The sequence below is a fragment of the Lepidochelys kempii genome, chromosome 15 (assembly GCF_965140285.1).
Source record: "Lepidochelys kempii isolate rLepKem1 chromosome 15, rLepKem1.hap1, whole genome shotgun sequence".
Lineage (NCBI taxonomy): Eukaryota > Metazoa > Chordata > Testudines > Cheloniidae > Lepidochelys > Lepidochelys kempii.
In genome coordinates this window covers 26,931,369-27,142,396 of record NC_136394.1, presented here as the reverse complement: position 1 = coordinate 27,142,396, position 211,028 = coordinate 26,931,369, and the positions used below count along the sequence as shown (strand labels likewise).

The 211,028-nt window shown below is 40.6% G+C and overlaps 5 protein-coding genes across 38 annotated transcripts; all 5 read left to right on the top strand.

Annotated features, from left to right (window-relative positions):
• The first annotated feature begins 3,010 nt into the window (after positions 1–3,010).
• Positions 3,011–26,513, top strand: RSRC2 (arginine and serine rich coiled-coil 2). 7 transcript variants are annotated; one of them, XM_073313357.2, is made up of 11 exons: positions 3,011–3,162; positions 4,817–4,944; positions 9,621–9,777; positions 10,748–10,791; positions 14,774–14,964; positions 15,632–15,775; positions 20,339–20,461; positions 20,949–21,028; positions 21,945–22,174; positions 23,637–23,726; positions 25,759–26,513. In XM_073313357.2, the coding sequence occupies exons 2-11, from the start codon at positions 4,915–4,917 to the stop codon at positions 25,936–25,938; spliced, it is 1,269 nt and encodes a 422-aa protein (XP_073169458.1). In that variant the 5' UTR covers positions 3,011–3,162; positions 4,817–4,914; the 3' UTR covers positions 25,939–26,513. The 7 variants fall into 7 exon arrangements, with proteins under 7 accessions (XP_073169458.1, XP_073169457.1, XP_073169464.1 ...); XM_073313356.2 differs by having other exon boundaries at positions 21,942–22,174; XM_073313363.2 differs by having other exon boundaries at positions 14,752–14,964.
• A 3,694-nt stretch (positions 26,514–30,207) lies between these two features.
• ZCCHC8 (zinc finger CCHC-type containing 8) lies at positions 30,208–61,550 on the top strand. 5 transcript variants are annotated; one of them, XM_073313349.2, is made up of 14 exons: positions 30,208–30,434; positions 32,466–32,508; positions 33,888–33,962; positions 35,878–35,983; positions 37,376–37,453; positions 37,787–37,890; positions 41,087–41,152; positions 43,456–43,516; positions 44,918–45,060; positions 46,009–46,151; positions 49,644–49,768; positions 50,873–50,956; positions 52,031–52,145; positions 54,105–56,569. In XM_073313349.2, exons 1-14 carry the CDS (start codon positions 30,245–30,247, stop codon positions 54,929–54,931), a joined length of 2,160 nt encoding a protein of 719 aa, XP_073169450.1. In that variant the 5' UTR covers positions 30,208–30,244; the 3' UTR covers positions 54,932–56,569. The 5 variants fall into 5 exon arrangements, 4 of the variants coding, with proteins under 4 accessions (XP_073169450.1, XP_073169446.1, XP_073169449.1 ...); XR_012155122.2 differs by lacking the exon at positions 30,208–30,434 and adding an exon at positions 61,473–61,550 and having other exon boundaries at positions 30,519–32,508; positions 54,105–56,604; XM_073313346.2 differs by lacking the exons at positions 30,208–30,434; positions 32,466–32,508; positions 33,888–33,962; positions 37,787–37,890 and having other exon boundaries at positions 35,899–35,983; positions 37,329–37,453; positions 41,062–41,152.
• On the top strand, positions 61,473–182,362 carry CLIP1 (CAP-Gly domain containing linker protein 1). 21 transcript variants are annotated; one of them, XM_073313324.2, is made up of 29 exons: positions 67,319–69,551; positions 70,238–78,779; positions 104,914–105,110; positions 106,822–107,393; positions 122,539–122,663; positions 123,192–123,408; positions 125,385–125,582; positions 127,421–127,524; positions 129,309–129,369; positions 130,600–130,632; positions 135,338–135,442; positions 140,757–141,701; positions 143,494–143,610; positions 144,927–144,984; positions 145,254–145,337; positions 147,548–147,704; positions 148,384–148,549; positions 148,648–148,863; positions 152,755–155,040; positions 156,368–156,505; positions 158,771–158,877; positions 162,485–162,605; positions 168,702–168,754; positions 171,777–171,797; positions 175,048–175,165; positions 175,649–175,808; positions 176,643–176,692; positions 179,661–179,782; positions 180,573–182,362. In XM_073313324.2, the coding sequence occupies exons 3-29, from the start codon at positions 105,017–105,019 to the stop codon at positions 180,793–180,795; spliced, it is 6,651 nt and encodes a 2,216-aa protein (XP_073169425.1). In that variant the 5' UTR covers positions 67,319–69,551; positions 70,238–78,779; positions 104,914–105,016; the 3' UTR covers positions 180,796–182,362. The 21 variants fall into 21 exon arrangements, with proteins under 21 accessions (XP_073169428.1, XP_073169431.1, XP_073169430.1 ...); XM_073313323.2 differs by lacking the exons at positions 67,319–69,551; positions 70,238–78,779 and adding an exon at positions 66,768–67,097; XM_073313325.2 differs by lacking the exon at positions 67,319–69,551 and having other exon boundaries at positions 69,561–78,779.
• A 4,135-nt stretch (positions 182,363–186,497) lies between these two features.
• Positions 186,498–203,140, top strand: VPS33A (VPS33A core subunit of CORVET and HOPS complexes). Of its 4 annotated transcripts, XM_073313350.1 has the most exons (13): positions 186,501–186,641; positions 188,525–188,590; positions 189,109–189,236; positions 189,998–190,187; positions 192,036–192,152; positions 193,799–193,973; positions 194,723–194,916; positions 199,275–199,401; positions 199,619–199,686; positions 201,095–201,232; positions 201,809–201,946; positions 202,098–202,266; positions 202,748–203,140. In XM_073313350.1, exons 1-13 carry the CDS (start codon positions 186,540–186,542, stop codon positions 202,939–202,941), a joined length of 1,806 nt encoding a protein of 601 aa, XP_073169451.1. In that variant the 5' UTR covers positions 186,501–186,539; the 3' UTR covers positions 202,942–203,140. The 4 variants fall into 4 exon arrangements, 3 of the variants coding, with proteins under 3 accessions (XP_073169453.1, XP_073169452.1, XP_073169451.1); XR_012155123.1 differs by lacking the exons at positions 199,275–199,401; positions 199,619–199,686; positions 201,809–201,946; positions 202,098–202,266; positions 202,748–203,140 and adding an exon at positions 199,457–199,582 and having other exon boundaries at positions 186,498–186,641; positions 201,095–201,178; XM_073313352.1 differs by lacking the exons at positions 199,275–199,401; positions 201,809–201,946; positions 202,098–202,266; positions 202,748–203,140 and having other exon boundaries at positions 186,498–186,641; positions 201,095–201,184.
• A 3,347-nt stretch (positions 203,141–206,487) lies between these two features.
• LOC140898695 (uncharacterized) lies at positions 206,488–210,144 on the top strand. Its single transcript, XM_073312879.1, has one exon. It carries the CDS (start codon positions 209,804–209,806, stop codon positions 209,936–209,938), a length of 135 nt encoding a protein of 44 aa, XP_073168980.1. The 5' UTR covers positions 206,488–209,803; the 3' UTR covers positions 209,939–210,144.
• The last annotated feature ends 884 nt before the right edge of the window (positions 210,145–211,028 follow it).

The window sequence follows — 211,028 nt, the reverse complement described above, 5'->3', positions numbered from 1 at the left end:
TGAATTAAGTATTTTAGGAATTTTTTGTATTAAAAAGGCAAGTGTTTATGTACTGTTTAGGTGTTGGAATTATTAATGTTTGAAATGATATGGGAAATTATCAAACACCAATTTAATCAAATTATTTTATTAAATCAAAAGGCCAAATGATACATTATACAGTTGCTCTGAACATGCCCCCAAAGCCCAAACAATAAGTAATTTACTACCTCTGAACACTAACAAAACATAAGCATTTAATCAAGATACTTATAAACAGGCTAAATCCAGGGGTGCTTAGACCCACCTTGCTTCCAACATAGTCAGATGGGTATTGGCAATGAACCCTTTAAGAGCTGACTTCTTAAATACCCTTTAACAAACACGTAATGTCATTGCCAATTCACCCTTATTTCCAGTCTTAATTCAGATAAGATTTACAACATTCTTTCTTCCCAAGGCCTTTCCTCCTTATCTCTTCCCCTCCTTCCTGCTGTCCAACAGCTTTTGTTTTTGTTCAACCTGCCACATAGGAGAACACTGGTATGTGGGGTGGGAAGGTCCATGTTGGCTCATTTTAAGATAGATTTTTTTTTTAAATTTAAAACCCATCTGCAGTCACCCCTATGGGTCAGAGGCCTTCTTTTTAGAAACTATCCCTTATTTCATTAGTTTAGTCTTTGAACCAGACATCCTCCCTACTTTATTCCTTCTGGCCTTATCACTTATTATTTTCAAGGCTTTCCTTCTGCTTGCTAGTCAGGGCCTTTCCTCAAAACATATATTTTCCTAACTAGACTTAAGCTAACTTTTTAATTCTTTAATTTTACACTTGTATACCATTCCTCATGTAGGATATTTCTATGGGGAAGAGAGACCACAGATCTCCAGGAACTAAGAGCAATGGATCATGATTGGGCAAACTCATTCAGGTTGTAACACCACCACCACTACGTGGAGAGATGCTTGCATATACTAGTCAAACTAGATGCTCTAGGGACCAACAGACAAAAAGAATTTTTGGTTATATAGCCTGAGTTAAAACTGATTCAGGATCTTCTTTTTGATCCGGCAAACAGACAGGACCTCTGGTCCAAGTAGGGCCCAATCCTTAGGGAAGGTTTGGAAGGTCTTTGCCCCACAGAGGCTCTACTAGACTTGTTCTGAGTAGAAGTTGTGATTAAACTTGTGACCACAAGAAAAAACCTGTTGTGGGTTTTAAGGACTAATTACCAACCAGAGCCCCTGCTGGAGTGAGGGGTGATCTCTGGTAAGCTTGTTGTGTGTGTCAGTTTTTATTGGCTTTTAATGTTTTCTGTAATGCTTTTATGTTAAGAATAAGAGTGCTTGCTAAGAAAACTATATAGCAAATTATAACTTGACAATTACATTGTCTGCCGTCTCTGAGGAGAGAAGCAAAGAAGGCCTGCTTAGGCAGTCTGTCTTTTGGGGAATAATACAGTGCAGACAAGGAACTGTTTAGCGTAGAAATACCTGCCTCTCTCCCCCTTCTGAGCAAGGTATCTACCCAAGACAGGTGATGGTTGAGAAGGCTGGAGTCAAGAGTATATGCCCTTGCTGGACTATAGAAGAGGATTACAGGTGAAGTTGCCCTGAAACCTACTCTGATTAGCTGCTCTTCCCCAGGTGGCAAGGTGGGGGGAAAGCAGACAAACAACAACTTCTCCAGGAGGCAGACTTTGTGTTATCCTGTTGACTTAATGATCAGTTTAGCTGCCAAAACCCTAAAGCGTACAACCCTGGTGCTTCAGAGCATAAACCACATCCACAGTCAGTATGCTCCGAGCTTGTGTCAGCATCATAGATCACATTCTCCAACACCTTCAGCACTCTAAGGCTCTCTTCAGAGATCAAATCTGAAATACACTTCACCCCCTATCCCCACATTGAGCCAACTGATGAATAGTTGGCTTGGTAATACCTTGGATGTTAGCCTGAAGCACTTTTTGATGGTGCTTCGTGCTACCACCCTTTCTCTAACCCTTTACCACCCTTACCGTGCCCAGACAGGGTGACTGAAATCACACACAAGCAGAGCTCCAGGAGCCAGGCAGAGCTCTTTCCATACGGGGGACTGAGCCCACATCATTCTGAGAAAAGCAAAGAAGAAACGAAACAGCCCAGCCCACCCCACCCTACATGCAACATCCAGCATTTGAGAGGGGAGAGGAGCTGAAGAGCCCTGGAGTTGCCCCTTAGTCCTGGAAGAAGACTAGCTACAGCTGCCCTGCCAAGCCTGGGAGTGGTGGATGAAGAGCCCCAGAGGAGGCTTTGTGCAAAACTGATTGGGGGGGGGGGTGGAAATAAGTGTTAGGCAGGGGCGGGGCAGATGTGGACGGGAGAGCTCCCGCAACGGGGGCCTGAATAACCGTACTAAGGGAGGGGAGCACTGACAACGTGCACGACCATACAAACACGGGAGTGTTGTTCAAAAATTAAGACAAATCAAAACCTCAAAAAATCCTCATGACGGTGGGACCCATCTCATAATTTCAGGGGGTCTGACTCATGATTCGTGAACCTTGGGGGTTGACAACGCTGCACTTTGCATCATGAGCCTTAGCTCAACCCAAGGATCCTCTTCCCCCCCCACCATCAGAGAATTTTGTCCTTATGACCCCCCGAGTATCAACCTCCTCCCCCGCTCAGGGGTACTTTATCAGTACCACACTCTCCCCAACAGTACCTCAGCTTGGCATCCAGTAGCAACGCCTAAGCCCAGAGGCACTGTATAAAGGTCTCTCTCACCTCAGTCACAGGAGGGAGGTGGCGAGCCGGGCATAGGACATAACTGCCTCAGAGGCTGAGATTCAAATTGGCGGGAATTTCCCCGTTCCTTCTCAGTCAGCTACAGGCTGCCGTAAGGGTCAAACGCAAAGTCGCGCCCGAGGAACTAACTATCGCTCCCCCCGCCCACTAGGCTTGGCCCTTTACTGCCGTTGCTAAGGTAACAGGTTCCGCCTTCATCCCCAGAATGCACTGCGGTTATCCTCCCTCGGCCATTGTTACATCCGGGTACCCGATAGGAGGCGCTGGAGCGAGCGGGCGGGGTCTGTCTCCTTCAGTCAGTGAGCTGTAGAGCCGCCCGCAGCCGCCGAGGGAGGCTGGGTCCCTCTGAGGAGCCTGTGAGGGGAGCGAAACCCCAAGCGCTGGAGCATGGCGGTAGGTGCTGCTCATCATGGGATATTTTAAGGAGCGGGGAAGCGAGAGGAATGGGGGCATCTGAGTCAGGGGAACTGGATGCGCGCGTAGACAAAATGGCGCCCGCCTCCTCCCCTTGCCGGCGCCATAATAGGCTTCGGTGTGGGGGAGGGGAGGCCACTTGCCACTTTCGCCTCTTCTTCCAGAAGTTTCTATTTCTGCCCCCTCCCGCCCCGGTTTGGCGAGAAAAGCAGAGAGTCTTGGGGATGTCTGTTTTGGGCTTAGCTACCTGCTGGCCCTCAGGGGCGGGTGCTCCTGCGAAGGGGGACGGGGTGCCTTGAAGTCCAGACTCTCCATATTTCGCGTCCTGGCGGATCCCTCTGTTCCTCCCCGCCCCTTTATACCTTTCTCCATGTTTGGGACTAGACCTAATATCTGAACATATTTTCTAACACGCAGTATTTAAACGCACTCAAAACCTGTCCCGATGGGTAGCTTTAGTGGGAGATTCCCTTAGACTTCTTTTTCGCCTTTTCTTTTTTATATGTGCGGCTCTTAAGAGGGGGATTTGCTTTTTTGGTTAAAGTATTGGTTAAGCTTGAGGTTTTAATCTTGTACTCTATTCCTGATTAAAAATTCGTGTTTGTAACTTTTAAGATGCAAGTCAAACATAACTGACGAAGAAGGAAAATGTAGTAGGCAAGTTAACATAGGCAGGATTTTCAAAAATAGGGATTTTTGGTGCACCAAACGTGAGCTGCCTTAAAGGGACTTGATTTCTTGAAGTTGGGTGGGCATGGTACTTTCTGAAAGCCATGTTTCTTCAAGTTTTTTCTAATTGGGAGAAATCACTAATGTCTTGCAAATTTTGGCTGCAAAAGTAAAGAAAAACTTATCTTTCTCTATTTTTGATAGAATCATTTTGCATTTATAAAATTAGTATTTTGTATTTGACAAGTCAGATTATGTGAATCATTTAGTCTGTCACATATAGGAAGGAAATTAATGTCAAAAAAGTGAGCTGTAGGTCACGAAAGCTTATGCTCAAATAAATTTGTTAGTCTCTAAGGTGCCTCAAGTACTCCTTTTATTTTTATGGGAGTAGAGAGAATCTTAGATTTGCTATGCACCCCAGAGCTGTATTGTGATGGTTCTCAGGGTACCCAGAATTAGGAGTCACCTTGTTACCTGCTTGCTCCAGCGTGAGGAAGTCTTGGTTGTACTTAACTAGGTGTCATCTTAACATGCACCAGTCTGTTACTCACTTGTCTTGACCATGCCAGCCATTACTGTGCCTTGCAGTTTAACAATCCCTGTACTCCAGTGCCTTTGAAGTGTTCCCCTGTGATAGCCAGCCCCTGACATAGGTTACACACAATTACCAGATCTGTTATTCTTAAGGGAACAGAACACCCCAGCTTGTAAGATTCAACTCAGGATCAGGACTTTGCTTAACATTAAGCACTTTGAAATGTTTACATTGAAAACAAAAATATATTATCGAAGATTCAGGGTGAGTAAGAATATTGGAAGCAAATACTTTATATATATATATAAAACAATATAACACACTTTCTAGAGACTAAATTTAACTACCAGGTTAATCTCCTATCTAAAGAACTTGATCTCATCTAAAGTTCTCTATAGTAAATACATTGTCCGTTTTGTTTTCTAGGTGCAGGATGAGGGAATGTCATCATTGCCTCATTGTCTTTGCTCATAGACAGAAAACCCACCCTTGGCTTGTTTTTACTGTGTGCTCCTTCCCTGTTGATGTCACATCACTTCATTAACATTAACTTTGTATGTAAATGGGTATCTTTGTGCTAGTGTATACTGCTTAATCTACATCCAGAGAGACACACACTTTTTACCTCCTGTCTGGAGGAAAACCTGTTTTTCACCTTTGCTGGTGATTAATACCTCGATACTGACTTTAAAAACATAGCTCCTTGCATAGTGTCTGTGTATATGTTTCACAGACCGGTGTGACAGCAGCTTTGATTTGAGATCTCACATATTCTTTAATGAACGTAAGGTACAAACCAGACTCATGACCTTTCTGTAACCCTTTGCCTGTTGGAATTAAGAGGTCCTTGGGTCACATACATGAATTAGCTTTATGATGCAGCTCATTGAGTCCATTGAGCAATAGCTTGTTTTCACAGTTAGGCCCTGATACCTGCAGGGACTTAGACATGTGGCTAAGTTTGCCCATTGTGAATAGTACAACTCAAATCAATAAGACTACTCGCAGTGTGTGAAGTAATAGGCTTACAGTAGAACCTCAGAGTTAGGAACATCTCTGGAATGGAGGTTCTTTATAACTCTGAAATGTTCATAACTCTGAACAAAATGTTATGGTTATTCTTTCAAAAGTTTACAACTGGACATTGACTTAATACAGTTTCGAAACTTTACAAAAAATGCTGCTTTCCCTTTTTTAAGTAGTTTAACACAGTACTGTACTGTATTTGCCCCTTTCTTTTTGGGGGTGGGGAGGGTGTCTGCTGCTGCCTGATTGTGTCCTTCTGGTTCCAAATGAGATATGTGGTTGGCAGGTCAGTTCGTAACTCTGGTGTTTGAAACTCTGAGGTTTTACTATATTTTCTGCTGGGCATGGTATGTGGACATCAAAAAAGACAGTAAATTAAAAAAAAAAATTGTTTGACTGGTACTTCAGCCCCTCATCTCTCTATTCTCCAAAGAAAATGGGTTTAAAATTTAATGTCAGCTTTTTAAAATACATCTTAAAAATATACTCCAACTGAAGAAATAACAGACACTGGTTGAGTTGTTGAAAATAAAACACGTCAGAAATTTTTTTGACACCGTAATATAAATCATCCTGTGAAACTCATTAGTTGTGGGCATCTGCAAATATCCCACATGATCACTGTACCAACAGTACTCTGAAGCACTCCCTCTCTCTAAAAAGTATGAGAAACTAGTTAGAGAGCTTTGGAATGCCAAGGACTGATGGAATGGCAAATGTGGGGTTGTTATGCTCCATTATCTAAAGGTCTACCATGGTTTCCTGTGGGCTGGGAACTTTAGAGTTAAATATGACTAGACAAGCAAAAGTCAAGATATTCAATCTGGGGACTAATGCTCTGTTAATATAAGTATATTAGCAATATAAAACCAGAATTTCCAAATATCAAATTTTGAAAAGACTAGTACACAAACATTTATTTTGGGTACATAGGTGGAGGATGCTGTATCTTGAAAATCATGTGCATAATTTCTTTTGATTTTTCAAGATATGTAAGTGGAGGACACCTTGTATCCAAAATACATTTTTGTGCGCTACACGTTTACAATAAATGCTATATGAGAGAGATGTGGTGTGATCCTGATAATAGAAAAATAATAATTGCTTGCTTGCTTTCTCACCCCAGGCGAGTGTTAGAGTAGAATTTTGCAAAGATGCTGGGGTGGAAGGAAGGAAGCAGTGAAAAAAGAGTAGCTGCCTGGACAACATGGAGTGGGTGGGCTAAAGCATGTGAATATTGAGGAGATGTGAAAGGACTGTGTAATGTCACAGATGAAAAAAGCTCACCATTAGTACACTATATATAGTAAAAGCTTTTTTAAGGGGCATGCTGAGGGAGTGGGGGGTGCCAGTAAATTAAAAATGCCGGTTAACTCAGAGGGAGAGGTTTGGAGTGCTGGGGGAGAGGGGTTGCCGGGCACAGGCTCTGGGAGGGGGCGTGGGGGATGGGGGGAGCTTGAGGTGCTGGATGGGGTGGGGCACTCACCTCTGGCATCTCCCCGCCCCCTACTGCTCCTGGCAGAGGTGCGGCCAGGCGACTCTGCAAGCAGGCACACTGCCTCTGTCTGCAGGCACTGCCCGGCCCAATGGGCTGGGAGCCACGGAGGCAGCAGAGCCATCTGGCCACACCTCTGCCAGCAACGGCAGGGGCGGGGAGCTGCTGGAGGTGAGTGCCCCCCAGCCGGTACCCCAACCCACTGCCCCAAACCCCCTCCTGGACCCAAACTTCCTCCCAGAGCATGCCCTGCAGCCCCTCCCACACCTCTGCTGGCTCCGCACCAACTGGACTTTCAGTGCAGATCAGAAATGCTGGTTTATAGAGCTTGCCAGTTGGTGAACTGCTGGATAAAAGAGCTTTTACTGTGGCATTGTTTTTACATGAATAATCAGAAGAATAACTAAAGTAGCAGGGTGCATTGATTTAAATTAAGGCAATTTAAATAATGATTTAAATCACCAAGTGGAAAACCTAGATTTTAATAAACTTTTCCATTGTACTTCCTTTATTTTCTAAAGAAAGGTGCATTCTCATTGGTTGATATAACCATTAAAACATGTTGATTTACAACAAAATAGAGCTTTTAGACTAGATTTGGTACATCTTTTTGCAACCTGGGCGGGTATAACTGTATAAATCTATTTAAGCAATTATATAGCTAATATTTTCAGATTCTTATTAATTGTACATTTCGGTATGTTAGAAAATGGTGAATGATACATTGATTATTTACTAAATTAACTTTTTAGTTATGATTTGTGTCAAGCTGCAGTAGGATGGTGACTGGAATTTAATTTAATTACACACAACAGCATATAAAAAGAAATTTTAATCAACAAAACCTTTAATGTTTTGGATACATAAACTTCTTATCAAAGCCTGTTTCACATTTAGAACTCAATGATTTATTAAACAGAGGGATTAACTAATTAATTAATTAAACAGACTATTTCAGGTCCTCCCAGGAAAATTTTCAGATATGCCTAGTGATTGGATCTTATTTTCCTAGTCTTGTTTGATTCTCTTGAAAATGAGACAGTCTCCTAAATTATTTAGGCTGACCTATTGTGCCATATTTAAAAAGCTTGACTTCAAAAGTAAGATTTTTTTTTCCCGATTCTTTCTTTATGTAGATAAGGAGCCTTTAATTCAAAGTTGTTGATAGTCTCATGTATTCAGCAGATTAATTTTTTAATTTAATGTTGTAAGAGAAAATAATGAGTTTAGGCCTTAACATATTTTGTACTGAATTCAGATTTCATTTCAAATGGGTTTATTTTAAAAAAGAAAATCTTACAATAATTTACAGTGAAAGAAACGGATATAACCCGCTTTTCTTGATTTCCTCCCTCCCGCTGTTAAATAATTAGGTTTTTAAATCCTCCCTGTTAAAATCTAGTTCTATCCCTGAAATTGATGCTGTTTAAAACAAAACAAAAAAAAATCATCAAGGTAGTGTTCCATATTTGCTGTCTAACTGATTTCTACATCTGTTTTGTTCAGTTTGCCAGTAAAAGCATGGCTTTTCTCTCAGCCATACAAACTCACCCTGGGCTTAGTCAAACTGGATTCTGTCCCTCTTGTCACCAGTAACGCATTCTTCAGGGCAAATTATGCCCTCAGTGAAATCTCTGCCACTTAGTTGTCTTCACAGGTTTGATTATGCCTTCATTTCACCTGTCAGAACCACAAATCAGTGAGAGCGCATAGGTGCAAATGAAGGCATAATCTGGCTTTGCAAAATGTCTTGGTGGTGATGCATGAAATGGAAAGAATTCATCTTAAATGTCAGATACCAAGGTGAGTTCATGGAGCTGACGACAAAACTGGGGAAGAGTGGAAAAAGCATGTTCTTGCAAACTGAGCAGATCTGATACAGAAATCATTGAGACACTATGTGTATGGATCCCTCCTATTCTTACAAACACGCATTTCACATGGAATGATATTTTAATAGTAGCACTGCTATATGGCTGACCATTGTTTAACATTTAGTAGCTTGGAGCTCTGTAAGGATACTGTTTTGTTTTTTATTTCATGTCTCTTTGAGGCCAATTCTGCATTGCAGATTTTGGTGCTTAGAGCACCATGTTTTAGCTCTGTTGTGCCCTGATTCATAACATGATTTAATCTGGCCTGGTTGTACAGCATCATGCACCAGAAGTAACCTTAGTGATATGAATTTATAAAAGCAGCATTAGGATGCACAGATAAATAACACAATTTGGAGAAATTCAAAAAAACTTCAAATGGTACACAAATTAAATGTGTACCAAACAATTCAGAAGGTGACAATTTTTCACTGAAAAGTTAAAAAGAAAACAAACCCAGCTCATTTATGAAAGTCCAATCTTCTTCTTTAAGAGTGTTGTTCTTTTATGGTTATGCTGGTTTTGGGTGATGTTCTTAGTAATTCTGTTCTCCACACTAGACTGGATGCAGCGTATCTTGATAACGGTGCAAAGAGCAACTGTCATTTTAGTACACAAACATGGAGACAAAATGATTATGTATCCATAACATTCACTAGATAGAAAATCAAGTCATCCTGGAATGTTTTAATTTTAAAAGATGTCTGATTTAGTTGAACACTTTAAGATCCAAGGTAAAAAGAGCAGCTTATGTGCTAGTGTATCTCATGATCTTCTCATGCAAAGAAAAAAATCTTTGATCTTAAATTTAAAATATTTTAATCTGTCCATGTAGGGTAGCGATACAGAACGAGATGGAATAGCCCCAGAAAAATCATCCCCAGAGAGAGAGAAGAAAAAGGAACAGTCAGATGCATCTAATTCTCCTAGAACCTCAAAACATCATTACTCAAGATCGCGTTCACGCTCAAGGGAAAGAAAACGGAAGTCAGGTATGGTCAATCTCAAAGTGATGTCGCTTTACCTGTGTAGGTATTTATTATAACAGATTGTAAAATGCTGTCATAGTGTATAAAGTTGATCCTGGCTCAGGAAGTTCTGGAGATGTGCAAATAAGTTAATGAAGCAAGTTATAAATTATCTCTGATAGAGAACAAAATTTTTGATTCCTGTGGATTCACTACCAGCAAAACATGTAAATTTCATCCTGGCTGTGTGACTGTCCACATCCTTTTGAAGAAAACTGACATATTAGTCATATCTGCCTGAATTTAATTAATTTCTTATAGTAGAATACAATGTTTAAAAATACTCTAAAATAGAAATGTGCACACTTGCAGAACTTGAATCTCTGTTTTTAAAATATAGCTTTGGAAAAGGTTGCTCTCGAAAGTCTGGTGCTGGTGGCTTAAGACTGAGAGGCTGAAAGTCTGGAACTCTACTAATTCTGAGCCTGACACTGTTTTTGAAATACTTTGTACTGAGACTTGATAACTTTTTTAAATGATTCATGTGCTGAAAATAAAAATTGAATATTTTTCCAAAGCCCAATGGATATTTTTCTTGGCGACTCATAAGTATTAGAAATAGTTAGAAAACCTGATGTGTAAATGTCTTCTGTTAGATGTGTTTGGATTAAGACACTTTACTCCATGGTTTATATCCTAAATACAACAATTATGTTCTAGCTGATCAGGAAGTAAGTATGAAACAAACTAATCAGGCAAAAGTAAATAGCATAAACGGTGAAAAGAAACAAATTTTAAAAATTCTCTATTCTGATAATATGGTTCCTAACATAGATAAGGGGTCTTTAAGTATAGTTTTTAACTTTTTGTTAAACTTTTACTATTGACTTTGTGGGGTAGAAAAGCTAAATGTAACTTAAATGAGTATAAACTAATAAAACTAGACAAGAAAGTTCATGTTTACTTGATAACTAACAAATATTTTCTTCTTCAGATAACGAAGGAAAAAAACACAGAAGCCGGAGCAGAAGCAAAGAGGTAATTAACACTTTGTAGTGCTTAGGTAATTGTACAATACATCTTTAAAAGTATCTTGTAGTCATGTGCGTGTGTGTAAAACAATATATAAATGACTTTATGGTAAGTACAAAAAAACCATTGGAAACTCAAACTTAAATGGGTATGGAGTACCTATCATAGTGAAGCATGATTGAAGCCATCATTTTGACAAGAAGGTAATAGTTTATAGCAAAATTGCATTCAGAAACTGGTAACTTAAACTTCTTGTGGAAACAGCCAAATTAAAATTTCATATGGAGAAGTAGAATTGGTGTTCTTGGTGACTATCTCACAGAGCTTCCATTAACCAGAAGCCTTACGTCTTCTGATGCCTGACCCCTGCTCAGGGGTCTCAATGTTGAATACCCATCTACCTCAGGATATTTCTTCAAAAGAAATCCCCACTGACTAAACTCTGATGATTGCAACTTCGAGTTTTAAGGAATGCTGCAGCATTACATAAGTAGCAATTTCAGCAAGAGTCAGCTGGAAGTGTGGCTGTGACAGCAAAGAGCTCACAGAGGGCTTCTTTAAAAATCGAAGGCAAGGGGAATGAGAAGAGGCAGTAGCAATGGTACATTGGAGATAACTGACTTACCTACCAGAGAAGAGGTGAAAGGAGCAAACAAGGAGCAGCAGAAGTAGCCAGGAGGGAGGCTGTCACGTGGGGCAGTAATAGGCTGGGTAGATGGGGAACTCCTAAAATTTTAATGTGGGACAGGAACTTTCCCTTCCCCCATCCCAATGGAAGCTCTGTAACAATTAATTTAGGAGTTTTTGTGAAATTGACTATATTGTTTAGATCACATGATAACATTTCTATAATAAATCATACTCAGCGTGCTAATGCGCGAAGAGACTGAACTGAAGACGCTCCAGACTCAGATAGCAAAATTATAAGCCTACTTCATGATAAGGTAACTATTAGTCATTCAAACTCATATTTCCCTTAAAAATATCTTAAATCAGTTATGGGATGTAATGGTGTTTTATTACTGAGTGTATGTCTAGAAGACTGAAATTAAAAAAAAATTCTCATTACACTAAATGTTCAGAAAGTTTTTTTTTCTTCACTTATAAGTAATTCCAGCGTTTTACTATACTGTTAGGTCTCAGTGAACCTTTTACATCTTGCAGGTTGATTTAATTGATGAGCAGGTTTTTCATGAATAGGTCACCTGGATAGTGTCTCATGGTACATCTTAGCTTTCAGATTGTTTTTGCTGGGAATTGCAGGTTCTTAACGTTGTTTAATGACCCCAAACTAAAGACTAAAACATCAGTAGCTGTTTCTGAATATATAGGTCAAAATGTCTTGCATTGTATTCATGGATGTGAATAGTATTAAGTAACTGACCTTAAAAATAGACTTCTGTTTAACTCAACTATATTTCCATATATTATAGCTATTTTATGAGATAAAACTATAATAATAGACTGTAAAAATAGCAAAGATATTTCCAGTTTGTTAGAAATGTGTGTAATGAAGAATCTAGTACATTTCTAAAATATGAAATTTACCAGCAAAAGTTTAGTTTAAAGAATCTGGGTGAAAGCATCTTAAAAGCTTATTGTTGGTATTATCTAATTATGACAAGTCTGTTCCAGGCTTGACTATTTTAAGTGATAAATAGGTAGTTGGGGGAAAAGGATATTTAAATGTTCAATATTAGGTTAGAGCAGATGTAGCTGAACCTGTAAATTGACTGTATTTCAAAAACGTAGGATTTGCGCTGATACTGCTATACGATTATATTTCGATTTTTTTTAAATGACTTAAATGGTCTAAAGAACGAGGAGTACTTGTGGCACCTTAGATGAACAAATTTATTTGAGCATAAGCTTTCGTGGGCTAAAGCCCACTTCATCAGATGCACGCAGTGGAAAATACAGTAGGAAGATATATACAGAGAACATGAAAAAATGGGGGTTGCCATACCAACAAAGAAAGTAACAGAACACCACTAGCCGTCACCTTCCGCCCCCAACTAAAACCTCTCCAGCGCATCATCAAAGATCTACAACCTATCCTGAAGGATGATCCCTCATTCTCACAGATCTTGGGAGACAGGCCAGTCCTCGCTTACAGAAAGCCACCCCAACAGGAAGCAAATACTCCCCAGCAACCAGACACCACACAACAAAAACACTAACCCAGGAACCTACCCTTCCAACAAAGCCCGTTGTCAACTCTGTCCACATATCTATTCAAGGGACACCATCATAGGACCTAATCACATCAGCTACACTATCAGAGGCTCGTTCACCTGCACATCTACCAATGTGATATGTGCCAGCAATACCCCTCTGCCATGTACATTGGCCAAACCGAACAATCTCGATGCAAAAGAATAAATGGACACAAATCAGATGTCAAGAATTATAACATTCAAAAACCAGTCGGTGAACACTTCAGTCTCCCTGGACACTCAATTACAGACTTAAAAGTCATAATTCTCCAACACAAAAACTTCAAAAATAGACTCCAACGAGAAACAGCAGAACTGGAATTAATCTGCAAACTGGACACCTTTAAATTAGGCTTAAATAAAGACTGAAAGTGGATGAGTCATTACACAAAGTAAAAACTATTTCCCCATGCTAATTTTCCCCCATTGTTACTCACACCTTCTTGTCATCTGTTTGAAATGGGCTATCCTGATTATCACTACAAAAATTTTTTTTCTCCTGCTGATAATAGCCCACCTTAATTGATTGGTTTCATTAAGAGTTGGTATGGCAACCTCCATTATTTCATGTTCTCTGTGTGTGTGTGTGTATGGATGGATAGATAGATATCCTGCTGTATTTTCCACTGTATGCATCTGATGAAGTGGGCTTTAGCCCATGAAAGCTTATGCTCAAATAAATGTTAGTCTCTAAGGTGCCACAAGTACTCCTCGTTCTTTCTGCTGATATAGACTAACATGGCTACCACTCTTAAATGGTCTACAGTATTTTGTATTAGAAACAGCTAGTAAATAAGCTGGATATATTAAGAAGAAAAATTGTTTGTCATGGTTTAGTCTCCAGTGAAAAAACTGATAAAAATCAGAACTGACCTTGCCAAAGTACTTTTGGCACTGCAGCTATAGAAGGAGGAGGAGCCTGCTTTAAAAAGAGGCAATGCAGAAAAAAATTGCAGTGCAGCATTGCAGGATATCTCCATTTTAAACTAAAGTGTGAGGCCTCAAATTTAACTTTATTAAACACCTTAGTTAAAGTCATCAGTACGTACTTAATCATGGGTAGAAGAATTGTTAAACTTCAAATAAAAAGTTGTTATATGTATGTCTGAAGCTATGTCTGGGTTTACAAATGTGCTTGTGTACATGGTATGTCTCTAGACATATTAAATGTACTTTATTTACAAATATCTACATGCGTGTATATACATGCTCAGACACTGGTAGAAACAGAAATGTGCTAGGTTTTTAGCATTGCTCCATTATAGATGGTGTAACCAGTAACTGAGGATGAACACTGTTTTCCTTGTAATGCTTTGAACTGTCATGTCAGGAAACAGTGTAATAATATAGTAGAACCCCTTTTATCTGACCCTCCATTATCTGGCTCTCCATATTAACCGAACAACCAGCGTGCATAGGTCCGGAAGTGGGCGGTCTCTCTTGTGGCCGCAAGATGGTGCTGCCCTGCACTTTTCCATTCTTCGGATTATCTGATTTGGCCCTGGTCCCAGTTAGATTGGATAAGTGGGGTTCTGCTGTACTCTGATGGGTGCTTTAGAAATACCTAAGATAGGTGGTGGGGGAAATGATAGTGTGTACTTGCAACATTGGGTAGATGATGGTATTAAGTAAAATAGCCATCACCCTTGACTGAGCCACACTCCTAAGGTTACTAATGTTGCATCACAACATATCATTTTTATCTTCTGATACCATACTAACTCTTTTTGTTGCACTATCTTCCTGAAAGAACCAACTTCTTCTTAAAACAGGCAAGAAGACACGAGTCCAAAGAAAAGTCCTCCAAGAAACACAAATCTGAGGACCACAATGAAAAAGAACACTCTTCTGACAAGGGAAGAGAGAGCCTAAATTCATCTGAAAATGGTGAGGACAGACACAAACGCAAAGAAAGGAAATCATCAAGAGGCAAAAGTCATTCAAGATCCAGGTCTCGTGAAAGGTAAGTTGTCTGTATATGTGATTATTGAATAATAATCTCTTTTATCCTTCAAGTGCTTGACAAAAATTGAGTGCTTTGGAGTTTTATTAGATTTCCTGTGTACAGCTGAATTGTGTCTAACTCTGGGTTTTTGAAAAAAACAGATTTGTTGCAGAATGTTAACTCTAAAGTAGCAAAGATTCCCGTTTTATCATGCAATGCATTTAATGCTAGTCCAGATTTTTTTTTTCCTGAGTTGATAGTAAAGTTATTGAGCCTCTTTAAGGCTTGATATAGATAGTGTCTAAAATTAATCCAACATATGCATATTAATTTATGCAATGAATGTATATTGTATAAATATTTAATCCCTAAGCATCGATGACCGTACATTTTCTCCTACTGTCAGAGCATTGCTTTTCCTTTTTTTGTGTTTAAGGTATTAGAGTTCTGCTGTCTTAGATAAGCAACTCAAGTAAGCTCTGAAAATTGGGACTCCTGCATTGGAATGCTCTTTTCATGTTGTCTGGTTACTGCACTAACATATTGTGTATCGGTATTAATGAGTAACATTGCTTAATGAACTAGTGGCTTTCTTATAGTGGTAGTCTTTGGGTTTTTTTTCTTTCATATCCCTCACTTAAATTGTTCAGGATACTAACTTTATTACTGGAATGTATGTTTTCAGGCGTCATCGTAGTAGAAGCCGTGATAGAAAAAAGTCACGGTCTCGAAGCAGAGAGAGAAAACGCCGAATAAGATCTCGTTCTAGATCAAAATCTAGACACAGACATAGAAGTAGAAGCAGAAGTAGGACTAGGAGCAGAAGCCGGTAAGTATTATGTTCTTAATTTGTCATTTGTGTAAATGCTGTTACTGGACCACAGAGACTTTGTCACCACTCAAATGTAGCACATTTTAAAATCTGTTCAGATTAACTGAAATGGCATAATTTAATGGAAATAGCTTTCTATTGCATTAATAGCTAGAGAGTCCAGTGTGGTAGTCACTGTACAAATTCATAAGATGATACATTTACCCCAAAGAGCTTACCATCTAAGAGTTGGGTTCTCACCTTTTTTTAGGAGAATGACTCCATGGTATAACTTAAAAAAAGTGTCTTGGGACCCCACAAGTTAAAGATTGTTGGGGGGACCCTATAATCTGAGACAGTATAGATTATAGGATTTTGAAAAACGATATGAACCCACAGAGTGAGAGGTCAGATGGCTTTGTTAAAATTGCAGAACTAAGTCCAAAGTTATGGCTTTGATTCCCATCTCTGCCACAACTTTGCTATATGTCCTTGGAAAAATCACATGATGTTTTTAGACTTCAACTCCCATGGCTATAAAATGGAATTACTTAAGTGCAGAGCTATAGAGAATAACTTGTAAACCACTTTTAAGATCCTCTGTTGGATGATGGTATAGAATACGAAGTATAATTTGTTACTGATAGATGCGTAATTCCATTTGAACTACTTTTGACTGAATTATTTCTGGTCAAGCTCGCTTTATATTTCAATCTAACCTGTTCATGCCACGCTTTCAGTTTAGTCAGCTTGGAGTATAAAGTACTTAAAAAGAAAAAGAACAGTGCAGAATGAAAGAGGCAACAAAATTTGTTGTTTGATGTTACTAGAGTGGTGAGATTGCCAAAGTGCTTGTTAAAAATAACTTTACTGTATCTGCATCTTGTTGTTTCCAGATGGTGCTTCTCTGTAAAACACACTTCAGGAAAGGGGAGCTACCCACCTTGAAAATACTAGCTATCAAAGATATTGACCCTCTGTATATCTGGTGCACTTGACTCCACAGCTTTGTTTGTTTGACAGATCTGGAGCCTTTTGCGGTTCTTGGTGGTTGTTGTTGTTTGTTTGGTTTTTTTAGCTTGTATTGAGATAGTGCACTTGTATTCTTAGTAGTGTGTTTAATATGCTAATTTGCCTATGGAACTTCAAGATAAACTCACTGATGAGACTTGTTTTATTGCAATTCAAAATTAAGTACATGAAAAATTTAGTAATACCATCTTTACTACTGTCTGCTGCCCAGTGAGACTCTTGCCTCATTGGAGCCAGCTACCAGCAGAATAAGGCATGAATGTTCAGAATATCAGAATCTAGTTGTATTTGCCATCTTTTGCATAATATGCTGCAGTTTTTGTTCTGAAAAAACAAATGATTTGCTGCAAGCTCTGATCCAAAATAGGTGGTAGATGCTTATTCTGTTCAACAAACTTGGGTAAAAAACATGTGAATTATAGATGTGAAAGTGATACACCCTCAGAGCTCTCTGAGATCCTCTGAAATATTCAAATTCCCATCCTTATAACGTAACCCAAATATTTCAGGTAATGACTTTAGTTTGGAAATCTGTAGTGACTATTTAGCATTAGATTAGTTTATAGTGTCCCAGTGTGTTCCACTATGAAAATCAGGGTTCTGGTGTAATATTACAGTGACACTTGTGAAATATTCAGCAAGCTTCATCTGATCAGCCACAGAATTCAATAGTATGGTTTTTCTCACAAAGATATATTATTTCAACATGCACTTCTCAGAAGACAGCTGAGGGGACATACGTGACATAATGAACATGCTCCTGCTGATATTTAATGTAGGATTTTAAACTGGTTTTTTTTTTTTTGGTTTTTTTTGTTTGTTTGTTTGTTTTTTTGGGGGGGGGAATATGGAGAATGGAATGTGTCAGTTCCCTTAGAGTTCTAAAACTACAGACTGCATGTATTTTACAAAAACAATTCAGTATCATTTAAAAGCTGTCTTTCGTATATTTTAATGACCTTGTGTACACTCCCATGCATGTATTCTTGCTTCCTCTTCAAGAACTGAGTTAAAAAATAACTGAAACCAAGCAGCAAGTGTGCAGGAAAAATAAAGGGCTTTCAATTTAGTCATGACCTTGCCAATCAAAAATATGCAGTGTATTGGGTTGCAATAGATCATGACAGTAATCCACTTTTTTGGTGATTGCTGTATTCAGACGTAATCAAAATCCTGGAAAAATGAGTCATTAATATTTGAAATAAAGTGTGAGTGGGTCACACAACTCTTGTGCTTTTTCTCACAGCAGTTGCGGCCTTCGTATCACATCTGAGCTCAGTTAGTCTTTTGAGGTAAAACCACTGGACTGAGCTCCAACAAAAATTTAATTAGCAAGACATGGTTATACTTCCACCACAAAATGAAGCCTCCTATTTATTAAATACTGCATTCGCCGTGATACAGCGCAGCATTTATAGTTGTCAAAGCCTGAGTTACTGGTGACCATTTCCAAGAAACTCCCCAGTCTCAGTTTTCCAAGTGAGCTTTCTTTTTGGCACTTAGATGAGTCTGAACTCTTTGTCTTTTGGTATTTATAACTTGGTAGCAGTTCTGCCATTGTCTTGCTCAGATTCAGATCTGAATGGGGTGCATAAAGCACACAGTAACCATTTTCCAACTCTAAAATGCTCAGATACAGAAGTTAAAATTCTTTAATTTTCTTGATGCCTTGGTTGGGCACATCATTGATCAGTCTCTGATAACTGGTGTTATGACAGGTATGCAGGTGTCTCTGAAACATATGCTGTGGATTGACTCAATTCTGATGAATAATACAATTCTGTGCCAAGTTTCACAGTGCTTGAGTCAGTATTTTGACTGTGATCTCTTCTAATGAGATAGTAAACTGACCTCTTTTGTTCTCCATTAATTTTTAGTGAAAACTGATCTATTTTGTAACTTTACTCAGATAGAGTTAGTTCACTGCAAATTGTTTGCAATCCGTGCAGCTTTGAAAAAAAGGAGCAGAATATTTAAAATAGCTGCTCTGTCCCCAACCAGCCATATTCCTTATCACAGCTTATATTTATGCTTCATTAAATGTCAAATGGCAAAAACTTCGGTCACTGTACATCTTAAAATACTTTCAGTCTGTCTGTGACATTATTTAAGAGCCATGTGGGGTGCTGTCTCTGCAATTTGCTGCTTGTCAAGCACTTTCAGAAATTTAGGATATGGTGGTTGTAACGTTCCTCTTGTCAAACGCCTTGCAATTGAATAAATCTTCCATGTCTTGTAATCGAGTGATCAGTGATGTTGGATGAGAGAATCGGTGGTAGTTGTGCTTCACATTGTGTCTGAGCAGCTATTGGTTAGCAGCAATATTTTTTACAGTCAACAGAAAGCGATCATGCTTTATATCAGGAATTATATTGCTGGGGAGGAAGGGGCTTACCAGACGAACTGGTGTCCAGTTTCTAACATTTTTCTTTAGTGCCCAAATATTCTATAATTGAAATTAGCTTCCTATCAGTTTACTAGCCTTCAGAAAATCCATGCTTCAGAGTTCTCTGCACTGGATAAAAATTCCAAATGAGCAGTGTTCCCTTTCAGGGGTATTTGTATGAGCTTCTGAATCCCTGGGTTCAAGGTGCTCTTCTAACTTAATCTTAATTTTACAGCTCTTAGTTTTAGCAGAACTATTGCCAAAAAATATCTATGGAGTTATTTTCCTCATTTATGTCTAAAGATTCAGAAGGAAAGTCTATTAGGGTTTAAAATCATCCAGTCAGAACACAGCATCTGCAAAGCAACAGGTGATAGGTGACTACCCAAGATTGGGCCTCTGTTAGCAATTTTGAAATCTTGCAGATTTATTATTATCCTGCTTTCTTGTACCGAGACCAGTGTTTTTCCTATGTATGTAAAACCATTCCTCCTCTAGAGGGCCATGCATTTTTTCAGAGCTAAGCTCGCTTTTTGACCTTTTATTAAGATTTTTTTTCCTACTTCACTTTAAGATGTAGTAATATCTAGTATTTGACATGATAGTGACCTATTCATAAAATTATTAGATTACTGTAAATTACTCCTTCAAACTTTTCCCCATCAAAAATAATATTTTTAGGACAGACATCGACCTGTTAGTGTTGGGTGGGGTATGGAACTCTTCCCCAGTCATTTTATTGAATTTCACACCATTACTTCGTGTGTTTCTGGCAATCTTAAGATATTGGTTCAAAAAGGGAGGCGCCCATGGGCATCTGTTATGTCATATTTAAAATTTTGAATGTCATAGCGCATAAGAACTCTAGATTGTAGATTTCAGTCAGAGATGAATAAGGAGGAACTTCAGTTCTTAGAATTGAGTGTTCTAACTTCCCCTATTACAGAATTATGGCCTCAGTATTTTAATTTATTCACTCCCCCCCACGCCCCACTGATGTATTGTTTTATATTTGTAATTGTGCTTCCCACATTTTAACTCTCCACTGTGTCCTTGGAAAGCAGTTGAAGGATTTTAATGTTAAATTATTTGTGGAATATTAAAATACACATGGATTTATTTCAGTGACTAATGGATCTTTTTATTAATATGGTCACTTACAGAGAAAGAAAGAAGAGAATTGAAAAACCCCGAAAGTTCAGCAGGAGTCACAGCCGAAGTCCAAGTCCACCACCTTTTAGGGGGCGAAACACAGCAATGGATGCACAGGAAGCATTAGCCAGAAGGTACTCAATTTCATTTAAAAAAACCCTAACAAATACTACAGACCGAAGTACTTTCCCTACCTATTAAGGACAGTGCAAATAGTGACAGTACAAGATTTTTTACAGTACTGGAATCAGCCAGTTAATGCCAGTTGTGGCTTTGGGGATTTAAACAGCAAATCCACTTAAGACTGGATTAAGACCACCAATTCACTACTGGTGCCTGTGTGTGGTGTTAAATTATACTTAGAATTTTCCTTACTGCTGCTAAGCATCTGTTTGCTACCATCTGTAATCTTTTTTTTTTTTTTTTTTAAATCTTTAAATGTTTACAATTTAGTTTCCCCTTAGAGCTTCCAGGTTTCTGTGTAAATAATGGTAAAATTCATGTTCATTCTGACTTGTCTTACATAAATAATAGACATTTATATGGAAGCTGACCAGTATTGCTAATCTTTTGCATGTTAATGTGTTTCAATTACTTTTTTATTATGTAAATCACTTGTAGGTTGGAAAGAGCAAAGAAATTGCAAGAACAGAGAGAAAAAGAAATGGTTGAAAAACAGAAACAACAGGAAATCGTTGCTGGTAAAAAATAAATAAATAAATTTTTTTTACCTAAAGTATTCGTACGGAACAGTAAGGGGAGGAAAAATAGGATGTAGCTTTGTTAGATCTTGGACTTAAACAGTTCTGCAGAACCAACTGAAATACCTTTAACCCTTTTTCCCTTATTCAGTAGTTAATTATGGTAACTTGGATCATATGGTGTTCAATTGCATGAGAAAATGTTTGAAAACTTCCTGTTGGGGATTTTATTGTTTCCATCAGTGCCCAGCACCACAATCACCATCCTGAGGATGACTTGATAACAAGAACTCTGCATGTTAATTATTTGGAGGGGGGACACTTCCCACACCCCATGCCTGAACAAGCACCCAAGAGCATTCCTGAGCCCCTGTTGGCCGAGGAAATGAGAGAATTGTATTGAAGAATAGTGCTCTAATTTCCCATATGGTATTCCAGTCAAGTGCTATATTACATATTATACTTATTCCAAAAAGTATACATCACTATCTTCTGGCTTTTAATTGTTCATTGCTTAAAAGTGATGAGGGATGTGCAGTTCTTCTTTTTTAGCTATTGGTTCAGAAACAAATTTTGTGAACTTGGTATACCTAGTTTTTTTAATTGTCTAAAAGAATACAAGGGGAGTTTTAATGTAATGTTAAATTAACTCCATTTCACTAAAATTCATTGCAGACTTCCATTTTTAACATAAACCTTGCTATTTTCTAAAGTGTATCCCATGTCTCATCCTTACATTTTCCATCTATTTTCTAATAATGCAAGGTAGAAACAATTGCTAAAATTATACTGGAGTGTTGCTCTAACTGATTATTCCTCGTGTTGAAAATTTATTCAAAACTTTAACATTTACTTTCATTTCCCTCCTTTCCCCCCCCCCCTTTTTTTTTTTTTTTTTTCTCTTTCTCTTCAGCAGCTGCTGCCACTGGGGGTTCTGTCATCAATGTTGCTGCTCTTCTGGCATCAGGAACACAAGTAACTCCTCAAATAGCTATGGCAGCTCAAATGGCAGCACTACAAGCAAAAGCACTGGCAGAGACTGGAATAGCAGTACCTAGCTATTATAACCCAGCAGCAGTGAACCCGATGAAGTTTGCTGAGCAGGAGAAAAAGCGGAAAATGCTCTGGCAAGGGAAAAAAGAAGGGGTAATTCTCTCTTTTCTACTTTTAGTGTGGAAGCATCTTAATATAAATCTGTTTAAAATGTTTGCTTTCTGTGGGACAAGATTAAACTGAGAAGAATGAAATTGCTTGTTAACACTGACTATTTCTGTTAGCAACAGCACAACATTAAATTTGGAGTGTAGGAAATAAGAAATGACCTACTCCTTGAATGTCAGATGTTAGTGATGAGGGCCATGTAAGAACCCAGATACCCAGACTGCTCCTAAGGCATAATTAAATTTTAAAATAAATTTCTTGGGTTGCATAAAGGTTGCAAGTAAATATCAATTGCAAGATGGTCTTTGCTATGCAGCCTGTTTTAAGCCTAAAGACACGAAGTAAAAGCTCTTGGTTTCCATGAAGTAACGTTCTGACAAAATTAAAATATAATGCTTATGCAGCCTGTTATCCTGCTTTGACACCCCCCCCCCACCCCCCGAACATTATTTCTGTCATACCATCACTGTGGAAGTTGGATTATTTACTTTGGATAAGCTGTTTTTCTGGCACACTGCAGGCTTACAGTAAATGAATTCTGCAGCCTAGAAAACAATGTCTTGGGTATAAAGCAGCACATTAATATGATAACAATTTTGTGCTTATAAAATTGCAAATTTGTAGTCTTTAAATCCTTATTCGTTTTAGGCTGTCACATTTATAATAGTATTTACAAAAATACAGATCTTTGAATTAAAAAATAAAAGGTTTTGAGGGTAGTTGAATTTGAGTAGAGTTTCAACTTTCTACCTCCCAGTGCCAAGGATTTGGTATTAGTGTTTAGTGGTTGTAAACACCATATGTTGCTATAAAGAGTTTGTGGTACATCAGATTCATTGCCACCAAATTACCTTAATAAAAAGTTCAGGTTACTTTTTATATTTGGATTTTTCAAATTTCACTTTCTACTTAGTGTCTATTATAGAGTGAAAGATTGAAAAGTAGCGAAAGCTTCAAACTATGCTGTTGGACAAAATAAGAGACATTGCCAGCCAGAAAAACTCCAGTGTCCCATAAAGTATAATAGTAAAGATAAACTACACATGCTCATGTCCCATCAGCTCTACTGCAATAAAGAAGTTCAGGGGGACTCAGTCTGTCACCACCGATATGTTCAAAGCAGTAAGTGTTATCTGGGAAGGATAATCATGAACCAGCTTCCCTTCTGGAGCTCATCAGAACTCCTGCTTATAATGAGGGTTTAGTGTTTCAACAGCACTACCTCCCTTTCTTGACCTACAACACCAGACCTGGACTAAAAATTTGAACTGGGAACTTCTATATGGCAATAGAGAATAATACCACCAAAGCAGGCCATTGTCTAGACCCCTTAGTGTCAATCTTTTTAAGGCATCTTTCTGTCTGTTTGTTACTACTTGAGTTGTAACTTTATTGGAAATGTTCTGAAAAACTTTTAAATTTGTGTAATTGTTTCCTATTCTTGTAGGATAAATCACAGTCTGCAGAAATATGGGAGAAATTGAATTTTGGAAACAAGGACCAAAATGTCAAATTCAGAAAACTAATGGGCATTAAGGTATGGAGTTCTGAATTTCTTTGTATTTGGGTCTATAATCTTAATATTCCTTAAGAGTGTGTTTTATGACTGACTGATATCCATTTAAATTGCTTAAAAATAGCTGAAACCACATTTTGGGGTTTTCCAAAATTTAAAACTTGAATTCATGTTAAGATGCTGTTTGTGAATTTAAATCAGAAATACTTCCCAGTTCAAGTAGAAGTTCTTGAACTTGCTTTGAGGAGATTCTGACTAAATTGTCTGTCATGGCTTGGAACAGAAACCATTGTAGTTTAACTCAACTCAATATTCACCATCCGTAGTTAGCTACACAGGGTTATTAAACGTATTATTTAGTAATTGCAGATATGTATATAAATTTAATTCAAATTATTCTTTTTTGTACGAGGGCTGTCAAGTGATTTTAAAAAAATTAATCACAATAATATTTTTGGATGTTTTCTACATTTTCAAATTGATTTCAGTTACAACACAGACTACAAAGTGTACAGTGCTCACTTTGTATTTATTTTTGATTACAAGTATTTGCACTGTAAAAAAACAAAAGAAATAATTTTCAATTTGCCTAATACAAGTACTGTAGTGCAATCTCTTTATCATGAAAGTAGAACTTGCATATGTAGAATTATGTACAAAAAAACTGCATTCAAAAATAAAGCAATGTAAAATTTTAGAGCCTGCAACTCCGCTCAGTCCTACTTCTTGTTTAGCTGATCACTCAGACAAACAAGTTTCTTTAACATTTTCAGGAGATAATGCTGCCCGCTTCTTGTTTACAATGTCACCTGAAAGTGAGAACAGGCGTTCTCATGGCACTGTTGCAGCCGGTGTCACAAGATATTTATGTGCCAGATGCGCTAAAGATTCATATGTCCCTTCATGCTTTAACCACCATACCAGGGGACATGCTTCAGTGCTGCTTGATAACAATCCAAAGCAGTGTGGACCAATGCATGTTCATTTTCATTATCTGAGTCAGATGCCACCAGCAGAAGGTTGCTCTTTTAAGACTTCTGAAAGTGTTCTTCATACCTCGTCCCTCTTAGATTTTGGAAGGCACTTCAGATTTTTAAACCTTGGGGTCAAGTGCTGTAGTTATCTTTAGAAATCTCACATTGGTACCTGCTTTGCGTTTTGTCAGATCTGCAGTGGAAGTGTTCTTAAAATGAAAAACATGTGCTGGGTCATCATCTGCGGCTGCTATAATATGAAATATATGCTATAATATGAAATATATGGCAGAAGGCAGGTAAAGCGGAGCAGGGGACATACAATTCTACCTCAAGGAGTTCAGTCACAAATGTAATTAACACTTTTTAATGAGCATCATCAGCATGGAAGCATGTCCTCTGTTTGTTTTTTTACAGTGCAAATATTTGTAATAAAAAATAATATACACTTTGAAATCAATTACAATACGATGCAATATATAAATGAAAATGTCATCGAAAATATTGAATAAATTTCAGTTGGTATTCTATTGTTTAACAGTGCGATTAATCGCGATTAATTTTTTTTTTTTTGAGTTAATCGCATGAGTTAACTGCTTTTGATCGACAGCCCTACTTTGTACTAATAAAAAAAAAATCCATTGAGAATAAGGAAGAAACATGTTTTATTATTTGGGAGTGAAGTGATGATCAGACTAGTAAATTAGAAAAAACAATTCCAGTTGTTACTGGATTTCACCTCCAACTTTAAATTGTTCTACCTTACTGTTAAATATCCAAATGTTGATTTCAGTCTAGCTTTTTTTAAAGCTGAGCAGATGTTTAGTATAATTCAATATTAATGTTTTTCATAGGTGAGGGGAACTTACTTAAAATTAATCAATTTTGCTAAATGTCATTATACTTGAATGCCCCTTCTGGCACGTAGTTCATATTATTGCTAATCATTATTGCCAGCTGCTACAAACAGCCAAGTAAAAGGTCTTGTATGAAGCTTAAAAAACAGCTATAATACATTAATGTTTTGACTGTTAATAATATTTTAATCTTTTTCTATAAATCACTTGTCTAATTTCTAGAGTGAAGATGAAGCTGGTTGTAGTTCAGTTGATGAAGAAAGTTATAAAACTCTGAAGCAACAGGAAGAAGTATTCAGAAATCTGGATGCACAATATGAGATGGCACGATCACAGACTCATACACAAAGAGGAATGGGATTGGGGTTTACATCTTCAATGCGAGGAATGGATGCAATTTGAAAAAGAACATGATTTTAAAGTCTGGGACTTTGTGAATGATTCCCGTTCTGAGGTTGGGTCCTTGTTCACCAAAAAGCTAGCATTCTAGCTTGCATGGGTGTTGCATTGACTTTAATTTATTGAAAAAGTACAATTTTTCTGTAAATATGAGATCAGTGATACTGGTGTTAGTGTTGTAATCAGGTTATACCCACTTCCATTAAACTTGACAGAACTATAGAAGGACAGTATTTTTTAGTTAAAGTTCTACTTTTTCAAACAAAGCAGCAGCTGGGGTAAACTCATACATGGATATTTCGTGTCCACTGTCTTGTGTACTTTTGTACTTTAACCTTGTACAGTTATTTTCAACTCTTGAAACATGAAAGAAACATTGTGTAGATGTTATCTAGCAGATTGGCCAATTGGCACATTAATCCAGTGCAAAAACCTGGTTAATAAACATGTTTTTCTCTAAACTGCTATTTTTAAGTTTACTTAAAAGCTTGTTTTAATGGGTTACTTTTAAGTTATCCCACCCATAAGTAATTTTTAAAAGTTATGTTGAATTTCCAGCTATTACTTTAGCACAGGGAGCTCTGTAGTAGAATAAGAAAAAAGGTGAATGTCAGAGGGGTGGTATTAAAATAATAGTAATGGGTACAGAAAATTTGTTTTTTAACTTGTCAGTTTCTGCTTGACTGTTACTATGGTGTACCTAATGTGTCCCAATGTATTAGCAGGTTTTGGAAAACCCAGCACCTACTAAGCAAGGGATTAGTCCTCTCATGAGAGTGAAATACACCACTTCCCTGAGCTACTCCTTCATCCCTAGCCAAACCCCCTTCCTCCCTAGTCTCCTGTTGGCTAGATGCTCTCCATTGCTTGGATTCAAAGACGCTACCACTTGCTAAATTTTGTACTCTAATTAATTACACTCTTACACCAGAAAAAATCAGTGTTTTTCCGTGACCACAACATAAATCAATGCTGGGACAACACCCCATACAGTGAATTTAATTTATGCTGGACCTACAAGCAGAGCCCTGCACTTGGTGGCAGAGAGGCACAAGTTTCCCTCTCCCTCTTGGGCCAAAATAGGGAGCCACAAGCTGAGGAGCAGGAAGGCCTTGATCAGCTGGAGAATGAGGAACTACAGGCAGGGTGAGGCAAGAGTCTGTTCTACCACCTCAAAGAGGGCTTGGAATGGAGAAATGCAGAACCCTGCTGCTGCTCCCACAACCCCACCCAAACCTTCTGCTGAAATGATAAGGTAGCTCACACATTGCCATATCAGTTTGTTACTCTGAGTTTTAGATGACTACTTATGCTTCTATAAGATGTGTGATTCTCATGGTTGGTCTAACCCTTGGCCTATCTGAAGACTGGACTGGCTGAGGTTTTCTCTTTTTTTTTTTTTGTTACTGTAAAGTGATATAAAACTTTGTGAATAAAACTGACAATACAAAATTGGTTTCCTTTCTCAAACAGATACAGTGGAAACATTTCAATGTATAGGGAAAGAAATAAAATGTATTGAGGAGATTAAATATGGGGAACAGGAGAAGTAGTGGGTAAATTTAAACTTTCCTCCTGTGTTTTCTCTTAAGTGAGCATTCCAATTTAGTCCGTTTCCTAAAATAACTTAAAGTGCTACAGGCACAAATCTGTATGCCTCCTCAGAATATCGTGTGTAGAATTGCATGGTTGCAAGTGGAAGAAGTTTTCCATCTCCAACAAATAAGCAAAAGTTGAATTAACATCCTATTATGTCACATCCTTGAAAGTACCAAAAGACCAAAATTCTGGAGTGCTGGGCAATGAAAGGCAATTGTGCTTTTTTTTCATTGTGATTAAAAAAAAAAATTGAGTAATAGAGAATTCGTCACAGAAGACTTACTACTATTGTTGTGATTGTGTGTTTAATTTAAACTCTAATAGTGATTTTTTTCAATCTTTTTTCATTTGTGGAATATAAAAAAACATGCCAAATGGATATGTGGTCCCTTTGGGAAATCTTAGATATAGTCTGCAGATCCTAAGGGGTCTACAGACCACAGGTTGAAAAACACTGCTCTAATAGATTTGTTGAAAGAGAAGAAATGTATTTATCACAGACATATGGAATCGTGAAACTTAAGTATTGAAATGGAGAAATTCCTCTTTCCACAACTTTCCAAAGTTCCTAAACAGGATTTGCTCATAAAGAAATTGCTCCGAATACTGGCCATTTTGACTTCAAACAGACTAAGAAATGGTATGTTCCATTTCTGTGTCAAAGTTCTGAGAGTAATTTCACTGTTGAAAAAGTTAGAAGTTTATCAAATTAAACTTGTATTTTTCCAACCAATTAGCAGGAACAAAGTGAGTATTAGATTAAATGTGTGTAAAAGAGCGTTACTTCTCACTTAATTTCTATTTCTTTGAAGTAAGTGTTCAAGCTATTTGGGAGTAGGAGGAAAGGAGCATTTGAATATAAAGATTTATGCTTCTCAATCCATAGAAGTTGTAAAAATTTCCCATACTGAAGAATGTGCTATTTTCAGTCAGTGACTGACAGGAGAACCTTCTCTACAAGACAATTTGGTTCTTCTATCTAGGACCCCTACCAAATTCATGGCCGTGAAAAACGCATCATGGACCGTGAAATCTCGTCTCCCCCAAGAAATCTGGTCTTTTGTGTGCTTTTAGCCTATACTATACAGATTTCATGTGGGAGACCAACATATCTCAAATGAGGGGTCCTGACTGAAAAGGGTGCTATAGGGGAGTCATGGTATTGCCACCCTTCTGTGCTGCTTTCAGAGGTGGGCGGCTGGAGAGCGGCAGATGACCTGGCACCCAGATCTGAAGCAGCGCTCTGCCAGCAGCAGCATGGAAGTAAGGGTGGCAATACCATTACCATACCATACCACCCTTACTTCTGCGCTGCTGCCTTCAGAGCTGGGTAGCCAGAGAGTGGTGGTTGTTGACTGAGGGCTCAGCCCTACAGGCAGCAGCCCAGCAGTAAGGGTGATAATACCATACTATGTCATCCTTCCTTCTGGGCTGCTGCTGGCAGTGGCTCTGCCTTCGGAGCTAGGCTCCTAGTCAGAGCCACCACTCACCAGCTGCCCAGCTCTGAAGGCAGCGCTGCTGCCAGCAGCAGTGCAGAAGTAAGGGTAGCAATACTACAACTCCCCTGACAACCTTGTGACTCCCCAGAACTCCTTTTTGGGTCAGGACTCCTACAATTACAACACCATGAAATTTCACATTTAAATAGCTAAAATTGTGAAATTTGCAATTTAAAAAATGCTATGACCATGAAATTGACCACAATGGACTGTGAATTTGGTCTGGTCCTATTTATATCCTTTAAGGGCAATCTACCATGCTTGATAAAAGCAAAAATGATGAGCTTTGCGGAGTACCTTTCCCCACCCCTGTTAAAACTAGTGAGGTCTATCTTTTGAAGAAGTAAGCCGTAAGCTGAAAACAGTAACATTTTTTCAAGAAATCACTGGCCAAAGGGGAGAGCGCTCTGCTGTGCCTGCTATCTATGCATTTAGTAAAAGTATAGCAATAGCTTTTTGGTAGTCTGTTCTCAGCTCCTACCTTTCTATACAGGTGGTTCTAGCTAGTTTCTGAGCACAGGCTATGGGTAGAGATTTGCAGTATTATGTGTAATAACATCAACAAACAATGCTACATCCAGGCTCTGTCATCTGAAATATGGGTTTTATTTCTCATATTAGTTGGAAAGTCCTATATTTGCTTCTTTAAGAACCACTGTTAATATTTTGTATTTCTAGAGTGTCCTCAGAAGATCTTGAACAGCTTTTTGGGATCCTTTTCACCATAGGAGAGTAAAATTAGCATTGGATCCTATCTATGTTCCCTTTTTACATGTACAAGAGATGCTAGATCCTTCTGTGCATATATGTACATTATTGTGGCACCAGCCAAATCTTCAAATTCAGCCCAAACCATCCCCTCTGGACTACAAATCCCAGCATACAATGCGCCACCTAGAATTTAGCGGGGGGGGGTGTAGAAATCCCAACATGCCACGCTCCTTCTTGCTGTAAACCCGCCCCGTGGACTTCTAATGCTACACTGTAAAGCGTCGTTGGCCTATAAACCGCTATGATTAAATTGCGCTGTTGCATGCCGGGATTTGCAGTCTTTGGAGGCCACCGCCACTCTGCGATGACGAGGCCGTTGCCGTTGGAGATCCCGCTCCGCCTCTCCTCCCCCACCCTCCGCGCTTTGAGCGGCTGCGGCGGCCGTTACCTCTGCCCTTTGCCCCTTGACCGCTCCCCCCCGCTTCCTGCCGCAGCCTAAGATGGCGGCGGAGGTGGACTTCGGGGATCGCGAGCTCTTCGAGCAGCTGGACGGGGACGAGGCAGCGGCCCCGGCGGCGCAGCCGCTTCATACCCGCTTCGAGGAGGACGAGGAGCTGGAGGAGGCCAAGGAGACGCTGCGGGAGCGGCTGAGGGACTCCGAGGAGACGGTGCGGCAGCTGCGGTCCGAGAATATCCTGACAGGAGGGATCTGGGCCTGGTTTCGGTTCATCCCCGGGCAGGGAACAGCCCGAGCCGCGGTCTAGTTTCGACCCTTATGCTGGTTCCTTTCCGGCGCAGCCTCAGTTCCTGCTTCTCCGGGGCCTGGGCTGAGGAGTCTCCTTGGCCCGCGAGGCACAAAACCTTTCAGCCCCTCTACTCTCCCCCAAAGGAGGGGCGCCGCCTCTTCCCTACTGCCGGGGTGGCGGCGTGGGGGTGTCTTTCTCTCTCTCTCCTCCTCCTCCCCCCACCCCCTAATGAACGTGGTCTCTGCTTCACCGGGGTGAGGCCTTGCTACTCCGTGGTCACTGAGTCTAGTTTGGGTTTTGCTGTGAGTTCCGCCACCTCACTCAGGTCGTAGTGATTTTCTCTGGGGCTGTGTCATCTGGGCAATAACACAAAGTATGGCTTGATGAGCTGTTTTAAAAATCTCCTTTAAAGAAAAAAGTGATTTTAACTCAAATCATCATAGTTTGAAACAAGTCTGGATTCCTAGGGGTATTGGATGTTACAGTAAAGAAAAAAGATCCCTGGCTGGTCTGAGGGTCACGTTTTTGCGGCTGTCTCAAGCTTTGACCGTTTGAAAGATCATTTTTAGTTTGAAGGGATGGATGCAATGCTCGTCTTGTTCTGAATTACTTTTGCATTTTGTAACTTTATGTAATCCAACAAAATGGTAAGTAAGTAACTTGAAGAGCAATTCTTTTTAGAGTAATTTAAATGAAATAGTTTTTGTACAGTCCTTTTCATCATATGAGGGTGAGAGATGCGGGTTTTGGGGGTTGGTTGGCTTGTGTTTTTGTTAGTTAAACAATTTTTTACCAATTAATCTAAAATGAGAAGGCTCTCATTCCTCAAATGAAAGAGAGTTGGCAGGTCTGAATTCCTCTTCATCCTCTTTGGCCTTGAGTTTTCAGTTTTTGTTTTTGTGGTGGAAAGATTTGGATTCTTGATCATCTTGTGTTACAACTAAAAATGTGTAAATGAGATGGAAAGTGTATTTAAAAAACAATTTTTCTCTTGGTACTTCAACCTATTTGTTTTCCAGACTAAAGGAAAGCACCAATAAGCGTCTTATAGTTTAGAATTTAAAAATCAATTTGTACATTTTTATGTTGAATTTTAAACCAGAATAAAAGCTGTAGTCTTACAGTGCGTCCCGAGTTACCAGTGTCTTAGATGTTAACTTGTTTTTAAGCAAGGTGACAACAAGGTGGACTCGGAAATGCTCTTTGTAGCTAAAATTTTATTCTCCTGTTTTGTTTAGTCTAACTGCGAAGTATTTCTTGGCACTTTCAAACTGTGAAACTGCTGGACTGAGTAAAGTATTTGGAGTTTCCTTTTAAATTTAATGTTTTTTCCTTTTGTGGGGATGAAGGTATTTGTGGAGGAAATATGTATACCAGGGCCAAATGTGACTGTTAGTCCTGCCTGTTTGTATTTCTTAATTTATTCAGCATATTTGTCTTTGTATAGTGGGGTTTTTTAAATGATGATCACTGTCTGGTTCTTTAAATTTCCTTTCACAACTTATAGTTTTAGGCTTGAACTTGTCCATATCTTAGTTCTCCATTTACTTCTGACTTTCCTTGCATTGCTTTCTCTCCCTGTAATGCTTGCTTTGGTCAGTTTTATTTGAGTAATTTTAACTATAGCTTCTGCCATGGGAGTGATGTATCATCCAGAGTAGATGCCTATCAAGTAGAGACAAAATACCATCATTGTGGTATGTGTGCATATTGTGAGTCTGTGTTTAGAAAGAGACAATTTTCTCTCTTTAAATCTGCTTTTCACACTCACTTTGTTCTAGCCCTCTAAGTTCAGTTTTTTGGTTGGTGAGTTTATGAATGGCTTTATGTAGTGCAGTAAAGTAAGTGAAAGAGCCCAAAATCCTGTTCGCTGTTCAGTACAACTATTGTAAGAGTTGATTCTTTCTTAAAGTGGTATACTTTGATTCTAATGATTAATATAGAGGAAACCTGTGTTCCTTGACAAGTAATTAACATCAAGAACTTAGAAGAAAACTGAAGATTCTGACACGACCAAGGTATGTTAATATTGACTTTTCAAGTTGGAACACTCAAGCAATTGTGTATTGTAGACATAAAATGGACCTATGTTAGGCCAACTTACGGCCACCACAGCAATTGCTGCAGTTTTTCATGTTCACACTGCTCTCCTTCTGTTGGCGGTACGTGTCCTCACCAGGAGCGCTTACAGTGACTTAAGGCGGGGGAATGGGGGTTTGAGAGCCCAGGCTCTCAGCTCCCTGCAGAGCTCCCAGCTGGAGCCTGGCTGCTGCCTAGGGCTCTCCCAGTGACAGCGAGGCTCCAGCTGGGAGCTCGAGCTGAGGGCTCTGGGTGGCAGCTGGACTCCAGCTGGGAACTCTGTGGGGAGCCCACGGCTTGGGCTCTTAGTACTGGGCAGCAAGGTTCCAGCTGTCAGTACTGCTGGGGCTCACAGCTGGAACACCCCCTCCCTCTCACAGAGCTGTCAGTTAACCTGACAGCCAACAGGCAATGCAAGTAACCCGAACTACGTTGACTAAGCCTTATGCCTCTAGTCCATGTGGATTTACTGTGTTGACATAGCGGGTGAGTTACAGCAGCAGGAGAAATGCTGTAGTGTGCATGCTTACATAGTTACACTGACTTAACTTTGTAGTGCAGACATGCCCTTAGTAATACAAGATCTAATCAATGAGTATATTTAACATAGACCCTTTTAGAGCATAGGTAGCTTGCCTAATCACCATCTTCTACACGAGCACCATGAACGTATAAAATGATCTTTTCTAGAAAAGGTTTCATTTATTGTTTGTGTTTAAAGTTATTGGGTTTCTAAAATGTCTGAGCACTCTGGACACGATCTCTGTGCATTCAGACTTGAATATGTAGAATTTAAAGATGTTTTATCTTTTTATATAAATAACTGTTGACATAATCTTTAGGAAAATGGATTTCTCTGAAATTGAGTAACAATAATGATCAGATCTGATAATCACTTTGACCTGTTGGAAATTTCTCACTGAATAAATACTAATTGAATACATATATTTGTGGTGATCTGTCAATTTTGAGTTAAACTGCAGCCTGTTGTATTTCTTACATGTGCCAATTACTAGTAAGAGGAAAGCAGTAATAGTCTTTCAAGCAACTTATTGACATTTCCTGCTGCGTTGCTTGAGGTGTAAAAACTGGATTTAAACCGTGGGAGAACTGTAGCCTAGAATAACAGAATCGGTGAAAAGCAAATAGCATTTGTGTTGGCCAAGCCTACTACGTGTCTGCCTTGGGGAAAGTGAGAGTCCCCTTGACTAGTGGCATTGCTGTGATAAAATGGGTGGGCTGCTGCACACACTGTTCTTGCAGAAAGGAGGGGAAAGTAATTACACAGTAACTTTACAGTATCTTTTTTTCCTTCCAGTGGACTTTCAGTGGACAGTTCTAAGTTAGATGGACCTTTGTTACAGATTTTATTTATGAACAACGTTATTTCAAAGTAAGTAACTTCCCCTGCTAATAAAGTGTCAGTCTAATTCCCTTTTAAGATTGCCTTTGTTTGGGATTTGTTAGTGTGCAACTGTGACATGTATTAACCCATCTTTGGCTGTGTTACAACAGTCTAATATAAACCTATTGTACCCTGGTTACTTATTCAGTTATAGCAAAATGTCTTTAATATCCTGTTTCCAACTGGTTTCAGAGTAACAGCCGTGTTAGTCTGTATTCGCAAAAAGAAAAAGGAGTACCTGTGGCACCTTAGAGACTAACCAATTTATTTGAGCATAAGCTTTCGTGAGCTTATGCTCAAATAAATTGGTTAGTCTCTAAGGTGCCACAGGTACTCCTTTTTCTTTTTGTGAATACAGACTAACACGGCTGTTACTCTGAAACCTTTTTTTAAAGGTGTTTGACAGAACATCCTTTAAGTTCTGAAATGGGTGTTTAGTGCTTATATTTAGAAGCCTCTCTTTAGATGGACACAAGATTGGCAATACAAAATATTCTCAGACATACCTCTCCTTCCCTTCCTTTTTATGCACATACCTGTCAGCTGCCCTTCTTATTTTCAGTTTCAGCTCTGCTGCTGCTTTAGTAATCACCGTTTTTAGGGCTTGAGGAAAATGAGTCTGAGTTCCCCAGACCTCTGTGTTTCTGATAAGGAGGTCATCTGGCTACAGTGTAGTGAAACGGACTATATATATTGCTTTCAAATGCACAAAATGAACAAACTGAAAACTTTTTCTCTAATTTTAAGTATAGTAAGGGTTACTTTTAACAGTTGTATGTACCTTTTCAGATAGAAATGTCACTTAACAGTTGTTTGTTTCCCTTTTAAATATAGCTGCTACTGTTTTGCAGTATTATAAGTAACAGAACTGTTAGATAAAAGTATAAAGCCATCAGGAGTTTGGTTGTAAATAGGTACTAAAGGCTGAAATTTAGCATGCAGTCTAATATTACTAACTTCTTTGTTACTAGTATTGCAAAATTTTGAATATTCTTTTTAAAGGAATATTTGGAGTTGTTGCTAACTTATTTCTCATTTAAAACAGTCATTAGACTTTTTCTGCTGTTCATATACATCATTTTTTAAAAAGAAAATATCTTTGAAAGAATCCACAAACTGATGCTTATGGTTTGTCTCAGTCAATTTTAGAGCAGCCAAATGAGTGGAAAAAGAAGTGTGAAGTATTGTAAAATCTGAAAAAGTTGGAGGAGGGATATAACTATTGGGTCTGTAGTATATTTCTGTTTCTATTTTTCCCTTGTCCTATATCCTACTTGGAGCCAGTTTGTAGTACTTTATCCAGTTTAATTTAAGCATTCCAAGCAATGGGACTTGTACCATTTTCCTTGAGAAAGTGGACTGTGGAATAGTTTCTCAAGTACAAAGTCTTTCTTGATATTTAACCAATATTTTACACTACTTATGCAAGTGTCCTTGTCCTTGGTAGTTACTTATAATTTTTTTAATGTAAAACCAGATTTTTTGTTTTTGGTTTTTTTTGTTCTAATCTTGATCTAACTATGTGGCTGGATATGTGGCATCCAGTTCCATTTGTCTATGTTTAATTTCTTTTCATTATTTAATCCAGTTCTGAAATCCACAAAATATATTAAATAGCATGGTTGCAGTTTTGAATTTTCTTTTTAATACATTTGTACGTCTTTCTTTTCCAATTTATAGATGTGATGTGTTGGTTACATTGGGGCAGCATGAAAGTTAGATTTACCAGCTGTACCTTAAGATGTACACATCTAGCAATAAAAGGTTCCAAAATAAAATTCTTATCCTGAACATTGAACAAAGTAACTTAATACAGTGTTCAAAATTTATAATTTCAGTTTCAGGAATCCTTAAATACACACATGCAGTCTGTTGTATTCTCTTATATTTCTACCTTTTGCAGGCAGTATCATCAAGAAATTGAGGATTTTATTTCTAGTTTAGTTCAAAAATATGAGGAGCAACAGAGAGCTGAACCAGAAAGGACCCACTTCAATGTTAAGCCTCAGGTATATAAGTTCAAAGAATATAGACCTCATCTGGACTACTGTGTGCAATTCTGGTCTCCTATGTTTAAGAAAGATGAATTCAAACTGGAACAGGTTCAGGCTACTAGGATGATCGGAGGACTGAAAACCCTATTTTATGAGACAAGACTCAAAGAGTTTGGCTTGTTGAGCCTAACCAAAAGAAGGCTGAGAGAAAATATGATTGCTCTCTATAAATACATCAGAGGGATAAATACCAGGGAGGGGGAGGAGTTATTTAAGTTAAGCGCCAATGTGGACATAAGAACAAATGGATATAAACTGGCCATCGGCAAGTTTAGGCTTGAAATTAGACATGGATTTCTAACCATCAGAGGAGTGAAGTTCTGGAACAGCCTTCCAAGGGGAGTAGTGGGGTAAAACTTATCAAGTTCAGTCTTGAAACCAGTTAAGTTTGTGGAGAGTATGAGACTGCCTACAATGGCACGTAGCTGATCTGCAACTGTTAGCAGCAAATATCTCCAATGGCTGGTGATGGCAAAGTAGATGGGGAAGGCTATAAGTTACTATAGAGAATTCTTTCCCAGATGTCTGGCTGGTGGATCTTGCCCACATCCTCAGAGTCTAACTGATTGCCATATATGTCATTGGGAAGGAATTTCCTCCGGGTCAGATTGGCAGAGATCCTGAGTTGTTGTTTTTTTTGCCTTCCTCTGCAGCACTGGGTGTGGGTCACTTGCAGGTTTAAACTAGTATAAATGGTGGATTCTCTGTAACTTGAAGTCTTTAAATCGTATTTTGAGGACTTTAGTAACTCAGCCAGAGGTTATGGGCCTATGATAGGAGTTGGGTGGATGAAGTTCTGTGGCCTGCAATGTGCAGGAGTTTAGACTAGATGATCATGATGGACTATTCTGGTCTTAAAGTCTGAGTTTATAGAAAGATAATGGTTTGGGTTTTTTCCCTCCACTTTTTTGGTTGCAATATCACACTGCTAGTGTATCCAAATTACAGAAAGATTTTTTCCTGCTACTTACAAATGGTATATTTTTCTTAAACGTTTGGAAGGAGATACTTCTTTGTCTTAGAAGTAGATAGTTCATTAAGTGAAACATGGCATTTCTCTTCACCCTCTCCTCCCAACCCTCCCTTTTCTTCTTGCCGTCCCAGAGGCCGAGCATGTTTCCTCCATAGCATTCTCAGCCCATGACACCAAGGTTCTAGCCATGTTGCATCTTGGGTTGTACACAGTATTACCACTAGCCTACAAGTCTCATACTTCATATACTAGCATGTGGTTAATTTGTGTGTACATGGCAATGAAAAGCTGGAATTGGCAATTATATCATCTGTGTTTTATTTGCAGCAATTAAGGAGTTTTTTATGTGGTTTTTTTTCGACTTTTCATATTAGCCATCCAGTATTCTGTTGGAAGAGGACCATAAAGTGACAAGCTCTAATACAATAAAAAAAATTAAGGAAGCTTTCAGTGTAAGTTAAACTTTATATTCTTCACTGGTAATACAAATAGTTCCAAAGTTCTATTCTTACATTTAGTCCACAATGTCATTATGAAGATATGCAAGGTTTTAGCAACGTAACTCTGATTGACTTTATTAGAATTCATGGTGCTTTAGCTGCATAATACTTGGAAAATTTACCTATATGTACATTCAGAAGGCATGGAGGGATGTTTTTGTTATGTTTAAATCCTTAAATAGGAAATAAACTAATTCCATTATTTTTGAAATATTAAAATACTGTGCCTTTCTAATATCAGGTAATCTGATTGAAATACTGACAATTTTTTGACTCTTTCAACAGGTTGTAGGAAGTGTTCTGTATTTTACCAATTTTTGTCTTGATAAACTGGGACAACCTATATTAAATGAAAATCCACAGCTGACAGAAGGATGGGAAATACCCAAGTATCCTGTTTAGTAAAATGGAGCTCCTTTTTCTGTTTATATAACCAAATAACACAATCAGACACAAAGTTGAGATTAAAACTTTTTCTGCAATTTTTTTTTAAAACTTCTAACTATGACAGTCTGCTGGGTCATATCAGTGTTGTATCTGAAATCAACTGAAGTATTATTATTACTACTAGTATTTCAAAAGTTTTAAAGTAGTTGGATGATAGATGTCTAATATGGTTGACTTGTTCATTGAAGGAATCATGTTCTGCACGAATGAATGTTGCATTCCCATAAACATGCTCTGCTGTCAATCCAAGAATTGCTGTTGGGACCACGTGTGACAGGCTCTGGAATGACTGCTTATTTCAGAAATGCTGGCTGTTTACTTCTATAAAGCAATTTATTTAAAGTGGTGAGGAGGGAGAGCTAACAAATCCTAAATGTACTCTGGTGTTTTGACTAAATTTTAACTACATCTTGAAATTTTTGGGGGAAAATGAGTCATATTTAAGCAGAGAATATTTTAATCCATTTTTCCAGTTGCTCTCTTCAGTATTTGAGAGCTGGAACTCAGGTAGAACATTCTTATTTATGTGATAGTTCTTAATTTCAGAAGAAATTATATATATTAAAAAATACAAACAGAAATTGGATGTTCTATCCTCTTCTCTTCTCCTTCCCATTCACTTCCTGCCTGCAAAAAGGCCAAAGTCTGTTTAAAGCACCACAAAGTATTTCTAGGATCTCTACATTTTGTTAGGACTGTAGTAAAGGGGGACATTCACAGTCCAGAAGCCCAAAATGTCTGCCCTATTGCTTTATAATTCTGTAAAAGATTTAAAGTGTGCCTGCAGTGAGTGAGAAATCCCATTTGTTTAGCAGGCCAACCTGGGTTTGTTATGTCTGCCTTTTGACCGCATACACATCACATTATAATTTGCTCTTCCTGTCGTCTGCTTTTTCGTAAACTATCAGGAAATCGAAATTAGCACAGCTTCTCTACTATTTAGTACTTTAGAGAGTAGGGTTCTGGTCAATGTAAATATTTTAGTGGCTTCCAAGAAAGTAGCTACATGAAAGAAGAGGATGGTTTGATGTGTCTGATAGTAAAGGAGAAGGGAAACACTTTGCAGGGGGTGGGGGGGAAATAAACCTTTTGGTCTCAACCTTGATATTTTCTTTAAATGTATCTGTTGCTTTTTATTTCTGAGGTCTGTTTACATATATAAAGGGTGACATACACCTTAATTTAGCTTCTAGTGGCAAGGCCAAAGGAAGACTCCCTTTAGGCTTAGCCAAGGAAGCTTCTGTCTGTTTTGGCAGGTGGCAATATATACTGAGTAAGTCAAGCGTTCAGGTGGGGACTCCTTTGTACAGATATTTCAGTGAATAAGTTTATAGTGGACTGCAATTGGAATTTCTGTAACTTGAAACTAGGGCTGTCAAGTGATCAAAAAAAATTGCGATTAATCACATGGTTAATAATAGAATACCAATTATTTAAATATTTTTGGATGTTTTACATTTTCAAATATATTGATTTCAATTATGACACAGAATACAAAGTGTACAGAGCTCACTTTTATTTTTGATTACAAATATTTGCACTGTAAAAAACCAAAAGAAATAGTATATTTCAATTCACCTCCTACAAGTACTGTAGTGCAATCTCTTTATAATGAAATTGAAATTACAAATGCAGAATTATGTACAAAAAAATAACTGTATTCAAAACCAAAACTATGTAAAACTTTAGAACCTACAAGTCCACTCAGTCCTACTTCAGCCAATTGCTCAGACAAACAAGTTTGGTTACAATTTGAAGGAGATAATGCTGTCCACGTCTTGTTTACAAGGTCACCTGAAAGTGAGAACAAGCATTTGCATGGCACTGTTGTAGCCAGCGTTGCAGATATTTATGCGCCAGATGCGCTAAAGATTCATATGTCTCCTCATGCTTCAACCACCATTCCAGAAGACATGCGTCCATGGTGATGATGGGTTCTGCTTGATAATGATCCAAGGCAGAGCGGACCAACGTATGTTCATTTTCATCGTCTGAGTCAGCTGCCACCAGCAGAAGGTTGGCTTTCTTTTTTGGTGGTTCGAGTTCAGTAGTTTCCGCATTGGAATGTTGTTCTTTTAAGATTTCTGAAAGCATGCTCCACACCTCGTCCCTCTCAGATTTTGGAAGGCACTTCATATTCTTAGACCTTGGGTCAAGTGCTGTATCTATCCTTAGAAATCTCACATTGGTACCTTCTTTGCGTTTTTGCCAAATCTGCTGTACAAGTGTTCTTAAAACAAACGTGCTGGTTCATCATCCGAGACTGCTATAACATGAAATATATGTGGTAGAATGCAGATAAAACAGAACAGGAGAGACACAATTCTCCCCCCAGTCTCAGTCCCCATGGGTCTGAGTCCTAAATTCTCAGTCATAAATTTAATTAACGCACACTTTTTTTAATGAGCATCATCAGCATTGAAGCATGTTCTCTGGAATGGTGGCCGAAGCATGAAGGGGCATATTAATGTTTAGCATATCTGGCACGCAAATACCTTGCAACGCCATCTACAAAAGTGCCATATGAACGCCTGTTCTCACTTTCAGGTGACCTTGTAAACAAGACGTGGGCAGGATTATCTCCTGCAAATTGTAACCAAACTTGTTTGTCTGAGCAATTGGGTGAACAAGAAGTAGGACTGAGTGGACTTGTAGGCTCTAAAGTTTTACATTGTGTAACCAAAAAAACCCTACATTTGTAAATTATGCTTTCACAGTAAAGAGATTGTGCAACAGTACTTGTATTAGGTGAATTGAAAAATACTATTTCTTTATAATTTTTACAGTGCAAATATTTTTAATTAAAAATAATAGTGATCACTGTACACTTTGGATTCTGTGTTGTAATAGAAATCAATATATTGAAAATGTAAAACATCCAAAAATATTTAATAAATTTCAATTGATACTCTATTTAACAGTGTGATTAATTGTGATTATTTTTTTTTAATCACAGTTAATTTTGACTTAATCGTGTGAGTTAACAGTGATCGACAGCCCTACTTGAAACTTATTCTTGAGGATGCGCTTGTAGCTTAACCCATGGGGACATTTTTCTGTATAAAGTACTATCGCTGTCAATTAAAACAAGATTGAAATTCTGCTTTGTACAGTAGCAGTTCCTTATTGAAATCTAAGATACCAGCAAGTTTTCAGCCATATTCTCTCTCTGGACGGGCAAGAAATACAAGTAAAAGCAAAAAGGTTTGTATTTATCTTAACTATAAAGTTTTTCAGATTTAAAAACTTTTTAATAGTCACAATGCACATTTTAGGGTCCAGTATGTGGGGGAATAAATTGCTTTTTATTGTCCTAAATTAAGTTAACAATATCGAATTTTGCACTAGAAAAGTTTTGGGTTGTTTGGAATATAGGATGCTCAAAAGAGAGGCAGTCAAATTAATGTGTAAGAAAAATCTGTTTCTGAACTAACTGGTTTTGTGTTTTGCTCGCTTTTTCTAGCTAGCATTTTTAAATAAATGTCCTTGTCATCTTTGCATTGAGGTGCTGTCACATAGCTTTTGTTCTATGCAGCGTTTTTTGTTTTGTCTGTTTTCTCTGCATTTAATAGAAAATGATCTTGGAGTAGTTTGTGTAGCCATTGTGAGGAAAAGTAGAATTACGGCAGAGTGATCACTTTGGAAATTCCGGATGACCCTCTGCCTAGTTTTTCCAGCATCTGAAATACCTTATTTCAAATGTAAATAGTAGTCATGGAGGCAAGTTCAGTTTAGCTTTTCTATAATCTTCTGCATACTCAAGTGAAATATTACATTTTGAAAGAAAAGTAGATTTGCAACCATGTTGCGCTGTAGATACTTCTAGATGGTGGATAAAGTATTCTGAGAGAACAATTTGCACCAAATCTGTTTGAATCATACCTTCTGAGAAAACAAATATGCCTCCCCCTTCTCCTTCAATTCTGTCATTAAAAACAAACCCCTTTTAAGAGACCTTAAAACCTAGGTTGCCCTTAAGGTTGCCAGTTTTGGCTGGATATGTTTCTGGAGGTTTCACCACATGATGTAGTCTTTAATTTGAAGATTAATCTTTAATTCCTGGAGACTCCAGGGCAATCCTAGAGGGTTGGCAACCCTGGTTGTCCTCTTTATCCGCTCTCCCTTATCCTATTGGTAAAAGTGACCATGCACACAGGGAACTAACTAAGCAAGTGCTCAAAGAGGCACTAAATTTAAACTTGGCCCAAATATTAAATCTTTTGAAAATCAACCTTTTTAAAATCAAATATCAATAGAAACACTTCTATGATTTAAAAAAAATTCCAAGAGCTATTGTTTTTAGACAAGATAGTATTCTCTTGCAGCATTTCAGACCCAATCACTGAAGCACTAAGAACCTGAAAAGGAATCTGTGACAACAAACAAAATTAAAACTGGCTTCAAATTTCATTTTCCTAGATGAGAGAAATTCACAGTGAATTGAGCATATTAGCAAGTAAATGAGATTTCTAAAATGTTCTTATAATAATCCAGAGTGGTGGTATAGCATCTGAAAATAATGGTTTACAGCATATCTGTGAAGTAGATAGTGTCCTTTTAACTGAATCCTTCAACTACATCGCTTTTATAATTCTCTCCTTTCCATCTTTTCCCCCAGCCTTTGTGTTGTCTGCAGGGAGCGTGGAAGCTCCTTGCAAATGGGGGAGCAGAGTGGGAGGTACTGGGAGCTGGCTCCAGGCTGGGAAGGAGGATCCCAGGGTTGCTACTAGACCCATTCCAGCCCCTTCAGGTCCTGCTCCCCCACTTGATCCCAGGTGGGACCACAGCCTCTTCATCCACTCCAGGTCCTGCGCCCATCCCTTCAGCGGCTTCTCTAGTCCCAGGGAGTCCTGTTGCCACCTCCATGCCTCTTCCCCTCCCCCTGGCTTACATGAGTTCACATGGCAGCAGAACCCCCACAATATTTCCATTACAGGGTTGATAGCCCCCTACGCCCTGGTTGTCTAGATTGTAAGGTGTGGGGGGCAGAAACCTGATCTTACCTTGCTAGCTATTTGCAAAGCAACTAGCATACTATTGACATTTATATAACTTTCATTAAAACATATTTCAGTCAAAGGAAAGAGAGTTCTTTAATGGTCACTATCTTCCTAAAGGGACATAATCTAATTTCTGTCTGGAAATATTACTTCAATTCTTATCTTTTCAGTTTTTGTTTTCTGCATTTGATAGTGCTTTATGTGGCTTTCTCTGTGATTAGTTTCTCATGTTTCACCTAACAGCAACAGAAACACTTTTTTTAAATAGGAAGATGTGTTTTGTTTTTTTTTTTTTGTTTAAACTACAAAAATTGGGAGGAAGATGTATGTTTAGGTATAGTACACAAGTTACTTTACATATTTCTTAAAACTGAATATATTTCAAGTTAATGTAAATCTCTGCATGTAATAGAATAATGAAGAATAAGTATGCACTTCACTTCAGAAGTACACTTTTAAAGGGATAAACTTACAATATAAATTTATTTTATTGCTTTCCTTAAACAGGCCAAAACCTCATTGTTTCAATTGTGGTTCTGAAGAGCATCAGATGAAAGATTGTCCAAAGGTAAACTTTTCTTCAATATCTAAGATTATCTCTGAATTACACAAAACATATTTCGGTGCAACAGGACATTTGTAGAATGGGAAGAATCATATTGGTCATGATCTTTAATTAAAGATGAATAACTGTATTGTATATCTCCGTAACACTTGTAACTTCAGAGATTTAAATCAGTATTTTAAATGAGCCTATCGTAGCATAATACACCTCTACCCTGATACAATGTGGTCCTCGGGAGACAAAAAATCTCACCGTGTTGTACGTGAAACTGCATTATATCAAACTTTCTTTTGGCCCCTCTGTTCCTTGTTCCCTGGCTGCCCTCTCCAGAGACCTCTCGCCCCCTGCCCCCTAACAGGCACTCACTGGCAGTGGCGGGAAGCAGAGCAATGCGGCCCCAGCCCACTCCACTCCGCCACCTCCCAGCTGCGGTGCTCTGCTTCCCACTGCCGGTGAGCGTGGGGAGGTTGGGGAAAGGACACCCCCTGTACTCACTGGTGGTGGGAAGCAGAGTGCCGCAGCTGGGAGCTGGCGGAGTGGAGCGGGCTGGGGCTGGGCTGCTTCACTTCCTACCACCGGTGAGTGTGGGGAGGTTGGGGAAAGGATGCCCTCTGCACTCACCGGCAGCGGGAAGCGGAGCGATGCAGCCCCAGCCCGCTCTGCTTTCCTTTCCCCAGCCCCAGACATGTTGGTTGGGGAAAGGTCCCGCGCTCACCTCTGGTGGGAAGCGGAGCACTGCAGCTGGGAGCTGGCGGAGTGGAGTGGGCTGGGGCCGGGCTGCTCCACTTCCGTTGCTGCCGGTGAGTGCAGGGGGGATCCCTTCCCCCAAATCCCCTCCCCTGAGTAACACAGCTGGGGCCAGGGCGAGGGAAGCTGAGCGGGCTGCTCCTGGCCCCCCACGAATCCCCCGGGCCACTCTGGGACTGCGGGCCCCACCCCCCGCTCCTGCCTCCCAGACCTGGGGCAGGGGGAGCCCCTGACCCCTCCTGAGACCTTCTGCCTCTTATCCAACCCCTCGGCCCCAGCCCGGCACCCTTAACACGCTGCTCAGAGCAGCGTGTCGGAGGTTTACCGCATTGTATGCAAACCTGCGTTATATCAGGTCGCATTATATCTGGGTAGAGGTGTAGTTTGATCCTTCCTTTTTAAAGAAAAGTCTCTTTACATGTTTCTAGCTTTCCTACTGAAGCTGGCAGATTTCTAAGTTACACTGGAAGTTATAATAAAAATGAAACCATTCAGTGAAACAATGAGCTGGCCTTGGTTTTTTGATGTAAGATGTGTTCCATGCCCTTGACGGGTAACTTTCAAGCAGCTTTTAATAACTTGGTTTGGGTTGAGTGAATTGTGTGCTTAAATTGCAAGTTGCATTATGGTGAGTCTCCCAACTCTATTGTCTTTAAGCCACGGAACGCTACCCGTATAAGTGAGAAAAGAAGAGAGTTCATGGAAGCCTGTGGTGAAGCAAGTAACCAGAACTTTCAGCAACGTTATCATGCAGATGAAGTAGAAGAGAGGTTTGGGAAGTTTAAACCAGGAATAATAAGGTATTTTCCCCCCATGTGTCTCCCCCCCACACACACACGCACACATTGATTGGATCACTGTACTTCTCACATACGCATCAAATAACTTTTCTGCTATTTGTAATGTACAAAAGTTGTCACTTACTGTATAATAATTCTCTTGGTAACTATATCTTCAGTTGTGTTAAGACCCCTTTTGTAAATGTCTTCATGTGTTGATAAATTCCTCAAGTTTTTCTTTTCATGCTGAAACTTTCCCCATTAATCCTACCCTGTCCAAAGTTTTCCCTGATTTGACATGTACTGAGTCCTCAGGTTAGTCTTTTAATGAGGGAGACTACAAATATTTCTGTGGTTCCTGTGACCCTTTTTTAGGGCCATTAACAGTTCATGCTGGATTCAGGAAATTTTAAGCTTTTCATTTAAAATGTTTTTTCTATATAAAATATGGCTATCCTGTTTAACAAGAAGACAGCACTTCAGTTTAATCTAGCTTTACAGGAAGGATGTCTTTTCCTATACAGATTACCTTAAAGGTTATAAGTTTCATCTCACAAATCCAGAATGAATTGTGGCTCTCATAGTAGAGGCAACTTTCTAAGATCTAGATTTAGACATACATCCATTTATTTGCATTGTATAGGCAAGTTAATGTCAGAATGAGAACTGTTAGAATGTGAATTTTAGCTTTCTAATTTCCTGATTTCTCATTTAACTTTGTAATTTTTAACATTAATGTAGTTCTGCATCTAATAGAATGATTCAAATAGATATGCCAAGGGATTAACAAGGTATACAAATGAAACAACTTCAATTTTTTTTCCTCTAGAAGGTGACTGTCTTGCTTTTATAACTAGAGACTTCTGTAACTGAGTAACTTAATCTTAAATCAACTAAAAGTCTTAAAATATATAACAATGGTTATAGGAAGATTATTTTTGAGTTTTGGTATTCCTATGTTCTATCTAGTGAAGAACTTCAAGATGCGCTTGGTGTCACAGATAAGAGTCTTCCTCCATTTATATATCGCATGCGCCAGTTGGGTTACCCACCAGGTTGGCTCAAAGAGGCTGAACTGGAGGATTCAGGACTTGCACTTTATGATGGAAAAGGTAAGTAGTATGCAGCTAGGAAAGCCTAGCTGACTGTAGAGGTAACGCATTCCCTTCCTACTTTAAAGGAAGAATGAAACTACTGAACTCTTGAGTATACAAGTTTGCCAGTTGCTTGACATTGACTGTGGGTTATAATTAAGGCTAAGATTTTTGTCATGGTTATTTTTAGTAAGTCACAGACAGGTCACAGGCAGTAAACAAAAATTCACGGAAGAGAGACCTGTCTGACATTTGCTGCTGCGGCTCGACAGTTTCCCCTGCCACCGTGGTGGCTGGGAGCTGCAGGGTTCTCGCACCCTCCTCCGCCTCCGCAAGGCTGTCTGTGCTGGAACCCTGAAGAGGCTGTCACCTGTCACTGAAACCCTGCAGGGAGACCTTGAAAAGCCTTGCCTGTTGCTGGACTCCTGCTGGGGCCCCACTGGCTGCTAGCTCCAGTCCCGCAGACCTAGGGGCTGACGCATAAAATGTCACGGCTTCCATGACCTCCATGACATAAACGTAGCCTTAGTTATAATTGCCACTAGTTGAGAGAGATGGTATGAAAACAATCAAGGTTGCAGTAGAGTTACTTTTAGTTTACTCTTTTTCCTGTTTTCACATTCTCCTGTGTGGGAGATGTCCCTGTCTGGTCATCCTGGCATTCTACTGAAGATAGACTGCAAAATAATTCATAGAATCATAGACTTTAAGGTCAGAAGGGACCATTATGATCATCTAGTCTGACCTCCTGCACAATGCAGGCTACAGAATCTCACCCACCCACTCCTGCAATAAATCTCTCACCTATGCCTGAGCTATTGAAGTCCTCAAATCATGGTTTAAAGACTTCAAGGGGCAGAGAATCCTCCAGCAAGTGCCCCATGCTGCAGAGGAATGCGAAAAACCCCTGGGGCCTCTTCCAATCTGCCCTGGAGGAAAATTCCTTCCCAACCCAAATATGGCAATCAGCTGAACCCTGAGCATGTGGGCAAGATTCACCAGCCAGATACCCAGGAAAGAATTCTCTGTAGTAACTCAGATCCCACCCCATCTAATATTCCATCATAGGCCATTGGGCATATTTACCGTGAATAGTTAAAGATCAATTAATTGCCAAAATCATGTTATCCCATCATACCTTCTCCTCCATAAACCTACCGAGTTTAATCTTGAAGCCAGATAGGTCTTTTGCCCCCACTGCTTCCCTTGGAAGGCTGTTCCAGAACTTCTCTCCTCTGAAGGTTAGAAACCTTCATCTAATTTCAAGTCTAAACTTCCTGATGGCCAGTTTATATCCATATGTATATGTTCTTGTGTCCACGTTGGTACTGAGCTTAAATAATTCCTCTCCCTCTCTGGTATTTATCCCTATGATATATTTATAGAGAGCAATCAATCCTATCTCCCCTCAGCCTCCTTTTGGTTAGGCTAAACAAGCCAAGCTCCTTGTGTTCATACAATTGTCCGCAGAGGCACATGACTTCACCACCACCACCACCACCACCCTGCCCTGATTTAAAAAGGAGTGGTTTGGTTACAAGGCAATATTTCTGAATGGTCCTGGGCTCTGACACTGACTTTGATCTTGGCGTGCTAAAGCTTGGATTTATAACCATTTCTGGGAGTGCCAGAGCTTCAATTTTAGGGCATGCTGCAAAGCTAATGGATTTTTCTTTGGCTTTTGGGGAATGCATGGATAGAAATAGGGATAATAGCAATAGCCCTCACATAACACATTCTTTTTCTCTGGTAGCTGTTTTCTTCCTGCATCAGATGTGCTCCTTACAAGAAAGGTTGAGACTGCTGTGAGCCAGTTTTTCTCTTAGTTTCTCCAGTCATATTTAAAAATACCAATACTGCTTGACACCTAGCTTTGCTATGACAGTGAAGCAGCTCTGCTCTTGCTGAAATGACTTAATCACATGGTTGGAAGGATTTTGTCCCTTTGATCTCACTATCTTTTAAACCTCTGATACTAGACCATGGAGTTTGTGGAAAAGCTATTTAAGTTTCATATATGACCTGCTGTCAGACCTGCTCTTGCTTGATCACACTTTTTCAAAGTTCCGTAATTATTTCTGTATTAGTGTTTTGTACTCCCTCATTCAGACTAGTCTAGAGCATATATCAAAGCCCAAGTTCTCTTCTCTGTTTTTTTAAACAAAAAAATAAAAAACCCAAAGACTTAATTTATTACTGAGTAGTTTGCCAGTTTCGTTACATTTTAATGCTGATTATTCTCAATCCCCACAGTTAAGTAGCAACGATACAAGACAATCTCCTGATTTCCTATCATGTGTATTACCTGACTGAGGTATTTAAGATGATGGAAAAAATAATTAATCTTCTTTTCTCTTCAGAGTGACATTATTCTTTATCAGTTGCTCTTCCAGTTCATTCTCTCAAGAAAATTCAATTGATCCAGACTGCGTCAATAAAGCCTATGACTAGCACAAATTGTTAGCACACATTTCTCCTATCCACTCTCCTTACACAGGCTTTGCACACACTTCAACGTTTATTGTAAAACTTTAATTAACCTTATAAGTCTTGCTTACTTAGATTAAGTTGTATCTCCTTTCACACTCATGTCCTTAGTTAATGGTTCATTAACCACATCCACATAGAAATTGTTGCCAGAGTCTTAGATATTTGTTTCTCAGGGCTGTGTTGCTCTGTGCCTAGCTTGGTTAAATTGTCCAATTCTGAATGTGTTAAAAGAAGATGGAGGACATTCCTAGTTCATCAAGTGTTTTAGTTGGTTTTAAAACTTCAGACAGTGGTGCTTCTTGATGAAACCTCATGAGAAAATGTTCATTTTATTATTTTAGTTCAGTGTCTGGCAGCAGGAAAACTATAATTTATGTATGGCCATTGTAAAAATATTAATATTTCCCTTGCACTCTTTCCTTGTTCAACTTTCTTGTTGTGGAGAAACTTTTTTCCACATAACCACCCCACTATAGTCTTGGGTTTCCTTAAGTATCACACTATTAAGGAGAGACCCCAAAGAGACCAGTATTGGAACATTACTCGAGTCAGTGGAACAAGAATAAGCAAAGCTGGTTCTTTACCCTCTTGTGTAGTGTGCCACTCTTCTTTCCTTATCTGCCCTAGCTATGCCAATTCCTTGACGTAATGAAGACTGACTCCCACAGCCAAAAAAAAGAGAGCAATGATTTCCAGACCTGTCTTAAGTCCCTGAGTGGAAAGAACACAAGCTAGTGACACAGAACATAGGATCAAACAGATGTAATGTTCTAGAGCCAAATTCTGCAAGGATACCAATAGTAGTGTCAGAATATTGCTCTGGCTTTAGTTGGGACTTCAGTGGAAGCTGTGCACGCATCTAATGAGAGAATTTGCCACTGTATTCCTGCTACATTGGTTGCAAACCTTTTCTCTAAACTGTATTTCAACTTTGCAACGTGTTTGTGTTTTTCTGCTGCAACTCTTTCTCTAACGTTTTTCCTCAGTAGCAATATTAACATTTATGATACTTTGTTATAGATGCTACTGGTTGTGAAACAGAAGATGAAAGATCCTATCAACAAAACAAGTGTGTCACTTACGATGTTTCTAAGTTAATAAACTATCCGGGCTTTAATATGTCTACTCCAAGTGGGATCTCTGATGTAAGTATATATGCTACACACAATTGGTGTGGTATTCTAAAACAAAACATTATTACCTACTTGTGGATTATTCAAACTTTGATAGTCAACTTCAAATAAGTTTGTTTTGAATTAGCCATTATTTGTGTGTGTGTGTGGGGGGGGGGATTAAGTATTTAAAAGTTAATAACAGTTAATAACTGAAGAAACCTATGCAATAAACAGTCTATCTGGACTTTTGCTGATGCTAGTAAACCTCCAGGAGGCTATTAATGTATAATGCTGCTTATTTCCACTATGAGACAGGAGCATATAATACTGTACCTGATGCTGATATTCAGATTGTCACTTAAATGCCAGTATTTTTAAAACAAAGCTGAATGCACGTTATTCATATGGATCTAAATTTTCTAAATATAAAAAATGTTCTTGAAATGAGTGTTACTATAGCAATGCTGTACCATATAATCTTTATCTTTGCTAAACAAAAACTACATCATAATGTGTCTCAGGAATTGATGCATAAGTTGAGTAATGCATCTTTTAGCACTTGGACAAAATGGGGCAGGTTAAGAAACCAGTTAAATAGGCACCTGTTGAGCCTTGATGTTGGACGGTGCCGTAAAGAATTTATTCCTTACACTGTTTTCTATCTGGTGGTTAAGAGTGGCCTCCTAATGTAGCTTTGCCTCAGTCTTCTTTGTTTTGAATGTATTGTCATAGGTTTTAGCTTAACTATTACTAATAATTAGGAAGACTTTATTCAAGTTGTAGCTCTTTATGTTCACTTTTCCTCCTGAACTAAATTTTAATAGCTACACTACAAACTTTGAATAAGAGGTTTGCAACAAAATTGGCTAATATTTCATTAAAGTGGTGCTGTGTTTTCTCACCCAATATAGCTCTATGCAGCAGACCATTTATATTTGCAAGTTGGAATGGAGCTCATCTTTTTTGCTAAAAATTCATATTTAGGGATCTTCCTCCTTCCCAGTTAGACAAATTTCTGATCGGAACATTTACTAATCTCAGTCCATATCATGTGTGTTATAGTTGCATGTGCATTATTAGCCACAGCTTACTGAATGTCGAGCTTTATTGCTGGTTTTTGTTTTTTTCCTGTAGGAATGGAGGATATTTGGTTCCATACCCATGCAGCCATCTCAACAGAAGGACGTTTTTGCTAGCTACCTTTCTAATTTTCAGGCGGTGAATATATTTGTGTTATGTTTGCATACAAAAAATTGGAAAAATCTTGTATTGATGTTACCAGTTGTCACTGGTCTCTTGCCTCCAACTTTGGCCAAAGATGGCTAATAGAGGGTATTGGGTTTTGGTGTGAAGTCCTGAGGTTTTCATCAGTACAATAGCCAAAAACAGTTCACGAGACTAGAAGGTAGCCCCTGAATAAACCATTACTCTTGTCCATATCCTTTTTAATCTTTTGGGCCGCCTGTTTGATGTCAAAAACTACTATCTTATAATAAACAACTTAGACTCTTTAGCTGATCATCTCCTAAACCCAGTGCTGAAAGACTCTCTAGTTCATAGTTTGTAGGAACAGTTAACTTTCCATTTGGATATATGCCTAAGTTTTAAATTTTGTGCGGACTATATCTGAATTCCATACTTGTCTAAAGGTCCACTTTATAGTTGATTATCATAGGCATGCTTTCAGATGTTTCATGGTTTAACAGCTTAATACTATGTTTACAGGACATATGTGGCAACTTTGTTACATAACTTTCTCCGAGACCTTACTGTAAATGTTTAACTCCAACCTAGTGTTTCTTGCTTGACGCGAGGAACAGTAGGTTTAATTTCAGTCTCCTGTTTCTTAAGCTGGAAGTACATTACAATTGACCAGACTTTTTTATGGGGGTTGAGAGTAAAGCATTAAGTTGTTCTATAGGTAATTAAAGAACAATTTCTATGAGATTGCTACAAAGGAAATGTCCTGTTCATGTGACATGGTGGCTTCATGAGATCTAGTTGGGTAAGCATGGAGAAAAGGAGTGTTCTTGAGGCTCTAATAGGGATGCAGACAAAATTCCTTTCTCATTCACCACTGAAAAACTAAACAAGATTGCTGGGGTTTTTTATTCAACTACATTAAATGTCTCAAGTTTCTCTGACAGCTCAATATTTTGCTTACAAAATGGACCCTATCAAATTGAGATCATTGAGGATTATAATTAGTATTTTTGTAGCAGAAAATCTTGCCGCCTTATATCTCATAAGAGTACCTGTATATAATACTAATTTGTATTCTGTTTTCCTCAGCCAAGTCCAAAATCTAGCAATAAAAGGTCTGCATATCCATCAAGTTCTCACAATTCAAAGAAGGTAAAAGGAGACAATTCAGCAGTATCAGTAGCTGACATGGACATGGATTCCGGTATAGTTTTCTTTTTTGCAATTATGATTTTATACTTTCAGAATAACTCTCTCCTTACTCTGTAGTGAAATGTGGACTTCAATGCTAACATGGTTATCAATATTTCAATTCATACTGAATTACTGATACATTATCTAAATGTATTGTATGATATTTTAACTGTACTGCTAAAATAGAGAACTAACCATATTTGTCAAATGCTTGTATTTTGGATTACAGTTGTGTCTTCTGTAATTTACCAGTATTCTTTGTCAGAGTATTTTACTCTGTGTTGTAAGAGAGTGAGGGCTATAGCTCAGCCCAAGAGAAGTGGAATCTTTAGGTTGCCACTCCCAATCTAGACTGGTTCAGTAGTGACAATTATTATTTGGGTCACTGAATAACCCACAGAAACATGAGTTGGTCCCATCCAAATTTTGGTGGACAGGTATTCTTGCTACAGCTGATGCCGTCGTTGGTATTTTCAGAAGAGACCAACTGTCAAGTGGGCATAGAATTTGAATTGCTTTTCACCCTTAAGTGAGAGAAGGCATAAGAATGGTCCAGTGATTAGGGCATTTAGCTTTGGGTTTGGGAGATCTGGGGTCAAGTTTTTCCTCTGCCATAGATTTCCAGTGTAATCTTGGGCAAGTCACTTATCTTCTCTGAACCTCAGTTACTCATCTCTAAAATTAGGATTATAATATTTCTACCTCAGAGGGATGTTGTGATAATGTATACATTAGTGAGAGGTTGTTAGACTACAGTAATAGGGGTCATATAATTACCTAAGGTAGACAGAAGTGGCACAAATTGGGAATGAGGGCCAAGGAACCTTGTATTGCAGATACCTTCTCTGTGGATAAACTGTTTAGTTTTAGGGCTGTCACTCTTGCACTTTTCTAAATCCACTTTTTAGAATTAGGGGGTGGGAAATTACACATTTTGAAATCATGAATTTTACCTGATTATAAGTTAGTTTGAACTAAGAAAATTCCTGTAATAGAAACAGGATTAAAAATATACTCTCCAAGCTAACATGTGTTAGTGTTGAATATTAGTATACCATATAAGAAAGCTGGGAGGCAAAATCTAAATCAGTGAAACAATTTTTCCTAGTTCTCCCTAGATTTTTATGGTAGACTTAATCAACTGGGTTTGCCACCCACAGAATTCTCTAATTTACTGGTTACAGGTATCATTTTATATTTACTAAAGTAATAAATTTGAAGGGCTAATGTGTAAAAACAAGAATACTGTTTATATAGCACCAGACAGCGCGTTTGACCCTGAATAAGCCCCAAAGAGTTCCCTGCTCTGACGACTTAATAGTTTAAATGAAGCAAAGATAAAATGTCGTAGAAAATTCAGAAGGAGATAATTTCAATTTTTTTTATTCTAAACTGTTCCATTCTTACAACTTGTGGATTGCAACAGAAGTGAGATTTTTAGGAGGAATTAGAATGAGGAAAGCTTAATGGCTGTTTAAAGGACCAGAAAGGTTTCTTCTTTAAATGTTCTAAGAAGTCAAATTTGAGAATAATCTTCTATAGCAGTTCTCCCAGCTGCCCTTCTGGATTCCCTCAAACTGAGGAGGGAATTTCCACACATCTTGGATCTAAAATCTTTAAGGTTTGGCTTCAAACTTTGTTCAGTATTATCCATATTTAAGAGCATTTAAAAGTGCAGCTTTTAAACCAGCCATCAGGGTTCCCTCTGGAATCCAAAATGGCAGATTCAGAATGGCAAGTTTCAAGGATACTGGGATGTGCAAAAATGTAAGCATCAGGATAGGCTTTTCAGCTGATATGGAATAATACTGCCATAAGCTGCTGCTACGGTTCCAAAGGCTGAGAACATAAGTTTACGGTATTAACCAAAGAGTATATTTTAGATTTGAAATCTGATTAAAAGTAGGGTAAAGTAGGAATTAAAGCCTCAGTACTACTAATGGAGATTTATTTAATCTTCTAATTTTAGATTTGGAAATGCCACACAGTTCTCTGTCTTATGACAGTTTTCAGTTCCAACCTCCACTGCCACCTGGGTCTCCATCGATTGCAACTCCGCCCCCACTGCCACGAGGAACTCCTCCACGTACTCCACCCAACTTCACATCCCCTTTACCTCCAGCACCTACTGCCTCTCTTCGCAGGAATACTCCAGCATCAACTCCTTCCAATGATTCTGCTCAGCCAAGAGTGGGGGATTCAGCCATGGATGAGGATACTTTGACCCTAGAAGAACTTGAGGAGCAGCAGCGATTGATTTGGGCTGCACTTGAGCAGGCAGACAGTACAAATAGTGACTCTGATATACCTGCTGATACACCTTTAACTGGAAACTCTGTTGCATCATCACCATCTAGGAATGAACTGGACATTATTCCAGAAGGAAGAACATCTGAGAAGCTGGTTGCAGTGGAAATTGGGATATCAGATACTAGCATGCAGATATCCAGAACTGAACATTCTAAAAGTGACCCTAATTCAGGGGATGGATTATTTGATCTAAAGGAAGATGACACTGATCATGTGGATTCTGAAGGCATGCTGGAGAACAGCACTACAGGCTCAAAATGTGAGATCAACAATAGAGGAAATGAAAGTGTTACTCATGTGGTCACGAGTGCTGAATCATCTACAAAAAATTCAAATCCTGTTCCTGACATGAGCAAGTTTGCGGCAGGGATAACACCATTTGAGTTTGAAAATATGGCAGAATCAACTGGTGTTTATCTTCGAATACGAAGTGTATTAAAGAATTCCCCAAGAAACCAGCAAAAAAACAAAAAGGCTTCAGACTAACTTGTCTTCCTTTAAGGTTTTATGGTGCCCCCAAAAGAAACTTAAAGTATCTACCAAATTGGATAATCTCTCATGTGCCCTTTTGTGAAGAACATCTGAGTAGTTAAGAGTGGACTAATATAGTTCTTCTGCATTCTTCCCTAGTGTTTTTTTTGTTTTTTGTTTTTTTTAAGTTCGTGCAGGGCTTCCATTTGACCAGGACCAGTGTTGACCATTCAATACATGAGAACTTGACTAAATCAAAACCTTCCACTAAGGGGTGAAAGGACTATTGATTTATTTGTTCAGCATATTTTACACTCTGTGATACATGAACCTCTTAAAACAGTGAGTCTTTGGTTGCTGTTTAATATTTTGGTTAAGATTTATATTATCGTTAATGGTGAGTTTCAGGTGGAATGGTGGTTTTTATCTGTGCTTTGTACAGTAGTCTGCTCTTTCTACATTTTGCTAATTATCCTGTAGATAAGTTTAATATATTATTACAGTTTTTAAAAATTCCAATATTTTAAAATGCTCCACATGAAGTCCTGGCAATCAGATGGAAATAATCAGGGATTACCAGCATTATCCTCACCATTTCGGATATTTTTTATAAATTAATTGTGGGTCAGTTTTTAAGCACCACTTCTACCTTTTGTAACATCATTCTTTATGTAAACTTGCTGTACATACCTGTTCATTCTTGTGTACAGAGGTTTAATAAATGAGTTTTCATATAAATATTTTCAAAAATGGTTGATTCTCAAGCATCAAAGCTCCAGTAAGAAACTTGTTACTACAGCTACATGAAAACGGAGGTTGTTTGGCTGTTGTCTGATTTAATTTGTCAGATATGTGAATTCTTATACATACTTAAAAAAATTAGTTGAAATATGAGAATGAATGTAGTTTAGAAACCTCTGAACTTGTGCTTTGCCATAAAATACATTTAACTATTAGTTATTTTAAGTAATTACTTAAAATCATAGCGTTAAAAGGGACTGCAAAGGTAATCTAGTCTAACCCCTTGCCAAGATACAGGGTTTGTTGGGTCTAAACCATCCAATCCAGATGGCTATCCAGACTCCTTTTGAAAACCTCCAGTGAAGAAGCTTCCACAATCTCCCGAGGCAGTCTGTTCCAGTGTCCTGCTGTTCTTACAGTTTGGAAGTTTTTCTTGAGAAATCTGCTTTGCTGTAGTTTTGAACCCACTGCCTCTTGTCCTGTCTTCTGAGGCTAAAACTACTTCAAAATTGACAATTTTATACCTAAACTATTTAAGAATGTCTTCTGGATTATAAGTAATTCTAAATTCTCTTTAATCTACTGTTTTTATCAAAGATTTTTTTTTAAAAAAATCTTTTTATGAAGGACCTATGGATGGATTGCCTGGGCTTTACTGCAGCACTACTGGTAGAAGGAGCCCTTCTATAGCTAGCCAAAGCTTTTGTTAACCATGTTCGTCAGTGCTGGCAGTGGGTTTGTTCTTCTTCGTAAATGCTGGGAGGAAAAATCAGTTGCCAAGTAAGAAAGATGAATAGAGGAAGCAACTTATTTTCAAGACTCTTCGAAGCCATTTCAAAAGGAGGAAGAAGAATGTAACTGATACTAATATTAATGATTTGTTTTAACAAATAGTGAAAGATGCTAACCGGAGCTTTGAAGCCCACAGTCCTCCTCCCACAGAACAGGTACAGAATAAGCAGTGTCAGTGCAAGATTTCCAGACCACCCTTTAAAGTGTGAAATAGTTTTTCAGTTGGAAACACTTCAAAATATTTTTACAGTCAAAGATTTTTAAAATCAGAAAAAATTGGGCTGAGTTAGTATGTTTCTGTGTGTAAATAAAATGCCCTTCTGGAAGATTTTTCTTTACTAGGGGAGGATACAATAGCAAGAAGAGTGATAGTTTGTTTGAACTTGTCAGGGCTATGATTGGACTGTTTAACTGTGGAAAGCAATAATAATAAGTTAGCATTTGCGGGACATTAAAATGTTCCAAACTGAGTCGTTTGTTTGTTTTCTCAACTTTTGCCTTGGGGGGGAAGTTAGAATTATAGAACAAAAGAGATTTTACGCTCATTTCCTTTCCCAAATAGGTAGAGATATATGTACTGTAGTTGTGAAACTGCGGGTTACAGAGATTTGTTTTCATAGGTTTTCTTTTGCAGTAGTTCCTTACTGAGGGCTGGATTCTCCCTGACTCACATGCAAATAATGCAGCACAGGGTATGAGGTAATCAAGACCTGAAATGTACACACCTTGGGTGTGTTGAGGCACTTATGCCTTGAACATTCACTTGCAGTTTTTGAATCTCTCCCCGCACCTGGAAGGCATTTTATAGCACTTGTGAAATTATTTTACTTTTAACATGACGTGTGGCCTGTATTTTATTTACTGAAACATGAAGTTTAAAATTGTTTGAACTATACTTAAACAGCCCTTTAACACTATTTAGCCTTTTAACAATATATATACAGTATGTTTACAATAAACTCATTGTGCAATTTTTTAACAGCTCAGAATAGAAAATTATTCCATAAAAGATAAATTGGATTGGGAAGAAAAGTGGAATGCAACTGTTAATTCTGCCTCTTGTTTTTAAGGGTGTTGGGAAAACTATTTTGAGCCTAAAGTTAAAACACATAACTACTTAAGATATAAGCAAAGGCGGCTTGTGGAGCTTAACACTTTTCTATCGGTTGTAAAGAAGCGTGTTTGCTATTTGCTATTTGGAAGATGATAGACTGAAGTTGCTCTTCTGAAGAAATTCAGAGTTTTTTGTTTTTGTTTTTCAAAAGCTTTTCTTAGACTCATTTAAAACCTCTAGTTATTCAGGTTGAGTTTACTACTGTACATTCACTGTAACTAGCAGATTTTTTTCCCATCTTCCCTGATAGTTGATGATTATGGCAAGTGATGTCAAAATTAAATACACACTTAGATTAAAACCCACACCATCTAATTAACTCAGTTTTTAATATTGCTCACTTTATAAATGTTCAAAATCTTCCACATAGCCACAGACATAGAAATGTACATATTGTTTGCAGCACCTTTACCGCTTTTCCCACAGGGAGTTAAGTCTGGAAATTGAACTCAGGTGTGTTATAGGGCAAAGAAGACCCAAACCATAAACGTGAGAAAATTACTGCTCTCTCAGATCAGTCAGATTTGCAGTATATAGTGGATATCATTAACTCTACTAAGACTTAGAATTCCAAGCATAAAGTAGTAATGATTATACTAATAAATCCATATGGAGAACTTTTTTTCACTCCATTTTCTTATTCTAGCCATATATAATTGAATACCTACAAACATGATTTTTCTTTACAATGTAGGCTGCTAGCTTCTAATCTTTATCTCCAGTGATCTTTAATAAATCAAACTGTTTAACTTTTCATTAGCCTAGAAGTCTTAATGCCGGATCTGTCAAAAAAACAAAATTAGAAATCTGTGATTTTTGTTTTTGTGGTCCAGGCCTTGCTTCAATGAATGTGCTTTAAAAATAGAGTGGGAAAAATAAAAGTAATAGTAAGTTAACAGATTTTTTTTTTAATCAAACTCAAAATGACAGGGAGACAGTGGGCATGTGTGCAAGTCTCAGAACTGCTAATAAATCTTCAACCATAGCTTAAATTTTTTTTCATTCCAATGGCCACTTCATGCCTTAAGTTGCAATAATTTTATAGGTAATATGTTCAGCATTTTACTGCTTTGAGAAGGCTCCTTTTCATTACTGTGTCAGCAAAAGCAGTGGGCTAAATTAATGTTTGGTCCACTTCCACCTGAAGTCAGCAGAGCTATACTAAGGTTGGATTTGGCCAATTAAGTTTTGACAGTAACAGATGTTCTCACTGCTGCTGGCACAGATATGACTGAGAATCTTAATTTCCAAATAACTTTTGGATTGACTTTAGTAAAACTTTATGCAAAGTTCAGTATGTCGTTAGACTAGACCCTTTTAAAGACACATGTATTGAATATTTCTAGCTTTGTCTTCCATACCTGCTCAACATTTGAGTAGTTATTTCTACTTTATCCCAGAATTCACCTTTCATTTCAGTTGCTCGGTTTTGCTGAGACAATGTATTTTCTTGCTCTTTTAAAATATTTCTATTCATATTATGGTGATGGGTGTGGTATAGGAACCTAGATTACTCATTCATTTTAATGAGCTTTAATAACACTTGGTATGAGATAGGTATGGTGTGAACAGACACTGATCAAGTTTTCCCACATCCCTCTGTCAATGGGATTCAGTTCTGACTTGCATCGCTCCTGCTATTCTAGTCTTGATGCTCTTTTCAAAAGAAATTCTATAAACATTGGGCATGATTGCCAGTAGGAAGCAGGAGAATCCATGCTCATTTGTACCCCAAATTACTACATAGGAACCCAAGTCTTAAAAACTAAATACCATGTACTACCCCTTCTCCCTCTCTTCCATCACAGAACAGTTGAAAAGTTGCATTAGAAAAGTAGTATCAGTCAAAAGGGAATAATTTAAAAATGCAAACAGAATACTTTTGAATGAGAACAAATTTGAATTGACAGGTTAACACTATACTTAAAAACGGGTAATCTCTGCTCAGTGTCATTTGTTTTTTGTTTGGTCTGGTTTTTGTATTGTATGTTTTGTTTTATTTTTTTATTGAGGAGAGGCCATTGCATTTATTACAATATCAATAGATCAATTAGAGCAGTAGCTTGGTTTCAGGAGTGATTAGTACTTGCTGTTTTAGAAGAGAAAGATATGATGACTGTAACCAATATGAGTTTGCTGTGCAGGTTATCTGGCATCAGGAAGCTTGCTTTTCTATCTTAAATGACAAATGTACTGTTCATAAACATGGTATTGGATTTGTCAGGTCTGTGAGCAGCTGTTGTCCCTGTCTCAGAACTCTAAAACTATGGACCTTAAGTATGTTTAATATCCTCTGTTAAGGGAAAAGGATACCTCAGATGCCTGCCAATGGGATACAGAACTTTAAATCTTTTAGTCACTAGTTCAAATCCAGGTCAAGTCAGAAGCAATGACAATAGATCGTCCGCTGTTTAGTGGTCTGCATACCATATGTTTCTGTGTGTTGTGATCATCTTTTTACTAAAACTGCAGTGAAACAGTCATTACAACTAGTCCCCTTCTCAGCAGGAGCCAGATATTGTTTTGCTGGATTATCCTCTTGCCCCTAGAAGTGATCACTCTAGAACAGGGTTGATGGATGCTGGTGGGGGGAGTATAGAGAAGTTTGGACTGCTGCGGCCTGTGCCCTATTTGTTCTGCTGATGAACAGGATACTTCAGTCTCCAGGGCTGTGAATTTGGCAATGTTTGCAAGCACTGAATTCACCTCAGGAAGGAGAACATCTGCCATGTGTCCTGTAATTTGGGGATGCAAATCTTATCTCAGTTTGCTCCCATTTTTGGAACCATATACTTAGAGCATTTAGAATAGTGAAATGCAATCAATGAGACTATAGTCTTAACTATGCTTACATTAATTTTTAAATGAAATATCTGCAGTACTTTCAGTGTAACTGCTATTCTGTAGTTATTCATGTAACATTTGGTAATCTAAGTTGGTTGTAATATGTATGTATTAATAGACTATTGAGTGCTTTAAATATGAAGATGAAACACAGATGAAATGTTATCAATATATTTGCAAGACACACAGTAACTTTACTGAAAGGAAATATATATTACAACATAAACTCTGGAGAGATAAGTCCAAAAGGAACAAAAACCATTTAAATGTATTAAAATTGAGTTAGTGTGTCAGGCTAAATAGGGGTCCTATGCTACTGTTTACCACCTGAGTCATGTACCCAGATTGTGTTGTCTTTAGATAGAAAGATTTGTAATTGAAAATGAATGACTTTGCAGATTGATTCACCTCCCTGAGAGCATATTGTGTGTTACAAGGAGAGAAATTAATCAGAGGAAAAGGACTAGCAATTTAGTCCTCAAAAAGCAGTTTATTAGTAGGGTGGATTTAATAGCATTAAAATTAACATGTTGTGTAAATGACTATTGTGTGCTCACTAACCCCAAAATGCTTCAAATAATACAACATTGCAAAGTAATCTATAGTGAACCCTGTCTTATGTGTTTCCCCCTAAAGACTCAATAAAAAGGATTGCCTATCCAGTGGTTCTCAAACTTTTTGTATTGGTGACCCCTTTCACATAGCAAGCCTCTGAATGCGACCCTCCCCTTTATAAATTAAAAGTGGGGGAGGGAGTTGATTTAATTTAACAGGCTCAGGCTGTCAACCCTGTGCCTGGTGGAGCTGGGGCTGACGGCTCACAACCCCTAGGTAATAACCTTGCGATCCTCTGAAGGGTTGCAATCCCCAATTTGAGAGCCCCTAAAAACCCAAACAAAAATATTTAAAGTGGTCACTAAAGACTGACCATTGTCTTTTGTAGGTGGGACTTTAGTGCAGCTTTCACTGTAATACATTGTAGTTGGAAAAACTTTATAAAACATCCTTGTTTTTGAGCAAGTACATTTAATTATTTTTAATTACTATTATTTTTCCCCACTGCAGGACACTGCCGCAGAAGAAAATACGCTTTTCGGTCGCATCAAGAATTTTATTGAAGTTAAAATTAGTCTGAAAATGAGGTAAGCAAACAAATGGGGATCATTTAATAGCATCTGTTTTTCATCCAAAATTATGCTGTCTTAAATACTGTGCAAAACTTGGTAGATTTTGCTTGCTGTAGACCTGCAATAAGGGAGGCATGGATTTGGATTGGTTTTTACTGGTCTGCTGAGCCAGGAGAGGATTCATTTTAGGCAAGTGAAGAATGGGGAATTGTGGTGGTGGTGTTTGTGTTTTTTTATTTTTATTTTTTTCCCCCAAAGGATGACTCTCCCTATGTAACTTTTGATCTAGCTGTGCTGTGAGAGTAGCTCCTGATTCTGGATTGGCTTACCAAGGTCACTAGTTCTGAGAGCGCTCTTTGTTACTGTTTACCCAATGCAGTGAATGGCATTTTACAAAACATGTTAGAGGAAATCTGAGACTCACCTGGCCTAACTTCAGTGTGGTGTCTGCCCCAGATAGTTTTATTGCAGACAAATTATATATGCAACAACAGTTACAATACAAGAAGGACTGGAGAGATCACTGATGCCTAATATAGGAAAAGCTTATTGAAAACAATTCTGTAATCTTCCACTCACCTTTGCTGAGATTAGATTCCCCCAAGTCTGTTAGCTTATTACAGGAGCCTCTTTCACAAATAAAATGTTTATCTAAATCTGCTTTACACGCCAGCATGTTTTTACACAAGTCCCACTTCTTCCCTCCCTCCTGTTTTGTCATCTGTTCATTGGACTTTATACCACATAACTACACACACACTAACTGTGGTCCTGTTACTTGTGTTTGCAAGATTACATAACACAGTATTCAGCTGGATCAGTCAAAAGATGTCCCATGCACAAGTCGTGGAGACTACAAGGAGGCAATAAATACAAATGAGAGCCAGAACAGAAGTAAAATGGAAATAAATGCAGCTGTCTTTCTTAATTTAGTATCTGTAGTAACTCAATAAAACCATATTTAATGGATAATAAATTTGCACAAGAGCCTTCCTTCACTGAACAGAGTCCTGCTATGTACAGAAGGAGGAAACAATAGGAATCCCAGTAAGTGCACAGGTGAAACTGAAATTTATGAGGAGCTAGAAACTGAGTGCAAACTGGGAACAAGCAACTGAAGAAGTGAACAGGAGCATAAAGGCCAAATAAATTTCCTGTGCTACATATTGCAAGCATAGCTTATTTCTCTGCTTGACAGAATATTTTCTCTTGTGTGCCTCTATGCTGCTGCTGCTTGATGAAAGTCCATGGGGACTGAAATCTTCATCTTGCTAGAAAGCCATTCTCTGTGCTCGTTCCTTAGTGCAATAAAAGTCAAATTTTGCCATGTGTTCTATACACTGCAACTTCTAGAAGAGAAAATGGGCATTTGCCATAAAGTAACACTCTCTCCTTTATACACTAGAGGAATATTGCACTTTGTTTTTGCATAAGGTCACTTGTAAACTGACTTTGTATTTTATTTATAATAAACATGTGAACAGTTTTATTTTTATCATGAGATCCTATAGGATGTTTATTGTAAGAGAGCCTCAGTACAAGTAAACTCCACTTGTATGTATATTTGGTACCAACAGGGAGGAAAAATATTAAGCATGCAAAAATAGAAGGATGAACACACACCAATCATGTTTGGATTGATTGTAGAGATAACTGAAAACTTAGGAACTAAGCTTTACTATGAAATATAGCTTGGGTTAGAAGCACTGTTTGTTTATTACATCCCTAGCCATAACCAGGGACGTAAGATCTTAATATCTGTACAATATCTAGCACATTGCAGTCTGTAGGTACTACTCTAATATAAATACTAGATATAAGTAGCAACAATAGGGCTTATTTCCTACCTTTTTGTACACTAAGTCTCTCTCCCCCTAGAGGTTTATCTTTCACTACACGCTAGAAGGGCAGTGAGGAAATGCACACATTGTAGGAGGGCAGCCAGTTGCAAAATTGAGAATGATAGATATATCACACACACACACACACACACTCTCACACTACTTTTTATAATTGAAAAATGAATCTAATTAAATTGAGGACTGGATTTCTAAGGAGAGTATGCCCAAAAATGTGTTTTAAAAAATGTTTTCTACTGCTGTTTTGAAAGCTCTAATTGGTTTAGAGACTGTACAAAGATGAGAAAATGGAAGGAAGAGCAGTGTCACTTTCCCACATTCACTGAAGGAAAAGATCCTCTAGGACTGAAATAGGCTTAATTTATTGACATTTTACTATATGGTTACGATGCCAGAAGTTCTGTTCTAGCTGCATGTCACTGGGATATCCAATGATTCAATATTAAGGGTGTAGGAAAAAGTGCAGAGTGCCTCAGACCATACAGCTAAACTATAGTAGAGCTGCTATTAGAATCTAAGAGTTCCTGGTTTCCAGTCCTGTGTCTAGTCTATATGGCCACTCTTGCCAATGCTTTACAAGTCAAAACAAAGTACATAGCTAAAGACTGGATATGTCTATCTGCAATGAATGCATATGTAATTCAATCTATTTAAGGCTTGAAAGTGATGCATAGAAATGGACTCTAGTATCAATGTGGATTAATCAATCACTTTTAGAAGTTGCCAAATAGTAGCTTTTAATATGTATATTCTATATATAATATAGAATGCTGTGATATGGTTCAAATGGTGGCAGGGTGGTCCCTCCTAACTCTCCATTCTGTTCTCCAGCTGTTCCCTTTCTAGGGGTAAATACAATAAAGCTCTTGTTTCCTGTAGGATGGTTGTGCTCTTAATGGAATGAGAGTTCAACAAGAACTACATCTAAAATGATTGCACATTTTGTTATAGTTGGAGGCTTTTTAAACTATGCTTTACCCAATTCTTGTTTCATGAGCTAGGGCTTACCATTTTAGCGTGCTTTCTTTTCCTACAAGTATTAAGCTATTCTCTATAGTTTACTTATATATATTTCATCATTTCATGTTATACTACTTGCATTTTACTCATTTTGGCTAGTAAAACCTTCAAATAAGGTAACATATCTTCCAATCACTACTTCTCGCTTTATAATTCCTATGCATTAGTACAGTTCTGTTTTTTTACTTTGTAGAGCTGCAGCATATGCATTTGAATTGTGATTTAAAACATAGAACTACAGCAGTTGTATATAGAATAAGAACTGTTAAATGACTGAACTAGTCTCCCTCCAGCTGCAGGGAAAAGCTACTTACCTAAATCAACAGATTTTTTTCATTGACTTCAATGAGAGCAGAAGTAAGCTGCACCACTTACTCTTAATTTTAGATATTAAACTGATTTCTGTTCTTTACATTTTTATAGAGATAGTTTGTGTGTGTCTAAAAGGCCCCTTGAAACATATTCTTAGAACTGTTTTTCATATAGAATGTTAAAATGACTACATAATATTAGTGTACTCTACAACAGCAACTCCCATACATTTATCAGGAAAAACAAATGCATGGTACTTACACAGGCCAAGAGAAATACTTTGGTTCAGTGCTGATATAAACTTCAATGTGAAAAGCACTAGAGAGAGACATGCCATCTTTGATCTGATCTAGATGCTGTACACAGTGGGTTCCAGGTCCATTACTAGGGCTCCTAGGCACTACAATAATACAAAGACATTTACTCTGCTCTTTACAAAACAGTCTAACACAGGGTGGGAGTTTGATTCTGCAGACCTTAATCTCAGTTATGAGTAGAGCCCTGCAAATCTGCAGCTATCCACAGACACAAATTTTGTAGCCACACAATAGAAATACTTTTATAAAGAAAGATTACTCACATCAGTAAGCTTTGCAGAATCAAATCCTTATGTCATAAGCACAGGATGGATCAATGTATGTGTTTAAATTAAAAAGAATGCATTAGTTAAAGCATTATTTTTATGATAGAAAAATCGTAATATTAGACCTCAACCAAAACTCATGGGGGGAGGGTAGGGGAGATCAAAGTTGTCTGAGGATGGGCATCAGTATTTGATTCAATAACATTTAACAATTAGAATAAAAGCTAGTACTTAACATTTATGAATTAAAATTCTACCAGACATTGCTAAACACTGATCAGTTTATTTTAAACCAGTTATTTAGAGTCCCTGTTGCCCTCTTTCTCTTTGTGCTTTCACATGCTATACAAAAGACTGGGCTAATGCCAAGGAATGAGGCAAAAATTAAATACAAATCCCAATTAGGTTTCAGTCAGCAGCCAGTGCAACTGCTTTTTTGTCTCCCTTTTGTTTAGACAGTATCTCTCATAAACCAAATGATCTATGAGACTGCAAACTCAGGTCTGCTTCAGGACTAATACAGCAGAGGTCTAGGACAACGGTTGTCTGGAAATTGCACACTATACAAGAGGTGGCATCTTGGAAGTGAAACAGAGTCTTTGTGTCAGGCTTAAGAATTTATCTAAAACAGCTGGTGCTGTTTATCTAAAACAGCTGCTGGCATTAACAAGCAAATTTATTTTTAAGGTTAGAAATAGGATAATGACATGTCCTTATATGGATTACTTCATAAATGTCTTAGAAATTAAAATATTTTGTGTTTCAGGGGATGGGAATGGAAGATAAATTTGTGGGTATTAAGACAAAAGGAAAGGAAGATAAAAGCAGCAACCAGTGAAGCCTCTTGAGACCTATGCTTATTTGTATTGCCCTGTCTCATATCCTTTTCTCCCCTTCTATTCCTACTTATTTGCCCCCACTGAAGCGGTCATCAGTTTGGTTAGCCACCTTCCCATCCTATTGTCTCCCCCCCCCCTTTTTTTTTTTTTGTGGGAACAAAGCCTTTTATGAAAAGAAAATCCCGGGCGTAGCACTTCGAGTTCTCTAAACTTGCTTTTTCCTATATCTGAAAATTCTTTAGGGGAGCAACAGCCTTGCTGCTGTTGCCATGGTCGTTGGGAGCCCCAGAGCTGTCCGCTCTGCAGTGGGCTGTGACTCAGCCGGGCTGCATGTCTTGTCAATTTCAAAGCCGAAGCTGTGGGAGGAACGTGTGATACTGACAAGTCGGGTCCGTGTGCCTGGGAATGACAACAAGCTTCCACTTCACCAGTGAAGGGGGACGATCCATGGGTCTTAAGGGATGGGGCGTTCCCAGCAAGGTCTGACTCTAAAACTGTCCTTTCCGTGCTGGAAAACCTCCCTTCTACTCTCCCATGCTGTCACTCCTTCCATTGACAGGGACAGGTCTTCGCCTCCTCTAGCAGCAGGAAAGTGGGGGTGGGGGGGAAGGGAAGAGAAATCCCCCACCTGGGCAAGGGCCTTCTGCCATTTCCTGCCCCCGGAGGAGAACGCGAAGGACCCCCGAACCGCCCCCCCTCCTCCCCGCCCCGGTGTGTGAGCGAACAAAGGCGGAGAGGGAAGGAATGGGGGGCGGGGAGACAAAGGGAAGGGGGAAGGGGGAAGGAAGAACAGGGGAGGGCCCCCTCTGCGGCAGTCTCCGCCTCGAAGTGCCTGAGGCCGGGCCGGGCGCAGACGGCTGTCTACCCCGCCCCCTCCGAGCCGGAGAGGCGCCACGCCGCCGCCGCCGCCGCAGAGGGGCCGGAGCAGCAGCGAGGAGGAGACAGCCACGGTGAGCGGGCCCGCTGGGGCCGGGCCCGCGGCGGAGCCGGGGCCGGCAGGAGCTGGTGTGGCTCGGGGGAGCCGGCGCCGTGTCCGGCGCGCGGGCCTCGGCTGCCCTCCCTGCGGCGGCTTCCCGCCTCCCGGCGGCCCCTCTGGGCTCAGCGCGCGCCCCGCCTGAGGGGGCGGCGGGGACCAGCCTCGGGCCGGGGGTTTGGCCCTGCCCTGCCTAGGCGGGTGGCTGGGTGAGGGGCGGGAGCGGCGCCCCGGGCCGGGGGGGCGGCGGCGGCGGCAAGAGCCCCTCGGCGGCCTGGTGATTTGCCCCCTCGGCTATGGCGTTGCCGGGGTGACAGCAGCCGGTTCCGCTGGATCTAGCGACTGGCGTGTGCCGTGGCTCCGCCTGACCCGCGTCCCGCGCGGGGGGCCGGGGCCGGGGCGGCGGGGCGTTTCCACAGCCCCGCTCGGGCCCAGAGCGCTGCCCGCGCTCCGTGAACTGGGGGCGGCGGCGGCGAGCAGGAATCAACTGGTGTGTGCGGGCTGGGAGCGCTCCGGCCCGGGAGACCAGAGCCGGTCTGGTCTCCCACAGGAAGCGTTACGGCGTCTTTAAAGCCCATGCCGCGCCGAGGGGGGTTTCCACGGTGCCATCTGAAAGGCCCGCGCCTGGGCACCTGTCAGAACTTTGTCTCGGGCTTGGAAGGAGCAGCACTGAGCCTTCTGTGATTTGAATAGATTTATTTTTCTGGGGTGCCTAGGTGCTCTCACATGCCCCTCGTTCGTATTTGCTAGGTGTTGATATATGGCTTATCATATTTTCTTTTAATGCGCCCGGAGTTTCGTGTTTTAAGCTTGGTTCCCCATGTCTCCATTATTTTTGGGAATTGCTGATCGGCAGATGAGACGCCCACCTGTGCCACCTCGCCAGCTAGGGGAACTAGAACCAGAATCAACGATTGTGTTAGAATCAAAAGTGGGTCTAGCAGTTTCTTAGTGGTTGTGGTGTTTTGGGGTTGGTTTGTTTTTTGGGGGGGTTTTTTTTGGTCTGTTCCTAAAGCAGACAAGGAGAGGAAGCATTGTCTAGTGGTTAAAGCATAGCACCGCACCAGGAGAATTGAGTTCTTTTCCTTTCCTAACTCTGGGCAAGCCACACAAATTGTGCTGTGCCTTAGTTACCGCAGCTGTAAAATGGGGGTGGGAAGATAAGGACATTCACAAATTGCTCTGAGATCATTGGGTGGGAAGAGTTAAAAAAGTGTGATGTATGTGTTGTATAGGAAGTCATGTTATAAATACCTTTTAGGGCAAGTAAACCCAGAAAGAGAGGGGCCGCAGGAGAAGAAATGCAGGGAGAGGACCTTAATGGCTGGTGTTCTGTTGTGTATTTTAGTTAAAGAACTCATGAGTGGTATACAACCTTAGTTTCAACAGAAAAGTTATCAGGGAGTAATTTCTTTTTTGTTCCTGATACAACATGAAATGGAATTGCAAATGAAGTAAAATGGAGAGAAACTGAGCAACATGTTTGGTTTTTTTCTTTAACAACAAGGTATCTTGGGCCGTGTCTACAGTACACAGTTTTGTCGACAAAAGTCAGCTTTCGTCGACAAAACGGAGGCATACGCACATCAGTACTCCTCCCGATGATTTAACTCCCCTGCTATGCTGACAAAAGAAAATCACTTTGCCAAGTGGCATAGAGCTCTTTGTGACATAGTTAGAGCGCCGCAGTGTCAGTGTAGAGAATGCACTTGCTTATGTCACCCTAACTGGCTTCCAGGAGGTGTCCCACAATGCCCATCATGACCACTCTGGTCAGCGGTTTGAACTCCACTGCCCTGCAGGTACGCAGGCATGTGCCCTTCCCCAGTGTAAAGGCCCAGGAATTTTTGAAAGTCCTCTTCCTGTTTGCTCAGTGTGAACTGTTCACACAGCATCTTCCCAGCTGATCATGCTGGCTTTCCATGACAGACACATTTCCGCATGGAGTACACTGGAGCTGTTGGATCTGCTGGGTCTGTGGGGAGAGGATGCTGTGCAGTCGCAGCTTTGCTCAAGCTTTAGGAACTTTTGATATCTACAAGCAGATTGCTCATGGCATGAAGGAGAAGGGACATGCAGCAGTGCTGTGCTAAGATCAAGGAGCTGAGGCAGGCCGACCAGAAGGCAAGGGACGGCAACCATCACTCTGGTGCAGCGCCAAAGACATGCTGCTTCTACGAGGAGCTGTATGGCATTCTTGGCAGTGACCCCACCAACAAGAGCCCTGTGGATATTTCAGGGGGACTGGAGGCTGCGGCCAACGGAGTCATCCATGAGGATGAAGTGGTGAATGAGGAAGTGGAGTTGGAGGAGGATGTGGAACATGCAACAGGGGTATCTGCTGGCATGGCAAACCAGACTTACTTTTGACTCAGGACTGGCTATACCCCTCTAATCCGCCCAGCTCATGAAGCAGGAGAGGCAAGCTCTGGTAAGTGTGCATTTTGCTTTGATACAAAACAGTGATAGCTACTGAGATCTCACTTACTTTGTTATACGGAGGAGGAGGGATAAGGGATAGAAATTAACAACAGAGCCTATGCAGCTACCTAGTGGGGGCTTAGCAGAAAAGTTTGTTAATGTACCCAGGATGTTCTGGGAATCTTCCATAGAGATCGCAAGGAAACTTTTGTGTAGGTACTCTACAATCCTTTGCTGAAGGTTCCTTGGCAGAGCTACCTTGTTTCTTCCCCCGCTGTAGGAAACTTTGCTGTGCTAACCAGCAATTATTTCTGCAGGGACCAAAGTGGCAAACAGGAGAGCAGCATACAAACCTGATCTGAAGCTGCATGCATACAGGAGATGCAAGTTACCCTCAGGAGTGAGATATTGAGTTAGATTACCCCAGCCTGTGGAAAAGAGTGCCAGTATTCAGAATACTCCCCCTACACACATGCAACGACCCTCTTCGCAAACCACCTGGACCCTTTGTCCGATCTTGCCCATTTCCCCCTTCCCGACCCCTCCCTCCCCACAGAACTTACCATATTTGGGACTCTCGCTGAGCTGTGTGCTAGCAAAGGGACAGTGAGAAAGAGGTGTATATGACTTTATGATTCATGGCGTTGAGTGCACTTTCAGTACTGTCTCTGTTCATTGTTTCTTTGGTTTATGCAGATGTGCCCTTGAGGAGTAACTCCTACACACTGGCGGAGTACCTCCATCAGATAAACAGGTGAACCAGAAAGAGTAAGGAGGTTACATTTAGAGAGGTGCTGCTGTCAACAGATGCAGCACATAGCGAAACAAGAGCATGGAGGGAGACACTTAATGAAAACTCAGGCTGGATATCCTAGAAAGGAGACATGGGCAGGAGCGGATGATAGATGGACAGGAGTGGATGATAAAGCTACTGGAGGAACAGACAGCGCCCCTTGTAATCCACACCTAGAGCCTGGTTTCATAATGAAAGCTGAAGTTACACACAGCTGTGAGAACGTGAACTGAGAGACTGCTCCTCATTGCCATGTCACCCGTTTGAAAAACAATACATTTTATCCTTTATTTAAAGTCTAGTCTTTGAAACAAAATGAGTCTTTATTTGAGTCATGCACATGGTAGTTGCTGCTAAAATTCAAGCACAGTGGCTATAGGCAGGAACACTTGCTCACTACAATGAAACCTCAGGAAGCAAGCATTACTGGGGTTATTTAAGGTGGTAAGTGAACATTGCCTGACCAAATGCATCCCATAAAGACACACTACTGGTGCTTGTTATCAAAATGCTCCTTCAGAGCCTCACCGATTCTGATAGCCCCCCCGCTGAGCTGCTCTAATTGCCCTGGTATCTGGCTGCTCGAAATCATCAGCTAGATGATCCACCTCAGTGCTCCACCCATGGGGAAACATTTCCCCTTTTGCTTCACAAACGTTATGCAGAGCACAGCAGACTTCTGTGACCATCGGAATATTTTCCTCATTGAGGTCTAACGTGCCAAAAAGGCAGCGCCAGCAACCTTTTAATCTGCCAAAGGCACATTCAGTGGTCATTTGGCACCTGCTGAACCTGTTGTTGAAGTGCTCCTTGCTGCTGTCTAGGTTCCCAGTGTAAGGATTCATGAGCAACAGGAGCAAGGTATTGGCAGGATCTCCCATGGATCACTATGGGCATTTATACATGCCGCATTGGAATGGTCTGGTCTGGAAAGAAAATCCCAGCATTCAGCTTTCTGTACAGTCCAGTGTTCCATAAGATGCATTCATCATGAACTTTCTCTGACCAAGTGGCATTGATGTCAGTAAAACGGCCCCAATGATCCACCAGCATCCTGCAAGACCATTGAGACGTAGCCCTTTTGGTTGATATACTCTGTCGCAAGATGGTCTGGGGCCAAAATTGGGATATGGATATGCGTGCCATCTATCATCCTGCTGCAGCAAGGGAATACCATTGCCGCAAAGTCATCAATTATTTCCCACACATTACCCAGAGTCATAGTCCTTCATAGCAGGATGTGATTAATGCCTTGCACACTTGCATCACTGCAACCCCCACGGTGGACTTTCCAATTTCAAACTGATTCGCGACCGACCGGTAGCAGTCTGGATTTGCTAGCTCCCACACAGCAATCGCCACTTACTCTGAAGGCAGCTCTCATTCTGGTGTCCTTGCATCACAAGGCAGGAGTGAGCTCTGCGCACAGTTCCAGGAAGGTGACTTTGTGCATCTGAAAGTTCTGCACCCACTGCTTGTCATCCCATATGCCTATCGTGATGGGATCCCACCACTCAGTGCTTGTTTCCCGACCCCAGTACCGAGGATCCATTGTGGCAAGCTGTTCCATGAATGCCAGCACCAAACTTGAATTATTTGTTTCCATGGCAGACAGCAGTGCAGGCATCACTGATTCATTCTCTGTTTTGTAGCCCATGAAATACTGCAGGACCATCTGCGTTGTGCTCATAATGCTCATCAGCAGAATGGTCAGCAGCTCAGGATCCATGTTGCCAGGCAGAGATGGCAGGCGCAGAGTTTACAGAGGTAGTTAAAAAAATGGCACAAAACAAAATCGGAAGCCCATGGAATGATGGGACAGAATTGCATCATGGGATGGTGAGCATGCTCCCATGATGCACTGTGATCCATTCCCAGATCTCCCAGCAGCAGAGGGTGGTGAGTGGCACAGTGGAACACCCACAATGCAACACTCTCTGTCAATGCAAGAGCTCAGACTGGATGCGCTCTGCAGACACAAAGAATGTTGTATGGATGTGCACAACAAATGTAATTAAAACAGCATGTGGTGGTTGTTATAACTTAAGTTGACTAAACTCTGTTGTGTAGACAGGGCTTTAGTTTTCACCATGTGTAAGTAGTTACTGGCAAGTCTGTGGTTCTTTGCATACTTAAAATACATGATAGTCATAAAGTGCTAGTGGAAACAACAGTGTGAGTGGGTTATTAGTCCTTCTGTTGTTTAAAATATCAGCATTACAGTCTATTTTTGTTCCACTTAATACGTAATAAAGGATTTCTTGTATTGCTGGGGCTGCATTAAACTTTAGTATGTGCAATATATTTTCCCCTCTAATATAGAGTTGTGGGAATAAATTCTTTTTGAATTTTAGATCATCGCTAAGGTCAACCTTGCTGATTGTTGTATGCTTTTATTTGTATGGTTGTAGAGTGAGTGTGTGTGTGTGTCCCTTATAATTGGAAATTTTTCTTTTCCTGGAGGTGTACTATGTTTGTCTTAGACTGGGTCAATGAGGTGAGATAGGGCGCAGTCAGGGAAAAGTGCAAAGTTCTCTAGTTTTTTAGATGATCCGGTCTTTGGAACTGGAGGCTAAATGCATTTAAACTGAAGCAATATAAAATACTGCATTTCATATTAACAAAGACTAGTTTAAAGTAGTGTTACTGATAATCTCCGTTTCTGTAGCACTCGTAGGGTATTCCGTTTAATTGAATGTGGCTAATGCCAATTAACACTTTTTAAAAGTGTTGTAGCTGCAACCTTTTTTGTTAAATTTTGCGTGGCATTCCTGAATAATAATAGAAATTAGAGGTAGAGAAGCTCTCTTAGGTCCGATCTAGTCTATCCCCTTCTCACCCAAGTGCAGGATTCTTCTCTACACTATGTTCTCCAGATTAATTTTGGGTCTTGGTCCTGCAAATGTGCACTACCTTAAGCTAATACATGTAAGTAGTGCCACTGATGTCAATAGGATTACGCATGTCTGTAAAGTTAAGTATGCCTTTGGATTGGGTCCTTAAAAACTACTTAAAATGGGGCTTTCAACTCTTCTTTCAGGAGATCATTCCATTGCCCTCAATCTCTTTCTTAAATTTTTCCTGATATTTAGCCTAAATTTTCCCTTGCTTAAAGAGATGCCCACTTAAAAATCGTATATTAAAAACAACTTTATTTATTCATGTTACCAACTGTATATTAAAGATGAAATAATTTATTGATTAAATTTACTTGTCACTAATTATACTGTTTCTTTACTTTTTGCATTTCAGCTTGAAAAGTCAAGTAACTTTCAAATTTAGGCTTTTGCTTCTTAGTGTTGCCAGCTCTTGTGATTTTTTTATTTTTATTTTTTTTAATCATGAGTCTTGTGATATTTGGTGCTTTTCTTAAAGCCCCATCTCCTGGAGTGAGGTGATTACTTGTGAATCTGTTTTCTTTTTTTAAAGAAAAGTACACTACTTCTAGCCCTTATGGTTGTGGAGAAAAGCTTGAAAACATGAACCCTAAAGGCTCAATGACAAGAAAGCAAATAATATTAATTTTTTATTTTTAAAAATCATAGGATTTTTAAGTTCATCACATTTTGGGGAATAGAATCATGATTTTTAAACACATAGGGTCAGCAATATTGTGTTCTTAGTGCTGTGAGGTTTTGGGTTTCAAATACTACAAAGGAATGTGCTTGTTTAAATACAAAATATAAAAGAAAACAGTTTTTAATGTATGGAAACGCTTGTACTTGCTTTTTTTTTTTTTTTTTTTTTTTTAAGGGGGAGACCTTGAATACTTATGTATGTGAAAAAAACTACAGACTGCCTTCTTTACATTAGCATGTTATATCACATGGTAAAATAGACACCTTTTTTCCTAGTGCAGATACAACTTTAGGGGGAAGAGTGACTAGCACCACTTCCTGGGAGGCTTGAGTGTTCCTTGGGGATCTCCTATCCATGTTCTGACCTAGCCCAAGTCTACTAGCATATGATTAATGTTGATGTATGTCAACACCCAGGGTGGCTTGACTTTTCTTCCTTGTAGTTTAATGTCCTTTTCTTTGTTCCCTTAGTTATGTCAAGATTTTTCTTGGGATTGATTGAGAATACTTCACCTTAGATCTTTGTCAAGGAAAAACTCACGTCCTCTGTCTCCCCAGTATAATCTTTTCAAATCCCACTTTCTTCATCTGTCTAAAAGATTCAGGTCAAATGTTAACTCAGGCCATGTCTACGCTACCCGCCGGATTGGCGGGTAGTGATCAATCTATCGGGGATCGATTTATGGCATCTGGTGTAGACGTGATAAATTGATCTCCAATCGCTCTGCCATCGACTCCGGAACTCCACCACAGCGAGAGGCGGAAGCGGAGTCGACGGGGGAGTGGTGGCTGTCGAGGACGCGCTGTGAGGACGAGAAGTAAGTGATTCTAAGTCGATCTAAGATATGTCGACTTCAGCTATGCTATTCTCATAGCTGAAGTTGCATATCTTAGATTGATTCTCCCCTCCCACCCCCAGTGTAGACCAGGCCTCAGTACCCTAAATGCAAGCTTTTGGATGTATGAATTAATGCAGTGGTTTTCAAACTGGGGTACATGAGCTTTCGTCAGGGGTGGATGTGAGAAAAATCCTGTAATGGCGAACACCGCTCTCTATTTAATAAGACTTGGCAATCAATCATAGGTATATTATGACCCTATCTCAGATGGAGGAATGCAGTAGACTACATTATTTGGAAAGGTGCATGCAGCCTAATAGTTTGAAAACCATTGAATTAATGCAACCTTTGTTTAGGGTTTTGACATTTCTTGAGGGTCTCTGTATTGCTGACATGTAGAAAAGAGTTGGGCTCCTCACTGGTTATTTCACTGGGTATGTTAGCATGTCTAGAAATGCCTCCATTGGTTGCAGTTTTGTTGTTTTATATTTTACAACTTTTATAGTGCATTGGTGGCAAAGTTTGCAGACGATACTAAACTGCTCAAGATAGTTAAGATCAAAGCAGACTGTGAAGAACTTCAAAAAGATCTCACAAAACTCAGTAATTGGGCAACAAAATGGCAAATGAAATTTAATGTGGATAAAAGTAAAGTAATGCACATTGGAAAAAATAACCCCAACTACACATACAATATGATGGGGGCTAATTTAGCTACAACTAATCAGGAGAAAGATCTTGGAGTGATCATGGATAGTTCTCTGAAGATCATCCACGCAGTGTGCAGCAGCAGTCAAAAAAGCAAACGGGATGTTAGGAATCATTAAAAAAGGGATAGAGAATAAGATGGAGAATATCTTATTGCCCTTATATAAATCCATGGTACTCCCACATCTTGAATACTGCGTACAGATGTGGTCTCCTCATCTCAAAAAAGATATACTGGCATTAGAAAAGGTTCAGAAAAGGATAACTAAAAATGATTAGGGGTTTGGAACGGGTCCCATATGAGGAGAGATTAGAGGCTAGGACTTTTCAGCTTGGAAAAGAGGAGACTAAGGGGGGGATATGATCGAGGTATATAAAATCATGAGTGGTGTGGAGAAAGCGAATAAGGAAAAGTTATTTACTTGTTCCCATAATATAAGAACTAGGGGCCACCAAATGAAATTAATTGGTAGCAGGTTTAAAAGAAATAAAAGCAAGTTCTTTTTCAGTCAGCGCATAGTCAACCCATGGAACTCCTTGCCTGAGGAGGTTGTGAAAGCTAGGACTATAACAGGGTTTAAAAGAGAACTGGATAAATTCATGGAGGTTAAGACCATTAATGGCTATTAGCCAGGATGGGTAAGGAATGGTGTCCCTAGCCTCTGTTTGTCAGAAGGTGGAGATGGATGGCGGGAGAGAGATCACTAGATCATTACCTGTTAGGTTCACTCCCTCTGGGGAACCTGGCATTGGCCACTGTCGGTAGACAGGATACTGGGCTGGATGGACCTCTGATCTGCCCCAGTATGGCCATTCTTATGTTCTTATGTTGGTGATGATCTCAGCTGCCCTGAGCTAGGTGGAGTAACTGAGGCACCACTCCCCTCTTTTTGATCAACAGTACCAGAACCAGCCCTGCAGGTCACATAGAGCCTGCATTCTGAAGTAGATCTTGACTTGGGCATCTTGGTGTAAGAGGGAGAGGTAAGGGAGGAAAATAGTGGAATGTGAGAATATCACATTTCTTCTCTCATCCTTCCCCCTGCTGCCAACCTGTCGCACCCTGATTAGTAGCTTAAAATTATAATTAACTTTATTCCTTGCTCTGTACTCTGAGCAATTCCTCACGTGTTCTGGGCTCTTCCAAAATGACTGCTGGGGAATATAAAATTGGAAACAGAAATTACAGATTTTTAAGGACTCTTAAGTGTTAGACGATGGAAGGAAAAATTCTCTAGATAACCAGTTTTACTCTATAGTGATTGGAGGATAGGTGCCGTTTGTGGAAGCATGAAGAGTTATTTGGGGGACTTTATTTGAGAAATATTAACTTTCACCTTTGTTTCTAACACACAGAACTTCTCAGCCGCCAGAAAGTATTCTAATAAAATCTAATATAGACTATGGAGAGGACTAGCAATTCTTAAATAGATTGATCTGCAGTCTCCTTGGGTTACTACTGTATTGCCAACAGCCTTTCAAGGCATGTGGTTCTTCCCATAGCACTTGTCATAGTTACTGGGCTAAATGCACCTCTGACTCCTCCTAGTCTTAGACCATCACCTCTCTTGGTGATCACATGATCCTCACACTGGACCTTTGGTGGTTGTCTCCTCTGTATCAGTCATGACCACCTGTACAGGTCTAATCTGTGTTCAGCAGCTGCAAGTCTGTTCCCTCCTGGGACAATGACCGTGGTAACTTAGTGACCAAACAACCTCCTTAAAGTGAAGTATTTCTTTATTTTAAATAAAGGAATTTGGGCATGTACACACTACCACTTACGTTGGTATGAATAAGCCACCCCCCTGAGTGAAGCCACCCTCCTGAGTGACGTTGTGGACAGCACTTCTCCCATCTTGTGGAGGGGGTTTTATTTTGCTGATGGGAGAGCTTTTTCCTGTTGGCATAGAACATCTTCACCAGACATGGTACAGCTGCACAACAGTGCAGCTCTGCCACTGTAGCACTCCTAGTGTAGACTAGCTCTTTAAGCGAAAACAGGCCTGCCTCTGGGGTCTGGCTGGCATAATCCATTCCCTTACCTCTCAAAACACTTACCCCTTTGTTCCAGAGAGAGCTTCCCATTCCTCAAGCCGGTCAGTCCTTTTGATCTCCAAGTTCCTAGCCTAGCAAAACAAACAGTAGATCTTAACTGGGGACAGGATCGGTAAGATCCTCCAAGCTAGTAATGTCCTCCGATGTCCTGTAGTTCCCTCCCTCCCTCAAAAAAAGTGTTTGGAGGTTGCTTATCTTGGATCCCTTCTGCTGCTTCCTGAATGTTTTTCCAATAGCCTCCATTGAGTTCAAGCATTATAGGTATGTGATAAACATTCCATTATACCATTGTAAGTTCTATCTATATCAATAACTAGGTTACATATCGGTATTCCTAGATTGTCAAGCAGCTGTGATGTAATAATCACAGAAAGGTGAGAGCTAGAAAGGGATTGCTGATTTTTAATGGACAATTCTGAATGGCATGAATTGTTCTAACTGCTCCCTCCACCCCCAGAACCATCTAAGTCTATCAAAATGAATGTTTACTCTGGAAAGTGGCCTCCTTGCTTCAGCTACTTCACTTACAATTACATCAGTTAAAAGCCTGGGGTGCTGGATGTCCTTGTTTATATGCATTCCATTTTTGAGAAAAACGGGAGATGGTGGTATTATTACCACATCCTATCTTCTGTGCCTTGACTACTTTCACTCCCAAACTTTCATCAGAACAGCACATTTTTAACAGTTTAGATGCTGTGCTCACACTGATGTACATTAAAATTTCAGTCTCCATCACAAGCTGCATTTATTTAGCAAGGGGTGTGTATATATATATATTTCAGTGTCAGGTGAAAACCAACCACTGTAGGTAAACAGATGACCTGTTTGAATCTACACACACTTTTAAAGGTAGGGCTACAGCAAATCCTTGTCTTTTAGGGGATCTGTAGAATCAAAACTTCCACACTGTTCACCTTTCCCACGAGGGTTAAGAGATTTCAGGATGCAACTAACTAAGGGTGGAAGTCAATTGTTTTGTAAGGTAATGGGACCAAAGATCTCCCAGTGGCCAGTCGTATCGCTTCCTTTTGTTCTCTTGTCAGCATTCTGCTCATTAAATTAATATTTTTCCCAGCAGGACTTAATCTCCTTATGTTGAAAGGAAATTGGTTTTGTAACTCCACCTAGTTACAGGTAGGAGGAGGGAGCCTTTTCATCACGCAGTACCTAGATGCAAGGCTGTTGAGATTCCTCCTTTGGTTCCCATTGAAAAATTCAGAAGGAAAAAGTAGATGTTAAGGAACGGCTGATTAAAAGGGGTAAGACGGTAAAAGGTTCTTCTCCTTCCCAATCCTAGAGCCTCAGACAGGACAGACTGATGTATGCTTAAGACAATGGACTCTCTAATCTTTCAATAAATTACAGCAGCTGTAGATTTTATAATGTATGTATGACTTTAAATAACGGAATATACACTAACAACTTGAACCAGGGTATTACACCTTAACATTGTTCATTCTGCAAATTTTGGCTTTTTATCAGCTATTTCCCTCTGTTAATTAAAGGTGGCGAAATCTAGCAACTGTTTTGAAATGACAGCATAGCTTTACAAAGAATTACTCATAATGCCCTGAGCCAAAAGTCTATAACAATTCAGAATGGCCTCTTATTTATCTTTCTAATACTTGACTATAGAAAGTGAAGTGCATAATTCTTCATGGTTCTCTGGTGCATTCCATCCAGGGATCTCAGAGCACTTCAGGAATCTGAATTAATTAAGCAGGTAGATAAGTAACCATCCCTCTTTTACAGATGGGTAAACTGAGGTACAGAGGTGAGGTGACAGTCCTGTAGGAAGTCTGTGGCAGAGCCAGGATCTTTGCATAGAATGTAAGCCTTTCTGGGATGCTGGGATAGATAATGTCTGTAAAGTGGTTTGAGATCTCAGGCCTTCGACTACATCATCCATGCAAAGCGTCTCCTGGTGCCTTTACTGTGCCTTAGCCTCTACTTCCTCCCACAAAAAAACCCCCAAACAAATCCTTGTTGTTTACCCAGTTTAAATGATATGCTGTACTACGCAGGGTGAAGAGGAAAGAATACAAAAAATGGGTACAGGACGATCAAGAGGTCTCATTAATATGTTTCAAGTTTACAAACTCGATGAGCAGTAAAGAAAAGAGTTAAAGATTAAATATAGAGAGACAATATGCATAATTTGTAATATTTTGTTAATATTATATGTGACTGAGAGGTGTAGAATCTATTAAACTATCTCAGATACGAAAATCTATGTAGATTGTTAGTTAATAAGTAACGTACTGTTTGTTCACGACCTTGGAGCTGGTCAGACCAAAATTGTGGTGCTTTTATATTAGTTCCAAGGAAGATGGGCTTGGTTTTATTCCCTGTAAATCCCTGACAACTGTGTAATATTGGCAAAGGACACAGTAGAACCGGTGAACAAATTGCAGCAATTGCAAACACTTCCACGTGATATCGAGTTGGAAGTGAACATGTCGAAGACGAAGCGGATGCAGAATGAGCATTGTGCAGCAGGAATCATCACTCTAAATGGGAAAGTAATCGAGGAGGTTGACAAATACATTTACCTGGGTCAGCAGCTGAACAGAGACTGCTCATTCGAAGGGGAATGCAGTAGGAGGAGAAAGGCGGGGTGGGCAAGTTTCAGCAAAAGAAAGACATCTCTAACAGATGATCAACTGCCCATGAAGAAAAGGAAAAAACTGTTTAACTCTATTATTCTACCAGCAATAATATATGGACTGGAAAGCTAAAGTGGAGGAAGAAAAATTTGCTGTCGCCCAGAGAGCAATGGAAAGGCAAATGTGTAAGATACCACTTCATGATCACATACTGAATGAGGGGATCAGAAGGCATACAGAGGTGGCCGATGTAGTGCAGGCGATGTACGACACAAAGCGGAGGTGGGCGGGTCCTGTAGTCCGCAGGCAAGACAATAGGTGGACAACCTGCATCAGGGACTCGATCCCCAGAGACCACAAGCGACCGCTGGGCCGACCAAAAACGCTCTGGGCTGATCCCATGACAAAATTCTTTGGCCAGAAATGGAAAGAACGTGCTTGCAATAAAACGGAATGCTGTGGCGTCAACTTGTGTTCTTGGAGGGATGGACAAGGACAAGCCAGGCAAAGATAAATTTCACAAAGGTGAAATTTTATATCTGTTTAAACAAGAGATTCTCAGCTCTTGGCTCTGGAGCCTCAAAAAGCATGTGGCGGGCTTGCCGACAGCACTCAGGGTGTCTATGAGTCTGATCAGCACTATCTTTGTTCTCTGTCTCTGGTGAGACTGTAGGGGGAGCATTTAGAAAATGGGACTGTTGCTTTGAGCTGTCCTTCATGATACCAAGGAGGAGAGGTGGGTGCGGGGGTAAGCAACATTACTTCCCCTTCCCCTTTCAGAATCCAGGAAGACCATAACAGGTGACAGAGAGAGAGCCCCTTCCCTCTTAGTTCCTGAGAAGACTCCCTCAGTTACAGAGAACCCACAAATATTCATGGTGCAGTATCCTAATGTGCTTTGTGATAATGTGGGATGAGTCGTGACAAAGCAACATGTTGTGACTGTTGTGTGTGTCTACAACTCTATTTGGTGAAGTGGCTCTTTAAGGTTGATTAACAGATCAAAACCAGTGCCCAGTGGACATAACTTGAAGATATTCTGTGTCTCGTCTAGTAATCACATAAATGTATAATAATACAACGTATAGCTTTAAACCTTGGTGAGCATAATCCTTGAGTAGCATTATCATGGTCACTCTAACTGGTTATATTATCTGTCAAGGTGTGCTGTGTAGGTGGAGAAATATCTTTTAAGGAGAAACTTCTTAATAGTGAGAATCTTTTGGTTTATATTTTTTAGACAATTTGAAATACAATTTACCACAATGTAGTCTGTGCATTTACTAAAAATCTTATGCAGTAAATGAGTGTCTTGCAATGGTCCAAATAGGTTTCCAGTCTTCTGAAGGCAGGTCAGAAGTGCAAAAGATGGAAACAAATTTCATTCAGTTTACTTTAAATAGAGATAACTATTAAAATATCAGATGTGCACACATCCAGGAATATGTCCCTAAAGAAAGAATATAAAGAATATATCTTATAAAATATAAAATGAGTCATAATGCTAACCTGGCCTGAATCTTACAAAATATCAAGAGAAAATTATGCTTTGTGGTTCAAACAGGATGGGTATCTAGCTAAATAAGCTCTTCATGAATACAGAATTCTTCTTTTCATGCTAAGGATAGTGTAGTTCTCACTGGAATATGTTGAAGTGCAATTATAATCGGAAAAGTAGCTGTGATAACTCAGAAAAGTGAAAATGGCAACAGCAGATGTTTCGTCTGAAAAAAGTATTTCTGCTTAGTTTACTGATGAAATTAGGTTTTTATTCCTTGTAGCCCTGCAAAGTCAATACAGTTATGGAAGAGTGAGCTGAACCCTATTCTGCCTTGTCCATCATCAATTGAATTGTTAAGCAAGTTTCAAATGCAAAATATTTACTGTTGATGCATGATCTGCAAAGAGCACAATCACGTAGCACGCTGAGTTTTGGTGCTGGCAGTTACCAAAACATCTTGTAAACTGAGCAAATGTGATCTGGTGTCAATAAAGAAATAATAAACATAGAACTGTACAATGCAGATTTTTTAGTTTAACTTTTTTATAACAGAACTGCTTTTTAAGAACGTGTCTCAAATCAACGGGGGAAAAAAATTGGGATGATTCATAGTGCCACCATTAAATGACATATACAGTATGTAGGGAGATAAAACAAGATAGATGTAACCTTCTAAACTTTGGGCTACTCATTACTGTACTATCTTTAGTAATTCTTGGTGGAATACAAGTAGCCAAACATGGACTCCAAAATGCAAGCCTATATAATATGGTCTGAAATTTATTTATTTTGATTTTAAATAATAACTAAGGAAATCTGTCTAAAGTACTGTATCCTAATACATCATTAAGAATATAATTAACATCTCCGCAGGATTAAAGTGGTAACAATTGATTAATTTAGTTTAAAAATGACCCCTCCTACAAAGGCTGTTTCATCAGTGCAGGCTGTTGCTTTATTATTTGAGATGCTTACAGCTTTTTTCCTGGCTAGCATCCACCTTACACTTGTTACTGTTTCAGTAAAGGTTTGCAGCTAAAAATACGGATTGATTCTTGCACTCAGTCACATGCCCTTCAAGTTCAGCAAAGCATCTAATTGCCAAGTAGCTAATGATCTTTAGTGGGTATGTACATGGAGAGCCTGTTGTGATTTCATAGTTCCAAAATGGTTGTATTTCAGTAGTAAGTGGGTAAGAACATAAAGTGTATTGTGGATTACACAGGAACAATTCTGTAAAACTAATGTATGCAGACTTCCAAATTCATCATTTGGTTTAATTATCATAATACTAGCACTGACTTTGAAGCTTAGTGGGATATTATATACTGAAACATTCTTTTATTGTAAATGTGTAGGCCAACATTTTCAAAAGTGTTTAGTGATTTTGTGTGTCAATTTTTGGGTTCTCAACTTGACACCTTCATTTGAGGGGGAAAGGAGTCCAGGAGAGCTGGCTGTATTTTAAAGAAGCCTTATTGAGGGCACAGGAACAAACCATCCCAATGACCAATGGTTTCAAGTTGCAGTGTGGGAGGTCTAGGTTGGATATTAGGAAAAACTATTTCACTCGGAGGGTGGTGAAGCACTGGAATGGATTACCTAGGGAGGTGGTGGAATCTCCATCCTTAGAGGTTTTTAAGGCTTTGCTTGACAGAGCCCTGGCTGGGATGATTTAGTTGGGGTTGGTCTTGCTTTGAGCAGGGGGTTGGGCTAGTTGACCTCCTGAGGTCTCTTCCAACCGTAATTTTCTATGATTCTAAAGGGCACTGATATAAAATGATGGGGTCTAAATTAGCTGTTACCACTCAAGAAGGAGATCTCACAGTCGTGGATAGTTCTCTGAAAACATCCACTCAATGTGCAGCAGCAGTCAAAAAAGCAAACAGAATGTTGGGAATCATTAAGAAAGGGATAGATAATAAGACAGAAAATATCATATTGCCTCTATATAAATCTATGGTACGCCAACATCTTGAATACTGAGTGCAGATGTGGTCGCCCCATCTCAAAAAAGATATATTGGAATTGGAAAAGGTTCAGAAAAGGGCAACAAAAATGATTAGGGGTATGGAACGGCTTCCATTTGAGGAGTGATTAATAAGACTGGGACTTTTCAGCTTGGAAAGGAGACGACTAAGGGTGAATATGGTAGAGGTCTGGCTGGTGTGGAGAAAGTAAATAAGGAAGTGTTATTTACCCCTCATAACACAAGAACTAGGGGTCACCAAATGAAATTAATAGGCAGCAGGTTTAAAACAAACAAAAGGAAGTATTTTTTCACACAACACGCAGTCAACCTGTGGGCCAAGACAGGGTCAAAAAAGAACTAGATAAATTCATGGTGCATAGGTCCATCATGGCTATTAGCCAGAATGGGAATATATGGGAATGGGAGACAAGGAATGGATCACTTGATGATTACCTGTTCTGTTCATTCCCTCTGGGGCACCTGGCATTGGCCACTGACGGAAGACAGGATATTGGGCTAGATGGATCTTTGGTCTGACCCTGTATGACTGTTCTTATGTTTTATAGGGAGGGTGCTTTCTTAAAATCAGGCCCCTTTAACATGTCTCAAGTGGGGTGCCTTAAAGAGCTATTACAGAAATAAGTCAAATTATGACTTTATGCAACTCAAAATTGCCACCACCTTGCATTTAAAAATGAGTCAGACCCAAAAAATTAATGAGATTTTAAAAATAATAAATATGGCCACCTTTTTATTTACCTTTTGGTTTTTGAGTGTAGGTTTCACATTTTCAAGCTTTTCTCTCAACCATGTGGGTTAGAAACTTTTTTTTCTTTGAGAAGCTGGGGCTCTAAAGAGAACACCAAACATTGTGAGAGCTGGCAATACAGGTACCTGTAAGTGACCGAGGCTGCGCTCAGGAAATAGCAGCAATATACAATTGCAAAGTAAAGCACGTAGATGCAAAGAGGGGAAACATTTTCACTGAATTTAGTTCCTTTCAAAGTAGATATTGGAAGAAGCAAATACTAAAGTAATGCAAAAAAATGTATTTTGTTTAGAAATTGAAGTTTGATGGCAATTTTAAATTATGGGAAACATTTTCAAAAGGTCCAAATCCTATGGACTTTTAATGAAACTTTTAGGTTTTAAAGTCACTTGGGGTCAAGGTCCTCAATGGTGGGTCCTAACTAATGCTGATTTCAATACTTAGATATTTTTGGAAATTTAACCCTCGATCTTACGGAAGTTTGTTTGTGGTCACTTAAACTAGCTACTCTAGGTGGTATAAACAGTAAATCTGAATACTGCTGAAGGCACTTACTTTACCATGAATAAATATCTGCCTTTGGAATTTTATTTTGTGCTGTTGTAAATGTATATAATCGTACAAAGTACTGCTTTGCTGCAAGGGTTTGAGCTCTGTGTAACGCTTTTGAACTAGAAGACAGCTCCTCGCTCCTCACCCTAACTTTCAGTCTTTAAGCCAGGGGTGGGCAAACTACAGCCCGCAGGCTGGATCCGGCCCCTCAAGGCTTTGGATCCAGCCCGTGGGATTGCCCCCTGTGGTGCCGCAGGCCCCGTACCACTCCCAGAAATGGCCAGCACCATGCCCCGGGGGAAGGGAGGGCAGAGGGCTCCGTGCGTTGCTCTTGCCTCCAGGCACTGGCCCCCGCAGCTCCCATTGGCTGGGAACGGGGAACAACGGCCAATGGGAGCTTTGGGGGAGGTACCTGGAGGCATGGCAAGGGCAGCGCGCGGAGCCCTGTGCCCTCCCCCGCCATCCCCCCCCTCCCCCCCAGAGGCCCCACAAGGACATGGTGCCGGCTGCTCCTGGAGCAGCGCCATGTGAGGCCAGGGCGGGCATGCAGGGAGCCTGCCCTGGGCCTGGTGCGTGCTGCAGCCACCTTGGAGCCACTTTAGGTAAGTGGCACTGGGCTGGAGCCCGAACCCCTTCTGCACCCCAACTTCCTGCCCTGAGCCCCCTGTTGCACCTCTCCTCCACCCCAGCCCCCTTCCCTGAGCCCCTCATATGCCCCATACTTCTCTTCTGCCCCAATCCCTTGCTCTGAGCCCATTCCTGCACACCGCACTCCCTCCTGCACCCCAACCCCCAGCCCCACCCTGCATACAATTTCCCCACCCAGATGTGGCCCTTGGCCCAAAAAGTTTGCCCACCCTGCTTTAAGCCAATCTCATGACCTTTTTTATTATTATTATTTATTAATGCTTGGGGTTATAGAAAGCACCACAGATGTGAAACGAAGTTAAGAAATTACTTTCAGGCTGATGTTTTAAACAAAGCTTCCTATGCTGAACCATTTTAATTCAAGAAAAATCAATTTCCTAGTTTTTGGTGAGCTGTGTTGAAATGCATTTTCCATAATTTTTTTTACCAGCTTACACCAAATGAAATTCTTACTTATAATATATGGCTTCTTCATATATTATTATGCTTCATATATACGTATGCTCACGTTTTCATTTGAGATTTGCCATTCAGCCAGCACACTAGTTGAGTCTTACATTGTAGCATTACATATTTATGTGTCCAGTCTGTTAAATACTTTAAAAAGCTTGTGTAAAGTAGGTAGCTTTGTAGGCAGCGGTCCTTAGCATTCATATAACTTCTGCAAAGCATCAGTATGCTTAACAAAATTAACACACTGGAATTTTTCTTCTTTAGAATTTTGAAATTTGTTCACATTAAAAGGCATATGCCAAGGGCATTTAATCTCTTAAATGAGTTTATTATGAGTTTAATTTTGATCTTCTTAATGAATCTTTTGAATAACTCATGCATGACTTGCTGTGGATGAATGTACACAAAATAATTGTTTCACACCAGTTATTCTACATGTACACCTAGTATGAGAAATAATGTTCTAGCAGGAAAGCATGACACAGACAATCAAGGTGTGTATGTTTAGATATATAATTATTGTGAATAGGAGATGGGGGCTAGGCAGTGTTGAGATGATTTAAGCAATAGACGACTTCATTCTAGATTGTGAAATTGATAATATGTGGCTAGGGCATTCTCCATGTAAACTCTGCATTTATCCTGTGGCTTAGTTGGTGAGCTGAAACATTGGCCAAAGAAGTTACTACTTTGAACTGTAACAAAGCCATAGGTGCAAACACAATAATTACCAGTTAAAACAGTATATGACTGTGATGATACTATCTGTAAGGAGGGAGAGTCTAGAGGTGGTAGAGCATTGTGCTGTCTTTCAGGTGATATCAACTAAGTTTTATTTAAAAAATTATCTATATTTATCTCTCTACTTGACATTGTATGGACTACACTGAGGGTGTAGCTTTTTTAACACTTGATTATGGGGACAGTCGTGGCTGTTGATTTAGAAGTATGGTATATTTAAGAGGATCATGATGAGCAGCCAGTTCCAACCACAGGACATTTCTTCCTTTGGTTGTTTCAAACAGTTTGCTTTGAGCCGATGTGAACAGAAGCAGAAATGTTTCTAAATGTCATACTGTGGCATACATACTGTCTGAGACAATTGAGATAGCCTGACCACAATAGCTGTAAAGTGTCAGGGTCAAATTCATACTTTGAATTTAATTAATTAGCATCTTGTATGATTGGCTGGAGCTAAATGTGCTTCCTCTTCCTGGTATACTCTTAGAGTTGCCAACTTTCTACTCACGCAAAACTGAACACCCTTGCCCTGCCCTCCTCTGAGGCCCCGCCCCCCGCTCACTCCATCCTTCCCTCCCTCTGTTGCTCACTCTCACCACCCTCACTCGCTTGCTCATTTTCACTGGGCTGGCTCAGAGGATTGGGGTGTGGGAGGGGGTGAGGGCTCCAGCTGGGGCCTGTGGGCTCTGGGGTGAGGCCAGAAATGAGGGGTTCAGGTTGCTGGAGGGGGCTCCAGGCTGGGGCAGGGGGTTGGGGGGGGTGTGGCCAGTGAGGGGTCTGGCTGGGGGTGCAGGCTCTGGTGTGGGGCCGGTGATGAGGGATTTGGGGTGCGGGCAGGGGTTCCAGGCTGGGCATGGGGGTTGGGGGAGCAGGGGTGTGTGAGGGCTCTGTCGGGGGGGGGGAAGGCTCTGGGGTGGGGCTGGGGATGAGAGGTTTGGGGTGCAGGAGGGTTGCTCTGGGCTGGGATTGAGGGGTTTGGAGGGCAGGAGGAAGAGCAGGGGGTTGTTGGGGGAGCTCAGGGGTGCAGACTCTGGATGGTGCTTACCTCAAGCAGCTCTCGGAAGCAGCAGCATGTCCCCCCTCTGGCTCCTATACGGAGGTGCAGCCAGGCGGCTCTGCGCGCTGCCCTGTCCTCAGGCACTGCCCCTGCAGCTCCCATTGGCCATGGTTCCCAGCCAATGGTAGCTGCGAAGCCGGCACTTGGTGCGGGGGCAGCAGCGGAGCCCCTTGGCTGCCCCTACATGTAGGAGCTAGATGGGGAGACATGCCACTGCTTCCAGGAGCTGTGCGGAGGCATGGCAGACAGGGAAGCCTGCCTTATCCCCGCTGCACCGCCAACCATACTTTTAACGGCCAGTGTCCCTTTTTGACTGGTTGAAAACCGGACACCTGGCAACCCTGTATACTCTGGCTGAAATTTTCAAAAATTACTAGGGAGTTTAGAGGCCTTAGTTTTTGAATGCCCAACTTGAGATACCCTAAAAAAAGCTGGATTTTCAGAAAGTACAATAGAACCTCAGAGTTCCTGAATTCTTAGGTATTCAGAGGTTGTTTGTAACTCTAACTGTGAACAAAAAGTTATGGTTCTTTCAGAAGTTTACAGCTGAACATTGACTTAATACAGCTTTGAAACTTTACTAAGCAGAAGAAAAATGCTGCTTTTGACCTTCTTAATTTTAATGAAACAAGCACAGAAACAATTTCCTTACCTTGTCACATCTTTTTTTTTTTAAACTTTCCCTTTATCTTTTTTTTAGTAGGTTACATTTAACACAGTACTATACTGTACAGTATTTGCTGGTTTTTTTGGTCTATGTTGCCTGATTGCATACTTCCGGTTCCAAGTGAGATGTGTGATTGACAGGTCAGTTCATAACTCTGGTGTTCTTAACTCTGAGGTTCTACTGTAATGTGCATGTGCCCTCTGAAATTTAGGTTACTTTTAAGGTGAGCCAAGCGGAGCACTCAAAATTTGAGGTTCTTAATCACTGGTCATTGATGAAAATGTAGGCCTCTAAAAAATACTGTTAATCTCAAAGTAATCCTGCTAAATTCAACAGCGTAAGAATGCTTGATGTTAATGAAAGTTGAAATTTTAGAAACCATCAAGTTGTCTGTTACCTAATTTAGCACTGTGTGTCTAAAGAGAAATCACAAACTCTTAAAGTGTTAATATAGTAGTATTTATTCTCTTAAACATTATTTTCTGCTGTCCTATACTAGACATTACAAATCAAGTTGGTATTGATGAAGCAATGACAAACTCTGGATCCGATGAAGTGAGCTGTAGCTCACAAAAGCTTATGCTCAGACAAATTTGTTAGTCTCTAAGGTGCCACAAGTACTCCTTTTCTTTTTGCGAACACAAACTAACACGGCTGCTACTCTGAAACCTGTTTCCTTTGGTGACTGGTATTGCAAACTCTTGGGTTTCCTGGGACAGACAAAAAGTTAAATTGCACAAGAGAAACTAGCGATCAAATTAGCAGTGACACCAACTGAGTCCCAAGGAAAGCTGCTTTGTGTTAATTTAAAATGTGTAGCTGTATAATAAAGTGATATACTTAAATCTAATTAGCAGGCATGTTATACTTACCATTATTATGTGCTTCTCAATTGAAGAGTGCGGGCTCACTTTGTTGCTACATAGGATGTGGCCCACTGAAAGAGAATTCAGAGCAGGAGTATCAAACTCATTTGGTGGAAAGGGACAGATTCCATGTTTAATGATGGCCTGTGGACTGGGACATAAATTTAGGACTACTTCTTCCTCCTTCAGTCCACAATAAATTCCCCCACTGATGTTTGTTAGAGGAAGGAGGAGAACCCACCCTTTATATAGTATCTAAATGTTTATTCAGTCCCTTATCACATTCAGCATCACTCTGTGAGAAAAGCAGCTCTCCTTCAGGCTGCTGCTACATGTGCTCCCTCTTCTTTCTCCAGCCTCATTTCTGTCTGCCTCTTCCACTATCTTTGAGAGTCTCTACTGTGCTTCCGTTTACATTTCCTTCCCAAAGGAGCTTCCAGTTCCCACCTCTCTGAGGGCATCATTCCCCCACCCTTTTCCTGATCCATCTGTTAGGATGACCAGCAATGGAATTTAGCGCATGGGTTTTTTTTTCCTGTTTGCACAGCACCTAGCACAATGGGGCTGGGCCCCAATCCTGATTAGGGTCTTTAAGCACTACCATAATACAAAATTTTAATAACTGTTAATCTTGATGTTGAAGTGTCATCACTGGGTCTTGGAGCTGATGGTCCAGTGAATGGAAAGTGGGGCACTTTAGACTCATGAGAGCTATTGTATCAGACTCTCTGCAAACTCAGGCAGGCATCGCTGTTGGTTTACATTTGGTTCACATTTTAAGATTTTCTTCACAATCCTGAGGGCTAGAAATGTTTTGTTTTGTTTTTTTATGAGAACTGAAATTGTGCATATATCATGTGGGCCACATCAATATGTCATGCAAGCTGGATCTCGTTTGCAGGCCATATATTTGACACCCCTGCCATTAGTCCTTTGGACCGCTCATGTCCTTTTATGTTGTTGTGTTCTCTAATGCTGGTGGGAATCTCAGGTATATATGATAAGAATGCACAGGGTGTTGTAATTTTGTGTGTCATCTTGGTGTCTTGTGTGTATGTTTGAGACCATCTCCTTTAAGTGCAGTTTATTTGTATCGGTGCCTGTGGTGATTCCCATCAATAACAGCACAAATGGAAGGTTTGTGTTGACTAGAAGTCATTGTTTGAGTGTAGTTATGTAAGACCATAGGAATGGCTATACTGGGTCAGACCAATGGTCAGTCTAGCCGAGTGTCCTGTCTTCCAACAGTTGTCAGTGCCAGATGCTTCAGAGGCAATGAACAGAGCAGGGTAGTTATTGATTGATCCATCCGGTCATCCAGTCCTAGCTTCTGACAGTCAGAGGGACACCTGGAGCTTGGGATTGCATCCCTAACCATCCTGGCTAATATCCATTGCAGTTTCAATGGGATACACAGCTTCATAAAGACTTAGAATGGGCATATATTTGACGGTCTCCCTCTGAGCATTCTCCCACCTTCTCGTATGATCTTTGGGAAACCTGCAGTTGAGTTACTATGCAATGCCAGTAGAGACTTGTTTGCACAGAAGCAGAGAGAAATAAAGCGTCCAAGGAAACAAGCTGCTATTACATCATGTTAGTTATCACAAGAGGAGATGGTGTCAAAATAGGGAATTGTCTAGGCCCTAAGAGGAAATAACATAATGCAGAACAGCTTAAAATCAATTTGTGCAAAGCAAAACAAAAAAATATTTCCATGTTCCCCCAACTCTGCTAGGAGATACTAGTGTGAAAAGGAAGGTGCTGGGCTCTTTCTAAATGTAGAATCTGCACTTTAGCTGTGAAGATAACACATTTTAGTAAATTGCTGCTTGTTACATTTTTGTGTGTAGTTTGTTGTATTAAGCTAAAATTTCGGTAAAGCTACATTATGTGGATTTAAATACACAGGTGATTGTGTTACGTTTGACTTGGTTGGAGGCTTGTATATTGAAGAAAACAAATGACACAGCAGATATATAACCCATGACTGCAGAGAATGAGATTAAAATATGAATGAGCACCCTGAGCCAGGAAATACAATATTAGAATGTTCTTGCTTCTTGTCTTCTGAATGTTTGCCAAACTTTATTTGAAAATCAACCTTGGGAGCTGCCTGTGCAAAAACAAAATGTAACCTCTTAGTATATTTTATATAAGTTGCTAGAATAAGATCTTTAGTCCTCTCTTGGCAGAAATTAGATGACTGCTACAAAGTGTAGCGATGTAATTAAATTAGCTTATGCTAAGAGTAAGTATGATTGCTTGAAGCTTAGCCCCTATCAGTTTGCAAGGAAGCAAGAGCTCAGTTAGCAGTAGAAAGCAAAGGACATTTATGCTTCTGTCAGTCCCTCTGTCTTCTTCCTGCTGCTTCAGTGCATCCTGCTCTGGCAGAGAGAGAAGAAAGTGTAGGATTAGATGACACCAAAGGATACCCTCTCTTCCAAGGGAGCAAAGTGTGAGTAAATCTCAGAGCTCTTTGTATTTTTAAATTTCCCCGCATTTCAAATCTAGCTACAATCTGTTTTATTATATTTCCTTAATAGGTTGTTCACAATTGCAGTTTCCTGCACAGTGAACACTGTAGAAAAACCGCACAGATATTTACAGAAGTTAAGTAGCCCTCTAGGAACTCTTTCCCTCAAAAACAAAACACCAAACAAACCCCTAGTATGAAGAATACTGCAGAGCAGCTGTAGTTTGTTGTATTAAAATTAGGATATGTTAATGTATAATATAATCAACACAAAAATAGTAGTAAGTATCCTCTGAAAATGAACATGTACCTGGATTTTTATAGATTTATAAGGGAGCCACAGAATGTGTTTGTGCTAATATCTGCTTAGTTTTATTAGGAAGGAATGAAGTAATTCTCCTCCCTGTAACCTATATGTCAAATGGTAGCAAAGATCTGTCTTTAGAGCCTCAACAATAAATTGTTGCTTTCCAGGATTACATATATTTATTTAACAAATATTTCAAATTTCAACCAGCCATTGTTATAGTAAGACTGCACCAGAGAGGCAAATGGTGCTCTTAATTGGAGAAGACCGGCTACTCCACAAAGCTAGCATGGCCCTTCATATAGTTCCAAGAGGAGTTCTAACAGACATTCTGGCAACCGGGCTGTTTACTTGTGACATCACAGCCAGCGAGGTCACAATACAAAGAGCGGGGAAAATGCACACATTCTTAACTTACATGTTGATACTGTCTGCATCCTAAGAGCCCAAGTTCAGGGAATTTCTGCTTGCAAAAGTTGATGCTGTCACAAGCAGTACAAGGATCTAAACCCTTGGATCCTGTTCTAGGCGTTAGTGTTGTGACGCATAGGTCCTGGAAAGACGTATCTCAGCTCTTTGCAGGTGAGAAAAGGTGGATCAGATTTTCATCTTTTAAAAATATATTTGTAATATTGTATCTATGTATCTTTGGTTAGTGTCTTGCACTTTTTTTTGTAAATAAAAAAAAAAAGCTCACTTTTAACCACTCACAGCTGTTGTATCTCTAAACCTTAATATAATTAAACTTCAGATTTCAAGTAATTTTTCTTAAATGTGATACCCACAAGAAATTGGACAACTAATTATGCAAAGACTGATGGTCAGTCATATATAGTTGATGTATACTGAAGGGGAAATACATATTTAAAATGTAAAGTACATGGTTTGACTACATCCCTTTTCCCTAACCCTTTATATGTTGTTTGCTCTCTTAGGCCATGATCTTGCAATCAGATATGCTAGTATGGACTTCTGCACCTCTGGAGAGCCCCAATGACTTCAAGGAACTTTTTGCACACGTGCATGGGTCCTTGCTAGTGGGTTGGATTCCTGGATTGGAGCCATAGATTGCAGCCTCCTTGGGGCAGGGATTATGTCTTCATGCATGCCTGGGCATTGCTGCAATACAATAAAATATAGCACTTATTTTCCACTACAGAATTTCTCTACAGAACAGCTGCATGCAAAACACTGAAAAAACAAATATTATGACGGTTAAAGGAAAAACAGTTTTTGAAAATTTCAAATAATGTGTGTTAAATACACTATTAAATACATCAATTTTCAAGAAAACCGGTTAATGAAATTGAACTGTTTCATACAACAAGAGTCTATTGCCATCCCATGGTTTAGTATTTCCCTACTAACAATCAATCTGTGACAAAGGGTAGATCTAGTTAGCCGAACAGGGAAAGACCCCAGAATTCTGAAAATATCCTGTACTTATGGAATACATATTTTGTCAAAGAATCTTGATAAACTGCAAGTGCAAAGTTTTCATGGTTTAAGGACTATAACCACAAAGATAGTTATGACATATGTTGTGCTTTTATCAGCATTAGTAGTCTTAACACTAAGAAATCAAAAGACAGGTTTGCTTTTTCAAACGTTCTGTTCCAGCTGCTGGCTCAGTTACTTCTGATGTCATACAGCATGTTGAATAAAACTGCTACACAATAACTAAGCTAAGCTGCTCCACATTGCCTATTTTGGGGAGCTTCCTTTTGGACAAAGAGGGCAGTTTAAGTCTTCATCCATGTCATTTCTTTGGCCCATGTACTGGGACTAAATAAGGTGCTAGTTGCAGGGTATAAGCAATAGGGAATCTAGATCCAAAGACTTCACAGACTTCATAGACTTTGGATCTAGATTCCCTATTGCTTATACCCTGCAACTAGCACCTTATTTAGCTATCCTCCTCTTGGCTCAGTTATACTGCCCCCAGAGAGAACTTACTGCTTCCCCATAGAGGTAGTAGACCCAGGACATTGCTGCTGGAGAGATGTTATGCCTAACTCAGGGTACTGGTTTAGACATACTTCCTCCAGAGCGCTACTATTGCTTTTATTTTGGTAACTGAAATGGCACCCCACCTTCTGGGATTAGAAGGAACAATTTTGATATTTAAATTCTGATCCATACATCATCATCATACTGGATGCAGAGTTTGCCAACCCAATTTGTGGCAGTCTCATCAGCGAAGTGCAGAGACCTCAGACCACCATCAAATCTGGCCAGAGGGCAGTCATCCGTGACGTGCACCATTGTCTGTCTTTGGCCACAGCCACATGTGGGATCCTCTCCCTGGCCCCGGGTATGAAGGCTGGCTCCATGTTGACCTTGACCCATTCAGAAATCTGGTCAGAAGGGCCCATGTCAAATCAAAACCTGGTACACATGTGACTGGGTCATTTATAAGAGACCGGTTTCTGACATCAGCTGCATACCATTCTTTGATGTTGCAGTCATGCTGATGTTGCAAAGAAGCGTGGGCAAGGCAAGCGGGCCCAGATGGGTGCCACGGCAACAAACGTGCTCTTGGGTGGTTGAAGAGGACTGTGCATTGTGATAGGCTTGGATTTGTCCTGATCTTCTCAACTATTCTGGGTTTAGCATCCTCACAATGGATGTGTGGAGGAGTGATGTCGCTTAACATGCGGAGCCACAGCTCTAGTGTGAGTCAAATTGTCTCAGTTACAGTGTGTATGGCTGAATATAGTTGTGTGTCAACCAACTTGATGCGAGACGAAGGGAGCCAGACTGGAGCACAGTATTCTGCTGCAGAGTAACAGAGGCTAAACTGGCTGATTGGAAAGTTTGAGCATTTACACCCCACAAAGTGTGAAGTGCCAGCCAATTTGCTTAGAAGGTTGTTACGTGGCCTCTCCTTAGCCACAATTTTCCTCAGGTGGTTAAGATATCTTAGAGATTTTTCAGGGTTACTCCAAGAGACTGGGTGGGATTTATGTTTCAAGCGATGTCCATTGAGAAAGATATTCAGTTCTTGGACTTCTTTGGCATTGTAAAGATGGAAAACACTCAAAATTTTCTTGGTCACACTTGATTGTAAATGCCACCGACTACAGTATTCGGCCGTCTTCATCAAGCCAGGAATTAGGGCATCTTCAAGTTCTGGGAATGACTGTGCTTGGACACCTAAGCAAATGTCATCTGCGTACGTGAACTTATGGGACTGGGTAAGCAAGCTGAAGGTCACTTGTGTACAGGTTGAAAAGTTTCAGTGCCGGCACAGAGCCTTGGGGTAGATTGTTGGTTTGTCTTTTCCACACAGTAGTTCTGTCTTCCAGAAACGTCTGTTGTGGAGGAGAGGGTCAACAATGTTGATTACCCATGCAGGAAGTGCTCTTGACAATTTGACTGTGTCACATGCTGTGTGCTAGACTGTGTCACATGCTGCTGTCCGGTCCAGAAATATGGCTCCCATCTTTGGGTTATTCTGAAAACCTTTTTCAATGAAAGTTGTCAAAGCTAGCACGTGATCATGCTCCAACCTGTCTGAAAGCCCCCTTGCTCGATGCTGACTATTGATTCCACTTCTGGGGAGATGTACTGAAGAATGAGACACTCTAACACCTTGAATGGCATGGACGATAGAGATATTGGTTGATACTGACATAATGTTGCAAGCTCTTTCCCTGGTTTCAGGAGAGCAATGACTTTTGACATTCACCATGCCTTCAGAAGTCACTTTTCAGTGACCACTTGCGTGAAGAACTGAGCCAGCCACTGATGGACACGAGTCCCGAGAACTCTGGTGATATGTCAGTAGCAGAGCATTCTTAATTCTACTCAGAGTTTTGTCTAACTCTGTGGCTGTGAACAACTGTATAAATTGGCGAGTGGTGTTTCTTTTCTTTGAAACTTGACACCATTCATTACGGACTTGTCATCTGACTTGGTTCTCATTTAGGGCCTTTGATACGTTCAGCAGACAGCTGGCAGCTTGGTTTGGCGTGACGGGTGGTCAGCTTAGGGCTGGTGGTTGCTGAGCTGCGCCGAAATGATGAATCAAATTCCAGCACTTTCAGCTTGCATGAGTGACATCTAGATTCAGTGTTGTCTCTTCCCATCATCTAGCAGCAGCCAGTGACTTGGTTAAGTGATCAACAATATCTGGCTCACCAGAGGATTCATGCATGGTAGCATGCCTTGGTGCCACCAGGCCAGTTTGGACTCTTGCTGTCATAGGCAGCCACTAATGGGCTGGGTGCTGAGGACAAACGTTTTGGGAATGTCCCAGTAATAAGTTAGCAGTAGAGAACTACACTATTCTTATCCAAGTACCAATAAAAATACCTTAATTTCTCAAACATCTAGCTGTTGGTATTTTCCAACTGAATGACCCTGTTCTTTGGTACGAGCCACCTCTCATCTTTGGTTTTGAGTTCAGATAAAATCAAAAGTGACTCTGTCACTAATCTCAGACACTGTTCATCGGTTCAGGCAAAATAAGAAGTTAGTGGGCTCAGTTCAGACCATCTCTGAGGTTGGAACAAACCACAGTGGGGACCCAGGTTTGCTTTGGGGTGTTTTGATTCAGGAGAGGTTGTACAGTGGTGTGTGTATACTTTCCATTTTGTCTTGCCCTGTCTACAGCAGCTGGAGTCCAGTAGCTTAAACTAGAACGCATATGGCTTACACTTACCAGCCTAGTGAGCAAAGGGCTGAGAGGCTACGTTGCCCACATTCTAAATATGGATAAGGCCATTGTCTATCTCTGGTTGTATGTGTAGACAATGTTTTTAATACAAATAAGGGTGTGGGGGAACTACAGTCCTTCAAAGAGCTTGCTACATTAATAAATTAATTTCTCAGCTTGTTTTCTGTTAAAGAAATGTGATAGTGATGCATCCCTAACTCCTTCCGCATGCTTTCACCTGCTTAATCCCTCCCAGAGTAAAATTTATTTTTCGTTGCTGAAATTGGCTCTGTGGAGTTTTGGGGCTTTTTTCCTTAGAGATTTTCTCCAGAACAGATTGAAAATGAGACTACGGTGCTGCTGCTTTTAGCCTTGATTTATTAACAGTGCAGGTTATCTGACACACATTGTGTTTGCATTATCTCTGTAGAAAATAACCTCATAGTACTAGCAAGGCAAAGAACTACAATTTGTTTTGCCAGCATAAAGATGGACTAAATTATGACTATGAAATGGGCATTGTGACAAGGCTGCGAAGCTTGCCTGACTCCAGGTCTGACAGGTCAGACAAGGAATAACTTCAATCTGTAGTGTGTGTTCATAATTTTCCTGTCCTACAAGTTATGGATTTGCTGCTTTGTTAATTATCCCCTTGGGAGGAAAGCAGTGAACAGCGTCATACTATTTAGCCATTGAGCCAGCTATTGAATCAATGTCTAGTGAAGCACTTTGATGTAGGAAGGAAGGGGGTGGGGAATGTCTTAAATATTCTGCCTTTGCGGGTAGGATTCCTTCTGAAGTTAAGGAGACAAGGAAGGCATTTTAAAAATGTAACTTTCATTGTGAGGAAATCAACGTATTAAGAACATGTCACTGACACTGAAAAGCTACAGAATTCCCAGGACCCTGATTATAGAGCACACCTGCCAACATTTGAATACTATAAATAGGGACATTTGAGCTCCAGCTCCTCTAAAAGATTGCCTGTGTCTTGAGATTGTTTTCAAGATCAGATGTTGCATTTAATTTAGCATGGCTATGCCATGCTGTGTCTGTGTGCTGTCTGTCTGTCTGTACTCCATTGATACAGGCTGGTGTAGCTGTATTTTACTTGACATGGTTTTTTACTAGTGAAAACAGTTTAAAACATGAACAAGCTTGTAGTATAAATCTGACCTTGGGGAGAAAAATAGATGCTGTTTTAAGCTTAAAAGAAGTGATCTGAAAAAGCTTTTTGGAGATTGGGGAAAAAAATTGTCTTTGAGACTATTCACTCCTTAGTGGGGATAATTGACACGTTTTGTATTTTTGTTACAAATTTTCATCTTAGGTAGACAAACAATATTCTGATTAAATACAAACAAAACAGTAGAACGTCATTTTCAATGAGTTGAAGATTGAAGCACAAACCAACAAAGGGAAGCAATGTCAAAATCTCCAAAAGAGATTCAACAACTCTGTGCTTCTGAGTTGATTTTTTTCCCCTCTTACGGCATGTTTACATTACGGTTAAAAACCCACAACTGGTCGGTGCCAGCTGACTCAGGCTCGCAGGGCTTGGGCTAAGGGGCTGTTCAGTTGAGGTGTAGATGTTTGGGTGTGGCTGGGGCCCAGGCTCTGGGAGTCTGTGAGGTAAGAGGATCCCAGAGACGGGCTCCAGCCTGAGCCTGAGGGCAGGTGTACACTACCACTCTGGTCAATCTAAGCTACGCAATTTGAGTTACGTTAGGAGCGTAACTCAAGTTGACGTAGCTTAGATCTACCTACCATGGGGGCTACACTATGCTATGTCAACCGGAGATGCTCTCCCGCTGACATTGCTTCCACCTCTCATTGATGTGAAGTACAGAAACCGATGGGAGAGCGCTCACCCATTGATTGAGCATGTCTTCATTAGACCCGCTAAATCGATGCCACTGCATCGATTGCAGCAGTGCCAATTTAGCTCCATAGTGAAGACAGTGTCTACACTGCAATTAAAGAGACCCATAGCCCAAGCCCCTTAGCCCGAGTCAAATGGCACAGGCCAACCGTGGGTGTCTCATTTCAGTGTAGACATACCCTAGTCGTGTAATTTCCTCGATGACTGACTGTGTGTTTGCCTTTCACCTGTTATTGGGTCCGGTGCTGCTGCCGCTGCTTCTCTGGCTCAGCACAATAAACCCGGTTCAAGCTTATTTTTGTAACTGACTTTAGAGGCATGTCTGTCTTGTTCCCTGGCCCTAAGAATTATTTTTAAAATATTTGCTCATCCATCATCACCTCTGTAGATTTCACAGCAGTAACATTTTTAACCCTCTACACTTGGCCTCTCCCTTCTACCTGCCACTATTTCTTGTAGCAAATCTCCCAAAATCATCATCCTGGGGATTTTCAGATGTGTTTTAGATCAGGGATTTACACCACTGGCATTAAATTAAATAGATTTTGGCTTTTAAATGAATACAGGATACTGTAGCATTGAAAAGACAGAATAAAATATATGTCTTTATTCCCTGCCTGTTTACCCTACTTTCCCCACCCAAAGGGAAAGTGCTTATCTCTTCTCTCTGCATGTTTAGTTAATTGAATAGTAAGTCTTCCACTTTTTTTTTTTATTATGAACATGTGATAAAGAGCAGAAATAGAGAGTTTGCAGATGATGGGTGAAAATGCAGGGAAAGAGTAAAAAGATTAGGACTGTTTAATTTAGTTAGGGGATGTGAGAGGTGTGTATGAAATAATAAATTACATAGAAAAAGTAAATCAGGCAGTCCCATTTATTAAAATGCATTAAGGGGACATTCAATATAAATTGAAAAGCAGTGAATAAAAACAAATACAAGGAAATAGCCTTTTCTATACACATGTATAACTAACCTGTGGAACTCACTGCCACAAGATTGAGTCAAAATGTTTAGGGGGATTCTAGGAAACGATTATATAGATAATGAGAATATCTGTTTGGATTTGGCAGGAAAGAGTAGAAGGTATATAAAACCCGCATGCTTGAGGTCATAAGTCAACTTTTAACGGCCAGAATTTAGGAAGCAACTCTCTTTATGGCCAGGTTATTCCATAATTGTCCACTATGGGGTTCTGCACTTTCTTCTTAAAACTTTTTTACTGCCAGTGCCTGAGAGGACACAGAACTAAATGGATGACTGATCTGAACTGGTACAGCAAGTCCTGTGTTCCTGACTTCATACTGAATCCTCATTTATTGCAAACTTGGACTTGAAACCAGCAGAGTCAAACTGGCCATGATTATGCAATTGGGTAGAGTGAGAGAATGAAATTCCAGATTACAACAGCTCTGTTGGTCCTCTGCACTCCTTATTGCAGCCTTTCTGCCCTGCTTATTTTCCTTCTAGGTTAATTTGTAGGGTTATTGCATGCCCTGAAAAGGGATAAACATGCAGGTTATTGTAAGTGGGATGTGCTTCAGAAGTAGAGTTAACTCCATGAGGTTTTAGTAATGAGAATCATTATGCGGAGTTAAATCTAGTACAAGGGTTCTCAAACTTCATTGCACCGCAACCCCCTTCTGACAACAAAAATTACTACATAACCCCGGGACTGGGGACTGAAGCCTGAGCCCACCCGAGCTTACTGCCCAGGGTGGAGGGGCCAAAGCCCCACCACCCTGGACAGGGGGCGCAAAGCCCGAGGGCTTCAGCCTTGGGCAGGGGGCCTGTAACCTGAGCCCTGCTGCCCAGGGCTGAAGCCAAAGCCTGAGCCCTGCCACCCAGGGCTGAACCCCGTAGGCTTGGGCCTCAGGCGGTGGGGCTCGGGCTTCAGCCCCGGTCCCCAGCAAGTCTAAGCCAGCCCTGGCAACCACATTAAAACAGGGTCATGACCCACTTTGGGGTCCTGACCCACAGTTTGAGAACCGCTGATCTAATATTTCAATTTCAAGATACAGTATCTCACAACTCTGTACCTTTGTCAGATACCATGGTATTTCCTCTTTCTCCTTCTTTTGTATCCCTCTCTCGGTCTCAAAGACTTCCTTATCCAAAATGTGATGATTACCTTGGCTGAGGACTGTGTAAGATTCTCTTTCAAGCTAGTTGCTGGTACTTGGTCAGAAAGATGGGTACAAATTGCTTTTTAAGTTGAATTGCTCAGTTTAGTGCTGCCTGGTCCTTTTCCTCTCCTTCACCTCTCCCCATGGGTTTTGGCTTTGAGTTTAGGTTTGGGCAAGATCATGTGACAGAATCCAGGTAGCAATTTGTAGCTTTTCCCAAAAATACCTTTAAATCACAAATTCTTTAGGGAGAAGAAAATGGAGGCAGAAAAGCATATGAGCTGGCTTATTACAGCTAGCCTTGGAACGAACTACAGTCATGAATCTTGATTTTAAAATGTTTGTTTTTAGTGAAGAGTCAGTTTCCTTCACTTTGGGCTCAACGGTAAGCTGTCTTATTCAGTGTTGGTGGGACAGTGTTGCCTCTGAGAATACTGAAATGGGCTATGATTTTACTTATACAGCTGAGATCAATGAAGACTCTTGCAGTTGTAACCTGAAACTTTTGAAAGCAAGCGTTGCAATGGTTTTGCTGAAGTTGGCTATTGCTGTATTGCTGAAGTTGGCTACAAACCTAATCGCTGATTGATTAAATTACCAGCCTTTACTTAATAACTATGTTTGAAAAATTTAAATGAGCAGGTATTCCAGTTGTTCAAAATGGACCTAAGATGAGTCAGTTGGTCAACTAGGTTTAGCATCCGTCTTGATTCAGTTTGCGAAAAGTGCTAAATTATGTTGAAATTATTTCTAAATCTTTCTTGAAACTTTAACGTTAATGGGATTGAAAGTTGAGAACTACCTGATTAGCCCCTTGTGTCAGAGGAAGTGCAGAATGGGGCTGCACACAGACCCTGGCATGGGGGGGGAAGGAGACAGATGGGGCATACAGAACCCTTGGGATGAGGGAGGGTTGGAAGTGGGGCTGCAGGGAGTCCTTGAAATAGAGGGAGATGGGAAGATGGCAGAAAGAGAGAGAGAGCTTGGGGGGGGGGCGGAATGTAGGGATACAAGGACACTGATGGATGCAGTGTATTTGGCCTTCAGAAGCAACAAAGTGTGTGACCCTCTAGTTCAGGGGAGGCCAACCTGTGGCTCTGGAGCCACATGCGGCTCTTCAGAAGTTAATATGCGGCTCCTTGTTTAGGCACTGACTCCGGGGCTGGAGCTACAGGTGCCAACTTTCCAACGTGCTGGGGGGGTGCTCACTGTTCAACCCCTGGCTCTGCCACAGGCCCTGCCCCCACTACACCCCTTCCTGCCCCTGAGCCTGCTGTGCCCTCGCTCCTCTCCCCCTCCCCCCCCAGCCTCCTGCATGCCACGAAACAGCTGATCAGAAGGTGCAGGGAGGGAGGGGGAGACGCTGATTGGCGTGGGTGGGAGGCGCTGGGAACGGGGCGGTGGGAGCTGATGCGGGTATGCACATTGTAGGGAGAATGGTCACTTTGGATGAGCTATTACCAGCAGGATAGTGAGTTTGTGTGTGTGGTTTTTGGGAGGGGGGTGAGGGGGTGAGAGAACCTGGATTTGTGCAGGAAATGGCCCAACTTGATTATCATGCACATTGTGTAAAGAGTTGTCACTTTGGATGGGCTATCACCAGCAGGAGAGTGAATTTGTGTGGGGGGGTGGAGGGTGAGAGAACCTGGATTTGTGCTGGAAATGGCCCACCTGATGATCACTTTAGATAAGCTATTACCAGTAGGACAGTGGGGTGGGAGGAGGTATTTTTTCATATTCTCTGTGTATAAATAAAGTCTGCTGCAGTTTCCATGGCATGCATCCGATGAAGTGAGCTGTAGCTCACGAAAGCTCATGCTCAAATAAATTGGTTAGTCTCTAAGGTGCCACAAGTACTCCTTTTCTTTTTGCGAATACAGACTAACACGGCTGTTACTCTGAAACCTGATGTAGTACTATGGCTCTTTGGCAATGTACATTGGTAAATTCTGGCTCCTTCTTAGGTTCAGGTTGGCCACCCCTGCTTTAGTTATTCTTGTTTATAAAATGTATGCCTTCCTGTTCTTTCACAGCTTAGTCTGTATTTGTCATGACTGTCTGTCTGCTTTGATTTCAGAGGGCTCTTTTCTGTTGTTCATGCATGTGAAAGCTCAAGTTTAAGATTCATGGGTGATTTACTAAAAGAATAGCCCCAGAGACTTTCTCTTCTTTTAGTCATAACTCTAACGAAGGGGTTGGAGACATAGTTTCTAGGATCACTTGATGAAGAATGTTACTTTTAGCAACCTCAGAATTTTCTTATTTATGTGCATAACTTAAGCGCCAAACATCAGAGGTGGTAATTACAGCTTGTTAGTAAAGTGTAAATTTTTAGCATAGCTATAAGAACATGGTTTGAATTTGGCACGGCTGACCTTGAAATAGTACAAGAATGCTTCACTTAGTCACAAAGTCTGCAAGGCAGCATGACTGATACTTTTTTTGTTTCACAGTGAATTGATTTTCAGCAGCTCTAGCATGCTGTCCATTAATAATACATGAAGAGTAAAATTTACTTTGGTAGGTAAAAGACATTGATGTTGTCCCTCCTTAGTCTTCAGTGCTATAGAATGAATTTCGCGTAGCTCACGAAAGCTTATGCTCAAATAAATTTGTTAGTCTCTAAGGTGCCACTAGTACTCCTTTTCTCCTTCATTACTGCTTCAGGATTTATCGTATGCCAAAATTGCAGGCCCGGGTGTTGGTAGTACTTGAACTGGGAGAACTAAAAGCCGCAAGCGTCTGCCCTGTGTACACTAAGATTACTTAGTACAAGACACTAAGGCTATGGCTACACTACAGAGCTTACAATGGCACAGCTGCACTGATGCAGACGTTTTAAGCGGATGGCAGAAGCTCTCCCGCCAACATTATGCTGTCCACATTGGTGATTAGGTCGGTGTAACTTACATCACTTGGGGTGGGGTGGCGGCTTACTCACACCCCTGAGTGACATACCTTATACCGACATAAGCTGTAGTGTGTACATAGCCAAGTAAATAGTAGGGTCAGGACCCACCTTTCAGTTCCTGCTTGTCATGCTCTGAGAAAATAGTTGAACAAGTAGAGTGTGATTTCTACATATCTAAATTTCTTCTAACCTTTTCCCCCAAGCTTTTGTTCAGCTCCCTAGTGCAATTTTAATAGTAATTTGTCATCACTGCCCTGTCAGTGTTTCTTTAACCAAAATGCTATTAACTTAAATGCTGCCTTTGTAAAATTTAGTGTATATCCAAGGTATGTTGACTGTAGAACAGTGTGTAGTTTTAAAGAAGAAAACCAAAACACAGGCTTTAAATTCAAATTATATTTGAAGGAAGCAAATTCTAAAGCTTTTGTAGTCAGGAGAAAAGATGCCTTCCTTCTCTTAGAGCAAAAATCTCATGGCATGTCTCCTTGGGAAACCTATAGCTGGTCTCTGAGTCAGAGCTGCTCTTTATCCCAGCAACCTAATTCCTCTTCCTCCTGACTCTGGTTCCAAAGGATTGGAGCTGGGGCACTGTATTGGGGACTTTTATGATGAGCTAATGGGTCTCATGATTCTAAATGCTGGATTCCAAGAGAACTGAGGTGGGTGTTTACTTGTTAGCTCTCTGAGTCTAACAGACTCTGCTGATCCATCTTAGCTTTTCAGTTCAAATCATTTTTAAAAGCTTTCTGTTTGTCCTAAGTCCCTTACTGACTTGCAGTTAGCTCTCTTGCTAGTCTAAATTTGTTTTCACTGGGCTGTTGCAACACTTTAAAAATACTTGACTTAAAACTGTACGGGGCATAGAATGATTACATCTGTGCTTGGTGGTGTTAGTAATGCTGTTAAGGGCTTTGTTTTTCATTCTTAAAATAGCTCTTTAGTTTAAAGCTCAAGCTGAACACAGCAGTGTTTAATGTCGTGAATTGTCTCAATGCTTTAGCTTCAGACTTGATTTCTTTCAGTAGGAAATAGTCTTCTAAAACGTGGGAAGTGCCTGACTCCCTCTGAGAATATTCGTGTTGTAGTTGTATGGGACTTTTATTGTACTGTACTTTCTGTACAGCAATTTCTTTACAAATTTTTTATTCTGTAGGATTTAAAATGTATTTTATGTTGTCTCTAACGTTTTTATATACAGGCTTAACCCAAAGGCAGAAAACATAGAAGCACATACTGCATCCATGTTTGGGAAAAGATAGTTACTACGGACAAAGGGCATAAACATCGACGACATAAGAAAGATGAGTATGTTAAAACCAAGTGGGCTTAAGGCTCCTACCAAGATCAGCAAGCCTGGAAGTACAGCATTGAAAACATCTGCATCTGTTGCTGCTGGTAATGAAGATTTTAACATCTTAACACTTTTTTCTTAAGTATCCTTTCTTCTAACAAAAACTAATCTGAAGGTTGCGGTTGAATTCTTATATATCTGGTCTAACTGAACTGATGTCTTCAGTACACAGTAAAATCTGAATTTACAAACTGGGCATAATTCTGAGTTCATAAGAAAAATGCATTTTAAAAAACTTAAAGGATTAGTTTATTTCCTTGAATGTTACTGCATTTACCTAGTGATATAATGTTCAAAGACTTGATCGTTCTAAGGAAGAGCATTCTATTTCGGAGTGTGCCGCGCTTCCAGACTTGTGAATTGTGAGCGGATCACTCATAACAAATTAAGGATACCTGGAATGCAGCTGACATGTCATTATGTGGCATATTATTGGTTATGTGAGGTCTGAGGTATGTGCTTGCCAGTATAGCCAACTGCTGTTTATTTGCCCCTCAGTACAGTAATCTCTTAAAGTGATCATGACATAATAAAAGGCTTCAAGCCTTTTTGACAGTAATATACAGTTTTACATTCTAGCTCGTAAATTTAAATTTAGTGCCGTGGTATTGTGTATTATTATTTTTGATCTTTCAGAAAGTTCCAGCTACTGAGTAAAATATGCTGGTACTTTAGAGTCTTAGAAACAAACATTCATTTCTGTATCCATACATATATTGTAAAGTCTTGAGGCCCAAAGCTCTCATCTTCTCAAAGCAGCAATTTTTGCCAAATTGACCATCTAGTCAAGCAGCTCAAAAAATGAAGCTGATGATTATTAAATGTATCCCATTTTTAAATGGTCCAAAGGAGAGTAATGAGCTTATGGTTAAAGCATAGGCCTGGGAGTCAGACTCCATGGATTCTAGGCCTGACTCTATAGACTTCCTGTAGGTTCAAGCTTTTTTTGTACCTCTGTTTCCTCTCCTATCAACTGAGGCTAATACTACCTCAGTGGAGGGTTAGACTTAACTTGCTAAAGAGTAGGAGGACTTGTGGCACCTTAGAGACTAACAAATTTATTTGAGCATAAGCTTTCGTGAGCTACAGCTCAATTCATCGGATCAAATAAATTTGTTAGTCTCTAAGGTGCCACAAGTCCTCCTTTTCTTTTTGCAGATACAGGCTAACACGGCTGCTACTCTGGAACTTGCTGAAGAGTGTAAAGCATCTTGAGATGTTCAAATTAAATTCACAATAGAAATACAGACTGCGATGTTCAAAGGCACCTAAGGAAGTCAGGCATCCAGTTTCTGCGGGAAGTCAGATCTTGGATACCTTGGACAATCCCAGCACCAAAATGCAATTTTCAGTTATCCAGTTCTGATATGTTTATAATGGAACAATTTGGTACATATTCAGAATATGCTTAAGCCCAATTCAGAGTTCTGGGGCAAGCAATTTTTCTTGAAGAGTAAGTAGAACATTTTGTCGTCATAATGGTAAAGGTGGGCAAGTGGATTTTGTGCAGGGCTGGTAAATTTTCATTAAAACATTGCAAGACTGGATCAAAGGCTGTTTAGTTGTTAATTCCTTAAACTGGTTAAGAAAATGTGAGAATACTGCAATCTCAATATAGTAGTAAAAAAATACATGTTTACTTTCTTCCTTCAGAGTTACATACTGGATATTTTTTAATGGAAACAAGCTCATGATGCATACTGGAATATAAATGTGTTTTAACTGATATTGCTTCCTTGTTCTGTTTGGCTCCAGTTCCAGCAGAAAAAGCAGTGTCCAGTGAAAAGCCGTCAAGCACACCCACCTCGGAGGCACATGATGACTTTGTGGATGACTTCAGAGTTGGGGAGCGTGTTTGGGTCAATGGAAACAAACCTGGCTTTATTCAGTTTCTTGGAGAAACGCAGTTTGCTCCAGGACAGTGGGCAGGGATTGTCTTAGATGAACCCATTGGCAAGAATGATGGCTCTGTAGCTGGAGTTCGATATTTCCAGTGTGAACCTTCACGGGGAATATTTACAAGGCCATCAAAGCTGACAAGAAAAGTGCTGGCAGAAGATGAAGCCAATGGTACACAGACAGCTAATGCTTCTAGAGCTACTTCACCAACCTCCACATCAGCTGTTAGTATGGTATCTTCTCCTCCTGCAGCAGCTCCCTCTACAGGAATTCCTCAAAAGACTTCTCCACCAGCAGGCAAGGAACACTCCACTCCTACTCAAATTAGTAATCTTTCAAAAACTGCAAGTGAATCTATATCAAACCTCTCTGAAGCTGGGTCTGTAAAGAAAGGAGAAAGAGAACTCAAAATTGGAGATCGAGTTTTGGTAAGTTTGGGTATGAGTTCATCCCCATATCTCATTTCAATCTAACAACCTATAACTTTTGATATTGTTTAAATCTATTTTTTGTTAATTAGTGTTAAACTATAATCCAGATTCAAATACAAAGGTGGTCCATGGTGGTGGGGTGGGGATGATCACTGCCCACTACTGCATGGAATCAGAACCTGTGTGTCATATGGGCCCTACACTACTAACAGGTATTGAATATTCTCCTTAGCTTGTACAGTGCGGGTCTGTGCTGTTGGAGCAGGAGCACCACAATTCCACCATGCCAGGGATGTATGATTCAGATGGCTGTGCAGTATAGCACAGTGTCAGCTGTAAAGCTGCAGATTTGTTCTATGCCATGGCTTGGGTAATACAGATACTAGTCTCCAGTTTCCATTTTTGTTTAATATCAGATTAATATATATAATTTGCTACTGTTTCTTTTTATGGCCTACTAAATCAATTTCCATCTCGCTTTCATATTGATTTATAATCATACATTAGAGTCCTATGCTGCTGCTGCTGTTACATAATGATGCCACTTATCAACATCCATCTGGAATTTCAGAAATACTGATTTTTAACTGAAATCTTCAAAATTAACATTAATTTCAGTGTTGTTTTCTGAGTTTTGACTACTGGGCTAAGTAAAGCTGCTACAGCTCTCTACTTTAGCTCATCCCATTATGCCAGAGTATCACGAACATATGGTGTAGAATTTCTGCACCCTGTGTGGAGATCTCCGAAATACTAATGCAGAACAGAGGCTGGTTTTGCAGCTTTCATTCTATTGTGCTTTGCCAGCATTCAGTAAAACCCTTAATCATGCTTTAACAAGCTATTTATATTTTCTTCATCTTGCTCTAATTTTAAGCAGTACAATAGTGCTAACTACAAACTGCAGACTTGTCAGAGATTTTCGTCCAATCTTTCTTTTAGTCATTCAGGGCCCAGTGTCTCCAGCAAGCTTCTCAACAGTAGAATGCTTAATGGCTCCCATTAGTTATGACAGGCAGCAACAGAAGCAGTCTTTTAAGACCAGCCATCACCTGAGGATTAGCTGTTCTGCCACTGATCTGTGAGTTTAGTTGGATGCCCTTCATAAGCTTCAGAACAGAAAACTTCTGTATCACAGTTGTGATTTTTATTTTTTAAAATAGCTTCAAGTTTTCTTACTTGAAATGACCATTTTAAAGCTTTAAAATGCTGTGTATTGATTTTTGGCCTTAGCTTAGTCCAGTGCAATAGAACCTGGTACCTTTTTTGATAACCTCTTTGATGTGCGTCTGTGTCACAGAAGACTCCTGGAGAAAGATGTTCAGAGTTGTGGAAGTGGTGTTCAGCTGCTGGATGTGAGCACCAAACTTTGGTTGTGGGAAGGCCCCACAGAACTGGAATTATGTTCTTACAGGACATTTTTAAAGGCTTCTAAGCACCAAAGTGGTGGATTTAAAATAAAATTGAATTAATATTTGAAGGGTAAACCCCACCAGACTTACAACCATTTGGGTCTGAACTATTGAGTGTGTCCCTTGTATTAATCACTCTTGGAGCAGGAGGTATAGCTTGCTGTACCTTTAGTATTTAAAGTATAGCAAATGAAGAGGCATCTTATGTTTAAATTTCCATTAGCTAAGACAGGACAGGAATTTGTATTACTGGCACAATCAGCATGTCTGAACATGCTGTGAAAATCTTGTCCAAAAAATTGCATGGATGTTATTGTTTTGTTTGTGGTGATACAATAAAAGTAATGACTCTGTGATGAAAAGGTGGGTTGACAAACAAGGATACAATTTCTAGGAGATTATTCAGTGTATCAAGTGAATGGTGAGCTACTAGTCCAATTCCCCAAAGTTTAGTAGTGACTAAAAAGGAATTAGGGGTATCTTTATTATCTCATGCATTTTTAAAAAGTGTAAGTGTGTGTGTGTGTGTGAGAGAGAGAGAGAGAGATCTTTATAAAGAATATCTCTCTGCTAGTCTTAGCTACTTAAACACTGACAATCTAGTTCGTTGGTGCTCTAAGTCATTGCCTGAGGAGCTTGCAGTCTAATTAGACCGATCACATATATGCCTGGTTTTACAACAGGCTATGTAAAAAGCATTAGTTAAATCAGTATAAACTAAAATTTCATACAGACAGTGACTTGTTTATACTGTTCTATATACTATGCACTGAAATGTAAAAGTACAATATTTATATTCCAATTGACGTATTTAATTGGTAAAAATGAGAAAGTAAGCAATTTTTCAGTAACAGCGTGCTGTGACACTTTTGTATTTTTGTGTCTCATTTTATAAGCAAGTAATTTTTAAAGTGAGGTGAAACTTGGAAGTACGCAAGACAAATCAGACTCCTGAAAAGGGGTACAGTAATCTGGAAAGGTTGAGAGCCACTGACTTAGTCCACTTCTCTCTCAAGGACCTTTCTGACCTCCCCCATGCTGCCCCAATGCAAGGGAGAAAAGCTTCTTATCAAAATGTGCATAGCCACCACTTGTCGTCCTCAAGACTCTCCTCTGCCATTATACATACTGAACACTGCAGTCTGACATTGAGTAGGCAGGTGGCGAGTTGAGACTGCTTCTTGTTATGCTCATTTTACCACTACCTCATCCTTCCTGATCCTTGGTTTGCCTTTCATCTTCCTGTTGTCTTGTCAGACTTGTAGATTGTGAGTTCTCTGTGGTAGTGACTTTCTTTTGTACAGTGCCAAGCACAATGGGACCGTGATCTTTGATTGGGCCCTACAGAGTACTGTAATGCAAATAATTAATAAATTACAACAAAGTACATCATGCTGAGGTAAAATATAGAAGTTAAATAATCAATACATTTTTCTGTTTGTTTTTTTTAAATGTGTGTGGGTCTTTTATAGCTGAGCTTCAACATTTGCATCAGTGGTGTGTGTGTGTTGTTTTTAAATCTAACTTCTTGGACTAATCTGTGTTCTATATGCTAGACTCTGCTCTGCTGATGTCATCCCAAACAATACATTTAAATCTCCAATTTGATTTCTATAGTACAAAAATAAGTAAACTCAGCTGAGGGAAATTCAAAATGGCAATCTTATTTTGTAGAGGTGTGGGTTGCAGCTGATCAGTTAAGATTGCATTCTGAAATGGATTTAAAATGGGGCATACATTTCTGTTTACATGCAGGTGGCCCTTCACTGTGAAATTTGATACTTTTTATGTTCTTTGTATTTTCTATGTAATGTTTATTTGATTTTTTAAAAATACATATTTAATGGACATTGTTTGAAATTGGTCTGTCTGCAATTCATCGTTGGCAGACTGACCTTTTTGTTGACTGATTTTTTAATACACACACACACACACACACACACACACACATTGTTTGAACTGAAAACGTAAGCAGAATCGGTAGCTGACATATAAATGTTCTCTGACATGCACACAACTTTATCCATCAGCTGCTATGCTCATCAATCGGATTTTCTCCTACAGTGGGGAAGGCTTTATATGCAGCTGCTGAGAGATGTTGTATAAGCCATGTCTAAATCATTTACATATTAAATACATGTAAAAACTAATATATATATCACTTTTTGTTGTGACGCAGTTAAGAGCTCTTTCCCCTACAACATACTTAACACGGAAGCAAGAAAATGAAAAGTTTAACCCATTTTCTGATACCTACTGTCTCTTCCTTCATTGCCACTACTACATACCACTGACTCACATCACAACCTTAACTCTGCCCTCTAGCATTACTAGCCTTTCAACACCAGCATTACCAAATTACCCCATCTTAACATTACAACCAACAATGTTGGGAGGGGAAGTTTAGTAAAAGCAGTTAGGCATAAGGAGCATTTGAGGAGACAGTTAAGGTTTTGTCCATGGTCTCTGATGTATGCACTGGTAAAATATGTGCCTGTGGGTGGAAGACAGTTTTATAAGTTAGTTTCTTCTTCTGTGGTCTTGTTTCAAGTACATTAATTGTTTCACAACAGTTTTTTGTGTATTAGCTTTGGAGTAGAACTTCATAACATTGCATGTTGCTATATTCAGCTCTCCCAAATACTTCTATTAGGATACTAATCTCTGTCCAAAACAAATATAGATCTAGTCATAGAAGTAGCTTCCATCATACATCAGTCATACAGAGAAGGGAGCCCTGAAGGATCTTATCTCAGTGCCTATTAAGAAGGATAGTGATGACGGGAGTGTAAGTGTTTGGGGCACGCACTGGGAGACAGGGCTTGTCAAAGGAAGAGAAATGCTACTGCATCAGTCTGGTAGAATTTTGAGGAGATGGCCTAGCTATGTTGACAGTGCAACCTCACCCGAGACACCTCACATCAAGTTCATGTTGAATAATATAACTGTGGCTTACCTGTATGAACAAGGAGCACAAGAAGCAAAACTCAGAATTGGAAAAGACTGGAGGCTTGCTTTTTCAGTGGGCAGAGAACATCTTGTCCCCACATAAAAGGTTCCACGAATACCCAAACAGACAGCCAATACTTCAGGGCATGCAGAGTCTCAGCCAAGTTGTGTTCTCATGGATAATAAGAGCTGTAGGAAAATCTGTTTGTTTCAGGAGCCAACAGCATTTTTTTCCCTTTTGTTTGAGCGGGGTGGACTCCAGATCATTAACACTAGAAGCAAACATCACAACTGGAAAAATAAGCTATTATAATTCATTTTTTTTCCTTTCTGACACTAATGTTCAGAGTAATTTAGAAATTAAAGGGGGAGACGCCCCATAGTATATCATCCTCTCAGCTCCTTGCTGTCCATGGTTTCTTTAGATGTGCTTGAAATCCTTTTGAGGTCCTGATAAGCCAGGATCTAAGGGAGCCAGACCCAGCAAGTCTGTGGTTAGCTGCCTAGTTGTCTTAAGGAAATTGCAATAATCGTCCAAATTTCTAGCCAGCCAAAGGAAATACAACATACTAGTTTTTGAGTATTTATTAAATACTGGAAAACTAAAGTGATGTTAATAAAAGTTGGTGATTTTGGTATGACTCCTTTTAATTCTGATCTTATTTATTGTACTAGTGTCTAACTTTTCGATAAATAGTTAAGAAACCAAATGGAACCTTTAATTCAGGTAGAACATAACATAATCAAGACAGCATTTTACATCTAAAGTAAATTCCAGAATCTGGATGCGAATTAGCAGTGGTATTCAAAGAGGAAAAAGTAATAACGATAGGTAGCCCATATTTTGGGATTATTGCAAAATAGAAAATAAATCTGAGTATTTGCCTTTTGAAAAGTTAATTAGTGGCACCTTCTGTTTCATTAGACCACAACATCATAATTGTATTGTTGGTACAGCGTAGCTCTTTTTTAAGAGTAGGAAGGCTGTGAAACCAACTGAAAATGAGAGATTATTTGCAGTGGTACTGCAAGTACTTTCTATTTGATCCATAAAATAAGTGATATGGCTGTTACTCTGAAACCTGTTATAAGAGATAGTGTTAGTCTGTATTCGCAAAAAGAAAAGGAGTACTTGTGGCACCTTAGAGACTAACCAATTTATTTGAGCATAAGCTTGAAGTGAGCTATAGTGAGCTATAGCTCACTTCAAGCTTATGCTCAAATAAATTGGTTAGTCTCTAAGGTGCCACAAGTACTCCTTTTCTATCTCTTATGTATTTTTTCCATGAAGGTATCTTATTGTAATAACAATATTAATGAGAAAATAATTTTGGAGATTCCTCTCTTGAGGAATATAGCACTTTCCAGGCGGATAAAATTAATAAAATTGAATTAATATGATCACATTTTTGGAAATAATCCCTCCATCCTTTTCCCAAAAGGTAAATGCAAAACTAGCAATATGGTTTGAGCTGGGTGGGTGTGTTTAGAGGTCTCTCTAAATTCAGATACATCTACTTCACTTTTTCTTACTCTTTCAAAACTCAGAGAAAAATAAGTATCTAAGTCTGGCCTATTCCTGGATGAGTTAGATGCTCTATTCAACAATCTCTTATCAAATTAACCTTCTCAAGGGATTAAAGTTCCTTCATTCATTTAACCAGAGTTACAGCTTTATCATGGTCTAACAAATCTGATGCTTCTGCAGATGAGTGGTAAAGCTGCAACTTGGGCTTGCATCCATATGGTCACAAATCATTACAATCTAGATTTGCAGGCATATGCTGATGTGGCCTTTTTATAAGAGGGTGTTCACCTTGTGTGGACTCAGTGAAATCTGATCTTCTCTCATTTTATCTTATTGCTCACTGTAAATTGCTTGTTGCAAGTTACTTCCTTACAGTGAGATAATGGACATGAATTAATAAGGGAATGTGCTTGCTTGTCAATTTTGTCCCTTGAAATCAGGTGAACCTGTCAGAGAACTATGGGCAACCCTTCCCCCCTCCCCCAGCTTGAGGTCTCTGCCAATCCCGATCCCACATATGATGATCAGTTAGACCCTGAGCAAGATTCAGCCAGCCGAGCACCTGAGAGAGAGAGAGAATACTTGATGCTTCCGCAGAGCTAGTTAGGGATTTATTTATTTATTTTATTTTATTTTATTTTTAATGAAAACATGGATCTTGCAGACTTCCGATTGTTAAAGATGTGTGGGCAAGGTTCAAAGCTAAATTAATATATGTTTTGGATACTGTTTTGGGGTGAAGGGTATTGTTCTATATCTACTGTATTACCCAAGGGCCAAATTCTGCCATGACATCCACAGCGTAGTTCTCAGATTTGTATCACTGTATAAGCATTGTGCTTTAAATTCATGTGTTTCTAATTTTAAGCTAAATATGTTCCTCTGGACCAGAGTGCCCTATATAAGAGATGGCTTAACTCCCCCCAAAATATTTTTTAGCACATTGCACCGCTAACGCAGATTCTTCTCTTTGGCTGTAGCTTGCTTAACTGCAGTATGAATCCATATTTCCTACTTCTTGGCATTCTATGCTAGTTTAACAACAAAAGGCTTGTTAGAAGAAATAATGGCATGGAAAAAAGTTAACTGCCTTATGTACAGATTGCAAGAACTGAATTTGTAGAGATTAGTGGTTTTGCAATTGTTACATTTTATAACCATACCCCATGTATTTACTAGATTTTAAGTACACGAGATCATTGCAATCAGCAAGTCAGATGACGTTCAGTTGGGAATAAACAAAACTAAACTGGACTTTGCCCATAACCCTGGTGATTGTCTATGTAAAATATCATTGTACTTTTAGTGTTGCCTTTGAACACACATTAGGGCAAGATGTCTTCCTTCTAATCTGCTTAAAGATAGGCCCACGCATTTACTTTGCCTTTTTAATTATTGGCACAGCAAGGTGTTCGGTTGGTTAATTTTAAATTAAATGTGAGACACCAAGATGGAATGACAATTAAGCCATATAAGCAATTAACCTCTTATATGCACCTGTTGATACTTTAAATTTGTTTCTGTATAGAGCCCTAAACTTTTTTTTTGGTGGGGACGGGGGAAGTGGATATTTTTTCTCCAAGGGGTAGAATGTCCAGGGAACAGTCAGAACAATTTGGACTTGGTTTTGCTAGTTTACTTATTGGATGGCTCAGACAGCGCTTCTTCTTTGTCTTACATTGGAGCTTTATACTTCTGCAGTGGTAAATTTGTATGAATCTTCTGCACCATGGAATTAGTCCAAGCTTTTTCCAAACAATTTCCTCTTCTGCAATTCTATGGAATGCCTTCAGTTACTGACATTTGGATTCCCATGTAGTTTTACAGGTTGATGAAAGCCACGTTATCAGGAGTTTTTGTTTTGTTTTTTGTTTTTTAAGCAAGCTAAACTATGGGCTCAAGTTCTTTAGCAGATACTTCAGGCAACTAATCAAGCAAAAAGTGCTAGTGTTGTGCCAATATTCAAAAAAGGGCAAGCAGGATGACCTGGTTAACTATAGACCAGTTAGCCTGACATCAATCTGGGCAAAATAATGGAACAGTTGATATGGAATTCAGTTGAAGAAGTCTTAAAGGATAGGAATGTTATTAATGGTGGTCAACATAGTTTTATGAAAGATAGGTCTGGTCAAATCTGATTTTGTTCTCTGATGAGATTACAAGTTTGGTAGATAAAGGTAACGTCATCGATGTTATATATTTAGATTTTTATAAGGTGTTTCACTTTGTACTGTACAACCTTCTGATTAAAATATTATCACAATACAATATCAATAAAGCACATGTTAAATGGATTAAGACTGGCCTAACTGACCTTTCAAAAAATAGTTGTCAATGGAGGATTATCAAATGGGGTGTTTTCTATTGGTGGTTTACAGGGTTGGTACTAGGGCCAATTCTGTTCAACACTTTCAGCAATGATCTGGAAGTAAATACGAAATTACTGCTGATAACATTTGCAGATGATACAAAGATTGACAGAGTGGTTAGTCATGATGACAGGGCAGTCAGAAAGAGAGATCTGGATTGCTCGCCATACCTACAGAATGGGAGAACTGTATCTTGGAAAGCAGTGACCCTGAAAAGGATATTGAAGTCATGGTGGACAAGCTACTGAACATGAGCTCCCAGTGTGATGCTGTGGTAAAAAGGATGAATGTGATCCTTGAATGTAGCCACTGCGGTAGTATACTACCACACTCCACTCCTCCCCCTGTTTAGAAATTCAGAATTATATAAATATGTCTATTTGCATAGTTTGCTTCACTCACACCCACCTGCTTTCTTCAGGAACTTTTTGAAATGAATGCTTCTAAACTAGAGACGAACATCTTTCTTTCCTTAACATCACATTGGGGTAAATTTATGTAGTCTTAGAATTTATGACAAGTTCTGTTTAATCACTATTTTTTCCCCACATTTTCAGTAAAACCCCAGCTGGGTCCCCAAACTGAATTTCCCATCCCACAAAGGCCCGTAGTCTATATTAGCCACATTAGTTCATTACTATTTTATATTATCTATCTTGAATATGTTGAGAATGACGATCAGCTAAAAATATTTGGCAGGTCTTCTCTTCGCTGTTCAATTATTTAGTGACCTGCCTCAGTGTGAATGAAGGTCACAGAGTAGCTGTCTTCATCACATTGTATTGTTGCCCTATTATTCATTTAACTTTTTAAAACTCTTGTACAAGGCATTTTTTTACTTAGTCATTTATGCCCCATTGCGAAATAAGCATGCCTCCAAATACAACAAATCATGTATGCTGCACAGGTTTTTGATATACTTCTCCAGCAATTCCTTTCCCATATTTTAATGGCTGTAGTAAATTGCATTCAATGTTAATATTGGCAAGGAGTATTTTAATAGCAGGATGACTTGCAATTTAGCCATATGACACTAAGGCCTGGTCTATATTTGAAAAGTTTTACCTGTATAGGCATTTTGGTTAGGGGTGTGATTTTTTTTTTTTTTTACTGAAATAGTTACACCAGTAAAAGCCACATTGTGGACCCAGTTATACCAGTATAAATTGCACTGGTATAAAAGTGTTTATGCTGGTATAATTACATCCACAGTAGGAGGTTTCTAGCACTTTAACTATACCTGTATAGGTAAAGTGCTGCAACTTATGTGTAGACAAGCCCCTAGGGCTTGTGTATCATCCAGTTGCAACTCAGATTGTCCCACTAAGAAGTAGATTTTTAGAAATCAGTTTTATACAATCGATTGCGTATGTCCACACTAAGAGCATTAAGTTGGCAGAGTGCGTCCTCACTACCATGGCTAGCATCAACTTACGGAGCAGTGCGCTGTGGGTAGCTATCCCACAATTCACGCAGGCTCCGCCAGCCATTGGAATTCTGGGTTAAGCTCCCAATGCCTGATGGGGCAAAAACATGGTTGCAGGTGGTTTTGGGTACATGTCATCAGTTGCCCCTCCCTCCATGAAAGCAACGGCAGGCAATTGTTTCGCGCCTTTTTTCCGTGCAGACACCCTACCATGGCAAGCATTGAGCTCGCTCAGCTCAGCTCACCGTCACCACGGCTGTTGTGTCCTGGGTGCTGCTGTCGGCAGACGTTGTAGTAAGTCTGCTAACCGTCGTCATCCACCGCTTCCGCTGCAACCTTGCTCTCCTGCAGCTCGAGAGATCCATTCTCATCCTCCTGGGTGCTGCTAACCATCATCATCCACCGCTTCCGCTGCAACTCTGCTCTCCTGCAGATGCCGTACCACGGCAAGCATGGAGCCCGCTCAGCTCACAGTCACCACTGCTGTTGTGAGCATTGTAAACACCTTGCGCATTATCCTGGAGTATATGCAGAACCGGGCTAAAAGACGCCAGCATGAGGAGGATTTTGATGAGGACATGGACACAGAGGTTCCTGAAAGCATGGGCTGTGGATATTGGGACATCATGGCGGCAGTGGGGTTGATACCGTGGAACGCCGATTCTGGGCCAGGAAAACAAGCACAGACTGGTGGGATCTCATAGTGTTGCAGGTATGGGATGATTCACGGTGGCTGCGAAACTTTCGCATGCTTAAGGCCACTTTCCTGGAACTCTGTGAGTTGCTTTCCCCCACCCTGAAGCGCAGGAATACCAAGATGAGAACTGCCCTGGCAGTTGAGAAGCGAATGGCAATAGCCCTGTGGAAGATTGCAACGCCTGACTGCTACCAGTCAGTGGGGAATCAATTTGGAGTGGGCAAGTCTACCGTGGGGGCTGCTGTGATCCAAATAGCCAATGCAATCACTGACGTTCAGCTATCAAGGGTAGTGACTCTGGGAAATGCGCAGGTCATAGTGGATGGCTTTGCTGCAATGGGGTTCCTTAACTGTGATGGGGCGATAGACGGAACGCATATCCCCATCTTGGCACTGGACCACCTTGCCAACATAAACTGCAAGGGGTACTTCTCAGTGTGCTGCAAGCACTGGTGGATCACAAGGGATGTTTCACCGACATCAACATAGGATGGCTGGGAAAGGTGCAGTGATGCTCGCATATTTAGGAACTCCAGGCTGTTCGAGCAGCTGCAAGGGACTTACTTCCCAGACCACAAAATTTCCATTGGGGATGCCAATAGATATTCTTGGGGACCCAGCCTACCCCTTGCTCCCATGGCTCATGAAGCCATACACAGGCAGCCTGGACAGTAGTAAGGAGCAGCTCACCTATAGGCTGAGCAAGTGCAGAATGGTGGTAGAATGTGCCTTTGGACGTTTAAAAGCTCGCTGGCACTGTTTGCTGACTAAGTCAGACCTCTGTGCAACCAACATTCCCATTGTTATTGCTGCTTGCTGTGTGCTCCATAATATCTGTGAGAGTAAGGGGGAGATGTTTATGGCAGGGTGGGAGGTTGATGCAAATCACCTGGCATCCGATTTTGAGCAGCCAGACACCAGGGCAATTAGAAGAGCACAGCTAGGCGCACTGCACATCAGAGAGGCTTTGAAAACCAGTTTCATGACTGGCCAGGCTACGGTGTGACCGTTGTGTGTGTTTTTCTCCTTGATGCAAACCCACCCCCCTTGGTTGATTTTAATTCCCTGTAACCAAACCACCCTCCCTCCCCCCTTCAAAATAAAGTAACTTTGTTTTGAAACCATGCATTTTTTCTTTATTAATTTAAAAAAAAATGAGATAACTGACAAGGTAACCTGGGTGGGGTGGGGTGGGGGAGGAGGGAAGGACAAGGCCACATTGCTTTTTATAGCCACACTACAAATCACTGTTTGAATGACAGCCTTCTGTTGCTTGGGACATCCTCTGGAGTGCAGTGGCTGGGTGCCCGGAGCCTTCCCCCGACCCCGCATTCTTGGGCATCTGGGTGAGGAGGATATGGAACTTGGGGAGAAGGTCAGGTGGTTGGTTATACAATGGATGCAGCTGGGGTCTGTGCTCCTGTTGGCTTTCCTGCAGCTCCACCAGATGCTTCAACATGGCTGTTTGCTCCCCCATTAGCCTCAGCATCGCCTCCTGCCTCTGCTCTTCATGCTCACTTAATGCTTTCCTGGCCTCTAACACTGAATGCCTCCATGCATTAAGCTGTTCCCTATCAGTGTGGGAGGACTGCACGAGCTCGGAAAACCATGTCATCGCGGGTGCGTTTTTTTTGGCTTTCTAATCTGCGATAACCTCAGGGACAGAGATGATAAGGGGAGCGTAGAAACATATGCACCTGGGCGAGAGAGATAAAAAGGGAGAGTAAAATTTAAGATGATACATTTCTGAGAACAAAAGGGAGACTCTTTGACAGTGAATTGAGCAATTCACAGCAGACAGCACATGTGCTTTGGGTGCAAGGTCGCATTTTGCCTTTTATATTGAGCACCTGCCGGTATGGTGACACATCACACACGGCTGGGCAACAGAATTCGGTTTCCAGGCAGCCATGGTAAGGCACAGGGTATGCAGGGTTGGCTTCTTACGCATAACATGTGGGAATGGTTTCAAACTGCAGCGCCATCCTTTCCCATAGCAAGCAATGGGTTGGGTTTCACATTTAAAAGAAGGGGCTCTGGTTTTCGGGTGGATGTGCAGCATACACCTCCCCCCACCCCACCGCATGGCTATTCTCTGGGATGATCCCTTCACTCCTCCCCCTGCCACATGGCTATTCTCCAGGACGATCCAGGATGAATGGGGTCCTTTTACTGTTCCCTTACAAAAATGTCCCTATTTCAACCAGGTGACCATGAATTATATCACTCTCCTGAGGCTAACACAAAGACTGCCTTTAACAGTTAACTGTTCCTCTGCATTTTGTTTTCTACTTACCTATTTTAAAATTGTTCATAATTTTATGTAAATGCTGAGCACTTAACATATGGTATCTAAAGAACTAACTTTAAATTATTATTTCAGGCAGATATATAGCTTCTATGCAAGACTAGAAATCTGCAATAAAATCAGATTTATACTAGAGATTTAGGGCCAGTATTTCTGTAAAATCTAAGATTTGGTGAAATCTCAGATATTTCAGTGGGGTTAGAAATAGATGGATGGATATTTGACAAGAGCTTGAAGGATAGTTTTTTAGTTCTCTAACACGAGACGAGTCTGGCATGGACTTTGCAGCTTCATTTTCTGTTTTGTTTTGTTTTGGGGGGTTTTTTTGTGTTTTTTTTTTTTCCTTTTAGCTTTTATTTTGAGAACAGGTTACGGATGTGTGTTTGCTGTTTAGCCCTTGGAAAAAAGTGGATGATTTGAGGGAGGAGGGAACAAATTTGGATTCAGGGATAGTTCTTCCAATGAAATACTGAATACGAAGCATGATAGTTAGACTGGAATGTAAAAAAGGTGTTGGGATCCCACTTGACTTCCGGTCTGTCAACTTAGTGTTTGTTTTGTTTGTTTTTTTTCTTGTTGCTCTTTTACGAATGAAGACAAACACTGTCTTTTCTATGCCAGAAACACCAGATACCAAACATTTTCCTAGTAGTATATTTATATGTTAGCTGTAAATATAAAGTGTTTTTATTCCCCCAGGGTAAAAATGACTTACTATTCCAGCATAAAAGCAAAGACACAAAGATACTCTGCAGATTAAATGTTACGAAAAGTGACCTGTGAAGGGGGAAAACACAGGTCTGCCTCCTTTAGCAGGTATAAAGACCACCAGAAAGGCACTTTTCTGCTTGTTTTCTCATTTTAGAAATAGGAGGGCCAATTCTGAACTTCCCTGTTTTATTGGAGGTTCCTGATATGCATATTAGGAGCTTTCTCTGTCATTAATTGAAGGAGTGTTGAATCTTTAAGGAGAATTCATGTTTCTCAGATAAATAGGTGTAAATAAAAATAAAACAGTTTAAATAAAAATCACTTCCCCTCTCAGTCAGGTTTCACTTCCTTCCTATCTATGATGTCACGAAGCTATTAGTGCTCTAGTCATCCTGAGAGTTTCTCAGGAAAATGAAGTGAACGAGGCCTGAATTGCTAATGTAAAAAGCTGTATTTTAAAATCTAGATCAGGCTTTTGAACATAATAAATAAGAGAAGTGATACAAACCCTTTTTTTTTTGTCTTGGCAGGTCATTTTAAGTTTCTTGTCACGGTACAGTTTTCTTTCCACTGCAGGGTGTGCTGGGAATGGCAAATACAAAAAAAAGTGCCCAAAAATGTCCTTGATGTGTGAGGGAACCTCTTGAAAAAGTAGTTTTGGTTGACATTTGGTGCATATGAAACGTATAGTACTGGAGGCAGGAGCTGCACAGATTTTCTCACAGGGAGGCCACAACACACTGTTACCCTGACCTGCAAGACTCCTGCTGTGCTGGGCTTGTCCCAGCAGTAGATGGTCAGTCACACTGAACCCATCTTGAATCTTCACTTAATTTCTTCTCTCGTCCCTCCTTACCTCTCTTAGTGGTGAAGCTATGTCTTGTAGGGGTGTGCTGTAGGTGAGTAGAGCACCATCACGGTGTCTGGAAAGGTCTCCCAACACTTTTAGGCAAAGTGAATGATTTAGGATACACTGGTCAGGAGTACATACTGAAGAAAACGCCTGGAAAGTGCTTTTTCTCCCTACACCAATTAAAACAGGTGCTTCCATTTGCAAACCTGCCAAGCCTCATGCTTTATATTTCCTTTAAATGTATGAATAATTGTAGTATTTAGCTAATCTGAATTATTCCAATGAGGAAGCTAAAGTGCTGTGGTGTCTCCTCTCCTTCCCTCACAAACTTACAATAGGTTTCAGAGTAGCAGCTGTGTTAGTCTGTATTCACAAAAAGAAAAGGAGGACTTGTGGCACCTTAGAGACTAACCAATTTATTTGAGCATAAGCTTTCATGAGCTACAGCTCACTTCATCAGATGCATAAAAGTGGACTTACAATAATAAAAAAACTTACAATAATAAATCATTCTAAATAGGTGCAGGAAAAACTTAATTTAGAGAAATAGAGTTTAAGGCCAGAAGGGACCATCAGATCATCTGAAATTGGCTATAACCCAGGTTCCAATGCTATCAATTCCCCACATCTGCACTGGGTAGTGGTAAATATATTTTTAGTCTTATTCAGTCATGGTTGTGGTTCCGAAGACACACTCAACATGTTAAAATAGAAGCAGTAGTAAAGATAGAGTAAACATTTCTAAATAGTTACTGGTTGAATCATATTTAATCCTTAATTTGCGGAGTGTTTATGAAATTATGTAAAAATATTTAGCACCTGATTTGATGTTTTAGTTTGGAAACTCAGTAAAAATTATTACGCTTTCTCCCTCCCCCACCCCCTTCAGGTTGGTGGCACCAAAGCTGGAGTAGTACGTTTTCTGGGGGAAACTGACTTTGCTAAAGGAGAGTGGTGTGGAGTAGAATTAGATGAGCCTCTGGGAAAGAATGACGGAGCAGTGGCTGGAACAAGGTTAGTTTATAATCCTATAATAATAACCTTTACTAACACAAAATTGCTTGGAGTTTAAATCTTGGTTTTATATATCTTTCAAAACCTCCATATTAATGTTTACTTAGTCTGTAAGGTCTTTGGGATGGAGACCTTCTGTGTTGGTACAATACAAATAACGATAATTAATTTAGTGCAGCTAGCAGAGGGTCTTGAAAAGTTTCCTTTTCTCTCTGTTTGCTTGGAAGAATGCATGTGACAGAAGGGAAGTGGAGATTTAACTCTGCTAAACCTGAATGGAATTTCTGTAGGCCAAGGGCTTTCTAATTGTTGAGTTTTCTGCAAGTGAAGTGTTAATGCTTCTCAGAAAAGAGGTTGTAAGAATTTTATAATGAAAAGTGCTAAGCAGCCTTAATACCAGCAGCCCCTTTCCCTTGTTTAGGGTGTTGATGTGGAATTCCTTAGAAGTTGCCATACTGTACATAAAAAGGTGATTCTCTGCAGCCTTAATCTATTTAATGCCCTCATCTGATTTTGCTTTTTCTAAAGGTATTTTCAGTGTCAGCCAAAATATGGCTTGTTTGCACCAGTCCACAAAGTTACCAAGATTGGATTTCCGTCAACCACACCAGCTAAAGCCAAGGCAACTGTGAGAAAAGTGGTTGCAACGCCATCAGCTCTGAAACGCAGTCCAAGTGCATCTTCCCTGAGTTCTCTCAGTTCTGTGGCATCATCAGTAAGCAGCAAGCCAAGCCGTACAGGACTAGTAAGGTTCTTTTTCTATTGCATGCTTTACACTTCCAAACGGGAACCAATATGGCACATGCCTGTGGTTTACTTATGTAAACTGAGGATAGACCAGTTCTTGGGAAGAGCATAATATATTTCATTGTGCTCTTTTGTTTTTCACTCAAAGCATGCATGTAGGAAATCTTAGCTAGCCCTGAAGAACAGATAAATGTTTGTACATTTATCTTTATATATATAACAGTTAACTCAAACTAACTGAGGTTTTTGCAGTAAGAAAGGGGCTTATGCTACCAGCAAAATGAAGGGCATCAATCTATTCTGGGATCCACGTTGTAGAAAGTTGTCCATTTTTCCAGGGCTGCTTCTCTGCTAAAGCTACGTTAACGTTTGCAGACTTGGCTCACACTAAAGCTTCCAGAGATGAACTTGTGTCTGACTAAACATAATATGAGAAGCCTCAGCCAGGCCAAAATGCAATATCTTTCTCTTGTTCCATTGGAGAGATGGTTGTGTGTAATGTGGAAATCCAACATCTGCCTTTGCTGATAAGAAGCCTCTTTCTTTTCCTAATTAATTTTTAACTCTGTGAGCTTCTAAAGAGTAGAAACTGCAAAGTATGGTGTTGAGATTAATTTTAACATAGTACTAATTTGACCTAATATATTCTATATTTATGTTCATTTTTTAAAGTTTGGTACATAAATATGATATGGGACAATTGTCCAATCTTTGGAAAGACCATGAAAGAGACATGTTCCCGCTCTTGGTCACAACTGCTGTGATACTGTTTAAAACTAATCTACCCAGAAAGCAAGGTTGTGATTTTGAATAATCGAGATTTTGATAGGAACTGCAGGAAGTAGGATCAAAAATGCTATCTATAGTTTAAGACCTGGGAAGAAAGTTTGAATTTCTAGGTTTCAGGTCAATTGTTACATATTATAACAAATTTACGACCTCTATACTTGCTGCACCCACAACTTGTTCAATAACTATTACTCATTAGTAGCAATTCTTGTACTTTCAGTTCTGCCACTTTCCCTCCCAGTGCAAAAAGTTTTGACAAAATGGAGGATAGGGGCACACTAAATTCTCACTGATCATTGTAACAGCCAATTCCATTAAGTGGAACAATGGGCACACTTGATCAAGCAAAGCTTTAGTCTCATTTGAGAGAGATTACATTTTGCAGATAGATTCATTTATCTTTATACCCTTAATTTTAGTCATGCCAAAGTGGTTCTTTCCAAAAACTATTAGTTCAGCTCAAATCCTCAGAGTGATTCCTATCAGATATCAATTATACTTCTTCAGAATGTACTGATAGTGACAAGGATTGCAGAACTTTCCCTTTTAGTCAAGGAAAATCCCCGTTGGCTTCAATGGGAGACTGTCTCAAATGAAGACAGCAGAATTTTACTCGGAATATTTATCCATCTTTCATAGACACAAAAGGTGGCAATGGGACTTCATGGGGAAGGCTTTTCACAATCCATTTGGAAACCTAAAATGTTCTTAGATTGCAGAAAGTGACCCAAGATTAGGACTCCATATATAAGGGAAGAATGTCTAATTTTACTATGAGGACATTTTTATATCTAGCCAGGGCTCATGAAAAAAGGTGCTTAGCAGCAACCTAACAAGCTAACCTTCAACTGAGTCTACAGAACCCATCTTAGACTGAGGCCAGCCTTCTGTTTTCATTTGAACTCTTCAGTCTCCTATATACCATCTGCTGATTGCCCCATAACAGTCTTGATGCACAGTCATGTCCCTTATTAACTTCCAGAGCAACTAATTTGAAATTAATTCTCAAAACAGGAAATAAATTCTTTTCCCCTCTCATTGGTTTTGATGTATAAAGTGTGGGAGGAGCTGCAGTCAGGTATAAACAACATCTGCTTAGCTAGCACCCAAAATGCTTGTACAATAAGATTATATCCTTCCTTTTTATTTGATAATGAGGTTTTTAATGTATTTGCTTTTTTGAAGTTAACAGAAACATCTTCCCGATATGCAAGGAAAATTTCTGGCACCACCGCTCTCCAGGAAGCTCTGAAGGAGAAGCAGCAGCATATTGAACAGCTTCTGGCAGAGAGGGACCTGGAGAGGGCTGAGGTTGCTAAAGCAACAAGTCATGTAGGGGAAATAGAGCAAGAGCTGGCATTGGCTCGAGATGGACATGATCAGGTAACAAATAATGCTGCTCTTTTGACATAATGATTGTAGGACAGCCAACTTCGCACACTAGGTTTTATTATTTGATTGGACAAGTCTGGGAGTAATGGGCACTGTTTTAAAATTAAGTCTTGTTTGCAGCCACTGCTCTTCTTAGAGGTTCCTGGGATGGTGAAGTTGAGACTTTTAAAGAAGTTATGTTTATAGTTCATTCTGAATGTTAAGAGGTGGTATTTTAAAACCACTGTTAAACATTGTACAGTGCCTTGAGCAGTTGGGTAGGCGGCGCTCTAAACATTTGTTATTAAAATTACACATTGGAAACTATCTTTCTTAGGCAATAACACCTTAATTAAGAAGCTCACAATAAATATTGTTAACAATCATTTCCAGATTGTAGACTAGAGACAGAAGCTACCTATTTGGTGCTATCTCGTCCATTCCCTAAGTGGCCATTGCTAGATTATTCCATGTAAAGTACAAATTTTATTCCTTCATCCGGTCTATTTTTACACATCCCAAATGCTGATGTTTCCACCACATTCCTTGAGAGACCATTCCATATGTAATTAAATGAAATTCAACATTGATAAATGCTAAGTAATGCATAATGGAAGAAAAATAATCACAACTGTATTTATACTGCAGTGGGCTCTAAATTAGCTGTTACAACCCAAGAAAGAGATCGTGGAATCACTGTGGGTAGTTCTCTGAAAACTTCTGCTCAGTGCTTAGCAGCAGTCAAAAAGGCTAACAGAACGTTAGGAACTATTAGGAGAGGGATAGAAAATAAGACTGAAAATATCATACTGCCACTATATAAATCCATGATCCGCTTACACCTGGGATACTGCGTCCAGTTTTGGTTACCCTATCTCAAAAAGGATATAGAGAAACCGGAAAAGGTTCAGAGAATAGCAACAAAGATGATCGGGGTATGGAACTGCTTCCATACAAGGAGAGACCAAAAAGATTAGGACTGTTCATTTTAGAAAAGAGATGACTAAGGGGGGACATGATAGAGATCTCTAAAGTCATGATAATATGGAAAATGTGAATAGACAAGTATTATTTACCCCTTCACACAATACAAAAACCAGGGGTCATCGGATGAAATTTAATATGCAGTGGGTTTGGTACAAACAAGAGGAAGTACTTTACACAACTAACCTGTGAAGCTCATTGCTATGGGATGTTGTAATGACCAGAAGTATAACTGGGTTCAAAAAAGAACTGGATAAGTTAATGGAAGAATGGTCCAGGAATGGCTATTAGCTCAGATGGTCAGGGATGCAACCCCATGGTCAGTGCAACACTAAACCTCTGACTGCCAGAAGCTGGGAGTGGAAGACAACCGTGGATTACACCTTAATTACCCTGTTCTATACAGTGCCCCTGAAGCTCTGGTACATGCCACTGTCAGAGACAGTATACTGGGCAAAATGAATAGTGGTCTGACCCAATAAGATAGCTCTTATGTGACAGATCTCACTTCAGGAAGCCTTAGTCTGATATTTAGCCTAGATTTTGCTTTTCATATTTCATCTAATTCCTTCTAAATAATCCCTATTATACCACACCTCCCCTTGCGGCTTATGTTGTTGGTGTATTATTAAATGGTTATTGTGTGCCTGTCCCCTGGGTTATCATTTTACCATGCTATAAGTATTTTGTTCTTAATCTTTCCATTTAAACTTCCATGCAGAATAGTTGACTGTCCATTTTGACTTTCCTGCAAACCATATGGCTTTCTTCACACTTAAATAGAACCCTGTTTAAATTTCTTCAAGTAAATATTGACTTGCCTAATCTTTTTACTTTCTAAATTCTATGTCATTGCTGCTAATTAGCACGTACTGGAAATGGAAGCAAAAATGGACCAGTTGCGGGCTATGGTCGAAGCTGCTGATAGGGAAAAAGTGGAGCTTCTCAACCAGCTTGAGGAAGAGAAAAGGTGAACCAAAAACTTTATTTGGGATTTCTTTCCATCACAAACAAGGTTTTGTGTTTCAACTGTGGTGGTTTGCCAGTAACAGACTAATTCCAAAGGGACAAATATAGGGTGTTGTGTCTGGTGTGAAGTCACCTGCATAGTTCATGCTATGGAGTTGCTTAGACCAACAGTTTGCAAACTGCAGAGGCGGTGGTATTGAGGCAGCCTCTGCAGGTTGCATCACACAGGGCTTAAAATAAAAGCTCTTTCTATAATAAATGCTATGAGCCTGTTTTCACCAGCTGCTAGGGCAGTGAGGGACTACTTTAACTCTGGTCCTCGCTGGCCTTGAGCTCACCTTCAGCATGTTGCCAAGTAACATAGCTGTTGCTATACATGACTGATGCACGTTAACTGAAGTTTCAGAGTAACAGCCGTGTTAGTCTGTATTCGCAAAAAGAAAAGGAGTACTTGTGGCACCTTAGAGACTAACCAATTTATTTGAGCATAAGCTTTCGTGAGCTACAGCTCACTTCATTGGGTGCATACTGTATGCATCCGATGAAGTGAGCTGTAGCTCACGAAAGCTTATGCTCAGATAAATTGGTTAGTCTCTAAGGTGCCACAAGTACTCCTTGTCTTATTAACTGAAGTGGCATTTTGCAACTGGGGAAGTGTTCACAGCTTCAGCAGTGTAGTATACCTAAATACTCTAGGTTTATTTTCTTTGACAGTTCTCTGCACTGTGTTAGATACAGTCTCATGCAGTAACTTGAAATCCAACCACCTTAAATCTTTCACTCCCAAAAGCAGGGAGTTGTTGCGTAGACAGCGTTGTAATTACTGTTAAGATAAATACTAACTTAAATTCTTATTGTTCCTTTTCTTTACACTAATTGTCTGAAAGACCCTGTATCCCCCCAAGCCCTGCCTTTGACTGAGAAGACTCGATGTGGTCATCTTCAGAGTCACTCAACAAAGTTCCAGCCAGTGCATGTTGTTAAAGGGATATGAGGCACCCTTTCTCTCCTCTCTACATTTCTTGTGGAGTTGAGTGAACTATGGATCCAGTGTAGGTTGCTCAGAATCTAACTTCAGAGCCCTCTTCCACAGGAACACACCATCTGGTCCATCTCAGTCCACTTAAAGTTTGACTAGGATAAAAAGGTGGTGGTGGGGGTTGAGATCTTGTTCACAAATACGTTCTACCTATATGTTCTAAAACTCTAGTGTAGATGAGGCAAGTTGTGCTTTAGCACATGTCTGTTCCTCCCCCACGGGCTTCCTCTCCACTAGCCAGCACGGATAAAGATCAACTTGCTTTGCCTATACTAGAGTTTTAGAATGTGTATGTCTAAAAAAAACACCCCAATTTCTTAATTTTTTTAATACATTTTCTAATTTTCTTACCCATTTTTAGCATGAATCATAGAAATTAGTGATGGCAACTGGATCAAGTCGTTTTATCAGGTCATTGTTTGAGAGTCTAAAAAAGAAATGAATGAAATGGTGACTAGTTAATTTAAATATATTTTGTTTGTTTAAACTATTATTTTCTTGGTTAATACTGTCTTCCAAACTTCAAAGAACTTCAGGAAGGATTTTGATATCATACTTTATTTTTAATGAATTTTTCAGTGTTCTCTCATTTAAAATCAGGGTTGAACTTTTTCTCTTCTCCCACTTTTTCTGGTAACTTGATTAAGTAATTAAAATATAATGTTGCTGTAGTTTTTAATTTCTAATGAAAAGTAAGTACAAGAAACAATCTCTCTTTGAAAACTGTCTTCATTTATGACTCATAGGAAGGTGGAGGATCTTCAGTTCCGCGTAGAGGAAGAGTCCATTACCAAAGGAGACCTAGAGGTAAAATACTGTCAACTTTGTAAAAGTCACATTTGGTAGGATACTGAAGTGCAAACAGTTGTAGACATTATATTCCTAACAGTGTGAAGACAATGAAAGGAAGAGTTAAAACTGCATGTTGATATTCCAGGAGTACACAGAACAAATGGAAGGGGATCCCTAAACCTTCAAGTACCCAATTCTGCAGTCTTTGTGTAAGCTTAAATGGTCAAGATTGGGCCCTTAAGTGAATTGTATTCTTCAGCATGGCTTCTGTAGCTGAGTGGTTGCGGTTGTGGCAGAATAATTTAATTTATCCCTTGTAAAATTTCATCCTTTTTTGCAATTTTATAATCCTGCTAACATTTTTTTCAAATTATTTAAAAGAAACCAACAACTAGAAATCCATTTTAAATTCTAAAACTGGCAGTTAATAGTCATGTCCCTGTTGAAGTGGGTGCTGAAGATTTAACCACCTCAGTCTTCTGGGTGATTCATACCAAATAATGACTATCCATGCACATCTCTCAACGAAGACTTAACATCGGCGTGCGTGGTTTAGGGAGGGTTCAGAATTAAGCACACCAGTGAAATACAAAGTATGTACTCTTATCACGATTTACCTTCCTACTTTGTCTAGCTGGTATGATGTACTGAACTCTACTCTAACATTCTGAAATAATTCTGTACACAGTGTTTTTATTGTTAATAAGAAAGAAACAAATTGAAACCATTTAAACACTGCCAGTTTTTTAATCCAAATTTAAAATAAAAATGTTGGACGTCTTCTGGTTTTTGAACATATTTAATCTGAAAAAACATTGGTTACTCTTATTCCATTGTAAAGAACAGGAGAAATTTAAACTGACTGACTTATAACCCTATGAACCATTAATGATGAAAGTGCTAGCCTTGTGGTCCATTTCATGTGACATTTCCTTTAGTTCTACTTTGTGTCAGTCTTCCATCCATTTTAAAGTACCTATCTATACTCTGCTCTATTAGTTGTTCAGTCCATGAAAGTGTTTTTTGGATTTGTTTTGTTAAATCAATTGATAATTAAAATTGACTTTAAAATCATGGCAAACTGTTTTAAGGACTCGGGTTGGTTGTTTGACAAGATGCATATCTTCAGGAGTATAAGCTGAATTTAAATTAATGAAATGCCTCCTGTTGTATTGGAGTGATAGTGTTAAGCATTTAATAGGTGAAATATATATCTATATTTTTTTTTTTAATTTTTACTGATAGCAAAAGAGGCAGATTTCTGAAGATCCTGAAAATGTAAGAGGGCATTTAAGTGTGTGGAGACATCCCATGTTAACAGATTGTGTACAGATAAAATGCTTATTGATAGACTTAATCACTAACTGCATAATCTGCTATTGAAACATTGACTCTAGTATTTGTGTGCATGTTGCTTTCAGAGCAATTACAACACTTATCACAAAGAATGTATGTAATGACTAAACACTGGCATCCCCTTTAATTGAAGACAGGGAGAACGTATCGTCATTAGTTTTTAAAATAAAACCGCAAACTTAATACAGTGCAATCAACTGAAAAGCAACAGGAGCTTGCAGGAAACTACAGTCTTCGGCCCTGAAAAGTCTCTTCTGTAAAAGCAGGCCTCAACTTGCATTCATCACAAAATCCTGCGTTCTTTCCCATGAGCTCCCACTACTGTTCAATGGATGGCACTGTACATCGTTTCATGAAATTTCCTAGAGAACAAATTGCATAGCCCCACCTCTCCTTACTGATTACTCTTTTTTTTGTTATGAAATGCTGAAGAGAAAGCAGTATCCAAGGAAAAGCGATTAAAAATACAAGAATGATCTCATTATTTACACTGTACAAAGCTATGTATTTTTCATTGTAGCATAACAGGATTTCTTCCTGAAACACACAGAGAAATTGTTTAGGATTGGCTAGAAGAAATATATTGCTTTGCAAGTCCTTAAAATAAATCCCCTCTACACCATCCACAGTACAAAGCTGATGGAATTAAAAAAAAATCCTCTGCTTTTGATTTGGTTCAAGAAGATCTTATAATAGGCTGCCTCCTGCAACCCCTCTTCCCCCACCAAAATAGAAAGCTCTCAAGACTAAAACTGATTTCCTACTATGCATTCTTAGGTATTCCTTTTATGAAGCTACTTCCGTGATCTGGGTCTCCTCTATTCTTCCAAATCAGGCACACGGTGTGTTAGAAGTAAATCTGCATGTGACTTTCCTCTTTCCTATTTTGTGCACTCCTCATTCCCCTCTGTCTTTATTCCAATTCTCTCTATTCTAATTTCTCCCTCAACAGGCTTATTTCCCAAGAAAAACCCTTGTTGCTCTCCTTTTGAGTGGAGAATGATGATGGATTATTTAATGGAACACTAGATTAGAAACTATCCAGACGATGTTCTGTGGTGAACATGCCAGCACAGGGACTGAAGACTTGCTGCCCCAGTTACAGAGTCATTAGTCAGCATTATAGCTTCAGCATAGTAGTACGGATGGATCAGTAGGTAGATACAGGTGCACAACTAAGCTGTGAATTTCATTTCAAAGAGTGAGAGCAGGCACAGAGTGCAATTGGCATGCATTGTTGATAACTGATGGCCTGCATTTGGGACTTAATGACTTAGGGTTCATCTACCCTACAAAAAAACCCTTGGCACTTGGGTTTATGCTATGGGGCTCAAAATAGCAGTGTAGACCATCTCACTTGGGCTGGAGCCTGGGCTCAGAAACCCTGTATGGGCGGGGGTCCCAGAGCCTGAGCTCCAACCTGAGCAGGATTGTCTACACTGCTATTTTTGGTGCCATAGCATGAGCCCAAGTCAGTGGCCTGGGCTTTGAGATTCACTGCTATGGGATTTTTTGCAGGGTAGATGTATCCTTAATGGAATTGGAGAGGATGTAAGTCAGGGCAGGATTTGTCTCACCCCTCATCATCTAATTGTAATGCCCCAGACTAGAGAGAGTGTTCCCTGTCATTTTTCACATCTGAATCAAGCTTTAGTATTAAATTCCACTCTCCTTTATGTTGCACCAAAATAAATCTGGAGTAACTTCATTGAATCTTCTGAATTCATTCTGGTGTAACTAAGAGGAGAATTTGTCCCTTAGACTTGTCTCTTTGGATGTTTGGAAGGGAGCTCAGACTGATCCACAGTTCCTCAGTGGATATCCCTATTTGGAATTGGAGCCTTTCTTTTGGAAGTCAGACTTATTTATTTTTGTTTGTTCTTTAAATGAGCAAAAGTGTTTGGAGTGGAATGTTTTAGATTGCACCTCTATTTATATTTAGCTGAGCATCTTTATTTATTTTTGTTTTAGTGTAGATAATATCTGCATGGTGGGATATTTTTGAATAAGTTCTGTTAACTCTGATCTCTGAAGGTTTTAGTATTATTGGACAGCACCTAGATATGTTTGTTTTGCTGCTATATAAGCAAGGGATTAAAAAGAGGCTTTGTGTATGATGGGTGTTACAGAAAGAAAGCTTTAAGATAGTGCATATTTTAGTAGAGATTCATGATGTAAGGAGAATTCTGGATATGCTCTTCTGTATAGATCCACCTCAGGGAATGTGACAAAGTAAGTATGTAGGTTTATCCCAAACCACTAGTTAAAAAAACCTCAAGACATTTCTAGAGCTGTTTAGTGGCTTGGTTTTTTTGTTTGCTGGATCTGAAGTCACACTAACTAGTCCCACAAATGCTCCGAATTAAAGCTATTGCATTTAAAACTTTTAGACATTTTAAAAATTCTCTTAACAACTCTAATTCCCATCAGAATATCAAACCACATAATGGAAAGCTGTTGGTAAAAGGACAATCCTTATTCTTCTGGAAAACTGGCAGTCTTGTCAAGCCCTCTGAAGGTCTTCAGGAACAAAGGAGACATAGAATCACATAAAAACTTCATTAGCCCAAGGAAATGCTGAAAGTTTGGCCTGTGAAGCAAGTTTAATACTTTTGCATCCCTGTGTTTTGGGGCCTATTGAATTATGTTGGTAGAATTAGCTTATCATTTCCATCATGATGGATACAGAACTATTTTGGTTCAGCACCAGTCAACTTCCAGCTTTTGACACAGATAGAGAAATAACTTGATGTGATCAGAATGAAATAGTAAGGAGAAACCATCTTTTTTATTAGTTGATGGGTGGAGGAGAACACAGCTGAAGCAAAACAAAGGCTTTTCCCCATCTCACTTCCTCTTCAAAGAGTACTTATGATCTTTATTTGATTGTTTGGGGCTGCTTTGAAGATGGTCACAATCAGCTTATCGGTGTTTATACATAACACTGCTTTACAAGGATTTTAAAATATCTTGCTACAAACACTGGCAGTGGAGACTTAGGTCTACATTACCTATGCCGGTGCACAATGCACGTAGAGTGCCTGGGTATACACAGATCTCCTGCCAACTGTGGGACCACTACAGTATGGGCAACGAGATGGTGACAGATGGAGTAGGGACTTGATGGGATCCCACATATCTTAGTTCACATTATTCTCTTCTCCTTCGTATTCTACGGCTGGCTCTGCAAGCTAAAGACCTGTTTCTTCTAATTAATATTTCTTAGCTTAATTACATCCATCCGCTGTACTTCACACTAAATTACAGCTACAACTAAATCACATAGAAGAATGTTGCTCCAGTCTGCCACGGGTAACTTCTCATGATGAGAAGCATGTCTTGCCATAGACAGATAAAATAATATTCAGCCTCCATCAAGTGGTCACCCTGTTGTTGGGATGGTCACACCTCTTTCTAGGAAAGGACACTTAAACCAACAGGCATGAATATTTCTTTTTAAAATATGGCATATTTTAGGTTAATGATTATGTGTATTAAGATTGACACAATGTACTGAACTCTGCAGTTCAGAGCTGAGTGTGACATGCAGTTCTTAAGTCTGGATGTGCTTTTCTTTTTCCCTCCCACAGTGGTGCAAGTCAAGAAGGGAGTAACTGCTAGACTCTCCATCTCTCTTAAACTCCATGTTTTCTTGCAGACTCTTGGGAAAGCGTCTCAGCCCCTTTGTTGAATATTCAGGAGCTGTATCCTGATATTCCACAGTTCTTTATAAAACCTACCCCTTTGTGAGGTACTTGGCTCTGCTTTGTGTGGTTCCTTTTTCTCTCTTGGAACACAATGCCTTTTAGAAGTACAAAGGGCACAAGTCCTCTTACTTCCTCTTCTTGGCCTAACCAATTTAGACTTGAGTGACGTACCATGGTCAAATCAGCATTTTAGTTACAGAGCAATAAGTCTAAATCAGTCACATTTTCTCCCCTTCTGGAAAGGTGGGGAAAAGATGTTCTGCAGCTCTGAGTAACTCTGTGTGTATTCACACCATTCATATAATAGCAACAAATGAATCTTGACATGCCTAGGACTTGCCAGGAAGATTTTTATGGCACAAACTTGAAAACAATAGAGAAATTAAAAATAGCATTCCACAGAAGCCCTAATCAATATCTACAGCCAAATTCAGACCTGCTGGGTGCTGCTCCTGTTCCATGGTGTTATTTCACCTATGACACCAGGTCTGAATTTTGATCCCCTAGTTCATAATTAAAAACCTAACTCAGCTACATCCAAATAAATATACAGTATTAGTTGGGGGTGATGCGGGAAGGGGCTTATAGTTCTTTAAAAAGTATTAACTATTCTAATTTGTGCTGGTAAACTTCACATACTGATATATAACTTCTACTTGGCTGCATGAATCTACCTTACTTTTTGTCCGTATTTCTTCTTGTTTGTGATTGGTTTGTTTTATTTTACACATCAGACCATTTACACTTTCAGTCCATCTCTCTCATCCATAGAGTTTCCCTGTTCATTTTACCCACTGCATCTTCTCTGCTCATCCTTGGTAGAAGATACTGGCAGCACGGCCTGCATGTGGCATCCTCCTCTTGTGCTGGCATGTGATGGTGGCACTGTTGTGTTCTCTTCCTTTCCTTTTTACTAACAGACGCAGACCAAACTGGAGCATGCCCGCATTAAGGAGCTTGAACAGAGCCTGCTCTTTGAAAAGACCAAAGCTGACAAACTCCAGAGGGAGTTAGAAGACACTAGGGTAATGGTTTTCACTATTTAAATGAACAAGACCTATTTGTAACGTGGAGGATTTCTGATCACACAGTCTGCGGGGTATAATGGATATTGAAGAGAGTGCCTGTCTTCTGCCATATTCTTTTATAGAAAGTAGCCAAGAAGGACACTACTAAAACGACTACTACATTTTGACTTTTTGTTACATTTTTATTATATATAGTTCTACAAAGGAATCCAGGTAAGATCTCTTCAAAATGGAAAGATATCACTTGACTACAGGTGCAAAGCGGCAAACAAAGTTGTGGATCTATTTATGAAAGTATTCAGCAGTTCACTTGTAGCAGATAGTGAGGTTCTTTATGCTTCAAAAGAAATGCTGACATGCTGTGAATAGACAAATGTTCTCATTTAATTTACTCAAATTCTTCCAGTCTGAAGGTTTTTGGGGGATGGAGCAATCTGGACCTTATGTACAGGTTGTAACATTGGGTGCTTATTTTGCTGACCAGTGTGTACTGTGGCCATACAGTTTGTTTGTTTGTTCTCCGTTGGTATAGTCCTTCCATAGGGAACCCAGCGGCACTAGTTACATATTCTGCTTACATCCGATTTTTTTTTTAATGCCCTTGTTAGAAAGGTGAAGAAGTTCTACATGTGCAGAGACTTGGAACAATGTTAGTATCTTTCTACCAAGAACCATATTAATCTCTCCTCTAGAAAGATGCTAACCCTGTGTCAAATTTCAGCTGAGACAGATCCTATGTGACTAGATTAGTTGACCCCAGTACTCCCTTTGCAGGTGTGTTTAGCAGAGTGTAATAGTACTTTATCGTACCGATGTAGTCTCAGAAGTCCAGAACCATGAAGAATGGAAATGACTTCCCAAGTTCCATATTTGGATGCCTTTGCACATATGAAAAAATGACATTTTTTATTTTGTGCTTGAAGGAATGACTTGCTTATGGTTTCTAAGCTTAAAGCATTCCAGTAATTTGAAATGACTCTGGTCAGCCTACAGCTCTGATTACTCCCCATTGATTTAGATTATTTTAAATAACAATGCATATTATGCATTGTAATGAATGTCAGTGATTTGACATAATCATTGTTCTTAAAGTGCTTGCAAGTGATCCAATCAGCTTTCTTCTACGACAATATAAAGCATGTTGATTTCATTTAAACTGATCATTTTCTCCACACCAGAAAGTGCCACATGTAATTAAAACAGAATGACAGGCAAACAGTAACCACACCATTAATGACAATGTACTGCTTACTAGTTATTTTTGTCAGGCAAGGAAGGGAATTTGAGTGGGAAGAATATAGATATGGATGGCTATTAGCCCTTTGCCATACATCTAATAAGAACCTATGTAATCCCCACACTTGCCTAGCAAAAATCGTTTGTGTTTTTGGATGCTAAAGATTAATAAGATGACTTTCTCCTATCAATCTGAAGTTTTAACTTTAGTATTTGCAGAAGTCCAGTAAGGTCTCTGTTTTCTGACAGGAAGTATATTCTATAGATTCCCACTCTTTGTTTATAAAGTTGTAGAGATGGATTGCTTTTATGTAGGAGGAAACAATCTTCTAAATGTATAGTAATCCAATAACTTTTATTTGGATGGGAGCAATGGATCCAAATTTTCATGATTTAGCGGCACTTGCGAAACTGAGGAATCTTAAAACTCCTGCAGATGAATTACAGTTTAATATTACTTGCAGCATGTGCATGGTATCATAGCATTCAAATATCTCGCACTGAGAAGGGATTCTTCAAAACTTGCTAAACCTGAGCCCAATTTGTGAGCATCTTGGCACCTCTGGTTAACTGACCATCAGTTAGCAGATGCAACACAAGCCAGTTGCTTTTTCTTTGGGGGAAAGAAAAGAAACCTCTACAGGGAATGAATTCTGCTTGGCTGGAGAGCTTCCTGTTGATTGAGGTTTTTTCCCCACCTGTCAGGTCCTTACTATTCTCAAAGAAACTGAGGAACTTTGGCTCTTTTCTAGACCCCAGGAAGGCAAAAGTGAAACTACAAAGAAGAGAAAGAGGTGTGTCTGGTTCATTTTTGTCATTCTGCATCACTGTGGTGATGGACCAGACTAGTACAGGAGCATACAACTATGCGTTCCTTTAACATGAGATTCAGTAGAGACTGAGCAACTCCCAGTACCTGAAGGGCCCTTCTGTGCCAGGGTTTATGTAAAGCTACGGGGGGACTTCATCTGTGCCCAGTCCATTGCTGGGGTCCATGCTAGTGGATCCTAGGCCAGATTTGGGACATGTGTTTGTGGGGAGAAGAGGGTGCGTATTTTTTTGTAGAAATATAGTTGTTGCTCCACTCCAGCAAACTGCCCACATAGGGCCTAAAACCTCAGACTTTTTGGCAACAACCAGTCAAAATTATTTGTATTTACAAAAGAGAAGATGCAAAGCCTACAACTGTAGGACAGGTTAGTAAGAATCGTGTATGTTGGCCATATTGTATCCTCGCTATTTTTGGCCGTTTTCAGCAGACACCTCAGCATGACTGACCAAATTGTGCTAAAAAATAACTCTGGTAAAATATTACCAGAAAGTCAATGACTATATGACAAAGGGTCATAAATCTTCCATTACATGATAGGAGTCTAGGTCACCTGTTGCAAGACATCACTGTTTATGAATTTCCTTGTTCCTAAATTCCTCTCACATGTGCACATCAATGCTGGGTTGAGAAGCCCTCATTGATGGCTTCAGTGTTCATGGAATCTTGTAGCTGGAGAAGACAAACCCTCAGTAACTGAGAGATGAGAATAACCTTAAAATACACTACAGCTGTTCAGAATGTAGTATCAAATATTTGATGAGAACCTGTAAAACTGGTCCAAGAGGTGATAAGTGAGCTCAGCCCTCTATGTGAAGAATTCCACCTGGCATAGAAATGAACCAATTAACGCCAGCTGTATTATGATGATCCTTGCAATGCAAAGGAAAATATTTCAAGGCCAGTTGGTGTATCCTTTAAAGATAGTCTGTGAATCAAGCAGCTGGCAGTTGTCTTCATCCTTCTCCTCAAAATGAAAAGCCTTGAGAGAGCTGGTTTGCTGAGGTTCTTGAGGAACTATCATTTTTCTGCATTAGAAAATTACTCATCATATCAGTTTCTGTTTTAGTTGTAGGGGGCAGGAGTAGGGTTTCCAACTGTCTAATCGCACAAACCTAAACACACCTGCCCTGCCTCATCCCTTCTCCAAGGCCCCGCCTCCCATTCATTCCAGCCCCCTTCCCTCTGTCACTAGCTCTCCCTCACCCTCATAGGCAGGGGGTTGGGGTATGGGCTGAGGGGTTCGGAGTATGAAGGTACTCCGGGCTGAGCCTGGGGCAGGGAGTTGGGGTGCAGGATGGGTTTTCGGGTGTGGGCTCTGGAAGGGAGTTTGGATGTGGGAGGGGGTTGAGGGAAGAGGTTCGGAGTACGGGTTCTGGGAGAGAATGTGGGTGTGGAAGGGGGCTCAGGGATGGGGGAGGGAGTTTGGGTGCGGGAGGGGGCTCAGGGATAGGGCAGGGGGTTGGGGTAAGGGCTCCAACCGGATGGTGCTTACCTCGGGTGGCTCCCGGAAGCGGTGGCAGGGCCAGCAGCGGCTCCTAGATGCAGAGGTCTCTGCAGGCTGCCCTGGCCTGCAGGCACCACCCCTGCTGCTCTCATGGGCCACGGTTCCCCATTCCTGGCCAATAGGAGCTGCAGAGTTGGTGCTCAGGACGGGGGCAACGCGCAAAGACCCCCTGCTGCCCCTGCACCTAGGAGCTGCTGCTGGACATGCCAGCCGCTTCCGGGAGCGGCATGGATCCAGGGTGGGTAGGGAGCCTGCCTTAGCCCCACTGTGCTGCCGACCTAACTTTTAGCAACCTAAAATCTCCTGGATTGGCTTCAGTAGCCTCTGGGAGATTGAGCCCGATTCCGGGAGATTCCCGGCCAAACTGGGAGGGTTGGAAACCCTAGGAAGGAGTGATGGTTTGTTTTTTCCTTCTCTCTCATCTGTTTGGCCATCTTTTCCTTTGACAAAGTGAGCTTTGGTCTGAGTCATTGAAACAGTTATCTAATATGCTGTACATTTTCTTCATTGTTCATGGGGCAGGATTTTGTTGATTAGATTCTGCAATGATACATACCAGCTTTAATAGGATATGTGAAAGCCAGTCATTTAACTTATTAAACACTTCCTCAAGATATTGCTGCCTTAATAATATATCCTAGATAGACTGCAAGGTTATCAGTTGTTCCGTCAAGATAACAACTTCCAAATATCCTTGCTTATTCCACTTACTGTTTTATAGTAAGCAGTTCTTCTTCTTTAGCTTTCAAATTTCTTTCCTGACCTATGTCCCAGTACATACTGCAAAATATATTGCTGTTAATGGGTTATGTGGGAGAGATTTAAAACACATTATAGTTTTGTTCTTGAGGTCATAGATGGAATAATATAAAACGAAGAGTGGGATCTGTACAAAATACTTAAAAAGAATAATTTCAGGTAAGTAATATCTTTAATCTTGATGTTGATAATATAAGGAGGAGCAGAGACAGTAATTTCCTGATCAGGAACCAATGGTTTTGTGATGCTTTTGCATGTCACAGGCTTAATTCTTTAACCCTTTTTTGGCATTCTGAGAAAGGCCTTGGGTAGTGTAAGAATAATTTTTAAAGACAGTCTGGGGATAGATGCAATGGGATTTTCAACTATTGGTACATCTAGACCAAATAAATATATTTGCATTTTTCTGTTAGCTTCAAAACCAATATGAATGGTGTAAGGAAGCAATTATCAGGACAAATGAAGACTGCAAACTCTCCACCCTTCATCATTCCACTTTAAATTAGTCCATAGAAGCATTTTGCTAACCCATGGTAACCTCTATACAAGCTGCGATTGTAAACTTTTGCCTAACAATTTTTTTTCTTTTAACAGCTAACTTCAGAAAGGGAGGTTAAATACATTCTGGCTTAAATAAAAGTTATAGGGGTGTAAACATAGGTAGTGGTACTTTTATTTTAAAAGAAAGGAAATAATTTAAAGAGTAAACAAAATCAAGTATATTAGATTGTCTCGGTTCATAGATTTCCATGTAAAGCAAACATTTGTTCTTACTTATGCTCCGTGAGCTATCTCAGTAGGAATAGGAATTTGGATTAGACTAGATCTGATTTTGGCCAGTTATTGTCAAAAAGGTTGGTATGGATATACTAATGAGGTTAATTTGTTATAATTGAAGATTTTTTTTGAGACTTAAAAATCTTTTCATGCTTTTATATGTGGTGTAACTATTTCTCTTTTTAAAATGCTGTTGATCATAGGTGGCCACAGTATCCGAAAAATCTCGCATCATGGAACTAGAAAGAGATCTAGCATTACGGGTGAAGGAAGTAGTTGAGCTCCGAGGGAGATTAGAGTCTAGTAAGCCAGTCAGCGATGTGGACAGTTCTCTCTCACTGCTACAAGAAATAAGTTCTTTGCAAGAAAAAGTGGCAGAAATTAGCAAAGAACATCAGAATGAAATAAATTCACTAAAAGAGAAGTTTGGAATTGGTGAAGAATCTTATCGGAAGGAGATCAAAGCACTTTCAGCTTCACATGAAAGAATTGCAAAAGAAAATGAGTTATTGAAAACTAAGCTAGATTTTGCCAACAAGGAGAATTCAGATGTGACAGAGCTTTGGAAATCAAAGCTGGAATCTGCTATTGCTTTACATCAGCAAGCAATGGAAGAACTAAAGGTTTCATTCAGCAAAGGTGTTGGGGCTCAGACTGCTGAATTCGCAGACCTAAAGACCCAAGTTGAGAAAATGAGATTAGAGCATCAAAATGAAACATCAAATTTAAAACTAAAACAAGAAAACGAAAGATCTCAGCATATGAAAGAGATTGAAGCTCTGAAAGCAAAGCTATTGGAAATCACTGAGGAGGGAGAGCGAAGCCTGGAAAGCCTGAAGACCAAACTAGAAAGTGCAGAAGATCAACATCTAGTAGAAATGGAAGACGCTTTAAACAAATTACAGGAAGCTGAAATAAAGGTAAAGGAGCTAGAGGTACTGCAAGCCAAATGCAATGAACAAACCAAAGTTATTGATAGTTTAACAACACAGATCAAAGTTGCTGAAGAAAAGATTTTGGACCTTGATGTGCTTCAGAAAGCCAATTCTGAAGGTAAATTGGAAATCCAGAAACTTAGGAAGCAGCTTGAGGCAACTGAGAAACTGATACAAAACCTAGAGACTGAAAAGATTGATGGGAGTAGCAAGGTTTGTATCAACATCCATCTTTTTACTTTAATTTGTTTTATTTTAATTTACATTTCTACCTTTTTTATCTACAATCATGAGCTCATCACAGAAGGGAAGATAGTGTTAGGAGAGACAGTATATTTTTTTAATCATCTGAAGAGATTTAGAGAAATTGTCCACTACATCTAATCTGGAAGGCTGTATCTTGTCTTGTAGGGTTGTGGTTTGGGTAGAGGTGTGTGGATCGTGCTCCCATAGAAGTTCTTTCTTGCTGTGAACTTACGAATCCTATAACCTCTGCTCTGAGAGCTGTGTTGGGGCACTGGTGGTCCTAGTAAGCAAGAAGAATCCATGTATTTATCGATGTGTAATAAGTTAAATAGTGGATGTATTGAGATTAAGTGATGTGTGACTCTAGGAAAATCTCTTGCCTCTCTGATAAACATATTGAGTTGCACAGAGGTTTCCTCACATTCCTCATACTGTTTCTAAAAGCCTAGGAAGAGCGTGTACTGCTTTGAAGGGGGTCTTGTGGTTAAGGGACAGGACATGGAGTCATGAGATGAGTTCTATTCCTCGTCTTCCCACAAACGTTATGTGTGATCTTGGGCAAGTCACTTCACTTCTGTGTCTTGAGTTCTGTCTGGGGCACAGTCCGAATAAGTGGAGCATTTAATGCCTGTGAGACTAGTGCAGGGAGCTATAAGTAATCACCTCATCAATGTGAAATCCAGTGGCCTCTGGAATTCATCTCCCTTTAGATAGAGGGAGGAGGGATGAAGGAGAGATTCCTTAGCCCTTAATTATCCAGGAGTGGAAAACTGATTGGATAAATAACTATTTTTCCTCTCTCCCTCCTACTAGCCAGGAAGGGGGAAGAGGCAAGGGAAAAGGTGCTGTATCTAACGGGCCAGGGAAAGCCATAAAATCACAGTGAGACAAGCTGATGGGGCATCTGTACATGATGATGGTGTTGTGTGAAACAGCATCATCACATGAAATGTCTTGAAGCAAAGATTGCCACATTGTGTGTGTGTGTCGGTGATTTTTCTGGCGCTCAGGCCAGTAACTGACAAAATGGCTTCGTAGTTGAATATCACTATATTATACAGGTGGAAGATTATTCTGCTACTGTAGTTTGGAATGAAGGGAGTGAAATGTAGTGTCTGGGCTCTTTCCCCTTCACACAAGATCTGTCAAGTCAGCTCTGTGATCATAAAGAAAAAGTAATGAGGCCACTTTCCTAAACCTCTCCACAAATGGTGCCAAAAAATTGGACTTACATGGACTTTCGGCATGATTTTCAGAGATCATGTTGAGCATCCACAATTCCCATGAAAGTCAGTGGGTGGTGCAGGTGCTCAATATCTTTGGAAATCATGCCAGCACTATGTAATATTCAATACAGTCAGTTATAAGGTGCTTACTAAATATTCCAGTAAGAAACATTCTATTGATGCAATAAGCACAATTTAAAACACTTGAATATACCCAAAATGTCTAGCATTAAAGAATGTTTGCAGAATAATTCTGAGAGAACTAAATTTAGACTACTTTCAAATCACAAGGATTGTCTCAAACTTATTCCAAGATGCAGTTTAATACTGTAGTGCAGCCTGCAGTGGAAATCAGCTATATTCAGTTAACACACAACATTTTTCCTTCAGCTTTTGTTCAGGTTTTTTTAATTTTTCTACATATGATGGTTTGAACATTCTAGTTATTTCCTTGAAGCTCAAGATTTTATGTTCTTCATGTTTTCATTCATGTTTGTAATTTTTGTTTTACTCCATCTAATCCACCCTGCCAGGCTAGTAATCTGGCCAAAGAACTGCAGGGCAAAGAGCAAAAGCTTCTTGACCTGGACAAAAACTTGGGTGCAGTAAATCAAGTTAAAGATTCTTTGGAAAAAGAGCTTCAACTTTTGGTGAGTAATTCTCAGAAATCTTGTCTCTACCCATTGGGTTCTCTTTGAGCTTTTTAGGGGGAAATCGTCACTATTATCCAAAGGTCAAATGTAACAGTCCTTACTCCAGCAAAAATCTCAGTAATTTCAAATGGACTTTTGTCCAAGTAAGGAATGCAGGCTTTGAGTCCAAGTGCTTTGTATATCGGATTTCAAAATGAAAAGTACAATAAGATTAACTTTTACTTTATCAAGTTGTTGCCTAAGCAGAGCTCAGCTGTTACTGGTTTACAGTTAAAACATTGAGCCAGATCAAATACATCATATAACACATTTTTAGAATAGTCATTAAGGTAGGTATAGTCCTTTTTCATTATAAGTGCTGTATGAGTTAACTTTACTTCACTGTGTTATTTACAAGTAGCTTTTGAATAACAAATTTTCACTTCCTTCTTGTTTTGCAACATAATAATTAAATTTCTCAGTGTTCTACATTTGGGCTAGCTCCTGCTGCGATTATCCCAGCCTTAGGAGGAAGCAAGATGTGTGTGTGTCTGTCTTTCCATGTGGTCTTTCTAAGGCCATTGCTGTGTTTTATTATGTTGATTGAGGAGCCCCAGTATTTTATCTATCTCTGTATCCTGGCCTTTCCTCAGATGTTGCTAACTTTCCATCTCTTCCCGCCATTATGGATGGAGGAGGGAAGGATAGCTCAGTGGTTTGAGCATTGGCCTGCTAAGCCCAGGGTTGTGAGTTCAGTCCTGGAGGGGGCCATTTAGGGATCTTGGCCAAAAATTGGGGATTGGTCCTGCTTTGAGCAGGGGGTTGGACTAGATGAGCTCTTGAGGTCCCTTCCAACCCTGATACTCTATGATTCTATGAAAAGGCTGGCATGAGATTGGCCACAAGGCTGCATGGGGCCGTTCAAACAGCAAGTCCACCACAGCCTGTGAGCTAAAGTTTATAACTTTCTAAAATCGAGGTCCAGGGGCCCGCTACACTTTCGATACCTGTAAACCACGTCTCCCATACAGAGCTTAGCTGCTGCTGTACCGCTGTCCTAGTTTACAAAGAAGCTCCCTTTGCTGCCTAGGGGACCCCATTTCAAACGAAAATGGGGAGACTGTTTTTTTCTTTTACTTCCCTGTCTTGCCAAGTTCACAATAGACTATAAATTACAAGTCAAAAATGTCTAATACACCTATGGCAGTAGTGGGTCTTTATGAAATCAGAAAGTGAAAAAAATAGTAACACTACTTTTAATGAAGTTCATATTGAATAATAGTGTGTCATTACCAGACAGTTAAAACTTGTCTTGGGTTTTCATTCCCTTCTAGAAAGGCAAGTTTACTTGTGCTGCTGAAGAGGCAGAAAGCGTTCAAAAATCTATGCAAGGTATGTTTCCCTAGAATTGAAATGCATCCCCTCAAAACCCGCTGGAAAAAAATGGTGCTGAAAAAAATTTCTTCAAGAGCCTAAAGGTTATATTTGTTAATTTAGCAGGATTTGTCTTGGCAACTAGGAATAAAACAAGATTTTTTTGCCGCCTCCTTGTTTGATTTGAGTAATATGAATTCCTTGTAAAATTAGGTTTTCTTTAACAAGATGAGCCACAATAACTGGGGAATTAACTTTATCTTTTAAATATCATTTTATTTCCATAGAAACTATTAAAAAACTGAACCAAAAAGAAGAGCAATTTGCACTCATGTCCTTGGAACTGGATCAGTTAAAATCTAATTTGATAGGTAAGGAAATGACAAAACTGAAGGGTTTGAAATGTGCCATCAGCTTTATGTTTTCATGCCACCTTGCTGCTCTTAGCACATGGTGATGACTAATACCCGCATAGTGGCAGACATTGTGTCTGCAAACTAACGTTGGGAAGCTAGAAAGTCAGATTCTTGTTTGAACCAAGCCCTAGTCCTAAGCTAAAACAAAACACACTATTAGTGTGAAATGTAAACACAACTGAAAAACTATATATAGAGACACTGCAAATTGACCATGGCAAGGAAGTAATGGTAAAGTATTTCCTGGCTCAGCTAGCTTTCTGGTTGAACCTTTGTTGCTTAAGTCCATTCCAGGGATCCGGTTAAAGCTTTGCATTAGTAATTTATCTGCTTTAATGGCACAAACAACACACATACAAAAATGTGTTAATATTGCAACTGATCTAAGTTGATTATTAGTGGAGATGCTCCAGGGTGAAGGCTGGGAAATGAGGATGACGCACTCAGGGTACGGCTGACAGCAGAGAGTAGGCAATTTCTACTCTCAGTGAAAACCAGGATGTGCCTACTCTGCAGTATATAGCTACATGCATCATTGAAAGGCTCTGGCAGAGGGATACTGTGACAGTCTGTATCCCTATGTTCACCTGATGAAGTGAGCAGTTAAGCTACCGAAGCCATGCCTTTTTAATAGAAAGTTCAGGGTCTTAACAGATCATTCACCATTGATCTGGTTAAACAGAACTAAAGGCTCAAATTCCGAACTGCTACACTGGGGTCTCATACTACCAGAATTTGATATGGAAATTGTGCACATAAAGGGAAAAGAAAACATGGTGGCAGATGCCATGTCCAGGAAAGAGGGCCCTTACCTACTGTCTACAGGTCAGCCCATGGGTAACCCTCCTGCAGCTTTGTAAAGGGGGAGGTGTGGCAGTCTATATCCCTATGTTCACCCTTTTTACAAAACTATAATGGATTTTATACAAAATATGCTTTGTGATGTACCATTTGAAAACTCATAATGTGCTGATCGTTATTGTCCTGGGAAAATGTGTGGCAACATTGTATGTAAAGTTATAAGATTCTACTGTATAACATTACTGAGACATATTCCAAGTTTAGAAAAACACGCATCCCAGCTTGGAGAATTGAGGGGACACAGGTCCATCAGTCCAGATTGTACCCTGGGTAATTCCATGGATATTACACTGGCTAAAATATCAGTGGAGATGGGGGAAGCACAGCTTGGTCATGTAGAGAACTGTGTAGGGTACATACCCTACAGGTTCAGGCATGTGTTTACTTGCCTGAAGAGTGGCTCACCATCTACACTGCTACATATAGCTATGCTGGGGGCGTATAGTGTATCCATTCTACACACTGCCATAAGGAGCGTGCAGTGTAGGGGTACCGTTAGTGTGTTCATGAAATGCAACATGTAAATGGCATGTGCCTTGTAACAGACACATAGAAAGCATTTGACAGCTCATGAAAAGAATATGAACCCTGTTTACATGTGAAGACTCCTTTTTAGTGTGGTTGTTTACTTCTGTGACCTTCGAGCTAGCACATCACCATCCCCTGTCTCATAACCTGTAGTACCATTTCCTGCTGTACACGTCCACCTAATCTCTTTTTACTGCAGTCTAAACTGACCTTATGTATATAAAAGAAAACCTCCTAAGCCCCGCTTCCTAGTCTCTTCCTTGGAGGTAGTCATTAGCTTGCATGTATATGGAGCCATTTTCTACAGTGACTTGATGTAGCTCTCATTGCTCCTTGTGTTTACACTGCTCTAAAGACTAGTTGGTCTAATATTCTTCCCTAGATAGCTGCATGTAACTTCAGTTAAGCGAGTATGCCCAAATGTATCTGCTGGACTTCTCTCCTAATGGTAGAGCCCAGCGTCAATTTTTAACAGCCTGATACCTATAGATAAGTGAAGCATCAACTGCAAGTTGTATTCTTGATTAGTTGCTTTTTCTGTGTCTTTCCATGTACAATGTTATACTTTTCTATTAGGAGTTTTACACCTTTCCATTACCCAAGAGCCTACAATTTACAGTCCAAACCCAAATGTGACTTTTAGTTTTGGAAGTTCAACTTGCTAATTTTATGGCACCAGGCTAACTCTGATGTTTACAGTCTCTTGTTAGCATTTAGGTGTGTTGTGCATGGCCTGTGGATTACATTTACTAGAACATTAACTTTTTTATGTTCAGTTATGGAGAAAAAATTGAAAGAGAGGGAAGAAAAAGAACAGCAGTTGACTGAAGCTAAAGCCAAACTCGAGAATGATATAGCAGAAATAATGAAGTCCTCGGGAGATAGTTCTTCTCAGCTGACAAAGATGAATGATGAGCTGCGGTTAAAAGAAAGGTATCCCGTTGCTGTCAGAGCATTTTCCTGCCATTTGTTCCTACATTTTTTGTCCTTTTGTAAGTAGCTATGAAAGCTCATCCTGAAACAAATCTGATTCCCGTTGATATGACAACAGAGCTTGTGCCATCAAATTCATTCTGTCTTAAATACTCTGTACATATATCGGATTTAAAAGACACTTGGTTTAAAAATTATTTAATAACTTCTTATTTATATAACAACTTCTGGCACTTTTGAAACTAAATGAATATACTTTTTCAGGGTTTGAGTATCATTGCATTTCTTTTAGCTTAGACACAGAAAGTAAACTATACAATTTCTGGTTCTCCTGCACAAATACAATGCATGCAACCCAAACACTGCAAGAGAATGTGTGTTTGTTTTGAACATAATTTAATGCAAACATTTCTGTTTTTGCAAAACCCTGAACTTTGGGGTCAGATTTACCCTTACATTGGTACTTTTGTGTGCATTGAATCTTGTTACTGGTGCATTTAATTTGATAGAACATTCTGTGCACTTTTTAGTGATTGAACAAACCTGTTTCTAAACTTTTGGTCTGTACTAAAGATGTAATAGAAGCATGCTGCAACTTGGAGAGAGCTATGTGTCTGTACATTAGTTACATTTTCAGCAAAAAGTCATTTTGCTAATTTCTGATTTATTTATTTTTTAGAAAGCTAGAAGAACTACAAATTCAGCTTACAAAATCAGATGAGAAGTCAGCTCAGCTGCAGGAAAATATGGAACAGACAACACGTAAAGCTGAACAGAACCATCAGGAAACACTTAAGAATCATCAGGCTGAACTGAAGAAAATGCAAGATAAATTAGTAGACCTGGTAAGAAGAACTATAGAAAAAGCTCACTAGTTATGTTGGAAAGGGTATTTAAAAACCTAGATTTCTGATTGCATAAAAATTGCTCTAAAATCTGACAGGAAAAGCAAATTGAGAAAAGCCAGAATCAGTGCAAGGATCTGCAGATGACGCATGAGAAAAACAATTCTGAGATGGTTGCTGAGCACAATGCTGCCATCAAAGGGCTTAAACAGAATCTACTGGACACAGAAGAGATGCTGAAAAGTGCAGAAGAGAAAACCAGAGACTTGGAAAAACAGGCTGAGGAGCTGAAAAAACAAGCGGAACTTGCCAAAGTACGTATGTCTTTTAAGCAAGTAGAATCATAGAATCATAGAATCTCAGGGTTGGAAGGGACCCCAGAAGGTCATCTAGTCCAACCCCCTGCTCAAAGCAGGACCAATTCCCAGTTAAATCATCCCAGCCAGGGCTTTGTCAAGCCTGACCTTAAAAACCTCTAAGGAAGGAGATTCTACCACCTCCCTAGGTAACGCATTCCAGTGTTTCACCACCCTCTTAGTGAAAAAGTTTTTCCTAATATCCAATCTAAACCTCCCCCACTGCAACTTGAGACCATTACTCCTCGTTCTGTCATCTGCTACCATTGAGAACAGTCTAGAGCCATCCTCTTTGGAACCCCCTTTCAGGTAGTTGAAAGCAGCTATCAAATCCCCCCTCATTCTTCTCTTCTGCAGGCTAAACAATCCCAGCTCCCTCAGCCTCTCCTCATAACTCATGTGTTCCAGTCCCCTAATCATTTTTGTTGCCCTTCGCTGGACTCTCTCCAATTTATCCACATCCTTCTTGAAGTGTGGGGCCCAAAACTGGACACAGTACTCCAGATGAGGCCTCACCAGTGTCGAATAGAGGGGAACGATCACGTCCCTCGATCTGCTCGCTATGCCCCTACTTATACATCCCAAAATGCCATTGGCCTTCTTGGCAACAAGGGCACACTGCTGACTCATATCCAGCTTCTCGTCCACTGTCACCCCTAGGTCCTTTTCTGCAGAACTGCTGCCTAGCCATTCGGTCCCTAGTCTGTAGCTGTGCATTGGGTTCTTCCGTCCTAAGTGCAGGACCCTGCACTTATCCTTATTGAACCTCATCAGATTCCTTTTGGCCCAATCTTCCAATTGGTCTAGGTCCTTCTGTATCCTATCCCTCCCCTCCAGCGTATCTACCACTCCTCCCAGTTTAGTATCATCCGCAAATTTGCTGAGAGTGCAATCCACACCATCCTCCAGATCATTTATGAAGATATTGAATAAAACCGGCCCCAGGACCGACCCCTGGGGCACTCCACTTGATACCGGCTGCCAACTAGACATGGAGCCATTGATCACTACCCGTTGAGCCCGACAATTTAGCCAGCTTTCTACCCACCTTATGGTGCATTCATCCAGCTCATACTTCCTTAACTTGCTGACAAGAATACTATGGGAGACCGTGTCAAAAGCTTTGCTAAAGTCAAGAAACAATACATCCACTGCTTTCCCTTCATCCACAGAACCAGTAATCTCATCATAAAAGGCGATTAGATTAGTCAGGCATGACCTTCCCTTGGTGAATCCATGCTGGCTGTTCCTGATCACTTTCCTCTCATGCAAGTGCTTCAGGATTGATTCTTTGAGAACCTGCTCCATGATTTTTCCAGGGACTGAGGTGAGGCTGACTGGCCTGTAGTTCCCAGGATCTTCCTTCTTCCCTTTTTTAAAGATTGGCACTACATTAGCCTTTTTCCAGTCATCCGGGACTTCCCCGGTTCGCCACGAGTTTTCAAAGATAATGGCCAGTGGCTCTGCAATCACAGCCGCCAATTCCTTCAGCACTCTCGGATGCAACTCGTCCGGCCCCATGGACTTGTGCACGTCCAGCTTTTCTAAATAGTCCCTAACCGCCTCTATCTCCACAGAGGGCTGGCCATCTCTTCCGCATTTTGTGATGCCCAGCGCAGCAGTCTGGGAGCTGACCTTGTTAGTGAAAACAGAGGCAAAAAAAGCATTGAGTACATTAGCTTTTTCCACATCCTCTGTCACTAGGTTGCCTCCCTCATTCAGTAAGGGGCCCACACATTCCTTGGCTTTCTTCTTGTTGCCAACATACCTGAAGAAACCCTTCTTGTTACTCTTGACATCTCTGGCTAGCTGCAGCTCCAGGTGCGATTTGGCCCTCCTGATAACATTCCTACATGCCCGAGCAATATTTTTATACTCTTCCCTGGTCATATGTCCAACCTTCCACTTCTTGTAAGCTTCTTTTTTATGTTTAAGATCCGCTAGGATTTCACCATTAAGCCAAGTTGGTCGCCTGCCATATTTACTATTCTTTCGACTCATCGGGATGGTTTGTCCCTGTAACCTCAACAGGGATTCCTTGAAATACAGCCAGCTCTCCTGGACTCCTTTCCCCTTCAAGTTAGTCCCCCAGGGGATCCTGGCCATCCGTTCCCTGAGGGAGTCGAAGTCTGCTTTCCTGAAGTCCAGGGTCCGTATCCTGCTGCTTACCTTTCTTCCCTGCGTCAGGATCCTGAACTCAACCAACTCATGGTCACTGCCTCCCAGATTCCCATCCACTTTTGCTTCCCCCACTAATTCTACCCGGTTTGTGAGCAGCAGGTCAAGAAAAGCACCCCCCCTAGTTGGCTCCTCTAGCACTTGCGCCAGGAAATTGTCCCCTACGCTTTCCAAAAACTTCCTGGATTGTCTATGCACCGCTGTATTGCTCTCCCAGCAGATATCAGGAAAATTAAAGTCACCCATGAGAATCAGGGCATGCGATCTAGTAGCTTCCGTGAGCTGCCGGAAGAAAGCCTCATCCACCTCATCCCCCTGGTCCGGTGGTCTATAGCAGACTCCCACCACTACATCACTCTTGTTGCACACACTTCTAAACTTAATCCAGAGACACTCAGGTTTTTCTGCAGTTTCGTACCGGAGCTCTGAGCAGTCATACTGCTCCCTTACATACAGTGCTACTCCCCCACCTTTTCTGCCCTGCCTGTCCTTCCTGAACAGTTTATAACCATCCATGACAGTACTCCAGTCATAAGTAATTGCTCTATTATCTCTCTCCTTACAATGACTTACTCCTTTACCGTTTAACCTAACCCATCCCTATTAACTTTGGGTTTTGGTGTTCACTCAGCGAAAATTTATCAACTAGATGAAGTATTATTAAGGAAAGGACACCTACACTATTGACTACTAGATAATCTTTTTATCCATATTTTAATTTAATACAAAGTATGGTACTTAGCAATTAACTTTATATCCTCATAGATTTCTGTTTCAGTCAGAGCCAGTTGGAATTAAATTTTATTTCTCTTTAATAAGGGATTTTAAGCATCTGGATTTTAAATAATTAAGTGTACTTAGAAATATTTTCTTTACAGGCACCTTGTTACTGAAATTTTGTTTTGTAAATCAGTTCTATGTTGTGTATAATTATTTTTCCCTTAGCTTGATTTAAATAACTTTCACTGATTTTTTTCTCTGTTTCCTGGATATTGTTGCTTGCTTTCATCTCTCATTCATTGTTTATTTGCCTTAAGCCTTGTGTTATGTTACGCTTTGGCAGAATATTCAGTGTATAAATTGACACACGAAAGTTAAAGTATCTGACATATTTCTGATGTAATATTTGAACAAATTAACCTTTTTATGATAAGGTATCATGGGTACATTACCCATGTAGTATAAACACTATATAAAGTAACTAGAAGTCAGTATCTAGTATAGCTCTATGGATTAACTGTAATGCAACTCATCCAGGTATTGACTAAATCTTGTTTTGTTTTCTACAGTAGCTTTTTAAAATTGCTCCATGCTTAATCTATGTACATGGTATCATTTAAATCACTTTTTTTGGGCAGGGAGGCGTTATTGGAGCTGTCTTACTAAAAAGCCAGACTCTAGTATGGATGAACACACAACTAGTGCATCTTTAACATAACTATCATTAATTAATTAGTTCCACTAGGCTGTCTCACTAGCTAGTCATTGTTTTGTAATAAAAATGGCTTTAACATTTTTCAGCAGTTGAGATTACCCAGAGACTTGTGTGTGTCAGTATATACGCTTTTTTAAATTTAAACTATAATAGCTCTATTTGTCCTTAATCCATACTTCTCATTTGTCTGTTTGACTTCATTTTTGTTTCCCTTCTCCCCAACTTTATTTCTTTAGTCTTTAACTTCTGTGTTAGCATCAGCCAAAAAAGAGAGTGAACTAATGTCAGACGAGATGAGGGGTTTGATATCAGAGAAGGAGATTCTGGCACAGGAGGGAAATGCTTTAAAGTTAGAGAAAGGTTCACTATTATCAAAACTACTAGAGTTGGAATCCAAGCTTGTGTTGTTGCAACAAGATCAGGAAAAGCTTTGGACAATAAATGAAGAACTTGATTCAGAAAATAAAAAGATCTTAAAGGAAAAGCAAGAAGCTGAAACTAAAAGTCAACAGGAAAGCACAGAAAAGGCAGCATTAATTTCTGAGAAACGAAAGTTACTTATTGAAATAGGGACAACACAGAAAGATCTTCTAAATATAAGTAGAGAAAATGATGCTCTACACTCTTCAGAATCAGTACTGCTCCAACAGCTGGAAGAACTTCAGACCAGCAAAGACGCTTTGGTTCTGGAATCTCAGAAGCACATTAAGGAAAGAGAAGAACTGCAGGATAATCAGAAAAAGCTTTCTGAGGAGAGTGCTACTCTTCTTAAAGACAAGGATGATGTCATCCAGAAGCTGAAAAGCTCTTATGAGGACCTGGCCAGAGATCAAAAGGAACTCCTGCAAGAATTATCTGCTCTGGCTGCAGAGAGAAATTCAGTCTTGGATAAAAATTTGGCTCTTGAAAGTACATATGTGGTCTTAAAAAATGAAAGGGATGATCTGTTGCAAAGAAGCCAGGACCTGCGATCCGAAAAGGAAGCACTCCTTAAAAGTCAGGAAGAGCTCCATGTAAGCTTAGAAACTGCTCTTAATGAGGAAAAGACCTTAAATATGAAAACTGAAGGACTGCAAGCAGAGCTAGATGCTGTGGTTAAAGAACTTAAAAAAGTTACCAAAGACAATGTAGAGTTGCAGTCCTCCCATGCTAGTCTCTCTAAGCTGCTTGAAGAGATTAAAGCCAGTAGGGAGACAACAGACTCCGAATGTATCCAGTTACTACAGGAGAAGGAAGCACTCTCTTCATCTGAGCGGAGGCTTTTGGCCGAAAGGGAGGAACTTTTAAATGAAAATAAAGCAATTGTGGAAAAGCTTGCCAAGACCTCAGAAGATGTCACCTTTGCTGAGAAAGCTCTAAATGAGAAAATAAGTCAACTGAGCAGAGAGAAGGAATTGGCTTCTCAGAAGTCAGTGAAACTTAAAAAGCAGAATGATGCCCTTCTCAAAGAAAAGGACATGTTAGAAACTAAATGTACAGAGCTGCTCACTGAAAAACAGTCTTCTGCAAATGCACTGTGTGACTTGAAAAGAAAACATGACCTGGACATCTCCGCCAAGAGAGCACTCATTCAAGAGAAGGCAAAGCTCCAGAGTGTCATGGAAAGCCTCAAGAGAGAATTGGACAAGAAAACCCAAGAAAATCAAGAACTAGTAGCCGATAACTGTGAACTTTCAAAGTGTCTGAAAGAGGCTCAGAGTGCCAAAACACTGCTAGGAAATGAACTTTCTGCTGTTTCACAAGCCAAGCAAGTCCTGATGGCTTCCTTCAAAACCTGTTCCTCCAGTAAGGAAATGTTAGCCAAAGAGAGGACTGAACTGCAAGAAGAATGTCAGAAATTAAATGAAGAGGTCAATATTATGCAGGAGAATTTAACAATAGAAAGGGAAGCTAGAAAGCTGGAAAAGGATTCATTCTTACTGGGACATGCAGAACTTCAGAACACCATCAGCTTCTTAGAGAGGGAGAAGGAGCAACTAACAGTTAAAAATGAAGAATTGCTGTCGGAGAAACAACTGCTGGTTCAGGAGAAACAAAAATCTGAATCCAAACTAGAGGAAATCATTAAAGAAAAGGAGGTTCTCAGCACAGAGACTGATCAACTTGCCTCCAATATTGAAAAACTAAAGAGTGATTTTGCTTCCTTGACTAAATCGAAGGCGGAACTCCAGGACTTGCATGCCTGTCTCTCCAAGATCCTAGAAGATCTTCGGCATAGCCACGAGGTGACCGAATCAGAGCGAACGAAGCTGCTCCAGGAAAATGAGAGCCTGCTTGCGGAACAGAAGAATCTGACCATGATAAAGGAAGAAATCCTGAAAGAGAAGGAGAAATTCTCTGAAGACTATTACAAACTGCATGATGAAGTCATGCTTTTAGCACAAACTAATGGTGACCTTTCAGCCAACCTACTGGTGTTACAGAACAAAAATCAGATGCTACTGGTGGAGAAGGACAAACTTGCTTTGAAACTAAAGGAAACCGAGGCTCTTCAGACACATACAGTAACACAAAAATCTGAGGTATTGAAACACATTGTTAAACCAGTCAAGTACAGTTACTAACACTGAGCACTAACTTCAATGGTTTTGATGTCTGCACTTTAATTGCACGACCAGCACTTCATCTTAATGTAGACAGACTGGAATTATCTTCCCTCTTGCTATATTACCCTGTTTGTCTCAAGTTGTCTGTAATGATGAGTGTGAAAGATCTTTTAACACCCATAATATAAAACAATTCTATGTCTAATCATAAGGAACTATGTTGTCGCTGAATGCTGTAAGAAAACAATTTTGAAACTGTGAATAAAAAGGAAAATGTTTTTTTTTCCAAATTCTATAGGAGAAATTTAACATTGGTAGAAAAAGTACTTTCTAGCTAACTGTAAATGGGCATAAATGAACATGATTTTAGACTTGGTGCTCACCTTACCTTTTTATTTTAAAAAAATTGAATAAAAAGAATATTAGTTTAAATTTACACAGTGATATAAAACAAAATCTCAGTCCAGTATATGTAATTGGACAAAAGGAATTGCAAGACAATCCCCTAGCAGGCTTGGGTTTTTTTAGAACGTTCAAAACATGTTGTAATAAATTGCCATCTGAGTGTGTTCTTTTTATTCACAGTAGTGTTTACATTCACCACCAACAGAGCAGTAAATAGAACTTTGAGCCAGACCTTGCTTGACTTATAAACTGTAAAACCACTTAAAATATGAATTTTGAGAGGCGTTTTTTAATCCCAAATACTTTCAGAATATTTTATTCCAATCTAAAGCTTTGTGTATGATCTTCAAAGATTTAATTTCACAAGGGCAAGTCATCATTGACAATGTTAAAGTAACATGTAACATTAACTTGATAGCTAAATCTTTTTTGTTCTCCTATTTTGACTTTTAGGATCCTCTCACAGCAAATTTAATACAACTTCTCTTTATAATTCCACATCTTTCTAAAAGATCAGTCTGTTGGTAGTGAATATCTACTGAAGAACTATGATTATAAGATGTTTGGGGTGTTTAAGGGTAATCACAGTGGATATAATTAGGGCCATTCAGGGATTTAATGAAAAAAAATCAACCTCAATGAGGACACAAGCATGGGATTGTAATTTATTTCTGCATGGAATTTGACCTTTTAAGATCTGTTTATACTTTATGCAGCTTCAGAATGCAGATAATTTCCAGTTTAAGTTATGAAAATGAAGCTGTTTAACATATTTGATTCAATATGGGCAAGAGCTGGCAAGTAACTGAGTTCTGCATAAAGTATACAGAATATAGTATAATGGCTGGTCTACTGCATTGGAGTGTTCCATCCAGTAATAATTCTTTCGTATATTTAGGCTGCTAAAATGGCAGAAGATGCTTTGCAGGTAGTGGAGCAGGTGACCAAAGAGAAGGATGCCCTTCATCAAGAAAAGATCAATACGCTGGCCTCCTTGGAGGACTCCAGACAGACAAATCAGAAGCTGCAAAATGAAGTAACCGCTTTTAAATGTTTATATATGAAAATAGTCACAAAGTTCTTTAGAGACTTTCTGGTATTCCTTAAAATGTTCCTGTATTATAATTCATATGAAATCTACATGCAAATATCAAAAGCACTACAATTTATCAGTGAATATGTGCTCTTTGAGGTACCTATACTTCCCATACAACTTTAGTCATATGTTGAGCTGGACATGTGATCACTTCCTTCTGCTAGTCTGAATCTGATCTTTGCAAGTGAGAGGTGGTTTGAAACCCATTTTTTCTGTATATAACAAATGACCTAAAAAGAAAAAAACTGTAGGTGCGGGTTTAGTTTTTACTCTTTAGTCCAGAAGTGTTTTTTTTAAAGTGCCTAAATCAATAGGATCACAGCACGGGACAAGAGAAGGGGAAGGGAATATGGCGCAGTGGAGGAAAGGAGAAGAATGGGCTGAATAACCTTTGTCACGGTCTCACCACGGATCTCATCACAGCCATCTTGGCATAGGCTACTAGATAGTGTAATACATAAAGAAGCTGCGGGTACTAATATAACTTTGTAGATTACATGCTTCTACCGCTCTAATGTGGTGTGTCCAGCTATAATTACAAATACCCTGTTACTTATATGCTCATGGACCCTGGCTCTCCAAGATACTGGAGCAGCATTTATCTACTATGATGAGAGATGCAGCATGGTACAGTAGGCAGGGCACAGATACAGAAGATCTAGGTTCTAAGCCTGGCTTCATCAGTGACTCAGTGTGTGGCCTTGGGCAAGTTGTTTACAATAACTTCTGTGCCTCAGTTTCCTCATCTTAAGTGGATAGTCCTTCCACGCCAATAAAAAGCGCTACAGAAGTGCTAACTAATAGTAGCATTAATAATCCACAAAAGTTCTCCCCTCCTAATCTAGCCTACAAAAAGTTTTTAGCTTCTGTGCATGGTTATTAAATGATGCTCTGTGTGACCTGAAGTTTCACAGCAGCATCTTCATTTCTCCTCCTCTGATTTATGTATTATTATTTATCATTTACTATTTATTATGGTAGCACATTAGAGGCCACTCTCAAGATTAAGGCCCTACTGTACTAGGTGCTGTACAAATACACGTGAAGTTGCAATTCCTGTCCCCAAAAAGCTTGCAACCTAAGAAATACCACAGTACTTTTCATGATGATTCTGTTTCCCCCTTTTTTTAACACTGCACTGTTTTTTGGTAGTGGTGTCTTCAATAGCACCTTAATCTCTTTTCCCCACATGTTGCCTCCAGGCTGCAGAGATTCAAGTATAAACTGACTGTTTGAAATAAAAAGATGTGGGGAAACGTACTAGAGCCCACTGGCTGGTAGAGGCTGTGCTGATGATTCTCTAGAATTTTCTGATGTCTTTAAGATAATGAGCATTTTGAATGCAAAATGCGAGACTAACCTAATGCCATAGGCTTCTATCTAAATATAATTTTCGATGATTTCAAGGCAATGTTGATTGCTTAGGAGAGATGGCATTATTAATGCCAGAAGTGGAATTTCTGGGTTGTTTAAAATAAAAAATCCACAATTCTATAATGCCATCGAAGTAGCTGGAGATTCTGTTACATAAGGTAACGTATTACTGAGTGCTTGTGAACAGTTGAGGTTTACAGTCTAAGTGCTTACATGATAGATGCAGGCACAGTAAATACTAGAAGGCTCTCTACAATTTGTGCCAAAACAACAAGATCTCTGAAAAGAATGGATTTTCCATTATTGCAAACACAACATCCAGCCTACTATTTCTCACTGATTAAGGTACAGTAAAGCTTAACCATATGGTTAATTATGTATGTTTTTACCTAAGATCAGGGGGAAAAACCACTATACAAATAGCACTCCATTATAATAAATCATACTGCATTAATTTTGCTAAAAACGTTGAGTTGTAGGTAAAGTGCTTACACAGGTAGGTGATCTGTGTGAAATGTGGTGGACAGATTTCTAATGTTCTTCTACTTATAATATTATCAGTTAGTCTTAAATTAACCTTTAACTTGCTATGCTGCTGGAATTGCATTGAACATAGTTAGGTTTGTTACACTTTTGTTAGTCAAATACTTCCCTGTGCAGACAGACTAATTTAACTCTTCACTCACCAAGACTTAAAAATAAAAAAGTGCAACAGTTCAAAACATCAGGCCTCCATTTTCACAAGTGCTTGACTATTTATTTACAAACATTTCATTTGAAAATTATATGATTCCATGAATTTTTAACAAGATTTCCTTCCCTCCCCCCAAGCTGGACAAACTTAAACAAAACAGCCTGAAAAACGAAGAGGAACTTAACAAGTCAAAAGAACTTCTAAATCTGGAGAACAAGAAAATGGAAGAATTTAGAAAAGAAGTGTAAGTATTTAAATGTTTGTTGAACCTTTGAACTCTTCCATAGTTGTTCTGTGTGAGTATGTAGCAGTTAACTTTCAAAATGAGTCTTTTTACCAGTTCATCTACAGTATCCTCATTTATAAAACAGAGGTACTTTGTTACAATTCACTACTAACTTGGCTTCTGAAATATGTAAAACATGGAAACCAAGCACTGCCATGGCTCTCTGAAGGTTACTGAATTATTTGTGGAGATGTTTTAAATTATGGTGCATTAATTGAATTAGTTTGAAGTGGTATACAGTTCTGCCACATGGGGGCACCAATTTATTTAAAAAGCATCAATCCAAACAAATCTTGCAGCATGTTTAAAATATGTTTTTGGTTAAAGTGTTAGTGGTTCAAATGATTTTGTACATATTATATCTTTGATTTTTATTTTTTATCAATGGCTTATTTATCAAATTTGCACATACTGCCAGGCAAAGCCTGGTTTTTCTAACTTTTATCAGAGAAAATTCACCATGGTATGTGTAAATCAAGTTGTCTGTCTGCTGTCTTCTCTCAGGTCTTGTCTAGCATAGGAAAATATGTGATGTTTTAAAATGTGTCAGGTAGCATGTTGTTAAACACCACTTAGCCTCAAGTGTAGATGGAGCTAAGCGTGATAGCTGACCATGGTCCATTCCTAATCTAGACTGCCTTAGCCTAGATTTTGAAATTGGAATGTAGCTGGCAATGAGTGAAGCAGAGTGTGCTGCTGTTTGGGCTCACATTTATCTTGACTCTAGAGTGTTAATGTGTTTTGTTAATAAACTAAATCAATAGGACTCCAAAGAAAATGTAGGGAGTAGGTGTATCTGTAGTAACAAAGTGCCTTAGCTGAGGCCATCCCAGGGCAGTACTAAAAGAAACACACACAGTCTCTCTGGTTTAAAGCCCTCTGGCCACAATTTGATTAGTGCATGTTAACCTCTGAATAAAACTATTAGCTCATAATTGGTATCCAGCAGCCTAAAACTGTGTCCCTCCCTGAACAAAGACACAACATGGCTACTGGCCCCTCAGTGTCCCAAGCTTTAGAGACCTGGCACACTTAACCTCAGGTCTCCAATCCCACCCTCTCTGTGTGGGGGGAATTTGGTGACCTGCTGGGGAGATTCAGAACCTGGAACTTGGACTGTAGGGCTGAGATAATTGCTTGAGATTTTCAAAACTGTGCAGGGGATTTTTGCCCCACACTTGACTGGTGCTCTGAGATCAAGGCAGTCGAGGCAAGGAGAGACGGTCTTTCTTGCAGAACACACAACATTAATGCTATGTTCCAGCACTGGCATCGTGGTACTGATTTTTCTGTCCTTTTAAAAACATAAATGGCCCCTTCTGGTGTGACAGGATTTTATTCCATCAGTAATTCCCACCTGCTTCAGCCCTTATAGAAAATGCCAAGGCAAAGTAATTATTTCCAGACTAGTTGCTCTACTCCTAGAACCCCAAGAAGTTAGCAGATCCCATATTTAATTAAAAATTATTCTTCTGCAACTTGTCAGGCAAAAATTATGTATAGAAATTGCTGTTTAGGCTTCCGTGTAGGGGACTTCTAGATAAAGAAGATTGGTTTCCTCTCACTTGGTCCTCTTATGATTCTGTTTAAGGCAAACCTTAATCATAGCCAATTGCTGAACATGGTCTCTAATTACCTGTGATTTTGGACTTGGTAACTAATCTAATTTGACAGGTAATTGTAATACTGATTTAAGATTATTACATTATAAGTACTTTGACATGTAAACAAAGTAATTAACATTGGTAAAGGATGGAGCTGAATTTTGCAGCTACAGCTTTCCTTGAATTCCTCAGCAGTCTGTGATTGCCAGAATGCCTTTGGGATGCCCTGTAGGTGATGGTAAACTCTTGTAATTGTGGAGGGGAATAATGCAGGAGAGCCCTTTCAATAGCCAGCTGTGGCTCTGTAGGTAGGGAAGTCTTTCAGTGGAAGTGGTAACCATTTTTGCAAAAGAGCATAATGTATAAAACTGGGCACCAGAGAAACAGTGATACTGATTGGATTTTACTTACCTGGTTAATAAACACCCTGTCAAATGCTCTTTTGGACATCAAATAAAATTCTCAGATACAAATGAATTACAACGGAATTCTGCAGTTTCACACAAATCCGTGCCACTATTTGTGTGCCTTTAACATCAGGAATCTGACTTCCTGACACACTAGTGCCAAAATCAAAAGTCAAAGCACTGATATGGACTGCAGCACAGTAAACAAATGATGTTCAAATTAGATGTGTTCCTGCCTTAGCAAACAGATTCATACCAAGATAATTTGATTCAGTGGTGTGAGCCAGCACATTAAATCCAGTTTAACTAGGCTGCCTTAAATGAGCATGAAAAACTGCATCAAAAATTGTTTACACTAGAGCCTGATCTTTAATAACTAATGTAGCTATGGCATAAGATCTAGGGAAAGGACTGGAAAATGTTTGCGTTAAGTTTAATACACACCACACCGGATTACTTTTAATGTTGCTTGATAAAATGTTCATCCTATAATAAGAAATACTTTTGTTTAAACTGTAATTTAGCGAGTTAGACAATAATGCTCCTGTTTTGTGAATCCTGTTACATAAATGTATCCCTCCGGGGCACATCAGCCATGGGTCATCGTAACATATTTTAGTATTCTAGTCAGTGTTCGACTGTGAAATATTGGCAAATATGACCACTGAGTATCCCTTTAGGAAAGCAAAATACAATGGTAAAAAAACTGCCTAGATGAAATAAAATGCAACTTTTTTTTTAAACATCCTGCCAACTTCTGTAGGTACCTTATTAAATGACACACACAGACTATGTAACAGGCTTTTTTTTTTAAAATACATCTGTTAAAAATAATTATTAAAAAAGTCCAATCTTCTCAACAGCAACATGGATTAATGAAACTTGAAAATCCTAATTTTTTTTTTTTTTTTTTTTGCTATTAATGTTTGTTTTTGTTGTGCATTTCACTGTAAGGACCACGAAAATAGACTAGTCATCATTACGTTTCGGCTCACCTGACTTCATCTGTTCTTCAGTGTTTGGGTTGCAAGCCATTCCAGAGAATATTTCAGTCTGAACAAATGGAGTTTCCCTGATAATTTTAATTTCAAACATTTCTGTTTGTGTTAGATTTGGTTAAAAACTCTGGGTATGTTTTTGTGCCTGTACAGGGGGGTGGGATGTTAGAACTACCTGACTGTCTCTTCAGACATAAATAACATCATTTCAAACAAAATTTAATACCATAAATTAGCATATTTCTAAATCCGAGGGTTTTTAAACTCTTGGAGCCATGTAGAACTGGTAATAGGACGCTGAATAGACTTTCCCTTGCAGTGGTATCAGATGCATTTCAAGGAAAAGGAAGTAATTGTATGTTGTGCTCCCACCGCTCTCTTTTTCGGGGTTCAAGCCATCAGTGTGCATTTAAGGTGTAGATTGTCACCTTTATAATAGATCCTGTTAGACACGTGACCTAGATGTATTTTTCCAAGCTGTGAAGCTGATTCTCTCCCACAGTCTTTTCTTGCCTGTCTTGTTCCTATGGTAACCATGCACTCCCTGTCCTTGCAGAGAAGTGCTGAGACTGGCGGCTGCTCAGAAGTCCCAGCAGCTCACAGCCTTGCAAGAGGAGAACGTTAAACTTGCCGAGGAGCTGGGCAGGAGCAGGGACGAAGTCACAACTCATCAGAAGGTAGGGTGGCTAAACACTTAACTGTTCAGTGCTAGAGGATGCTGCAGTTTGATTGTTTAAAATAATCCATACTGTTTCCATGGATGCCTGTATGACCCTGTAATGCGTGTTTGTGATTTAAAGGGATAGTTCATTTCAAGAGTGTTTAAATACATTTGCAAACCACCTCCGTTAGAAGGTTAGAATCATAGGATGGTGGATGGTGATATGACCCATAAAGAGTCTTTATAACAGAGATGTCCATTTGAAGGCTTCAGGTAAGTGTGAATAAAATGTGCTATAGCCAACTCCATATGCAAGGGTCTACTAAACAGACACTCTAGTGGGAGTATTTTTATTTTCCAAACAACTTACTTTTTACATCCTTTCCCCCCTATATTAAGAGAAACTGTAGTTGTTTTTAAAAATCCATCCTTCCAGAGAGAATATTTTAAGGTGGTTTGGAGAATACTGTTCAAAACCCCTTTACTATGAAAATGGTGGTGGAAATGTGCACATGTGCGTGCTTCTGTATTGGGTGTAAATGGTGGGTATTAGAGGACTGGGGTTGGTATAAGGTTTTCTGGTGGCAGTGTAAAGTCTGTAAAACTCTACTGCCTTGTACATGTCAATAGAACCTTAAAATACATTTATTGTGGATGGAGCTTATTACATTGGTACTTGCAAATAAAGATTTAGAACTTAACATTTAAGTGGCTTAATTGAAACTCTAGATCTCACATAGAATAATTCTGGTTATGTTAGAACCTCTTCCTGAAGTACAACCATTTAAATTATTTTTTCAAAGTTTGCATTTGAACTACAGCACCATGCCCTCCGACAATAGCGTGTCTCATTCTAGGACATGACGTGCAATGTGAAAAAATAAGGCTCAGAGCAGTATGTGAGCCGCTGTCAGACATGTCGCCATTGCATACAGCATTTGCCTTTGTGACAGCACTTAATGTGGTGTTCTGTGTTTTCAAGCTTTACTGGAAGTCTCCCTTTCAGCCCTGCTGCAGAACCTCATGCTCCACCAAGATTTGAGAGGGCACATTTTCCTCAAAGCACCTCTTAGAGCTGAAGCCAGAGCAATTTCTAAGTCCTCTTGGGTGCTGTGACAGGAATAGTGCATGGAATCATTCACTCTACAAAGTGCTTTGAAAGATGATTGCAGAATGTCCCTGGCATGCAGGCTCTCACCCGCCTCCTGCGTAGTGGTGTGATAATAGGATGCTGTCTTCTTAAACAACCAATGGGAGCCTTTTTTCCCTTTCAAATTATGTCCGAGCCTTTGCAGGTAGCCAGCTCCTTTCTTCAGACCAACCACAACTAGAAAAGGCATCCTCGGCAGCAGGGCCATCCATTAATCCATGGCCTTCAGTGCATGGTCCAAGGAACCAGGCTTTGGGAGGTCCGAGGGAGAATGCTGCAGTAGCCCATGCAGCTCCTGGACTGTCTTCCCAGGGGGATAATAGCAGTCTGGATCACCTAGTTATGGATCTGCCAGCCTTAGCTCTCCCCAGCCAGCCCCACTCCCAGTCCCCCCACAAACACACATGCTCTTTGACAGCCAGAAGCCTCTGTGGAGCTGTGCTTTGTTGTTGGGCAGAGGAGTGGACCTCCTGCCAGGCTCATCTAATCCTGCCATCCTGCACAGTGTAAATTTACCACTTCCATTGCATCCAAGGCTCTCTTCCTATGAGGGGAGCGCAGGAGTTGCCCCAAGGCACTAGTATCAAGGAGTCTTCCAAGGGCTTGGAGGAGAAACAGCTTACATGCTTACTGTAGCCATTCATATCACATGAAATCCTCCTTGGCGAGGAAGGAATCTTAGTAATAATCTGAGCCCTTGAAACACTGAAATGCTGGCTGCTGGGTTTGCTCCCTCTGCTCGTCAGTCCACATTGCTGCAAACCATGTAATTCACAGTGCCTATTCGAATACCAGGGAAATGACCTCAGGGGTAATTGTGCTGTGGTACAAAGGAGCAAATGTGAATTGGTGCCATGGAAAATGTAAATTGTAGTGCCACATAACTCTTTAATGCAGCTCCTCTCAGCTCAGTTTTGGTTAGCTCAAGGTTGTGTAATGTGCAAGATCTCTGCTTAGCAAAACTTTTATCTGTTTCTTGCTTTGGATGGAACTTGGCTGCTTAGAATGAAGTCTAGCTGTTCATAAACTAATAGCAAGCCTCCAGTGAGATAAAAGGACCAATATCCTTCCCTTAAAAATAGTCCTTTGCACACCACTCCTGAGCACCTCTCAGATGTGTCTAATTCTGAAATCCAAGAAAAACCTTGTTCTCCTCATAGCTCTGATTCTCATAATGAAGTCAACTTGCCTTCTGAGAGGATTCTAGCTCATGAAACTCTGCCCTGTGCTAACACAATCCCACCGAATCCCATCACCTTCTCCCTTTTACTATCACTTGGGTAAATGTACCATTACTGGGACAGTGATGCTAGCATGTAGGCCTCCTTTCAGGATTCCATAGTGCAGGTCTCTGCGTTTCTCTCTCTATGGAGGTAATAGTGAAACTGCTCCAGAGCCCCTGTAAGGGGCTGGATTCTGTTCAGCTTGGAATGAGAATGTTGTTAACTGAATGAGCATGTCAGGATAAGAGTTCCTATCCTTTCAGTCCATATGGGGTCCAAGCAGATGGTGTAGGAAAGCTCTCAGAGTGAGTAACATTGTAAGGTGAGTCCATGAAGAAGGAATTTTAATATAGAGCATTGCTACACTGGGGATGCTTTATAGTGCAAGGTAAAATTCCATCTTAACCAGGAGAGTCAGCTTTCACATAGAGTTGACCGTAGACCCAGTCTGCCTTTTTGTACAGTGGATATTATTCAAAAAATAAGGAAAGAACCAAAATGTAGCAATATTTTGCTCTTTGATTTTTGTGCCTTTTAAAATAGAGTAAGACAGGTATCAAGCATATGTTGCAAGTATTTTGAGCAGTCACTATGGTAACCATATAAATTCTAGCAAGAGTGTTAGTCAACTGGGTTAGTGAATCTATGGACACATGACACATTTTGCAAAATTAATGAATACAGTGTCATGAATGATTTATCCTGACATCTAAAGGTTAAAGTGGCTTATGCTGCAGACACTGAGGGGGTTTCATCTATATTGATCCATAAATAATTAGCTATTTGTAATTAGCTAAAGGATTCCCCAATCAGATACATACTGAGCTTATGTATGAAAAGCTTAGGGAGCTTTTCTGGCTTGCAATGTTTTTATGTTGGTGCTCTCAGGCTTCAGACCAACACATGAGTTTTAACTTCAATGAAGAGATTGTGGAAAGATCTGTTAGCTCATCTTATCCACTCCTCTCTAACCCTGCTCAGTAAGGTAGGTGGTGTCTGCTTGAGACCGACTTCTTAAAAAATATGCAGTGGAGCAGATTATTGGAAAGAGAATGATCTCTGAGTGGGAGGAAGAAAGGGCATCTGTCATGACCCTGGCCTCAGACACCAGCTGCCACCACCAAGCTTCTCATTTGAAAATGTTACCTCAGGGCACGCCTCCCTCTGCTTCCTTGTTACAAGGACACTGTCCTCAGGAGCAGGAAGTCCCTGACAGGGATGGTAGGTGCTCCTTGAAGGCCACTGCAGAAATCCCCAGTCACAACAGCTCCACTCCAGACTGAATTAACAAAGTTGTAATGTATTATTTACAATTAAAATCTTTGCATGAACTTAATATTGAACAGTTGGATGTTCCCACTATCCTTTTCAAGCCCCAGAAAGTCTTATTTCGTACTTCAGTTCAGGCTTCCTGTTTGTAAGTTATGGACTCCAGTGTGCTTCCAGTATGGTCTCACCACTGCCTTCTTGGCATTCTGGATCTGTCAGCCCTAATGGATAAGTTCCAGGAGAGAGCCTTCTTGGCAGCTTCAGCAACCCAGACAACACCACCTCCCACTGGCCAGTCTCCACACTCTCTCCCAACAGTCCTCCGCCAACAGCTGACTTTCAAACGAAGATTCCAGGGTGGTGCTGGCAACACAGTGGGCCCTCACAGCGTCCTGAGGATTCAAACCCCTATCTCATTTCCTCCCACATATTTTATCTTTCACACACTTTGTACCTAAAATAATATAAACCTAAAACATACCCTAACATTCTTCACAATAATCTTTCCATCTCCCTTTCTACCAACAAGCTGCTCCTTGTGACTTGGTCCATACAGCAGACTGCATTGGCTCACCACCCCCCAGGCAGGTAACGAAAAGGGAGGCCAAAGTTCCCTTCTTGACTTGAAACCCACAACTTCATTGATGTTTTCTTTTCTGTTTCCATCTTGTCATAAATGCTGTGGGATTTGCAAAGCTAGACAGGAGCAGGAGTAACTTCTGCACCCATGGAACTGTTCAGAAGGCAGCTGAGCTGGCAGCAAGGTGGCAGTGTGACGTGGGAAAGGGATGCACATTTTGGGGGCATTATGATTGTGGCTTTCAGGGATTTTCAAAGTCTGAAGAGAGTAGAGAGCAAAAGGAGTTAAGCACTGAAAAATGAGGCCATCCCAGAGGGAACCCAAGCAACTGGATGCTGGACTGTGTTACTTGTTGGTGCGAGGTTAATGCTGCACAGGTGGCCTGTGGGGAGCTGCAAATGATGCCTACTGATGAAGGAAAGCAAGTTGTTTACTCCAAGAAAAGGCAACCAAAGGGGTGTGATCCACAAGTGTCTTATCTGAGGATGAGGGATTTTTAAAAATATCTCAAAGGGGAAAAGTGATTAGCTGGGTGAATGGTGGACTTAGAGAGGGCTGAGATTCTGGACATAGAATCCACCTACCCCCATTGTCCTCCTATGTGATACTCATGTACATGGTCCCCTACCTATGTGAGCATTGGTTAAATATGTAGCTTTTTAAGGACACCGTTTCTTTCAGGACTTTTAAACTAAACCCTTCTCCCTGCAGAATTTCACTGCTTCCCCACTAGCTTCTACAGAAGCACAGAATTCAAGGAGATAATATAGCCTGCTTGTGTGTAGGAGGCAGACAACAAATCCTCAGAAGCAGGGGGTGTGCTTTGTTCTGTCAGTGAAATTGCTATTTTTGACTTCCAACGTGCTCGCAGGAATATGATGGCATATAATCCAAAGATCCCTGCTATTGAGGTCATTTAGCAGGGTCTTGCACGGCTGCTGGCTCTTCCATACGATCAGTCTCCTATAGAAGGAGATTTTGTTATTTTCTGAGCCTTTAGATAATTCAGTGGCCTTAGTTCTCTCTCTTGGTTCTACTGCTGTTCAAATGAATACATAAGCAATGTCATGTAACGTTGTACCCCAGCAATAAGAGAACCACCAATCCTAAAACAGGAAGCCTTACAGTACTTGAGGATGGGCAATGAAAATTAACATCCTTGTGACCTGAACTTATCCTCAGACCTGAGGATGACAGACAGACCTTCACTCCCCCTATAATTTACTTTGCTCTGGATGCCCAGTATGCGCAATCTCTTTGGACACCCTTATGTGCCACTGGCATTCCCAGGAGTAATTTAATTTGATGGTATTCCACATCTGGTCTGCACTGCACATTGAATAATGATTAATTGGTATAAAACAAGGGCTCACTGAAATGATGAAGAATTTCATCAGACTGAGAGTGACCTAGTTGCTATCTTTCTAATAAGGTCTCATTTAATCCATGTACCTTCTCTGTTGATCACTGCTTTCACACCCAGTTTATGTTAACAGTTTTTCCTGATACCATGTTTGGATGATGGGTTGCAGTTTACATCACCCATCATTGGTGAAGTAGATGATGTATTGTTATAAAGGTGCCTGGACTCTTGCAAACTAGTTGAGCCTATTTGCACTCATTAACCCAGGCCACTGGACCTGTAGAGGCAGTGTTTTCCTGTGCAGCGTGTCCTGGTTATGCCTACAAGTGCTAGTTAACATCCCTGTTCATTGAACAATCTGTGATTATATTTATGTTGCCCCTGGAGAAAACAAATTACTTTGCCAAAAATGTTCCATGCTTCAGTAGCCGCGGCAGACGTGGGGAAACTAGGATATGTTAAATTGAACAAACCATTTGATTCTTGGTGTATTCACTAAATGCTCACTTCTGATGTTTATGTTTTAGCTGGAAGAGGAGAGATCTGTACTCAATAACCAGTTGTTAGAGATGAAAAAGAGGTAAGCTTTTCCAGGTGTGTGTGTGTGTGTGTTCAAGTATACAGTTCTGTGGAAACCGTAACAAAATGTAATACAAAGCTAATAGTACAGAAAAATGTGGTTCTTTTCTTCCTATCCTCCAGTAGTGAAATGTACTGGGACTGTTGCACAGTTTGGCATTGAAATAATTTTGCATATGGAATACTAAAAATACATGCAAACAATATTTTTACTATTTTCCACGCTAAAAGTTGGGTGAAAATGTAATTGGCTTAATATTAGGACACATTCAGCAGAACTTAATCTAGTATTTACCAGCTGCTGTTATTCAATTAACTGTCTCCTACCTTTTACTGATGCTAAATTCTCCTAATTTCAGTAACCAAATAGTTTAGTGATATTTTTAGTCTCTGCCAGAGTATTAGATCGCTTACACATCTGACAAATGCACATAAGGCAACTCCCACTTATTTCACCACTGTTTTTACATACTATGAGATTGTTCTGGATTGCTGGGACTCCTCCATTGGAAACCATATTCTCCAGTGAATGGTCCCAAAGTACAAACTTTACTCCGGTCCCATTTAATGTAGTGTTTGTTAAGGAAAACTAGAAAGCTCACTTGGACAGGTACCATCGTGTGAGCTGTACGTAGGAAAAACTGTAGATTTGTCTTGGAGAAATTGTGTGATGCTTGGGGAAGGATCCTGCTCTTCACAAAACTGATTCCTCTGGCTAACAGAGGGATCATTAAGCTGAACTCTATCAAATAAAACAGTAAAATTACTACTTTTTTTTTTGTAATTTTATTGGCAGGTATCAGATGTCATCTTAATATTCATGCAAAGATTCTTAGTTTTACTTCTAATGTGTTGACCCCATTTTTGTTCCCTAACCACTTGATTTCCTTTGGATGTGCTATGCTCTATTACATTTTGCACTTTTCCAAAGGACAGTATGTACATGGTATATTACACAAGTAAAAGCAATGGATCTGATCATTATAATAATGCACAGATGCAAGATCATAGAGTATCATAGGACACTGAGACCTTAACTCATTCTGTTACTAGGATCACCCAGTATCTAGATCAGCAGTTCTCAAACTGTGGGTTGGGACCCCAAAGTGGGTCGCGACCCCATTTTAATGGGATTGCCAGGGCTGACTTGGACTTGGTGGGGCTCAGGGCCGAAGCCTGACGGATTCAGTGCTGGGCAGCAGGGCTCAGGTTACAGGCCTCCTGGCTGGGACTGAAGCCCTTGAGCTTCAGCTTTGACCCTTTCCCTGCCCAGGGCAGTGGGGCTTGGGTTTTGGCTTTGGCAGACTCAGGCTTCAGTTCCCCCTCCTGCGGTCTTGTAGTAATTTTTGTTGTCAGAAGGGGGCGCAGTGCAGTGAAGTTTGAGAACCCCTATCTAGATAGGTTTCAGAGTAACAGCCGTGTTAGTCTGTATTCGCAAAAAGAAAAGGAGGACTTGTGGCACCTTAGAGACTAACCAATTTATTAGAGCATAAGCTTTCGTGAGCTACAGCTGAAGAAGAAGTGAAGAAGTGAGCTGTAGCTCACGAAAGCTTATGCTCTAATAAATTGGTTAGTCTCTAAGGTGCCACAAGTCCTCCTTTTCTTTTTGCCTATCTAGATACATTCTCTAGTTTAAGTATGTTTTTTAATAAAGGGATGGGAATGAGAAGAGAGAACCTGAAAATATAGAGGAGGGGGCAGATCCTCATCTAGTGTAAAATGTCATATCTTAGCAGAAGTCAATCGAACTGTGACAGTTTACCCCAGCTGGGGATCTGCTCCAGAATGTCTAATATAGAAGAAATGAGAAGGTGTGTATGGTGTGTTGGCTTCTTTGAGCTTGATTTCAACCAGGAACCATAAAATGTAATTATTTAAAGCTACAGTTAGATTTCGACTCCTTTTGCAAAGCTTCACAAGCAAGGACAATATCATTAGGTCCAGTACAATAAAAAAATAAATCCTTACCCTCAGATACACATTTAATGATGCATTTTTACATTTGTGAATACTCTATCTCTGGCAGCTGGTGTACAGGAACACTGACACTTATACAGTGATTGCCAGATCTGTCCATCCTTGCATACCGTCAGTCACTTGTCCTAAAAGTCTACATGCAACACCAGTGTTTTAATGGCGCATTTGACAAACATGAGTATCCTGTTTTATGGAATAGGCTGTGATATGAAGGCCAAAATAAGCACTAGAACAAGTAAGCCTGATTCAAACAGAGAGCAAGCCACTGATGCTAAAATTTGCTGAAATGTGACATTAATTTTATGTTAAAAAATATAGGAGTTAAGCTAACCATGCCTAATTAAATAAAAAATGTCTCTTTCCTCACCCATATCTCCCCCTGCTTCCTCCTCCCCCCCCCGCCCCCCCTCCCCGCACACACACTAAAGATGGTGTCCATTGATGTTTCCCCCTGCCTTCCTTAGACTTTTTCAGGATGCAGAAGTGGGGACATCTTTTATTTTAATTTGGCCAAACGTCCAGCTAGCAGCAGGTTCCCCACCTTCCTTCACCCACAGGAATTCCTTTTAGTATCAATGGACTGTCTATGAAATATTCCAGTCAGGAATGACAAATGTTTGATAGTTATGAATCTGAAACTAAGAGAGGATTCTATGTGACTTCAGCTCATTAGATTCATTGTGGATTGCTAACTGTCTTACTGTCTTTGAGCTTGCGCTATTTATCAATACTCATTTCACTCCTCTCTCTTCCCTTTCCCACCCTTGCTTCCTTTGCTATATCTGTGTGTCTTTAATGGTAAGACTCAAGAAAGTCTATCCACGTTACAATAAATAAATTTTTTTTAAGTAGAGTTGTTGTACATATTTTTGGCTGCCTTTGTCCCTCAGTGTCTTGCTTTTGTTTTGTAAAATATTCAGCAGTATATATATTTCTATTTTTTACAACAAAAAAAAGTCAGTGCAAATTTAGTTCTTCTTTACTGTATTTTGCATTTCTCTCTCATGTTTCTAACATGTGGTTCTTGTTATCTTGCATTTTTAAAGCTTGCCCAGTAACACTTTAAGGTACTTGCTTCATTATTGGAATTTCTTATTTTTGTAGTAAGGGAAGAATCTGGGTAATTTGATGTGAAAAGGAATCCATATCCCACACAACTTTTTATATACTCTGCACAGAGTGTAATTTAACTTCTTATACAGGTGTTTTCTTTACAGCACTTGGAATTGTTGTATAAAACTCATACAATCCAACATCTATGTGCTACTTAAACTATTCAAGACTTGTTAGTAAATAGACATTTGTGGTATGAAGGGATGAATTTTGTATAACAGCACCCATCTTATTACCCGATGATCATGAGTATTTTCCAGCTGCTTTCTCTTGCAAGTCATTATATAAAGCTAATTCCAACTCAACATGCATCCTTCTAGTTTAACTAACCCTAATATTACCTCGTATTGCAGATGATATTGAAGATTAGAATATCAGATGAGTGAATTATCTGGTGATGCTGATAGGTGAATGTGATTCAGGCCTAAGTGAAAACGCTGCTTAAAGCAACACACCTAAAGTATTTGTAGGTTTTCCTTTTTGCACTTTTTAGAATGTCTGAGTGGGTCCATGACACTTCAAGATTTTCTTCCTAAAGACACTGCCCTCTAAATGATAAGGCAATGGTACATGAAAGGGATCTTTCTCTCCTCCTCTTGTTTTCTCTCCTTCATTCTGCTCCCCTCTTCTTTCTCCCTTGTGTTTTTATAAAATATAGAGTTATACACACACATAGAGTACTTATAAATGCATGCAATCTCTCCCCGTCTAAGTACAGTGTAATTTGCCCTCCTTTAGGTATCAGACCTCCCCAGTGCCCACATTATATTTACCCCTTTTACCAATACTAAAAAATGGTCAGCCATCCAGTCCTTCGCTGATTTTCATACAGAACATTTGTGTGATGTTTTGAGATAAAGATTTGATAAAGTTGAAATGTTGGACAATATTTTGATGCAAGCTTTTGATGCAAGTCCCCGAGGGCTCCCATCTTCCCTTCCACCTCTCCCTTCTGGGGAAAGACAAACCCCATGGTATTGGGTCCCTGTACATGAAGGGTTTGTGAGCAGCACCTCCACAACATATTTTCCCTTCTTCCAAATATACTGTGTGGTCAGGGCTCTATGGCTGGGGGGGAAGATCAGTGCAATATGTCATCAGCCCCCTCCCGCTACTCCCAAAAAACAGCGTGGGTTTCTCTGCAGACCTTGCTTTGTCTATCCAGTCTCACCACTCTACACAGCGTCCCCAGTTCAGCAAAGCATTTAAGCATGTGTTTAATTTAGAGCAGTGAGTAATCCCATTGAAAACCCATGACATTGCTCCCATGCTTAAAGTTAAGTACGTGCTTAAGTGTTTGCTGAATCAGTGCCAGTGAAAGCACTTAAGGGGAGACTCATTAAATGCTTTTTGTTAACAAAAGCCTAGGTTTGTATTAGTAGGAGAGATTCTTTACTCAACACTTCAATTTTGTGTTTCCGTGAAATTTACTTTCATTGTAAAAACAGGAACCTGAATGTTGTGAGGTGTGTACATCACTCTCCATAAACCCCAGATTCTCCACTTACTGCTTCCATTCATGAGTATAAGCATAATTTTAACAATGAAAGAATTACTTGTACGGTCATTGTTGCTTGATTTTTCTATTAATCCTGAGTCACTGACAGTATTGTATGTCATGGGCTGGATATCATGGGTCTCACTAACTGTAGATATCATGGATATTAAAAATCTCCATCTTGGGCCTTTCAGTTATACTATATCTAGTGTGCATTGTTCTGTAAGGACATACTGTAATACTGACCACTTGGATAGTCTTAATAGATTGCTAGTTTCGTTTGATTACTTGGCTGACAATCATTATGACATTCAATCTTCTTGAAGAATCTGCTCCTTCATGATTAAAACTTAAGTACTCCTCCAGTTAAATTACGTGGTCAGTTTTCTCAGAAGTATATAAAAAAAAGACTGTTAAGAACTTGGAAAAGATGGCCATGATTTTCAAAAAGGAGGTGCCTAATGTTAGGCTCCTAATTGCAAATTTAGACACCTAGAAAAGTGGTCTGATTTTCAAAAGCATGGTGCTCCTAGCAGTTCCTGTTGAAGGGGATCAGTGGAAGCTGATGGAGCATCCATGCTTTTGAAAATCAGACCACTTTTCTAGGTGCTTAAATGTGGGGTGTAAGAGTCTTATTCTGAGCACTCAATTTTGAAAATCATGGTTTGTCATGAAACTCTGCTACTTTCAAAACTAAAAGGTATTTTTGCAGCAGTAGCCCTCAGAGCACAAGTTCTCATTATATGGGTACATGAATTAATTGGGACACTTATGAATATTACAATACAAGACTTTATCAAATCCCTTAACGTTTTGGGATTTTATTCCTATTCTGGTCTGCTGTTATTGGCACTCTTTTTTCCCTTGCTATTGAGAAGATAAACTATTTCCTCAATGCTCAATCCACACGCTCAATCAGACCTCACCACTGTGGGGTTATTTGTTAAATATGGTACCCATGTGGTATCATTTTGCACCACCTTCCAACCCATTGGACTACTTTTTAAGTCATTTACTCAACGCATGAAAACAAATAGGAATGGAGTGCTTTTCAGACAGCCTACTCATTTATGAACTGTGCCATTTCCCATGTTGGGGTTTAAAAAGTCTACTTCTGTGTAGTAAAAGAACAATTTCTGAGTGGATTTCTGCTGAGACAGTAGCTATTGTTAAGGCCCAATAGTTCTCAAAATATATCTCTATGGAGAACATGACATTACTGAAATAAGTGAGGACCAGCTGATATTTCCACCATCATCCATGCTTTGCATGACAATTGTATAATGAGCTTTGCATGTACTTTTTGTTGCTTGTTAATAGTTATTCCAAGAAGTAACACAACTCTGAAGTTAGTTTTTTGTGGATCATTCTGTGCAACACGTTTTTTTGATTCTATATCTCCCCAATCTATTAACTTTTTTCTTTAAATTCAATGGATGCGATGATATGCAGATTCTGGCATGTGTCTACGTAGGTAAACTTTTTGTTTTGTTTCCACAGTAGTAAAATCCAAAATGATTTTGCAAATATAAAATCTCAGTGAAATATAGAACCGAAACATGCTTTTAAGAAAATTTTCTAATGATAGTTAATTTAAAATATTAAAATATGAAACCTAATTTTCTTGTTTCAGAGTAGGTTGATTTAAGCAATGTTAACTGAACAACTCTTCAGATGATTTCTGGAACTCTTTGACTTTCTTTTAGAGAATCCGTATTAAAAAAAGAAATAGATGAAGAGAGAGCTTCTTTACAGAAATCCATCAGTGTTACTAGTGCCTTGATCACAGAGAAAGATGAAGAACTGGAAAAACTCAGAAATGAGGTATCTTTTTAGAACCATAGTAGTCAAAACTGTAAGCTGTCATTGGCTTTTTTAAAACATTTTATTAATGAATTCTGGAACATACAGATTTTTCCAAAACTGGTCCCTAAAGTTGAGCTTCTAAATCATTCCTTTGGTGTCCCAATAGGTGGCTGATATTCAGAGGAGCTCAGCATCCACTGGCTTCCTTAGTTGTGGGTTCTCTCAGCACTTCTGAAAATTAGGCCACTTGTTTACGTAGGTGTCTAAATAGGGATATAAAATCATGCTTTGAGGGCTCGCTTTTGAAGAGCTTGTTGCTATTTCTGTCTTTACTTTTTTCAAATCAAAGTAGGTTTTAAACATTGTTTTTGTGTTTCAGTCACGTGTTTAATGGCTTATCTTTTTGGTGGTAATCTAGCATTTATTCTACTATAATAACATTCCCTCATTGCTTTTGGTTTTACTCCAAACTGCCTAAGCATTTCCAATTAATTATTGCAGATCACAGTGCTCCGTGGAGAAAATGCCTCTGCAAAAACCTTGCAGTCAGTAGTTCAATCATTGGAGTCTGATAAATTGAAACTTGAGCAAAAGGTGAAGAACCTGGAGCAGAAACTCAAAGAGAACAAGAAACAGCCGTCTTCTATAACTAGCTCCTCAGGTAACACAGACTGTCCATTTACTGTATCAGTGCTCCCACTCTGGTCTACTTGAGCATTTTCATACCTTTGCTGTTAACTGATCAATATTGCGTACCTGTAAACCAGACTATTAGCAGAGATCTTAATATGTTGAACTTCCTCTACTGAGATGGCTTTACCATTGTTCAATAGTCAAGTTGAAGACTTTGAATGAAGGAAATGGGACTAAATTAAAATCTTAAAATCTGATAACATTATTGATGTCACTAGTTGCTCCCACTTACATCAGTGATGAATTTGTCCTGAAATATCTACGTGAATCCATTTCAAATTCCTATCCCTATAAATGGTATATTTTTCCTGTGCAAAAGAGCATTTCTTAATGAAGTCTATTATGACTCCTGGAAACCTGTTTTCTCACACCAGGAAAAGAAATCAGACCTGGTCTTAGGACAGGACTGTGAGCCAGGACCCTTGTGAGTTCTAAACCCAGATTTTGTGTGGACTCCCTCTACTTTTTTCCAAGTCCCTTACAGTTTCTGCCTTGATTTCTCCATCTGTAAAATGGAGCGAATATTTGCCTCATAAGGAATTTTGTAAGGATTAGTTATTGCTTGCATATCACTTGAACACGTAATGTATGATATTGAAAGTACTTCTGTATAACATACCAGTGCTAAATATCAGATATATCAACATAAGTCACTTTATTGATGGCTTCTACTGACTAATTTCGAAATATATGGACATGAGGTTATCCCAGAGGGTAGAGAACTTACATGGTTTTGGTTTGTTATTGTATGTTTCATAATAAGGTTGCAGGATTTTTACATGTTGCTTTTTTTCTCTAAAAGGTGACACTGCTGCTAATCCTCTCCAAGAAGAAAAAGCAAAGGAGAGCCAGGTATTGGATCTGAAATATCAGCACTCTAAAGTAGAAACATACTTTTAGCAGCCTGGGCTTGAGTAAAATGTCTTCCCAAAGATAGCTTACTAGATCCTATCTAAATAGGGTTGTAATGGATTGATTTGTAACCCCTTCGTTCCTGATTCTCAGAGTAGATGAGGGAGAATATGAATGGCAGAGGGAAGAGGATGATGGAGGTGTGTGGCAGCTGTGGAAGTGGCCTTGGGGATGTGTAGCCAGGAAGGAACCAGGGCAAGAGGGTAGAGGCAGAAGAACAGGATGCTTTATGGCAAGTAAAGAGCCCCAGAAAGAATCCAGACCCGCTGTCTGGTCACAGGCGACAGCAACTGACGAGCCATCTGAGAAGAACTGGTAGGAAGGCGCATGCCTGGCTGGGAGGAGCTGCCAGAAAGGTTGTTGCTTATTGAGTGCACTCAGTAGATCAAGGAAGCTGTTTCTGATTGGGCCACATTAATGGCACATCAGATTAAGAGAATCAGTTAAAAGCTAAGGCCAGAATTTTCAACCCTAGATGCTAAAGCTAAGTCTTTAATCCCATGAGAATCTTGATGCTTGCTAACTCAGAAAAGCAGGTACCTATCTTCAGGCTCATGCAGTTGAAAACATTGGTCTTTGCTTCATTAACCTAGCTACAGAATTTCACTCAAACTGGGGTGGGGGAATTGCTCAGGTATAACGGAATAGTCTTGGTAAAAGGCTTATGGAAAAACTTGCACAAATGAGACGATGGTTATTACTTTAGCTAAAGAACCTGTAAAGTTATCCAGTTTACCATCCATGAGGATAGATGTTGCAGGAAACAAAAAATAGTGTGCATAACCATGAAACAATTTCGCCTGTTTAAAGATGAGTGGAATGTAATATGTAACGTGCACAAGTCCATGGGTCCGGATCTAATGCATCTGAGGGTGCTGAGGAAATTGGCTGAGGTGATTGCAGAGCCATTGGCCATTATCTTTGAAAACTTGTGGCGATCAGCAGAGGTCCTGGATGATTGGAAAAAGGCAAATATAGTGCCCATCTTTAAAAAAGGGAAGAAGGAGAACCTGGGGAACTAAGACCGGTCAGCCTCACTTCAGTCCCTGGAAAAATCATGGAACAGCTCCATTTTGAAGCACTTGGAGGAGAGGAAGGTGATTAGGAACAGTCAGCATGGATTCACCAAGGGCAAGTCATGCCTGACCAACCTGATTGCCTTCTTTGATGAGATAACTGGCCCTGTGGATATGGGGAAAGCGGTGGACACGATATATCTTGACTTTAGCAAAACTTTTGATATGATCTCCCACAGTATTCTTGCCAGCAAGTTAAAAAGGTATGGGTTGGATGAATGGACTATAAGGTGGATACAAAGCCGGCTAGATTGTCGGGCTCAACGGGTAGTGATCAAGGGCTCGATGTCTAGTTGGCAGCTGGTATCAAGCAGGGGTCGGTCCTGGGGACGGTTTTGTTCAACATCTTTATTAATGATCTGGATGATGGGATGGATTGCACCCTCAGCAAGTTCACGATGACACTAAGCTGCTGGGAGAGGTAGATATGCTGGAGGGTAGGGATAGGGTCCAGAGTGACCTAGACAAATTGGAGGATTGGGCCAAAAGAAATCTGATGAGGTTCAACAAGGACAAGTGCAGAGTCCTGCACTTAGGATGGAAGAATCCCGTGCATCGCTACAGGCTGGGGACTGACTGGCTAAGCAGCAGTTCTGCAGAAGAGGACCTGGGGATTACAGTGGACGAGAAGCTGGATATGAGTCAACAGTGTGCCCTTGTTGCCAAGAAGGCTAACGGCATATTGGGCTGCATTAGTCAGAGCATTGCCAGCAGATCGAGGGAAGTGATTATTCCCCTCTATTCAGCAATGGTGAGGCCACATCTGGAGTATTGCATCCAGTTTTGGGTCTCCCGCCACAGAAAGGATGTGGACAAATTGGAGAGAGTCCAGCGAAGTGTAATGAAAATGATCAGGTGGCTGGAGCTGAGGGAACTGGTTGTTTAGTCTGCAGAAGAGAGGAGTGAGGGGGGATTTGATAGCTGCTTTCAACTACCTGAAAGGGGGTTCCAAAGAGGATGGAGCTTGGCTGTTCTCAGTGGTGGCAGATGACAGAACAAGGAGCAATAGTCTCAAGTTGCAGTGCGGGAAGTTGGATACTAGGTTGGATATTAGGAGAAACTATTTCACTCAGAGGGTGGTGAAGCACTGGAATGGGTTACCTAGGGAGGTGGTGGAATATCCATCCTTAAAGGTTTTTAAGGCCCAGCTTGACAAAGCCCTGGCTGGGATGATTTAGTTGGTGTTGGTCCTGCTTCGAGCGGCGGGTTGGACTAGAGGATCTCCTGAGGTCTCTTCCAAACCCTAATCTTCTATGATTCTATGTTTATTTGATTAACAGTAAAGTCCTGGAATGGGGAATACCATTCTGTTTCCTAGTAACTGTTTCCTAGTGTGTGTATAGATTAGAAGCAGTGTCATTAACATTCTAACCTCTGGTTTCTCTTTCTGTTTTTTTCTCCTCATGTCCCTTGCTTTCATCCGCTGCTGGCAACATTTTCCTCCAATCAGCATATGGTTTGTTTCTGCTTTCTACACTTTTTTATTCGCTGCATTAATTTGCTACGTATTGCTTAGCTCATTTAGCTGCTTTCTATTCAGCTATGGGAAAACTCATTCTTTTATCAGGATGCTGTAAATGCCTGTAATCTGGTCTGGGGGTTCAGTCTACCTTTGAGGGGCCCAAGTTCAGAGATAACGCATGCTCTGTATTGTTCCATTGCCCCTTTAGGGCCCATTCACCTATTATACCCATGGTGTCTCACTAATAATCCGATGAAGTGAGCTGCTCACGAAAGCTTATGCTCAAATAAATTTGTTAGTCTCTAAGGTGCCACAAGTCCTCCTTTTCTTTTTGTTCTAAATATGTTACTCTTTGTTCTAAATCTCCCAGATTGACTTCCTGAATTCAGTAATAGTGGATCTTCAAAGGAAAAATGAAGAATTAAAGTTGAAGGTGGAAATGATGTCTGAAGCAGCTCTCAATGGCAATGAGGAGATAAACAATTATGACAGGTATTAATATTAAAGGAAAAGGTGTTTGGTTTGTGTTGTGCTGATTCCAGTATAAATCACTTCTGTCAGCCTGTGCAGCTGAAGCAGGTCAGCCTGACTGCTGACAGAGCGAGAGACCTGAGCCATGAAGTGCAAATGTGACTTGCCCATATCTCTGAGGTGGCTGGATCCAGACCTTTTCTGGTCCATCTCTAACTTCTAACTGGTAGCACATGCTCTTTCTCTGCAGCTCTGAAACAAACATCAGCATGTCCTAGTTATCAATTCCCAACAGTGACCCTGGCCCTCTACAAATTAGGAAAATACCCTCTACTCTTAGAAGCTGGTGTCTGAGTGCAAATGTGGAGGAACCAGTCCAGAACTCAGCGTTTTTTTTAAATTAATTGTGGTGTCATATCCCCTGTATCAGTGAAAAAAGAAACTATTTTTACCAGTTCATACAAATGCCTTTGAAATAGTGGATGTGTATTTGTGTAGATTAAAAAATGTAATGAATAATTTGTTTATTGGCTAGAGTGGGTATAATCACCATGTGAAGAATTTGAGCAACTGCAGAGCTACGGGGGAATCCAGAAGCTTTGCTGCCTTTTTTTGGCCGGGGGGAGCAATGATTCTCTTTGCTGCTTGTGATCCACTGATATATGCCTTGGTTTTAACCGTATTGGATGTTGTTATAAACTTTTATTTTTAAAAAAGTGTTTTTTTGGTGGAAGTTTATTATAATGTCCTTTGGGTTTGTTCTCCTTTAAGAGAATATCCAGCCTAACCTATACCAATTTTGATCTTGCAGCGAGGATGAAAATCAGTCAAAGAAAAAACCTCGCCTCTTCTGTGATATTTGCGACTGCTTTGATCTCCATGAAACTGAAGACTGTCCAACTCAGGCACAGGCATCAGATGACCCTCCCCATTCGACTTATCATGGCAGCAGAAAAGAAGAGCGCCCCTATTGTGAAATCTGTGAAGTGTTCGGGCACTGGACAACCAATTGCAATGACGACGAGACCTACTAATGCAATACAAGGCCAGGAAAACAAACTTTATTTGTATGCACTAATTGGACAGTTTACTCCACCAGCATTTGTGTGTACAGACATCAGGAAAAGGGACAGTGATTCTTGACACACACATCCTCGGTTTCAAACCTATAGATATTTTGATCTTTTATTCATAAATACCTTATTCCCCCCTTAATAAACTAAAGTGACGTATAAATAAATTATTTAATAATGACTTTTTGCCATTTATTCCCAACTTCTGGGTATGAACCATTTCGAACAAGAAATGTCCCCTACGCCATTAAATTTATTGATAGGAAAAATGTATAGGAACGAAGCATTATAGTTATGTTATAGCTTATTTAAATACCTTAAAATTATGCTGTTAATTTTCATATTTGCACTAAGACATTCTAAGGCTGCATTTGTATATTTAGATTTTTTTTAAGCTTTTGACACTGGAATGGGTTGAGAAATATTTCATCTTTATTTTCCTCTACTCATTAACTATTTTACTGTGCTCTTGATCAAAGAACTTGAGCTCTGTGCACTACCTGTAAACGTAGTGCCTTTCTTTCCATTGGACTACAGTATGACATTTTTAAAATCATGAAGCAGGTAAGAAAACATAAGCTACTGTGGGGAATTTTTAAAAACCTGTATGCTGTGCACACTTTATGTGACATCCATTTCAGCTTCTATAGAGTGTGTGTATATATACATATATATATTAAAATTATATTTTGGAAAAAACATGTCTTCTCATTCACGTTTTTAAATTTTATTAGAACTCATCACAGGACCTGTTTATGGGATAAACAGTACAACATGACTACTTCATTTGTTGACTTAAAAATATAAAACCACCTCAGTATTGGGAGATTTTTATTAACGTGTTTCCTGTGAAAAAAATCTTCCAGCACACTTGTATCCTCGAGCTTTCAGTAAAGTCCATAGGAAACTAAGCATTTATGCTAACTATTTCATGATATGGTTTCCCTGGTTTTTATTTTATTTTCAGATGGATGTAACATGGAAAATTCAACATTAATAATTGTGGATTTTCTTATAAGCAAAAACATAAGGAATGAAGAAATCTAAACCATCAAACACAACGTGGTCTAGCTTGTGTCACTCGTACTAATGTTGAGATGTACCATATTACATGGACAATTAAATTAGTTTCAGAGGGGCTATTCATATAGTAAGAAAACACTCAACATGAACCAGGGTGGACCCCACTGGGCCCTAAATCATTTATTCAGATGGCTTAAATCTATCTTCTTTTGAATGTCTTCTAGCATATGTAAAAAGAACTGAAACTATACTGTATCTTCCCTGCTACCTGTACAACATACAGTATAGTGTTTACTCTTTTCTATAACTGTATATAAGCCTTTGATGTATTTTTCTCAAGATTATCAACCAAGTATCTGGCACATGATATAAAGTAAATCTGTAATCATTTTAAATTTGGGGTAATGAATGTATTATAGTAATAGGAACAAAAGCAGGGAAATCAGTATTAATTTGAAGAATGAGTGTACTGTTTCTCCTTTATTAAATGGTTATTCTCTTGTCACCTTTGTCTTGCATTCTTGCTATTTCTCAGATTGTGCAGGGGCCCTTCTTGTTATTTAGAAATCAAAAAGAAATAGATAAATGGAAGAACTTTTCTAGTGACTGATGTCTGATGTTCCCAGAACCCTATCCACATCCCTGTACCTCCAAATCCCACAGGAAAAGAGCCCATCCATTATGGATTGTGTGGGATTATCCTACTAGAAAGGAAGTGATTGGGTAAGAAAAATTCCATTTGGGCTGCTGGGGACCCAAACAATGTGTGTTCTAGAGCCGATTATTTTTAATGAAGAAAGGCTGTCTGAGATTTACTTCTCATTCAAGGAGGATATGTTTTGGAAGGTCAAGAGGTGGCAGTGAAGCTTCTAAAATGTATAGTGGCTTTACATTCAAATGGATACGCAGGTCTATTTAAGACCAAAATTTAGGCTTTCTAAAAAAAATAATTTGCAAAACATAACTTTAATAGAAATGTTTACATATTATATATATTTTAAATTCCAGTGAAAACAGAGTCTCTGATGTGGATTTAAACACTGGGGCAGGTGCTGTATGTGCACAATGGAGCTCTGATCAGGGCCTCTGAACTACTGCACTACAAATAATTATTAACTTAGTACAGCTAACACAGTATCTTGACAGATTTGTACACTCTCAAAGGCATTTCCCCATCGGTTACATCTGGGTCATTTCCTTGTCTACCTGGTGTAGGGGAGGTTTGAAAGTTGTTGGTCAATAGCTAAACATTCACCATGGATTGTGCCAAAGCTTCTGCTGTTGCAGACAGAAATTGTGCCATGAAAACAACTCCCACTTGTCAGGAAATTCAATCTAGAATACAGCAGGATTGTAACACATGCTGTCCTGGTGTATTTTTTACCTGTTGAGCTTTGGGGCAGTAACAAACCTGGACAGGATGGGGAGAGACAGCAAGAATAAAGGGATGTGGCTACTGCCTGGCCAGCTGAGAGAGAGATTTGGTGGAGGGGGGGGGGGTGCGAAGAAGCATGCTTGAGTAGAAGGAGTTGTCAAAAGGCCTAAAACAGTGATACTCAGACTGAGGCTCAAGAGCCACAAGTGGCTTATCAATGTGTCTCCTGCAGCTCTTTGCAGCACATATTAAAACACTGTGTAATTTAATTATTAACCAATCAAGATGCTTTTACTATATTGTTAACCAATTGTAGTTGATAAAATGATCCTTGGTCAGTCATTTTGCTATGAGAATTATATAATATAAATATATAATATAAAAATAGTAAATGAAACAATCAGTTCACACTACTGTGGCTCTTTTGGGTAAGGTTGATCGCTAATTTGCTCCTGAACCACTGTCTGAGTATCCCTAGCCTGTAGCATCTTGAGCACTCTGCAATGCTTTTCTCAAGGAAGCAGTTTCTGATGGTTTACGTTAATGGCATGTCAGAATGAAAGGGTCAGTTAAGAGCTAGAGCCAGTGTTTTCAAACATGGAGGCTAATGTTAGGCCCTTAATCCAACAGGAATTGTGCTGCTTGCTACCTCAGCCACCTCTATGTAGTTGTCTAACTTTAGGCTCCCACAACTGAAGAAGACCCTAGCAGAGGGAGACCTGGCTGATAGGGACAGAAGATGAGGGGTCATATGCAACTGAGGCTTATGGTCACACGTAAGTTATTTGGCACAAGGGGGGCCCTCCTCTAAGCAAGTTAAGATGGGACATTAGGGAATATTCTAGGCAATGGACTCAGCTGGAACCACTCACCACCTCCAGAAACCTGCCCTATGAAGAAAGGTTAAAAAAACTGGACATACTTAATCTTCAGAAAAGAAGACTGAGAGGAGACCTGATAAGTCTAAGAACTGGTTTAAAGAGGATGGTGATCAATTGTTCTCCATGTCCACTGAAGTTAATCTCCAGCAATGGAAATTTAGGTTGGTATTGGAAAAAAAAATTCTAACTATAAGGATAGTTAAGCCCTGGAGTAGGCTTACAAGGAAGGTTGTGGAATCCTGATCATTGGAGGTTTTCAAGAACAGGTTAGCGCAGAGGTGGCCAATGTGAGCCTGAGAAGGAGCCAGAATTTACTAATGTACATTCCCAAAGAGCCACAGTAATACGTCATCAGCCCCCCATCAGTGCCTCCTGCCCACTGATAAGCACCTCCTTCTCCCGCCTGATCAGCTGTTCCATGGTGTGCTGGGGGAGGGAGGAGCAAGGGCAGGGCAAGCTCAAGGGAGGGGACAGGAATGGGTGGAGTGGGGGCAGAGCCAGGGGTTGAGCAGTGAGCACTCCCCAGCACATTGGAAATTTGGCGCCTGTAGCTCCAGCCCCGCAGTCGGTGCCTATACTAGGAGCCGCATATTAACTTCTGAAGGAGCTGCATGTGGCTCTGGAGCCACAGGTTGGCTACCCTTGGGTTAGCCAAACACCTGTCAGGGAAGATCTAGGTTTACTTGGTCCTACCTCAGTGCAGGGGGATGGACTAGATGACCTCTTGAGGTCCTTTCCAGCCCTACATTTCTATGATTCTATGGCTGGAACTTGCCAATCACAGATTTATTATTTATGGATCACCAAGCCACGGCTAAAACAGCTTTTTCCACATTACCTCCAGCACTGCTCATAACACACTACAAGGCTTTTAGTTCTGTCTCCAATGTTTACTGAAAAGCAACAGAGACCCAGCTTTATCAACTCCTACTCTAGTGCAAAATTTTAACTCTATAAGGGCTAGAGACTTATACCAGTAATGAAATGAGATATAGCAGCATGGCTGGCACTTGGGGGGGTGATTTTTTTTTTAACAAGACCTTGTCTTCATTGAAATGGGTTTGCTGGTATAACTGTCCCTGTGCGGACACAGCTAATACTGGCAAACAAAAGAATATTTCCCCAGTATAACTGGGTATTTCTAAACTAGAAATTCTTCAGTCGACCTACTGATGGTGACAGTGGGGCTTAGGTCACCTTAATTACACCCCATAAGCAGTGACGTTTTTACAGCCCTGACCTACCTTTGTAGCAGGGACCAGCCCTCTGTGTCTACAATTTTTGCCAGCCCTAGCTACATAGGGTAGGGCTGCGATTTCAGTCACGCTCTGAGGTGAGGTGGCCAGGGTGGCAACCTATTTAACCATAGACCAGCCCTAAGATAGAGATTCCAGTAAGAACCCCTCCCACCATGGCAGGGTGACCGGCCAGCAAGTGTGAAAAATCGGGACGTAATGGGGGGTAACAGTCACCTATATCAGACAAAGCCCCAAATATTGGGGCAATAAAATTGGGACATCCGGTCCCCCTACCCCACGGGTGCTGTTACCCCAGTAACTCTCCCTCCTCAGTGCAGGTGCTGTTACCCCAGTACCCCACCCCCGGGGCAGATGCCGTTACCCCAGTATCCCTTCCCCCCCCCGGGGGCCAGTGACGTTACCCCAGTGGCCCCCGCGGGGGCAGCGGCCGTTATCCCAATATCCCCTCCAAGGCAAGGTGACGTTACCCCAATATTCCGCCCCCCGGGGCAGCGGCCATTACCCCAATATTCTCCCCCCCGGAGCAGGGCCCGCTACCCCAATACCCCCCCCGGGGCAGCGGCCGTTACCCCAATATTCTCCCCCCCGGAGCCGTTATCCCAGTGGCCCCCCCGGGGCAGGGCCCGCTACCCCAATACCCCCCCGGGGCAGCGGCCGTTACCCCAATATTCTCCCCCCCGGAGCCGTTATCCTCGTGGCCCCCCCGGGGCAGGGCCCGCTACCCCAATACCCCCCCGGGGGAGCGGCCGTTACCCCAATATTCTCCCCCCCGGAGCAGGGCCCGCTACCCCAATACCCCCCCCGGGGGAGCGGCCGTTACCCCAATATTCTCCCCCCCGGAGCAGGGCCCGCTACCCCAATACCCCCCCCGGGGGAGCGGCCGTTACTCTCGTACCCAGCTGCCCTCTCCTCACAGCTCCTTCAATGCCCCGGGGCAGGACAAGCTCCGCGGCTAAGGGTCCCACACCCGTCCCGTCACTGGGGTCACGTGTCTGCGCTGCCGCCTCCCGGCGCGCGGGGCGGCCGTTATAGCCGGGCCCCGGGGGCGGGGCCGGGTCGTTGGGAGCCTTCTGGGGCTCGAGGAGGCGGGGCCTGAGCGGGGAGATGGAGAGCCTCGCCGAGTCACGTGATCGGCGCTGTCATGTGACCGGCCGGGCCTGGCGCGGGATGGCGGCGCACCTGAGCTCGGGCCGGGTGAACCTGACGGCGCTGCGGGAGGCCGGGCGCAGGGAGCTGCGCGAGTTCCTGGACAAGTGCGCGGGCTCCAAGGTGAGGGGGCCCGGCCAAGCGCCCCTCGCCCGGGGGGCCTGAGCTGCTGCTTCTGGGACCTCCCCCCCCTCCGGCGCCTGCCCAATAACTGCTCCCCCCGTCCGGCTCCGAGACCCCTGGCTACCGGGGCTGCCCCCCGCCCCGTCGCCGCTCCGACCTGTCCGGCTGCGGGGCCGCCCCCCTCTCCCTGCCCGGCTGCGAGACCCCTGCGGGGCCGCCCCCGGCTTTACCTCCTCTCGACTTGCAGCTCTGACTCCCGGGGGAATTTCTCCTGTCCTCCCCCGGCGTGGGGTGCCATGTCTCTCCCCGGGGCTGTAGTCTGAGAGCGTTATGCGATGCTCTGGTCTCCTTCCCCCCCATCCTAATCTGCAGCTGTACGATCCTTTCTGGGCTCTTCTCAGGGGCTGGGGAAGTGACTCCTCTTCTCGCCCTGGTCCTGGTCTATAGTTTTGACAACCGGGGGGGGTTGGCCCCACCCTGAGATGCCAACCGGGCCTTCCTGGTCTGCAGATATTTCCCTGATAAACAGCCTAGCAATAACAGTCGATACCCTTTCCAGGCCCTTCTGTCTCAGCATCTCCAGGCACCTCAGACTTCTGGTAAATGCACCTTGCCTCATGGGCTCTAGACCTTAGCTAGCCCCCATCCAAACATCCCATGTGGAAACACATCCAAACTAAAATAAGGAATATTCCTTTCTCTGTCACTCAGTGTCACTTGCATTCACACGGGACTAGGACTAGCACTTACATGCAGAGGAAGAGGTGTTAGGAACAGCCCAGCTGCTTCTTTGACACCCTGTGCGCTCTAGGGACCCCTGAAGTAAAAAGCCTCAGGAGCCCATGGCAACATCACTGCACAGGCCCGCGCAAGGGTGGTAATAAATTATCCCAAAATGCTTTGCAAACTCAGACTAGAAACTCCGCCATTGTGTAAGGCTGGCTCCAGTGCTGGGCTGTCCTGTGGTCAGAATGTGCCAAGCAACTGAGTCCCTGCCCTATAGGCCTCAAGTTCAGTCAGAAGACGGCGCAGGGTGTGTGGTTGTGGCATCTGGACTGCTCTGTAGGCCAGATGCGTTCAGAAGTTCTGGGAGGGAGTGTCAGGTGCAGTGTGGAGTTAGTGGAGGACAGACAGAGTACCAGGGAGAGGGTGAGGGTAGAGTCAGGTAAGAGTGGAGTTGTAGTACATGAAGAACAGGAGTTTAGTGAAAAGCAGCCATGCTGGCCAGTGGCTGAAGTGGTCATGACAAATGGTTACAGGAGCTTGGACTGCTGACTCTTGGTGGCTTTGCAAACTATTGTCATGCTGTGCAGCATCATTAAAATGTAGCCACCTCTGTGGGGTAAGGCAGGCAGAGCCCAGCATGTACCAGTCACTGCACAGGAAGTTTTGCCTTTGACGTGTCTTCACTAGGGTGAGTAGAAAGCTCACTTAATGCTCTTACCAGGTGCCCTGCTAAACTGGCCAACAGTGACCATGACACTGGGTCAGGTTTTGTACTTGCACTGAGTGGAACTCCACTGTCTTCCGGGTAGTAAATGCAGCTGCACCAAATTTGCCCCAGAGTCCAGCCACCTCAGTTCCTTGTCACTTTCCCCTTTGCTAGACTCACTGAGGCAGGGCTGCATGGTTTTCCGATTCAGTAAAAATCTCTTGGGAGGTTTAATTAGCATATTTGAAGCGTGTTGTGCTCCTCTAATGAAAGGAACTAGAGATGGGCAAAGGGTTGTTGAAATTCAACGGTTAATTCATGACTGTCTTTTAAAATCAGCACTTCCTCGGAAAGCAAATGTTTGAGCTTCTGAGGGCAGCTCACCTACCCCAGGGTTTTCTTTCCTCTTTGGAGCAACTGACTTTTCTCCGTGGCTTTTTTTTCTTCCTAGGCAATAGTGTGGGATGAGTACCTCACAGGACCCTTTGGATTAATTGCACAATACTCACTTTTAAAGGTAAGCCCTACATGGCATTCATGTTGTGCTGATTAATACTGAGACTCTCAAAAGCTATTCGGACCCTCAGTCTCATAATTGCCTCTAGAGACTGTTAGCACAATTTCTATAAACTGTCCTAGTTTTTGCTTTTCAAACCCTAATTCTTACCGTCCAATGCTGTCACCACGGTTTGCCAGTCTTTTATTTCTCTGCTATAAAGCAACAATCTAAATGAGCTTCAAGAACAGACTCTGCCTTTTCGAATATCACTTACTGCTCTTCTGCCAACTCGCCTCCCACAGACCAGATGTGCAGAACCTTCATCTTTAATGGTGGTGTAATGCAGTAAACTAATAATTTACATAATCAGCATATGGAAATAGAAGAGAAATCCATGTTGCTATCCTTAGATAAGGTGTCACAGTAACAACTAATGGATCAACTCCAGCTGATGTGGCCCTTTCTGAAACCAGTTTTCAAAATAACAGGAGTTGAGTTGGATACCGTGATTGAATACCATTTTTGTCTCCTCACAGGAACATGAGGTGGAGAAGATGTTCACCCTCAAGGCGGGCCGTCTGCCCCCAGCCGATGTCAAGAATATTATTTTCTTTGTCAGGCCCAGGCTAGAGTTAATGGATATAATTGCTGAAAATGTGCTCAGGTAAAGTTGGTGTTTCAGTAAAAAGACAACAGCTGCTTCCCAGAGCTGTGGTGGTACAGTGGAGTTAATGTTTTCTTTTTCCCCCCTCCTCCTCCCATCCCTGGTTCATACCAGGCATAAGTTATGAGTGACATAAGTTGGGCAGATTTCAGCCCACTCACTAATAATAAATCTTTCACTTCAGTGTGAAACTGCTACACAACTTGGCATGACTGGGATCAGAATCATGGCCTATACGTACAGCATCACTGAAATGCCGTCATTTCTGGAGTTGGAGGATGAGAAGCAGGTGCATAGCAACAGGATGGAGAGGGGGAAATTTTTGGTTAAGGACACCAGGGAAAATCTCTACTCAGTTTTTATTAATTGCCCTGGAACCATTCATGTTCATCAGAGCAGATAGCTCTTGTTTGAAAGACCCACCGACAGTCAATGGCAAAAGGTAAAGGCCGAGTCAACCCTGCTTGGGATTCGAACCTGTAGATCTGGGCAGAATAAGTATTAGGCCACAGACCTACTGCTTAATCCTTGCGCCATCCCCTTCACTGTAAAGGTGTTGATTTGTACAAAATATTCTGAAATAAAAGGCTGTGAGAAGGGTTGCCTTTATTTATTAGGAACTTGAAAGTATCAGTCAGGAACTCTGTCTTGCTTCCATTCAATGCCCCTTTGTCTTCTGTATTGCCAGTCTGAGAAACCAAGGTTAGTGTACTGTGTTACTGTACTCAATCTTATGACAACTTAAGCTGACTCTCTTCCAGTGAAGACAGAGTTCGCTCTCCGCTGAGGGACTTCCACATCTTGTTTGTGCCCCGTCGCAGCCTATTGTGCGAGCAGCGGTTGAAGGATCAGGGCGTTCTGGGATCCTTCATTCACAGAGAGCAGTACAGTTTGGACCTCATTCCATTTGATGGAGACTTGTTATCCATGGAGTCTGAAAGTGCATTTAAAGTAAGTGCTGATTTCTTCCTTGAGGGAAAAGATACTTTGCACGTTTGTGTTGCATCCATCATCCAAGGATCTCAAAGCACTTTTCAGACTGGTTAGCCACAAGGCAATGAAAGGAGTTACAGAGCAAATGTGGTCTGACTGTAGTAGAACAGTGGACTGGGAGTCAGAACTCCTGGGGTCTGTTTCTGAATGCCATGATGCACCCACGGACCCATCATTTTACCAGGCTATGTGTCAGCTTTCCCATCTGTTCTAATGGGGTAATACTTGCATGAACAGAATTTGTGAGGCTTAAATAACTAACCTTTATAAAGAACTTGAAGTTTCCTGTGTTAAATGTGTTACAGAAGGGTAAATTGTAATTGTTAGGGTGTCACACACCACAGCAACACAAAGACTTAACACTTGTCTTAAGATGGGCAACAGTGCTGTGTGTGTGTGTGTATATATAGATACAGATATAGATATCTATCTCCTGCATTGCCAGCACATCACATGTAGTGCCATTAAGTCTGTGTGCGGCTTCCTTTAGCCATCTCCCCTTAGTGTATTGAATCTAGCCCTGTGTGAGCAGCAGAGAGGATGTCCGGACATGATAAAACTTGCCAGCTTGGTGACACATTTTCTAATTGACCAAGTCACAGGAAAGAGACTTGTTGTTTCAGCTCTGTTACTCTGCTGCATTAAATTAGGAGCAGCACATTGGCTAGAGAATTCTAAAATAATGGGTTTGATCTCATAACAGTTCCCGAATGGTCGTTATTAACTCTAATCGTTCTGAGCAGAGAGAGCCCCCAGGACGAGGAGTTGTTCTGCTTGTGAATCCAGCTCCCCTTGTTGCTGGCCCACATCAAAGTTGCTGCTTTGCAGTCCTGTCGCTGGACCGCCGGCTGGTGTCACAGAAGCAGTGTTTCCGGGAGGAGTAATCAAACGACCCATTGTTGCTCCTGGCCCCAGCTGTAATCTTCCCCCTCCTCTTGAATTCTTCTCGCGGTTGAGGTCTCTCTCCTCTATGGAGGAGAGTGCTGGGCTTAATCTCAGGGTCATTTTTTCTCTCAAACTGAATTTTTGGTTGTTCTGTGCATGTGTCTAAACAACCAGCCTGCACCTGCAATGCTGTATGGACGGCTAAATAGCATGGTGAGTGGTAGCATTCACTTTCACGTTCTGACTCACTTTTTAAAGTGAGTTTAGTGCTGGAAACGTCCCCAGTTGGCATTGCTGGAGATCACTGTCCTATTTAACCACAGAACATGTACTGCAGGGGGTGGGGAGGAGGCGGGGCAAGGTTCCTCGACCCTGACCCCATGTAGAAGGGCAGGAAGGGCTAGCTTAGTCTCCACAGCCCATTCACTCCTGGAGCATCTTCTGTGGGCTTGTGTATACAAACCATTGGGTGCAGGGCAAGCTGGGGCATACATCTGTTGTGTGCTAGCTTTGAAAGCAGGGTAGATCAGAGTCCACTGGGGAACTTTTACTGTGTGGCAGCAGGGTCCTCATGGACAGTTGGTGTATGGCAGGTCAGTGTGGGGTAGATTTACACCCCAGCTCAGTGTGCACTCACTGTTCATATAGACAACCCTTCAGTCAGACAGCTAGTGCTAACTATAATGATGATTTTGTGACCTGCATGCTTGTCCACTGGGGCCTGCAGCAAAGCACCAGCTGGTATCCCAGTGCTCGCTGATAGCAAGTAATGACTTTGGATCACTGAAACCTGGAGGTGAAAGGCTCCGTATCCTTTAAGCAATCCCTCAAGCCATCCAGTTCAGCCAGGTTCTACGTTTAAGATGATCAGGCTAATTAAATATCCTCCGTTTCTGTAACCTTCCTTTCCCTGTCATTTAGGAGTGTTACTTGGAGAGTGACCAGACAAGTCTGTACCATGCAGCCAAGGGACTGATGACCTTACAGGCACTTTATGGAACTATCCCACAGATCTTCGGGAAGGGGGACTGTGCACGGGTAAAACAAATTTAAAACATCTTTGTTTCTAAGAAGATAAATCCTTTTGTTTCTGGTGGTGGTTGTTTTGGAGCTGCCACTAGTGTGTGTTGGGTTTATTGATACTGTGGGTCACGAGCTGGATTTTGCTGCTTGGGCGCCTGTTGGTCGAAACAATTCTCAGTCAATCTGTCACTGCGGGTTTTACTGTCACGAGTCCCCTCTGAGTTGCTCCCCTAAAGGAACGTGTTTATAAGTGTGTTCCCTACTGGTCGTCTTGCCTGCCCAGATATCTTCCCCCCCCTCCCTGGTGAAAGTCAGCTAGCTGCTGAGAGGCTGACACGCGGTGATATGTATGTCTGTATTTCACTGGAGTTTGGACAGTTCACTTGGTTTTCATGAACACTATGATGTTGGAATCCCAGAAATTTGTGGGTGAGGTTCTGTGGCCTGTAACGTGCGGGAGGTCAGACTAGATCAGGGATCGCAAACTCGAATCACCACGAGGGCCACATAAGGACTAGTACATTGGCCTGAGGGCTGTATCACTGACACGCCCCCTCTCCCCCCACGCTGCCCCCGGCCCCGCCCCCACTCCACCCCTTCCATGAGGCCCTGTCTCTGCCTCGCCTCTTCCCACCTCTTCCCCGCCCCCATTCCAAACCCTTCCCCAAATCCCCGCCTCTTCTCCGCCTCCTCCCCTGAGCATGCGGTTCCCCGCTCCTCCCCCCCTCCCTCCTGGAAAGCGCTATGTGCCGCCAAACAGCGCCTGCAAGTAGGCAGAGGAGCGGGGACGCAGCGCACTGGGGGGAGGGGGAGGGGAGCCTGGTGAGCCGCAGGAAATAACTCCGGGGGGGCGGGGAGCTTGGCGGGCTGCAGGAAATAACCCCACGGGCTGCATGCGTGTTTGAGACCCCTGGACTAGATGATCACAATGGTCCCTTCTGACTTAAAGTCCACAAATCTATGAGTAAATTAGAGTTGATAAAGACATATTGACCCCGACCAATGAATGAATGTTCTCTGCTCTACCTCTTTAGTGCTTTGTGTAATTTAATTTAAATATCCCAACCAGTTGGGCTTGCACGCCTCCCCACGGAAGACCGTTCCACAGACACATAGATTTCACAGTCAAGAAGATTCTTTGATATTTGACCTAACTTCATCCCTTTTCTCCTAGTTAGACTCTCTTAACCACTCTAAGTAATTCCCCTCCCTCCTTGGAGTTAACCGACTACTGATAGCTGAAGGGTTTATGTACCTTCATCTTTATTCATCACTTAGTCAAGTTACGTGTGTTGTATCCTTTTGCTCTCTCCCCATAATTCAGTCCCTCTTACCAGATCATTTTTGTTCTTATTCTCTGAACTCCGTGCGGTTCATAAGTATCGCTTTTGGTAAGGAGGCATCTGGAACTGAATGCAGAGTTCAGGTTCTGTGACCATTCTGTCAGACTAAACTAACCAGTTTTGTCGTAGAATAGTTTGGTTTGTTTCTTAATGGCCCTTCCTCCAGTTGTACCAGTTACACAGCTTGCCTCTCCTCCCATTCACTTCTTATACATGCACTTCTTTTCCTGTTTTCATACGTGCATATGTCTCTAAAGCTAGTTATCACAGCCACCCTTCATGGTCTGAGCCATAACGAACCAAATATTTTCTTTCCAGCATGTGGCTAACATGATGATCAGGATGAAGCGAGAGTTCCCTGGAGGCCAGAACTCAATATTTCCAGTCTTTGATACCCTCTTGTTGCTTGACCGCAATGTAGACCTGTTGTCTCCTCTAGCTACTCAGCTTACTTATGAAGGCCTGATTGATGAAATATATGGAATTCAAAATAGTAAGTGCAGCAAACCATGGACAGTGAAACGAATGGAGTAGAATAAAATTCCTGAGTGCTAGAATAAAGTGCAGGGTGCCAAGTGGAATTTGGGATGAAGGTGAGAATAATTTAGCTGAACCTACAAGAGGGGTGGCTTAGTTGCTTGATGTAATTAAAAACCCTGGTTTCAATCCCAAAAAGGTGAGCTCAGTGCTTCATCCATCCCAAGAAGACGAATTGAGCACAATGCTCTTCGCTACGTGTGAATCCTTGGGATGTCAGCTGTACATGGACATTAGTGATCCCAGGGCACTTTTCACAAGAATAGGGATTTTAGCTAAAATGTCCCCTCAACATGCTGTTAGTTTCCACCCTCCACTGAAGCTGATGCTCTCTGCACGCACTTTGTAAAGCCGTTTACCCCGCTTTCTTTACGCTCCATGGGATGATGAAAACTCTAGGGCCAGAAGCATGTGGAGCTGGTAACTTCCACCTAATGTACTGATGAGGGTGAGCAGAAGGCATCTCTCTGGTACTGTATGGATCTGTGTATAGGGCTCCTTGTTTACATATAGCTAGTAGGGATTTTTACTCTTTCAAATTAGGGGAAATCATCTTATATGTGGCAGCATTTCTTCCAAGTTGTAATATGGGTGTTTACACAAGGCTAGAGCTGCCTCTTGCTTGGGGAAAGGTTTTGGTTGGTTGGTCAGTTTAAGTCCTCGGGTTTGAGCTCTAATTTGTCTGTTTTCTTGCTGTGTTGGTAGCTTATGTGAAACTCCCTCCTGAAAAGTTCGCCCCTAAGAAGCAGGGTGAGGGTGGCAAGGATCTCCCCACGGAACCGAAGAAGCTTCAGCTGAATTCTGCCGAGGAGCTGTATGCTGAAATTCGAGACAAGAACTTCAATGCTGTGGGGTCAGTGCTAAGCAAGAAAGCCAAAATCATATCTGCAGCCTTTGAGGTAAAGGACTTGTACACCGTGTACTGCCCAGTAGCATGTCACCTGGGCAGTCTGCTCCTTCCGGGTGGAGAGTTGGGTCTGACTGCTCTGCACATTTGAGCATGAAACAAGGCTAAGATCCACTAATACCCCTTCCAATGCCTACCTTAGTATTACATGAATGCAGCCTTTGGCATTTTATTTCCCTAGTAGTTTTCAGTAAATTGAACACATGGGATCCAGACTGTCCCATAGTTAGTGATGGTTCAGATTCCAGGTTTTGGCTTGAGCTCATCTCCACTTTAAAATTCTTTAGGGTCTTGAAGTAGCTTAAGCATCTTAAACTAATCTAAAGCCTCATTAACTTTATAGCACCACCCAGCATGCTAAGTGCATCATAAAAATACCAGAAATAAAGACTTGTCCCTGCCCAAAAGAGCTTACAGTCTAAATCAGACTTGATATTTATATAGCGCTCATTATCACACCTCAAAATCTGGAGTGTGTTTATCCTCTCAGCACTCCTGTGAAGTAGGACAATGTTGTTATCCCCATTGTACAGATGGAGAACTGAGCCACAAAAAGTGAAATATTGGCCCAACTGAAGTCACTGATAAAACTCCCTTTGACTTCAGTGGCAACAGGATTTCACCCTAAGTGACTTGCCAGAAGTCACTGTGACATTCCCCAGGGTGCAATCTGAACCTGTGGCCTGCTGTGTCCCCTTAGCTCTGCAGCCTGGGATGCCTTTTATACTACTTTCCTGATGAACACCAACCCGTCCAGGCTCTGCTCACTCTGCCACCAACATGCAAAGTCACTCCCACCTGAACACATGACTGCTATGCCCAGCCATCCATGAATTGCATACAGGGCCACACCCGGATATCCTTCAGCCCACGCCTTGCTCCCCAGACACGTGTGTCTTGTACTGCTCAGTAGCCCACTTGACAGTCCAAGCTCCTAGATAGTTCATCACTCCAACAATGGGTAATGATTACGCACCAGGCTTGTTGACCTAAGTAGAGATTCCCAAGTACTTCAACAAAACACACTGATTTAAATAAAACAAGTTTCTTAACTAGAGAAAGACAGATGACAAGTGATAAGGCCTAGAAGTCAGAATTGGTTACAAAAGAAAAAAGGATAAACACACAACCTAATTCCTAAACTTTACCAAGGCTAATTGCCTTCAAAGCAAAAGGCTTGTCTCACTATGTGCTGCAATACATTTCACAGGTTGGCCTGGGACCACTCCACTGCTTTGTTCAGTTCTTTCAGAGTCTTCGTTGTCATCAACAGAGAGATGGAAAGGTGGCTAGGGACACTTTTTTCTCCCCTTCTTATACCCTCAACCCTTTGTGCTGAAAAATTCCTTCCTGAGTCATGGGGCCAGGCAGTTCCATTGCATATGTGAGCTCCAAACTGTCCTTCGGATGAATTGTAAATTTCTTGTTTACAACTCCGCCACAACCACCCCTGGAGAATGTCCGATTACACCGGTAATGGCTCCTTAGCACTTTGCTGGCATGCTAGGGTGTTTTTGTCTCTGAGAAATTGGTTTGTGGGCCTTACCCAGAACCACAGCATGTTTCAGTAACAATCCTATAGCAAAACCTCATAATTTTACATGCCATGTTTGTTTCACACATTTCAACAGGATGAGGCATACTTTGCACAAAAGATATCATAACCATATACAAGTGGTGAACATGGGGTACAGGGTGTCACAGTCACACACAAAGTCGGAGACACAGCAGGGAATTGAATCTGAGTGACTGGATCATCCTCCCTCCTTTAGGAAAACCAAAGAACTCGCAATTGGAGGAGTGGGGCATAAGACCAGTGGAGGGCTGGCTAGAGAATGGGAGGCGCTTATGCTGGTTTAAGGATTTCTTCAACTACAAGCTCTTTGGGGCTTGGCCATCTCTTTGTGCTAGATTTTGTACACAAAACAATGGGATCCTGACCGCTTCTAGCTGCTGCCACAGTCAAATACACAATAATAAGAGTGTACATGGCCAAGGACTAATAGACACTAGTTGTCTTTTAGCCAATGGGCACCTATTACAGGTGTGCAGTTTACCAACAGTGAGACTCCAGTTGGCCTGTCAGTTGTTGCTCATTAGCTGTAGAATTGAACACTCTTCTCCCCCTACCCCCCGCTTTTAAAAACAAATACACATGCAAAACGAGGAAACAAGTCACACAGTGCTTAACTGTGCGACCTGCTGTGCTGTGTTAATTTTTTGTTCCTTCCATCTGCTTTTAGTCACTTCTGCCAATCTTAAGGCCAGTTAGATGTACCATATATCCATCTAAATTGTGCATTCAGATTTGACTTGCAGTAATAGACACTTACTGGGGAATTAGTGTTGGAAGCTCCCAAAGATTAAAATACTTCACACTGGAAGGGAGGAAAGAGATGTGAGATTTTGTCAGATGTAATAGGTGATAATGAAACAGCAGTACTTTGGCAGCGAAGGGCTTGTAAATTGCAGACTTCATTATCGCTCTCCTGCCTGTACTTGCCCATTTGTATAGTTTACATTTTAGTCAAGATAATTTTTAAGAGCGCTTACTTTTGTAGTCATTGTGACAAGATGTGGATAGGTTGACTGGGCAAAACACAAATGTCTGAATTGTTCTGACTAGGAATTCTTAGATGTCTGCGCTTCATCAGACCAGGTTTTCTAGATTGCTTGGGGCAGACTTTAAGGATTGGGACTTATTTAGTTTGAAATAACTTTTAAAATAGGCTGCTATTCAGTTTTGGAGAGAGGGGAAATACTCTCTATTCCCCTTCCTCAGGGTACGCCAAGCACTTCACGCTTCTCTGACAGCTTTCATCTGAGGAGCTGAGAGCTTCAAAAATGCTAGTTAAGTCGTACACCCTGCGAGAGAGGGGTGTGTTCTCCCTGTTCTGCAGTGGGGGAACTGAAGCATGGTGGAGCTGGATAACATGCTTAACCATCAGTCAGGCAACAAGTCAGTGGCAGTGCGAGCACCAGAATGCCCCATGTTTCTGACCCAGTCCCTAGCTTTAACCACTAAACCTGCCTCCTTACGCCATCTTGTCCAGCTCTGTAATGAACATGAAGTTTTATACTCTCTACTACCCATTGATAGAACGTTGTAATATCATCTTTCAACCTGGGTTCCATCTTTGCTGTTTCCTTTGCCTCTTCTCTTTACAGCCCTTTGAGTGTAGCTTTTAAAATGTTTCAGGCAACACTTTGCAGATTGCAGATCCCTGAAATGTTTGAAACTGTTGCATAAGATTTTCAGTCTCTTTTCTAAACTAGACCTAAGGCGGGAGAGAGCAGGGAGACATCTGCAATCTCCTTTTCTTTCTGCTTTCTCAAGGATTCTCCTTATATTTGACAGAAATAAAGATAAGAATTTAAGCTAATATTTTACATGCCTGTCAGAAAAAGACCCACCTGAGTAAATGGGTCAGTAGAATTTTATAAGATTGGTTTAATATCTACTGTATGTTACCTTATCCTAGGGATTTAACTCCTTAGCTACAGAGCAGCTACAAGAAAAGGAGTACTTGTGGCACCTTAGAGACTAACCAATTTATTTGAGCATGAGCTCATGCTCAAATAAACTGGTTAGTCTCTAAGGTGCCACAAGTACTCCTTTTCTTTTTGCGAATACAGACTAACACGGCTGTTACTCTGAAACCAGAGCAGCTACAGTGTCTATGCTTTGAAATAGTATGTCACAGTGACTGCATCTCAAATCCAGTGACACTTAATGATAAGATCTTGAATCTCCTCATACTACTTGATGTATTTGTGTGGAAGATCAGCAGCCACTCCTCTCATCTACCAAAGGAAATAAAACTTCACTTTTATGGGCCTCAGTCTCCCTATCTGTGAAATGGGGATAATAATATTTGCCAACCTCAGAGGGCAATTGAGGCTTGCTTAATGAACACTTGAGAAGTACTCTGGGATCTTTGGATGGAAGGCACAATAGGAGTGCAAGATGCTGTACTATTTTAATGTAATTGCACAGAGAAACGTGATTAGCAGCCTCTCTTGTAAAATAAGATATCACTGTGATGCCAGTGGTGGTTTTTCTCATGGTGCATTTACACAACAGCTTTATAAACTGATGAAGCAACAGTGCTGTTCTAGGAAACAATATATTTTTGTAAATGCGGCCTATCTGAAAGGTCAGATGTCACTGAAGGTAATGGATCAGTGTTTCAAGATGACAGTAATGAAGCTCACTACTTTCCATTTTTCATAAAGCAATGAACACAGTACACACTAAACAGACAAAAACACACCTTTTGATGAAATGATTTACAGACATTTATTATTATAATGAATAAGCTCTAAAGTATAATTGCTGGGTCTTTTTAGGAAAGACACCATGCTAAAACAGTTGGGGAGATCAAGCAGTTCGTTTCACAACTGCCACACATGCAGGCAGCAAGAAGTTCTCTAGCAAACCATACCTCGATTGCGGAGCTAATCAAAGACATTACTAGTAAGTATCCTTTTCAGTATTCCACCTACAGTTGATCTTGTGTTATGTCTTGCAGCCAAAGATACAACTTTGCTGATTTCATAAAAAATTCAGACACCAGGAACAAAATACTTGCCTTATTTGTACTTGGGCGACTCTGCGACACCATTTAATACACAGATAAACTGACCCTTATTTTTAGGTACTGACTTACTAATGTATTGAATTTTTTTTTAAGCATCAGAAGATTTCTTTGATAATTTAACAGTGGAACAAGAGTTCATGTCAGGAATAGACACTGACAAGGTGGGTGGAGAGCAATATCTTGCCTTTACGTGATTTTTATCTTCTAACCACAGTCTCCTAATCACAAAACTTGGTGGGGGTGTGTTAATACAGAGAAACCTAGACAATGGCTGACTCTGATTTGATGTCAGTCTTGAAAACTTTTAGTATGTTCCTTGTGTGTTATGGAGACGTTCTTTCCAAGTGGTGCATACCACTTAGGATGCAGTGGGCACAATTTAAGTTGGCGTTTTATAAGTATGTCTTGGTCTGGTAAGTTGGACGAAAAGGGGCTTTGCCCCTTTATGGGCTCCCTTGTAACAGGGCCAAAAAGGAGGAAAGCTTACAGCGATGGACAGGAAGGGAAGGATCCAGTTGGGGCCAGGCCAAGATTACTGTATTGCCCTTCCTGCTGACTGGGAGAGGTATTTATACCCCACATAGCCACGAAGAGGGCCTCTTCATGAGGATCTGGCTGGAAGCTCCCACCTACCTATCCATATACTTTGCATAGGACCAGGTTTGCTTTTGGCATTCTGTGGCCATTACTCTGGTTGCCTCTTCTCTGGGGGGCTGGGAAGGCATTTTCCCCTCACTGCCAGATTGGCCAAGGCAGGGTGGGTTTTTTCACCTTCCACACAGCTGATCTGAGGACCCAAGGTTAGGTTATCTCGCAACTTGTATGTATAACTTGTAGTGGCTGTCCAGGGCAGGTACTTGCTATGGAAGGGATGCGCTTATCAGATCAAAAGGCTCAGCAGGAAAGCATCTTTTATGGGAGCTGAGTATAGGGGGTTCCTAAATCTGCATCAGCAGAGAGCCCATTCTCCCTCCTCCCTGCACTGTACAATTTATTGTTGGCTTTTCCTAGACATTAAAGTGAATAAAGTTGCAGCCTAATTAACCTGCATCCGTGGCCTCCTGTCCGTCTTCTGGTGTGGATGGGCAATAGCTGCTGTGCTGCATTTTCTATCTGGCCCGGGGAGACTACGGTCACCGTTACAATGCTGTGGTTCTGCTGCATAGAGTGCAGCACGGGCAACTGTCGACACAGCTTCAGTGCACTGTGCTTTGACTTGTGTAGTGCTCTGATGATATGGGGGTGGGTGGGGAATCAAGGATGAGAGTTTGCAAAATACTTGCAGTGTATCAAATAGGATCATAGATATCCATTGTTGACACCATTGACAAAGCTTGTTAATTGGAACCACCAACGCTACAAAGCTATTTTGCATATATCTAAGCTGCTTATGTAACTGCTGTGATCCCTGTTTTACCTTGTCCATCACTATGGGAAGCGTAAAAGCATCTTCCAAGAATGTTATCTTTGCTTTGCCATTAAAAGCAAAAACAGAGCTTTTCTTTTCAGCTCTGTTAAAATCCTAACCTAGGTTTTTGGTTGACAGCTTGAATGTCTGTTTCTTTATAGGTCAACAATTACACTGAAGATTGCATTGCTCAAAAACATCCACTGATCAAGATATTAAGGCTGGTTTGCCTGCAGTCAGTGTGTAATAGTGGACTCAAGCAGAAGGTGTTGGACCATTATAAAAGAGAGATTCTCCAGGTCAGGCTAGAATTGTTTAACTAATAATGTGGATATTCCTTGCAAATTAAGGTCTCAATCCTGGAAAGATTTGCACACCATACATATCTGTGCACACATGAGTGATCCTAATGAGTTAAATAGGACTATTCACATGTGTAAAACTTCACAGGATCAAGGCCTACACGTGTTTTAATCACTGTCCTGTGTTTTTAAAAACTTTTAACAATGTGAAATATATTTAAACATATTTATTTAAAACATGCATATAATTTTGTTTTGGGCCACTGTCATGCTTTCTGTTGCATACTGCAAAAAGACATTTGTAAACATTCATTTTAACTTTACACACTCACTTGTTCCCCTATGAGTTGTCTTGAAACTGTGTCCCTAAAATCAGTGTTTAATTGAATTCACTATTTAAAATGTCTCTCATTGTCTTGCAAACCTTGATGGTGTCTTGTCTATAAATTTCAGACTTCAGCAAGTTGTTTGGTTAGTGTCTAGTGTTACATAAAAATCCCCTGATTTTATTTCTACTCGCTCTTGATGCGTAAATGACAATACTACATTAAAGGCAAAATCTTCATGTTACAGACTTACGGCTATGAACATATATTAACCTTAAACAATCTGGAAAAGGCTGGACTCTTAAAACTTCAGACAAGCAGTAGAAACAACTACCCAACAATCAGGAAAACCATGCGGCTGTGGATGGATGATGTTAATGAACAGGTAAACTGAATACTTTTATCAACAGACCAGTTGGAAGATGGACACAGGTGGCGGGTGGGGAGAGCTTGTACATTTGCAAGATTTTAATATGCTGAAGTATCACTTTTCAGTAGAAAACTCTACTGCTGTTCATTTCCCTCTCCTTCTACAGAACCCAAATGATATTTCATATGTGTACAGTGGCTATGCTCCATTAAGTGTGCGTCTGGCACAGCTGCTTGCTCGCCCAGGGTGGCGTAGCATAGAAGAAGTTTTAAAGATGCTCCCAGGACCCCACTTTGAAGAGAGGCAGCAGTTACCAACTGGCCTTCAAAAAAAGCGTAAGCTTCTTTGGAATAACTTGATTAGTCTGTGACCATTCTACTGTGAAATTCACTTACAGAGTCTGATATAGTGACTGACAGCATCCACCTGGACTGTTCATTTGATTAGTAATTCTAGGTTTATCATCTTCCCAACTTCAGTACAGTGAGCTGCCTTTGATCATTGCCCTAAGGTGGTAGAAATAATTCCTAGCTATTGTACTGTATAGCCTTTTTCATCAGTAAATCTGATAGTATTTACAAAGGAGGTATTACCTCCATTTTACAATAGGGAAACTGAGCCATAGAGAGGCTGGGATTTGCCTGAGCTCACTGGCAGAGCCAGAAATAAAACCCATTCAGTGCTCTATCCACCAGCTCCATATCACTTTTGCAATTTGACCGAAATCTGTGCTTCAGTTTGGCCCTAGGGTGACTTCAGAATAACCCTGTCCTTTCAGCGCCAGTCCAGTTTGTAACTGTCTCTATAAATGTTCAGGTCAACAGGGAGAAAACAGAGTAACGCTGGTGTTCTTTCTGGGAGGTGTGACCTATGCTGAAATTGCTGCACTGAGGTTTCTTTCTCAGATGGAAGATGGAGGCACAGAATATGTCATTGCCACCACTAAACTAATCAATGGCACAAACTGGATCAAATCCCTGATGGAGAAACTGGAGCCCGCACCTTTTTAGAAGCTATGTAAAGATTCAGTAAAATGCTTCAGGCTGGCATGGGGCCTTCAGAAATGACTGCAGCTGGAGAACATGAAATCATGTTTGCACGGGTGCATGTAGTGGCTACACTCTGCTCTGTTCCTGCTATATACGGAACTTCCCTAATAACTGAGTGACTCTGACAGAGGAATATGAGGAAATAAAAATCAGTATTAGAGCTGTTGGTGTCTGAACTATAAAATCATAGACCTAACACAGTGTTATGCTGTCTGATCTGTCTGTCTCTCACAAAGCCCTAGGCCGCTTCACCTTCAACCAAGGGAGACTGGCCTATAATCTAATTGATCTCTGTGCTAGCAAGTCTTTCCTGCTGCCTTTAGTTCTCCATTTCTTAATATCTCCCCCCTTACATCCATGCCTGCTTACCCCAGCTAGATGAAAGTTGTCCCCTCTACTTCTGTCAATATTTGTTACTTTCCTCTCTTCAGTATCTGCTCAATGGTGGTGGCCTGGTAATAAATGTAGTTCAGCTGTGTTTGACTGTTCCTACCCCCCCCCACTCCTCATACAACCAAACAGACAGCAAATGAGTTTGCAATAGACACTATCCCCTTCCTATCTGCCTTTGCAGGGAATGATACTCTCTGGTTTCTTTCTCCCATTGCATACGTCCCTTTTGTAGCAGTAGCTTGCACTGTACAAGTTGAATCTGTTTTTCTGGGTATGTCTACAAACCCAGCTGTTTAATCCTTGCAGGTCACTGACAATTAATAATAAAAAGACAGGGAGAGCTTGAGTGGCAGAAGTCACTTACATTCCTCAAATCTCAAGGGCTCATCCAAAATACAGCTTCTTCCCCTTTAGTTTGTCCTTACCACACAAGTTTCGAGCAACATCACTCTTATCTGAAGAGCCATTGCAGCCTCCCATGGCTGCTGTGTACGTATTGATGTTACTGGCTGTGTGCGTGGCTGCTTCAGAGCACATAAGCTGCAATAAATATGTAAATCCTCAGTTACTGATGACAAAGGGGCTGCTGGAAACCACCATCCCATGTGAGCAATAAAGGAGAAAAAGCTACACAAAAGTTGTATATGAGTCTGTACTCAATAGACGAATATCTGCTTAAAGAATTAATAGCAGGGGTGGGCAAACTACAGCCCCATGGGCTGGATCCTCAGGGCTTTGGATGCAGCCCGTGGGATTGCCACCCCCATGGCACCGTGCCGCTCCCCTGGGGGGTGGGGCAGAGAGCTCCACACACTGCCCTAACCTGTGGGTTCCACACCCAAAGCTCCCAGTGGCCAGGAACCCCTCCCCCAGGGATGTAGTGGGAGCCGTGCAGCATGGGGCCAGGGCAGGCAGCCTGCCTTAGCAGCAGTGCCGGGCCAGACCCTGCACCCCAAGCCCCTGCCCCAGCCCTACATTCATGGCCCTCCATGCAATTTCCCCAAGCAGGCCTTGGGCCAAAAAGTTTGCCTACCCCAGTTATATACATCTTCATTTGTTACCTCTTAAACAGCAATGATTGCTTAACAAGGAGAAGCTGACAAACTAATGCTCCTTTAGAGCCCTTGTGATGCACTGGGGGGGGGAGGTCTCGCAAGACATTTTTTTTTGGTAGCCTCAAAGTGAGGCCTAAAACTCTTGCTGATGGCCGCACTGACAAATTTTTCCTAAATAGGCACATACACATGTCCAACTCCTTGTAATTTATTGACCCTTTCTGCAGACTCAAAAATAATGGCGTTGTCTCTCTCTTCTTTACTGGCCCTCAACAGAACAGAAACACAAATAAGCTGCTCTGCAGGGTCTTGTCTTTTTAAAGAAGACTCTGCTGCTGTGAAAGTAACAAACAGCACTTTTCACAGCAGCAGACACACTCAGGCCTGGCAAGCCCAGGGACACATTAAGCCTTAGATGGGGAGGTCAGCAGGGGGCAGGTATTGGGGGGGGGAGCATAATGGGCTGGTGAAGGCAGCAAGGGCCAGGGGCAATGGGGATGTGAGCCTCACAGCTGGGGGGTGGGGGGGGGGGTGGAGCCCCATGGCCCGAGCCTGCTGTCCGCCACCCAGGGCTGGACCCTGACCCTACCGTCCCAAGCAGTGGTGGGCAACCTGCGGCCCACACATAGCCCATCAGGGTAATCCACTAACAGGCCAGGAGATGGTTTGAGTTGGATTCAGTTCTGCCTCCCGCATCATCGCCAGAGCTGGCCACTCTAGTTCAAAGCTGTGAAAGGGCTCCCTTGTCTGAAGGAGGAGCCGAGCCACAAGGAGCAGCTGTGCCAGCAGACGGTCAGTGTAAATAAACTGTCTTGTGGCCCACCAACAGATTACCCTGATGGGCCGTGTGTGGCCTGCAGGCCGCAGGTTGCCCACCACTACTCCCCAGGAAGGTGAGGAACTCACTAGTTGTCTGCTCCTCCAGCATTAGTCTCTCCAGACGGGGGCAGGGTCAACCCCTGCTGGTGGCCCTGTGGGAGGGACCACTGCTTTGCCCCCCGATCACTGCCCAGGAGGCTGTGGCTGCAAGAAAAGCCCCTAGTGGCCGCCTTTGGGAAACACTGCACTAGGCCTCCTACATGAGAAGTGCTGAGTATCATCAGCCACCCTTTCAAGCACAGTGGGTGCTTGACACCCCCTGAGTTTAGGAGAGCTAGATTAATTATTCTCAGTGATTCACCTAGCTTTCCTGAATTCATAATGAGTTGAATTCCAGTGTTACTTATGCAGCTGGAGTTCAAGTTCAAACCCATCTAAAATGTTTGGCCCTTAAGAAAAAGAATCCAGGTGTTTTTTCAAGCAGAAACTCTTGCCTTAACAAATGTCTCCTGCTTTAGAATTCACCCTCTTTTGTGGGGCACATTCCTCCAACCCCATAGTTATACTCTTGTTAATCCTTTAAATAGTCTCAATTTTTTGTTGAATTGTGATCTAAAAGACAAGGTTTGTGATTAGATGAACATTCTATATTCTGCTACATTTGTTTATTTTAAATTGAAGTTCCGTGAACATTTGTGAAACAAACCCTAATATTTAACCAAATCCTCCCTTTAGCATGTATATTCTTCAAGCAGAAACAGAAGACTTTACTGAGGGCAGGTCTACACTACAGCTGGGATCCATGCTCTGCGATCAATCCACCAACGGTCAATTTAGCAGGTCTAGTAAAGACCCATCAAATCGACAGCAGATTGCTCTCCAGTCAACCCCTGTACTCTACCCCCGATGAGAAGAGTAAGGTATGTCAACAGGAGATTTTCTCCCATCGACCCCCGCGGGTCAACACAGCCTCAATGCGAAACTGCTTAGCCAATATCTAGGCTATGTCTACACTACCGCGGTAAGTTGACCTATGTGAATAACATAGCTGGAGTCGACATACCTTAGGTCAAGTTACTGCGGGGTCTACACCGAGGGGGGTCGACGGGAGAAAAAAATCTCCCGTCAACTTACCTTACTCTTCTCGTCAGGGGTAGAGTACAGGAGTCGACTGGAGAGCGATCTGCTGTCAATTTGGTGGGTATTTACTAGACCCACTAAATCAACCGCTGGTGGATCAATCTCAGAGCGTTGATTGCAGCTATAGTGTAGACCTGCCCTTAGATTTCTACCATACAAGTAATATACTCTTAGTTAACATTTTTATTTCTTTGATAAGTACCTGAGGAACATTTGACTTTTTAAAGTATGTAAAAAAACTGAACGGGAAATTTACCACCTGATTGTTCTTACCTCAGGTATGCGTGAGCTCTCCAGTAATAAAGCATCTGTCAAACTGAGGCCTTATATCTTATTACAGAATAGTGGGCTGATTTTCCAAGTATTGGAATCAATACTTGGCACCTTTGAAAATCAAGCCATAAAGAATTACAAATTGCACCTCTGCAGAGTTCTTTGCCTTCCAATTTTAACCATATACAAACACATTTATAGTACTCAAATATACTAGGAAAGATAAAGTGACAACCATGAGTTTAGGTTTAGTGTTTAAAAAAAAATCAAATTGACAGCTCCTCAATAGGCTTTCATAATTTTATTATTTAAATTGATTTTTCTTTCATTTGGATATACATTTTCTCCTGTAATACTGCATCATTTTGATACTGCCTGAGACTGAGAGAACAAAACTGAGGAGAGAGAAGAGTAAAACCAATTAATCTGGTTTTACTAGCCAAGCTAAGTGAAATGTAAAAGGTAATAGCATAAATAGTTAAAAAACAAGAAGTGCTAGATTATTTAACTTTTTCATTTGTACTAAGTTGTTGGTAACTGGACTTGTTTCATAAAAAAATATTTTTAACCTGCGTATCAAATTAAACTTCAACTTTGGCCAGAAAGAGCGTTGTGTGTCAGCATATCATTTCTGAATGGACATCAGAACTAGCAGCTAGATTGACAGTTACACAGACACATCAGCTACAGGGTCTCTTCCTGGAAATATGCAAGAAACAAAGTCCGGAGTTGACCAATTCTCCTGGGGAGCAATTACTACTTAACAAGCTTCCTGAGCTTGTTTATGTTCCCTTCTAGCTAAGGTCTTTCTGACCGTGGGGTAATAATTTGATAACAAGAGATCCTGATTAAATTAAGAGGCCATTTGCTAGAGCATAATGTCTCAATAGGTAAGAGATTTGATTTGCAGTAGATGCTCTTGCTTCTCTGTGCTGCATATATGTCTGGTTGTTTAAAAGCCAAACCAAACAACCTTTACCTTTTAAATAGGATTATTAGTAACCAATTCACTGAGACTAGACTGACATCTTGACATTTTTTCTGTCATTTTAAAAACCAAACAGTCTCTCTCTCTGAGGCAGAGATTCTGTGGTGTGGATATGTGAAATACAGTATGTACCAAACTTGACTTGTGATATTGCAGAGGTAAGCCTACCTTCATCCATCATTTTTGATAACCGGGCCTAACTAGATCTACAGGCATCCATCCGGTCACGTCCTGTTGATCTTAAGAGATTCCTCAGTTCTCACAGACAGGCCATTAAAAAGGAGGAGGATGATACTGGAGTGGAACAAGGCTAAGAGCAGAAAATTATACAAAAAGCAGAATATGCACAATAAAGTATCCAAAAACATAGGAAACTGACTGGTGAAATAAGAAGAAGGAGATGAGCTTAAGATCTGATGCAGAAAAAATAAGGATATTTATGAAAACACAGTGTTAAATGACAACTGGGAGGTGGGGAGTTTCATGCATTTTAAAGTATGCAATATATTGTTCACATCAAAAATCTCCCTAGGATTTATGGCAATACCAATGGTTGGACTGTTCTGTACTGGTGTGCTGTCAGCACAGAGAAAGCAAAGGGTCTATGTCATATATAATAATTGGTCTCTGACCACACCTAGTCCATTAGTACTGGTGCAGGCTGTAAATACAACCTCATTACTCCTGACTCTTCGGATTAGCAGACCAGAAGGGGATCAAACTACATCACCAACCTTTTAGAAGCCAGAAATTCAAGAGAAAGCTACAGAACAAAAGCAAACAGAAACTTTAAGAAGTAAATGCAGTCACCTATCCCACGGTAAGCAGTTTATTTATCTCTTTGTCAAGATCTTGTTCCATAATTAAATTCACGTAAAACATTGGTTAGTAAATAATTTCCATACTCTGAAAAACTATATCTAACAGATTTTTTTAAAATTGCAGTATTTTAATACACCTGACCATAGCGTGGGGTGTGGGGAGTTTAAAAAAACGTTAAAACAAAATATATATATATTTTTAAAGCTGCTGTTTAGATTTCACTTCATGTTTCTAATTAATCACTCCTTTGTTAAGTGGTAGGATGGAATTCATTTTGCTTCGACTGGAGGTATATAATTTGAAAGAAAAATAATCCTTTTTGGTTAGTATTAGCCTACTTTCATTTTCCTTTTGGTCATGCATACAAAGGTACAAATATTTTTGCTCTGGTAATTTTCTGATGAAGGATCAATGAACATGCAACTGTAGATGGGGGTAGGATTCCTTACACCTTAAAAGCCTAAGTAAGTAGCAAACAACTATTGCAAATATATTGAGATTTTACATAAAGTTCACTAACTGGTGTCAACTGATTGGGCAATGCACAAATATATATTTAACTGGGGAGGAAAGAAGTTTAAAACATCTTATCCCTTTCCCTTTAAAAATAAAAAAGGTTATTTTAACAGGAGTTATGAAGCTTTCAGATAAATAAATTTATCTTTAATCCCAAATCTTCCCCTGATCCAAAACAAAAAGCCTGCTCTGTTCCTGTCTGTCCATTAGAAGCAATTATAACATTAAATATTAACAGTGGCTTCTCTGGAGGAATTGACCACTTTGATTAGAGCTTTTTGTTGGTACTAATGCACCATCGGCGAATGCTCTAAATACGAAGCTCACCAGCCACATATCAATTGACAGAAGGGAATAATTCCAGGAATTGGCTGGGACGTCATCTGTCTGCTCGTGCCCTAGTCCACCCATATGTATTTTTAACCTTGTTTATTTCTTCCACTCTCCCACCCCACCCCAAGTCCTAAACTGGTTTGTGATCAGATCCTGCAGCACCTTTCAGCACTATACATCCTGAAAACTCTGAAAGAGACTTTCCAAATACACAAACACCGTCCCAGCCTGACACTCTCCCCTGGCAATTAAAAAGCTTCTGACAAACCATAGTGTCTACAGATATTGTTTATACCAGAAGCTATCTGAATCCAGACTTTTCTACATGCAATTAGCAGGCTCTCCCTCAGCTCTGCAACCGCTTGCTCAGAATGGTTCATTCTCCCCTTTATTTCTCTTCCTTTCAGATCAGGGTACGTTAGTGGGGAGCAGAGTGTGAGACAACGGCAGAAATCCCATCTGGCTTGTGGTGCTTGGAGGAACCATGCAGGAGTCCTTCGCTGTCCACTTCCTGAAAGTGCTGAAGGAGCTCCTGGCCTTTGTGCTGTTCAGTTACACAGTGCTGATTGGGGCACTGCTCCTGGCTGGCTGGACAACTTATTTTTTGGTGCTTAAGTGACGGCTCCCCTCTATCTTCTTTGGCCACAGACTAGTGCAGAATGTGCAAAAGTCACCACCAAGTACCCTGCAGCTGGCATCTGCTCAACAAATAGAATGTCAGTTCATTTTGGCTCCACAAACTTTGCAAGTCTTTGTTTTATTATTGGCTAAATACAACCTTATTTTCTTTTGTAAAACAAAAAATGATTAAAAAACACCTTGCTGACCCCCAGTGACTCTTCGAGACTCAATCTTTGGGATCAACCCTGTCCCATGCCTGAAGGATCAGAAAGATGGCTGGCAATTTTGTTTTCTGATCAATCTTCTCCTTTTTGACATCACTCCTGAAAATAGCAGCTTGTTGAGGGTGGTGGATGAAAGGGAGGGAGAAAGCCCAGAAGTGGTGCAGAACCATTAGAGTGTGAGTTGGCCTCTGAGCAATCAAGTCCAGACATGTCTGCTTCAATCAGCCTTGTTATGGCGGTAAAGGCAGACAGAGGCTTAACTTTTTAATTTCTGATCCTCTTATTCAGTCCTGGAAGTGCTTCCCTCAAATCAGCATAACGCATGTCTCCTCTCTTTTTGTTTCAACATTTTTATCTGATGGTGTCCAGTTTTCCAGCCTTTCCCACCGGAGCATGATATTAGCATATTTGGAAGAGCTGAAACCAGCAAGGCAAGAGTTTTACTGGGACCATGCTGTATAAGCAAGCACTAAAAATATCCTACGCAACTAACCTGTCCCAGGAGAGAGGGAATAAAGTGACTGGCTAGGATTTTCTGTAATTTCTATGGGTCAGAACTGTTCATCTTAAAATAGTGGTAAGACTAAACAGTGGTATCTGGTAAATCAGCATCACTCCATTGAAGTCAGTGTAAATCAACCCGAAATCTCAAACATGCTGAAAATGTGCACCTTCATAAAGCTGTATTAATTTCTTATGCTTTTATTTAAGCAGACTGAAGTGTAAAAAGGACAAGTGTCCTTGGGAGTTTGTTTAAATAATTCTATGATTTTTAGAAAGAAAAACAAAACCTATCTTTTAACTTTCATGACCTACATGGCATGTTTCCAACTTCTAACAAACATTTTAATAACTGCAAACTAC

Coding starts and splice junctions, on each gene's coding strand:
- RSRC2 (XM_073313356.2), top strand. CDS start 4,915: ATGTCACATCACTTCATTAACATTAACTTT. Junction 14,965..15,631: donor AGATCCAGGTCTCGTGAAAG/GTAAGTTGTCTG, acceptor GTATGTTTTCAG/GCGTCATCGTAGTAGAAGCC. Junction 23,727..25,758: donor GAAAACTAATGGGCATTAAG/GTATGGAGTTCT, acceptor TCTAATTTCTAG/AGTGAAGATGAAGCTGGTTG.
- ZCCHC8 (XM_073313349.2), top strand. CDS start 30,245: ATGGCGGCGGAGGTGGACTTCGGGGATCGCGAGCTCTTCGAGCAGCTG. Junction 37,891..41,086: donor GAAGGATGGGAAATACCCAA/GTATCCTGTTTA, acceptor TTGAAATCTAAG/ATACCAGCAAGTTTTCAGCC. Junction 43,517..44,917: donor AGATGAAAGATTGTCCAAAG/GTAAACTTTTCT, acceptor ATTGTCTTTAAG/CCACGGAACGCTACCCGTAT.
- CLIP1 (XM_073313323.2), top strand. CDS start 105,017: ATGAGTATGTTAAAACCAAGTGGGCTTAAGGCTCCTACCAAGATCAGC. Junction 155,041..156,367: donor CAGTAACACAAAAATCTGAG/GTATTGAAACAC, acceptor TCGTATATTTAG/GCTGCTAAAATGGCAGAAGA. Junction 158,878..162,484: donor GAAGAATTTAGAAAAGAAGT/GTAAGTATTTAA, acceptor CTGTCCTTGCAG/AGAAGTGCTGAGACTGGCGG.
- VPS33A (XM_073313350.1), top strand. CDS start 186,540: ATGGCGGCGCACCTGAGCTCGGGCCGGGTGAACCTGACGGCGCTGCGG. Junction 186,642..188,524: donor ACAAGTGCGCGGGCTCCAAG/GTGAGGGGGCCC, acceptor TTTTCTTCCTAG/GCAATAGTGTGGGATGAGTA. Junction 194,917..199,274: donor TCATATCTGCAGCCTTTGAG/GTAAAGGACTTG, acceptor GGGTCTTTTTAG/GAAAGACACCATGCTAAAAC.
- LOC140898695 (XM_073312879.1), top strand. CDS start 209,804: ATGCAGGAGTCCTTCGCTGTCCACTTCCTGAAAGTGCTGAAGGAGCTC.